The 260819-nt window shown below is 41.7% G+C and overlaps 4 protein-coding genes across 5 annotated transcripts; all 4 read right to left on the reverse strand.

Annotated features, from left to right (window-relative positions):
- Window positions 1-445: 445 nt before the first annotated feature.
- On the reverse strand, window positions 446-9669 carry LOC141801099 (uncharacterized). Of its 2 annotated transcripts, none has more exons than XM_074684014.1 (4): window positions 9469-9669; window positions 6132-6229; window positions 4714-4786; window positions 446-2004 (listed from the first exon to the last, which is right to left on the reverse strand). In XM_074684014.1, exons 1-4 carry the CDS (start codon window positions 9539-9541, stop codon window positions 1451-1453), a joined length of 798 nt encoding a protein of 265 aa, XP_074540115.1. In that variant the 5' UTR covers window positions 9542-9669; the 3' UTR covers window positions 446-1450. The 2 variants fall into 2 exon arrangements, with proteins under 2 accessions (XP_074540115.1, XP_074540106.1); XM_074684005.1 differs by having other exon boundaries at window positions 6132-6232; window positions 9469-9666.
- An 8056-nt stretch (window positions 9670-17725) lies between these two features.
- On the reverse strand, window positions 17726-22657 carry LOC141808771 (ras-related protein Rab-33B-like). Its single transcript, XM_074695478.1, has 3 exons — window positions 22247-22657; window positions 18544-18722; window positions 17726-18461 (listed from the first exon to the last, which is right to left on the reverse strand). Exons 1-3 carry the CDS (start codon window positions 22463-22465, stop codon window positions 18137-18139), a joined length of 723 nt encoding a protein of 240 aa, XP_074551579.1. The 5' UTR covers window positions 22466-22657; the 3' UTR covers window positions 17726-18136.
- Window positions 22658-26028: 3371 nt separating this feature from the next.
- On the reverse strand, window positions 26029-52936 carry naa15b (N-alpha-acetyltransferase 15, NatA auxiliary subunit b). Its single transcript, XM_074693606.1, has 20 exons — window positions 52708-52936; window positions 44231-44315; window positions 43186-43290; window positions 40571-40728; window positions 39866-40000; window positions 38625-38778; window positions 36253-36372; window positions 36061-36156; window positions 35853-35959; window positions 35562-35634; window positions 34779-34948; window positions 34533-34685; window positions 31747-31875; window positions 31436-31649; window positions 31137-31330; window positions 30925-31033; window positions 30722-30820; window positions 30448-30591; window positions 27763-27860; window positions 26029-27665 (listed from the first exon to the last, which is right to left on the reverse strand). The coding sequence occupies exons 1-20, from the start codon at window positions 52759-52761 to the stop codon at window positions 27468-27470; spliced, it is 2595 nt and encodes an 864-aa protein (XP_074549707.1). The 5' UTR covers window positions 52762-52936; the 3' UTR covers window positions 26029-27467.
- Window positions 52937-64404: 11468 nt separating this feature from the next.
- Window positions 64405-230655, reverse strand: maml3 (mastermind-like transcriptional coactivator 3). Its single transcript, XM_074692837.1, has 6 exons — window positions 230228-230655; window positions 145796-146539; window positions 143346-144284; window positions 74301-74567; window positions 71781-71859; window positions 64405-68531 (listed from the first exon to the last, which is right to left on the reverse strand). Exons 1-6 carry the CDS (start codon window positions 230603-230605, stop codon window positions 67429-67431), a joined length of 3510 nt encoding a protein of 1169 aa, XP_074548938.1. The 5' UTR covers window positions 230606-230655; the 3' UTR covers window positions 64405-67428.
- Window positions 230656-260819: the final 30164 nt, after the last annotated feature.

Raw genomic sequence — 260819 nt, forward strand, 5'->3', positions numbered from 1 at the left:
TGTAGGATGAAAAGTTTTCTGTTTTAACGTCAAAAAGGAGGCTTATCCACCGGCTCCATCCATCAACCTGTCAGACTTATCATTTGGGTAAAGTCCAAATGTGTTACACTGAGATATTCTGTGATTGTGTTCAAGTTACATCTGTTTTTTTTTTTTTTCCCCACTTGACTGTAAGTTCACCGTTTTATCAGCTCTAAAGAAAAAACATTGGTAATCACTTTGAATCTTTAGCTGTAACGCAGCAGTCAGGAGCATGAACTTGGTTCAGGGATCCTGCAGGAGGAGGGGAGGATGGCTAAAAGTAATAGATATAAAACTATATCACTAGGTGCAAAGCCACAGGGAGCTGGAGCTACTGAACAACCTCTAGACAAAGAAACCATAACACCACAGAGGCAACCTTAAATAAAAAATGAATGCGCTGATCCAAAGAAGAGAAAGGTAGTCGCATCGATCCAGTGATGTTTTATTCTTTCAACACTTAACTGTTTGTATCTTATTGACAACTTTTTGAAGACAGAGGTGAACGAGTTCCCTGAAAGATTAAAGTCTTACATTTAAAGAAGAGAAATCACAAGTGAGGTCAACACACAAATAAAATCTTAAACATGGCTGCATATTTGCATTGATGACGAAACGTGGGCCAGTTGGATGAAGCAGGCACAGACTGCGGCGTGTGTTATGAGGCGGGATACATAAGTACTCTGAGGTGCAGCGAGAAAAAACAAAAACTGTCAGGCTCTGAGAGATGTGCAAAGAAAACAGCGTCAGGGAAACTAGAAGGTCTTCAGTCAGGAGAAGCTTCCTGGATTTTGGTCCTACTTCAAACTGACCGTTACAACTGATTGGAGCACAACGATATTTTATTTAATCAACATTTTAAAACAGTCCTACGCTATGATGAAAGATTCATGCCATATAAGCTGAAAGTGAGCAGAGGAAGACCAAGTGCTAATGATGTTAGAGACGAGATTAAAGATCGTCAACAATCAAATTGGCTGCATCTATTTCTCCAACGACATTTTTACACAACGGGAGAAAATGCAGAGCTTTTCTGTTTTAAGGGCACTTCATTTACAGACAACATCAGCTTGGTTCTGCCCCTTTTATCAGCTAGTTCAAACTTTAACTTACAGCAGCCAAACCATCATTTGGATTTGCTCTGGTTGTAAAATCCCTAAAGAAACTGAATTTCCAACTGAATTTTCACTGCAGCCTAATGCCAAATGTTCTGGTTTCGGGCTTGAGGTTGGGATGAGGGAAGGGAGAGTGGGCTCCAGAAAACCAGACTGATGAACCCCAAACCATTCAATAACTAATCAGGAAACTAAGTGCCTTTTTCACTTTCTGATGTGAGGGTTCATGAGTCCTTTTCCTGGGCCCAGAGGTGAGACACGGCACAACTAACTCCCAGCCCTCATTACCGGGCAAACTAGTCAGCTAACGTAGCCTATGCAGCCACCTCTGCAGCAGGGGCGGCCTCAGCCTCAGGGGCTGCAGAGCCAGTCTCTGCCTCAGCAGGCGGAGCAGGGGGGGCTTCATCTACTGCTGCCGTACCAGCGCACTCTGCTGCAGGGGCCTCTGCTGGTGCCTCTGTGGCAGCCACCTCTGGGACAACTTCTGTGGCAGCGACTTCTGCAACAACTTCTGCGACAGCGACTTCTGCAACAACTTCTGCCACGGCGGCTTCTGCAGGGGCAGCTTCAGGAGCTGCCTCCACTGCTACGGGTGCAGCAGCTTCTTCCACGGCTGCAGGCTCAGCAGGAGCAGCTTCAGGTGCAGGCTCAGCAACAACCACCTCTGCGACCACAGCCGGGGCTTCTTCAGCCACGGCCTCGACGACAGGTTCAGCAGCGGTCTCTGCGACAGGTTCTACAGGGGCGGGGGCAGGCTCTGCAACGGCTTCGGCAGCTGGAGCTGCCTCTACCACTGCGGCAGGTTCAGCTGCACATGCCGACACTTCTGGTGCTGCGGCTTCTGGTGCAGGAGCTGCTTCTTCTGGAGCTGCAAAACCAAAATGAATACATGAATACATCCATTAAAGATTTAAAAACAATTCTTATTTTAAAAATAACCAAAGTTATTCAAAGGATAAAAAGTTTACCCCTTAGTAATGAGCTCTTGATAAAAGGGAAAGCAGGTGCACATATTTGCAGAGCTTTTTAGGATAAGGTGAAGTTTGAACTTTTGGGTCCCTGAATACCATCAACAAGTGAAGCAAGGTCAAAGGTCAAGAGCTGACGTCTCTCAGGTCTAAAGGGCAGAGCAGCGCAATATTGGAAGAGAGGATAAGCCCTAATCCTAACATGTTAGCAGGACAAAAATATAACTGCTGACCTCACTGAAGCCACGAGCTTCAACAAAAAACAGGAAAAAATATCCTCTGGTTTAGAGTGACTCTTTAAAAAACTGATTTATAAAACATAATGCTCCTGTTTATTTATGATGCAACATTCAACTTTGTGTTGATAATTTAGTCTCAGAAACTTTTTGGATGAATAAAAAATGAGACAAAAGCAAAGTCTATATTCTAAAAATGTCATCACTTTGGAGAGTTACAAATATTTTATGTCCAGGTTTAACGGCTCAAAACAAACTTTGTAACTAAAAGGTGATCTTAAAGACTCCTTTTTTGTGGTTACATTTTGTGATACAGTAAAGAAATCCTGAAGACAAATATCAGAAAGGAGACACTAAAACTGGCACTGAGTGATTGCAGGATGAAAAAGCCACATAACCCAAATGGTTAGATCAGAACGGCCATTTCTCCTCAGACCTGATTTAAACCTTTACCAAAACATCAAAGCTAGAAATCTCAGTTTAGGGTGTGCTTTGTTTTTTAGTTTGATTTATTTTAATAAAGTAGAGCTTTGTAAACAACACTTGGCGAGAAAGTAAATAGGGAAACCACCTCATTTACTCATAATGTCACTGTGACGCATAACTTGCTGTGCTGTTAGCATATTTGATATAGCTCTAAAGGTTGTGGGGATTTGTCAACAATGAAGGACAAGATCCAAAACTAACATTTTAACCAAATCTATAAGTCAGGTCCATTTTGGATCAGCTACATCTTCCTCAAATTCCAAATTAAACCCTAACTAGAGGTCTGCACTGCAAAAAACTGAAATCTTATCAAGTGTTTTTGTCTTTTTTTTAAGTAAAAATTGTCTTATTATACTCGATATGAGCCACTTTGGACTCATCAATCCAGAAAAATGTCTTGTTTCAAGTTATCAGAGTACAAAAATGAGGTTTGAATCACTTGTAACCAGTAAAAAAAAAAAATCTACCTATGGAACAAGAAAAAAATTGCTTGAAAATTTCCTTGAGACTAGAACAATGTCTTAATACAAGTAACTTTTCTCTTGTTCCATTGGCAGATTTTTTTACTACTTACGAGCAATTCAGACCTTATTTTTGTCCTTAAATAACTTTAAACAAGACATTTTTCTGGATTGGTCATGTGAATTTGGCTCATATTAAGTCTAAAAAGGAATTTTCTACTGAAAATAAGACAAAAACACTTGATAAGATTTCAGTTTTTGCAGTGTGAGTCAGAGTGAAAAAGGGAAAAGAGGTAAAGAGCAGCTCGGGAACATTGAATTTTACTGTTTTGATACTGACTGAAGTTTTCATCAGGTCGACGTTATCTTTGACTACCATCACTTTAACAACATCACCATGTGCATCTCAGTTTCTGTCACCGTTTCCTGAAATTTTTCCATGATTATGTAACCAGATCGCCGGCCAGTTTGAAGCCAAGTGGTACGACTCCAGCACCCTAGAGAGCTGAGGCTTACGTTCCAGTTGCAAAAATAAATAGAAGTTTTCCAGCTTCATGTTTGTAACTAAACCAGGACCAGTCTCTGCTTAAAGCCATCACAGAGCAGTTAGCTGCTCTGGGCTCAGGGCCATGGTCCCACTGGGCTCGAACTGGCTGAACAGACAAATAATTCACAGACAGGAATCAAACTTGACAGGCAAGATAAAGCTATTGAGAGTGATCAGTCTACCATGTTTGATGTTTTAGTGGGGAAGCCAGAAAGATCTGCTGTGGTCTCTCTGCTTCCACTGTCTCAGGACTCTCAATGAGATCAATCATCAGAAACACCAGAAAAATTATGACCCAAGATTTGTGATTTTTATTGAACTAACCAAAAAAGGAGTCTGTAAAATAAGCAGCAGCTACCATAGAAAATAATACTGTGTGTATTTATCAATTTCTGTGTGATCATGGCACCATTGTTTTCAGTTGACTGACCTCTGTAGTTCACCATGTTTCAACGATACGGTTTAAATAAAGTTTGTAGAAATGTTCTAACAGGAAAAGCTAAATAAGGATGAGTTTGGAGATCCTTTAACTTTTATTTAACACATAAATGAGTCAAAGTTAAGCCCAGTGCTCCAGCTTATGGATAAATTTCATCTTTAGAAAAGTAGCTTTTTAGAATATTAGCTTCAAACATGCCAAATCAAGAGGTTTATTATTATTCTAAACTTAAAGTGTTCGTAAAAAGGGCAGATGTCAACAAAATAGTGAGTGTCTCTGCTGAGCACATCTAATCTTCCATTAACTAGATTAAAGTCTGAAAATTTAGTTTTTCCACTGCCTTAAAGTATTCGTAAACAATATGTCATGCACAAGTTCCCCTCAGGATAAAATGTCTGTGTATGTGTGTGTGTGTGTGTGTGTGTGTGTGTGTGACTGACCTTTGGCTGCAGTGCCCATGTTGGCCAGTCTGTCCTCATAACGCTCAGTATCACCGTTGACCGTCTTGTAAGCCTGAGAGAGAGAGACAAAGCAGATATGTACTCACTGCATGCCAGCACACAACTCCTAACCGTCTAAAAACGATAACATTATTATGAAATGCCACCTTGTGCTAACTTTTTTGCTAGCATGAGCCAAGTGCCTGATGGTACACATGAACAGCTCTGCTCAGACAGTAGCTGCGTGTTGACCGCACAAAGAGCCTCCCTGTGTCTGAGCGGAGCTGAGGTCTGCCACACAGTCCGGTCTGTCCTGAGGCTGCAGGCTGAGGGTCCATTTACACAACAACAGTGTAGGGCAGAGGTGGGCAAACTTTTTGATTCATGGGCCACAATGGGTTCTTACATTTGACAAAGGGGCCGAACCAGGAGCAGATGGATGGAGTGCTTTAGTAACCTATCAGGGTATCAGTTGTTCATTCCATGTCTGTTTTAGAATCCAAAATGGGAAAATGGATAACGACTTGTTATTCATTTTTTCGTTTCCAAATCAAAAATCTGAAAACAAATAACGGTCTATTTTTAGCTGTCTTGATTTTGTTTCGAAATTAAAATTAATTCTTTCCTGGTTTTAAAAATGGAAAAACAAAAAAATAATAAAAGACTGTGTCAAAATTGTTTGTGTGATATTTTGATCAGAAAAAACATCAGAATTGCAGGAAAAATAAAACATTAACAAGGTTTATTCATTTAATTTTTTCAAGTTCGGCGGGCCGGATTAAAACGTTTAACGGGCCGCATATGGCCCCCGGGCCGTAGTTTGCCCATGCCTGGTGTAGGGTGAAACTAAATTTTTTGTTGCGTTTTAGTCGACCTTAAACGCTAACCTCTGAAAACGGCCTCCAGAGTGGGATTTTTCTGAAATGCCCCCGACACCGTTGCTGTGTAAGCAGTAAGCTGGCGTTTTCAGTGGAGACGATGATGTCACACTCCGCTTCACGCATACAACAGGACAACAGTACCGTTGATACAATCGTCGCGAACTGTCATGTTTTGCTTATGCTGCTCAATCTGCTGACCGTCTTTTAACAAAATGTGCATCTGTTGCTCCACTTTTGAAGTTAGCAACGACCTAACTCTACTTTGGTAGAGAGCCACCAAAAGCTGCTTCTGGACAAGACAGTTATAGCGCCGACTATAGGCCTGGCATGTGTACTACAGCGTTTTCAGTCCCTCTGCGTTCCCGTGTAAATGCAGATATTTTCACTGCATTTTCAGATGAAAAGTTGTCGTGTAAACAGGGCCTAACAGTTTACTCCAGGACAACACAGCCTAAAGATGTAGCCTGCGCTCTTCTTTGTGGTTTAAAGTGGAGGAAAGTTCTTGCTCCAGTGTTGCATTTTCACACAGATACTCACATAGACTACAGCAGCAGTGAGGCCTCCTCCACACAGAACAAAGTACGCCATGTTGGTGGAGCCCCCGGGAACCCCGATGGCCATGTGTCGCACTGGAACTGCTAAAAGACACAAAAGAGAAGCACAGAAATTAAGCCACTGATTACAACAAAATGGGTATTTCCTTCGTGGTTGAGAACATAAAAACAGAGCGTGTCAAAATGCACCTCAGATGATCTTTTTTTTTTTGCCCGGTTGGAAACTCATTTTTTCAGACTCTGCAGTAAATGCAGGCTGAGCACAGATCTCAGGTAAAAAATCAGAAAAGTTAGATTGGATTTGAGAACTTAAGGCCATTTCAGGTAAAACTTTCATCAGGAGAAGGACTTGTGGCGGATTGTGCATTCTGATAGCGTCAATGTGCCATCATCCTTTAATCCAGTTACACAAGACAGCCCTGGTCATTTGTAGCAGAGGAGATGGAAAGATTTAGCAGCAGCCAAACTAAACACTGAACGGCCCCCTTAAATGAAATCCCCAGCACACAAACAAACACTGAGACACTTCCTGCTTCACGTACGTCAATTTGCTAAAAACAAACAACTTTCAGTTATCTCTCAGACTTGAATTTCCAGAAACCGTCACTTTCATCACCGGGACTCCTCGAGGATCTGTTGAGCATTCAACAGGTTGTGGCTTTAAGTCGAGTGCGGCTGGCTTATGCTCGACACATCCTGAGAAAAAGATTTGCTGGTGTTTAAAGGATTGCCAGTGGTGCATGCAGAGGAGGACAGAAATAAAACCTCCCTGCATCCCAAACACTGTCTCAGCCTAATCTCTTCCTACCTGGACCACACACACACACATACACACACACAATCTAGCAGGGAGAGTCTGTATATGCACTAAAGAGTGTGTGCGTGCACATGTTTACAGTACATATGATATCTTTAGCATGATTTACACAATCAGTGTGTGCACATGCACGTGGTTTGCTGGGAAAGCTGAGTGGGCCATCTGAGCAGTGAGGGAACACAATGTACAGCACACGCCCCCTTTGTCCTCCACATGTTTCATGTGTGTTCAAGCTAATCATAAGTCATCCTGTGTGACTTTTGCTCTGGTAGACTGCTTCCATATGAAGACATAAGATCCTCACCTGTCTCCTTCAGATGTTTGACCGATCACAAATCAATAGATCAATGAATGTTTTAATTATTCACCGATAAAAGTGAAAAAAAAAAAAAGTAAAATTCAGATCACTTACTTCATCAGTTAACCACAATACATAAATTATTCAAAACAAAGGTCATGATCTCCACCAGAACAAATGGTACAAGAGCAAGTGTTCAGGTCAATTTCATCCTAAGACCAATGTTAATATAATTTAGGAGTGTCGCATGATGAATTCCATGATTTTTTTTTTTTAATTAAAGAATAAAATGACCTCACCTAAGCAGCAGCAGCTGCTTTGAATTCATGGAGACGTGTTGACTTTTAAGAAACAGGTTTGCAGTGACCTTAGCGTCACCACAGGTAGCCATTGTGTGTGGTTTTGACTTTGTCAGAGGGGATTTCTGTAAAGCTGCTGGTCCTTGAACAGGTCAAATTGGTGGATTGGAAGATCTACTTCTTTAAGACTGTGTGACCTTCACTCTGGTTGGATTTTCCAAGCAGATTTCAAAAAGATAGATTTTTTTTTTTTGAGTAACTTTGAAATGACTGATTTTAGCTTGACCCTGCATTCAGATTGAAACTTTGATGAAACATAACCATGCTTATACAACACAGATGACTAAATATACTGTTAAGTGTCATTGTTTGCACCAATACAAAATGACGTAGTTGTGTAGGTCACAAACAGTGACTACAGCCAGGAGACTCTGCTAACTTTGGTTTGAGCACAGGTGAAACTAACAAGACAAATTACTGAACCTTGTTCCTCAACTGAGCTGCTCATATGGTAAAGTAACAACACAAATTCAGGTGATTAACAAGCAAATCCCACACAAACAGAGCAGGACGTCCTCTTGTTGTGGATGCTGAGTGTTTGCAGCAGGGAATTCACCTTCCTCTAATACCCATGACACAGCAGCACTACGAGGCAAGTCCAAGTCCAGGTTATTTTAAGAGTAATCAGTTAATCCCTGCGCTGAGGGCCCAGCCTGTAAAAATGGACACGCATGTCAGGCAACAGCAGACAAAATGGCTGCTTTGACAGCACAGACACACGCGTGTGGACATGTATGTTGGGTGAAGGTGCTCTCCTGCTAATGTCTGTCAGTGCCATGTGCTCAGTGAGACAGAGGAGGAGGAGGAGGAGGGGGAGGGGAGGGGTCTGCAGACCTGCAGGGTGACTATGAAAAAAGAGCTCTGTAGAGGCCCTGACAAACACAGCCACACTCTCCCTCAGCTCTCTAAACTCTTCTCTGAGTGACTTTGGCCTGAGCCTTCAGCCAGGACTTCCCTTAACTTCTCTTTCTATAACACAGGAAATTAAACCAGCAGTTTGCCCCTAAGGCTGAATTCCACATGCTCGGACACCAAATGATCTGAGGAGGACAGAATGAAAAGAAAAGCATCCTGAATAGATGTGATGAAGCTTCAAATCCCCCTCCCCCTCCTCTTGTGCTAACGTCCTAAAGTCAGGTCTGGATTAAACATGCATCAGCAAAACACTTTGAGGGTTAAAGGACACGTAACGACTCTTGGTTGCATCAATTATTTTTTTAAATAACTATTAAAGCTTTTGAGGAGCACAGCTGATCCCCATGTGGTCAAACTCTAATGAATGAAGAAGTCTGGAACAACGTGTCACCAAAACCCACCACACAGAATCAACCCACAACTCACATTTATTTGCATAACGCGCAAGAATCAAGCATTTGGCAACAAAATCTAAAAGATTTGATTTAACCAAGTGAGAAAACATCACACTGTAAAGAGTGCTGGTCCTGAATGTGATGCGCTCTTTCATAACCACTCTGCAAGAACTGCGTGTTCCCAAAGCTGGACACACCTCCTCCCGGCTGCTGCCTGCACAATGGAGAGCTCAAAGATGCGGCGCTTTTTTGCACTTTCTCATGTTTTTAATGACCACAAATCAGACAGATTTAAAGAAAACAATTATTTGCTGAACTTTTATGCTGAATGCAAATGAAATTCATCGAGTTCACACACTTTGGACAGTTTAATAATCTGAGAGAGTCAGAAAATTGATAAACCGTTAGAATCCAGACGCGCAATTAAAAGAAATTAGGTGGAGTAAAACGCAGCCAGCTTCTCAGCTCGAAGGAGACTTTTCATGAGCACACAGACCGTGTGAACGTGTCAAAGGGTCAACAGGAGCTAAACTCACCATTTCTGGGGGTGGGTTTGAAAGCCCTCCGTGCCAGCGGCCCGACTTTCTGCCATGCCCGTCTGCAGAACATGTTGGCTGGGTGGTTAGCAGCAGGGAAATGAGTGTGTGTCCGCGTGCTTCCTGCAGGTTTTAAAGGTGATTGAGGAGGAGCGCAGAGCTGCTGTCCAATGCTGATTGTTAAGTGGACACCCCGCCTTTCACTGAGCACAGTGCTCCGACGCGCCCCCTGCAGGGCACAAACACATGATGCTGCACAGCTCTCTGTTTGATTGTTGGGTCCTGTGGAAGTGTTTGTGATTTATCCTGTCATTACATTTCTTCTTCTCCATTAAACTTCTATCTTTGAAGTCTTTTTGAATTTTAATCCACGAGGGTGTCCCGCTGACATTTACAGAGATCACTTTATTTTAGGGAATGACTCCTAGAATAAAGTGAAATCATGCTGTCACTGCTGTGACTGAGGGCAGGATCAGACATCCCTCACGCTGTTTTCAAGAGGATTACAGTCCCATGTAGGAAAGAGACAGAGAGCTGTGGTTGCATAATACACACTGTCCCAGAGCTGCTAAAGGCCTGTGACAGTGGACAGAAACAGAGAGGGGACACACACACACACACACACACACACACACACACACACACACACACACACACACACACACACACACACACACACACACACACACACACACACACACAGATATGGGGGAGAGATGCGCAGCTCTTTTTATTCAGACACACTCGTTTATGCATGACTGGCAGGTGGAAATAATGCAGACCTGTGAGAGATGACATCAGTTAAACCAGAGTCCAGAAGTGGCAACAAACAGTGAAGTGCAGTGTGTAAATCGCCCCCTAGTGGTCAAACAGGAAGGCAGATGGCTGCTTAAGTGTGTTAAGGCAGTGATTCCCACGTGTTATCCTAGGGGTACGCAAACACATTGTAGGGGGGTACGTGGTAACATTTGATAATTTATCAACTTGGAAGTGCTAAGATAAGCCTGTTATTAAAAGTGTACGTGTATATATATATATATATATATATATATATATATATATATATATATATATATATATATATATATATATATATATATATATATATATATATATATATATATAATGATTAAAATAAATAAATAAATATATATATATATATAAATATATATATAAATAAATATAAATATATATATATATATATATATATATATATATATATATATATATATATATATATATATATATATATATATATATATATATATATATATATATATATATATATATATATATATATATATATATATATATGTATACTAGTTTAAATACCAGAGCTCCATTTTTTGTGGTTAATGTCACAAGAGTTGTATGTAACAGAAGTAAGTTGTTAATTTTGATTTAATATTCGTTTATATTATTTTTTTCAAGGCAACATTATTTATTTATATGTTTAATTTGAGTATAAAATGCCAGACAACTGTATGTTGAAATGAAGAACATGAAATAAAATGATTTTTATTTAATAACCAGTGGTTCTGTTGTCATGTGTTGTAGAATTGATTGACAGCACGCATGAGCGAGGGGGTAATCGTGATATGACAAAATGGCTTGAGGGGTACAGAAGACCAAAATGGTTGGGAACCACTGGGTTGAGGCACTGTTTATCATACGTTTTGTCTTTATGGTGTCGCTAAATTTGAAAAAATCTTCTTCAACTCACACAAATTCTCTTCATCTTCACCCTACCACAGATTTCAGATGTTAAAGTCACTGTTATGTGCTGTGCAGCTCTGGAGGCAGGCCCTATTTGGGTCATCATCACAGCAATGACATTAGTATATATTCATTTTTGGCACTTTTTTAAAATGATTTTTTATTTTATTTAACCTTTATTTAACCAGATGAAAACCCATTGAGATCAAGATCTCTTTCACAAGGGTGACCTGGCCAAGAGGTCAGCAGCACGCGTAATGACAAAAACATTAATAGAGCCAAAATACAATAACTTAGGATATACATATTTTTGTGAGTGCAAGGTGTTTTAAGTTAAACGCAGAGCTTTCAGCATAAATAACAATTCATAAACACATGCACCGTTCCCTGGTCTCACGCTGTTTGTCCATCAGCATGGATCGAAAAGCTCCAAGTGAAACAAGCTCTGAGAGCTTCAGTTCAGATTGTAAAGACTCTAAAAACTCTCTCTGACCTGAGTAATTTCAATTACACCAAGGTTTGGAGCCAGATTAGGCAGTGCTGCGGTTAGTAACTCTGGGAATGATGTTAGGTGGAAAGTTTTCTGGTGACAACAAAACAGATCCCTCTCTATTATGATTCAATGTTTTTAAGAGTGTGTGCCAGAACTACTTGGAGAAAGTAAGTGCTGATGTTAAATAACTTGATGAAATTAGAAAAATGAAATCAAATGAATTGAAAAAATTTGAATTTCTAAAATTAAATTTGAAAAAGTCTAAATTTAAAATACAAAACCATTTTTAACTGTGAATATTTTGTTGTTTCACTTGCATTGATGCAGGTCACCAACTGTCTAAACTTAAGAATTAGCAATATCAACAAATCAAACTTCAAGTTTTTAAAGTTTCACACCACCATGTGATTTTTGTGTATTTTTTTAAAGTAGTTTTAAGTTTGGGATTAATGTCATTATTTAAAACAGCGTCCCCCAAAGTGGGAGCCAGGACCCCCTGGAAAGTGAGAAAATGCGGTAGAGGGGTCACAAATGCAACCCAAAATCAGAAATGTGCTACAATTCTATATACTATTCATACATTATCCTAAAACTACAAATAAAAATAGTGGGTGAATTTGATTTAAAACCAGACAAATAGAGAAAGTTTAATCTGTTTTCCACACTTCTTTGTTGAAAACCCTGAGGCGACTAAACCAGGATAGAGACCAGTTGTGTCGGTGGCTGCAGGATAATTTAAAAAAAAGAAAGAACAGTACTATGTGCATACATACATAGGTAGTCTAATGGTGCAGCTCCTTCTCTCTGCTTTCTCATCGCGTGTGCAAAGTGCTGTTTGTGCATGAGTAAGTATGTTTATAGCATGATTCACTCAGGATGAAAAACAGAATGTCCCCTGAGGAGATTAATGCAGCGTATCAGCGGTTAAAGGCTGTCCTCGATATTTATTAGATGTGGATAAGAGCCACAAGATGGAGCTACAGTTGCTTTAAAGCATTTCATTGTTGAGACCATGGACTGTATGATACATATAATGTGTTGAAACCCAACCCATTAGACAAACAATAAATTAAATCTTAAGTACACTCAAAAGCTTCCTGAAGCAAAGGGAACCAATAACATTTTCTTTACTCAACAAAAACATTGGTGATGTCACCTTTTTTTGAAATGTCACTAAAGTCTGTTAAGTCCTGATAAAAAAGTAAAACTTGTTAATGCAATAAATGCAAGGAATGTCTCATTAACATTTAAAACAAATGTTGTTTTTCTGAAATGAAGCAGGTCCACTGCACAAAAACAAGTCCTCCTGCAAATATTTACTTGTTTGTGTCTTGAAACAGCAGTCCCAGCTCTGTGAACACGTGCTTCTCTTTTTAGTTTGGTTCCCCACATCAAAACATCTTTTAGGTGTTCCAGGCCACAATTGATTCAGACAAGACATAATAAACATTATGACATGACTTCTCTCTCAGGAGGCTTCAGATTGAGCAAGCTTCAACCAGAGTTTGAATAATTTGGCAAATTAAAGACATGTTTCTGAATCAATATTTTAGTGTTTTCTCTGATGACTTCATCAGTTGTTTAAAAAAAAAAACCTGTTTAAATTCAACCAATGTAACAATTTTTTAGTAAGATTTTCATTTTGTTAAAAATATTTTTTTGTCCAACATCAAATGTGTGACTGAGGAATACAGTGGTTTCAATTTTGTGCTGCACTTTGAAGGCAGGATTTTTTCCCCCCAGGGCTTTGACAATTGTTATTTTACTGCTGCTTTTTCTTAATGTATAACCACTGATGACCTAACTGTAAATTAACCTTCACATAATGAAATCATTCCCAAAGATTATGACCTTAAAGTAGTCATAAAGACTATATAATGAGTTTGCAAAACACCACAGAAGCAAAGACAGGGTGCAGCCTGTCACAGTTTCTGTCAGAAAACTCAAGAATCACGTTTTTAAACATTCTTAGGATTATTTTCTCCTTATCCGTCGAATAAAACTTTTTTTCTTTTTTTTTTTTTAAAACCTTGAGAGGAAATCTCTGTGGAAACAGAAGGAAACATAAAGAGCTTCCCTCCTCAAAGAGAAAGACTTTTCCCACTCAGCTGCTGAATGTTGCACCAATGTGGTGCAGGCATCTGCACACACACACCTACACACACATTAACTCACGTACACTCTGTAGGCCTGTTGGGCCTGCAGCAGGGGTCTGGTCTATAGTGCACTGGAGTTTTACCTCATCATGTGACGACCTCTGAATCAGCGATTGGACACAGAAACACGTCATGTGACTGAGTTTCCTACACCCACACTGCTCATGCACAAGACCAGTGCATGACTCCTGCAACGTTTGATCCATTTGCACACATCGCTGTAGTGGGAACTTATGAACAGTCAGGATTAGATGGTATTAGAGTGTAGAGTTCAAGTTTAAGATCACATTGTGCTCACATAAATAACAACATATAGAATGAGGCTGGATGTACGGCTGGTCTGATGCTCTGAGCTGTTCTCACTTTGATTTTTCAGGAACATTTTCAGACATTTGCAAAGACAAATCCTTAAAAGTGAAGGGTTCTTTTACTGAGAAGAAAATAAAAAAGTCTTATTTAAAGTTTTGTTCTGCATCCAACCCATCACTCTGCCTGACATGCAGGAAAAGCATGTGAACTAAAGCCACTTCCTAACTCTGCACAGCTCCATGAGTTTCAGGATCATCAGAGCCAGAGAGAGAAGGATTAAAAGCTTCAGGGACAGGCGGCCAAGTCTGACTCCAAATGAGAAGAGGTTCATTATTCTCTTCTGGTTTCAGTGATCATTTTGACTGACTCAGGGGCAAAGTTTGATGAGTTATAGAGCACACTGAAATTTAAGGTCTAAATAACATTGGCATTACAGCTGAAGAGTACAATTATACTTTCCCGTAAAATACAAGTATAGAGGTACATACACAAACCAGAGTTCATCAAACAAGAATGATTTTTGCTCAAGTTATACACCAGTTCAACTTCATAATTAAGGTAAATCCTCAGCAAAAACAAAACTAAACAGACAAGCAAACAAAGAAACAAAACACAGGACAAAGAGAAAAAAAACAAAAATGAAAACTGATCAACTGGGAAAATGAACTAAACATAAATATAACAGAAGAAGACTGGGAGAACATGAGTTTTGACACGTGGAAAACAACAAACTCTCAATTTTGGAGAGAATTCTCTTGGAAACTTCAGATCAGATATTTTATAACTCCTATTATTCAACAATAATATCACACCAGGATGCTGGCGCAACTGTGGAGAAAGTAAGGCCAACCACACTCATATCCTATACTCACGTCCGATTCTGGAAGAATATTGGTCCGCAGTTAAAGAGAAAATGGGAAAGATATTTAAATATGACCTTTCCTTAGACCCCCAAAACTTACTCATGGGATCCCCCCCAAAAGGTCCTCTCACTCAAATCTGACAAATATCTGTACAGAATCTTAAGAATAACTGCAATCAAACAGATAATGAAAAATTGGTTATAACCAAATCCACCACAAATAAGCAAATGGATTGAATCGATAAAAGAAATATATAACATGGAAAGAATTACACATAGTATAAGAAATCTCAGTGATGTTTTCAAGTTGCGATGGAAGAAGATAAATGAACTAATGCAATTATAATAATACTTGAAAAACATGGGTTGAAATAGAGGGGAAAAAATATCTAGAAATATTAAAAAGAAGATGCATATTGCCAGTGCTGCTCTGTTTGTTTTATGTTCTGTTACTTTTAAAAAAAAAACATTATTATTTTCATTTTCATCCTTGTCTGATTAAAATGATAAACTTCCCTTGAGTTTCGCCCCTGCCCTTTTAAAAAAACTGTGCATGCCTCTGGTCCTCACTGACCCCATGGTCAATGCTTGGGCCCTAATAACTGCTAATGTTTCAAGAAGAACGTAAGAGCTACAAAAGGGTCCTTGGTGACCCCAGGTCAGGTTTTTGCCTCAATCATGATAGTACATATTCAGATTAAGGTTGGGGGCCTTGCTGACCCTGAAGTTGGCCCTAAATAATGATAACATAAAAAATCCACAATCAAAGTCGCAGGTCTAAATATCTAATGGGGAATGAGACGACAGAAAGCAGGGTGGCTTTAACCTCTTAAGACTCGAGCTTGAGTCTGGTCTGCATTTTTTAATTTGCCTTGCTATTTTGGATTAGTAAGACCTAATAAGTACAATAAGTAAACTTGGTCTTTGTACGAGAGGTTTGATTATTTGTGTTATAAGTTCTCTAAAAGGCAGGGGTGGCCAACCAGTCAGAGACCAAGAGCCACAAAAATGACCATACAGAGAGCCATACAGGGGTCCTACAAACACACCTTCTCTCACACATAAACAAAATGACATAAAATGAAAATAAATATATTTCCAATTTTCAAAGCAAGATTCATTGTGTTGTGTTAAGCCTGTTTAAATTCATATTAGAGAAGAGAAACTGAAACTTCAGTATCAATCTGTACGCCTAAACATTGATCAATGCTGATTCCAACGTTGGCATCACTATATCAATGTTTTAGATTGATCGGCACACCACTACTCTTAACTGTATGTATATTTTAATGAATGGATCGAAGAGCTGCACACTGAAAGGCAAAGAGCCACATGTGGCTCCCGAGCCGCAGGTTGGCCATCCCTGCTATAAGGTGTTTCTTAGTAGTGTTATTGTACTTAAATATGTTGTTTTCTTCACTAAAATGGGTGTAATGTTGTGATTTCCTCAAACGATGATGTGGGCAGTGTCCCCAAATGTGGCTGATAGGCCAAAATACAAAAAAATGAAGTATCATGGATCTGAGAGGCAGAAATGTAATGTCCACATATGTGGACGCTGGGTCTTAAGAGGTTAAACCATGGAGTGACCAATGGGCAGGATGAAAGACCAAACCACAATAAATCCATGTAAAAGAATCAGGACAGACTGTAGCATCTGTGGTTCAGTCTTTATTTTGATCCGATGGTTTAGGGAACCCAGCTCCTGGACTGAAAATGTCACCCTGTGTTAGGGGAGGAAGCTACTAACAGCTTTTTGCCTTTAATGCAAAACTCCATATGACATTTTCTTTAACTCTCTCATATGTTTTTCATTTTGTAAAAAAGATTGCAGAGTCCTGTCAAGAACATTTTTTGTACTTCTTACAAATACTAAAAAGAAAATGACACCTTGTCTTTGTTTGCCTCAGCAGCCCTCAACAAGCTCTGATCTCAATCGTTCAGTCTTAAGTTTCATCAGCTCTGAACATCAACCAGTCAAATCAACAGATAGTTCATTCAATGATGTAATGTTTCATGTATGTGCTTTGTTGTTTTCCTGCCTTTTCTGTGAGCAGCTCATTCTGGGGTGTGACATCAGTTTGATCTGAGAGCAGGCTTTGATGTCAGTGTGTGTGCACAACAGACAAGGTTCAGAAACAGGTTTAATCAAGAACAAACTAAACACTAAACAAATAAAAAAATCGATGACTTTAATCCCTCAGCGGCTGAAGAAAGGGAATTAAAGTTCAGTTAGAGAAGATAAACAGAGCCGCTCACGGAAATGATGAGCCAACAGTTTTCAACCATGAATCACTGCAACCACATGGTGGTTAAAAATGTTCATGTAATGTTTGCAACACTGAGTGGAGACAAACGGACAGACACACACCATGAACTCATGATTACACCACACACAGATACCACTTTGCACGAACGCCCAAAGGGTTTGACGACCAGCTGGGTGGAGTGGTGAAAGAAGCTGTAAAGTTTGTTTTAATATCATTATCAGTAAAATCATGTTGGTGACAATGATCTTTATTCATAAGTAAATGTATTTATTCTTTAAAAGGCCTTGTTAAAGCCTGTTTTCCACCATATCTGATGGTTTATGACCACATTCAACCAGGTGGAAGCTGTGATCAGTGATTTAAAGACATGCACTGTGCTGTCCGTCCCCAGTTACACACATTTATGAATTTGGACATTTTTGCAGAGAAGTTATCAAAACCTACAGAGGAATGAAGATGCTCTTGAAGAACTGTGGATGCTTTATGTCAGCTGATCTCAGACCATTGGTCAGACATTCATCCAAACACTCACAGCCGCCAAAGGCTGGATCACAGCTGCAGCTCCCAGTGAACGTAGATAACCTGAGGTCACTTTGGATCACCAAACAATACTCTCATTCTTTTTATTCATCAGCTTTGTAAACAATAGAATCAAAAATATACACAGAATTCACAGCAGGACATCTCATATTTTTTAAAACATCAACTTAAACAAAAAAAAGTTTTTTTTTGTATCTCTGATCTTTGGTCGAAAGTGAACATACTGGATAGCACACTCATTCTCACACACACGTCTCACACACACTCACACACAGAGATAAAAGTCCCATTCAGCCATCTGATAGTTCCCTGCGGCTCTGCCTCAGCAGCAGTGCCACTGATCCTTCTCCGCTCTCTTCCTGCTCACGTTAAAGGACGCCGTGTACGCCGAGGCGTGTGCTGAAACCTTCTTCTGCCTCTTCAGCTTGGCTCCGAGAGCAACAACGATGTCCTCCAGCTTGTCCTGCTGATACGGCACGTCCCCATCAGCTTGTCCAACTGACACACATTTATTAGGAGGGTTTTTGGCTGAAGTCTCAAAAAACAACATGCCGTTGGCTTTGGCGAAGCCTGTGGCCAGCTCCTGGCTCACCTGGCCCTCAGTCCTGTGAGGGTCTCTGAGGTCACTCTTGTTACCCACCAGGAACCTGTGAGGTCAGAGTGCAAAGAGGGACACATTACTTAGAGACTGGAGGAGACATGATCATGAACACAGAGCGCTGTGGATACCTGGGGATCTCCTGTCCGAGGGAGTTCTGTCGGCACTCCTCCACCCAGGCGGTCAGGCCGCTGAAGCTGGTCGGCCGGGTCACGTCGTAGATGAAGAGCACCGCGTGGACGTTACGGTAATAGTGCTGCACCATGGACTTACGGAAACGCTCCTGTCCTGCTGTGTCCCACAGCTGGAGCTGGTGGGGAGAAGACACACAACGATACAACAATATGAAAAAGAGGAAATGAGCGGGGCTGGAGGCACAGAAAGGGAATGAGATCATGTGTTGAAATACCCCACGCTCTGAGTCATCACACGGAAAACAACCAAACATCTCTGTGAGCTGTTTGTTACCTGCAGTTTTTTCACCTTCATTCAATGCTCCAATTCTTATCTAAGAAAAGGGTCTTCGAATATAAAGTGATTATTTCTGTTTAAGGCCTGACATGAAGCCTGACACAGCTAAACACACTGACTATTTTTTGTTAAACTTAGAAGATTTTTGTAGACTAATAAAGTTGATCTTAAGTTATTTGAAGCTGAGTTTGCATTTGTTTATGGGACTCTCAATGGACTGTAGGGTGTAAATAAAGTTTATTTACAATTAAAAAGATGTTTCAAAAAGGCAATTACTGAGATATCACTGTCAGATTTGTTCTATGCACTCAGTAATTATCATAGTTTTTAATCACATTAGTGTATTTCAGGTATCCTGTCGTTAAAAGAAGCTCTATTAAAGATGTTATGAGGAGGATCTGAGCGGCTGGCTTGAAAACAGCCTTACAGACTGCCTCGTATTCCTCGCCCTCGCCACAAGGTAAGGAAGTTTGGGTATTTAATAACTAAGTAAAGCTCTCTTAGTATGTGACCTTCCACAGAACAAAGCCACAAAGTTCTTCACATGATGTGAATTGACACTTCCTGTCAAGAGTTTTGCAACACCCCAAAATTTTCAGATTTTATTGATATTCAGGCAAGTCCAGTGAAAAACTTGAAATGGTACAAAAGTATGAGGTGAACTGCGTCAAAGAAGCAGTAAGGTTACTTAAAACTGAAAAATAATGCACACTTTGTAATTAAACAAAAATAGCTTTTTTGGAATACACTATCAGATTTACACATGTGAGGAGGATCTGTTTTAATTGCACTCCCTCGCCACCTTCTGGCCTGGAGTCTCTGCACACTGTTGTAAATTATTTTTAGCGAGGTGTGTGTTCGTTTTGGAACTGAATGGAGAACAGTTTAAAACAAATTTTCTTTGTTCAAGACAAATTTTTACTGGACACAACGCACCGAGGTAAGATATTTGTCAGTACAGCTCCATAGAGCTACGGTTTGACACGTGACATCAAATAAACATTATAGTAGCCGGCTACTTGTAGTGTTATCGGCAGTCCAGTGCTCCGACGTATCTGTAGGCTAACATGACAACAAGTAAACACTGTCAGTTTGTAAGCAGTTTGGTAGCCGTTTATATTTAGAGCAGCTGGCAGCCTCTAAGACGTGTCTGTGATATGTAATGTTTGTAAATCCTGGTTTTGTCCTGACAGTCATCTACCAATCAGAGCTAACGTAACCTCACTCTTTATTTTATTGATAGACTCTCAAGTTTGAACAGACCACTGCAGAATAACTGCTGACTGTGGGTTGGAATCAACATTAGCACAAACAGTTTAGCCCCTGTGTTAGCCTTTAGCTCATGCTCTATCTCTCTCCTGTTTATCTTTCTTCAGCTCTTCTGTCTTTTTCTGTCTGACAGTTAGGCTCCAGTGTCCACCATCACTACAAAATTAATCACAGAAATGGTTTTCAGCAGAGAAAAACACAATCTCCCTCCTCAGGACTAAACTTCGTCAGCCAGCATGGTGTTGCCATAGAGACCCAGACGTGCCATAAATCAACTCAGTCCTGCTTGACCTGATTGAAACTAAGAAGTAGCATTTTGAAATGACCTGTAACCTGTAATTTTGGTGCTGATAATCTCATTTTAAAGTGTGAATTAGGATCAGGCATATAGAAGGGGGACTTTTTCAAGATCATGTTCAAACTCCTCTCAACCCCTTTAAATGAACCCCTAAAAAAATGTCTGCTCCTCAAGAAAAGGCACAATGTGTGTGGTGGTTTATTCAAACTTAATGTGATACGTAGACTCAGGGAAACAACAGAGCTAAGCATGGATGAGATCCTCCTCACGTCCATCAATTCACACACAAGAAATGTATGAAAAGTGTCAGATAAAGAGAGGAGTGGATGACCAAGAATATCTGTGGAAAACGCTGATCTTATAAGACAAGCGTTTCAGTGATCTCTTACAAAATTAGTTCTCCTAATGAATTAGATAAAAAACTTTAATACTTACTCCTCATTTAGTAACACTTTTCAAATATTTCTTCATTTCCTCTTGTAAGAGTTTTTGTAAATTGTAAAGAGACTTCATGGACAGCCGGTACTTAATTTACATCAGAGATAGTTTGGATTGAGACTCTACTTGGCTGACATGAGACCTTTAGAGGTAAACCTCAGATTTGGTTTGGATAGAGTTTTTTTTCAGATACTTAATTTCTTTACGAAAGATGTGTCTTAAAAACCTGTTTACCTGGGAACTTGTTGAGCTGAGTTTGGAAAGAAGAAGAATAATTTAGGACTTGGTTGGGACTGAAACCTGACGTGGTAACCTTGAGACTTGGTTTGAACTTTGCCTTGTTGAAAACTTTTTTGATTGGAAGAGTGTAGCCATTGTTACAAAGAGACTAATCAATCTAACGTTATCTGACTCATGACCTCTCCTGTATTTGGACGAGGTTTAACGTTTGAATGACTGGGACTTGCCTTGAGACTACATGTCCCATAGAGCTTTTCAAAGCTTATAAACAAACGCCGGACATGTGTAGACATATTGGGATCATGAGATATCCTTATCTAGGACTGTCTATTGTCTTTATAAGCTCTAGACACTAAGCCTGATTCCTTGTCTTGTTTGATCAAAGATACCAAAGACAGACACTTCCTCTGTTGTGTGGTTGTTTTCAGATCCCTCTCAAAAATCATCCACGAAACCAACTCAAACACTTGCAGAAAAGCAGAAATCAAACAGAATTTTAAGCAGCAAAGTCATGATATTAAACTGAACTCCAGTTGTGAGATAGAAAGTCAAACATTTCTCATGCCACAGCCAACATGCCACCTCAGCCACGCATAAATAACATTTTGAGTGATTTTCAGGCAGCATTAGCTGTGCATTAGTTCTGCAAACTCACGCAGGTCTGCTGATTGACTGAAATCCAGAGAATTCAGTCATTCGGTGTGGGACAAATAAGTCATTCAGCAGCTGGTGCACTGCAATGCTGGGCTCTATGAAAGAGCCTGTGGGAATACAGAGCTAACACTGCAAACAGGCTTTTAAAAAACACCCTGGGAAGGCCAGACTCCTCAATCAGCTGACCAAACACAACCATCAACCAAGATCCCCACACTAGGACTCATGGGGTTTTATGCTATTTGTCAAAAATTAGACTAAGATGAAGAGAAACATTTCTGAACAGAATTAAAAAGAGTCATCCCTGCAGAGGCTGGTTTTAGATACAGGATATAAATGAACTGAACCGGATGAAAGATCAACAAGTGTAAAGGATGCAACTTGTGAGGCAGGTTCCGTCACATTACACAAGTTTTAATCCGTCCACTGCTCGAGGTGTCTGCTGCACAGACTTTGCCAGTTACCTTGATCTTCTCTCCGTCGATGTCCAGCACTTTCTCGCGGAAGTCCACCCCGATGGTCGCCTCCACTCTGCTGGGGAACTCTCCGGCGCAGAGTCGGTGTGTGAGGCACGTCTTCCCCACCCCGGAGTCACCGATCACCAGAACTTTGAAAGTCCGGGAGCGATTCAGCAGCGAGGCCACGCTGCTCATAGAGTTTGACAACTCGAGAGATGACTCCATTTATCCGCCTGACTCAGTGGAATCCTCCAGAGGAACAGCGCAAAGACGCGCTCAGCGTGGGGGACAGGACTGTGCAGGGACACGCTCGCTGGACTGGGGAGAAGTAATTCTGATGTGAGGATGTGAAGTCTCCACACTCTTCGTGCAGGCTGGTTTAAAGGGGAAGCAGACTCTGGCGTTTCCTCCTGTGGGTTTCAGTTGGCAGCGTGGAGACTGCTGGAGTCTGAGGGAGGAGAGTTGATCATATGACGAGCAGGCAGACGGCTTTGGTACGGCTCGGGTGAATTCCTCTGACCACAGTTTCAATGGTTTTTATCATGTTTTTAACAAAGATTTCTCATCTTTTTACTGAATATTTATTATCAAATCATTTACTGTGTCCAACCAGTTTTTACACTGACTCCAGGGCACAAAAGGCTGTGCACATGTGAATGCCCCCATCTGCTCTTAACCTTAAATGACTCAACAGTTAAGAAGCATTAGTGGATGTATGTAGTTATTTTTCTTCCTGTTGTGGTTGATTCATCTTTACATCTCTTATTTAGAGATTTTTTTATTTTTTTATTTTTACTGAAAAGTGTTTATCTTGGTTTGGAGCTGTGCGGCCCCCATTGATCCCCTCAGTTTCTTCTGTGCGCCAGTCTGCCTGTTTTGCGCACACTTGATGTTTTTTTTTTTTTTTTTTTTAATGTTTTGTAGTTGCAGTGCACTCCTCACTGCAGCCACCTCCCTGACTCATCCTCACCCAGCAGCTGTCGTGTTAAAGTGTTTGCACATCGTGCTGCTGCCCCCTACTGGATTCACTCAACAGTCGTCCTCTCTCTTTGTGAAGTCTTGCTGTTTTCAATCTCTATAAACGCTTTCTTGTATCATCCCTGATCATCCAAGATAAACATCAGTTCAGTCATTCTTCTAAATCCTAAATTAAGACTTGAAGAAAAAAAACAACAACAACCACCTATCTAATTCTTTCCAATTGATGCTGATTTACAAGCGTGATTACAGTGATCCATAAAACCTTGTTGTCACGAAACAGGTATTTTCACAGTTTCTGCCATGCGACTGATATCTAAACTGCTGATGAACAAGCAGTTGTTGGTGTGGAAGCTTCAAAAAAGCTGAGTCCTGGTTATGTAAGTGTCGTGGACCAAAGATCTGAATTATTGAATTTTTTTTTTTTTTTTTTCGTTGCTAGGCGCTACCCAAGTAGCTGCCTGTTGCAGCAGCTCTCTCGTCTTTGTCCGTTTCTTGTAATTTTTTTGTCTCTTTTTTCGTAATCTTTGTTTTTGGAGTGGATCATCACTTTGTATGGTTCATTGTCGGTCACGGACACCAAACTTTTTGTGGCTTCGGCCATATATATATATTTTTTTTACTACTTTTCTCCTGTGTTTGTCTGGAGATCCTACATGTAACCATGGCTGCATTGTTTACATGCAAAATTAGCTGTTAGCAGCCTGTAGCATGTCAATGCTAACTAGTGTAGGGCTTGATGATTTCCCTCGAGCTGAGGAGGAGGAGGTGAGGACCACGTGCTGGTTCTCGGATGTGAGCTGGGAGGTGACGACGTGGACCTGTCCTTCCATCCATCGTTGTTGGGAACGTGGGATCTAGCTCCGGGGGATGGACGAGCTAGCTGTGCTAATCCAGCGGCATCGTGCTGTTCACGGACGTGGCTGACGGAGCTAACATCGGACGCCGGCGCCACATTGGAGGAGCTTCGCCTGCTGTGAGCAGACAGGATCCAGGAGACGGAGACTGAACAGACTTCTGGGGAGGCTCAGTCCTGGACCCTGTGGAGGTGGAGACTGGCTGGGCTGGAGAGTGGTGGACGAGTGGTGGACGGGGTGTCGTCATCTAATTTCTTATGGACTTTTTTTGCACTTTCTATACTCTTTGTTACTTTTGTTTTCTTAAATGCTGCAGTGACTCCTGAATTTCCCCTCGGGGATAAATAAAGTATTTTCTATTCTATTCTATTCTATTCTATTCTATTCTATTCTATTCTATTCTATTCTATTCTATTCTATTAATATGCAAGGGTATCAAGAGAATGAACACTTTTGATTTAATAAATATGTAGTGAAAAGAAACATCTGCATAAAAGGTTTTCTGTTTTAGCTTTGAGTCTTAAATTGACACATTTGAAGAAGGGTTTTTTTTTGCTTTCTTGAGCTTTTACATTGTATCCCTGGTGCCCTTATAGTAGCTTTAAATGATTTACAGCTAACAATATCCTTAATTTTTTTCATGCTGGTGTCATAGAAAACCCTTGTTTCAGCCTCTGTCTGAACACATATTTAGCTGCCGTCTCTTTAAGACTTCCTGCTCCACAAACCCCCTTTCCTCCGATAAGCCAGCAGTCAAAGGCAGTGCTACAGGCAGACCTTGGTGTTTGAGGCCTGCTCCTCCAACATGTTGTGAATTTTGCTCAAGTTTACATTGTTACTTTACATCCATCTTTAAAATATGAGAAGATTCACCATCTGGAACCCATTTGTTGGAGCCACTAAAGACAGAATGCAATATAAGTTAATAATTTGCTTAATTTTGAATGGTTTTATGTATTTACATTTATAGATATGTTTGCATTTTATTTTGAAGAATGTTGAAATATTGTGTTATAGTAGTTTTTTGTGGCTGCACTTCTCAGTTTGAGTGTGTCTTGCTCTTTAGTTTCAGCCACTGTAAAGTGCCAACTAATGTCGTAAATGGCTTGCTGAGTCAGAGAAGGAGTTAAGCTTCACTCAGAAATGTGTTCAAGCAGGATGAGGAGCAACATTTTTCTGACACCGTTGGGATGACAGCTTTACTTCCTTTTTTGAGGAATAAAAACAAGTATCTAGTATCTATATATAACAAGTCCTGCTATGAAGTGGCATGGGAGCTTTTGTTTGAATTAAGTTAGTCACTACACCATTAACTCTCAAAATTTCAGAATAAACACTGGCCCAGGACTTCAATTTGTTGGAATTTTGGATTTATTTTTGAATAATTGAATGAAAAGAGGTTCAATGTTGTAGTAACAGCAGGAAGCATTGAGCAATTTTACATTATGTGACATTTTTTGTTGCTGTTTACTAAATGCATACTATAAATAAATGTATGGCAGTAGTTGCCGAAGTGGTGGGCAGGAAATACCCCCCAAAATAAAACAAACTCTGCTGATTAAAGTAAAAGTAATAAAAATTAAGGTTGAATTTTCTATAGAAGGATGCAAACATTAATGTTTTATCTAGTTCCACATTTTTTTTTTAATGTTGCCACAAGACCCTTGAGGTGGACTAAGGCAGGAGAACGACGGTATTAGTTGAGGCAGATTTATCTAAGAAAGAACAATATGTGTATGTATGTATGTCACATAGCTAATCTAGTTTTCAACAGATCAGCTGATCTTCATGTTTGTTTTCATCAGTTTTTGCTTTGGTCTATATCTGTATTTTCACAATAGGCATTGTCAGTCTTTGGCGCTGCTATTTTCGGGGTCAGGAGCTGTAAAGTTTAGAACCTGGGGCCAGAGGGGAAGGAGGTTTTTCATTTAATAGCAGCTTATCATACAGATGGACACAAGTCAGGTGTTTTCTTTGCTTTAGTTTTAATACAAAAATCCAGAGATATCTTACATCGCCATCTCAGATTTCATCTTTCACATTAGAACCCAAATTAGAGGAAGAAGGGGAAGAAAAGAGGATGATTGAGAAAAAAGGGGGACAGCGAAATTAAAAATGACAAAATCTCAGTTCTTATCAGTTTACCCTCCTTTGGATATTTTCACTTACAATTAAAAGCTCTGGAGCCTGACCTTTGACCTCTAGAGGAGCCGTTTTGAGTCACAGAGACGAGCCCTCTGAACTCCTGCGGGCTTCTCCCTTCGTTCTGTTAGACTCACAGTCACATGCAGATTAAATCATTGCTCCCAGAAACATCAGGTAAAACACAAACCTTGCCAGCAGACTCAGAGTCACCACTTCACTTCACTTCGAAATCATCATTAGCGAGAGTTTTACAGATCCACTTTGGACAGAGGAGTTTCTATGGTATTGCTTAGATCCGTCCAACATTCTCAGAACTAAGTAGAACCGTTGAGAAAAGCAGAGTATTTTTGAAATGGAGCACAACACACAACCTTTACAGTTAAAAACTTGTGCTACACTGTGCTCCGTTGTTACAGAGGAGGATAACGTATTCCCAAAGTAATCTGGGAGCTGTGAGGGAAGCACAGTTTGATTCAAAAGAAACTGTTAACGTGAGGTGGCTGTCTTCACACTGTTCGGCCTCTTCGTCACACTCCGACCGCACTGCCACACGCTGATCTGTGTTTCGTTAGAGCTCCACCAGGTGAGGGTGCACCTGTGGTTACTGGGTGTCCTCAGGGTCTGCTTCTGGGTCCTCTGTGACTCTTCCTGCTCGGCTTCCTACAGATCTGTGGCAGATCAGATCCACTCAGCGCAGTCTCCAGGTCCCTCGGGACAGCTGTGTCCTATTTTCATTTAAATTAGCATTTTAGGATTATGGAAAAACAGGATGAGACAGGCGTGTGTCAGAGCAGCATCCAGTCAAACTCAGTTGCTGGTTGCCGTCACCTTTATTGAACATATTCCAGGAAAGTCTGTCAAAGTCCGTCAGTCTGTCAAAGTTTCTCCCGACAGTTTGCCAATAACTACCGTTTATTTCATATTCAGCATAATCGTCAGCTCTATTTAGAAAAGTTAAATGGCCATCCGGTTATCGTCCTCTTTGCCCCCCCCTCTTTCCCACAAATATACACGACTGCATACATGCTCTCAGCAAACACTCTCACACGCACAAACACACAGTCCTGATTTTCACCATGAGGGAGAGAGCCAAGCCATGCCAGGTCAGACCCGATTAAGCTGAGCCAAAGAACGAAACACCCGCTTTCGCTTCCCATGACTGGCTCTACAAAATGGCTGCCAGGCGCACCACAAGGCTTCATGCTCGGCCCCATTCCTTTTTCTCATCCGCTGTTGTTCTGTCCTGCTCACATCTCATTGGCTATCTCCTCCGTTTCCAAGGAAACATCTCCATTGGCTATCTTGGTGTTCTCTTCGTATCCAGGGGGCGCGAAAGCTAGTGTGTAGGGGTAAAGCTTGTGACACTCAGCGCGGTACGACTCTGTGCGGTCCTTACAATCACCCAGAGCGCCGCTCCGAAGACACTCCAGGACCTCTGTGCAGATCTGAGGAGGGAAGACAAACGATGAAGATTTAAAGTTGAATCAAAGCCAGAGGTTTTATTCACTACTTCTAACATCTCATTACTCGCTGAATGCAAACCTGTATGGTTCTGTTGTTGAGTGACTCATCTAGTGCCGTTGCCAGTTCCACTGCTTTAGTTTCTGTTGATGAATCCAGATACACCATCATCTTAGCAGCTGAAAGAGAGCAGAAAGGAGCAGCCGTGAGTTTTATGAAAACCGGTGCTTGTGACATGTGAAGCTCAGAACTTTGGAAAAACAAAGGTCACTGTGTTTGAGGTTGTTTTTGAGAGTTAGGAAAAGACCGATTTTAAAATTAAAAGTTAAAACCAGCATCAACAGCTTAAACAATATGATGCATGATGTTGAGTTGTCTGCAGAGGACTTCCAGCGACCACAAACAAGCTGTTATAAAAGGAAACAAGTTATGTTCCCAGTCGGTAGGACTACTATGAGATATCTAAGGAACAAAAGATTGACAAGTGGATCGATAAAGTAACCCTTTTCTCTTTTTTTTTGTACATTTTCTGGTAAAACACCTTTTTTATCGCTAATCTAGGGGAAAAAAATGACAAAACTGTGACCTCTGCCCCCTGCTGTGCATACAAGTTTACGTTAGTGTTATAAGTCAGCTGTTACAGTCTGTTATCTTTACAAAACACTAAATTCAAACTGTATTTCACCAGTTGAAATAGCCACAGAGCTAACAGTCATATCCCCAGGGTAGGCCTGTCACGATAATCAATAAATCGATTAACCAAACAATAAATAAAAACGTCCTCTGTAAGTTTGCCAGCCTGAAACTGACACGTGCATGCATGTTTGTTTTCCTACTCTCTTTCGACCAAAGAGGCTGAATGAGAAGATGGCTCACTACGTCTATCTTTCCTAACATCGGGGTGCACAGGTTCTATAACGGATTTAGCGGATTTATAGCGGAGTGAGCATCTGTCAAAAATGCGATCTTTGGGGTGAAGACGGGGCTACTCGCGCGTACACACGGAGAGAGCTGAAGCGAGCGTCCTGAGGGGTAAGGAGGAAAAACACGCTAATATGAGTGATGGCACCAAAGATACGGTTCTTAAGCCGCCTGCCACAGTCCCAGTGAGGGAATATTTGTTTTTTATCAGAATGAACAAAGTGTCAGCTCATGAACACCAACGAGCTGATATGTCGCATTTGTTTGAAAATAGTGGCGACGAAGAAGAAGAAGGGGAGGTGCAGCAGAGCCTTGTTCTTTGATAATCCGCTCTTACTGAGGCTTTTGGTCTGCAAAGTAAATAGAAATAAAAGCGCCAAATGGTGGGCGCTCAAAGACAGCTACATTGCCAAAGAAATGCAGCCCTTCAATACGGTTGAAAGCCAGAAATGTTCAAAATGTTCGACAGACAGTACGGATTGACTGGGAAAAAGTACGTTACAAACAATTCAGGAACTGTATAAACTCCCTTTTATTTAGGCTATAGTTTTTATTGTTGTTTTTTATTTTTTTGGAGTTTTGTTTTTTCTTTAGAGACAGGGTCTATGTTTTATTGTTTTTGATTAGTATTAATTTCATTGACATGTATTTTTTTCTAAAAGAGAGTCCATTGAATTTTTATTGTATTTTTTTCTCTTTCTTGTTTGTTAAATTTATTATATTTTTTGTTTAATTTATTTTATTTAAAAGATCCTGACCTTTTAATTACAGTTAAATACTCTTAAGAAATTAAAGTTTCTTGTTTTTGATATGGTGTACTCACTTTATTATCCCATTTATCATCATTACATCAATGAAAAAATGAAAAAAAAAAATCAAAATAATATTGACAATAATATCGTTTATCGGCAATAATATTTTGGAAAATTATCGTCTAGCAGAATTTGTTATCATGACAGGCCTACTCCAGGGTTTTTGGATGCTTCATTATTTTAACTTTTAGCCAACATTTAGTGTCTCCATCTTCAGCATGGTCTATTAACTTTTTTTCACCATTTTTTTAAGAACACAAGAAAGTAGAGCTTCAGTAAGAAGGAAAAGAGGGATCTCATTGCCACCTAGTGTTCTGTAGGTATAACTGCAGCACTCAGACACACCAGCTACCAAGTATGAATGCTCACAACAGATGAAGCCTCTAACCAAACTACAGCATGAACAAAGCTGTCCAAATTTAAGACTCTTCATACCACAAACTCAGCCATCTCCCTCTTTAACCCCAACACAGTCTCAGCAGAGCTCTGTCTTACTTTACAACAAACCAACATATTAAGAGGGACCAGACCTAAAGTCAAGAGGTTTGAGATTTTAAGATTTATGAATCGACACAAACTTTTATAAAGGAGATATAAAAATAACCAGTGTTGACCGAGGTGCCGGCAACGTGCATGAAGAGAGGTTTACGCCAAGGTGAGAAAGCATGGGAATCCCTTGGTCACATGACTCTGACTGTCCTGGGGTTTGGCTCTGTGCCCTGTCCTACCAAAGGAGCTAACATGATCAGGTGAGTCTGGTGTTTGAGAAATTTACTTTCTTTATTTCCTGTTTCAGTCCAAATATCAACATGTCTAATGTTTTGTGTTCAGTGATTCTCTTTTTCACCAACAGTCAGGTGAGCAGAATCCACCAGTTTTGGTTTCCTAAGAGTTTGTTTTGGTTGCCCAGTCAGGCGTTTTTCAGGCTTCAGAAAAAAGCCTGAAAAGGGTGAAAGCAGTCCCATCAACACAGCACGGGACTTTACAGAAGGATGAAGAGGAGAGTGTGTGTGTGTGTGACAGAGAGACCTACCAGCCAGTCGGTGTGGTATGGAGTTCGAGTGCTTGGTGAGGTAGGCCTGGTTGAAGCTTTTAGCGTTACTGTCGCCGAACAGACGGGTGATCTCCTGCTTCAGCACCGTCCTGACCACCTCGGGCAGCTCCTTGCTCTCTGAGACTGTCAGAAGAAGAGAGGGATGAGTGATGGTGAAGATATAAACCCAGATGGAAGTTTGAAAACCATCTAGAAAAAGCTGGAGAGTGAGAAGCATGTTTGCTGGTGAAAAATATGCTGCTTGCCGTCATACCTCCTTTAAAGAAGCGAACTAAACACTGGTGTAACCATGGGTTGTCTGGGTCAATGGCCAGCGCTCTCTTCACTGACTGGAGCATCAACAGGTATTTTTCTAAAAAAGAAAAGATAAAACTCAACAACACAGCGATAAAACAAAAGAAAACACTGTGATACTTGTGAAGTAAACAACAGAAGCATTAAGAGAAGTTTGCTGACCTTTCCTGAAGTAGATCTCAAAGGCCAGTAGGTGTGTGTCTATTTTGTCCTTGACCAGATGTTTGAGAGGCATCAAGAACTTGACAGCTTCTTCCAGTGGATTTTCTACCTGTAAACAGGACGTGACAGACGATGAAGGGGTGCAAACAACAAGACAGTCAACATCACCTCCATCGATCCTTTGGATGTTTCACACGGACAGTTTCTCTCACCTTGACCAGTTTATCGGGGATGAGCTCCTCTTTGGGCCCTCCGATCTCCTCATCATCATCCTCCTTTTTCTTCTTCTGGTTTTTAAGCTGCTTCTCCTTCTCTGCGTTCTTCTTCTCTTCCTCTAGCTGAGCCTTTTTCAGCGCCCTCCGCTGCTTATTCCTCATCTTCTTCAGCTCTTTGTCCGAGAGGTTTGCTTAAGGGGAAACAGCACGGTGTTAAAAAAGGGCAAAATGTACTCATCCAATGTCATCTGAAATAAGTCACTAAGACTATATCATAAAGCTCTCCTTGGCCTCACCAGTGTCAGCCTGAAGCTCCTTGCTGTCATCTGCCAGGGGATTGTCGTGGAGGCTCAGGTAGATCTGGATGGCCGTGACGGCAGCCTTGTAGTAGAAGGGATGCATCCGCAGTACGTCCTCCAGCTTTAGCAGGTCCACGTAAGAGCGCAGCGTCATCTTCCTCATGCAGTATGTGTGGAAATCAAACTGGTCGTCTGTGATCTCAACAAAATGCTAAAGGTAACGAGAAAAAAAAAAAGAATATGTCGGACCAAAACAATCAAAGCTTTCAGTCACATGTGGAACAAAATGTGTGTTTCCTCTAATTTACCCTCTCGATTTCATGGCACTTCTTCAGGGCCTCCCCAAACTTGTTCATGCTCTTGTACGCCAGAGCACACTCTGTCTGGAACCACATGCACTGCATCTCGTTGAGGTTCTCCACTGCTGACGCCCCCTCCTGGACATAAACACACAAACAGTCAGGTGTCTCACTTTGACAGGTAGCTCTGTCATAATTAACAACAAAGCTGGGCTCTTCTGCACAGCTACTGTCATGACTCAGTAAAAACCCTGCTAACACAAATATTTATTTTCCCAACTATCGCAAATCAAACCAACTGATAGAACAAATGAAACAAGATAAATACTGATGTTTGAATTGTCATGATGAAAATAAAACCAGCTGAGGTGTTCACATATTGACTGAATGTGACATTTAGGAACTATTATTATTCTTTAACTTTGTTCTTCATCTGAGGAGCATTTCTGTCTCGCTGTGAAACCATAACTAATAAAGCACCCGACAGCTCAGATTTTACTCATAGACAATAAAGCACTGTGGCTGGACAAGTGTTTTAACTGCTGTCACTGCTTGCTGATGCTCACTGTAAAGGACAGCGGGCTGAAATTAGTTTAGTAGCTGATTCACATTATCAGCTCAACATTAACTAGTTAACTGATTGTAAACCTAAGCTGGCGATACTGTTGTGAAAGGCAAGGGGTTGACTTCAAAGTCTTGGGAGGATTGAAACGCAGAGCACAGGTCGCAGAATGATGACACCTCTACTAATCCAGGGTGTCTTAAAGCAGCATAGCTTAAATCTTTGATGTTAAAATGCATAACCAACTGGATCAATAAAACTTTTTACCCCAATAAAAACTAACATGTAATTTCTACCATTTTTTCACCAATACCAAAGAAGGGGTGTTGGGCTTTTTGTAGGCTGTATACTGTCCTTCTTGGACCCCTTCAGTACCTTCCCATGATGAAAATCTCATCCGGTTTCTCACACTGGTGTTTAAGAGAACTCTATCATCACTCATTTCAGCCTCTGTCAGAAACATTCTGTTTCAGCTGATGTTTCTTTAAAGGATAAGTTCGTTTTATACAGCTTTTACATTGTTTATAGAATGAATTAGAACAAAATACTCACCCAGAAGGTTTTCCTGATCCAAGCAGTGCTTCGGGAGATATTTAGATCTAAAATCGTGCAGCGGACGTCCGTATAAATGGATCCATCGGGGCAGAGAGAGCGCCGCTCCTAAAACTGCATTAATCGTCCAAAAACTCGTGTTTTTCACCAATATTTCATCATGGTCCGCTCCGGGTTACTCCTCTGCTGCAGTCAGACAGCGCTGTGTGGCTGTAATGACGAAGACTTTGTTTACGTTTGCCACTCAAAGAAAGGAGTCAGCTCTCCAGAGAGTACTGCACATGTACGGGGGGGGGCAAACGTAAACAAAGTCTTCGTCAGTTCAGAGGTCAGTACAGCCACACAGCGCTGTCTGGAGTGACACAGACTGCAGCAAAGGACTAACCTGGAGCGGACCATGATGGAATATTGGTGAAAAACATGAGTTTTTGGACGATTAATGCAGTTTTAGGAGCGGCGCTGTCTATGCCCCGATGGATCCCATTATACGGACGTCCGCTGCACAATTTTGGATCTAAATATCTCCTGAAGCGCTGCTTGGATCAGGAAAGCCTTCTGGGTGAGTATTTTGTTCTACTTCATTCTATAAACAATGTAAAAGCTGTATAAACCGAACTTATCCTTTAAGGCTCCCTGCTCCACAAACCCCCTTCCCTCTGATTGGCTAGCCCTCTGAAAGCTTGTCAGAGGAAGTCCTATAGGTGGACCTTGGTGTTTCAGGCCTGCTCTTCAACATGCCATGAGCCAGTTAGGAGATCCTTGTGTGATGACCTCATCATTTCAGCAAGATCTCATGAAGATCTGGTGCCGTTTTCAGAATGGACTGTTTTGAGCGGACTGATTCAGGAGTTTATAAGACATATTAATATTTAAGTTGAAACATCTGCAACTTTAATCTGACCCTTTGCATTTTACTTTATCTAAATGTTAAAATACTGGAAAGCAGAATACCCCCTCTTTAAACAAGCTGTAGAGGGTTCAGTGGTTGTCTTGGTAACTACAGGAGCTGAATGAGTGCTGTGGGGTTTGAGGATTCTATGTGAAGAGGGTGTAGATTTAGTCAGCTACCACCTGATGTTGGATTGCACGTGAGGAGACAAGTTTGATGGGTGTCTGCGTAAAGCAATAATGAACTCCTGTGTGTAATGTCCCATGACTGGGCTTGTTCAGATTTGCCCGTGGTGTGAATTCATTTTCTGCTCCTCTTCCAATAAAGGCGCCAACAGACCACTGTAGATGTACAACACGACAGATCCCTTTGCTCAATTTCAGTTTTTAGACTGACCTAAGTAATTACTTAGAATCATCTTTCAGTACGTGTTAGTAGCTTGAGTGACAGCAAAAATATCTGCATATCCTCTTGAATAATCAATATCATTTTTGTGTTTTGACTTACTCATCGTTTGTCTTTATGTGGATGTTAATAAAGAAATATGAGAGCAGGACATGGAGGTTTCCTGTCATTATTGATGTTAACTACTAAATCATTTATAAATGCCAAGAATAGCGTTCACTGTTAGTGCAGGGTAAAGCTGTGTTTTCTGATCTCTAGGTTGTTCAAGTCCTTCATGACTTCACTCAGGAGGTTATAACCAGACCCATAAGTTTGTCTTCATGTTTTCAAACTTGTCCCCTCACTCGTCAGCTGTCAGTCTGTCCTTGTGCGCTCAGTTTTTCTCACCCGCGTGAACTTGGAGCACATTTCCTCCGCCTCCTTTATCATGCCAGCCTTCAGCATGTACTTGGCACACTTGGAGTTGATAAATCTGTCAGCTGTGTCCAGAGCCTGGGCCTCATCCATCCACTGAGCAGCCTCCTTGATGTTCCCAGCATGCTGTGGGAGGATAAAGGTCATTAAAGAGACGTGAAAACAGGACGGGAGACGCTCTGTTGCTCAGTGAACACACAAACAAATGTCATGTGTTACCTTATAAATCTTGGCTTTGATGAGGAAGAGTTCGATGAGTGTCGGCGTGCTCTCGATGGCTGCGTTGATGTATTCTAGTGACAGTGTCTGCTGGTCGATCATGTCGTAGTGCTGCGCCAGGAAGTACTGCACCCAGAGCAACGTGGTCGGAGGTTCTTCTTTACCATCATCTGCCACAGCGCAGAGAGACTGTGTTAGTTTCTGTTCAGGGTTTAAACCTAACGCTGTAACAGCTACATTTATCAAACAAAAACAACAGGTCAGGTTTGTCAGAACTTCAGCAGAGGAAACTCTGTGGTCTCTGTTGCTTGGTATTTTGAGAAGAAATACACAATCATGTTTCAGCAGGCTTTGGTCTAAGCAAACAAAATAAATGTACTTTCCCATAAACAGATAACCAACCATCCAAGAAATATTTAAAAATTCAACAAACATCTAAAGATTGTTTTCTTTTCTCTAAAGGACAGGTCAGCGAACTTTAAGGGTGAAGCATGACAAATCCTCCAGTCATGGAGAGATGACCCTGCCATCTCCCTGTCATTTAAAGCAGATCCTTAGAAACAGTGTGCAGGAGTATTTATAGCATTTACATGTAACAGCCTCTGCCATAACCATCAGTAACCTGGAGTGTCAGCAAACAAAGCAGGACTGAAGCAGGACTGAAGGATTACGAGGATTAGGGATGTCAGCTTTTAAAGCCATCCATTATGCTTGACTGTACTCAACAGAGTTGATTAAAAACATCATTTTCTTCATCAATGTGATGTAAAAAGTTCTCCTCACCGTTCTGGTTGAACATTCGACAACCCTTTAATGAGGTTTCAAAGCCCACCACCAACTCCTCGATTATTGCCACCTGCGAAGAGAAAGAGGACACGGAACATCACTTTGCTGCTGATGTGAGGTACGTGTGGATACTGCAGATTAATTTTAATCTTTTACACCAGAGGCTCTCACTCAGATTGACCTCGCTTCCTACTGTGTATTGTTCGAGGTGGTTTAAATGAGGGGGAAGTGACATCACGATACAGATTTAGAGCAGTCCTCTGACATGTTTAGCCGCAGTGCAGTCACCTTTTCTTTGTCGTTGTAGAGTGATTTGAGGGTTGTGAAGACAGGCGGACAGCCTTTGCTGAAGTTCATCCTTAAATACCTGTCCAGACACTCCCTGAACTTCTCCCCTGTGCAGAGATGGAGAATATGATAAATATACCCCACCTGAGTGGGAATACAAAAGTGAAAAAAACACAATTTTTTCAGTTGGAAGGAGAAGAAAACTCACCAGAAAGGAAAGTGAGAGGCAGCCGGCGAGGAACCAGTCCTCTTGGAAACTTCTCCCAGGCGTCCTCATAGATCTTGTGTCTTTCCTCCACGCTGCCTGGAGAAGAAAATGACAAAAACATGAAGTATTGCTTATTTCAGAATGGGGATTATTATAACCAGTCAGATATGATAATAAACCAAAGTGTCATACTTGGTTTGAGGGCCTTTTCTAAGCCGTGGTAGTAGGACCAGTTTTCTGGGTTCCTCTCCTGCAGACGGCGGTACACCTCTGTCGCTTCCTCCAGACGCTCCAACTTTAACAGTAACTCTCCTGTGGAAACACAGAAGAGCTACGAAGTCAAAAGATGCTCCTCTTGACCACAAACGTATGGTTTAAAGATAGATACAAGGAAAACAAAGACACAGGCTTTGATTTGTAGAAATAGTAATTTGACTTTTTGGAAAGCAAAGCTATTTAAAAACAACCACTCATCCAACGACTGACTCAGAGACTCAGAGCAGCATAAAGAGGACACGGTGCTGTCTTAACTATTCCTAAGCTTCAAGACTCTGACATCTCAGACTTTCTTCACTCACTCTGGCTAAACTGTACATGAAAGCTGGCAACTTGGAGCAACCAGAAAGAGAAAGCTGGATTTTGAAAAAGTCTATATGATAAGTGCCTTCAGGCAGCTCATGTAGAGAGGCTGTTTTCCTCATTGGTACGGCTGCTGGTTCAGCTCACAGCCCAGACTACCATATTTTCCGCACTATAAGGCGCACCTAAAAGCCTTCAGTTTTCTCAAAGGCCAACAGTGCGCCTTATAATCCCATGCGCCTTATATATGGATTAAGGCGGAGTGGTGTTACTCCGCGGAGTGGTGTTACTCCGCGGAGTAACACCACTCCGCTGCGTCATAGTGTTCCCTCTCCATGTCGTGCCTTAGAACGGTCTAACGCACGCTTTCGAGTAGTTTAATGCGCTTATACCTTGGTCCCACAAACTGTAAACTTTAAAAGAAATAATGAATAATTGCTGTAAACTTGCTAAATGTGCTCAAATATAGGAACTAGTCCCAGTTTGAGTCTGCACTGATGCGTAAAACTCTCTTAGAATAGTATTTAGTTCAGCAGCTGACAAATTCAACTCAGCATCTTTTCCTTTTGACATTCTCTTAAAACTGTAACAGCCCACTTTGTAACTTTTTTTGTGTTCTCTTCATCTTTTTCGTTTTCAATCTTGTTGAGCTCTTCTAATGTTACCTGCTTGTAACGTTGCCTAGCTTGTTCTGTTTTTGTTTCCTCTTCTTCCCATTCATCGTATGTTTTGTTTGGTCCAAAAATGTTGAAAGTGACTTCAAAATTCATATTTTAGGGCTCCTGTTGAAATGTGTGACACGTTGCTATGGTAACGCGCACAGCAGAGTGATACAATGGTGATTTAACTTGCCGAACTAACTGTCAACTGGCGTGCATTAGACCAATCTAAAGCATGCCAGTTGACATTGGAATTCTCACTGACCATGGTATAATATTGATTAATCATGGCTGCTGTAGTCAGGGGGCATCGCCAAAGTAACAGTGGTAAGACCTGGTAAAAAGGAATTCTGGTAAGTGCTAACGTTAGCTCACAGGCTGGCCTGGGCTTCTTCTCTTGTTTATTGTCAGAGCAATACAGCGCCCCCCAAAGCTCTGGCATTTGAACTGATCTCTGAAAACGGCTTTTGTGGACGGCACAAACAGCTTCGTCTTTACAGCGCACTTTTTTTGAAAACGGCACAGAAAATTGTCGGATAGGAAAATGTGCGGCACCGTGTGGATGTAGCCTGAGTTTGACTGACTTATTGACTGTTTTGTTGACATTCCCTTTAGTGCAGCTCCATCCAGTGGATGCATAACGCAACCCCAGCCACTACTATAGCTTCTACTCTATGCGCCTTACAATGCGGTGAGCCCTATATATGAAAACAGTTTTCAAATAGGCCATTCATTGAAGGTGCGGCTTATACTCCGAAGTGCCTTATAGTGCGGTATTTACTGCACCTAATATGCTCAATACATGTCTGTCACTGTTCAGCTGTACAACAACTCTGCCCCTTCTCCCACACACATTACCACCCATTTCAGAAGACATGGCTGTTTACTGAAGTACAGATACACAATTAATCTGCGTGTAACTTAATATGTTCAGGGAGAAATTTGGAAAACACAGTTTTCAGATTCAGAATCAAAGGATAAAACTGAAAGGAGGGTTCCTAAATTTTTAAACATCCTATTTTTTTCTAATGAAAGTAAAATTGTTACCGAGAGCAGTTATGAAATTGTTCCCTCACAGTCAGCTCTGTTCAGGATACCAGTGACTTTACCTTCAAATACATTGGGATGAAGTTTAAAAGTACAAGAACTCTACATTCATAGTTTTCTTTATCTACATAAAGGAATAACACAAGAGTTTTCGACACAATTCACTCTACAAATTGAGGTTTGACTCTTGAGAATGGAAATCTTTTAAATATTTAACAATTTAGTGAGTTGATGGAGGTTTTTTGCAGGTTTTAACAGAAGTGGAGGACTCGGACTCACCTCGTGTTTCCTCCACGGCCAGTTTGTCACAGATCTGCTTCTCATAGTTAGACAGATGCTCCAGTGCCTCCTTGTACAGACCTGCCTCCCTCAGCACCTGGTTCTGGTACAGCAGCAGCTCACTGTATTCATAGTCCACTTTGTCTGGAGACGTCTGAAAGAACAGAAAGAAGCTGGTGAAATCAACACTTTCTACAAGGAACAACAAAAACTGCTGCATACGTTTAATAATCTCTGCATCATGTTAGCTGTTTATGTGCAGTTGCCTAGTCACGCTAACTTGTTGTATTACACAGATGGCACAAAGACAGGAAGCAGACTGGTCTTATCAGGAGCGAGCAAACGAGAGGAGGAGTGAGCTCTATTGTGATACGAACATTTTAAAACACACACATATCAAACCGCCTGTTAAAGAGGAAGTGTGTGTGGCCTTAAAGTATAAACTGTGATTACGTTGCATCACTCAGCCGGCTTCTATGTGACAAGAAATGTGAGCAGCCTTCCATCAGCGCAGTGTGATGCATCAAAGTTCAACATACTCAACTCTTATTTTTAGCTCTTTGTTGCATCTAGGGCTGAACAATTAATCAAATTTAAACCAACATCGCAATGTAACCTAGAGCAATTTTCAAATCGCAGAGTCTGCAATTTATAAAAATAAAATTTAAAAAAAGTTTTATGTGCACAAACCTGGAGGGGAAATAGTAATTTGTGCTCCTTCTTTCTTAAAACCAGCAAAAGTCAAAATGTTGTTTTTTCAAAAATATTACATGTCTACAAGGCTTGAAGTTAAATCAATAAATTTTCTTCTGTGATTGTGATGGTTAAATAAAGATACATTATTCTTATCAATTCATGCTTCAGTCTATTTCATTTCATCACAACATGTAAGCCTGGCCTTCATACTAAAGAATGATATAGAATGATTTTATTAATTGCTTTTAGTAAATAATGCAAAAGACAACCCCCCCCCCCCCCAAAAAAAAATAATAAAAAAATAAAAATAAATAAATAAATAAAAATGAAAATAAATAAATAAAATTGCATGCTAACTCGCAATCGCAATATGGTAAAAAAAAAAAATCGCAATTAGATTATTTTCCAAAATTGTTCAGCCATAGTTGCATCCCTGTCTGTGTTTGAGCCTGATACTGTTTCTTAACTATTGTTTGTTTGGTGCAATGTGTAATTCATTTATGTAACGTCATCAAACTGGGAGTAGAAACTGGTTCAGCTCTCACCTGTTGTGTTTTCCTGAACTCTTCGATGATTTTCGCAGCCATCTCGTAGTCCTCCAGGAGGTGATAGGCAATGGCATAACCGATCCAGGAGGCTCGCTGTGCTGGACGCAGCTGTAACAGCTGGTACCGTGTCTCCTGAGAACAGAGTTAAAATATTCAATTAATTGACTTGGAATAGCAGAGTCTGAACTTCGCCATCTCTTTCCTCTGCATGCTGAGCCTTTAATTCTGATCCACAGAACTCCTCAGGTGATGTGTGGTGAGGTAGAATAATGCAACAGCATCATAAAGTAGAAGGACAGAAATTTGGCTGAATTATCAGCCGTACCTCTTTTATCCACATTTTGATTCTTTCAAACAGAACTGTGTCTCCTTTTCTTACTACTCAATAAATACAAGTCAGAGCTGTGTTCTTAGAGAGCTGTTCTGCATTGTGAAGACTGGCTCCTGCTATGCCCAGTCATCTCCAAACTGATGCCAAACTAGATCCTCACCCCAGCAGAGAAGTGGAGGCGTGTTTCACCAAAAATATTTCAGCATACGTCTTTGACTATGACTTGGATTTTGACTTCAGAGTGTCCTGTATCACAGCTGACCCTGTGCCCTGACCACAAGGTTACAGGATCACTGAAAATGGATTTTAAACAAATAATCATCCACAGAGTATCTAAAATATCCACCTATAGTCCTCCTGTCAGCACTCACCCTGTAGCCCTCCAGGTCCCTCATCTGGATTTGCAGCAGGGACAGGTCTCTGAGGATCTGCAGGTTGTCTTTGTCCCACTTCAGAGCATTGCGGTAACACTTGATGGCCTCATCATATTTCTTATCAGAGCGCTGCAAGAGGCCATAAACATGCCAGCCTGGGACACAGAGTCAAGGAACCAAAAGAAAAAAAGTTTCCTCCACAAAATTTTTAAAGAAACACAGGCTATGATGGAAAACTTTTCACTTATTCTTTCAAATTAACTTAAAACTTCCTGAAAGTTCTTTGTGTACCAAATTAAGCAAGGCAGGACAAGAAATCCCCAACTGCTTTGACAGTATTATGAAGGAAGGGAAGAAGAATTAAAGGTCCCATATTATGCAAAAATCCCTTTATTAAGTCTTTTAGTGAAATTTGTGGGTCTTTGGCTTTCCTACCAGCCCACAAAATGTGATATTTAATGACAAAACCTGCACTTAGTAGTGCTTGTGAATGTAAAATCCTGACCTAAAACGAGCTGTATGGAATTTCTGGGGTTTGCTGACGTCAGGGATTCCCTTTCTTGACCAATCAGGAGCAAGTCTGACCTGATTGGTCCACAGAAATACCCCCGAACCCCCTCCCTGCATCTGGAGAGAAATCTCTCCAGATGTTTTTGGCTGTAAACGGCCATATGGCTCCATGCTCAAGTTTCCCATCTCGGAAGAAGACAAGTCTAAGACTAAGTGGCTAGAGTTCATTTATCTAGGAAATGTTCCAGCTACACTCAGTAAAACTGTGCATGTGTGTGCTAGTCACTTTACGGCAGACTGCTTTTCCAACTTTGGACAGTACAAGAGGGCTAGTGAATAGACTGGTCCTGAATCCAGGCGCATTACCAACCATCCACCAACAAACCCCGGACCCTGGAAATGTGAGTATTTTAAATGCTGTGTGCTGTGGAGCAGATGTAAGAGCTTTTCCTCAGTATCCCCCCTGTCTCTGTGTTAGCTTCAGGATGCTAACTTTAGCTGCGGTTAGCCCAGGGGTAGGTAAACTTTTAGATTCGTTGGCCACAATGGGTTCTAAAATTTGACAAAGGGGCCAGACCAGGAGCAGATGGATGGAGTGCTTTGGTAACTATCAGGGTATCTTTGTTCACTCCATATCCGTTTTAGAATCCAAAATCGGAAAACAGATAACGACTTGTTATTCAATTTTTCGTTTTCAAATCCAAAATCAGAAAACAAATAACGGTCTATTTTTCGATGTTTTGATTTTGTTTTGACATTAAAATTAGAATATGAGAGAATGGAATTATAATGGGATTTTTAATCCGTGTATGGTTCGTTCTTTCGTTATTCTGTTTCAAAACAAAATAAAAAAAAAGGAAAAACTGACTTGTTTTTTCGTTTTTCTTTTTTTTTTTTTTTTGTGGCAAAGTGACGGCTAATATTATAGTCTTTAAAAACCGTCACAGTTTCTTGGCATATGAGGCAAACAGTAGATGATCGTGTTCATTGAATAAATATTTAGTTGTCCACTCCTTATTGAACACTCGACATTTTTTGTCCACTTTCCTTTTCTTAGGTCTGTTCATCTTTACAGAAGGGCTGATGGGTCAGAGGGTAAAGTGCAGACGTGGAGTAATAGGCCTACGCATCACCTCAACAAAGCCAATGTATCTACAGTGCGCCATCTAGTGAGAAAACATCAGAGTCGCAGGAAAAATAAAACATTAACAAGGTTTACTCATTTTATTTTTTTAAGTTAGGTGGGCCGGATTAAAATGTTTAAAGGGCTGCATGTGGCCCCCGGGCCGTAGTTTGCCCATGCCTGGTGTAGCCTGTTGTTTTAGCCTGTAGTGTTACGGTAAACGAGCTTCGCTGTTTTCTAAACATTGTGCACTCAGAGCTCGTGGCACCGCTCTCAGTGACGCAGAAGAGCGGGGCGGTATCAGCGGTGGCTCATTTACATATGAAGACCACGCCCACTAAATCAGAGCGTTCTGAACAGAGGGGCTATGAGAGAAACAATGCTGCTGTGCTTGATTTATTGGCTTTTTGGACCAAAACATGTTACTACCATTTCATGAAGACATCAATGATCCATGTTAAACTGCAGAAAATGGAACCTTTAGAATAAGTACTTAATCTAACCCTTGCTCCTGCTCTCTGTAAATTGTCACATCTGGTCCTGTAGCATTAGACTGTCATTACAAAGCAGGACCCTCTCATCTGCAGTGAGTAACTCAGTCTTTGAATGGAAGGTATTAGTTGTTCCACCTTTGATAATCCTTCAGAAATAGTCACAAAGCAGAAATCGAAGGAGGTTGTGGTGATGTGTAGCTACAGAGTCTAGTGTAACATCACAGAGTGTGTGTGTTGATGTGGAGCTCCTGCACTTGTACTTTTGTATTACTATAATTAAATGCATTATCAAACACTTGGACACAAATATGTCAGTGCTTACAAACTGACTCTTCTACAGCCTCATATGTTTTGATGGCAGGGGCTCTTCACAGCTTTGTTGTAGAGATGCAATAAATCCTTACCCAACCAAACTACCTGAAAGTGTAACGTGCAAGCAGCCGACCATGCAGCAAACCTTCATTTACAAACATCATTAAGGATACAGACGTGGCTCCTTAGGTCGTTGCGCAGGCCTCTCCTCACCAGGTCGTAGGCCTCCTCCTTCTTCCCCAGACAGTTCAGGGTCAGACCCTTCATGGCCAGTGTCTCTGGAGGACGACAACAGCAGACACTCAAGTCATTTTCAGACATGCACTTTAACCCTGAGTTAACTGGTCACACATTAATCCCCTCACAGCATAATTAACCCAATTAGAAGGGGCTTAAAACGTCCCTTGAATTAGGATTTCATAATCGGGTATCAAAAAACATTCCCCTGATAAACACAAGTGAACGATCGGTGGCCGCTGTGTGAGTTTGTGGTGTTGGCTGTGTCAAAAATAAATGTCGAATCATACGTTCAATTTTTTCAGCTGATGTAGAGCTATATTAAAAATAGAAAGCTAAGTAGTTTAAGTAGCAGTGATGGCTCTGTAGTGTGCCCCCTACAGGTGTCCTTCATTAAGACACAAAGTGCAAGTATGCTTACAACTACACTCAAGCCTGACTTTGACACTGAAAACGGAAAGGGTAGTGGTGTGATACTGAGTGATGATATGAGAACTTTATTTATGAGGAAATCTTAAAAGTTTCAGATTAGAGTCTAAACACGTACTCTTCTTATTCTTACAGCACACTTATTGCTGTGTGCAACCCAACAACAATAACAAAAAGCGTAAACCTGCAGCCTGTTACTGATTTGTTCCATAGAAGCTTTTTACAACCAGGCAGCAAAACTAGACAGAACACCAGCTGCGTGATATAAACATCAACACCCTCAGCCTTCTGGCTCTCTGGGAATTCTCTGGAAGATTCTCTGCTGCATCCTTACGTCAGCTCGCCCCAGCTTTACTCTGAAATGATACAGAACCAGGTGGCCTGTAGGACATTTTCAGGGTAACATTTGAGTGTCAGCTGGATCGTTTTGGAACACTTTCCTGAACTGTGTGTTTGTGTGAAAGCCGTGTAGAGTTATAGGAAATGCTGCGTGTGACAGGAGGACATTTGCATGAGAGTGATCCTCTGTACACCCAGACATCTGCTGCTTACCTCCATGTTCTGCAAACTTTGGGTTGGACAGGATTTGTTTGCAGAACTTGAGTCCATTTCTGTACTGTTTGTGTTCGTAACATCGCTGTCAAAGAAGAGAGAAGAGAGGAAGTCATTAGAGAGGAAGATGATGAGGTTAGAGCACTGACACAGACGCTAAATGTACTGCGGTGGAAAAGGTCTGCAGAACAACACGTTTAAGCTGGACAGGTCTAATAAACATAAAGCCAGGCAGGCAGGGTCACCCTGGACTACTGCATCTGGACTAAGCCACAGAATCACTTTTTAACAGTCAATCTTTACTTTAAGCACAGACTATTCCTACAGCACTCTGAGGATATTACAGCAGGCTGTTGATGGGCGAGGTTACAGCAGACTGTTTGACCATAGATGCTACAGTTCGATATGCAAAGACATGGTCAGAGGTTTTGTACATATCCAAAGGCCACCACACCTTCAGAGTTAACAGTTCAGTTGTTGAGGGGAGAGCAGGCCTAAATCCTGACTAGGGCTGGGTAGGCCTGTCACGATAACCAATAAATCAATGAACCGAACGATAAATAAAAACGTCCTCGGTAAGTTTGCCAGCCTTGATAAACTGACACGTGCATGCATGTTTGTTTTCCTCCTCTCTTTCCACCAAAGAGGCTGAATGAAAAGATGGCTCACTATCATCTTTCCTAACATCGGGGTGCATAGGTTCTATAACGGATTTAGCGGATTTATAGCAGAGTGAGCATCTGTCAAAAATGCGATCTTTGGGGTGAAGACGGGCTGCTCGCGCGTACACACGGAGAGAGCTGAAGCGAGCGCCTGCCACAGTCCCAGTGTGGGAATATTTTGTTTTTTATCAGAATGAACAAAGTGTGAGCTCATGAACACCAACGAGCTGATGTGTCGCATTTGTTTGAAAATAGTGGCGACGAAGAAGAAGAAGGGAGGTGCAGTGGAGCCTTGTTCTTTGACAATCCGCTCTTACTGAGGCTTTTGGTCGGCAAAGTAAATAGAAATAAAAGCGCCAAATGGTGGACGCTCAAAGACAGCTACATTACCAAAGAAATGCAGCCCTTCAATACGGTTGAAAGCCAGAAATGTTCAAAATGTTTGACAGACAGTGCGGATTGACTGGGAAAAAGTACATGTTACAAACAATTCAGGAACTGGAGAAACTCCCTTTTATTTAGGCTATAGTTTTTATTGTTGTTTTTTATTTCTTTGGAGTTTTGTTTTTCCTTTAGAGACAGGGTCTGTGTTTTATTGTTTTTGATTAGTATTAATTATTTTCATTGACATGTATTTTTTTCTAAAAGAGAGTCCATTTTATTTTCATTGTATCTTTTTTTCTCTTTCTTGTTTGTTAAGTTTATTATATTTTTTGTTTAATTTATTTTATTTAAAAGATCCTGACCTTTTAATTACAGTTAAATACTCTTAAGAAATTAAAGTTTCTAGCTTTTGATATGGTCTACTCACTTTATTATCCCATTTATCATAATTACATAAATGAAAAAATGGAAAAAAAAAAAATCAAAATAATATTGACAATAATATTGTTTATCGGCAATAATATTTTGGAAAATTATCGTCCAGCCATATTTGTTATCGTGACAGGCCTAGGTTCGATAAATCACTCTGTGAGTGCCAAATGATTATTTGTATCCCCACCTCCCAGATATGATTGGCTAATTATGTCTGTCAAAACATGAACAAATGAATTCTGTCAAAACTCTATCCACCATGTCTCATATTTCTATGGAGGAAAATTTATTCTGCAATATATATATATTCATGGTTTTATCAACCAGGCCTAGCTATGACCTTTAGTATTACTATAGTTGTAACTATGGTTTGTTTTTACTAACTGGAGAAAGTCTAAATCTTTAGTTTGAGAACGAGGCTTTGAAATTAAAATCTAGAAAGACACACCACAAAACCCAACCAAACAGTCAAAACTTTACATTAACTTCCATGGAGGATATAATCTCATTTTTTGTTGTAATTGAAGATTGTTGTGCAATACAACCCATATTAACCATTAAAACAATTCTTATTAACAGTTGCTCTAATGATAAAAAGGTATTTACTGCTAGAAACACAAAGTGTGAACCCACTTTCAAGGAACTACCCACTTTTTGGCCTGGAGTTAAATTTAGGTATGCAGTTGCACAATCAACTCTAAACCCCCTTCCTTTTTAAGCTGATCACTGACTGTCAGGGGAGATGGTGAGTGTGTGTGTGTGTGTGTGTGTGTGTGTGTGTGTGTGTGTGTGTGAGTGTGTGTGAGTGAGAGTGAGAGTGAGACAGGAAGAGTCAAGCTGGCAGATGGCACTGCGTTGTCCCACTGCTGGCTCCACTAATGGTGAAACAAAGATGACGTCAACAACACATAAGAATGCCAAGGTCGGTTATGAAATTTCAAGAAGCTGCCGGCTGAACTCAGCGGAGGATTACACCATCAGCACAAACTTGGAGATGGAGCAGAGGAGAGGCAGGCTCAGGTGCGGCTCCATCTATACGCTGAACTCTGACTGACCCGCATGAAGGACAATGTGACACAAAAATGTGCTTACTGGCACGAGGCAGTGGCATGTCTGTGGAGCGTCTCTCTGTTCAGGGGTGTGAGGGGTTTTGAGAGAGTGAGGGTTAAACCTCCATCATTGTGACGCCAGTTCTTTTTAACACACTCTGACACGAAACACAGACCATGCTTTCAGCAACATGAAAAATATGATGCATGCTCCCGTTAAACAGAGGCTTGTAAACACACACACACAGAACAGCAAGAGTAAATTTAGCAACATTTACACCACCAGCTGTGCTTATCCAGCATGTTCTCCACCTCAACCCCAAAAATAACTTGGCCCCCTGAGATACACAGAGTGTGTGTGTGTGTGTGTGTGTGTGTGTGTGTGTGTGTGTGTGTGTGTGTGTGTGTGTGTGTGTGTGTGTGTGTGTGTGTCAGAGCGCTGGCCAAGCTGCAGGGCTCACTCCAAGGAGTGCATGTGTTGGGTTTCAGGAGAACATCTCAAGGCGTGTTATGAAGCACTGATGCCGCAGGAGCATCATGCTGAGAGGACGGCGAGGCAGAGAAAGTGATTGTGGAGACAGCTCAGAAGACTCCCAGATGTGAAGAGCAGTTAAAGATGGAGATAAGGTTAGAGTACAAACACAACACTGAATTGCAGGGTTTTAACGTTCCTGTTCAGTATCAGGAATACTTGACATATCATTTGACAATAAAATTAAATAGTTCATGTGACTAGCATCTCATCTTCAAAATGAATTTTTCCTCTCGTTTTACCAGCCCCTGCTTGTAACATATAAAACCAGACAATGTCCGTAGGGCACCTGAAAGATTTCTGCTGCTTTTGGCTCGTAACAGAAAAAAAAAATCTTAATAACATCTAAATAACTTTGGAAAGCACTAACCCATATGCCAGTAGACCATATGCAGGACTTTGAGATTAAAGACTGGAGAATACAGACGTCTGCAGCGTCAAACAGTTCTAGGAGGAACTTTTACCAAAAAGTGAAACAAAAACGAGGTAACCTGCAAACTCTCTTGGTAAAACCAGATTATATTCTAAGAACACATCATATTTGACTAATCCACAATAACTTTGCACAATAAATAAAATAATTCATCCATCTCTTTGTGTCTACAGGGGGAGACCTGTTTGAAAAATCTCTGAACAGTGGTTCTTCTGCCTGAAATGCTATCCTGATGAAATATATTTCTAATTTCAAATTATTTAATCCAGATTATTTTTTTAAATTAGTTTCTGCTAAGTTAAAAAAATACATTATATATATATATATATATATATATATATATATATATATACATATATATATATATATATATATATATATATATATATATATATATATATATATATATATATATATATATAAATAATAATAATATCGTAATAAATAAAATAAAAAATAAATAATAATATAATCAAATAATAAGATATAATGTTATTACTAAATAATAACATAATAACAAAAAAACAACACAAAAATACATACTCATACCAAGTTTATTAAAACTTGGTATGAGATTAAAAAATAAGACAAAAATAAAAAAGTGCATAAAATTGATTAACAAAAAAACTGAGCCAACACTGAAACTTGGGTACAGAACACTGAGTAAAAATGTCTCAATGGATTTTATGAGCACAAAGCAAAGTTTTAAAATGTAATGTCATGCCTGTTTTTGTCTCACGGTGAGAGAAAAGTTCTAAACGTCTCATAAAGTTAGCTGTTTCCTCTGCAGCTGGTTTACCCAGAGCAAGAAAAAGGCTCATTCCTCCACACATTTGACTGCAGCAAGGAACCTCTCTTAAAACAACCGAAGATAATCCAAAGCCAAATATTTACAAGGTAGCAGTTAGTTTGGCCCTTGACTGCTCAGGAATTTCTATACAGTGACCTCAAGATCAGTTCCTGCGTGTTTGGTAAGTGGCGAGCAGCAGCAGCAGCAGGACCAACAGGTTCCTCTCTCTTTAGGCTGTTAGGGAGCTGCAGAAGCTCCACAGATGAACTGGATGACCAAAAGCCTCCACTAATGTTTGGTTTGTTGGATAACAAGGATGAGCGATGGGTTATGGACCAATGAAAGAACAGCAAGTGTTTCTGTGTTATCAGATCAATGTGAACAACATGTTAATTCAACCATCAAAGTGAAATAAAATGATACTAGTAGTGTCCCATGTCTAAAGAGATCAACAGCTTGTTTCAGGATTGTATCAAATATCGTTATTGTAACAAAATTTTACACCTTTGAATTCTTCATTTCAAAAACGTTCCTCAGTCAAAGCCTCTCCTGGAGCGTGTTGAACAGTATAATAAGCAAAAAGGGGGCTCTATGTAGTTGCGGGCATGTTACCACAGGTATCAGCAAAATTAAATACCCAGAAGTCTAGTTTAAAGTATTTCGTGTCTCTGGCGAATTGTCACATACCAATTACTCACACATAGCCATTAATGCTCCTCTGATTTCTGTCACACAACTCTGAAAACAGGCAGAAATCATACACTCTCTGTTTCTACGCCTGAAAAGTTTGAGTTTTGACTTTCTCTGTGTGTCTGCAAATGTGTTGATCCAGCTCAAAGAGGATTTAGAAATCATTTTGTTGAAGGCAAGTCACTGTTTTCCAAATTCAAATGTAAAAAACAATCAATCAATGAAAATATGTGTATTTTTTAAGTAGTGGGGGGACTTGATTTAAAAAATTAATCAAATTAATTATGCCATTTGTAATTAATTAATCGTAATTAATTGCATTTTAATCACATCAATATTCAACATCGGAAGCAACACTTTTCAATTCAAACAGATTTTGGTAGAAGACTAAATCATTGAATATTCTCACACGCAAGTTTAAACAACAAAAACCTGTTTATTTTGTTCAGAAGATGTTTTTTTTTGTGGACACATTACATCACAGTACATTCATCAGCCGTTATGTGGTAAATAGTGCTGTCAGGAGATTAAAAAAATAATCTTATTATTCACGGGATTTGTAATTAATTGATCTAATTAATCACATTTTAATCTTATATCTGCTTAAGGTCCCCACATAAAGAATTTGAATTCTAAGGCATTACAAAATCATAGTGCATGACTAATGAGTGAATGAATTTAATCAAATGAATACACAAAAAAGAGAAGATATGTAAATCCTTTTTTTTTTTCAACTGGTCAATACTAATTAAAATGTCTGTTTCCTGCCATTAACAATCGATTACTTTTTACTGCGTCTATAAAAGTAAATTTTATTTTTCAGCGGAGGGAGGCGGGGTCTAGTGGAGCTTGTCAATCAAAATCCTGCTCATAAACTACTGTGGGTGAGAGCGGTGCGCTCTTTAGATGAGAGCTCAGCATGGATATGAGGAGAAGATGTGAGATGACAGAGACACAGAGAGACGCTGCAGGTCAGAAAAGTTCAGGCAGCTCATGCTCCAACTGAGGATGTGTTGCTGTAGCTCAGAGAGAAAGAGCGGCGCCATCGTGAGAAAAGACGACGAAGATCATGGAGAGGAGCAAAGGATGGAGCGCCCGAGATGAACGAGATCAAAAAAGTTTGATTTGTCTGTTTTTTGGACCAAAAACAGGAAGAGAGACATAAAAGAAGAGAGTCCACTCTTCTTAAGTAACTTTGGTGTTTACATGGTCAGAGAAAACAAGATTATTTGGGTCTTACAAGATCATTCAAGATGCTCTGAAAATGGCCGGTAGCTAATAAGTTAATCTTGCGTTGATTTTTATAACGTGTTAATGTGCGGTGTAATTAATTAATCTAATTAACGCCCTATTTTTAAGTTGATGGTGCAAGGTTAAAGTCAAGGTTGGGCTCTAGAAAAGTGTTTCCCATCACCCTAAAAGAACAAAATGGAAACTCATCAAACTCCAGTACCATGCAGGAGTTGGAGAGCTGCCAACTTATAATAATGCATTTGGGCACTCAGTCTGGGGAAGCAAAAGTAAAAGCGGGGTGTGGTCCAGAACTAACTAAAGCCAGCAAATGGCTCCATATCTCAGATCATATCCACACTGCAGAAACATTGCTCAATCATAGACGTTTAATTCTAAATGCCCTCATCTACACTTTATTTTCCACCAGTCAAAACAGCTTTCAGTCTTCTTCTTTGCAAAAAGTCCGTTCAGACAAAATTATTGTCTAGCTTTGAACAAACAAATGCTTTTAAATTCTTATCTATGAACACAGGAGTCAAGCACTTCTGGTGAAGTTCCAGATGTAAACACAACAGGAGTGGAGTGTAAAATAACACCGAGCTAAATGTTGGGAACATTATTTTTAGCCCAACATTTGTTTCCTGCATCTCTGTATAGTATAAAATCAACCACAGGTAAAACTTACAGGGATTTTATTGTTATTCTGACAGTAAAGTAAATATATGCAAAGAAATTTCCTGACCCACGCCTCCAATTCAACATCATCCTAAATTATTAAACCTCTGAGATTTTTGTTTGATCTTAATGAGAGCTCATCCTGCCTGAAAATGGCCAGTAATAAAAGTTGAGCCAAACTTTGAAATCTAAGGAAAGCTAGATGTTAGTGTTGAGATTACACACACACACAATGCTGGTCCAAAATATTCAACAATGCAGTTTGACAGCAATCCAGAAGAAAACAATATCCCTCTAAGGTATTCAGCAAATACAACCCCAAACTTTGTGAATCAGGTGCAGGTCACAGGCCTGTTTTCCTGCCAGGCATAGAGTAACTACATGCCAGCCCTTTGCCAATGTGCAAATAAACATCCAACAACTCCCAGCAGAGCCCCTGACCTTCCAAACAATGGTGTTTATCTGAAAGACTCACTGACTATTAAGTGGTGGCTGACCAGTTTACACGTTGTTCCTGGAAAGTGTGTGCTCACACGTCCATGCAAAAGTGTTTAACAACACACAATAACAAGCATGGAAGGAAACACGACTAGTTGATCAGGCAGTACACTATTCACATTTCAGATATCTACAACAATATCTACTTACCCTGTCCCACCCTCACCACTTTACATTTACAGCTGATATGCCATCCCCTTTACCAATATTAAACTGTGTTCAGTATGAGGTTTAACACTGATGCTAAAGCAGAACTCAAACATTGCAGAGGCTTGTATGCAAGAATGGGTGGGAGCTAGCAGCCGAAGCACGACAGGCCTGAAGCCGCCGCAGATTTGCTGACACAGTCACACCGGTCTCCATTATTTTCGCTTACTTTTTCACATGCACTGCCTCTTATAACTGCTCTTTCAGATGCAGGTGACTGAAATGTGCGCTGATTTGTGTCTCACGCTATTAATAAGACACTGACATTTACCTAAAGTCTGCCAAACCATGACACCTTACGTTCAACGGCTAACGTTAGCCGATTAGCTACCGTCAGTTAGTGCACCGAACTCGCATGGCAGTTCAGCATGACACGCGTTTGACGTAAACTAGGCACACATTTGCAGTAATTGTATTAGGACAATGACAACCACATGTCAAAACATTTATGTAAACACCTCAAGGGGCCAACTTATAGGCATACACCTCCGTTACATCGGCTAGCAAGTTAGCCATCGTGGACGCGAGCTTCAAACTGTCGGTTGTTATGCTTTACAGAGGTGAGGAGGCCTTTGGAAACTAATCTACACTCTCATTATTTGAACCTTTTATAACGGAGTCAAAACTATTCCACGTTTTTAATAATCATCTATAGATATGCCAGGATTACAGCAGAGACATGTACAACCATTTTGCTTTACATTAGAGTGACAGCGCAGGTCAGGGCCGGGCTAGCTCATTCAATGATGCCATTTTGCTATCAATCTGATGCTAATGCTAATAGCCGGAGAGCTACACTGACACATTCAGCTGTGCAGATCTTACTTTAAACGAGTCACTACTCCGCGTGGGTCGCAGTTAGTGACAAACGGACTTTAAAAAGTTAACTCACCAAAATCCTCTTAAAGAGGGCGTTCTCTTTCGGTGGTAAAGTAACTGTCGGCATTGTTGCAGTTGAGATCAGTTTCCCTTCGACCTCAGCACATGTAGCTAAAGTTAGCCCAGGTAGTCTAGACAAGCAGAGCTGAGTGATTGGCCTGGCTCGGCTCTGCTCGATTGCTCCGTTTTCTCTCCTCACGCGCTTCTTCCTCCTCACGTGGTGACGGAAGCTCCGACACCTTTCAAAATGGCGGCGGTTAGATTTATTTATTTATTTTATTTATTTATTTATCTATTGATAAATGTACAAAGCAAACCGTGGGTACATCTTGAAATTTCAGTTAGTTATACGGAAAGAGATTGTCAGATGGAGCATTTTATGTAAATCAGTCGGTGGTGGAGACATGGGAACAATGCCATCACAGTAAAGTTAATTAAAAATATCAATGTTTAAACGACTAAATAAATGAATAAATAAATAAATAAAATCAAGGGACTTGAACTTTTAAGTAAATGTATATTTTATGTGTTTTGGTCCTTTTTACTATTTTTAATGATTTACAGGAGCTATGTTTTTTTCCCCTAGGACTGTAAATCAAATAAGAGTAGTATTGGTGATGTCACCTGTCTGGGTTTTGAAACAAAGGCAAGGGCCATATTGGAAATAAGTTAGGCTCTAACCTCCTCACTAACAGCTGTAGGGTGCCAACCAGGCAGTCACCCGAGCTCTGCCTCTGATTGGGTAAAGCCATCATCTTAATATCTTCTAAACGGCCAATTTAGAAAAAAATTCACCCCAGTACAGTGTGTGCTGTTAGAGACAGTAGCCATTTGGATGGGTAAAAATTTTTATACCAGGCTGTAAATATGTTTATTTCTGGCTTGAAAATGGCTTTTTTTTTTTTTTTTTTTTTTTTTTAACTTGGTGTGTATGTGGTTTCCAGTAGGGCTGGGACGATATGCTACTCTCACAGTTCAATTCTATCACAATTCTTGGGGTGCTGACTCAATTTAATTTGCGGTTTTATAATATTTCACATTTTTTGCAATTTTTTTGTTTGCTTTTTAACACCAAGCCATTTAAAAAACTAAAATGATGATGGTAATGTCTACAGACTATATCGGGAGCCAAATTTTCCCATAAAATGCACATGATGGGAGTCAGAGAGAAACATCTCACCCTCTGCTGGAGAAAAGTGGAAAATTTTTTCCATTCCAGTTTATAAACAAAAACTGAAACAAAGAATTTAAATTTGGAAAAAAAAGATTTTTTAAACTAAGAATTCTGATTTTGATATTGCCAAACATATATCCTCATATATGGTATATCAATTTTTTCTCCATAGTTTCCAGTACTTCTGGAGCCAGTCTCGAGCAAACACTCAAAGAACCTCTGCACTCTTTAGCACTTCTGCATCATTTTAGACTAGAGGTTGCTGCTTGTTTTTTTTCTGGGATGAAAACTGCATTACTCATGGTCTCTATCACTCACTGACATAAGGATGTGACTTTTGTTGAGGCCTGTGATTGTTTTGAAGCTGGTGAATGCCAGCAGATCTTCTTTTTAACACTAATTTTCTGTGTTCATGACAACTTTTTACAGGATACAAAGTGAGGAGGTAATGGCTCAATGTTTACATAGCACTAATGTTTGAAATGGGACAACAATCAAACTTTGTAAACTCAGTTTGTAGAGTAGTGTGAGAAGGTGAGCAGACTGTCTGATTAGTGTTACGCACAGCTGGTGCTGTTTCTCCCAAAGGAAGCATAAGCTGTCTTTGATTTTAAAAAATACACAAAGATCCTTTGAAAGATAAATCCCATTCATTATTGTGTTCACACGAGTTAATTGTTGCACAAGTGAAACTACTTCACATAATAAACCAATATATAAATTGTTGCTCATGAGTGAACTATTTTTCTTTATAATAAACTAAATATAAACCAAGTCAACAAATAAATTAAATAAAACCCTGGGCAAAGAGGGGACTGAAAAAAGAGTCAATGATACAAAAAACAAAATAAAAGAGGTTACAACACTCTCTTCATGCGGACACACACACATTACATTTTGCTGTAGTTGGATCGCTGCAGCGAGTATAACTTTGATGAGCTAACCCCAAGTGTTCATGAGGACAAAATGTAAAGTGAGTTAAAAGACCCAGACCTGGTAAACTAAAGAGCTAAAAACTAAAATGTCAATGTGTCAGCAGCAGGTGCACATGTTTTTTTTGGTTGTTTATTTTTTAAGTGGACAACTGTGATTTGATTCATTCAGTTTATGCCAAAAACACTTGTGAATAATTAACAGACTTACTCGTGTGCAGCTTGACGGTGTTTGTTCCAAATCCACATCAGATCATCTGCCAAACCAAACATCTTATTATGTTCAGTTCATGAGATATTATCTAACCAGACTTCAGTCCCACAGAGCCACAGAAGACAGTGCACACCTGGCTCCTCAGGAAAAGTCTTCTGGTTTCTCTCTATTTCACTTTCCACATCTGTGATCCCACAGTGATAATGAAAGCTTACACCTTCTTACTGTATAAAACACAATTACCCACCAGGGTCACCTTATCCCAAACTCAATGGGATATGGATGTTTTTGTAGTAACACCTGCTCTCGATAGATTACCCCCCAACACCTATCTCTCATACTACTCAGCTGGCTGAGTTAAACACTTAATTCTGATTGAGCAAACCCAGTTAACAGGGGTTATAAATTCTGAACTGCAAGGGTGACACCGGGGTACAACTACTTCACACACCTGCTAAATCAACCTGAGGAGTTCAGCTCGGTAAACCACCGATTTTTCTGGAGAGAACAAAAACTTTAGATTTAAGGTCAATGACTGACCAGTGGACTTCAGGGAAAAGAGAAGGAGGAAAACAGAGCAGGAACTAACAAAGGATGCCAAAACACAAGGAGCAGAGCAAAAGAGATGTTGAATAAATTGAAGACAGTGGTCATAAAGCATCTGCAAACCCCATTATGATATGGACTTCAACGTTTTAACAGGACTGACTGAGTGAAAAGAAAAAGTGAACTCCAAAATTACAAAAAGACCAGGTACCGGTCTTCCTGTCTCACCTGCAGAGATTGTATTGACTATAACTTATCCCTGACATATTTTTTACTTCCTGACTGTGTTTTTTCTCTTTTTTCTCTTTTTACATCTTTGCTCATAAAACTGTTCAGGAAATGATACTCCACTGCATCTCTGCTGAAAGCTCGCTCAGCAAGCCTTCTCTCTGCACTCTTCTCACCTTGAGAATGTGCCAGTCATTGATTTTTCCACAGAGGGGACAGAGGAGGTGAGTGGGGTAAAATCAAAAAGTGAGATAAGCCTCTTGTGTCTGGTGAACTGTTTTTAGTCAGTGAATCTGGTGGTTCATCCTCGCTTGTATTTTCAGAGTATTTCATTTAGATCAGACATGCATTTGACATAGTTTTTAAAATGTATTCTATTCTATTCTATTCTATTCTATTCTATTCTATTCTATTCTATTCTATTCTAGAAGTAAGACTAGTTTATCTCTCAAGAGGGTGTATTTTGCTTTCCCATATTCCAAACATGGATTTAAAGTAACAATACAAGATGTCATACTTAGCGTGCAGATTTTCAAATTGCTAAATTTTCATATTGTAGAAATCCCTGAATTAACTTTAAAGTAAACTGATCCAAACAGTCTTTTCTGAAAATGACACAAGATCTTCATAATACTTGCTGAAACGGTGAGGTCACTGCATCAGGGTCTCTTAACTGGTTTATGACACGTTGGAGGGGCCTCGGGTCTCCAAAGGGCTGACCAATCAGAGGAGAGGGGGGCTTGTGGGGTAGGGAGCCTTAAAGAGACAGCAGCCAAAAGGAAAAGTTTCAGACCGAGGCTGAGACAAAGGCCTTCTAAAACACCAGTGAGAGAACTTAAAGGATTCTTCTGAGCTGTAAATCATGTAAAGCTGCTACAGGTGTACCAGAGGAAAAAAAACACCTCCTCTATAAATATTAATTCCCTGTGGACAGAGGGAAACCTTTTCTCTCTTTGCTGAAGTTTTTCCTCTTCAAATGTTAGAATCTTTCTCTAATCAAAAATGTCATCTTGTTGTCTCAAAGGGTTAAAGAGTAAAAAAAGAAAAAGAAAGGATGTTTGTTTGGACTGTTCATCCTGTGGCTGGACTCCGACCGCTTTGATCGAGGTATTAAGAGTTACATATTTGTCATGTTGATTGTCTTAGTTACTTTTAGAGATTAAAAAATATCTCACTTTAACTTTTGGTCCGTTCATGATCATTTTATTCAACTTTTGGTGATATTCTTAAAAATCAATAAGCAACACTTTCAAGTTAAAATCAGTCTAAGTTGTTTGTTGTGATATCTTATGGATGGTGTTTTGTGTGCAGTATGAAGCATCTTGTGCCTTGTTCCTGCCAGCATCCTGCAGAGGGCGCCATGATATACAGAATAGAGGTAAAACCACACCACTGCTCCCAGCTTGATAACTCCTGGTTACCACTAACCAAACGCAACAAGCAAAGTGTGTAAAGTGTGAGACAGAGTGAGGAAGAGGGGACGCGTCGCCGAGCATGTGTGTGCAGGTTATCGTTAACAAGCACGGGCAACATGAAGAGCACTTATCCCACAGCCTGATACTTTCCATTTAAATCAGCCACTGAAACAGAAAGATAAAGTCGTCTGAAGGTAATTAGAAATCCCCCTGTGTGTCTGCATGTGTGTGTGTGAATGTGTGTGTGAGAGAGACTGAGATTTCCACGGTGTTTTATTCATGATGTGAGACAGCTCAGGCCTTGCTCTGCTGTTATCAGGTGGCCCCCTACTTCTCCACCACCACAATGGCTCCTGCAACCACATTCATCAACCTGACACCACACACACACACACACACACACACACACACACACACACACACACACACACACACACACACACACACACAAACACACACACTGCACTCTCCTATCTCCCATTCTCTCTTTGCTCCCTCCGTATGTCTCCTCAGTCCACATTTCTGCAGCTACATTTCTCCCCGTGACGCTCTCTGAGAGGAAGAAAGAGTGAATGATTCTCTGACTCACCTCCCACTCTTTCTGACTTTTTGTTGTTAGTTTTGTAGACCATACCACAGCCACCAGAGTCAAGGTGGAGCTGGTTTTGAGTGTGTATCAGTGTTATTGTGAGTGAATGTTTGGTTTAAGAAGCGGTTTAACTTGCAATGCTGGATGAGAGTGAAAGCTTAGCCTGGGTTTTTTCCTACCTGCCACCTTCCCCCAGCTGAATGTAACTGTAGTCACTTTTCTCAAGCAACACAATGACCCACCTGCAATGAAATTTCATCTTTTTTAACCTACGGGGGATCCAGTTCATTACACTGAAATATACCAGCAAATTTCAGGAAGGTTTCCTTTCCTTCAGTTATATAAGCATGGCTGGACAGTATTACAGTACTATCAGTTCTAGGTGGGGGTGCTTCTCTGTGATCCAGGCTGTGCGCCCCATGGGGCTAGTCCTCAATGGGCAGACCAAGTTTGAATCCTGCGGCACCTTTCTTGCAGGTGCCCGCTTTCAGCCTGTTTCTTGCTCTATCTACAGTCCTGTTCTTCCTGAATCAAGGCACAAAAAGCCAGAAAATAACTTATGAATGAATGAATGAATTCTGGGTGAGTTTCAATACGTCTACATCATGAAGAACAACTGTGTTTTTCCAAAAGCATCCACTAATTAAAACTGTAAAATCAGAGACCTTTGAATGAACATGCATCACTTTACTTAAAATACAGAACAAGTTTTCTGCTATAGTAAGAGGAATGTATTCTCATTACTACTTCCCACATCAAACATCTGAATCAGTCACTAATGTGAGACCGGCATGTTGCTGAAGCTGTAACTTGAGTCAGATTATGTTTATTTAAATGGTCAAAACTTCAGCACCACCTGTAATAAAGAGATTAACTTTATTTTGGACAAACCTTTGTTCACCGTGTGGTTTACATCAGGATCATAGTAAAGTATACTACAGACAGTTTTTAAGAAGGATGTGCTTAAGATAGAAAAAGTTACAGACATCAAATCATATGCATCCACTTTCATGTGAGCCAACAAAGCTACTGCACAGGTAGGTGTGGGCTTGTCCCAGGTTGAGTGTCCAATGAGGAACTTACGGTGGTCCTGAAAGCTCGCGGCGCTCCGACTTAAGGGATAAGTTTGGTTTATACAGCTTTTACATTGTTTATAGAATGAAGTAGAACAAAATACTCACCCAGAAGGCTTTCCTGATCCAAGCAGTGCTTCGGGAGATATTTAGAGCCAAAATCGTGCAGTGGACGTCCGTATAATGGGATCCATCGGGGCAGAGACAGCACCGCTCCTAAAACTGCATTAATCGTCCAAAAACTCTTGTTTTTCACCAATATTCCATCATGGTTCGCTCCGAGAGTACTGCACATGCACAGTACTCTCTGGAGAGCTGACTCCTTTCTTTGAGGGACAAACGTAAACAAAGTCTTTGTCAGTTCAGAGGTCATTACAGCCACACAGCGCTGTCTGGAGTGACACAGACTGCAACAGAGGACTAACCCGGAGCGCACCATGAAGACTAAACAGACTTTCTGTGATGACTGAGAACTTTATTTTGACATGTTTTTATCAGTAATCATCATCATCATTTTCCACTAGATTAAAGTATTGGAAGACAGAATACCCTTCTTTAAGTGCCTATCCTGCGGCCAGCCTTCAGAGGAAACTCAAAGTTTTGACTTCACTTTGGAGGAGCTCCTGTGTCGTTTATAGTTTTTCAGTCAGACTAATAACCAGCCTTTAACAGCTGAGCTTCAAGATTAGTAGTGCGGCTGTGGGAGACGCTAAACATCAATATGTCCCCACTGTCAGAGTGACATTATCAATTTGTGAACGTTAGTATTTTACGCAAAGCACAGCTGCTTGTTTCAGCTCCTGGTGTATAACAGTATACATTTATGATGTATTTGTAAACAGTAAATTATTATTTATACAATCTGACAGGTTTTTTTCTTCCCAAGTATGTACATTAGAAAGAAAATCTGTGACACTGGTAGCTACTGTGGTGATAGGCATTTATTATCATAAACTTGACATTTTAAACAAGAAAAGATTAATTTAAAGGAGCAGCGTATTTAGAGATAAAGAAAATAATTGGTGAGCAGAGATAGTAGTCTGTCTGTCTGTCTGTTGAGTTTCAATCTCCACCTGCAACAAACACTTCTTCTCTTTCACACCCTAACGTTGCGCTCTCTGGAGATGTTAAAGAGGGTGTTGGGGTGGATGCAGCAAACACCTCTAACTGTAGCCTCCCCCCTCCACCCATCCACTCCCCATCTCCCTCCTCCTGTCCTGTCCTTCATCCTCCCTCTTCCTCTCGTTTTTTCCTGTCCTGGGTGGTGTCGCTACTGAACATGAGTAATGATGTTGTCATCTCTGTTAGTCTCAATTTATCAATGTCAGATGGGATGCAGGACTGTTCTGGATGTGTGTGAGTCTGTGTGTGTGTGTGTGTGTGTGTGTGTGTGTGTGTGCGTGTGTGTGATGCTGGGGGGTGGGATGCAGAGAGTTAAGGAGAAATAAAGCAGCCAGAGAAACTGGAATGGAAACATGCAGCAGAATTATGAGACTGTGAGGTGGAGTCGGCGTCCATGTACGTCCAGGAAGAGGACGCATGAAGAAAAGTGGGCGTGGCTTACAGAGCTGAGGAGGAGTGAATTTGAAAGGGGCGTGTTGTGGAAAAATGATGGATTACATCAAAGGTGTCATGGCCCTGCGTGTGGTCTGTGTGTCTGTCTGGCTGGCTGGTGACACCAACAGGGAGCCTGTGAGCCGATGATTCATCGTAGCTATTACTGCCAGACAGAATTAAGGCTCTACTCTTTAGCATATGCACGTCTAATTATGCAAATCTGCTCTGTTTGACGAAACGTTACTGAAGCTGTTAGTCAGTCTGCTTCTGGGATCAACATGAAGTGCCTGCATCTGTCTTTGTCAGTCTTTTGACCTTGAAATGAAATTAAAGTAGGCCTACTGCTTGTCTCCATTGTGTCTATGTCTACACACACACACACACACACACACACACACACACACACACACACACACACACACACACACACACACACACACACACACACCAAACCTTTTATCACCATGGCACCAATTTTTCTTGTTTTCATACATGTTAATGAAATTAGCATGCTAATACATGTACAGGTTTGAGTGAGTGTTGTGTATCTTGGATATTTGAGTGGACGAGCTGGCTCAATTAGAGCTCAGCATGCTACTGACGCTTAACACCAGGGTTTTCTAAAACTAGCTAAACCTTTTAGCTACATTTTCTGTCAAGAACTACATCAGCCAGCGACGTACACACATTGCTCATGTTTGAATTTGGGGTTATAATATCTTAACATTTCAGCTCTTTGAAAACGTATAGCAACAGCTAACATATCTGAATGAGCTAACTTGCAAAATTGGCCCAACTCCAGTCCCTCTGTTTCTGGCTTCAAGGCAGTGAGAACAGGAATCCAGACCACAGACTGACTGAGTCTTACATTTCAGGACTTTTAGCCTCAGCTGAACTGGATTACTGATGACTTGGACTCCTGCACTGATTGAAGCAGGACTAAGAACTGGAGAGCAGCTCAGACTTATTAATCCATTGACCTCTTAAATTTTTAATTTCTTAGCTGAAGTTATTAATATTTTGTTTCTTAATTCATTCAGTTTGGAGCACACTCTGGTACATTTGCTCACCACCTGCTTCCATGTTCATGTAGCATCTTGTTCAGCAACAGCTCCGGTCAGGACTCCTGGACAGGAGGCCCCACAAATCCTGTGTTTATGTGTTTAGATACATGAATCCTCAGGCAATTGGGACTAAACCTAATCTCAGACTTAAACTCAAGACGTGACTCTGATGCAGGATCAGGAGACTTAACCACATCACTGGTGGCCACAGACATCGTACATTTGCATTTCCTTACTACAGTTGGTGATGTGCACATTACCCACATGTCTGGTTTTATTCTGCTTCTTGTAAATGTCTGAAGTTCAATGTTTGCCAGTCTTAGCTAAAGCATTGGAGCCAGCTAGCAATATTCCACTAAATGCTGGTTTACGTGGCCCTATCCCAAAACTTGCACCCATGGTCTCATGGACCTCAGGGTACATACTCAAAGGGGACATATCATGCTGATGCCTGATTTAATACTTACATATAATATAATAAATTTGAAAACAAGACCTTACACCCCCTGAATTTTCAAAAAATTAGATATTGTATTTTTTCTGATATCCTAGAACGAGATTTGATGCCTCTGAAAATAGGTCATTGCCATTTGGCCGCAAGATTTCGACCGTCGTGACGACACGTGGATCTTTTCTTTTTATTGGAGTAATCTGATAAAGCAGCTCCTCCTCTGTGATGTCAGTTAGTCACACAACCACCACCGAGGGATATACCCACCAAGAGCCAAGTATAAACGTATAAACCATGCATGTTACAGTACTGGTTTGACTCACCACACTGAAGCGTCCTGAGATGATCTGTGTCCAGGTGGATTTTCTTCCTCCTGAGCTGCAGAACCGTCCGGGTCTGACTCGGGGTCCAACACAAAAGGACGTATCCTACTCTCTGCCATTTTATTAGTGCTATCAATGCCTTACGGTGAAGTTTTGGCGAACAGCAAACTCGCTCGGTCTGCTCCATTCAATGTGGCAATTTTGTAAATACTGCCATGCTGCAAAAACCGCCCCCTGGCTCTACCCCCTATGCCCCTCTGACAGAACTGACCAATCAGAGCACAAAGGGCTGTGACGTTGTGAGGTTACTGGAGGTCATTCTCCAAATGGAGTGTTTCAACGAGATCTTCAGAATGGCCTAAAATGAGGATATTGAGAACGCTATTGTGGGGCAATGAAGGAACTAAATGACTTGTACTGAGGGCAGAAATGCTTTACAGGCATCCTAGTCTGGCATAGTGAAAAGGAGAAACAAGCATGATATGTCCCCTTTAACATATTTATTAGACGACCTGCCAAAAAAACCAACCAGCATCATGAAATCAAGAATAACAATCTAACAGAAAAAAATAGTTTTCTTTTCAGGAACATAAGTAAATGACTGTAACTTGGTCATGAAAAAATAATAATTTGTTTTTCCTGCATTTTTGTAAAAAACACAACAAAAACAGCACATTTAAAAGTTTGTGAGAATAGCTTTTTTTCAGTATAGCAGTAATACTATACTATAGTATAGTATTTTTTTCAGTAAGATATAATTTTGATGAAAGAGTTTACACATCACAGTGGATTGACCACTGCAGAAACGTAAATAACGTTTACACTTGGTGATGGTTTGACACATTTCTGAATCACTGAAAAGGATAACTGAAGGCTCAGGGCTAGGCCAACATTAAAACCCCTGTGAGGACTTTCTGAGTCTCACTTCTGGATAAGTGCCTGATTGTAATCCATGAGTTGAAATAAAATGATCAGTGCCTAAACTGGTGATTTTTAAATGCTAATTCTCAGCTTCCCTGTCCGGGTCACCAGGATTAGACTGATTTACGGCATGTTGAAGTCCCTACTACCACGCCACCCCAGTCAAGAAAGTTTAGAGAAGAGAGATCTGTGTTTTGTTCCTCTTCTGAAAACAATTTATTTTTTTGTAATCACCAAGCAAAGGGGGAAAGGACAGGAGAGCAGAGGAAAGCTAAACCAGAGAGTGATAGAGCACGGATTTTAACTCTGGTTGAACTGTTAGTGATAATGTTGATTCCAACCCACAGTCAGCAGTTATTCTGCAGTGGTCTGTTCGAACTTGAGAGTCTATCAATAAAATGAAGAGTGAGGTTACGTTTAGGGATGGATACCAAATTAGGTACCAGGATTCACTAATGTTACGTTAGGTATGGACACATTTCAGAGCACCGGGCTGTGAGTAGCACTAAACAGATAGTCTGTTTACCTTCTGGACACAAAACTACAAACTGAGTTTACAAAGTTTGATTGTTGTCACAATTCAAACAATGACTCTACGTGATTATAAAAAAATACGTTACCTCGTTGCTTTGCATCCTGGGAAAAGTTGTCTTGAGCAAAGAAAACAAGAGTCATGTCCTCACAACAGTTGGTGCTTGTACTCATGGGAAACTGAGTCTTTACACTGGGGGAAAATACCTAGCTTTTCCAACAGCCTCTTTAAATAAACTATTAAATACAACTTAATAAATGAAAAAAGAAAACAAACATGTTTTTTCAGTCCTCATACCTACAGACTCCTCATCTATCGCCTGGAGTCCATAAACTTCATATCTGGTTTGGATTAAGAGTGTAAGGTGAAGCTTTATTGTGTGATCGTTGACTCTTTGTGTGTGTTCTTATTATCTTATTATGTGATCATCCTACATGTGCTGACAGCTCGCCGACTTTAGCTCCACTGTTTTTATCTTATTAAATTTCGAGGGGCAGACATTTCTGCAGAGCTTTTTTTTTCTTGTAATGATGTAATAAACGAACAAATCAAATAACTCAATCCACAACAGAAACATTGATTTAATATGATCCTCGAGAACATTCTCTCTTTATTGTATCTTTTTGGAAAAAACAAACAAAAAAAAGTCTTTTGGAGTTCTCTTTTGTTAACATTTCAGAATTCTGTACAGGATAAAAAGAAATAAGCACTGCTTAGGAACAGAGTCAAATCTCAAACTAGAAAAAAAACAAATGAAAAAAAAAATTCCCAAAAGAGAGGTTTACAATACAAATTAGTAGTAAGACATTGTCTGAAGTGCAATGGCATAGCTCAGATGGGTTAAACGTGAAATTAAAAAAACCTTCAAAATAAAATACTTCTCTATTTTCCAACAAACAGTAAATTCTTTACAGAGTAGAGACTGTATTATCTGATGTATTTAAACCTGTAAAAACATATTTACAAATAGCAATTATCTTTTATATACTTTTTCTCATAATCACATATATGTCAGCACCAGTAAAAAAAACAACAAATAAAATAAAACAAAGAACAACAACAACAGTTTTGTTAAAATGTTGTCTACAGACTTGGTCCCGATACATAACAATATTTGGAGGAAGCTTCCTTTCTCTTCCTGAAGGGATTTCATACCGTTTCATGATCCCTTGCTCGACAGAAGACAAGAAGGTCATAAGGCTGTGACCTTAACACTGACCCAGGGCTGTTGCTCTACCTTCCTGCCTCCAGCCTGGAGTGATAAACCTTAGGTGTCTTACAACACACGCCCCCGTTTCACTGGTCTGAGACTCTTTGAGCCTGCCTGGAGTAGGCTACTGGAGCATGTATCAAAGATTTGGAAGCATGAGCAGCGGAGTCACTGAAACAGTCACTGAAACAGTGAGAGCTCCACTGCATTTCCTGCACGAGGAAGGCTCACAGAAACCAGACAGACAGCCTCGACAGGGACAGAGGTTCCTTATTTACCTGACCTGCAGGTCAGATAAAACCAGGAGCCTCTACATCCTGACACACCTGCAGTGAAACAGAGGACCTCCACTCCTCAAACATGACAAAATCAAAGTACAGAACCTCACTTGGGGGTGCTACTGAACGCTTACAGGATGAGAGGCGGGAGATTTCAGTTTAAAGGGCTGGATTATACAACATCAACAACCAGAAGAACAAATGCGTTGATGGCAAAGAGTTAGTTTACACAGAAGAAGGCTTTTTGGTTTGTTGATTACAGCATCATCCTCCGAACTTTCACTCTGATGAGCTAAATACAAAGTAATGCACAAACAAACACACTCCCATTCACCTCGAAACCAAGATTAAGAAACTGTCAGAGAAGTAAGGTGTCATCAAACCAGCAACTACTGTGTTAAAACAAAAAAACTATCAGAGATTTATTACCCGACTTTTAGGGGCAGAAGTGGTTAGCTCGATGATGACAAGCCATGAGGCCTGGAGTAACGCCCAAACACTTGCCTTGATAAGCTCAGAGAAGGGGAAAGACAGACTCCAGAGGAAGCACTGGTTGATTTAATGCTAATTGGCGCCAACAGTTGCTACCCTTTAAGCCTAAACAGAAGCTTCTGACTATTCATCAAACTCAAGGCTTAGCAGTGGTTCAGTTTCCTAGGAAAGCGCTGGAAGGGCACAAGTCATATTTCTTCACAGTAGTGTTACAGTATAGCACAGTTACGTTCTAGTTTGGAGCGAGGGCGTTCGATAGCTGCTGCTGTACAAGAAAAGCCACAACGTAAAGCAGGGCTGTGCCGTGGTGACCGACCACTGGCGGCGTCACGATGGAAGGGAAGGCTGTGCTGCGAGAGGAGGACCAACAGGATTTTCAAAAGACAACACAAACTAAAAAAAAAAAAGGCTAATTCAATCTTTTTTTTCTCCTTTTAATCATCAACCAGCATCTCCGTAAGCCATAACACACAGCAACAAACAAAACAAAGGGGAGGGGCTTTCGATGAGCTTTTTCCCCTGAAAGAAGAAGTCACTTGTGGTGCTCGAGTACATTCAGTGACCAGCGATCGTTCTGCCGTTTGATGGCCTGAAGCCTGCGATGTGGTTTGTGTCACACAGGCAGGAGGAGGGTTAATGTAATATTAGCTTGTTTAGCTGCCGCTCACACATCCGCTTATCCTCCCAGGGTGATGCTTGTTTGTCTGTTTGTTGGTTTAACGTGTGTGAGTGTGTGTGTGTGTGAGCTTTGGAGTCTGAGTGCTTGCGTTAGCTGCCTATTCTTTCTCTCTCTGTTCATTTAAATCACTTCTGTCCTGCTCTTCATGCACACTTGACATCCAACAGCTTCACACAGAAATGAAGAACCCCCCACACCCAAAAAAAGCGCCTAACTCAGGATGTTCCTCATGCAAAACACTAGAGGGCAGAGTACGCTCGTGGAGGGATATTATTCAATGTGTCGGGATGTTTGAAATTTTGCAACAGAGAAAGGAGTGTTGAAAGTGAGGAACAAGGGCAGGAGGATGAGAGGAACAGAAGAAGAGAAGAGAAGAGAAGAGGAATAAGGGAGGAAGAATAAGAGGAGGAATGACAGAGCAGGAAAGGAAGAGAAGGATTCAAAATGAGGGGAACAAAGCAAGAGAGAGTTTTGTGAATTTTCTGCCGTGTGTGTGTGTGTGTGTGTGTTTGTATGTGTGTGTATGGGGGCACAAATCTGAGGAAGGAAATGGGAGCGCTGAGAGTGCTTTCTTCCCCCTTCAGCTTCTCTCATAGCTGAGAGATCTGAAGCACTGAGCTGGGTGGCACAAACACACAAACACAAATAAATTACTGTCTTGAGAACAAGTCTTCCTCCCCCTTCGTCAGTCTGCGGTGTTCAGTCAGCCCCTGCTGAAGCTCGGCTCAAAGCGCTGCTGTGTAAACGGGGCTCGCTTTCAAACACTTGAACATGAGAAAATTCTTTCAGTGGAGAAAAAGTAAACGAATGAAACACACCTCTTAATCTCTATTCTGGTTTTTCATCAATATGCGCGTGACATTATGGTTGCTGCTTGCGTCTCACACACTCTCACTCGCGCTCACACACAGAAACGTGACAGTACGACTCATTTCAAATCCTGCTCATGTAAAAACATGCCGTTCCACATCTCATCATTCTTTTTGTTTTGCGTTCTCAGGTTTCAACATTTGTTTGAGTTCATCCAGTAAAAGTCTTCTCCAGTTTCACTGATGGCTATTGGCTCGGGAAAAACTCCTCCATCCACCCATCACTTGAGTCCAGCTCCGCCCCTGCACCATCACCTAGTCCAAAGGCTCCTCCCCCCGAGGGCCCGCCTCCGTAACCGTAGGATGACATGTCCTGATTGGCTGTCCTTTGGTAGCCAGGAGGCTGACCTCCAACCCCAACTCCCCCTGGTCCGTAAGGTCCACCTCCCCCTCCCCCTGCCCCTAATCCAGGCCCGCCAGGACCTGGCCCGAACCCTGCCATGCCACCCATGCCTTGGCCCATCACCCCCTGGTTCATCCCCTGGTTCATGACCATGGGCCGCGGCTGGTTGGTCCTGGGCTGACCGCCCATGTGAGGGCCCATCATTGGGCCCCCCATGCTGGCTGCTGGGTTGCCCACCCTGGGGTCCATTCCCTGGCCCATGCCCTGACCCGGGCCCTGAAAGTGTTGCTTGGCCATGCGTGAGGGCTGACCAGGCTGCATCCCATATCCCTGTGCAGAGCTGAACCCCACCATGTCCCCTCCACCCCCTCCTGTAGTCCTTCCGACTCCTCCTCCCATGGCCTGCAGACTTTGTCCTTGCTGCTGCGGCCAGCCACCCGCAGCCATTCCCCCTCCTCCTCCTGCTCCCAGCATGCTTTGCAGTCTCTGTGCTTGAGCTTTGGCGTTGGGAGGGCCTTTGAGGGGTTGCTGGCTCAAGGAATTCATTAACATCCCCTGTCCTCCGTACCCTCCAGCTCCACCACCTCCAGGGCCTCCCGGCATACCTCCAACCCCGGGACCTGCTCCCGCCTGCCGCGGAGGGCCCCCGCTGGAGTTGTGCTGCGGTGGAAGTCCCATGGAGGCTTGGACACTTTGGCTCTGGTGCTGCTGCTGGTGGATCATTTGGCTCATGGAGGGATTGAGTCCGTACAGGGAGCCCTGGTTGGACCCTTGGTTGCCGTAGGGTAAGCCCATGTCATTCTGGGGTCCCACTGAGCCCCCCTGGCCCTGGACAGAACTCATTTGGACCATCTGCTGCTGGTTCTGCTGCTGCTGCTGTTGCAGCAGACGAACAGCCCGGATGTTCTGGAGAGCCTGGCTTCTGGATGCAAGATCCTGAGGAGGACCTGGGAGGAAAAACAACAAGGATTAAAACCAGAGAACACAAACAACGAAGCAGAAAGAGGCAAGTCCCCTTTCACACACATCCTGCTTTCCTGAACAATTCTTATTATTACCTCAGAGTCAAGGATTTCTACAACACATGAATCAGAAGAGGTTAGAAAATCTGCACCTTTAGTCTGAACATCCAGAATGTTCACTTTGTATTCATGTTTAAAATATGATAAAGCATGATACCTCCTCTTTAAGAGAAGTGGAGACGTACGTTCGTCTGCATGTAAAACTTTAAGAAAGCAATAAACTCTTTTTCAATGCATCCCAGGGACACAAATCATCTGTCGCGCTATAAATAAAAAATTGAAGTGTTTGCTGAGCATGTGTGTCTCTACCTTTTGCTCAATTTTCAGGGACTCTCTGAATTGAAAGTAGACCAACATCACCCCAGCATAAAGACTAATCTAATAAGTGCTGAGTAGAGATGTTCAATACCATTTTTTTTTCAGGCCCATACCAGTACGAGTACTCCCTCTTGAGTACTCACTGATACCAAATACGATTAGCACTCTTGATGCATAAATTTAAATTAACAGTGACAGATCAATTTGATTGAAGACAGCACAGTCACTATGCCATTAAGCATTTTTTTTCTAAATAAAATTAACAAAATTACAAAATAAAACTGAAAAATATCATAATCTAAGTATTTTTTTTTTAAATAAACTGAAGCTCAAAATAAAACAGTTTATCTGTAAACTCTCCCTGGTTTATTTATTTTGTCTGAACAGGACCTGATGCATATTTGTCATGGTTAAACTGCAGCAATGTAGCGGCAACTAGTGGCGAGGAGGACTTGCATGATGTAAGACTTGAGTATCGGCTGCTGATATTGGCAGCCTTCACAGGTACCAATACCTTGACAAAAAGGCTGGTATTGGCCTGATACCTGAGACCATACCAGTACTTGTCCATCCCTAAATCTGAGGTGAAGATTTCTGTCCTGTGACAACTGGTCAACTCTAAAATGAATGCTCCCCTCTGAGTGTACTTTGAATAAGATGGAGCTAAAATAAACCTAAACATGCGTAAGTGCCAGCACTTCCCTTCCCCAAGCTCAGTCGTCCCTGGGCTGAGGAGGTCTGCTAGTGTGGAAATGGCTCTAAATCCTCTAATAAACCCACTCCTGACATCATTCCACTAATCCCTCACCTCACAGCCAGGACTCAAACTGTAAAAGGAGTCCAAACGTAGGGGATCATACACTCCAGACTAGCAAGTAAGCAAGGAGTGAACGGAGTCGGAGGTAATCTAGTGTGACTAAACAGCCGGATCTACACCACACATACAGTGAACAGAGTAACAAGCAGGGAGCGCTCTGATTCAGGTGATACTTCACAGGAACGCTGCACCATACCTGAGCCAACACGCAGACGTGCAGGCCCCAGCTCCAGACTGCAGCCCCCTCTTCCCCACATTATCTTCAGGACTTGCAGACAGACAGTGATGGCTATAAACGGTTTCATCTGGACTCTCCTCCTCGCTCTTAATACACGTCTTAATCTCTCCATCGTCCCCTCACCCACTCATCTCTTTCTCTCTTTTTCTCTCTTTCTTCCAAACCTCTCCAACCTACGAGACCATCTACCTTTTCTCTCCCATTTCCCTCCTCTCATCCATCTCTCTGACTTCACCGGAACTCTGGGGGATCCAGGACAGACAAGTTGCCGTGGTAACAGGCAGAGAGAGGAATATTCTACTTTTTTTCTTTTTTTTTTTTCTAGAGAGCAGGAGGGAGGGAGGGAGGGAGGGAGCAAGGAAAGAGAAAGATTGAGGCTGAAGAGTGTGTGAGCGCCAACTGATGCGTCTGACAGAGACAGACAGAAAGGATGAGCTCTGGGTTGGGGGTGATGTGAAGTCAGCGCTGCTGTTTGCATACATGTGTTGATGTGTTTGTGCGTCGAGCTGTCTCTGAATATGGCTGTGAGTAAACTGAAAAATCTGTTTAATGTCTTGGCACTGGATCATGTATACCATACTATTATACATGTGGGATCGGACCATCTGGGTCCTATTAAAGAATCACATAGTCATTCACCAAAACATCCTTTTATGATGTGATTACCCATCCTATGGTGAAGAATTGAGGTCTTTACATATTGCATGCAGAAATTACTGTGTCTCAGACAGTAAAGTGTATGGACATAGTCTCTGTAACATCTCTGATCTGCCTCTGAGCCTGAGTTTTGAAGCCTATTATCGGCAGGTGCCAGGTGTAGAAAAAGGTTTGACTCAACATTCATTTGCTTGCATTAGGATGAGGTAAAGAGGTGGGCCTTCACTCTCTTTGCAGACAGCTACAGGATGCCCACCTGTCAGTCACAGCAGCAATACCATTTAACGGGCAAACTTACTGTTTAATAGCTTTCAAGATAAATAGTGAAAAACTTAGCCCATGTACAGTATGTGCCGATAGAGAAATTAGTTACTCAGACTAAAGCCTGGACCACAGATATATGGATATTTTTTTGACCGGATATCTTTGTCCTCGTTTGAAAAAAAAAAAAACTCTGTCCGCACCACAGAAAGTGAAAACCATAGGAGAAGAACATTATGAGCATGTGCAGTCAAAAACAAGAAGAAGAAGCAGTCCACGGAGCAAGGAGATGGTGAAAAAAACAAATCAAATTGAGTCGTTTGTGTGGACAGACGATAAGGTGGACTTGTTACTTTATGAACATCAACGACAACAACATCATCAACATTACAATCATCTGTAGGGCTGTAGTGAGGGCAAAAAGTGCAAAGAACACAGAAATAGTGCGGTAAATGTTGGCCATCGTTCTTGTTGTTGACAACCCTTGCTACAGTGACTTGTTGCTAGGCGCTTGATGTCATCACGTCAACACCAGCTCCGTTTAACACTACTACACGGATCCACTCAACCAGGTATTTTTTCATTTCTTCACTTTTTCTATCTGTTTTAAAAAATTTCTGTTTATGTGGGTGAAATCATGTGGTTAAGAGGCCAAATTGGACAGAAAAATATGGGTTTAAGAATATATCCATATTTGTGTGATCCAGGCCTAAAGTCATGTTTTAAACCTGGCTGTAAACGTGTTTGTGTTGTCAAGATCAGCTTCTTTCAGAGAGTGTGTATGTGTATTTTCAGCCTCAAGTGGACACTAGATGAATTGCAGTTTTTAACACTTTAACATAATTTTCTTATTTGTAGACTTAAGGTTGCTGCTTGGTCTCACCTTGGTACTGATTGACTTGAGGGTATGGCGTCCTTTGGCCCTGGCCCATCTGTCTGGGGAGATGCTGCTGCTGCTGGAGCTGCATGCACACCAACACACACACAGACACACACACACACAAGGACAAAAACAAAAAAAGTGTTGAATATATTTGTTACTTTGTGTGTTTTAACTTCATTAATCACTCTCTCATGGTTGACTTTCAGATACAATATGAGACAAGAAAAACTCTGAGTATGAACATTTAACCAAACCAGACTCTGTTGCCATCATGACCTGAAAAACTGAAGTCTTGGTTGTGAAACATGGGAAATCTGAGGTTTCTCTCCCAGGAACTTTTCTGTGACAATCATTTATGCCTCATTCTATCCCAAGTTTGTCCTTTTTCCTTAAACCTACAAATCCTGGTGTGGCGCTGGCGCCATGATTTGCATATTCATTTTTCAGTGGGGGTAGATTTAAAGCCAGATAAGAAAGCTTGATGGTTCTTTTTGCATCTGAAATCTGGGGAGTTACACTGTTGTATTTCGTTTTCAACATATCCCAGATTACTGTTTCCTTCCTCTTATCTGTTTGCAGACAGCGCACCACACAAAATCATTATGATCCGGACCACAGCTCTTAACATCACTTCCTACGCTGTATACATGCCATCATGGTTTTTATATTTATCTTTTTTTGAGGTAAAATATGTATGTATATATTTAAATATATTTTAAATATGCATAAAAAATATTATTACATAAAATCATTCTGGGCATTAGCCTATTCATATCAGTACAGTTTGACATACAGGGGTTGTATTGATGTGAAGCAAAAGTTTTCTGTTAAAGAATGTCACTACAGCATGTAAAAATGTAAATACTTGAAAGATTTAGTGTGGTCGGTCATAAAGGGTAAATCAGGACTTTGTTGCCTGTCTTGTGCCCTGATGATGTGTTGTGAGGGCAGTGAACATCCAAAAAGCTGCATAAACAAACGATCCAAGTAGTAGTTCTGGTACAAACCAATCACCTGAGGCATACCTCATCACCTGTGGCTCAGTTTAAATAGTTTTTGTCCAGCAGGCATATGAGAGTGATTGACCGAAAAGAAAAGGTAAAGTGGATGTTACGTTCAGAAAAATATGTTTGGTGTTTGAGTGTATAGGTTCTATGAGGAGGGGAGTTAAACTCCAAGGAAAGAAGTTTATCAAAAAAACAGTGGAAACTGGGCACAGTTCAATTCAGAACCACAGAGTCCGTGAGTAAAAAGTAAATTTGGCCAAGTGTTACAACAGCTAGCAGAGCTAGCAGAGCTAGCACGATCAACAGACAAGTTTGGGCAGCTGTGGCTGTGTCCATTTACCATTTACAGCCCTATTGTGAAGACTGACATCCACATGCCTGTGCTGGGTTCAAAAAGCAATAGTTGTGACAACTTGACCAGACACAGCATCTGTACTCCAATTTCTGAAACAAAACTCTACCAACAACGCCACACTGTGAAACTCTGCCACAAGCTTTTACTTTTTTTTTTTAACATCAGGTATCAAAGAATTAGTCAGAAACTATTTAACATAAAAGATATTAATTATTAAACTAACTGAGTGGTGACTTGTGCTGGCTAGCCAGGGATAAAATGTGACATTGTTTAACTTTTGGTAGACCGAACACAAACCTCCCTCAAAGCTGCAGTAAGAAAAACAGACTCTCTGTTTGTTGAAATAGAGAAGTGACAGATGTTCAATAAAGTGGAAATGAAACAGACGCTCTTAAATTCAGAATGAGGAGAATGCTGCAGAATAACAGCGTCAAACAAATGTGTTGGTAAAGCCAAAGAGGGCGCAGCTTTTTGGACACCATGAGTGTCCAGGTCTGCATGATGCTCCTCAACACAGCTAACAACAGCCCTGATCAATGCTCAGAGCCAGAGGCAGCCTCTGTGGAGTATCACACACTGCTCTGGGCTGCAGGTCTAAAAATTAAATGGAAAAAAAACTCAAAGGCAGCAAAAAGCAGCCGCTGAATTGATGCCTTGAAAGCAGAGGTGTCGCTCATTTAAATAGAGTGATGATATCAAGGTAACAACATACGCATATCCCCATCAGGGTCCTTTCAGACACCTCTGTTTGTGTGTGTGTGTCTGTGTGTGTTTTTGCAGATCCAATTAAAACCAACATGGTGGGTGGTGACTTCAGAGTTCAGAACTCTTTAACACTCGAGTCCCTCACAGAGAGAGAAATAAAAAGAAAACACCACATTATCACAGCAGGTGGCAAGAGCCAAAAACACACACACACACACACGCACACACACGCAGGCATCGAAGAGATGAAAAGGAAGTAGTGGAGAGGGGGCTGCTTGAGGGTAATTACACATGCAACAAGACAACGGCGAGGAAGAGGAGAGGATGAGCTGCCGAATCAACAGGAGTGCACAGACTGATAACACACACACACACACACACACAGGTGCTCACTCAGTGGGCCCGGCACATTCACCTCCACGTCACACTTCACCCCACCGTGCACCACCTCACCTGTTCAGCCAAGAGCTGCTGCTGCTGCTGCTGTCTCTGCTCTCTGAAGAGCTGCTGTTTCTGCTGCTCCATCATGTGCATCTGTACCCTCTTCTCCTGCTCCATCGCCATCATCTGTTTCATCATGGCCGCCTGCTGCTGGTTACCCACGTAGCCCGGAGGCGGACCCGACCCCTGGTTGGGTCCCACCCCTGAGGCAACGCCACCAGCAGGGTGAGGAGGTGGGATGGCGCCAGGCTGTCGTGACATTCCTACCACACCTTGCTCCTGCAGAGAGAAAGAGAAGGAGAGCAGGTCAGAGGGACTGCATGGCGACCTTTCAACCACTTCTCATCAAAACAAGTGAAGGGAATATTTTGACATTTTCTGAGACATCTCTATCTGATGTGAGGTCAAGGAGAAGATTGATCTATTAGATCAGATTCATGCTGCTAGTTAGCTTAGCTTCAACACAAAAAAACATGAAAGAAAAGGCATTGGAATGAGCTTATTTCAGGATTCAGGTTCTTCAGATATTCATCTTTTAGAGGTCAAACTTGATCATACACAGCTCTGAAGAGCATAATGTAGCCATCGTCTGGTCCACAGCTCCCTCTGATTTAGAAAAACTCATCCATGCTCAACACAATCCAGAAAAGACTCCTGCACATCTCTCCACTTAAACATTCCTCAAACAACAATCTTCAACTTACAACTTGTATGAACTTTCTACGAACAAGGTCAAAGTAATGTCACCACATCACTCCCCATTCATTTCAGCATAATCTCTCCATTCTCAGGCCCTGACTTGTATCTTTGAACTTCTCAACAACACCAGACTCCTCAGATCCTCCCAGCAGGAGGCTTGTTGGCTCAGCCCCAGTTATGGAAAAAAGACAATGCCACAGACCGGGCACTCTTCACGTTAGCTCCTTAGAATAATCTGACAGAGGTAATCAGACTCGCTGCTGACACTTTTAAAATCACCTAATGACCTGTTTTTTATGACCTTGCTTCAAATTTAGTGTCGGACATGTTTTCTGATCTCGTTTTAGATTTTTTCAGCAGGGATTTTGTGCAGCAGAAGCCCAGAGCGCTCACACCAAACACCCCCTCCCTGCTCCTCTGCTGGTTTCCTCTGCACTCAGACGGGGCCATATTTTACTTGACCAAAAACACAAATAAACGGACTTCCACCAAAAAAATCTGATATCGGTCTGCATTCACGCTTTATTTAGAGAATTTTCAGCGTGTTACTTTCACACAAAAACACCGCTAAAAAAGGCTCTAGTTCTCATTGTGTCTCTTCGTCCTGGCAGACTACCTGCGTTTGTTTATATCTGGCACGCCACGCACGGACTGATACACTAAGTGGCGAGCGCCTCGTAGCCAGCTGTGGCTCTGCAGCGGGGGTAGCCCCGTTCTACGACACGATGAGAACTAGAGCCTTATTTAGCGGTGCTTTTGTGTGAAAGTAACACACTGAAAATTCTCTTAATAAAGCGTAAATGCAGACCGATATCAGATTTTTTCGGTGGGAGTCCGTTTATTTGTGTTTTTGGTCAAGTAAAATATGGCCCAGTCTGAGTGCAGAGGAAACCGGCAGAGGAGCAGGGAGGGGGTGTCTGGTGCGAGTGCTCTGGGCTTCTGCTGCACAAAAACACTGCTGTAGGGGTAATTTCTGCCCTAAACCTTGTGATAAGACCCAACTTGTTCCATCCCGCAGTATCACTTTAAAATCTACATAATCTCAAATATTATCATGAAGTGTTTTTCAGTTTTTTGTATGTCAAAAGATGTGGCTGCATTAGAGAGGCACAAACAAAAACAAATGTTTCATTCTGTTTATTGTGTAAAAGAAAAACTAAAAAAAAAAAAACAGAATTCTCTGCAGTTTCAAAGTGCCAGTTCTTAAAATTGTATCAAATTTAACAAGTTACAGAGACACCAGTTTGGTTTGACCACTGCTGCTGAAGCTCCTGTGATGTCATTCTGCGTTTTTTTCCACACATGTAGACCTAGATGCGGTCATTTCTTGGACGCCCAGTTGTTGATTTGTCCATCAAGCTATAAGTTGGTCTGTATTTCTGCAGAGTGGATCCAACTGTTGAAGGACTAATTCTGCACGTCCTGGCTTTGTGGTGGTAGCTGTACCTTTCCTGGCTGAGAATCTGTATCGTCAGGCACCTTTTCTGTGTTAGGTTTCTTGTTTCAGCCATTTTTGTTTTTGAAGAACTTTCAATCATGGATCTCTGGTACCAAAATGACCCAGTGATCAAACTTCCTGATGTATTTTTATGGTACCAATCAAATTGAAGTTCTTAATGTTTTGGGGGATTTGTTTTGTATTTTGGCTGCACTAAAAGAAACTGCAATTTAGATTTAGGATTTAGAAGTGATTCTTAATACAATATTTCACAAACACACAAGATATCCAAAAACTGTCTTTCCACTGCTGAACCTCTCTCATACCAACTGATGTGAAGAGTACTTGAATGTTTGTGAAGCTAAAAGTGAACAAGAACCAGCTCAGTCAAAATTTTCTCATCAATGAAGAACATTTCACAATAAAAACCACCTCTTCAGATCGATTGCTGCCATTTTTCATCACAAGAAATAATGACTTACATCAGATACTGAAGGAGCCATTCTTAATAGATACCAAAGGATGCCTGTTAATAATAGAGGGGGACAGGGGGATATTTGCTAAAGTGGCACCTTTCCACATCTATTTCACCAGACTGAGGTCAGATAAATAAAAAGCTAACATCCTGCAGTGCTCCTGTGTACACTTATTAAATAAAGCACCAGAGTGATGTTCAGCACAACAGCTCCTCATCAAATACTCTGAAGTCAACCACTATGCTGTACCAAAGTGCGAGAAAGACACACTCCAGGTGTTTGTGAATAGACGGAGAGCACGATACAGACAGGACCGCCTCCAGATTCAGCACACTGGGACACCCAGGTCCTTCCAAAGGGGGACTGGTCGGGCCTGGCAGCTTCATACATACATTATCTTCTCATTAGCATATAAAGAGCACTTCCTTCACCACTCAGCCGTGTGCTAATCTCTAATAGGATGAAATGGCCCACTCTGGCCAATGGGAGGGAAGCTTTTATAAATCTATTAAAGGTTAGGCAGCTGAATGAGGCTGGACATCGTTTAAGGCTGCTGTCAGTAACTGAGGAGAGAGGTCTGAGAGGGGAGAAAGGAGTGATGAAGAGCGGCGTTGGCACCACACAAACACAACAACGCGCAGGAACAGACAGTGTACAACAAATCACATTTAACTGCAGGGCAAGAATGAAACAGCAAAAGCAGGATTACAGTAGCGCATCATAGCATTGGCAAGAGTCTGTAACACATCAGTATACTCAATATGTTTGGAGAGAGCCAAAGCCTCATAATCCGTGGTGAGGCTCTGCTCTTCTTAGAAAGGAGTTAGGTGGAGATAAAGCTCGTATATTAGAGCACAAAAAACCCCCGTGGAGCAAACAGAATCGCTGCTTAACACTGGCTCACCACAGCCAGACCAGACTGATCGATGCTCAGAGCTACGTGTCTCATCTCTCGTTGGCATGTTCCTGCAGGGTGGCAGCGGGGCAAGCAGACAGAGGAGGAGAGAGGAGGAGAGAGGAGGACCAGGCGCAGTGTCAGGGAGTGACCAAGGGGTGGCAGTGGTGATCTTTAAGCACACACGTCTCTGTGTGTGTGTATGTGTGTGTGCTTGATCTCACTGGCCTCCTCTCAGCAGATGGCTCAATCATGACGGTTCTGATCTACGATCTTTCTCTCCCTCTCCCCCTCTTATTCTACCTCTTTTTTCCTTTCTCTCTAAACACCCCACCATCAAGCTCCTTTCTCCACTCCTCCTCCTGTTCTCCTCTCTTTGCGTAGACAGGGGGCCCTGAGTCATGTTCACACAACTGCCAGGGAGCGACGGAGCAGCAGAGAGACAGATTTCAAAGGCAGGGGGAGAGGAAAAGTCGGAGAGAATCTGAGGTTTGGTGGCGGTGGTGTGTGTGCTGCGGAGGGCAGAGCTGCTAATGCACGGTTCAGTCAGGCACAGAGGCCGAGGAAAAGAGCAGGGTGTAGACACAAGGGTGGGAAATAAGGACAGGAAGCAGAGAAAATGAACAAGCTCAGAAATCTTTCTTTTAGATTAGTTCTTCACTGAAGTCGCGCTACCATGCAATAAAATACATTTTATACGCTCGGTGAATGGAAAAGTGGAAACCTCTGGAGTTAAAAAGAAAGAGATTATCTTAAAGAAAGGAGAAAGTGTGTAAGGAAAGAGGAAGAGGAGAAACCAAACAGGTGATGGTCAAAAGAGGAAGAGGAGCACAGGTAGCGTGGCAGCAGTTACTGTAGCCAGGAGCAGATGGCGCGCAGGGGATCAGTTATGCTGCTGCGCCTGGTCACCCTCCATAACACACAAGTTCTCCTACTTTTGGACTTTTTTTTTTTTTATCAGTTTACCCTCATTTGTTCTGTTTGACTCCCTCAGTCTGCTTCCTCCTTTACCTCCATCATCATCCGCTTCTGCCTGTTTTCCTCTCCTGCCCCCTTCACACATTTCACTCTCACACCTTGGACCAGAAAAGAGTCTGAGGCTAATGAGACCAGAAGGTTAGCTGCTGCTATCTACAGGCAGATCACAGGAACTCAGTCTGAAGCTGGAGATTGAATCTGCAACTGCTGCTGCAGCGAGACGCAAACACATCTGCAGAAATACAGCAGAGAAAAAGGGAAGAGGGGATGAAATTAAAGGAGAGGTGAATGTATCACAGGTTGTTCCGGAGGATGTTTGTGTGTGTGTGTGCTTGTTTGTGTGTGTGTGTGTGTGTGTGTGTAGTGTGTTGGAGGCTGTCAGCTTTATTGGGTTAGGAAGCATGGAGAGCCCAGGTGATTACATTACATGTGAAGTGAGCGGAAATGTGTGTATGTGTGTGTGAGAGGAAGACAGTCTGTGCGTTCATTCCTCTTGTTCACGGAGCAGAAACATGGAGGCTCCTGAACCCTTAGTCTGTAGGAGTGACTGATAAAAAACTGGCGTATTAATCCTTTAATTCATGAATTTAAAACATGTTGAGTCTTAGAAATAAAAAAACAGGTTTCACTTTGATGAGCTGCTGCTGGTTCAGGTCGGGCTCATCAGACCTGCTAAAGGAGTGTGTGACAATTTACACACGGCAGCAACTTCCTGGATCACCCGTCGAGAGGCAGCAGTGTTTTCCAACAAGAGGTTATCAAGCTTTGGTGCAAAACCAACACAGGTGTGGTATAACCAGATATCATCAAAACACCAGAGACATGGTAATGGCTAAATGAGCTTTGATTTTAAGCTTGTCACATGGTCAGAGGTTTCCAAAAACATAATTAAATCCACATATTACTTTCATTGCACACATCAGCCAAACAGCAAGGTAGATCGCTCTACGGTTGCCAGGTCTGCAGTTTTCCCGCAGTGCTGGGCATCATTTTAGGCGCTGCCACAGGTAGTGTTTCTTTGGGCGATGGGCTTGTTTTGTAATTGTCGACATACATACCTGGCAATCACGGCTAGCTTGAAAGATAATCCAATCCAATCCACTTAATTTATGTAGCACATAAGATAGAGAAGCATACGTCTATGCTCAGTGGCTGGTAATATGCTCATCACTTTGGTTTTGTTGAGAAGGAGGACAGCAACATTGTTATCAGATGTAAATTGTACGGTGGCCAGTAGGTGTCAGACAATTTGCAGTGGCCATAACACGACGGAAGTACAGCAACAACCAAGGTCAAAAGAGGTCAGTTCTCCCAATGTCCACAGAGAAGTTGTGAATATATATAAGTAAAGTATTGTTGTTTTTGATCTCCTTTGTGGTACTTGTGTTCCTGTATTAACTGGTAAAGTGACATCTTGTATTTTAGCTTAATGAGACAGTCATGCCATAACGTTAGCATATGTTAGCTATATTTATCATAGCTGAAGCTAAAAAAGTAAACAATCATTTACCAACTTTCACAACTCTTCTGTGTCCATTAGGGTAACTGACCTCTTTGGACTTCCCTTGTGTTGTGGTGTTTCTGATGCACTAAGTCTCTTTCAATTTTGATCAACTTCAATTGGATTTCAAAAACTGTGTCTCTTGTTCTCAGTTGAACCAGTTGTGTATTTCATATTTAGCCTGTAACTTTGATGCGTTCAAAGCCTGCAAAAATTTGATTTATGACATTCACACAGAGGCCATAAGCAGACTCATAACCAGGAGGAGAAGGGACACAGCTAGCTACCAATTTTGTGGGGTGTAGTATAATCAGTAGTGGAATATAAAACTGTCGGTAAACAAGTAAAGTAATAATATAATTTGAAAAAGAGTAAAAAGGTAATCTATTACTTCTTTTGTACTAACGGCACTGCACAACAGGCACCCTCATAAGCACCCTTGAAGGCTTCAGGACCCCGTTATTGATATAAACTAGTCCAAGTAGCTGATGCGGTCCAGTTAACTAGCACATAAGACAAAGCTGTAGTTAAAACATTTTATGTTGTTATACTGTTGGGTCCTATCACAAGGTTTAGGGCAGAAATTACCCCTACAGCAGTGATTTTGTGCAGCAGAAGCCCAGAGCGCTCACACCAAACACCCCCTCCCTGCTCCTCTGCAGGTTTCCTCTGCACTCAGACGGGGCCATATTTTACTTGACCAAAAACACAAATAAACAGACTCCCACTGAAAAAATCTGATATCGGTCTGTATTCACGCTTTATTTAGAGAATTTTCAGCGCGTTACTTTCACACAAAAACACCACTAAATAAGGCTCTAGTCCCAATCTTGTCATAAAAAGGCGCTACCTCCGCTGCAGAGCCACAGCTGGCTACGAGGCGCTCGCTGCTTAGTGTATCAGTCCGCGCGCGGCGTGCCAGATATAAACAAACGCAGGTAGTCTGCCAGGACGAGTTATGCAATAACAACGTAAAGATGAGTGATTATGAGAGCGAGGACAACCTGACGTTCACTTTGAATAAAGCGTAAATGCAGACCGATATCAGATTTTTTCAGTGGGAGTCCGTTTATTTCTGTTTTTGGTCAAGTAAAATATGGCCCCGTCTGAGTGCAGAGGAAACCGGCAGAGGAGCAGGGAGGGGGTGTTTGGTGGGAGCGTCCTGGGCTTCTGCTGCACAAAAACACTGCTGTAGGGGTAATTTCTGCCCTAAACCTTGTGATAGGACCCAACTTGTTCCATCCCGGAGTATCACTTTAAAGCAGAGCATTAAAGAGGTGACAGCACGGCAGTCTGTGAACTTTTCAAACTGAGTCCAAAAGTCTTTTTAAACAGCAACAACAAAAAATGACAAGGATTAATGCAGGGCAGCAACTCTCCTGAGCTGAATGATGATTGCATCATAAACCAGTCACTGCTCCCAAGCTGCAACTCCACTACAAATAAAGCCTCCTGCAGCCTTTCAAAAATACACCTTTACTTTCTTTTTTTTTAAAGTAAATACATGTAAAAACAGACGTCATCAAATCTTCAGACCACGTCGTTTAACCAGGGTTAGAAAGTTTGTGTGGTTATGACGGCAGATGGAGTGAAAACAACCACTACTACAGTGACCACACAGCAGGGACATGACAAAAAAACATGCATACAGAAAGAGACAGTACAGTAAACACACACACACACACACACACACACACACACACACACACACACACACACACACACACACACACACACACACACACACACACACACACACACACACACACACACACACACACACACACACATCCTGGATGGACAGGCTACCACAGAGAAACACAACCACACACACCCTCACACACACTCACACACAGCGCCTGCAGTGGCGGCTGGCAGCAGAGTGCGGGGTGTCTGTGTGCTCCAGAGTGGCTCACATCTGTCACCCACTTGTGTAAGAGAAGGAAGGAAGGAGGGAGGGAGGGAGGGAGGAGTGTTAAGAGGAGGAGATGAGCAGCAGCAGCAGCAGCAGTGTGAGGGAAGGAACAGAGTGTGAGGGCTGGATGGATGAGGAGATGCCTCATTAGACACTCACACAGACTATGGCTGCAATCAGACTGAGAAAGTGAAAGCACCCGAGCTCCACGGCGTTCTGGCTGCAGCGGTGGATGGTTGGTGCTGCAGATGCATCAAGTGCCTTAAAGCTTTGTTTCTGGTTAGTACGAGCAGCTTGAAGGTCACGGGTTTGATCCCATACACAGTCAGCGCCACTCAATGTCAGAGCGTCCTTGAGCCTCACACACGCTGCCTGAATACTCTGACCATACTGATGATGTCTGACATGGAGAAATATGTAAATCAAAGCGCGGTGGCAGCTCTGAGGAGATATTATCACTGAATACCTCACAGGAAGAGCTTTCTGCCCTTTCAAGGGCTGCAGCCAGAGCAAGGCATTGACGTACGTCGGTGAATGATGAGAAAAACACAAGAGCTGTCTCCGTTATTCATATCAACCCACTTAAGAAAAAAAAATCTATACTAAGCAGCACTGTTTCTGCTTTAGGAAATACACACACCATCTGTAGTACCAAACTCAACTACATACTGACTCCACAGAGTTGAATCACATTCAGCAGGTGAACAGTGAAGTTGTTGACATTTGTGAAGTTTGCCATGCACTCACTACACTCTTTTTCCCTTTTGAATAATAAAAGTAAAGTGTGAGAGTAAACATGACTCCTACCACATTTTTCTTCCTTCAATAAAAGCTACCTTGGCATCAAACTTGAAAATGCAAATCTTTGTGGAGACAGCTTCTTTCATTCCAAACCAGAGCCCCAGTCTCATTCCTCAACTCAATCATGTGATTTTGTTGCACTGGTATTACCAAACTGCAAGAATTGAGAAAAATGACTGTTTAGTTCATTATCTTTTCAGCCAAATGAGTTTTAAAGTCTAAAGAAATTCTGTAAGTGAATTCCTGAAGGTGCACAACTTGAGTTGGGTTCCCTTTCAATGATGCATATACACGTGTTTAAGTATCTTGATTACTAACCTCACTCTAGTTTCACATACAGGATACCAGCATTAACATGCACACACAAAAAATGGTTTTACATGATGCATACTTTTTTCCCAGTTTCTGTTGGCTGTGGTGTTTATTTTCCAAACTGCTGCAATTTTGAGATCCCAGAAAAATGAGACCACTGTGGTTTGATGTGAGCTTCGCACTATTAAATCCTAACATTGTGCCGCAAGTGTATCCATCTTATTTTCAACAAGAGTTTAACAGTTTTTTATGCTTTGGGTCTACCAACAGGCACTACAAGGAAGCAAGGGGTTAAGATACTAAGCCTTGACTGGTAGGACTAAAGAGTAGGATTGCAAAATTCAGAGGATTTTCAAAGTTGGAAACTTTCCATGGGAATTTGTGGGAGTAAACTTGGAATTTATAATGAAGAACTTATACAGAGCTAGAGTGTGTAAAGTGTTCATAATTGTGGCTGAAACAACCAGATGTAATGCAAGTTCACTTGAATATTTTTGCTTTTCCTCGACCCCACTACCTTTATACACTATACATGCAAGCCCATAGCACAAGCTCATTAAAGGCACTACCTGAGGACTACATAAAGTCAAGTATGTCTGCATAAAGTCTGCAATCCTACTAAAGAGCCAGACTAAAAAGAGTCAGATGCAGTGTTTCATTTGTACACAAAACGTTAAGACATAAAGTGTGACAAGTTTTTCTTTTATACTGCTGTGACATTAAACTAATCTTGTAAAGAAATGATTGTATGAAAGCCGTGGTCAATTGGTGAAACTGGTAAATGTCACTTAGTGTATCCAAAGTTACTCATAAAAAATCCAATAGTGCTCAAAACATGACTATGATTATTATTTTATCAGTCTACTACACTGTAAAAATTAAACTTAAAAATGATTTTAAACTAACTGACCCAAAAATAGAGAGAAAACAATGATGTTTAAAGCACTAAAACCCACATCATCAAGTTTAGGAAAAAAAAATCTGAATATACTTTGATTATATTAGTAATACAGTTTATGGGCAACAAACAGTGGAGTGGCTCTTAGGTGTCATCTACTGCAGTGGAGGTGCAGACGATATATTGTACTTTCAACTCACCTAAAATATGAATTTTTATTTGATTAAAAATGCTGATATTAAGAGTTAAATCATTGATATTTTATCACAGATCAAACTATCCTGATATACTGCCGTATCAATATTTTTCTTACACTCTAATTGAAAATAGATCTTTTTCTGTCACGGTGGGGATACAAAAAACAGTTTCTGCACTACCAGAGACAAAAGAAAAACTTGGTGAAGTAACTCACCCACTACTAGAGATCTGTACCAAAATAGGTACTTTTATAGTTACCGACTGAATTCTTTTAGAAGTACCGATTCACATAAAATCAAAAGGTAACAAGTTCAGGTACCTCAACACATTGTTGTGACTGTGAGGGAATGGAAAAGTAGTTGATTTTCCATGCTGGACATGAACACAGCATTACAAGGTTATAAATTGAAGAATGAATACGTCCAATTGACAAGAGTTTACATTTTATTATTAAACAATAGGGCTGGACTATTTTGGAAAATAATCTAACTGCAATTTTTTTTAACCAATATTGCGATTGCGATTTAGCATGTGATTTTGCGGGGGGGGGGGGGGGGGGGGATTTATTTTCAGCATTGTTCACTAAACACAAGCAATTAATCACTCAATAGTGCGACCAATATGACAAAGGATACTGTCAACATGTAAACAGTGTTTTCCTGTGGGCCAGGTCCACATGTTAGGGTGTAATGAGATGAATTGATACGTATAACATATCTTTATGTAACTATTACAATCACAGCAGAATATTGACTGATTGGTTTAACTTCAAACCTTGTAGACATGTAATATAAATATGATCAAATACCTTCAATTAAATCAGAGAAAGGAAGAAAAGCACTGCAGAAAAACAGGCATTGTATGAACAATAATTTGAAAATTAACAATGAATCCTCTCTTCTATGAATCCCACACTATATAAAGTGCAGAAATATAAATAAGACCTTATCTCTGGCTCAACCAGTAAGATATGTCAACATGTGGAATTCACTTTTTTAAATGCACTTTTAAACATTTTCTTTCCTTTTTTTAATTGCAGTTTTTGCGATTTGAAAATTGTGTTCTCTCACATTGTGATGTCGGTTTAAATTTAATTAATTGTTCAGCCCTAGAACAAATTGATATTTTTTACCACATAAACAAAAGTACCGAAAATTTGTACTGTTGAGTACCGATACCAATTGCCAGGAACTGAGAATCGGTACCGTATTGTTTTATATGTGAAAGGTACCCATCCTTATCCACTACCTTAGGTCTAGCTCACTAGGAGCAACATTTTATCAGTGAGTTAAAGCAAGAGTCACAGCAAGCACAGCCATCGTCCAGCTGGACGTTAATGACGCTGAGAGCAGTCATGGGTCAAGGCTTTTTATCTTCATGGTAGATATGAAGTCAAGGAACCAAGTATTTGTGCAAAGAAAAATAAACATGTGTTCTGCATTAAAGAGCAGCACCGGACACAACCGTAATGACACATGCCCCTGCAGAAAAAACACACACACATTAACCCTGAGCAGATGGTGCAGCCAGACCTCACAGTATCAAAGTATTCCCATGGCAGCACAGGTAAAGAAGACATCACCTGACACACACACACACACACACACACACACACACACACACACACACACACACACACACACACACACACACACACACACACACACACACACACACACACACACACACACACACAAGGCAACAAACAGAAACACAGGGGCACACACACACAGACACACACTTACTCAGTTTCTCCCTGTAGAGAGTTATATTTAACCTGCTGGAGAGAAGTCTTGCTCCCCACAGAGGTCTGTTTAATCTCTCAACATCTCTGCTCTAAACCCTAACTGGCCTATTTCTGAATCTTCTGAATCCACACATACGCACACACACACACGCAGACACATACACACTCACACTCACACACATAGATTATTTAACAGGCACAGTCAAAGTTTAACACACACTCCTTCACTGTTTACCAAACTCCTCTCGCGGGCTCAGGAAAGATGCAGCGGGTTAACAGGTTTTCTTCAGATCATCCTCAAACCAGAACTGAACCAGTATGAAGCCATGCAGCGCTGCTGTGAAATGCACAGAGGCATGCAGGAGTGGATCAATTTGTGTAAATGAATCCCTGCAGCATAAATGCTATTTGGAGGCACTGTGCTTAACCAAGGGATTTCTCTGCACAGGATGCCACCCACGGGCAGCACAAAGCCTGAAATGTCACTTCAGGTTGGTTTGCCAACTTGTAGCATGACATGCTTTGGATCTTAATCCACCAAACAATGACACTTATCTGTCTACATAGCAAATGTTAGCTTTTAATATTCATGCTGTGGTTTAAATACACATATTACAACAATTACAGACGAGGCTCAGTGCAACGTTTGTCTCTGGATCGTCTCCTCATTACTTTTAGCAGTAAGTGCAGGAAATCGATGTAAAATTTAAAATTCCAGAAAAAATCAGTCTAAGCTTGTGGAGAAACAGGATAGCGTTCACTGCATGAAGGTGAGAGCCTTTCATAGAAGAGTGGACTGAACTGTTAGCATACTTCTCTGGTATTACTGTTAGACTGGTGTTAGCTTTGAAGACTGCGCGTGTGCACAATGAGACAAGTAAAGTGTGAGCAAGTAGGCTGTTAAAAGGAGCTGGGAACTTACAGATCCCCTTTAAAACCTGTTGGTTTTTCCACAGACACAGTTTAACTGAAGCTTTGTTTCCACTGCAGAGTGAGGTCTCTGAGGATTCATGCTGTTCGTTCCATCATGATCCTCTGAGAGGATGGTTCTCTAAGACTGTCTGGTTCCCATACTGATATCGATACCAGTGCTAAATAACAACCTGCATGCCCTACTGTGGGATAAGACTGGTAATGTTTTAGGTGAAAGACAAAACATGAGTACATGGAATTAATAAAGTGAATATTTACTATGAAATATTTTAATGCCAAGCAGTAGTTAAAAGCTTCATAATGCACAGAAATATTATTCAATTGTACATTTTAACACTCTGTAGACTGGTAATGCAGCAAAAAACAAAGGGAGTGCATCAGAGGGAACATTTCAAATCAAGAAGCCGGGAGTGAGTGCTGGTAAAAAAAGGCAGAGAGCTGGTCGCCTGGATTGGCCCTTTCCCGCCAATACCGATTCAGCTTTAAGGGGCACAGATACACTGATATCTAATACCAGGTTTGGTATCGGTTCATCCCTACTCATCACCGGTCTGTGGTGTTAGAGTTGTTTGAACCAAGCTGTTTTGCTTTTCATAGTTTCATATTAGCCTTCTGAGCCTGCTGTTTCCAGTACAGGGCAGTAGACAAAGGCAGAACTAGAACGTAGAAAATGTACTTTATTAATCCCCGAAAGAGAAATTTAGAGTCACAGCAGCAATAAAAGAAAGAATATAGTGCAGAACATTCAAATATATATATAGAATAATATAATGAGTGTCAACTAGAAAAAAAAGGCAAGGGCCACAGGTTTTAATTGAGCCCCCCACACCCTGCCTCAACCTCAAGAGCCTGTTAATGAAGTATATAATGACTACATCACAAATAACTTTAATTACACGATTAAGAATAGGTATAAAGACCACATTAACCATTATTACATTCATGCTCCAAGACGTGACAGATGAACAAAGAGGAGACGCCAAGCGAGATGGATTTGATGGACACTGAATCGGTGCAGGAGGAGCATGACGTCCGTGGCACTGGAAATATTGTGAAAGTATGAAGACGATGACAGAGGCAGAGATCTGAAGCATCGTTCAAGTTTAGTCCTGTAGACCTGGAGTCATGTTGTCAGGACCACTCTGATCAGAAAGTTTAATATTTGCTTTCAAGAAGTTTTGTTCTAGGAGCTCCCTGCCCTACATTGAACGTCAAACTAAAACGTGGGGAGAGCACACCTTCCCCTTCTTTATGGGCATGCATGAAAAGCCGCGGCAGGGAGAGCAGCAGCAAAGACTCCCACAGGGTTTGGATGAGAGTGAGTATCAGTGACAATACATAAGGCATAAGTGTTTCAAGCATGTGTACTACTCTGATAGTCACCATTCTGCCTGCTGCCTGGCTTTCTATGTGTAGTTGTTGAAGACTTTTGCAAAGTTTGACCTTACTTTTGTTTAATGTGTCAAAGAAGTTCCTCACACAGAGTTTTGACGGTCACGTCTGTTTCCTCTTGTTCTGAATCTTACACGTTAGTTTTATCACTACTGGCATTTCTTCTTCATTTGTTTCTAACTGGAAAGTTAGCCAACAGCTTTCAGAGGGGCTAGAGTCACTGTGTGCCAGTTAGACAGCCGTGGTTGTGGTAAAAACAAAGAAAAAATTTGATTCTTTAAAAAGATTATTTTAGTATTTGAAAATCATGAATCATCCCTACAACACATACAACCCTGATAAAATCAGGCACAGCAGAAAAGAAGAAGCTTGGGTGGAGGTGTGAAAACTATGTGCATCACCTTATTGGTTCATCAAATCGCTGATGTCAGATAAAAATTAACGACTGATAACAGACTCTGAAGAACAAACTCTTTTGTCTCAAACGGTCATCGCTGTGATGTCAGTTACACACTCAATGATCAAATATCTAAATGGTGTGTATCTCTGCATGTTTCATTTCTGATGGTTTGCATCCCTCCTCACTAGTTGCTGTGGTTGTTATCAGTGTGGAGGATAAACGTTTGCACGGCGTGGATCATGACGAGCAGTGAGCGGACAGACGACAGGAGTAAATCATGTTTCCTGAAGACGAGCGGGGAGGAGGGAGCGCGAGCAGAGCCGAGGGATGAGATCACTGGTGGCCGGGGAGTGACTGTGGCGAGCAGACGAGTGTACCACCCTGAGAGGGACCAGGTGCTATAGTAAATCACCTTGGAAACGGTCACCATGGAGACCTTAAAGACACATGTGCAAACTGAACGGTGAAGCCATTTCTGGGATGGAGGGTGTCTGAGGGGATGATGAAAATGTATGTATTCAAATGGAGTGTGTGTGTGTGTGTGTGTGTGTGTGTGTGTGTGTGTGTGTGTGTGTGTGTGTGTGTGTGTGTGTGTGCACAGGAGTGTGAGATAGTGATGAGTTTGTAATCTAATCATGGCAGCTGAATCTGGTACGTCTGAGTGACTGAAGCCACAGCAGGAAGACTGCTCTCTTTTTTTTTTTTTTTTTCTACATTACGTCTGTGTGTGTGTGTGTGTGTGTGTGTGTGTGTGTGTGTGTGTGTGTGTGTGTGTGTGTGTGTGTGTGTGTGTGTGTGTGTGTGTGTGTGCATGCCTGCCGTTATCACACTCAGGCTCTTCCGAAAGAGAATTCCCAACCAGAGGCTCTGAATTATTCACGGCTGCGATCAGTGCTATAACACGGCTGTTAACGGAGGTAAAGATACCTTCCACACGCCCGCCCATCCTCCCTCCTCCCTGAAGCTCCTTCCTCCCTCCTCCCTGAAGCTCCTTCCTCTCCTCCTCTCTGCCGTTATGACACTTAACTGCCTTTCAATCCATCCAGCCATCCTCCATGTCTCTGAACAACCTCCTCCTCAATTTCCTCCTTCACTGTCTCCCCATGTGCTCAGTCTTTGTGTCTTCTCTCGTCACTCTTTTCTTTCCCCACTGCTCCCTCTTTCTTTTTTATTTTTCCTCAAACCCTCCCTGATGTTTGTCTTTCTTCAGGTTTTTACATTTAGCCTCCTCTCTGCCCTTCATCCTTGCTCTGTCCAGTTGTCGTCTCCATCCGTCTTCTTCTCATTCCTTCCTTCTTTGTTCACCCGGAGGCTGATCCATCCACCACCCAACATCTCTCCTCCTCCTCCTCCTCTTTCTCCTGCTTGCATTTGTTTTTCTACCTGATTCCCATTTGTTTTTCTACATCCACACTCATCCATCTTTATTCTCTCTGCTGCTCATTTAACGTCTTGATCTGTCCCTGCCTCAGCGGCTTTCGCTCCCCCGCCCCCTCGCTTCCTTTACCATTCACCGTTTTTCACCCTCTCCTGTTTTCCTTTGACTCCATCTTTACCAAACGGACGAATAACCTCCACCTCTCTTTGTCTCTCCTCCCATCTACCTCTCTAAATCTATCTCCTGCCTCTGTCATAGCCCCCTCATTATGCCTCTCCTCCTCTCCGCTCCCTCCCTCTCCTCTCTCCAGAGGAGCCATTAGGTGCTGCTGTAAGGCTATCACTCTTTTGCTCTCTCCCCCTCTTTTCACTCTCTTTTTCTCTCTCTTTGCCGTAGTCTCAAGGCGATAGCCTCCCCCTTCTCCTCCTCCTGCCATTCCTCCTCAGTCTCTCCATCTCTTTCTTCCTGTGTTTCTTCAGGCACCTCTTTCTCTCTCCTCCTTCTTCCTCCACATTTTCACATCATCCTACTCCCTTTCTTTTCCATCCTCTTCACCTTACCTCCATCTTGATTTCTCCACCTCTCCAAATAACCCCCACCTTCCCTCCATACCTCTGTATTTCACTGAGATTGTCTTGTGAGCTAATACACACAGCACGCTGTACACACACACTCACCAGCCGCTTCAGTAGATACACTTGTACAATCTTTTGTGGTCTAATACGGCAGCTCTGATTATTTCTTTTTTTTCACCTTCTGTAATGATTTTATCTCCTGTTTATCAATGAGGACACAGCAGGTGGTGGTGTTCCTGCTTTTTCATCCTCTCCTTCACAGGAAGGGCCGACTGGTGTTTTACTTTGTCAGAGTACAACAGTGTGCTTACGTATCAGTCCATATATGATGTTTCACTCTAATGGCTGATAACCTGATACTGAAGCTGTAGGTTCTTGTAGCTTTATACCAACACAGAAGCCTTTAACATGACATGTAACACCTCAGCGCAGACAGTATGTCCTGTGATCTCTGGTGCAGTCTGCTAGGTAGCGTCACATTTCCTGTATCTCCAACACTTCAGGTATCCCTGGCCCTTTTTCCAGCATCTTCTCTCTGTGTGTCTTTGAACTACCTGTCATGTGACCAACCACTCCTTAACACTCATGACCTCCAGCTGATGATGGTGTCAGCCACTTGGGTTGAGCCAGTGCATAAGTATAAACCAGGCTTCAGTGAAAAGACACAAGTTTTCAGTTGAAGCACTGTTTTGGATGTAGAAGCTCCATGTAAAGAGTTAACACCGGCTGACACCAAAGACTGTATAAGTTATGGACGTGGTGTCCTGGTCCTGTATGCACGTCCGGTCATTAGTGATGAAAATGGGACGTTTGTAAAAATGGTGAAAAAACAAGAAAACAAAAAACAAAAGGTATTAGTACTTTGCATAAGCTAGGCTAACACCACAACAGAGGATTACATTTGAGGCAGGAGACCCCTCTATTGCCGCGTCTGTTCAGCTGTTTAGAGATGGCGGACGTTGTGTCCATGTGTTACCGTCTAAGACGAAGTAAAGGAAGAGAACAGATACTTAAGGATTGAGTACAGTTCACTGGACATATGCCAATTTTAGCAGTCATGCATGCTGCTAACGCTATGGCCAAATGAGCCGTTCCAAGATTGTACGTTAGGAATAATGGTCTCGTTTGTGTAATATGGGCCCGGGTTGTCACCCATCTGTGTCTGGTAAAGAGTAGTAAGGCCTATCATTGATGAGTACCACATTCAAAATGCTGAACTCAACCCAGCTTTGAGTTAGGATGAAGTAAAGAGGCGGGCCTTTAGTCTCTTTGCAGACAGCTACATGGTACACACCTGTCAGTCAAGGCGGCCATGCATTTACAACCACAACCCATACGTCTGATAACTTCAAGAATAATGACCAAGAAAAACAATTCCCCTCCTGTAGAGTGTGTTCCAATACAGACATAAGCTATTCAGACCAAACTGGTCTTTTTTGAATTGGTGTGTATTTGGTTTCTTCAGCAGACAGCCTCAGGTGGACGCTCGATGAACTGCAGTTTTCAGCACTTTGGCATCAGCTTTTTACTTTTAGACACTTGATTGCTACAAATCCATGTTAATGTATTTCGGTGATTGTGCATCATTTTATTCATCCTCATGAATATTATACTCTCTGTGTTGCCAAATCCCCCAAACAACTTCTTTAAAGCCACTTATTGACAATAAACTCTAGGTTGTTGGTTGTTGGACTTGAGTTACACAGTCCTCATCATAAATGTCCTTCAAGCTTGCATTAAATCATAATGTGAACGTTTCTTTAAATGCCGGCACTTATTTGTCAAACTGAAAAGCTACCATGGCTTTGTGCTGTACCTGCTGTTTGATTTGTCAGCATACAATTAATGTTGATAGCTGCTGGCTGACACATTTCATGCCGTGCAAACAGTTTCCTCAGTTCTCTCTGAAATGAGTTAAGCAATACACCATTTTATTGTAATATACTGTGGCTGATACGGTGAGTGCAGAATCAATCTGTGGACAGGTGAGTTTACTGGGTAGTAACCAACATTGAGATCTTTGGGAATTTCTTTTCAACACCACATTAAGGACTTCCCGATCTCTCTGTATCCACAGCACCAGTGAGGTAAACTAAAAGAGTAGAGATGGGTATCCATCCATCCATCCATCCATCCATCCATCCATCCATCCATCCATCCAGACACCGTTTTCCATAAATCCAGCATCATGCCAGGGTACCTCAAGCCATGAATATGAAATTGGTCATTAGATCTAGATATCTCTGGATGTAAATGAATAAAAATAAGAAGAGGTGCACCAATCACCCATCTTTAAAAAGCCTGACCTGCAAATACCTATTTTTTTATTTTTCATATTTGATAACTGACAGCATATACCTTCAAAGTTCCCCTCTTATTTCATTAAAAATCATTGAAGAATTCATGTGAAACAATAAAGCCTTTATGTTTTAACTTAAACAACCAATAAAGTGTCCTGTGTTTTAGGTCTCAGAGCAAAAAGCAACAATAGCTGACTATCAGACCTTCCTGGAGGTAGTGCTGTGCGATATAACGATATATACCGTAGTGGGACATAAAAAAGTCGACCGTACGAAATAATTCTCTGTCGTTTATATCGTTATTTTGATGTATGAGGCGTTGGTCTGGCTCTGATGCTACGCCAACGGTGATTAATGTAATTGCAGCAGTGCTACTGCTTTGCGGTAGTGTTTTACGTCACCCGCGAGTATCGGTTCACAGAACTGGAAGTGAAGCATGGATGCAACACGGCAGACACGGAGAGCTCAGCGGAGAACAGAGGTGAAACAGAGCCCAAAGAAGCGTTGGTGCCAAGAAGAGGGAACCGTGATTCCATGGTTTGGATTTAAAAAGTCAGACACCGACCAGAAAACAGTAATCAGTAAAACATGCCGCCAACAAGTCATTAGTAGCAACTCGAACACATCAAATCTTTTCTACCACTTAAAGACACCCCGTGAGGAACTGTACAGAGACAGCATGAGGATGCGACAAAGCACGGACGTTACATCAAAACCACAAAGTGATGAAAAGAAAAAGCACTTTTTATTTTAATATTTGCACTTTATTTCATTCCTTTAAAACAGGTTGTATTCTTGGATATTTTGAACAGTACTTGACCACTGGATATTTATGTTTTATTTAATTTTATTTTTTTTTATAAATTTTATTTTGTTTTATATACAAAACGTGTTTTCTAAATAAATGGAGAAAAGCCAAGAGAAAACTGCCATTTATTTTATTGAATTTAAAGGAAAAATACTCTATCTGGATATATATCGTTATCGGGATATAGAATTACCTATATCAGGATATAAATTTTTGTCCATATTGCATAGCACTACCTGGAGGTTTATAAGATCAGTTTCATATGTAAGGATGGGCTGATTGCTGATCCCCCAAAACTAAGGAAATCGGCACTGATCAATCGGTGCATGTCTTAAAATTTGTACAAATCTCTGCACACGACATAAGGTCCAGCTGCTCCAGTGTGATGTAAAGAATTAACAAGGGAAATGTTCAGCATTGAGGCTAATGATGCATCAGACCATTTCTAATCCATTCTTAACAGGAACTGGTGTCTTGGGTGAATGAGTCCCTTTTATTTTTTTGAACACATGACGTAAGGAAAGTTAGATATGACCACAAAGAGACGCATTTGGAGATGCACAGTCATGCAAATTGTGAATGCTTATGCAAAGAGCTGTCCATTAGTGGTCTGATTACCTTGGATGCACCATCATATGGGGTCAGCTTATCCCCAGTGTCCACATAAGGATGACATGGTGCAGGCTGCAGTATGAGTTTATGGTGTATGCTCGGTTCCCATGCAGGGGGAAATGCACCATTTTAATAAGCAATGCATTTATTATGCATCAAAAACAAAAACAACAAAGAATAAAAAATGTCGTTTATGACATTCAAAGAGCTCAAGGTGACCTAATGATTTCATCTTTTGCTAGACTGACATCATAACCTTAACAAAACTAAAACATTTAACACCAAATGTTTGTCCTTTCCGCTCATCTGAAATGATTTTGAGCATATCAAAGCAGTCACAGGATCATGTATTTCATGAACTACACAGCTAATAGGCTTATCTCTACAGCTCCACTCACAAGCTTCCCAGTGTCTTTCTGTAGGCACTGTATTTTAGGGCTCGTATCAGCAAACGTTTAAGCTGTAATATTCTTATCCACTCATTGTGTTAGAAGCAAACATGAACAAATCAGTGGGAGAACGAAGGCAAAAGCTATCTCCAGAGCACAACCCAGCCGTGCTTCCTTTGTCTTACACATTGAGCTGCCTTTCCATGTGCTGCACCTTCGGCTATCTCTATTGCCCCCAACTCTGCCCATCTTTGTATGCCATTAATCTCTCCACCTTCACCTCCTCTGCCTCATCCCTCCTCTCCAACACAGGGGAGAGACCGAGTCAGAGAAAGAGAGGGAATGACCATTATCTAAGCCAGCATCTGCAATAATTCCACTGCAGCCTATTATCCACAATAGAGCCGAAATGGCCTTTGGTAATATGATGAAATCTGCCGTAAAAAGTAGAAATGGGACTAAAAGCGTCAGAGTGTAGAAAAACCTCCATTCCTCAGCTGCTTTATCACATTATTGCATTCTACTCATCTCTCTTTCTGTCTGCCTCCCTCCCTCTCTTCCTCCCTCCCACATTCGCTGCATTACTGGGTCTAAATTCTCTCTATTTCGCTGTTTGTCCCGTTTTTTCTTCCTCTGCCTGTTTGGTGATACCCCTCCCTTCATCAATCACACACTCTGTTCCTATCTTATTGCTTTCCCTGTCTGTCTCTTCTTTCTTTCTCTGTCTCTTTATCTTCCCCTCTCTTTCTCGCTCTGCGCCGCTCTCGATGAGTGTGTGTCGATCTGTTGTCAGATAACACCCCGTTCTCCAAAAGCAGAAAATGGAAATTCCATTTAAGTGAGTGTTGATCTCAGTCTCTTCTTAATGCTGCTAAAACGCTAATCCAAATCACTCACTTACACACACACACACACACACACACACACACACGAACACATGGTCGTGTAAGGATGTGACTGTGCTGGCACACAACTACAAGCAGAGAAAGGACCCTCCAATCAGTAGTGTACCACAAATAGGTGCAGGAAAAACAATTTGCAGTCATTGCTAACAGCTGCTGCTGGTGGGGGTTTGAGTGAGTGTTGATGTGTGTGTGTGTGTGTGAGAGAGAGAGAGAGAGGAAGATACAGAGAGGGAGAGAAACGGGACCCATCTCTCCCCCATTCCTTCCCTCCCCTCCTCCACTGCGCTGTCCCGAGGGAGGTGGAGAGGTGATGTATGGACCCTCTCCTGATCACACGACTCAGCAGAACAGATGGACAGAGAGAGGGAGAGAGGTGTGTGTGCTGGTTGCAGGAACAAAAGGGCTGTATGATATTGTGTGTGTGTGTGTGTGTGTGTGTACACTGAAGATGCTGAGAGCTGAAATATTGTCCCAATAATCTTTAAAGCTGCTCTCCTCTGTGTTCCCGGTAATTCATCTGCACAGCGGGGATCCACAAACACATGCCAACATATTGACTGCAGCTGGAGACATTTTCTCAAGTTTGGATCGGGAAAAAACTTGATCTGTGCATCAAGTCAACCCTGGTCTCTTAATAAAGTTTGTCTGAAAACAGATAAACAGTGTGAGAGATGTCCCCTGACATTTACCTGCTCACGTCATGGATGAGACAGCAACTTTGAAAAAAGACGTTTATCACCGAAACACAGAAGTAGAACTGCAGTTACATTGAGTAACAGTAACACTGAATATCCATATAGATGTTATGGGTATCCTGTTGGGTGTCGATACTGTAGTGCACACAGGTGAGTGTCGTCTGAGCCTCTGTAGTCTCTACTCCACCTTTTAAACTCACTGCCAGAGGACTGGACCAACAAACCGAGACTCTAGAGCTGCGTTTCCACCAAGCAGTCCGCTTCAGTTCAGTACGGTTTGGGACGGTTTGGTACAGTTAAGCCTGATCCAGTTTGCGTTTCCACAGCAAACTGTGTCCTCTCGTGGCAGGCGGTGTGTAAGTTGGATGCCGAAAGCCGCAGCTGTTAAACAATAGCATGACCCCGTAGCGTTTACCCAGCTAATTTGATTTCCATGTAGCTCTATGATACAAAGTGCAATCAAGCTTTGTTTAGAGAAGTCTGTGCCGCCAGGAGAAATACAACCGCTGTCGCACGGTAAGTGACGACTCTTAGGACCAATCAACAGTCTGCAGTGTTGTAGCTCCACCTTCCAAGAGCAGATCGGTTCAGTCTGGCACCCATACAAAAGGGTCCCAAAAAGTGGGACGGAGTGGTCGGTTATTTGGGGATCTGTCCTGGGATAAGTCTGTGGAAAAGCCACAAAATGCGCACAGTACCGAGACGAACCGAACCGGTCTGCTTGGTGAAAACGCAGCTAAAAACCCAAACCATTAACACTGAGATGGTGCAGATTAAGCTGAAAAGAGAAAATACTGCCAATGGGGCTAGTCGAACAATTGGCAAATAAGATGAACGGAAAAGTAAGAAAATCTGTGTGTTATAGATCATTTCTTTGTTGTAACAGTGCTCCTCGGAAAGAAATCTCATACCGTTGTAAAACCTGCTTGTATATCTTTTACATGGAGCCACATTTGTGAGGAACATACATTTGGAGGATGAGCAGCAGAGCTGAGTATATGGGTTACACCCATCAGAAATTTCCAAACCTTCTCTGCCAATGCCAAACAGTCGCTGTTGCTCTTGACACATGTCTCAAACATTTCATACCTCCAGGTGTTGACATCACGATTCTGGTCTACAGTGATCGGTGGATGTCTGCTCCAAGAATCATGTATGCCCCAACTGACTGAATCAGACTTGTAACAGAGCAACTTAAAGCTGGTTTTCTGTAACATGAAGTTGTAGAGTTAAGGCCCATTGATGCTCAATGTTACACATGGATCCAGATAAGGACGGAGCCTTAAGTCTGTGCTCTGTTTTTATTTCGTCTGTACTCCTGCACGTTCCCATAGACCAAAGGTGGAGCAGTACCACTGGAAACTGTAGGGGCAGTGTTGCTGTTACTACTCGACACAAAGCTTTAGTGAGACATGAGGAAGAAATAACAATGGCGGAATTTCGCAATGTATTTAACTGCCTCACCAACCATGGCCTCTTACAACACTGCCTCCGTTTTCCTCTTTTATGCAAGACATACATTATCAATACCTCCTCCTCAGTCGCCATTCTTATTTTTGAGTTTTGTTGTCATAAACTTTTGACTCTGGGTTGCCCCTCCAGGTGGATGCATTGGTTAACAAAATGCCAATGTAAAGGATGTATGGAAGTATGTGAGCAGTAGCAATAACATTGTTTGATAAGGACGGATACATTTCCATACATAAAGGGAGCGTAAATGGACCCTTACTTGGAGTTTGATAGCTTGGTGCGGTTACACTTTTCTCATCAAAGAAAGAAGGCTTGTCATCACTGGAGGTGATCTCAATGCAGAGATATGTAGATAGACATTGCAACTAGTGGCAACTCTGTATACCTCCTTAGTAAGGCTGATTTTTGTCCTCCAAGATGACAACGCTCACGCCCACGGAGCAGGGTTTCCCAGAGCCTACCTCCAGAATCTGGGAGTGGAGAGGATGGACTGGCCTGCCAGCTTTCATGACCTCAGCCCCCTTTGTGAAGTAGCGGGATCAACCTGGGAGTGCTGTTCGTGCCAGACTTGACCAACACAACCACGCTGGCTGACTTGCATCAAATGCTGGTTGAAGGATGACACGACATCACACAGCAGTGTGTGAGCAGGCCAGTAACCACCATGAAGAGGATGAGGAGGAGGAGCCAAGCTGCTGCTGCTGTTGTGGCTTGCACACGCTACTGAGGCTCTGTTTGTTAAATGAATAGTATGATTACCCACATGTTTTGTTTTTCAAGACTTCAATGATTTAGTTCAACAAACAACAGCAAACAAGAGTCAATGAGCTGTTTGGAATTGGCAGAGAAGATTTGGCAAATTTTTCATGGACGCAACCCACATACCCAGCTCTGCTGCTGCTCCTCACTAATGTGGCTCCATTTGTTTCCAATAAGGATTGGTACAGTCAAGAAATATCCTTCCAAGTAGTTTGGTTTAGATCAGTACGGCTTGGTACAGGTTGGCCTGATCAATCAATCAATCATTCTCTATTTGTATAGTGCCAAATCATAACAAACATTATCTCAAGACACTTTACAAAAACATTCACAGGTCTAGACCCATAAATGTTAATAAAATTTTATTAGGAGAAACCCAACATCAAGACAAGATAAGGAGTCTTATCTTATCTTAATCCACCATGAGTACAGGACTTTGCAGCATTTAGCAAGTTACAACGGCAAGAAAAAACTTCCCTTAAACAGGCAGAAACCTTGGACAGAACCAGACTCATATTAGACAGACTTCTGAGGAGACTGTGTTGGGGTTAGAGAGAGACAGATAGAGGAGAGAGAGTGGGAGAGAGAAGTATAGAGAGAAGGGGAGGAGATCCTTTTTGTGATTCCACAGCCAACCATGCCCCCCTCTTGGTAGGTGGGGTGTAAGCTGGATGCCGAATGGCCGCATCAGTTATATGATAGCATGATAGTATAGCAGTGTACCCTGCAAATGAGTCCATTGAAGACAAAAAATGCAAAATTACAAAGAGCAAACAAAGAGCAACAATGGGATACATCCAGCAATTCATCTTATTTGTGATTAGCATGTAGCTCTTTGTTACAAAGCGCAATCAAGTTTTGTTTTAGAGAAGACTGTGTGCCACAAGGAGAAATACAGCCCCTGTCACACTGTAAATGACGATTCTCTGGACCAATTAATGAACAGCTTTGTTTTAGCTCCACCTTCCCGGATCAGATTGGTTTAATTTGGCCCCCCTATGGAAGGGTCCTAAAAAGTGAGATGCATTTGGGTTATTTGGGGATCTGTCCCAGGATTAGCTTGTGGAAACACTGTGCAGAGACGAAATGAATTGAACTGTTTGGTAGAAACTGGGCTTTACTTTTGTGATGAAAAATTTCAGGGCTTATATATATTCTATAAATCTTCAGGAATGCACATGTGTTAAGGGTTTATGATTACATAATATGATAAGAGCAACAAGGATGAGCAGAAAGTAAAGGCTTGCTCATTTATGCTAACATTTCATTTCAACCTGCGGCGTTCCTGGCGCACCTTCGCTAGCTGCCGAAGCATTCTGGGGCTCTTGTTGTCAAGCTGCTAAAAGCTGTGCTGAACCGAGGAGCCATCCACACCAAACTGAGCCATAAAGAGCCAATTACCTCTGCTGTGACCAGAAAGCCGTCCTCCTGCTGCCTTATCTTTTCTACAAAACAGGAGCAATCAAGGAGTGGTTAAGAGGGAGGGAGAGGAGCAAATGAAGGGTGGGTGGAGGAATGACACTAGGAGAGATGGAAGGAAAGCTGTTGATAAAAGGAAGAGAGCAAACAGTCACCCTGAGGAGATGAGGAGAAGAGGAGGGCGGGGGGATGTATAGGGGAAATCATCTTTGAGGGAGTGGACTGTCGGCCAACCTAGAGGGAGAAATAGATGTGTAAACAAACACTGACTATAGGGACAAACAAGGGTGAGCAGATGAGAGGGAGAGAAGGAGGGAGGAGGGAGGAGGGAGGAGGGGGAGATAGAGGCAGAGTGGGAGGAAGGCACAGAGTGAGAAAACAAGCTCAACCATGTGTTTAAGTCAACAACGGCAAGAGAAACCTCAACAGAGAAAAAGGTGTGGGTGGGAAAACACTCCACAGGGAAAGAGGAGACAGATGTAGAAGAGAAAGAGACGCTGTGAAGAAGGACAAAACCGAGTGAGCTGAAGGAAGGAGACATGAAGAGATTCAGACAGAGAAAAAGAGGATGAGAATCAAAAGACAGCAAGGTAATACGATGTTGTTAAAAAGTAGAAGGAGGCAGAAACTTCCTCGCTCAGCGACAGCGCTGACAGCAGAGGAAACTCAGACGAGGTGGGTGGAGAGGGATGGGGTGATGGAGGGTGGTGGGAATTAAACGACAAGAAGAAAAACTAATTATTCTGTGATTCCCGCTAATTAGCTCTGGCTTTACTGACAAGCTCTGCAAGGCAACAGACGTTTACCAAAGGATTCACACTACCCTGATGGCCCGGGTGGGAGGGGGCGGGGGAGACGGGGAGGGAAGGAGGGAAAAATGGAGAAAAGGCGAGGAGGGAAGGAAACGAAAGGGGGAGCGATGAAGGTGGGGCACGAGAGGAAGCATGGATGGACAGAAGAACAGGGACGGACGGACGGACGGATGGACGGACGGAGGTGATGAGGGTTTGAAGTTATCTGAAGCCCCTCCAATAAAAAGAGAGAAGAAAGAGAGGCGCAAACCCTCGGGGATAAACTTGTGACGTCTGTTTACCCATGCATCGAGCAGCTTTTACATAAACCAACAATTAAAAAGCCTCATTTAGACTCTTAACACTGCAGATAATGCACACACTGGCATATAAATGAGGAGAAGTCATCTTTAAACACAGACTGTACTCTAATAAGTGCTGCTCAGAAAAGACAGGCGCTGTGTGTGAGTGCAGAAAGCGGGAACTACGGTCTTGATTTGTGAAATAATTACATTTTTAGAATAAGTCATTCTATTCCTGACACTATTTTGCCTTAAACAAGCTTGATCATAAACAAAACACTTTGCATTAAAAGCAAAAAAGAACATTTCTTCTATGTTTTTTACAGTTCCCTCACATGTGAGAAGAAGTATCAGTTGTACTGTATCATGAATCAGAAAGCAATGGCTGGTTTCTCCTGGAAATGCTCAGTAACATTTTTAACAATAGCTCCTTGTCCTCAGACAGAAGTCGACAAAAGCAGGCTTCACTTTATAGTCCGTCACTATTGATTTTGTTGGATGAAAGTTGGTTGGAAACTGTGTTTCTAGCTGACTTTTAATATTTCCAGCCTGGTTGTATAAAACCAGCAACTCTCAAAATGACTGACTATTAAAAGTGAGCACAGGAACGACTTGGGATTAAATTGTTTGGAGGCAAAAACACAAAGTCAAAACTTTCCCTTGACAGTGACCCAGGTCTCTGCCAACTCTCTTTGGTTGGACAACTTTTGAGACTTTGAGAACAAACTATCACAGTCTCATTTTTTAAATTCAAGCCAGTTGAAAGAGTTCATTGGAACGCTTTTGTTACAGCTTTGCTTAACAAATAACTATTTAAAAAGTCATATTTGGGCAACTGACAAAATGAGTCATATTTGTGCATCATTAAAAGTCACTTTCTTTTTTTCTTATGTGTCTCTCTTGTAAACTGTGACTGTCTTACAGCATTTATTGGTTGAACCTCTGACCCCATAGCTATGACTCAGATTAAAGCTCAGTTTTACTGATTTATTCTACCAAAATAATAAATCCAGTGGTAATGTTAATTGAACATTTTCAGTCTTCAACAGATTTTTCAAACATAGAAAAAGAATCTGAAGGCTCAACTTTATTTTAACACATTAGAGCGCCATACATGAAGTAACTATAACACAATGATTCCCTGGAGTCCGACACGTAAAACACAGGAAAATCCGGCTCAGTACTGTTTACAAAACCACTGAAGGACACAGTGACAAACTTTTGTGAAGAGCTGCATCAATTTGGATCAACTGTGCACCAGATCCCTGCTTCCTCCGTCTGTCAGCAGAACACTGTACCTGGCTTTATTTCGCAATCTTGACAGCTTTTTTTTCTTGAAGTCTTTCAGTTTCTTTTCTAGTTCTTACTGCCTGAAATAAGCTAATGTCTCCATGAGCTAAAGCTAACATTCTTGGGGTTTAGCCCAAGATGGTTTAAAGTAATGCTAGCACACTAGCTCTTACACTCCCCTAGTTCTGCCGCCCTGTTTCTAGTGTGTGTCCTCAGTCCTATCAGTTGTGCTAATGCTTTTTTTGTTTTGCCGTAGTGTTATCGGGTATCAAGGCTAGAAGCTGCTGATAGTGGGCACTGATGGCTTCTGTCTCGACCTTTACACTGCTTACAGCATTCAGATTATATTTACATTTTAGTTTTCTGAATCTCTCATGGCCACACGCATTCTTCTTCTTGGGTTGTTCAGTATTCCTCCTCTGCTGTTGCTTAATGCAGTAAGCAAACAGCTGTTGGATGCATTATCCTGTCAGACCTGTGTTACATCTTAGCCCTGATAAAAATGGGGGAATATTCATACTCCTTAATGAGGGTAATGTTTGCATAAACTTTTCATTTTTTTTATAAATCAATAATTATTCAAATATCACATCTTACAAACCAAGTGTTGGTTTATTCTAACAGACACGATTTATCAGAACTGCTCAAAGTCAACCAATTTTTTTAGGGGATCAAGTCTTTGGAGGTTTTTGGTTTACTGGTGTAATCATTTGTTGAGAGGCTGATCCAGAAAAAGCCTTAGACTGTATCGTATAACTATTAAAACATGAAAGCGAAAACAAAGGATGGTAACATTAAAATAAAGGAACTCTTATATCCTTGGCTGTGAAAATGGCAAACACGGAGACAGACTGATGCAACCTCTGACGCTAACCTACTTCTTCAGGGAACTCTTTAACCCCTGCAATTGAGGTTTGGGAAAGGCATCTCTGAAACATCTGAAATGATAAGCTCTCTCTTTACAATGAAGTGAGACGTGGAAAAAGCACCAACATCAGAAAGGTTGCCTCTTGCATTATGACAGAAAGGTTTATGCATTATTGAGGTGTGGGGAAGCTGACTTTTCTTTAAGACAAAAAATCGTCTCAAACGTTGGTCCCCACAAAGAAGCCTCTTAGCTGGGACTTAACAGAAATCACTGTGAGCCTCATTAGGACGCTCAGGTTCATACGGAGTACATGCTGCATAATGTCTCTATGGAGGAGGAAGAGGAATGTTAAAGAGGAAGTGTGTAAGAGCTCATTTGCAGTTCCTGGGTTTCACTCTGACAGTGAGGTACGCCACGTGCCAGGAGCGTGGCACACTACAGAGCATTAGTTTACTGATCACATACACACACAGACACGCTGCAGCTAATGGTTACCGGCAGATCCAAGCACGAGTGAAGGGGGCGAAATGAAAGAGAGGGGTTAAGTCGTTGAGTATGGAGGGATTTAGACCTCAAACAGTTAGAGGAGAAGAGAGAGCGTAAGAATGAAGGGGGAGGGGAGCAAGAGGGAGCTGTGAATGAGTCAGTGAGCGTGTAAGTGTTTAACTGTGCTGCACTGGTGTTAGTGAGTGATAGGGATATCTACGGGGACCTACAGTCAACGCCATGCCACCAGTGTGCCGCTAACCGCACTCTCTTTCTCTTGAGTTCTGGTCCTGGCTCTCCAGGAGCCTCGGGAGAAGGAGAAGAACACGCTGTGGAAGGAAGAGAGGATTTCCCTGCGTGTCATTCCTCTCCTCCCTGACTCCGACTTTCTATCCTTCCGTTTTTCCTCAAGCACAAGTGGATGCTTCTTTTAACAGATGAGATATCTCAGATTACTGACCCATGGTATTGATATGTTCCACATTTCTTTGTGTGTGTGTGAGTGTGTGAGTGTGTGTGTGTGTCCTGGGAGAGTAATGCCATGCCTCCAGTTTCTGCTGCAGAGAAATCAATGACGACACAACTCTTCCACCTTAGAAATCCGATGATTGGGCTGTTAGCAACACATGTGTGTGTCAGTGTGCGCATTATGTGTGTGTGTAAGTTGAATGTTGATGTGAGCCGGGTGTTTGCACATCTCATTCATCCCTCCAACACAGAGATAACAGGGCATTTCTTAGCCATGGTGATAAAATATGCTTACCTGTCTGCTAATCCTCGCTAGCGACAGAGTGTTTGCAAACTGGAGGTGTTAATTAGTGCTCGCTAATGGCGGCCGAGCTGGGCTAATGCGTCAGGTTCTCTCGGAGACCAGCGAGGGCCATTTGTGCTGGGGCTGCTGGGATTGATTAGGGGCTGGCGAGAGCGGCATATTGTAGCATCGTTAGCCTTGCTCATTGACCATATGGAGATCAATACTTAGAGCGGCCCGAGGACAGTCAGAAACACACAAACATTTCGCTACCGTCAAACATGGAGGGAGAGACACACACACACACACACACACACACACACACACACACACACACACACACACACACACACACACACACACACACACACACACACACACACACACACACACACCGACACAAGCAGCCTGTGGTCTAAATAATGTTAATGATTTGACCATTAGGAGAGAGCCATGAATCAGTGGTAATGGCTACAACAGAGCAGGGATATTGATAAATTGGTACACATGTACAAGCTTGCACACACACACACACACACACAAATTCACACAACACAACATGGAGCTAAACACAATTAGTGCGACATCAACAAAAAGAACGTGTCCAAGTGTTTTCCATGTAACTCAACACAATATGTAGGAAACAATGACACATCACGCCCTGTCTTTGAGCTCTACATTAGCAGGTAGATGACAACGATCACTGTCAGCCTTTTCCTCTTTCATCCTAACAATGCAGCAGATTATTCAGGGGAAATCTGTCATCAGCCTGAGACACAGATCATCATGTCTGAAGCTTTCAGACGCCAAAACTCTATAAAAAGAGTTTTCACTGTCTGTCAGTGGACTGAAACACTCTGACTGTCTTTATACTTATTGTGACAACCCTCATTCAAACAGTAAATGATAACCAGACTTAGACGTCTTTAGTACTTCTCTGGTCTTCACAGCCACTTAAAGCCTCCTCACTGCTACTCATCACATTCATCCCTTCCCCTTATGTTCACATACTAATGGCGGAGGATGCTACTGGATTCAATCATAGGCTGTACATATTAAATAGACATGTCTATGTGATGTCACCTCTGTGTTTCTGATACAGAGTTTTAAAGCTTGTCGTTGTCTGATGCCATACTGTTCACTCCAAACTCAACTCAGCTTCTACTGTCCCTTCGTATTTGGAGTGGGTCATCACTTTGTATGGTTGATTTGCTGGTCATGGACACCAAACTGGTTTTGTCTTCAGTAATACTTTTACTATTTTTGCTCCTGTGTTTGTCTGGAGATCCTACATGTAACAATAGCTGCATTGTTCACATGTGAAATCAGCTGTTATCAGCCTGTAGCATATCAATGCTAACTGGTGCAAGGCCAGATGTTTTCCCACAAGGTGAGGAGAAGGAGGTGAGGACAACATGCTGGTTCTCAGGTGTGAGCTAAGAAGTGAAGACATCGGCCTCTGCGTCCATCCATTGTTATTGGGAACATAAGATCTATCTCCAATAAGATGGACGAGCTAGCTGTGCTAACTAGAGCTGCACGATTTGGGGAAAAGGTGCGATTTGCGATTAGGTGGAAAATATTGCGATTGGAATTGTGCTTGCGATTTAATAAAAAAGGTTGTGTCATGATGAGTCTACAGATTTGCTTGGTTATCATGGAGAAAAATCTGAATTGCATGTGCTGACATTGCGATTGCGATTGCGATAATCGTGCAGCCCTAGTGCTAACCCAGCAACAGAGAGAATACCAGAGGGCAGAGTAGCATCATGCTTTTCACAGACATGGCTAACAGAGCTAACATCAGACACCAACACCACATTGGACGAGGTTCACCTGCTGTGAGCAGACAGGATCCAGGAGACAGAGATTGAACAGACTGCTGAAGAAGCTCAGTCCTGGACCCTGTGGAGGTGGAGACTGGCTGACTGGACAATGATGGACAAGCTGTCATCATCTACTTTCTTATGGACATTTTTGCACTTTCTGCTCTTTCACTTACTTGCTGTGACTCCTCCTGAATTTCCCCTCTAGGATAAATAAAGTATTTTCTATTCTGTTCTATTCTACTGAGGTAGTCTGCCTTTAAGAGGTGAGCTTCAAGATTCTTCATGAGTAAATATGTTAATTTCTGTCGCAGAAATTTTGAATTGGCTTAGACAGCCTCAAGTAGAAACTCAGGGAACTGCAGTTTTTAGAACTTCTGCATCAACTTTAATTTTTAATAGCTGGAGCTAGTTGCTTATTTGAATCCAAGCAACTAGCTCCAGTCAAAAAAAATATGAAGCGTATGTGAAACTACCAAAAGCTGCAGTTCAAAGACTGGCCATGTCCATGGCAAGTCGGCAATTCCAAAAACCCATAATTATACTGTATCGTAAACCAATGAGTGACATCACAAAGACTATGTCCATGTATTTTACAGTCTATGGTTCGAACCCTCCAACTGAGAGACAACCAAATCCACCACTGGGCCAAAGTCACATCCAGTAAATGTTCAATCTACCAACTCATTTATAAGTGATGAAAATTTCCATAAATTATTAATCATGTGCCAAAGCAACTGTTTTTCCCAAGTTGCTTTGAAAAAGAGACTCAAATCTGCAAAACGAGCTCTAAACGAAAAACAACACTCAAAACTGTCAAGATTGCGCACACTTGACTTAACATGGGCAGATATGGGGGTTATGCATTTTTAGCTTCCCCTTTTGGGGTCCCATGGGGGCCAGTTATCTTGGCTATCATTGGGTGCAAGGCAGGGACACGCTGGACAGGTCACCAGCCTATCACTGGTCTGACATGTAGAGACAATTAACCTGATGAGTATGAGAATACACAGACTTCACACAGAGAGGTAGCTGCCCAGCTGAGGAACTGAACCAGGAACCTTGCTGTAAGCTAATAACACTAACCATTGCGCCACTGCTGCAGCTAATGCATGTTCCATCTATAGCAAACTTATTTTGTTCATCTATACCTGCAATCAAAGTCTGAAATCCTCACATCATTATACAGCGAGCATCAACACCAAAGGATTCAAAGCAAAGCATTAGCTCCACAAGCTTTGATACTTTTCACGTCTTACTCTACACATCCGTAAACCTAGATTTTTTTATACAGCTCAAACCAGGCTGGAGTAACTTTTGGAAACTCGTGGGTAGTAACAGATTCATGTGGAAATGACGGCACTGCAAGGTCAGGATGTATGCCCAGTGTTCTGATGCAGAAGTTGGCAGGCTTGAAGGAGGTGCAGAGCAGAGGGAGCGTTTAGGGCCCGATATTCCCAGGTGAGTCTCAAGACACAACACTGGCTATTTCAGTCTCATCTGCAAAGAGGGAGAAAAGGAGGAGCAGGAGAGGAAAGAAGGAGTGGGAGGGTAGGAGAAGGAAGAACGGAAACTAAGGCTCTAAATTTAGCCCAATGCGACATTCCACAGGAGAATAATACTGCTTCCCCTGGCTGCTGCTGCTCCTGCTGCTGCTGCTGGATGAAGAGGTAGAGACGCACCACAGGCTGGACATGTGTTTACATGTTCATCGCCCTTTCTGTTTCACCACGCAACTGTTTCAATAAGCTCCGGATGAGAGTTTTAGACATTTCCACAGCAAAAAGGAAGCAGCGCTGCAGTCCCACTCAATGGCTTGGTGGTGATTGTGCAAGTTTTCAGAGGCTGATTCTCTATCATGTGACTCTCTGCTAGCGTTCATATCGCTGACCTTCTGCAGAGGGAGGGCAGAGGAAGAGAAGGGAGGAGGGGGGATTTGAAGGAAGAAAAGAGCAGAAATGCTTGATGTTAAAAGGGAGGAGATGATAGATCGGTAAAAGAAAACAAGGTAAGAGGAATAAAGCATCACTGACTGTTGCATGCACACACTGGAAAACACACACACTCATAAAGTGAGCTGTTCAGACGGTCACATGGTTTTCAGAGTGGGTGTGTGTAAATAAGATCACAATGTGTCACACATCAGGTAGTTGTGTGCTCATAGCAGCTGCTAGAAGTGTGATGAGGAGTGTTACTCAGGACGTTGGGACAGAAAATTAACCAATCACTGTCTATGGAAAAACAAAATGAAGGTTCTCATCAAATAATCACTCAAACAGTGTTCACAAACCTCTGAAAATCAAACATTTTAGGTCAGGATTGTTCCAGCATGGGTCTGACTTCAAAGTTTCGTCCACCTTTGTTACAAGATCTATTATCAAATGGGAGAATATAACAAAAGTCATTGATGTGATCAGAGACAGCTGGCAACACATGAACATTTTTCAAACAAAATCCAACCAAACTAAAAACAGATGAATATTTAAAGAGGGGCATTAAAAGGAGCACAAGATCCTCACGAGATCTGTACAAGGTCTTCACTTACTGAAATGGGGGAGGATCTCTTTACGACTTTGGGACACGTCGGAGGTGCGGGCCTCAAACACCAAGGTCTGCCCATAACTCCACCTCCACAGGCCTCAAGACGGCTGGCCAATCAGGGTTAAGGGGGTTTGTGGAGGGGGGAGAATTAAAGCGACAGCAGCGAAAACGAAGTGTTTCAGACAGGTTTGAAGGTTTTCTAAGTCTTGAATTTCCCTTTTAAATTATAAAGTATTCTGGTGTCATCAGAAGCTTTATACTAACTCACAGGTCAGACGGATGTTTTGAGCAATTTAAGAGGCAGAACAAGAGCACCCACAGAGTCAACAGAGAACTAAGACTAAATTTACACACACACACAAACACACACAGATATACTCACATAGAAACACAAACAGTGAGGTCAAATAAGGAGATCTATTTGTGTGGCTTGCTGTCTGGTGACGAATGGAAACATTTGCCTTTATTTGCTCTCTTTGATGTGTTGGGTTTGAACCTGTTCCTTGCCTGATTGTGTTCTCCAAATTTCTTATGAACAACAAACCACGATTTATCCATCCTGTGTCATTTTAAGACTGTTCCGTAATTTTTTTTAAAACAACTCCTGTTTTGTTCACTTGATCACTTGATGTTCCATTTTAAGTGGCTGAAAACAAAAACACTCACTGTTTGGTTGAGATTTTAGCACTTTTTCCAAACTGTTAAACTAAAAATACATTTCACGGGGGGCGTCAAAGTACATAGCATATAATAATGCATCTTGAAAAATGCATATAAAAAAACAGCACAATATTTCCCAGTTATATCAGCCATTTCAAACATAAATTGATCACTGTTTTGATCTTTTATTGTATGTTTCACAATGGAAGGCCTTTTTTTTCTCACAAATATATACCCTTGTTAGCTGCTGAATGTCTCACTCTGAGGATTTGCTGCTGAAATGTTAAAAAGGCTTTTTGTCAATGTGCTGTCATTTTCCTGGTCAGACACTGAACCTCACACAGCAGCTTGAGGCTTAAAAATTACAACATGGAAATGATCTGTCATCCCAGGTGGTCTTGTTTGATTTTGTAGATCATAAAGAAGCGTCTCTATCAGAATCTTACTCGTTAAAAACCAGTTATAACCTCCTAACAGGAACTTTGAGTAAGCATTGTTTGCTTTTTCTTAATACGGGTCTGAATCACTGTGTGACACATCAGTTCAAGTAAACCAATGAGTTGTAGATCTACTCGGCAATCCAATGCCAGTGTTAGCATTAATGTGTACAACGCTCATGTATGGTGTATTGTAATCTGGTTGTTATGGCTGATTAGAATTGTCACAGGGTCAGCAGCACCCTGACGTAACACTAAAGATCTTATCCCACCCTGACAAAGCTTGTTACATGGTTATTTAAGCTTCTAAAGAGATGATTGATTTCTTTCTTCAAACAACTAACCTAGTCAGGATCCTTAACAATAGTTAATGCTGTAGCCATCTCAACTTGGTTGATATTACTCACATTGAAGTGAACACCAGACGGATGGATTCCAAAACTTTTCAGCTCATGAACTTCAAATTGTATGGCCCAAGATAGACAACCCTACCATGAGAATACACTTCCAGGCCAATAAAAGTAGACAACAACCAGCGGAAAAAGTCCCAGGATGCTTGTTTTAGCTGATCTAGTGATAATGAGGCTACCTACACTGTATTACCAAAAGTATCAGGACATCTGCCTTTACAAGCACATGAACTTTAATGACATCCCTTTCTTAGTCAGGTGGCTTGATATGGAGTTGGCCCACCCTTTGCTGCTATGACAGCTTCAATTCCTTTAATTCATCCCAAAGGCGCTCTCTTAGGTTGAAGTCAGGACTCTGTGCAGTTCAGTCAAGTTCCTTCACACTGAACTGGCTTGGCAGTGTCTTAACAGAGCTTGCCTTGCGCACTGGTGTGCAGTCATGTTGGAACAGGAAGGGGCCATCCCCAAACTGTTCCCACAAAGTGGGAAGCATGAAATCGTCCTATATGTATTGGTAAGCTGAAACATTAAAAGTTCCTTTCACTGGAACTAAGGGGCCATCACCAACCCCTGAAAAACAGAGCAGCACATAAGACTCCCTCCACCAAACTTTACCCTTGGCACAGTCTAATTAGTTCTCTTTGCAACCACGAAACCCAGACTCATCCCTTGGAGTGTGATCCATCATTCTAGAGAACACATCTCCACTACTCCAGAGTCCGGTGGCGGCATGTTTGACACAACTGCAGCCGACTCTTTGGCTTGCACTTGGCGATGTAAGGCTTGGATGCTGCTGCCCGGCCATGGACACCCAATCTAAGAAACTCTCGATGCACCGTTCTTGAGCTACTTTGAAGATCACATGAAGTTTGAAGGTCTGTAATTGGTAACTTCCTCGCACTTTAGCATGTGCTGACCTTGCTCTGTGACTTCATGTGGCCTACCACTTTATGGCTCAGTTGCTGTGGTTCCCAATTGAATCCACTGTGTAATAGTACCACTAACCATGGAATATCCAGTAGTGAGCAAATTTCAAGACTTTTTGCATAGGTGGCAATCTATCACTGTTGAATTCTCTGAGCTCCTGAGTGCGGCCCATCTTTTCACAAATGTTTGTAGAAGCAGTCTGCATGCCTAGGTGCTTGATTTTATACACCTGATGCCGTGGAAGAGATTGGAACACCTGAGTTTAATGATTTTGAGGGAAGTCCTGGTACTTTTGGCAATGCATATACTGATGTTTTCTTGGCACATTTCCTGGCCCAGTCACCTCTGGGGTCTTCAAACAAGAAATGTGGAAATGAATCAAACTTTCTCTGTTTTCAGGTTTGCGATAACTTCAATTCATGTTAGGGATGGGTACCTTTTCACATTTGAAACGATTGGTAATCGGCCCGGTGCCTGGCAATCAGTATCGGTACTCAACGATACCCATTCGATACTTGAACTTGTGTTTTTATGTGGTAATAAATATCAATCTTTTTAATGATTAAAACTAAAAAATTTTCAATTTAACACACCTATTCTTCAATATATAACCTTGCAATGCTGTGTTCATGTCCAGCATGGAAAATCGCCTACTCCTCAACTCTCCCATGGTCACAAGAACGTGTTAGGTACCTAAACATGACACCTTTTGATTTTTATGTGACTCAATACTCGGTACCACCGATGGAATTCAGTCAGTAGCTCTAATAAAAAACTCTGTCCCCATCCTTAATTCATGTTTGTATTTTTGCAATGATGGACGAAATATGATAATGGTTTGTGAATTAGGAAGGTATCAACCGGTGTTTGGAAACTCCCCAGGGAGTCCCAACCATATCCCTACAAGTGCTTTACAAACAGTTTACTTCCTGTGCTAGCTTCATCATTGATATGATCACCATTGGTCTACCTCTGCTCCTCACTCCACTATCAAGGAATATCAGACCCTTACAATGACCAATCAACCAATCAGAAGTGAGTATTTGACACAACAACAGGGTTGCACAGGGATAGTGTAAAAGCAAAATGTATGTGTTTTACATTGTTAATGAAGCAGATTTAGCTTTATTCAGTGCAATTATGTCCAATTACTGACAGAGATGATGATGACTTATGAAAGAGTGCATTAAAATATGTAATTTGATGTAATGCAGCCTTTCATTACTCTCCTTCAATCAGGCTAACTGAGCTAGATTGCGAGAATGGATTGAAGCTAAAAGGTGTTATCTCAGCCACAGCGCGGTGACAGAAAAAGTAAAACTGGTGAAGAGAGAGTGACAGAGAGCCAGGGGGAGATTGAGCCAGAGAGGGAGGGAGGGGGAGGGCTGGTTTGTGCAATTTCAGCAGGAACTGTTTGTGCCTTTCTCAGACCGGGGTGACACGGCAGAGGCAGACATTAACAAACAATCAGTGGCACGAGAACATCACAATCAAATGGCTGCTTGATTAAAGTCGTTTCTCTGCCGGCTCAGGGAGCGTTTCTGGTCCTAAACGGCACAGAAATGATTGAGAGCTGGGTGAAGGTATGACCAGGGAATGTGTGTGAGTGGGTGTATTAGTGACCTCTTGTTACAAGTAGACAAACAACCCCACCCCTTCGGTTTCCTCTCCTCTCCCTCTTTCTCCAAAAGGTGGAGTGATGCCACAGCCCGCCCACACAGGGAGGTCAAAGAGAGATTTACTTCCTTATCAATTGGGCCAGACAGCTGCCCGTCAAAGGAAAGTGAGACAGAATAAAGGAGGGATGAAAGATGGAAACATGGACGCCGCACAGGGTTGCAGTGGGCAAGGTCACGTCACTATGGAGATTTTACAGCAGGATGACATTGAAGGCGGCTGTTGAGGCTATCTCACACAGACGCACACATCAAGGTCTCTGATACAGAGGGAGGGAGAGACAGGCAGCAGAGTGGACGACAGGCAGAAATAAAGAAGAAGGAGAGAGTGATAGATGGAAAAGAGGACAGATTTGGTCTTTGCTATGGCAGCAATGAGTAGAGAGCTGTGTGTGTGTGTGTGTGTGTGTGTGTGTGTGCTGCAGCCCTTCTCTGCCAGATTACCGAGTGACGTAGTGTTATCATTTCTCTGATAGGAGCTCTGCCACAAGAGGAGGAAGAGGAGGAGGAGGAGGAGGAGGAGGAGGGAGGGGATGGAGGGAGAGGACAGAAAGGGGGGAGGGGTGACGAGTCTCATTGCTGGAAAAATGGTCTGATAGCCAAGAAAAGGGCAGGGAGGGAGGGAGGGAAAAGGAAAAGTGAGGCAGAGAGAGCAGAGATAGAGACATAGTGCCACACAAAGGAACAGAGCACACACAAAGAAGGAGAGACAGGCAGAGGGGAGAAAAAAAGGGGAGAGCAAGGGAAAGACAGAGAGAGCAGCAGAAAGTGAAAGAGGAGGAAAAAAGAGGAGGGAGCTTGAAAAGAGAGAGTTCTTTGTGTGAGAGATCAGAGGGTGCAATAGCAAGGCGAAAAGTAAAAAAGCAAAACAAGAACGGAGAAGAGAGGGCAGAGGAGGAAGGAGAAGAAAACAGAGGTGAGACAGAGTTGAGAGCACAACAGGGGAGAAAGGGAGGAAGGAACGAGGGGCAAGTGATGGTGAGGTGCTCCGAGCGACTGGTGGGTCACAGAGTGTGTGTGTGCGTGTGTGTGTGTGTGGGTGTGTGTGCATCCACATGGCAGCAGCAAGCAACATTTACAAAGAGGCAGCTGTTCCATTAGCTACTGCCATTGTGTCTAATTACATCCTGGTCTCCTTAGACACACACTCACACCCTCACACGCACACACACACACACACACATCCAGCATATGTGCATACAAACACACAATCGCCGCCTCTCCAGCCAACCAAGAAATCCCTACCATGCACGCTAACAAGGAAAGGAACTTGGAGCGACAGAGCCGCAGCATGTGTGTGTGTGTGTGTATGCGTGTGTTAATCACAGTGTCATGCACACTCCCTTACAACCCCCCTTCCCTCCCTCCAACACAAGGAGCAAGGCAGAGAAAAGATCCACGACGAGTGTCTGTGTGTGCGCGTTAACCAGCATCCCTCTATTGCTCTCCCTCACACACACACACACACACACACACCTCCCCCAGCCTTTGAGGAGAGGAGGATCTGAGGCTTTGTGAAATACCAAACATACCAGAGAAGCCACATGAGAGAGAAAAAGGCAGCTTTTGAGGAGCCTCACACACACACACACACACACACACACACACACACACACACACACACACACACACACACACACACACACACACACACATTTACAAACACACTCTTGTACACACGCTCCAGCAGACATGGGGCTCACAGTTGCAACAGGAACGAAGCTTCTTACACTCACACACGTGCACGCTAAGCTACCACGATGTAAATGCAGATATCCACACACACACACACACACATATGAAAACACACACACACACATGCAGACTTTCCCCTAATCAGCTCAGTGGTGTAGCGTTTGGATAAGAAGCACTCCTAAGACTCCTCGACAATAGTGAGACAGGAGAGCTTACATTGTATTAAAGCAGACAAACCAAACACAAGCATCCTTCAAACTAAGCGCTGCAGCTAACGCTAACCCGCTGCTTTAAAACACAGCAGCACAGAAGTCAGAAAACACAACAGTGGCACCTCAAAGCTAAGTCATGAGTTTTTATTTAACACCTTTAATAGTGGAAACAAAGGACGCAGGAGCAGGATTAAGAAGCAGGGAAAGCACACAACATGAGGCAGAAAGACTTAATGAATACTTTTTAGTCTTCAGTGTGAGGGATGAGTAAGTGTCAGACAGAGAGATGCTGGTACAATGTGAGACATGTTTGAAGGCTTCAGGACAGGAAGTGTACGCCAGGAAACACACAACTTAGATCATTTGGTGGACGATAAAAAAAAATAACTTTTAAGATCCTTAAGAGAAAGTCAGCCGGGTGGAGCCAAAAGAAAAAAAAGGGGAAACAGCTGAGCCCAAAATTATGAAATTCAAGTCACTCCAGGGGCAGCAGCAGGATATGATTTAAAATTTGATTCAACATTTTCCAGAAGCATCATGGGAAGAAGCGCCTAGAAAAAAGTGACAAATGCAACCCAAACTGATTTAATCAAGTGTCACATCGTCTCATCAGCCAAAGAGTTCGACCAAAAAGAAATGGAAGCCAAAACCAAACGATGGATACGTCCCATGACGGTTAGAAAAATTTGAGAACCAGAAAGTTCATGGACTCGTTGTTCTGAACAGGAAACGCTTACAGCTTGTTGAAAACAAGAGACACATGGTTTCACACCAAGAGTCCAGGTTTCTGACGCAGCTCTGCAAGAAAGTCTGCAAACACTTTGAAAGAGTGGAAAAAGGCTCTGATGTTTGCCTGTTGTCACTCTGAAGTCAAACAGTTTACTGATTAAATGTGAACACACAGTGCTACAGGTGTTACTGAGAAAATCATGTCCAGTGTCATGTTCTGCTGAGATTTTGTACCATTTCTTGACACACGTGGTTTAATTTTGATCTCAACTTTTTATTTTGCTTTGTTCAAATTCATATAAAAAAACGATGCATTGTGTAAAGCGTTGAAATCATAGACTGAAAAAAAAATTGGACGTCTGCTTGCTCGGCTTCAAATGAGGTCTCCACAAAAACTGCTCCCCCTGGTGGCTGGCTGCAGTATAGGTCAAAAAATTGGACTCCCCAGCCATTCCAGTTGGGCTGTGGTCAAACTTTAGAAAATTAATACACCTCGTAGAAATGTTTCTCACCGCCGATTGTTGTGGTGATTTAAAGATATCATTTGGCTGTTTGCATCCAAGTCCTTTTTTTTATCTGAAAAGTTTTGTTTCATTAGTTATACAAGGTTAAAAATTAGGCTTTACGTAATGTTTAACCATGATTGATAGCTGCCGTTCTCGTGTATTTTTTTCGGAGATTGTAAAATATGTCCGGAGGTAGAGTCAAGAAGTGATTAGACTCTCGAAAGAAAAAAAAAATATTATTTTTGTCACCCAGCTCCACTCAGATTCTCCCAGAATCCCTCACAGTCTCTGCTGCACAGACTCTGGCTGCAAACTGCTGCAATGTCTGCGCCTGTGACGGTGGTATTTTGGGCTCAAAACTGTACAATGATAAATGGTTGAGCCACACTGTCCACTCTATATACAGTCTATGGTTCAAATACCTCATTGACATTTAGACAGATGAGTGAATTTTTGTCAAACATTGGACACCATTGACAAAAATATGAAAGTTTACAAACTAGATTATGAATGAGAGTAGTGTTTTGTCTAAGTCAAGAAACTCCAACAGCTTAACCAGTTGTTAAACCAGTAGGCTGATGAAATACATGGAGACAGCGATTGAGTGATGTTAGCTTAATTCTTCTTTAAAGCTAACTTCCTCTCTTACTGTTGCTGTGCCAAGCAGCTGTTGGCTCTGGTTTTGAGGTCTCAATGCAAATGTACGGCTTGTTTCACTTTGCTTCAGTGCGCTAACATTAGCCACGTTTACATGCAGACTTTTGTCTCATTTGGATTATAATCATTCCGATTGAAGCTCTCAGGCAAATTGTTTACATGTTGAGCGATCTATTCCAATCTGATGTTTACATGTGCCATATTTTTCGTGGACTTTTTTAAATAGTTGAGTATTTCTTGTATTCCTACCGTCTAAGCGTGTGACAATGTCTAGTTCTCTGAGAGTTTGTATTAAAAACAAACTTTCCGACGCAGACCAGTGCTGTGTGCTCTGTTTGGAAGCCGCCGTGTTTCCATGTGAGTAAACGTCATACGTCACGGCTTGTTTACGTCAGGACAGAGCATGAGCAGACAGAACCCAGCCTGACAACTTTCCGCTGTTTACATGACAGGGTTTTGCTTTTAATCAGAATGGGAAAAGGAAAATTCTACCTCTGTGCATCGGAATGAAATTCCATTCGGATTCGGCCTGTTTATTCCAAGTGAGGTGTTTATATGGAGCATTTTCATTCTGTTTGGGCTTCTAACCCGATTCTATTCAGAATATTTGGCTCCATGCAAACATGGCAATTATGTCCAAAAGAACCAGGCAGAGGAGGGAAACAACACTTATTTCTTTTCAACGTCCTCAAATGACACCGATGTGAAAGCACCTATTTGTTTGGACGACAGGAGGGGAGTGTTTTGGCTTCACTTCTGAAGAGTGGTCATGACATCCACCTTTTAAAGCAGTTTTTAACCTGACTTTAAGCCAGATTTAGTAAAAAGCAACAAGTATATACCAAAAGCAGGATCATCATATGTCTTGAACATCAACATGCAAATCACTTGCAAACTTAATATATTTCTTCAGGGCGATATGCATCAACGCATTTAACAAGCACCTAATCAAGAGTTCATCCCATGACAGACACGTATCAGCTATGAGGTTTTTGTAACACTGATCATAAACTCTATACCAAAGTGAATGTGCTGCTGTCCGGAGAGGCTGACTTTCAGTTTAGGGTTTAACTAAGACAAATATGATTTTTTTCATCTGATATGAACAAAGAATGGATGGATGCCAACAAGAATGAGTTTGAAAGGTAAGCTACTTTTATAGAAAACACGATTCCTATACGTTTCGACTGTTTTGATGCCATCAATTTCCAGCTTTAAAGAAATCTTCACATTTCTATTTGACGTAATATTCTGAAGGGAATGTGTTTTAAGTGTTTGTCCTTTTTTTGATCTGATAAACTGAAAATCTGCACAGAGTGAGGTGTTGTTTGACATTAGACGTGTTTATACACAGATGTTCAATCCAGTCACATACAGGGTTACGTCACTGAATGTCTGCTCCTACCCGACTGACAAAGTGTCTGTTTTTATTTCTTAACACAAAGTCAACAGGACGAGAGAAAAGAAGGAGCAGACAGGTCACCTCAAACACACACTCCGACACACTGACACACACACAGACACAGGTTTCTCTCGTCTTACACTTCAGAGGGGAATGGGAGGAGCCGGCCATATGAGTGACTGCATTACCAGTGCTCCGAGGGCACATTGTCCATTACAGCTCATTAGTTTCTTAAATCGCTATTCATTTCCAACGGGGCGCCCTGTGGTCTAATCCCAGAGTGAGGAGGAAATGGGAGGCCATACGGGAGGGAATGAGGGAGATCAGTCACATCATCGAAAAAGAGACTGACACTGTGTCGGCGGCAAGCAAAGCACAGGTATGAGCTCGGTGAAAGAGTCACACACATACACACACACACATATACAGAGTCTTCATCCCCATCTCCATCCCCCTCCTTGATTTATGAGCTCAACCTGCGAGATTGCTTTCCACAGGAGCAGGAGAAACCCATACCAGCCTGCCTTTAAGAAACACACACCCACACAGACACACACGTATGCTCACACAGTATCATAAACCCATGCCTGGCATCCATGTCAAGGTGAAATGGAGTAGGAAAACAAATAGATGTGTTAGCGGTCCACTGAGCAGCGACTCTGGAATAACTGTCGGACACTTAAATGATTTATTTTTCTCCATCTACATCCAGCAATCAGCGGGCGGATGAAGACGAGGAGGTGTGCGGGTCTGCAGATTGCATCGCACCAAAAGTCGACAAATGATCTGAGAAGATTAGAACGCTGAGCTTCTCCAGCGCCTCCACCTTCATGAGATGTGACCAATCAGAAACCACCAAAAGTGTTTACCAATAAGAGATAGGAGCAGGGGCCAGATTCTTGAAATTTTCAGGCATTCTGGGAAATAAAGGGGTGGATTTAAATCATTGTGGCAGGTGGGTATGTCACCTGACTGGCTCTTTGAAACCCCCCGCGTGGAACAAGCTAATCCTTATGGGGAGGTGATTAATGGCCACAGTGAAACAGCTCATCCTCAGGGGGTCGGGCTAGTTTTGCAATATACTGTGGCTACTGGTCCATGCATGGTGGATGTGAAGCTAAATAATATTAAATCAAGTGTGTGTCTTATCCATTTCGCTGCATTTGTCTCTCTTTGTGTGTGCGCTCCAACCATGTCTGCATGGTCAGCAGCTGCTACTGCGATATTTCTATTCCAGGTCTTTAAAGATGACACCTTTATGCATTGGTGGAGTGTGTGTGTGAAAGAATGGGTGTGAATGTATTTTTGTTCAAAAACTAGCCAAAAGAGACCCAAATGCCCTTGTGTGTGACGCAAAATAGCAGTCAGCCATGAGCCCAGGTGTCAAATGGATACTGAAGACTGATGGTGGTGTGTACGTGTTTCTGTTTCTGAGAGTGTGTGTATGTGTGTGTCACCTCTCTCAAAACAGAAACATATAACCTCTGATGCCCAGGAATAGTCTTCTGAATGATACTGTCAGCATGATCTGTAGTCTATTACCGTCCAGCCAGCATGCAGGCTCCCGCTGAGCAGAATGAGGCTCAGTAACAGCGGACACTGCTGCTCCGGATTAGCCTACATAACAGTACATGTATTAAAGGGTGTAATGCAGGTATTTAGCATTTCTGGATTTGCAGCTACCCCCTGCTTCCCTGCTGTCAACCAGAAGGAGAGAACATTTCCTGCTTCCTTTAGAATCCATCGCCTTTCAGCCTATAAGTGCAGAATGTGCTGGAAGTAAAAAGAGTAAATGCTGGTATGAAACTGACAATAATTTATTTTACATGGCCTCCTCATCAGGGAGGGTTTGTGAGTAAAATGTTTTCTCCAGTGGAGGAATCTCAACACAGATCTCTGCATTCCTGTGACCGGAGCCTGGTTTATTTATGCTCTACCCCCCAAAGCAGCCTCATCACACGCCCACAAACACCAGAGACAGATTATGAGAAGTGGATGAGGCCTCTGGGTTTTGGAGGAAGCTGAAGTGCTCCCAAAATGTCATTCTTCACAACAACCAGCAGAGGGCGTCTCCTTTGAAAACAGAAATTTTCTCTGACAGGTAAATTAACTTGTACGTCGCTTTGGTCAAAAGCATTCTCTTTAATAAAAATGAAACAAACATCTTATCAGGGCTGCAGCTATCAAATATTTTAGTATTCGAGTATTCTACTGAAAATCCCATCGATTAATCAGATAAAATACATTTTTGTTTAGTTAAAGAGCAGTATTTTTTCCAATAAAAATTTTTCTCTTTCAGAAATAGAATTTTCTGATTCAGCAGGTCAATAAGAGCACTTGCTTTGGTAGCTCCAAAATTTGTAAACACACTTTGACACATTTTTTGTGCCTTGTACATCTCATCAAATGTTGCGGACCCAAATGGCACCTGTTTCGTAGAATGACCCATTAGTCTCCAAACTCCAGAAAAGAAGCTAGATTTGTTGCTAGTTGCTATTTTGTATAAGAGGTAGCTTGAGGGGTCTGAAAACTCTCTTAATATGGCCTCAGCTCTATTTGAAATACCACTCTTTGATCTTTTTTAAATTAAACGATTCCTCGAGGCGGAGAAAATTACTCGAGTATTTTTTGTAATCGGGTACCTCGAATCATTCGAGGAATCATTTCAGCTCTACATCTTATTGTTTTTTTAAAAATCTAAAATAACTTTTTGTTTTTGTTTTTTTGGAATCTTGTGAATACAACACACACTTCTGCAGAAGTCTCCCGCTCTTTAACCTGTTTTCTCATTGTACTTTCCCCCCGCCAACTCCCGACTTATCACGCTGATACCAGTTAAAGGCTCATTCAGAAGTTCTGCGTCAGATTTGTGTTGTCAGACCTGGTAATCCGATTTGGCAGTGACAAGCATTTTCAGGTTTCAGAAAAGAACACAACGGTAAAAACGATATTTGCACGCATGTTAGATATGCAAAGCACAAGTACAAGCACAGTGCCTGTTTTGTAAGTAATGAGTATTAAAAGAAGAAGGGGGGTTTCAAAGCAGGCACTCCGGTTAGTGCTGCTGCCTCTTAGGACGTGGTCACACTGGCCAATCGTGCCGTGCCTAAGCATGCTTCAGCCGTAAAGCACATGGCCAGTGTGACCGCAACTGTGCCGTGCTCAAGCACGATTCCCTTCCGTGCTTCGGCACGCTTCGAAGAGGTTGGCTTCGGCACGGTTTACTTCATGCACGAGCACAAGCACGCGGACAGCACGTGCGATCCATTACGTATAATCACCGGGAGCGCATTTCTCGACAATCATTTTAAACAAAGCAGGGGTGTTAGAGGGCTGTGTCGGGCGAAAACTACTTAATATAAGTCCAAAAGTCTCTAAAGTTGTAGCAGTGCTCTCTGTGTCTCATTGTGCTGACTCTGTTGAGATCGCACTTCATGTAAACAAATGCTTCACGATGACCTAGGTGGGCTGTGCGCGTGCTGATACCCGCTAAAGTCTGGTTCATATTGGGGCAGTGTGACTGCCGACTGACGGCCGTACTCTACAGCTGGGGATCGGCGCTGCAGAGGGGCAATCGTGCCAAAGCATGGCACGTTTTGGATGACCAGTGTGACCGCGTCCTTAGTGAGGGGGTCGCCAGTTGGAGTCCTAGTTCAGGCAAGTTGGGCCTTCCTGTGTGGAGTTTGTTTGTTCTCGTTTGTGGGTTCTCTCCTAGTTCCCCAGCTTCCTCCCACAACCCAAAACATGCTAGTCAGGTTAATTGATCACTCTAAATTGTCCATAGGTGTGAGTGTGTGTGTGTGAGTGAATGGTTGTCTGGCTATGTGTCAGCCCTGTGATTGACTGGTGACCAGTCCAGGGTGTACCCTGCCTCTCGGCTAGCTGGGATAGGCTCCAGCCAGCCATGACAGTGATCAGGATAAATGCCACAGATGAATGATTGAGTAGATTAAAAACATTTCTTTGAAGGGTTTTGTTATGGAATTTTACCATTGGAATGCATATTTCCACTAGAAAAAGAAAGGAATAACTTTAACGCTGTATCATTATGGTAAAATGTTGGGACATTTGCTTCCACAGGACTTCCTGTAAATGAAACCCACTGTGTTAGGGGGTACCTGTATGTAATTCACAGGTTGTTATGGATGTATGGCCACAGACCCTCAGGTGGATCGTTCCCAGCATCCTTTGTGTCACTGCTGCTATCTGAGGTGCTGATCCCCAGACCACCAGGGATGCAGGAACTGTCCGAGGTCCTCGCTGTCGTCAAAATGCTGACTGGAAGGATTCCCTCGCTAACAATGACAGAGTACCATCTCCACTGCAGAGGAGATGTGCTGTTCGACACGGGGATATTATTTTGGGAGGCCTGGCTGTAAATTCTGCAGTTGTTTGTCTTTTGAAACTTTTCTGGGCACCACTCTGGTTTTTTTTATTCCTCATGGTCAGCTCTGTGCTGAAACAAATCCACAGCGCCCTCCTGACTTGCTCTGGTTTAGACCTTCTTTTTGTCACCTGTCCAACAAAAGACAGATGTGCAGAAAAAGAGGAACAAACAGGACCTGATAATTTGGCTCGATCTGTTCCCATAGTGAAGCTTTTATGCATCAAACCCAGCATTAAGCTGCACTTCTCATCCGCTGCACTCAGCAAGGCGTGAAGACAGAGAGGACAGAAAGACGACTTAGCAATACTTCATGTAGTGGCACGCTCTGCCGGGTTCAAAAGGGAAATGAAATGTTCTGAACTGTCAATTAACAAATCTGATCCTCAATAAAAGGTGTTAATAGCCCGTCTTTCTGTTCCATCATGAAGCTGACGCCCTCGAGGCAGAAGAAACCGGTCCTCGTAAGCACAGAGGCAAACTCAAGTCACAAACATGTACAGGTACTGTTTACTGTACACACAAACACACACAGAGCCACGGGAGAAAATATGACACACACACTGAACACACACACACATTTACTGTTGATGGCGCAGGTAGAGCTGTGCTTTCCCAAGCAGTTTGAACTTTGTGTGAGACTGGCAAACATCCCTGTGTGTAGGGGTAAGCAGATTTTCTGCCTTCTTGCGCAAAAACTACAATAAGGAAGAGTGGGAAGTCAGGGAGGGAGGAAGAGGGGGGGGTGAGAGGGGGGAGGGGGGACTACGGACGTGTTTCGATGCGTACCTTCAACAGAATACTGAGAGAGGAAGGTCAGGGATCCTAAGAGAAGGTGAAGACTCCTTCCTCAACCTGTCTCACTCTCACACACAGACCGTCTGCCTCTCATCATGTGACACTGCACCTGCATCACATCCTGACAGCCTCTACTCGGCCGCACACAGCAGAAACTGAAAGTAAAAATTGTCTTATTAGACTGAATATGAGCCACATTCACCTGAAAACTCAAGATATCAAAAGACACAAATGACTCCTGAACTGCTAAAAAATAACCAACCAATAAGGGAAGAAGATTTTGAAATACAATGAACGTCTCAATAAATGAAACCAAAGTTAAAACTATCTCACCCCATTGATAGATTTCTTTAACCATTCAGGAAACACTTTTTTTCTTTTCAATATCTTAAAATAAGACAGAGCATTTGTTACTGTCAAACATCCTAACAACCTCAGAGAAGGTTTTTCTCAAGATAACCACCTTAGATTGCATCGCACAGGCATCCAGCACCACTGTTAGGAATCTGGGAGATCTTCTGAATCAGAATTTGTCCTTTAACTCCCACATTCAACAAATCTCAAGGACTGCCCTTTTAATCCTGACTCAAAGCAATGAAAAAAAAAAAAACTAGTCCATGCACTTGTTTCCTCCAGGTTGGACTACTGCAGCTCTCTTTGATCCATCTGTCCTAACGAGTGTATGAGGACTCTTCATCTGGTTCAGAACGCTGCAGCTCAGGTACTGACTGGACCAGGACAGAGCACATCTCTCCAGTGTTAGTGTCTCTACACTGGCTGCCTGTAAAATCTAAAATAGAGTTTAAAATCTTTCTTCTGACTTACAAAGCTCTTAGTGGTATAAACCATCCTGTCTTAAAGAGCTCATTGTTCCATATTATATGTCTGGATCACTGAGTTCTCAGCACACAGCCTGCTTGTCGTATCCATGGTCTTGAAAAGTAGTATGGGAGGTCGAGTCTTCAGGTCCCAGGCTCCTCTTTTTCAATATCATCTACCACTCAGGGTCGGTGGGGGACAGACCTGTCTCTGCTTTAAACAGTAGACCTCAAACTTTCCTTTTTGATAAAGATTAGAGTTTAAGCTGGTTCAGGCCTAGACCAGCTCTTTGCTATAATGCTATAGGCTTAGACCGCTGGAGAGACCCCTCCATCTTTTCTATTTGTCTGAAACATGAACATTGAGCTTGTAACCACAGATCTTCCTTAGAGTCCCTGAGCACCATCCATTCCTCTGGTTACTGTAAACAGCCTGCTGCTGTAGAGCAGCTGGACTACAACTACTACACTGCAAAAACTAAGCTCCATCAAGGGTTTTTGTTTAATTTCATGAATTTTGTAGCTCAAATGAACTTTTACGACTTTTTTTTTTTTTTTTTAAGCAGAAAATACGTTTGGATCACTGAGTTCTCAGCACACAGGCCTGCTTGCCATACCCATGGTCTTGAAAAGTAGTATGGGAGGTGCAGCCTTCAGGTCTCAGGCTCCTCTTCTTTAGAATCATCTGTTGCTCAGGGTTAGTGGGGGGCAGATCTTCCTTAGAGTCCCTGAGCACCATTGATTCCTCTGGTTGCTGGAAACAGCCTGCTGCTACACTGCAAAAACTGAGCTCCAAACAAGTGTTTTTGTTTCATTTCATGAATTTTGTTAGCTTAAATGATTTTTAGGGCTTTCTTGAATAAAGAAAAGTCTGACAAGTTCATGTGAGCTAGGTTCACTTGGCAAGACCATAAAAATATCTAACTTCAAGATAACAGTCAGTGGAATAATGACGCTGGAATTTTTATAAAAGTTATTTAAAAAATATATACATATATATTAAAAATTCTGTCATGGAGTAAGGATGATGATGCTACTACCCAAAAAAAAAAAAAAAATTGTAAATAGATAAATAATTGTTCTCCATATTATTTCAGTCAAGAATCAAACACTTCACTCTAAACTGGCCTAAGGGTGGAAGTTTAACACCAGGGTATGCAAATTTTACGTAAAATTGACAGGTTCTTGTGTAAAGCTGTCAACATTTTTACTGTATTTTTATGGTATCCCCCCACCCCACCTTTTTTTTTTTTCTTTTTTAAATATATTTTTAAGAGGACCCGAGACAAAAAAACAAAACAAAAACACATTCAAGTGTCTGGGAATAAAATTTCCCTTTTAATTTTTTGTTTTTTTCGGTGGCAACTCAAACATGTGCTGCTGCATTGTTGGGACAGTTCAAGTCTTTTATCTCCTAACTGGTACATTTAAAGCTTATACTACAGATAAAAAAGCTCCAGTAATGGGATCAGGCGCACCAGATCCTTACTTTCAGAGACAAAGCCACAAACACGACCAGAAAACATATATCTATAGTAAGGATGTGATACCTGCACAGGTTGGTATCTACAGTCATGTTTGAATGTCTACCAAAAGAGATTAAAGACAAACACGCTGCTAACACTAAAAATCAATCTGCATTTGACTCGAGGCTGTGGTCTAGTTCACATCCTTGGTTTGATGCTGCAAAGATTTAGAAAGAGAAAAACTTTTTATTGGATCTTTTTTGATTTGTTTGCACCTCACCAGAAGTGATCAGTGCAGAGGCTTTTGTCAGAAAATCATTCATGTTTTTGACTCTTTATGGTCTTTGTTAATGTCAGATAAAATCTATCATCACATAAGGAGATAAACCTTGTTTTTTAAGATTTTCTTCAGCTTAGCTTCTAAAGGTGGAGCTTGTTTTTAGAATCTAGCTACACAAAGCACTGGTTGTACTTTCAAGGACTAAATGAGCATGTGTGTGATGACAAACTGTGACAGAGAGCAAGAAAACATGTTGTGACATATGTAGTCAGAGGTATCTGAAATTTTCTTGCATCTTGAACCAAACACTGCAACATGTAAGAATAACATAGGCGAGCAGAGCTGTACCCCGCGGACCTAAACAATTAATCAACTACACAAAATCTGTGTGTGAGTGTGTGTGAGTGTGTGTTTCTGCGTGTGTGAGTAAGAGGGGGAACCACAGAGCCAGTGGGATGGAGGGAGTGTGGGAATAAAGGCAGAAGGAAAAAGGAAAGAGATGGAGAGAGGCAGCTTTGCGCAACCATCAATCACCTTCTCATGGCTGGAGTTTATTTGGCTCTATTTTTTGAAATACATAGCACACCGGAGAGGGATAGGAGCAGGGGTGTGGAGAAAGACAGAGAGGGGGAAGAACAGCATGGGGGGAATATAAGCAAGAGGAGGTGGAGGGTAATATATGGAGGAGAGGAGCTACCTGGGAGTGGGAGGAGAGGAGCAGAAGGGTGGGCAGCAAAGTCAGGAAATAAAGACGATAACACAATAAAATAAAATCTCCCGGGAGGAAAAAAGAGACACAAGCCAAGTGCACATATTGAGGAGTGTATTTTGAGAGTGTGCTTTCTGCCTGTGTGTGAGTGTGAATGCCTCTGGATCCACAGCCTGCCTCAGAGCTCTAATGAGAGACCAGCTCTCCCTCATCTCCAGCTCCTCCATCACTTTTCCATCCCTCCTCTTCTCTGCCTGTGCCTCTGTTGCTTTTCATAACCATTTAGACAACTCTATGTAGGTTACCCTCACTTTCTCCATGTTGCTCTTAAATCTCTCTCTCTTCTACAAGCATCATATGATCGCTCTGTGCTTCGTTTCCTGCTTTTCTCACGCAGCACAGCTCATGTGACTATCTGACCCATGTTTCATCCGGATGTATTTTTCAAGTACAGTCCAAAAAAAGGTCGGAATCAGGATGTCCTCAACTGATAGTCTAACCCCAGCTTTTGGTTGAGCTCTTGACTAAAAGTATAAAAAATGATCAGTGTATTTCTAGTTTCAAAAACACATCAAATATCACTCTTCTTATGGATGCAGGGTTGCTGTATACTTTTTCAAAAACCAACTTTAAGCCTTAGGAGACCCAATCTATGAAATGAAACCTTTGCCCAGCAGAGGAAACTGAATTCACTAGAATGTGGCACATTCAGTAAATAATCCCATTTTTTTCCCCTACAAAATCATGTTAAAAGCTGCAGTTCATTGAGCATCCACTTGAGGCAGGCTAAAGAAAGACTGAAGACCACAACGAACAAAGCCAAAAAAAAAACATATCTTTACAGCAAAAATAAATGTGTTTACAGCCAGGAAAAAACAAAACAAAACAAAACAAAAGTTTTCGGCAGTGTACCTTGAGTCAGGGGTGGTGCCATTGGTGGACCCAACCGTCCTGGGACCACCAACTTTCTTACAGGCCCACTTCAAACTTTTCTTTGAAAATAGTATTTTTGCTTTATTTGTTTTAGAAAAAAAGCAGTTTCAAAGAAAATTATTATAGAATTTTGTCACTTTAGGCTTGTTTTGTTATTGTTAGATAGCCTTTCTTTAAAAAAAATGAGCCAAGTTTGGCAATCTTTTAGCCTGTTGGTAAAAAAGTCATGCATCATTTAGCCTCATTTTTTACCTGTAGGACAAGAGAATGATTTTGAGAAAGACTATAGATTTTTATTTAACTGTAGCTGAAGTTGCTGCTCTTACAGCCCATAATGCATAGAAAGTTGAGGTGGTGCAGCCCATTGGTGTATTAGATCACTACTCTTTAGGCAATACCACTGAGAGCCATTGCCGTCTGATACCCTAAAATGTTATAATACTTTATCAAATATTAAAGGATCAAAGCAACCAAATCTGCTCTAAAACATACTAGTATTAGCTATTTACTAACTATTGTAATTTAAGGCCCACCCAAAACTGAAGTCCTGGCTCCCTCCTTGCCTCTAGTGTTGCCAACTCCTCAGTAAGGAAAGTAGCTATAGGCTGTCCTAGAAGTTGCTACATGATTTCATTATACGACTGGGCCATTAAACATAATCAAAACCTACAATTAGAGCTCCTAACCTCCATAAAACTGCTTTGTTGCACATTTTGATTATTCCCCACTTGTTATTCTGTCTTTCTAATTTTTTTTTTTTTTTTTTCACAAAACATTTCCATTCTAGCTGCTGTGTGTTTTCAATTCCATGATTTCAGTATATAACTCTTAATTGTTCATTTGTACATGTTCATTTCTGTTACTTGTTTCAAAATTACAGACTCAACTGAGCTTAAAGTAGGATAATCCTGACGTAACAACAATTGAGGTAGAAAGTTCAATTAATCGTGGTTTTGATTTGTGCCATAATCACCCAGCCTTAAGTCATGGCCTGATTTTCATAATTTACACTGGCAAATAACTGCCATGGACGCTGTATGAGAGAGGAGACACAAAGAAACCTTAAGTATGTTTAAGGCTACAAATGACCTTTTTTTCTGTCAATCCTTTTTTTTTCTCTTTAACATTAAAATAAACCCCCTGCTTGGTGCCGGCTGGGGACCTGCAAAAGTAACCCAAAACAGACATGTTTGGGGTAGGAGTCATGCCTTTACCTGCTGCTTATTGAATATGATAATTTTTTTCTGTCTTTTTTTTTATGTTGAAGTGTCCAAACTCAAGAGAAAGTTGCTAGATTTGAGATTGAGTTGCAAGAAGGGTCTGAAAAGTTGGCTTTTTTCTCCATCGGCACACGCTGTACGCAGAGTGACTTTTATTAAAACTCGTTATTTCTAAAGTTATTGAACTTACAAGTTTTACCCATAATAGGGCAGAGCTGACTCGACTATGACTACATTGGCAGGTTTAGACTTTTTAATTGTTTTAGAGAGTCTTGAGGAAAAGTTTGTTGTGATTTGGTGAAAAATAAACTTGGCTTTGATGGACTTTGTGACTTAATTTCAGACTAAATTGGTGTGGCACATTTAGCTGTTTGCCTCATTCTATTCTTACGAGTATCAACATAGTTTTATTTTTTAAGTGTGGGCAGCTGAGGAGAAACTGGAAACTTGGGGAGTAGAGAAGGAGCAGGGAAATGTTGCCAGGAGTTGCACACCTGTACAGCTGGGTCATTTTCTGGGTACCAAATTTCCCTGAGCTTGAGTTGTGGTTCCTGGTTCCTGAACATATCCATGCACAGAGCAGAGAGCTGACCCATAAAAAAACAAAGTTTTGGATCAGATGGTGTAGATTTGGTAAAGTACAGTTCAGACCTCTCACTTTGACTCCTTCAGACTCCTTTAGCCCTTAATGTTTCGAAACCAGATTAGACACTTTGGGTTTCAAAGATCTGCAGGAACCCTGGGATCATGTCTGCTGTTACAGACGAGCCTAAGGAGGATCGAACTGTACTTTGAGAGCCACAGAGCAGGGTCATTGAACACAGAGTTCGCAGCAGTATGTCTGGTTGTGAATCATATCAACGGAGTCTTAAACTAACGGTGGTTACAGCAGAGAGGTTAACAGCAGCTCAGAGCAGCAGGACACTGAGTGTTGGTCAGTCCTCAGTCTGCTGGCTGCTCTGACGCTCTCTGCTCCTTTAATGACTCGCAGGAAGTTGGCTTCACTCTTTTTCAACAAAGTTTTTTCTGTCAGCCCCACCGCCATTTAGAGTGAGTGACTTTTCACTTTGTACTGCCCTTTAGTGCGTTTGAGCAAGACTCAAACTGTCAGTTATGTCATGTGTTAATGAAAATCTGTCTCTACTGAGAAAAAAGGATCAGATGAATCCTCATACTGAACCTCAGAATCCTGTTTAGGACCCAGCTCTGGGTCATTGATGTTGTGAACGGCTCTCTCCCACAGCCTCACTTGTTTTTTCTCAGTTTCCCCGTCTTCTTCTTACTCTCTCCTCTCTCTTCTTGCTCGGTATCAGGTACAAGACTGTTGGATTATGCTCCTTTAAGAGCGGATTAGCCGTGTTGGAGCCGTTTGAGGTAAATTGCTTCGAGGAGTCAATCTCCCCCCTCTGCCATTACCACCACCACCTCCTGCATCCTTTCTCCTCTGCGTGACGGAGTCAAACTTCCCGACTACCTAATCCTCAAAGAGCCTCACCGCACCTCTCAGTTTTTACCCATCCATCCCCTCTTTCATTACCTCGGGCTCACAGAGGAGAGACGAGGGCTGGAGGAGTGACGGACGTGGGGCGGGGATGAGGAAGGGCTGGGATGTGAACCGTGAGACTTCACAAGACTCGCTGCTTTAGCTCTGTGTATGTGTGTGAGTGTGTGTGTGTGTGTGTACACCTGGTGGAGCATGTCGCTAAACAGTGGTGAGTGGTGTTTATGGTAAGCGGCATGTGTTTCAGTGCGTGTGTGTGTATGTGCATGTTAGCATCTGACTGAGCAGATGGGGAGGATGGGGTGCATTTTGGGGACAAGGGCGGGGTCACATCTGTGTCGCCTGCCTTGTTCATCTTTGCGTGTATAAGTGTGTGTGTGTGTATGTGTGTGTGTTTCTTGGCGAAGTGGCTGCAGTCAGAGCCATAAACACTAACAAGGTGATTAGCAGGTCAGTGCAAACACACTGTTGCTCAAAATAAAAGACTGACTTCAGAACAGTTTCCCTCCCATCACTCTCAACAGGTCCAAACATTACATTCTACCAAATTCTAGGTTTTAAAGTAGATGGCAATTACACCAAAAACACTCTATACAGCAACAAATAAACAGGTTTACAGCTTGGTTCAAAAACACTTTATGTCTGCACACAGTGCAGAGTAGGGCTGAACGATTCTGGAAATTAATCTAAGTGGGATTTTTTTTTTGACTAATATTGCAATTTAGTATGTGATTTTTTTTTTTTAATCTTCTGCATTCTCACTAAACAAAACAATAAATCATTCTCTAGGACGACCGACATGACAAACAATACTGTCAACTTACAGTATAAACTAGGGGTGGAAGAAAAAATCAATGTATAGCAGTATCAGCATTTTTGGCTTAATGATTTTGAATCATGATTTTTGTAAAAAAAAATAAAAATAAAAAAAAATAATTTTTTTTTTTCAGATTTAAATCCTTCATTTTTGTCTTTGTTTATAAGCCGTGTTGAAAAAAAGTTGAGTTGTAAGATCCTCCGAATAAATGCTAAAAACTGCCTCACATGTGATGTTCTTTTTTGGGGAAAATATGGCTCCTGATATAGTCTGTAGAAATCGTAATCATCATCGTTTAACTTTTTCACCCGGTCTGGTATTAAAAAAAGCAACCAAACAATCATACAAATTGGATATTGAAGAATCACAATTTAAATTGAATCGCACCCCAGAAATCATAAAATAATCTAATCAGGAGAAAAGCATATCATCCCAGCCCTGGTACCAACAATTTTTTCCTGCACTGAGAAATTTTACTGACCTCCTGTAGTCAGCGAGAGTAACAGACAATACAGAATAAAGTGAACAAGGGGTTTGGCTCTGCCAGCCTCAGCCGTTCTACTGTATGGATCTCTGTAGGATTTTTACCAGAAAAAACAGCAGATTGACTTTTGCTGGCTTAAAGGAAGAACAAGTTCAAGTTTTTATATCCTCTCCAGGTCTATGTACATGAAACTTTTCTTCTTAAACTGCAGCTTTTATGATGTGAAAAATGCTTTCTATTACATTACCGTTAACGTTTTCAATTCAACAAATTGTTCAGCCCTAGTACTGTATGATTTTAAGGGAGTGGGGTACATAAAAGACTATGTTGCAGCTTGTATATCACTATTTTGTGCAGTGGAATGACCTGTTAGAGCTCCCAGAGAGCGCTACTTACTTTTAACACCGACACACACCCTTTCACTCTCCCACCCTCACTCACTCATTCACACACATACATTGTCCTCTTGACTTAGCTTAAACATCTTAGTAATTCATTCAACCGCCCACTTAAACACACAACTGCCCGCTTCATGCACACTGCTAATGTGCTATCTTCACTGATTTCATTCAGTGGCTTGATGATGACGATATTGTGATTTGATTGGTTTGAGGCCAAAGACGGGGTGGCTTCCCTTGACACAGTCTTGGCCAATCACAGGTGAGCAGTGTCATGACCGCGGCCTCATCTGATTGGTTGACCATTCTTTTTTTTTCACCAAGGGACGCCAACTCTGCTTGGCTTCCTTGCGCACAACAGCGTGCAGTATCGTATTTCACCACTCATTCTCCACAGAACATTTATGAGGGCGCTGTTTTACACATTGCAAAATGCTCAATAACTAGAGGAGAGAAATAAGAAAGAGGTGACAGTGAAGAAACACAGAAGAAGTATCGAAACTGTTAAAAGGGAATATTTTCATTAAATCACAGCTACAGTCTAAAAAAAGAGAGGAAGCATGGCTTCCTTTGGCCCCCGGGAGAAAACGCCACTGCTGCAAACATCACAACAACTGTCTAACATCCCGTGTCCAGCTTGTTCACTTATAGCCTGTGTTAGCTTGCAGTGGAAGCGTTGGTGTGTTTGCAATTGTTTTCGCTAAACTTTCAGACTTTATTCAAAAGAAACCCCCCTAAAAAAGTAGCAACTAAGCGAATCACGGCGCTATTTCATGACACTACGTCCAATTGTTGAACAGTCAACAATTTTTTCGTGAAACGTCGCTGACTGTGCAGTGTTCAGGCAACACTGCAGTTCTCCCTAAACTGTGCACCAGTGCATCCTGCTTAACGCACATTAACACTCCAACATACAGGCTTGTCTACTACACACACACACTCACACTGTGAAGTACACACAATCCCTGCACACTCCCATCTTGAAGCTGCCATTGATTTGGGCTGCAAGGTGCTGTGGGCAATGGTTGCTATGGCAACCGGCAGTAGAGCAAGGCAGCCAAAGTTTTTCGCTGGCACGAGGAGCAGAGTGTGTGTCTGTGTGTGTGTGTTTGTATTTGCATGCATGTGTGTGTGTTTGTGTGTGTGTGTGTATTGTTTGTGAGTGTGTATATGAGAGGCAGAGCAACGGAGCATGCATTTATGTTCCTGTGTGTGTGTGTGTGTGTGTGTGTGTGTGTGTGTGTGTGTATGTGTGTGTGAGGTGCTGGCGGGGTGACAGCAGTCTATTTAGCATGCAGCCTTCTGACTGCATCTCCATTCCTCTCCCTCCTCTTGGCCCACAGACACAGCATAAGAATGATCCACCCCCCGTGCAAACACAACGCTCTCACACACACACACTCAGTCACTCACACACACACGTAGACACAGACACACTTTACTACTGCTCCTCTACATATGCACACATTTAAAGTCACACACACTCAGACACCCTGCGCCTGCAGACGCACTGTGTCATGACTGCTTTCTAACAGAGCGAGGCCTGCAGGTCCACGCTGCAGATGAGGTTAATATTAGAGCGGGTTTGATTACGCACACACACACACACACACACTGAAAATAAACACTCCAGCCTGCAGTGACATTCCTCCCAGAAAGAGGCTGTTGGTGGAGGTAAGTATTGATATTTCCTCTCTAACACTGTATTCTCACCCCCAGGGCGTGTCGAATGGGTGGAGATGGTCTGTCTCACTGTGTTTGCTCTGGCGCTGTTGGAGTGCACCAAACAGCTTTAGGTGAGGTGTGTGTGTGTGTGTGTTTTATTCTGTAGACCCTAGTTCTGCTGCTGCTCATACAACACATGAGACAGGAAGACACACACCGATTTGTCCTCTCACAGTGAAATGAAATGGACAGCAGGAAAGGGGAGAGCTGTGTGTCGTGTGTGTGTCCTAACAGGAAGCATCTCAGGAGACAAGCAGAGAGAGCAAATATCAGCAGAACACAGCGGTCTCCACCCTGCCCCCTCCACCTCACTGCTCCACCCAAGCATCCCTCAACAACCTGCCTTCCCTGCTCGCCGTCTTCAGAGCCTCTCTACAGGATCTGAGAGAGAGCAGCTCAGCTCAAGCCCTGACACGTGTGCCGGAGAGAAAGAGGAGTGAGAGTGAGCAGTATTCACTTCTGTGTGTGTGTGTGTGTGTGTGTGCGTGTGTGTGTGTGTGTGACTCAGAGAAAGAGTGTCGGGGGTTGACAGAGTGAGCAGGAGACAAACTGTGTGTACGTGAGGAAGCAAAAGAGGGAGGGGAGAGGGAGGGAAGGTAATATCTGCGGCTCCTGGGGATAGATGGAGGAAAAGAACAGAGAGAAATAACTTGGTGTGGGGATGTAATGTCCCCTGTTTTTCTCTGTTACTCCTCTTCTCCTGCTTCTCTTGTCGCCTCTTCCCTCCATCCTTCATCAAGAGTTTGGTAATAAAGTTAGACAAATGTAGGAGCATTACGGGAACAGATTTATCTGTTTAAGAGTTTAACAAGTGAGCTAATTCTATAAAAAGAAAGAGAAGCGCATCAAAAATGTAAAAACATTAACGCACTGTGCGCTTTTTATTTGTCTCATCTGCTCAAGTTTATTACATTACTGTATTTCAGAGTTGGAGTAAATTGAAAAATGTATATTTTAAAGAACCTGCATGCCACCAAGTGATCTGGATTGTTAACCAAACAGCTCACAGCTGCTTTGTTCAACTACAGTTCAGAAAAGCCTTGCTTTTATTTCACATTGAGTGAAATTTGAGTCCAGACAACTCTCATCCAAATTTGATTGTAGTTTAAAGCTTCTGCGATGAGCTTGATTGGTCAAAACCCCTTTGGTTATTAACTCTCACTGACATGAGCATTAACGCCAGAGGCAGACTGATCACTTCATGTCAAGTCAATCCACAGAAAAGAGCTCAGAGAGTTTACCTCCTGCTTTCTGACCCAACAGAGCGGAGTGTGAGGTAAAACTGCTCATGGTGGTAAACTGAGGTGACAAAGCAGGTGAGAACGCTTTCAGTTAGCAGTTTCGACAAAGACAAAAGAAGAAGAGCTGAATGACGACAGTTTTGTCATGACTCACTGTGAGGTTCATAGACATTATGGTGTTTCCCCCCCTGCTGAGACTGTCTTCCCCGCCCCTCATGGTTTCCACCTGTGTCCCTGATCCTCCTGTGTTAAAGTCTTCCCCATGTCCTGTGCCAGATCATACTGTCAAGTCTGTTTGATGGTGTGTCAAACTAGCCTTGAAATTAGGGATGGGTACCTTTCACATTTGAAACGATATGGTACTGATGTAACCTGATACGCCAGACGGACAGTGTCATGTATCCGCCACGGAAATATTTCCATTTGGGTAGCAGCTCATCCGATTTGTTTTCAGAGGTGGGACCTTCAAAAAATTCAGCAGCTGGTGATTGGACGACCGTTCTGATTGACACACTCACCACAGACCAATCCACATCAAGCCACGGTATGACATAGCTTATGTTCCCTGCTGCTGAGAAACAATAGATAAACAACTACAGGAACATGAGAAACAGCTGTGATGATGGCGTTAGACAAAAGCTGTCGTTTTTGTAAAGTTAACTTAAGAATTAAAGGACCGCTGACAAGTACAAAAGTCTGCTGACGTCACTTCTGCTCGCCACTTCTGCTGCTCTCGCCTCTCTTCCCTGATTGGGCCGGTCAGAATTTAGTCCAGTGAACTCGTTTGTCAATAGAGCCTGGCAAGATGGATCTGCAGGATTTCAGAAACTGAATCAGGCAGGTCCATCTGCTCTGCAAGTTTAGTATAGATGCCCAGTACCTAGAAATCAGAACCGACACTCAATGGTACCAATTTTTTGGTACTTTTGTGTGTGCTTATGTGGTTATAAAAATCAAATTGTTCAATAATAAAATCTAAAAGATTTTCAATTTAACACATTTATTTTTTATCAATAAACTTGCAATATGTCCAGCATGGGAAATCGCCAACTCACTCACAGTCACAAGGATGCCTTTAGGTACCTAAACATGGAACCGTTTGATTTTACATGAATCAGTACTTAGTGCAACAGATGGAATTAGGTCTGTACCTATAAAAGTACCTGATTCGGTACCAATTCCCTCTTGAATTTCAAGTCCTAATGTGTTTTTCTATTTTTCTTGGTACTTGGTTTTATTTTTCTTCCAGCATGTAAACTGAGATTTTGTTTATAAGAACTGTTCTCTTTTCTTTTAGGGCTCGATTCAAACAAGGATTGCTTTTTTGCCTGCTGAACCTTTATAATTAAGCCTTACAGATTTCTGAGTCTCAAAGCAACTGCAAAAGTTTCACGCTCCACCAACAGCACAACAACCAACCAAGTAATGTCTCCGTGCTCAAGTGTTGTTTGCATGTATTCAAAGAAGCCACTTCCAAATCACCTGCAGTAAAAGGAGCCCATTTCATGCAAACTAGCCCCAAACAGTTAGAGTGAATTTAACTGTGAAGTTCAATCAAGGCTTAACTGGTAAAGCATGTTTAACATAAGAGCTCTTTGCCAGCTTGAGCCGAAAAGAACGGACATAGACTGTGTGATAGTTTGCAATAGAGTCCACATTAAAATGGTTAGGACATTTCCTCTCCATCCTGTTCTTCATGGGTGCTGATAAACTTCACTGCAGTTAGGATGAGAGAGCGCAGTGCAGCTCTGAGCAGCTGCAGGTGGTAAAACAGATACCTGTGCAGTTTTTGATGAAATCCATTCTTAATGAATTCTTCTTGAACATTTTCTGAATTTAGACACATCTTCTCAAATGAATTTCTGTTTCTGTTTATTTTACAAGCGCATTCAAGGTTAAAAAAAAAAAAAAAGATCAAAGGCCAGAGGTCTCAAAAAGATGAAGACATGTTAAAAAAGGTGGATTGAAAAAGGTTTTAGTGTTAAAGAGAACAGGTCTGTAAAGGCTGGCATCAACACTAACAGGGCAATCTGCTCAGACATTTTGGTCCATTGCAGCAGTTTGTGTGATGCTCTCGTGCACACACACCAAGTAAAACATCCTGCTCCACTTTCTGAGGATGACACAAGAAGCCTTTTGAGTCCCACAACTGCCAATCCATCCTTACCCAATCATCACTCAGAAAACCTCTGAGGCCCCGCCCCCAGCTCCAACCTGCTGCTTCACACAGCTGCACATTTCTGCAACAAGCCACATCCATCTCATGATCATTCTGTCACACACACACACACACACACACACACACACACACACACACACACACACACACACACACACACACACACACACACACTGCACCATGCGTCAGACATCCATAGACTCACACACTTCCACTGAGACATTCACCACCGTGGCGACAGTTACCGCGACAACAGGCATAAATTAGCGTCATGGCACTATGCAAAGCGAGGGAGATACAATTAAAGCTTGACTAACGAGCTTTTGAGGAGCCAGCCTGAAGTTTCCCCAAGCAGCTGCTAAATGGATTAGCCTACACACACACACACACACACACACACACACACACACACACACACACACACACACACACACACACACACACACACACACACACACACACACAGAATGATAAAGACTAATGAATATATGTGCTGAAGCAGACAAAGAACATCGAATCCAAACACAGCCGCTATCACCTGACCAGAACACAAACGCCACAATCAGAGGAGTCTGATACACATCAGCGTTAATTATTCCACCACAAAAACAAAAACATAAACACACAGGCATGCACACACACTTACACACCAAAATAACATGTAAATCTTTCCTGAATGAGCTTCCATCAGAAAACTGATCGTGAGACCACAGCTCAACCTTTATGAAATTAACTATAAAAACCCCTGAGCAGGGGTTACATACACCACAATCTGATCTCAAGTGGGCTGGAAAACAAATTCAAATTCAAATTTTTCCCTTTGTTTTAGTGCTAAAAAGTACTAGTTTATTCTAAAACTACACACAGTTAATGAATCATCTCAAGTAGTATGAACATCCTTATTTCTTAAAGAGGGGTGTAGTGCCTTTTTTTTGGTTTTGAAACTGTCCCGCTGATGCCCCTGTAGTAGCTTCACAGGATTTACAGCTAAAAAAAACCTCTTTATTTTCTAACTAGTGTTTTAGAAAACTCTTAATTCATCCTCTGTCTGACATGCTTCTTTTTAGCTGCTGTCTCTTTAAGACGTCCCACTTCATAAACCCCCTTTCCTCTGATTGGCCAGCCCACTCGAGGACTGTTGAGGGCAGGACTTTGCATTTCAGGCCAGTAGGGAATTATGTGATGACTTGGTCTTTTCAACAAGCCTCATGATGCTCTTGTGACATATTCTGACTGGAATGTTTTTTTGAGTTTACAGATATATTCAGAAAGTTCAACATCTGCAAATATAGCAGTTTGAAAAGCTGTTTAGTTTGAACATCCAGTATTATATACTATAGTGTATCTACCAAGCGAAAACATTAAGCTTCAGGTATATGAAAATAAAAATTAAAGTCTTTGACTTATTAATCAATTTATTTGGTCTAGAAATCGTGTTAAGTTATTTTCACATCTATGTTTTAATCGTGACCACCTGACTCACCACATCAAAATGTAATTTTCATTAATGAGTATATGTTGTGTCAGTGCATGAACAGGGTTTCACCGGACCAAACAGTTTTGTAAAGAAGCTGTTACAGTTTTCACACTTTGCTAAGTCAACCTAGTTGACCCAGTTTGAGTACTGAATTAATGATAACAGCAAACTTTCTACTGACAGAAGAAACCAAACAACCTAACAGGTTTGCCCAAGCAGAACAGTTTAACTGTGATAGTGTGAGCTGTTGTGACAGATCACTAATGACAAACGCAAATACAAAAGTTTGACTTGTTCTGCTGCAGGTTTCTTGAGGCCAAGGCAAACTCTGCAGCAGCAACACAAACAATCACATAAAACAGCAGAAAGGTCGGAAGATCCGTTCCATGTCGAATTAACACTCAGAGAGCTAACACGCAGAAAATTAGCATAACCATTTGGTTGTTTTTCAGCCCACAGCTGTAGCACCACCTTGTTTGTTGCTTTTGGCGCATGTTGTTAATATCATCAAGATTCCTCACCATGACACACTGAAGTATTTAAGCCAACAGTTTGGGAACAGATGGTTTGAAAACTCTAATGCTAGAGAGATGATTGCCAAGACCTTTTCTATGGCTGACAAATGTTGCCAATTGCTTCCCATCTCATCTCATAGTGATGCTGCAACAGCTCCCAAACACTCAGAATTATCCACTTCTGTTTCAGAGTCGTTTCCATAACTTCATTTTCTGTTGCACTTTCCAAAACTTGGTGGATTCATAAGACAAACTGTTTTATCAAAAATAAATCAGCAACAAGTGGCAGAGATTGAGTTAAAGTTCACATGATGTAAAGTGATGCTGACTGCTAATGAGACTGTTATTGTCCGGTGTTCTGAAAAACTTAAAGAGGGGTTGCTCTGCTATGCCATATGTTAAAGATGGATACAGAGTACCCATAATGGATGTATGGGTAAATGTGTACAGACTTTTAAACAGCTATGTATCCTGAATCTGTCCGTAAACTGCTCAGGATGGTCTGTTTTAAAAAATAGCATGAGATCTTCATGAGACTTGTTAAAATGATGATGTCATCACATAAGGATCGCTTAACTGGTTTATGACATGTTGGAGGGAGCTCTGCCCCTGATAGGCCCCCAGTTAGCTGGCGAATCAGAAGGAAGGGGGTTTGTAGAGCAGTCAACCTTAAAGAGACAGGAGCTGAAACAAAGTGTTTCAGATAGAGGCTTTGATACAGGTTTTCAAATAATAATAAGTATAGAAATAATTTCATTTAAAATTTTAACAGTGTGAAAATAAAATTCTGTTTTCTTTAACTGTAAATGTTTTGATTTTCAGTGCAGATTCTTTATTAAAGGACCCTCATAACATCACATGTTCATCATATCAAGCTTGACGAAGCTCCTTCACAGCCACAGAGTAAATAAAAAAGGTGTAATTGGACCTAAGACTAAGCTAATTCTCAGCATACCTAAGTCAAAGTAATAAAACAGTAGCCAATCGATGTGTGCTTGCATCTGGCTTGGATTTTCAAAACTGAGTTGGTATAAAAAGTGAATCAGGATGATATCTTCAGGTCTGAATCACAAAATCTTTAAAGTGTTGTCATGATTTGCAGAGAAATGAAAAAAAAATGTTGCATAGCATTTGAGGGAATGCGCATCATGGCTGAATTAGCTACCATGGCGGCCTCATGATTAATCTCTTGATTTCCCGATGAATCCAGGTGTACCTGGAGTCATAGGGATTTTGGTTGAATAATAAAGCTGGACATCAATTAATGTTAGGATTTGTTGACCCTAGATGAGCACAACTGGATGATCTTTTAGTAGAAGTTGTGCAAGCAACAAAAGGTCATATATTATCATTGGTTTGGCCAACACAGTGCTTATGTCAGGTTTATGTTGGAAGTACTTCCCATGACTGTGAACCTGATTTCAGATGTGTTGCATGAAATCTATGGATTTATACACAACAGATTGAACCACTTATACTGCCTTCATAAAGGATACCAACCCAAAAACCAGAGGAAAGAAGTTCTCTGAAACATTTAATTTGCATTTGATTTTGTGAGCCATGTGACTACCCACTAAAAGAAGAACTTGATCAGTACTTTCTGAGTCATTATGATGGAGCGAGATGCTCGTAGAACACAGAGTATTTTGCATTTCTGACACTCCAATCTGAATTGCTTTCTCATTTCTCTCTTTACAGGCTCTTGACTTTCTTTTTAACATTCTCCATCCTCATCCCATCATAAATCTATCCTCTTGCATTTGCCTTTCTCCCTTCAGTCCTTCTTTTTCTTCTCTGCACGTCCCTCTTCCCTCTCTTCTTTGGTCTCCAATTCTCCTCTGCTCACTCAAATAAATCTCAGCACCCCCCGCCTCTGAATCTATGAAACCCACACAAACATACATGTACAAGGACTAGCACTCACTCACTTGTGCACACAAACACACAGCCCTCCAGGCAGCAGCCACAAAGGCCCCATATTAATAAATCTGCTCCTTTATTGGTGCTGAGTGTCTCTGGCAGAGGGAGAAAGACCGGGAGGAGAGGGGGAGGGAGGAGGAGGAGCAGGAGAGAAGATGCAGAGATCACCAGAGGGGAGGAGGAGGTGACTTACTGTAGCCATATCATGAACAGAGGGAGGTGGGGTGGGGGGGTAAAGGTAAAAGGAGACGGCACTAGCAGGTGTATAATCAATAAGAATGCACACGCCAGCACTCACCAACGTGTGTGATTCATTGGCCCTGAGATAATGAGAAAGGGACAATCACTCGAGTGTGTGTTCAGCTTGTGTCACTGCTGTGTGGCGCTGTAGTCCACCCACACTTCCTAAACGTCCTGTGTCCGCTGGATTATTAAGGACACCTGACACCTGGCTGAGAGCACTGGAGCGTTCAGAGTGGGCTGCACTGCTCGCCGGGCTCGGGAAACAAACTGCCCGAGGTGGGCTTTCGGTAATGACAGCAGCTAGCCCGGCTTAGTGGTCCAATCTCAGCCATCAGTCAGCTGTGACAGATTGGGGATATGAGCTAAGGAGCCGTTTAGCTTTGGTGTTTGGTGTTGTGTGTGAGTGCATGCGCTTGTGTGTCTGGGGGAGGGGAAGAGTTGGAGGGAGGCTTTCAGAGCTGCTAGTGTTGCAGAGGCATCAATACACTCTCGACAGGCCATTTTCCTATGCCTGTTCCCAGCCCTGGCTTGTTGCTGGGGCAACTACCGCCATTTTATCTTCCCTGACTGCACCTCTGGTAGGTTTTATTAAGCAGTGGTTTATTTTTCATCTCTTGGTCAAATGTATGAGTATCCTCAGCTTGTGTTTTCAGTCCTTGATTCCTGCAGTTGGTAATGTGTGTGAAGTTAAGGTTGTCCCCAAATTACAGACCAAGTCTTGGTTGATCAAGTTTTCATCAATCTTAGTTACATAAAAATGTTCCTCAAAACCTACTATCGTGATCTATCTGCTGAGCTCATGTTTGAAAGGAGCATCAGATCAGTGTAAGGCTCTATCACAAACACACTGAAGGTTATGGTTTTCTTTTCTTCCCACAGTCACTGATCACAGCACACGTAAGCTCAGATTCTGTTTCAAAAACAACCTCGAACTTAGGTCATTGTACTGATAGTTAAAGCACCTGCTAGCGTAAATGTTAACACAGCATCTCACCATCATTCTCTTTTTGTTAATCAAGATGTGGGCTTCTAAGACGCTGCAGTCGGCGCAAGGTTAACTGAGTCAGCCTGAAGAAAACATGAAGGCGAGGAGGGGATAATGTGACACAGTTTGAAATATTATAAAATTAGCCATGTAAGACAGACCTTTGGCACATTTTTCTGTCATGTATGAGCTGCTTCCTATACACTGTAGCAACCATATATCAGGTGGGGAAACTCAATTGTGCTTCTGTGCTTCAACCCTGAAGAACGACCAAAGAATACTGGAGTAATAAGAGTACTAGAGTAATAACGAAAAGAGCTACACATCTGCAGTGAAACTGAACATTGCTGAAAGCATTGGAAGTTGTCTATGGGAGCCAACCTCCTTAAACCCACTTTTTAATCTTGTTATACCATTGTGTTTCCCCTGAAATTCAAGACACTTTACAGAACCTATCTAAATTTACAACATTAAGTTAATACAGTCAACATGCCAGTCGACTCATTGCTTGAACCACCAATAACCAGCCCACTGATAAAGTACTGAGTCACAGCTCACAAATTCTCTGGAAAAGTCCAAGGTTTCTGTGTATTTTGACCTCCAGTGGACAGCCAGCCTTTTAAATCACTCTTCGTGGACTGACAAGAGAAAAATAAACAATCAGGCATTTTCTTCTCCTCCCAAGGTCACGGGTTGAGTGCTTTCCAACACCAACCTCCTTCACCTGGGCACTCATCTTCACAGTAGCTGCTTTCTGTGTTCATCTAAAAAACAACTTTTCAGGCACAGCTAAGGCTACAAAGTACAGATGATAAAAAAAACTGCCCCTCACAGCTTCACAGAAGTAACTTCACACAAACAGCATCAGCACATTAAGAACAACCTCAGCACACCTGTTCCCTTACCTGCCCATGAGGCTGCATGGCGCTGTAGGGCATGTTCTGGTGGTTCAGCACTTTCTGCTTCATCAGCAACATCCTCTTCTGCTCCTCGCTCAGGTGGGCCGTCTGTCCTGGGATTGGGCCCTGGGTCTGCCCAGGCCCCGCGCCCTGGCCCCCACCTCCACCACCGCCCATGTAGGGAGGCATCATGGGGTTCTTGACTTGATTGTTCCCTCCCATAGGTGGAGTCATCCTCTGGCCTATGTGATCAACCCCGCTGCCGCTGAAGTGGCTCAGTGGTTTGGTGTTGTTGTAGGACAACATGGCTGCTGTTTGCTGCTGCTGCTGTTGTTTGGACAGGGTGCTCTGGTTGATGCTGTTGGGCTGCTGCTGGCCCATCATGCCCATGTGGTTGTGAGGGAGGTAGTTGTTCATGGGAGCTTTAGGCCCATTGTTAGGGGCCATTCCAGCCACTAGAGGACCCTGTGGTGTGTTAAAGGCTTGCGGTGGGTACATCATGGGGCTGTTGGGTTTGTCTTGGTTAAAGGGACCAGAGTTATAAGGACTGGTTGGAGCTCCAGCAGGGGACCAGTTTGCTGCTTGTTGCTGCTTCTGCTGCAGGAGTTTAGCACGTTGCTGAGCCATTGCTTTTAGCTGCTCTGCTGGGGAAAGTTCAGGCGTCACTGGACCTACAGGCTGACCTCCTGGGGCCACCCCTGCTGCTCCTCCTGGCCCCGTGCCTGCCTGACTGACCCCTGGGCCTGGGTTCATCATGTACCCATTCCCAGGTCTGGAGACTGCTTGTGTCTGAGCCTGGGTCGGGGTTTGAGGAGAGCGAGCCACACAGTTGTGCAATGGGGAACCTGATGCCATTGCAACAGCTGGAGACTGCTGCAGAGGTTGCTGAGGAGGTGTCCCATTGGCAGTGGTGGCAAACTGAGGGCCTGAAGATGACGGTCGGACCTGGGGAGAGGGGTTCAAACAAAAACATTAACATCAAAAACCTTTTTTTTTTTTTCTACAAACAATTGGCACAAGTAGTTAGTGCTTACTATTCCTGTTTTATCATCTCAGTTTGTTAAATAACAAAAAAAAAAAGATACTGATCAGGTTTGAAACCTTCATTTGTTGATCTATCATGAAATGCCTTTCTATCGTCCTTTTTATTTATCTGTTTTGTTTGAAACCACCTGAACAAAATCAGGCTGCCAGAGATTAAAATGACAATCTAACACTACAGCACTATGTCAGCATGCTGTCTGCCTTTTCTGCTCACATTGGACTCATATTAGTGTCATTATAATTTGGAAACAGCTAAGCTAGACACATCTGTGTAGATATTTGTATTGGATCCGTATCAATAAAAGCTAAACTCTTGTCCAAACAGTTCCCTTTGATACTATGTAGAGCTGCTACAAAAGAGCTGGTTTTACAGTCATTTTCATTGCCCCCCATAGCCTTGCATAGCCTAGCCCAGATACAAGTATTTCTTAATTCTGATTCCATATTCAATAGAAATCTCAGTTCAGGGCTGAAAACACTCAGAAAATGGTCAAAATTGAGCAAAATCTAAATGCAAGATTACAGTCTTAAAAAATATATTGCTGAGTGAGGCAAATGTTCACAGAGCTAACACCACCTTGCCCACTGACCTCTCTGCAGGTTAGGGATGGGTACCGAATTAGATACGTTTATAGGTAGCGACTCAATTCTGTCAAAATTACCCGGTACCCATTCATGAAAAATCGAAAAGGACCATGTTTAGGTACCTAAATGCATCTTTGACTGTGAGAGTAGAACAACAGCATTGCAAGGTTATATACTGATAAATGTTAAATTGAAAAAAATGAAGATTTTATTATCAAACAAATTTATATGTTTTTACCATATACACACAAAAAAGTACCAAAATTGGGTACTGATACCGGATGCTAGGTACCGGGCACCGTATTAGTACCGTATTGTCACAAATGTGAAAGGTACCCATCCCTTCTGCAGGTAAACACCCACATTATCCTTCTTCTGCATTGATCCCGGGGTTATTTGCTAGTTTAATCATTAAATTTTGTCTCCAATTTCTGAATGTGCCGTAGAACAACAGGCCACTTGTCATGCTAACATCTGGATAGCTGAGCATTAAAGCACAGACTTAGCCTTTCACAGGAACTACAGCTGTGTACACATCACTGGCCCAGTAAATACCAGGACTTACAGAAAGTGTTTGATAGCTCCTCTTATGAGTTCTCCCAGCATCAAGACGGGATCAAACACTTTCTGTTCTTTGTGTGCAGATAATTAACCGTTAATGAGTTGTCGCTGCTCAGGCATGTTGATTTGTTATGTGTTACAGCTAACAACTAATAGGCGTTAAAACTTGTAATCTGTGTTCTCTGCAGGTCGTCTGCACGGCCCTCCTTGAAGAATACATCACATAATATGGCAGCAGGTATCATGTTGAGCCTCTTTGCACTGACCTGTGGTGAACCCATGGGGACCTGTGGGCCTCCCTGTGGAGGCTGAGGAGGGGGAGGCAGGGCTGCTGCTGGAGGAGCGCCCCCTCCAGGTGCTGTGGTGTTCCCGCCTGTTTCCTGCGGGCCTGGTGTCTGATTGTTTGCCGGCCTGCCGAACTCGGCCTCTTTCTTATCCTCAAAGTCTTCATTGAAGAGGTCGTGCATGTCGTCCTCCGGCACAGTGTTGGCCAGCTCGTCGATCAGCTCCTGCCACTCCTGGTCGTTGAGGTTGATGTCAGAGAACAGTTTATTCTGATTGGACAGAGACTGGGGATCAGAGGACTCCATCCCACCCCCATCATCCAGAGGCTCCTGTTTCAGGTCTTTGAGGAGGCTGAAGCTGTCCTCCAGGTCCAGCGAGCCGTTCAGCTTCACGTCCGGTAAATGGCTGCCTCCGTTCTTCCCTAGCTCATCTGTGGTCTGGCCTACGTGGTTGCCGTTGCTGTTTGTAGTGCTGTTGCCGCTGGAAGTGTTGGGCCCACCAAGAATGGGCTTAATGTCCATTTGATGATGCAGTGGAGAGATGGGTGGTACGTTGTTGTTATTGTTGTTGTTGGGGAGACCTGTGAGTGAGTCCAAACCACCGGGGACGTCTTTCCGTACCCTTTTGGTGGTCGGCGAGTAGCTGCCTCCATCACAGATGCCATTCTGCTCTCCATTGAGGGGTGAGCGTGCACTGTCCAGTTTTCTCTTTACAGTCTCCTGGAGCTGAAACAAACAAGAGGAAAATGATTAGGATCTGTGGTCTTTAGGCACTTTAGATACTGAACAGGTGATCAACACACGCCAAGAATCATCATCAGGGATGTTTAATACCACTTGTTTTCAAAGCAATACCAGTACAAATACTCTCTTGAGCACTCATAGATACCAAGTACTGATACCAATAGAACTGTAGATCAGTATGTCTCGAAAATTAGTGACCAACCAGTCACTCTGCCATTTAGTCCAAAATAAAACACAAACAACTCTCTCTGAGTTTACAGTCTTTTAAGAAATACAAAAAAACTAGGGCGCAGATGGCCTAGCGGTTTAGGTCGTGCCCCATGAGGTTAGCCCCCGAGTGGGTGGCCCAAGTTGAGTCGGTTCGAGTCAGCCTATGGCCTGTTTCCTGCATGTCGCTCCCAACTCTCGCCCTCTTTCCTACTCTGTCCACTGTCCTCTTCTCTTTCATTAAATGCATGAAAAGCCCAAAAGATAACTTGAAAAAATGAAAAAAATAAAAGAGAATAAATTAACAAAGGTGCAAAAAGACCAAGAACTATCAGAGTTTTTGTAACTTTTTAAAATGTACTGTATAAAATAAAAATGTTAAACTGTTAACTCTCCTTGGTTTATTCATATTATGCGAACAGGACCTGTTGCACAATTGCCGTGGTGTCAAACTGCTGCAATGTAGCGCCTTCTACTGGGGAGGAGGACTTGAGTATTGGCTGCTGGTATCGGCAGCCTTCACGAGCAGCAATATCTTAAATTAAGGTTGGTATAGAACCAAGACTGATACCTAGTATCGGTACCCGCCCTTCCCTAATCATCAGGATGCATCAAAATACTAAAGAGGCAAATCAACTGTTCTTAGAAGTGACTGAGTTCGGCTGAGATAATGGCTGTATATTAATGATTTTTCATATGGAGCACGCACTGAGGCACATTTTTCTCCAGCATATAGTAAATATGATGAGGCTAGAGCAGTCTGTATAAGATCTTAAGAACAGCCTGGTCCATCTGTAGTGTTCTCCTCATTAAGAGAATCAACAGATGAAAAACAGGACACAGAACGAGCTCTGCTCCTGACTGAAAGCAGCCTCCACACGTTCAGCTTAACTCAACAGTCTCACTGCCTCCGTCATGGCACAGACAAGATAACAACAGGGTGCCGACTGACACTGACTGGCAGTTAAGGTAATCACTATTATAGACCTGGGTTGGAGAGGAGAGGGGTGGAGGGACGCAAACTGAAAGTTTAGCCAGCAAGAGCGAGAGGGAGGACACACCACATAAAACAGAGTGAGAAGTAAAGACAACAGCAACAGGAGAAACTTGATATTCTCTCTAATTCAGTGTTTTATCCGTGTGATTCAGGTGTTACTCATCTCCGCAAATTGTGTCATCTAACAATGCAGAAAAAAAAGAATGAATGCAGTTTTTTTCAACCTTTTTTGAATGCATAAAATCGAACAGTATTTCCTCGTTTCAAAGTTTCTCTGCAAATTGGACAAAATTTAATAAACCCTCAATCTCAATTTCACTCCTAACTCCTGTTAATTTCAAACACTAATGAAGTTGGCTGAGAAATCGCAGATGCTATTAAAATGACGGATGGGAAGCTGGGACCTAATTTATGAGAGGTTCCCAGGGTGCAAATTTTGTGCTCTGACCCAAATCTGAGCAAAAGTTTAGGATTGATATGAAAACAGAAGAAGATTTCTCTGTGGGAGAAACAGAGGCATACATTTTCTTTAACTTAAGCTCACAAAGAGTGGATGTATCCTGTGGTATAAAGGTTGGGCTGCTAACTTAGAGCTACACTGACTTAATTTCAACATTTCTAATCATTTAATATGCGCCCCGCTGTTAAGGGAATCAAAATTTCATTATCAGAAAATACTTGATTTTCAAACAACAGATAATATTCATTCTCTGACAAACATGTAATTTAAATGTGTATTAACAAGGGAGAAAAGTACACAGGACACCATACTGACAGCATGAAGGATATTAGTATTTAACTGAAACTCCAACTCTGACTGAAGAACCCACAGGATCACATTTTTATGCACTAAATGCACATCACTGTGATGTTCCCACAGTTTCAGATTGTGAACCCTGAAGATCTACATTTCAAACGGCCCTCAGAGACCAAAAAAAAAAAGCAGAGCTGAGAAGCAGTGAAATATTTTGTAAAATCCACACTCTCAGCTGTCACATGTGAGAGGGTCAGACACACACAAAGGAGGCACCGCTCATACATGTATGTGTGAAAACGCTGCACGCTTAGCTTTTTGTTATTCAGACGGAACAACAGACAAAATATATTCAGATTGTATTCTGACCCTGAGGTGGGCTCATCCAAGCACACACACACACGCGCGCACACGCGCACACACACACGTTCACATAAACCATAAAACAAAGACACCTCAACCCAGAATACACAAATCTTTTTTTTTATTATTTAGCTTTCCCGTGTGTTTGTGTGCGTATATATATACATGCGTGTTGGTGTAAGTGTTAGGTGTGTGTGTGTGTGTGTGGGTGGGTGGGGCTGCCAGGTTAGCTTTTCCTCTGTTTTCTACAATGACTGACAGCCAGCCTAATTATATTTATGGCGTGATAAACACTATTAGTATTGACAGAAAAAATCTACAGTATGTGTGTGTTCGGATTGTTTGTGTGCGAATGTGTGTGTGTTCGTATTTGTGACTTGAACTCATGTGCTTGTGTGTAACCATTAGAGGAACAACTAAGAAAAACACAGGAAAACACACATCTCCACTGTCACGACACAGCTTCATCAACTCTGTGTGTGTGTGTGTGTGTGTGTGTGTGTGTGTGTGTGTGTGTGGTCTTGCAATCAATGGGTTTAAATAATTCAGGTCTCCTGCATGCAGCTTTGGTTTTGGTGTGCGTGCCATATTTGTGTGGTTGTGCATGCATATGTGTGTGTGTGTGTGTGTGCATGTGTGTGTGTGTGTGTTGCAGGCTTTCCCTAAATGCCAGTGACTCATGTTGATAATAACAGACTCGCCTTTCAAAGCCCACCTATAAAAACTCCCATAATTATCCAGGTGGTGTGAACTATAGCACCCTCCCACAGGCGCATGCACGCACTCACACACACTCACACACACACTCGTACACAAAGCAGAGGTTTCTCATACACACCCATCATAAGGAATTATTACCAGCTTAACCTTCTTGATGGAATATCACATATGGAGACAAAAACTGTGAAAAAAAACACACACAGACAGAGGAGAGGAGACGGACTGTGGCTCCCTTCACTCTCCTCTGTGTGAGTCAGCCGACCACAGTCTGAGACAACCAGACAAGGCCAATGACAAAACTCAGGACCAAGACTCAGAACTTCAGTTCTACTGTGACCTGAATGTCCAAAAATATGCTCATGTTTTTGTTTCTCTACATTGATCAAGGTCAATCTAAAACGTCTGTCAATACACATTTGTTTGTGTTCAGCATCCTCTCTTCTTTTAGTCTTCTGGTTGGAGCTTTCCACTCAGCCACTCACTCAAGGACTGTAATGATAGTAGTCGACAGCACCCGTGTGGCTCTTTCTTGATACTCAAAGCGATTGACATAGTGTTAAAAACAGAGTTGAGGTCACATGGTGTTGGCTTTTTGTGGCTTAAGTCCATTTTTTAATGACACGACCTGAGATGGGAAGAAGGTGGAGAAGGGGAGTGGTATATAAGAAGATCCACCAGGTATGAGGGGCAGAGTTAACTAAAGACTTTGTAGGTGATAGGGAGGATCCCAATGTAGGGTCAGTGCTGAGATGCACTGGTCTGACTTTTTAAGTCCTGATGCTGACACCTGGGCTTTGGTACCTGACCAATACGGATACTGATCTGTAGGGATGTCCCGATAGAACATTTTCACTTACGATACGATACCGATACTGCAGCATTGAGCATTGGCTGATACCGATGTTGGTCCGATAGGATATCAACATTAAACATGCTTACTTTTATTACTTATTCTGTAGTTTGTCTTTCATGTTAGAAAAGACTTGATTAAGTGATATTATTCAAACAAAGAACAGTAGTCAGCAACAGTAGGTATGAGGAAAAACTGACATTTATTATTAACCAATGGGTAACAGAAACTGCTTATATCAGAGATTTTAGATGCATTCCGATACGATACCGATACTTGTTTTTTTTTTTTGCTGATATCGGACCGATATCCGAAATTAATATTGGACTGGGACACCTCTACTGATCTGAAACCAGTATTTATTTACCTTTATCAGTTCCTCAACAGAAAGATGAGACTGAGATTCATCAACTTCAGGCTTTTCTAACTTGAGTTGAACAGATGGACCCTGTGGATCCAGCCAATAGTTTGGTTGATTGTCACCCACATTGGATCTTGTACCGATAGTTGATACCAGGTCAGATTGGTGAATCTCTAGAGGTGTGATCTGGGAGAGCAACAAGTAGCTGAATTTCGAACATGTTGATTTGGAGGTCAGGAGATGGAATGCCAGAAATATTAACCATGGGTAAATCTACTTTTTCCTTTCAGTGCTTTAGTAGAAAGATGGGGTTGAAAGTAGGGCTGGGTACTGAATTAAGTACTTTTATAGGTACCAACCAAATTCCATCAGTAGCACCAGGTTCCTATTCCCATGAAATCAAACAGTAACATGTTTCGATGCCTTAACGCATCCTTGTGACTGTGAGGAAGAGTAGGCAATTTTCAATGCTCAACATGAACACAGCATTGGAAGTTTATATACTGAGAAAAAAATATGTTCAGTTCAAAAACTTCTGGACTACTTCTGGAGTTAATGATTAAAAATATATATATTCATTTACACAAAATAACTCAAAAGTACCAAAAATTGGTGCTCTTGAGTACTGATTCCTAGGTACCGAGCATACGTACCGTATCATTTCAAATGTGAAAGGTCCCCATCCCTAGTTAAAGATGGTAGCCTCTGTAGAAAGAGCTCCTCCACTGTGTAGACTTTTTAGGCTCATTTGAAGCTAACAAACCAAAGTAAATTACTATTCAGATGATTATACATTACTCTAAACATCTGTCCATCCATTATCTTTACCGCTTTGGGATCATTGGAGTTAAACCTTGAGAGGTTGCCAGCCCATCACAGGGGCAACATGTAGAAACCAGGGCTGTAAAATTTAGGGAATTTTCAAAGTCAGAAATGTTTCACAGGAATTTATAGGAGTAAACTGAGAAGTCATTATAAGGAACTTGAACATAGCTAGGGTACGTATATTGGAGTGTAATTTTGATTAAAACAAATAGATTTAATGCAAGTTCACTTGAATATCTACACTATTCATTGACCACATAGCACAAGATCATCGAAGGCTCCACCCGAGGATTACGAAAAGTAAGTAAGTTAGTCAGTTTTTATCAAACAGCTTATATTATTTCACGATTTTCCCAAGCTTGACTTTCCATGGAAAGTTTCTGGAAATTTACCAGGACTCTTACCTCTGAGAGTCAACAGTGCTAACAATGCACCACCGTGCAGCCCTAATTAAAAATACCTGTAAAAATAAAGATTTCCACCAAGTCTGTTTAGCCTGATGCATGTAAATTCTACGCACTGTTCCTTTACAGCTTCTTTTGGTTTGCATTAACGTGAGAGTTCAGTGAAGTTTATCCCATTTTCACAGTACTCTATAATCAGACACCTGTACCGTAATGATCTTATCATCCTAACTTTTTTTCAATGACCTCGAGTCCAAAAGTTTTTCTCTTTCTTTTATTGGAACAAGAAATAACCTTGTTACACCTGAGAATTAAAGTGATCAAAGTCAACCACAAACACAACTGACAATGTTTTTATTTATTTTGCCATCGAACCAGTTAAACACCTGAATCGCAAGAAATGAATGTTTACATGTGCGACAGGAAGAAAAGAGGCAAGCCAGGAAAGGAAAAATATCAAGAGATACAACCGGAGAACGTTAAAGTAGATTAATCAAGCTGGAGTGTTTAGCGAGAGCGCAGGGAAAAGAGCATCGAAGTAAAAGAGAAAGGATGAGAGGATGTAAAAGAGCAAAGACAGGAGAGAGAAAAGGAAAGAGAGCACTGCTTGTTCCCCCCTCCTGCGTCTTTCTTTGTATTCTTTGACATAAACACCTGCTGACTGCTCCTCTGCCGGCTCCCACAACAGACACAGAGAGCGAGACAATGACAAAAATTCAGAGAGACAAAGGTAAGAGAAAGACACACACACACTCACAGAGGAGGAGGAGGAGGAAGACGGGATTTATTTGTCAGGCAGAAGGTCTTTTTTCCTTTGAGTGGAGGAGCTACCAGAACATGAAGACGAAGAGGAGGAGAAAGGGTGAAGGAGAGAAGAGGTGGGTAGAGGGGGGAAGGAGGAGGAGGAGGATAGGTGGCTTGATGGAAGGGCATAGCGCGCCAAATGACAGCGGGGAGCAAACGATGAGAGGGTGATCAGAGGCAGAGAGGGAGGGAGAGAAGTGGGACAGAGATGGAACCACTAAGGTGCTGTTGTTATAGCAACCTGCTGCTCTGGTGCTTTGTGCGCTGCATCCTCCTCCTTCCTCCTCCTCCTCTCCTCTTGCTCACTTACTCCCTATCTCTAAAGGTTGAGCATCGTATCGCACTGAAACCAAAGGCTCAATAATATAAGAACATGTCTGAGTCGAGACAGTTCGACAATAAGAGGATTTTTTTTCTTGTGTTGGAGGCGTCGAGCAGACATGCCTGTCCATGGAGGAAACCTTTTGTCTACAGGATTAAGCTTGAAGAACATCCTGTATTTCTCTCAATATTTATTTCAGACGACGTCTTGCACCTATAATCAAAGTCACACCAGCATCTTTGAAAATAATTCCAACATTTCCTGCAGGTTTCAGCTCCTTTGAACCTCCTTTCATATCTGTCTCCATCCTCCTTCCTCCTCTCCTCACCTCCACATTATCTCCTGCTCTTTTCTCCACACTGACTGCAGGGGACAGACTCCCAATAACAGGTACGATGGATCCACGCGACATACACACCACCACACACTGGGTGTCTGCAGGGGGGGGGTGAACAGTGGATAAGTTAACTAAGAACCAACCCAACGAGCACACAAGTGCACAGCAGGAGAATAAATGCTCTTTCAAAAGAGCAACAAGACGTCCATCCATCGACGGTCACAAGGCAGGTACAGTGTGGTCAGGTCACCAGCTGATCACAGGCACACAGACGCAGATGAACAGATACAGGCTAAACCAAGCATCTTACACATGGTTTAAAATTCTGTGTTGATTCTACACTGACACAGCATGAGTGCTTTGGGCCAAAGTGTCACTCTACAACACTCCTACCAAACACTTGTGGGCTGTGTGGTCTAAATCAGGGGTTCCCAAAGTTGGGATTACTGTGAAACTCTTTAAGGATGAGTTCGGTTTATACAGCTTTTACATTGTTTATAGAATGAAGTAGAACAAAATACTCACCCAGAAGGCTTTCCTGATCCAAGCAGTGCTTCAGGAGATATTTAGATCCAAAATTGTGCAGTGGACGTCGGTATAATGGGATCCATCAGGGCATAGACAGCGCCGCTCCTAAAACTGCAAAAAACTCATGTTTTTCACCAATATTTCATCATGGTCCGCTCCGGGTTAGTCCTCTGCTGCAGTCTGTGTCACTCCAGACAGCGCTGTGTGAAACGTAAACTGACAAAGACTTTGTTTTCGTTTGCCCCTCTGCGCATGCGCAGTACTCACTGGAGAGCTGACTCCTTTCTTTGAGGTGCAAACGTAAACAAAGTCTTCTTCAGTTCAGAGGTCAGTACAGCCACACAGCGCTGTCTGGAGTGACAGACTGCAGCAGAGGATTAACCCGGAGCGGACCATGATGGAATATTGGTGAAAAACATGAGTTTTTTCCAGTTTTAGGGGAGGCGCTGTCTATGCCCCGATGGATCCCATTATACGGACGTCCACTGCATGATTTTGGATCTAAATATCTCCCGAAGCACTGCTTGGATCAGGAAAATCTTCTGGGTGAGTATTTTGTTCTACTTCATTCTATAAACAATGTAAAAGCTGTATGAACTGAACTTATCCTTTAACAAAGATACGGGTTCAATTTTGGAATAAAATCATACAAACATAAAAATGTTTGATCTGTTTTCAACAATCTTTGTTGCCACTAAAACCCCAAGTTAGCTTAACCAGGATAACAATGTAGTCGTTAACAGCAGATTCATTTAGGAACACAGCAATATGTGCACATAGGTCGTCTAATGCAGTGGTTCTCAAACTGTTTTCAGTGATGTGCCCCCTGTGAAATGTTTTTTTTTTTTTTTTTCTGCCAAGTACCCTCTAACAAGCTCAAAGCAGTTTTGACTGGAAAAAGTCACATGACATAACTCTGTATTATCAGTGTATGTAGGATTTAAGTATCTTGAGCCATTTTCTCCTTTTTGTCTATTTGTGTGTTTTAGATTGGTCTTACAGCAGCAGGTTGTCACTCTCCAGCACCGCTATTTTTTTGGGTCACAGCCTGAAAAGTTTGGTAACCCCTCGTCCTGATCGGCCTTTCCCTGGCTACTCTGCTTTCTTCATTTGTTTAAAAGAGGGTTGTACATGTTAGCACAGATCACACAGGAGTTATTACAGGAAAGAAAAGAGAAGAGACGTCGCTGGAGATCAAATGTGGAGCTGTAAACGAGGTAAAAATGGGATGCTGCTAAGTGGACCAATCACAGGACTCGAGGTCTGTGTTGTTTTGACATGTGGTGACATTTAGGAGGAAGTGTGACACTTGGAGGCTTCAACGTTAAAAAAAGGGCTGCTCAGACCTACGGCGAACGCTGTGACATGCAGCCTTTAGTCTGTGGCCATTCGGAAAAAAAAAATATGTTAAACATGTTTTTTCCTGTCTCCACAGCACTCATATCAACACAGTTATCGATAAACATGCAACACCAGTAGGTGGCGTTAATCATTCTGTCATGTCATGGCATTGTAATGTATGTCTTCCTGCGCAAATATAGACAGTTGTTTTTTAAATCTACCATGGGGTGGCAAAATAAAGAAGTGAGTGTAACTTTTTAGTTTGCATCAATAGTTTTGTTGTAAACCTGCAAATAACTAAAGAGTACTGAGCAGACTTTAAATAAAAAACAGAAGCCCACAATCTTGAACTTGAGATGCATTCATCAAACATTCTAACAATGGCCACAGGTGGCAAATTTGGGTAATGATCCTGTTTTTCACTTGTCTCCTAAAACACAAAATAAAAATAGACTTTTCAAAATTTCCACCTTGTTTTTTTTGAACGCCCTAAGGCTGAGTTTATGAGGGGATATGAGACTGAAAGGAGGGGAAAAATATGTTTCAAAAGATGGTTTTAGAGAGCTCATCTGTTCAGGATTCATGAAAAACAGGAAGTCTTGTTAACAATCATTCTTAGTAAAGATCATTTAGGCTGAGTTAGTCTATGGTTCGTTGACACTCCAACAGTCAGAGCCTATAAAACACTACTCGATGGACACCATCCATATAGTTACACATAAACCACTCATCCCTTTTGGAAATGTGAGCAAAGACCTGGCACAGTGTGTCTCTTTGACTTTTTTGGGCAAAAATACTACTTTTAATCTTTGATAAAGTCATCTATATTCTTTTTGTTTCGTTATCAAAATTACAAATATAACAGTTAGCACAACAATATCAATAGTCCCAGATAAGTGAGTGTGTTAGGCTGTTTGAAGGTGCAGCATATTATGATGTTTGTATTGAAAATTTACTCCACATTTTTCCCAGCAGTGTTAAACACGCTGCACACGCTGCACTGTGAACCTGCTGATTGGAGATGTCACAATGACGAGGATTGTGCTTGAATGAGCACCCAAAGCTGTGAAGTGCTCAGCGCTTTGTTTGGGCAGATAAATGTGAACTTTGGGCGTCAAACCGTTGGCTCTGGCGTGTAGAGAGGCGGGGCTTCAACATGAGCGTCTCTTCTTGGGAATTAGTCTGTATGATGCAGAGTGGGGTCCCACCGGCCCACCAAGTGTGTGAGAAATTTCATCTGTCTTCTCTTGTGCAGGTCCAAATGTACCCTGATTGTAACTCTGAGTGTGTGTGTGTGTGTGTGTGTGTGTGTGTGTGTGTGTGTGTGTGTGTGTGTGTGTGTGTGTGTGTGTGCTTGTCCCTGGTTGGGTCCACTCAACTGTGAAATGAGTCAATTAAATCAAACAGGTCTTTAATAAGTAAATACGTGTACCTGTGTGTGTGTGTGTGTGTGTGTGTGTGTGTGTGTGTGTGTGTGTGTGTGTGTGTGTGTGTGTGTGTGTGTGTGTGTGTGTGTGTGTGTGTGTGTGTGTGGTAGTGGGTAGTTATGACAAAACGCTCTGGCATGTTTCCACTTACTTAAACCACAACCTGCCAGAAAACGCTGCTCTTAAGTTGCAGGTTTTCAAACTTGTGACCACAGGACTGTTCTCACTCACCAACCGTCTGGAAGGTTTGGTGGGCAGAGGGAGTCAATGAGGAGTATGGAAACACAGAGAGGACAAAAGACATAAAAAAGAGGGTGGAATCAATTCCTCTCAGTTAAAGTGACTGTCTCAAGAAGACTCCTTTAAGAAAAAGAACAGCAGCTGTAAAGATTGTTTGATATGAAACTTTTTCACTGCCTGTTTTTCATACAGGTTAATTTTCTCATGCTACGGAAGTGTCAGGTCTGAAATCGAACCCCCTGGTGTTTACTCGTTCTCCTCTTACCTTAACTCATCTCTGGTTATATTTAACACGGCAGTGAGGACGTGAGGACACAAGGAGGGAAATCAACAAGGAAATCAGGCAGACAGACAGTCAGGGAGTCCGTCCTTCATCTCAAGGATACTGCACAGGAACATGTCAGCAGGCATCTGTCCTTCTGAAGTGTCCTTGAGCAAGTCAGTGAAACTCACGAGAAAAGCCTTGCAGAGAGGGATCCTGATTTAAAGAGTCTGATTCTTAGTCCAGTTAGTGAGATCAGGATAGGGTTTAGGGTTGTGTGGCTGTTAGAAGAGACATGAGCCGCATCTCATCACATCTCTAAATTCTCAACGTTACAACTTTCTTTTTATTCCTCACCTACCACGAAACAGTAAAACAAACTTTATCAAAACTGATTGATTCTTTCTTTACTCTCCACACCTGCAGTAGCTGGATGTTTTGTGCACATCACACGTGCGGAGCTGAGCTGGATTCCGGCTCTGGTGAGTCTGAGGTCAGTCAGTGGACTTGGGCTGCTTCAGGAGGCCTAGAGGACTGACTCTGACGCCTTCACATTATGTAAAGATTAATGTTTTAAAGTTTGTTTGTGCAGAGTTTCATCTATTATTGCTCACAGTGTTGTGTTTTTCTGACCGGAGATGGACAGAACACAAAAACGACGAGTCTGTGGGAGTGAAGGACAGAAAACTCTAAATGACAAGAGGAAGGTACAAACAAAAGAACCATTTGGCTGCCATCCCAGCTTGTGTGAATGTGTGTGTTTATGTCTGTGTGTGTGTGTGTGTGAGAGAGTGAGAAAGCGCCTGCCAGTCTGTCTCCTGTACACAGGGGGCCTATACACCCCTGATTTGAATACAACCACACTCCTTATCTTCGAAACAATAGAGCTTTAAATTTTACCTTTTCAGATTCTGCTGAGAAATCTTTTGTTCAGCGTTTGGAGAGCTGATAAATCAGAGTATGTCTATGAAATCCTTCAGTCTGAATGAAAACCACATCTAAACACTGATATTCACAGCTGGGAATTCAGTCAGGGTTAATGAGATGTTTTATTTTTCAAGCGACTGAAACACTTTATTAATCTGCTCCTGGTGGCTAATGTCTACAAGAGTTTCATGTTTTTGTGCTTTGGAAAGGTAATAAGCAGTTGAGTATGAACACATCAGAGTAAGAGAGGCTTACAGGAAGTTAATGATAGGGGTTCATTATTGGATAGCTCAATACAGCCTTGAAGGACCTTTATGACAGATTGGACTGATTGGACTACTCCTGCGCCCTAAAAACCATTCATTTAAATGAAAAATGGAAGTAAGGACTGTCTGAATGATACAGAAGCTGAAACACACTCAGGTGTTTGTGATTTTACTGCTGTTACTTTTATGTTTTCTGCACCAAACAAAACTTCTGTCCAAAAGGAGTCTCCTGTATAAATACATGGACATCAGCCAACTGTCTGCTTTCCTTGTCGTGCTGCACACAGTTGTTTTGGACATTGTAACGATGCATGATTTGCAACTAGAGTGGATATGAGTCTCCATGGGATGGGTAACTTTTATATTTGAAACAATACAGTACTAATGCACGGTACCTGGCAATCAGTACCACTTTTTGGTCCTTTTTTGTGTAAATGTGCTAAAGAAGTATCATTTTTTTACAATAAAAAATACAAATGTTTCTGTTTAACATATTCAATCTTCAATATATAACCTTGCAATGTTGTGTTCATGTCCAGCATGGAAAATCTCCTACTCTTCTGCTTCCTTACATTAACAAGGATGGATTTAGGTACCTAAACATGGTACCTTTTGATTTTACGTGAATCAGTACCCGGTACTTTTGACAGAATTTGGTCGGTACCAATAGAAGTACCTAATTCGGTACCCATCCCTAGTTGTCTTAAAGGAACAGTGTGAGAGTATTAGTAGTTGATAAATTTGTACTTCACAATCAAAAACCAAAAATATAATTGTATCAGTTTTGAATTTCTAGTAGTACAACTAAAGAAACTTGTAGAGTACTATTTTCAGTGTACTACAGCACTGTTTGGTTAAAATTCAGTTTTTAATGTTTTCAGTCTACTTTGGTTTTCATCACTTTTATTTTTTTGTCAAATCCATTGCCTGTTGATTTTGTACTTTTTATCAACTTAAATAAAAAAAATACTGATGCTAATTATTGGAGTGTCCACAGCAACAGAAATGAAGTCCATGTGGAAGTGTGTGTAAACTGCAGTTCTTCAAGAGTCCACTAGAGGCTGGCTGCAGAAACACCAGAAACCACATAGACAACAAGCCAAAAAATCAGATTTCACTGCTTGAGGAAACAATGTTTACAGCTTGGTTCAGAAACAGTTTCATTACTTTATCTCTAGACAACATATGAGGGTTTGTTTTTATAAATGATTAAACTCACAAGTTTTGTATCCATACACGAGTGTAGGTGACCTGACTGACAGGTGGACACCCTGTTGCTGTCTGCCGAGAGGCTACAGACCAAACTTGATGTAAACTAGGTTGAGTTCAGTGTCCCCAATATGACCCATGTTGATAATAGGTTTAAAAACTCTGTATCAGAAACAAATGGGTGATGTCACATAGACTTTGTCCAAATATTATACAGTCTCTGGGCTCAACACGAGCCCCCTGCTGTGTGTGGATATTTATATCCTGTAATGTCTCATTTTCACTGTAAATATCACAGAGGCCTGATGGTGAGATCAAGTCACTTTGCAGACACTGGCTGCTGTAGTAAAGGCGATCCAGGATCACTGTGGATCAGCAGAGCTGGCAGAACAGGGCTGTGTCTTTACATGTTAGTCCTCCTGTGCCTCAGTGTTGTGGCATCAAGGTTCAAAGGTGTGATGATGGCAGCTTTGTAGATCACGTTGTTTCAAAAAACAAAGGCTACAACCTGTTCAAGGCTGTTTTTCAATCAGTTCAACAGAGTAATACACCCACATGTGATGGATTAAACTTCAATCGCAACTCAAATCTTTTTGGGGAAGGAAGACAAATCCTTAAGTTCAATATTCAAAAATATGGCAAAACAGATATTCCAGCCTTGAAAGGTTTTTGGTTTTAGTACAGAAGCTATAAAATCTTTCACAATATTCAAAATTGATTTTTAACACTCAACAATACACAGAAGATACCCAGAGTGCAAACCATCAACCTAGCTAGTTGATGCTAGCTGTTAGCTGAATAATGTTAGCATTCAGTTCAGGCACAATCAAAGCAAAGGGAAGATAAAGCACACACACACCAGCATGTACACAAAAAGGCACTCATTAATGCACACCCTGACACACACACAATCCTTTTTCCTTTATACACTTAGCGTGTGTGTGTGTGTGTGTAAAGAGAAAGAAGGTGAGTGTGCACATGTTGGTGTGTCATCAGCAGTTTCAAACCTGCTGACCTGACATAAAATCCAGTGGACACGAAAAACATCACTTTTCCCTCCCCATCTGCAATATCCCAGCTCAATAACAGGGACCTTAGAGTGTGTGTGTGTGGGGGTGTGTGTTTTCACTTGTGTGTGCATTTGTTTAATAAGGATGTGAAGGAGTTAAAGAGAGAAAGAAAAAAAGGGGAATGTGGAAAGAGCGTTCTGTTAACAGACACAAACCAACAGCAATAAACTCACAACTTATTATCATACCAGTCAAGGACTGCTTGCGTGTGTCTGAGTGTGTGCATTTCTGCAGTATGACTGTGTGTGTACGTGTGTGTGTGTGTGTTTGCATTTTGGAGATTAAGTGTAAGTAAGAAAGAGGGCAAGCAGAGAGAGCAGAGTGCAGCAGAGAGAAGGACAGAGGAGGAAAAATGAGGGGATGAGAGAGGGGAGCTGTGTGTGTGTGTGTGTGTGTGTGTGTGTGTGTGTGTGTGTGTGTGTGTGTGTGTGTGTGTGTGTGTGTGTGTGTGTGTGGTTCCTGGCTGAGCAGCTCCTCTATTTATAGAGCTGCGGCTCCTTCCTGTTTCTGGAGCTGTACCATCACGCCAGGAGGGGGTGGGGGGCAGAGGGAGCGATGAGGAGCGGGAGGAAGTGTGAGTGGGTGTGTGGGAGGAGAGACTGGTCATGTTTGAATCTTTAGTAAATCAACAGATCCACCCCCTCCCGCACTCTCTATCACTCTCTCCCTTTCTCCCCCTTTTCACCTCATCCCTTTCTACTCCCCCTCCCTCTCTTACTCAACACGGGCTTCAACAGCAGCTACACACCACACAGACAGACGGAGGGAGACGGACACAACCAAAGCGTGCTTAAGGAAGGGTGCTGGGGCACTTCATGCAGCTGATGGTGAATATACTGCACGAGGAAACGCTGATGATTTAAAAGGAAAGTGAAAACTGTTGCCCTCTGAGCTTCACAAAGTCATGTGGTGTCTGCGAGGATGAAAACCTCTTTTGTTCTACCTGGTTCGGCTGCACAGACAAACTTGGATATGAGCAAGTTTGGTTGTCTGGTTATTACTACACAAAAACAAAAGTGAAGTCAATAAACTGGCACACCATGAAAACAGTCACACAAAAATATATGATTATTATTTTAAAGGCATTGTGAGCAACTTCTGTGGAGTGATGATTCTGGTGACCTCTGGAGGAAATCTGAATTTGAGTTTCTCTGAGATGAAGACATCTTTCTGTCATAAACATTTGGCTTTTCCCAAACATGAATAAATGAATAAATAAATCCTTCTTTTAATACCTATTTTTCTATTTAGCTTGTCCAAACAGCAAACCTTTCCTGAGAAAAGAAGCCCATGTGGAAGTGCTAAAAACTTTAGGCTGGCTGCAGAAAAACTGGAAACCACATAGACAACAAGCCAAAAAAACAATCTTTGCAGTATAATAAATATGTTTACAGACTGGTTCAAAAAAGTGGTCTTGGTCTAAGTACCTCACTTCTCTATCAGCACAAACTGTACTTAGGGTGAATGATTTATCATTAGTTATTTGTGAAGTTACTGAAATGAAAAGATTTGCCTCTATGGGGGCATGGATGACTGCACTGGCATGGTAAACTTTCTGCAAAGAAGCTGAAGCCTAACAACTTTACCTTGAGTAACATTGCATTGCTTGCGCACCTGTGCAAGCACTAACCTTAACTCATAGTGTTGCATGTGTGACCCAGCTTTTTGTTTTAGCCTAACTGAATGTGCTTGGTTGGGAAATAATCAACAGGACAAATTTATGACTTCTCTGACCATGGCTTAAACACACTGAGCCAGATTTCAGCAAAAACAACCGTTTTACTGCAGCTCTCTAGTAACATATGTAACATAAGCAAATAGAACAGTCTTGACATGTCAGTTGAGAGAAGTGATTTCTGGAAGTAGTTTAAAAAAACGATGAAGATGATGTGCAGAGCGAGATGTGAGGTGTTAAACCTGTGTACCGTACAGTTTTATGTGTAACCACATGCAGTTGGAGAAAACAGCAGAGACAGAGAACAGGCAGTCTCACATCACGTCCTACCTCCGCGTTAGCACTTGTCACTGTGACAAACCCAGAGCAGAGGAGATTAGCCTGCTAATAGTCAAAATGCTATCTGTAACTATGCTCCCTTCAAGTTTTGTGGAAGGTGAAGGCTCCAGAGAGCTGATAGCCTTTGTGGAGCCAGAGTACAAGCCAACATCACAGAGAACAAAAACTACAAGTGTGGATGAAGAAAGGACCATGTTGGACAGTACCTTTTTTGGTTTATGGTTAAAAAAAAAGGGCTGGGAAGATATGCTTTTCTCCCGCTTCAATTGTTCAACAAATTTTTGGGGTGCCAATGTGCTTTAAATTGTGATTCTTCAATATTTCCAATTTTTGCAATTATCACTTTACTTTTTAAACACCAGACCAAGTGAAAAAGTTGGAGGATGATGATATCGTCAGACTATAGCAGGAGCCATATTTAGACATAAAATGCACATCACATGTGATCTGGGATGTGATGTCTCAACTTTTTTCCGACCCAACTAAAACAAAGACTAAAATGAAGGACTTAATCAGAAAAAAAAAAGTTTTTTTTTTTTTTTTTTAACATAAATCACAAATTAGAATTGTTAAACAAACAAACAAAAAACAAAAACAAAACTGCAATACAACACATTTTTTCTTCCACCCCTATTAATAAATAATTCTGCAAGTATTTGGGTTTTCACCATTCTAGTAATTGAATACAAGGATCGCTGTAAATTCCCATCTTTAATGTGAAATTATGAATGTAATACAACATTAACAAAACTTTTTGAACTCAGATGTAATACTGTTTGCTAACCTAAGATGATGAAATGTACTAACCTTTGTTTACCTGTCACACCCCCTCTGTCATAATGTGTACTCTGGTGTCCCAATAAATGTCAGGATAATGTAATAAAAACACACAGTTAAAGCCTGCTTGATAAGGTTAATACTATACAGTGAATCAACAAAGTAAGTTAAATGCTGTTGGTGTGTAGGTCAACACAGAGGCCTAAGCGTAGCCTGACAGGCATCTCCTCCCAAATTTAACTAAGTATTGAAACCACTGGCTATAAAATATGGGCATAGTCTCTGTGATGCTAAGCTAATCAGCGATTCAGACCCAAGCTGTTTTTCAACCTGGCTGTAAATGTGGTTTTTAATGCCGTAAAGCCATTTTTTTTCCCTGGCTTAGCATGTATGAGGTCAGATCAACTAACTGCAACTTGTAGCCCCTCCTCACAGGCTTCATCTTTTTAAACTGGATGTTGCCCCTTGGTTGAAACTATGTTGGCTCAGCAGGATCCCATTTCCTTTGTTTACTACACTTCTGGAGTCGCCACACATCAGCCGTACATTGCACCTCCCCTCCTCCTCATTGAATGCAATAGTTCCTGTGTAATAAACGGCAACATGTCAGCTTTTAGGAAACATAACTCACGCTGTGAAAAAGCAAGTGTAGCAGGGCCAGAAACAGACGATCTGATCATACAGACCACACTGCCCTGTGAAGCGGATACATCAACCAGGCTTTACTCTTAAGTCCTCAGAGCAGTGTACCATTCACATACCTTTAGTCCAGTACATGGCCGTTTTGCTATGAAGAGTTTTCTGTCTTAGCAGCACAACAGAAACATACATGTGTCTCCTCATCCTGTTTCTGTCTCATCCCTGAGTTCAAAACATGTAAACAAAGGAATCATCTCAAGAATCAAAACTTCCTCTGCTTTCTTACTCACTGAAACTTCACCAGCTGTTCTAAAAATATCCCGGTCAGTGCCGAATAATGACTCAGCTTTATTCACAGAAATCCAATCCCAACACTGACGCTGAACTTGAGTGTTGAGGAATAACTAATCTTGTGTCTGATAGACTCATTTTACTACGCAGGTCGTGAATTGACATCAGTATGAGAGAGACGCTGTTTCAAAATCAGCTTTAAAGCCCTTACAACAACTCTAAAGGGAAACTTTCTGATGAAACCCAAAATTGTTGTAAAAGATTTCAAGCAAAAATAAACTCCTGCTACATTAATAACATACTGTGCTGACTTTTGTGACAATGTCGTTTCAAGGGCAAATAAACAAAATGCTTCCTCATCTGTAAAAAGAAACTCAAAGAAACCATTTAGGTGAAACATAATGTGTTTTAGAAAGGGTCAAAGGCCATCTACGAACACTGCAGAGCCAAATAGTTGTTTTATTAAATCCTTCCTTTGAGTGCTTTCTTTTTAAAGTGGTAACAAATTAAATTTGTTGCTGTGAGTCTCTCTGGGATGCTTGGCCAATCAGCACCACTCAAACAGTTTACTGTCATCACACCGGAGTACCTGAGTGAAACTGGAAAAGCTATACAATACTGAAAGGTGTTCAAAGAGGTAGAAAACTACAGCTGATAGTTCTGAGTCTGTCATGTGAAATATAAGCTGCCTTATCCTCACAGCGGTTGACACCAATCCCCTGCATTGTCCGTCTGAACGAGGAGGTCAGACATGACTCATTTGGAAGAAACCATGAAATTATAAATTATTTTACATGACTTAACAGTGGATCACAGAGTCCACAGGATTTAGAGTGTGTGGCTAACATTAGCTGAGCTAGCTGCAGCCTTTGGCCCTTCCTGCAGGTTGACGTTGGCCTGAACTTCGCCAGAACTTATAGAGCACCCCCCAGTGATCTGCATAGTCATTAGGTCAGGACATGACAATTCATTTCAATGGTGAAAAATTTTATTTCATTACATAATCAAATCAATCATTTTTAGATAATAAAACTTGTGAGAAAGACAAAAAAAAGTTTGGCAGCAGTTTCTTTCATCAATTCCATTATTGTTTCCTGATTCAAATTTTGTTGCTTTTTAAGGTTGTTATTATCGGGACATTAAGGCTGTATTCAGACTAGGGCTGCAACTAACGATTATTTTTAGTGTCGACTAATCTATCAATTATTTTTTCGATTAGTCGATTAATCACGATTATTTTGAGTTTCAACCTAATTTGGCCTTTAAAAGGTTCAGACCTTTATAATTCAACCTGTGTTTTGCATTTTTACTGCATTTACCCAGAGTTAGGTTCTCACCTCTGATTGGTCAGCCCTGTGTCACGTTTGTTTGTCTTTATTTCATTCATGATGACGTGAAAAAATATAAGTACTAGGCTATACAAAAAATAAATAGGCTAAATCTCAAACTGAATGAAGCAGGTAACAGGGAAATTAAGTTGTTGTACGCAGTGTTGGACAGACCGCTTATTAGTGACTTTGGGCTTGTTTTCTAATGTTTATTTGATTATTGGGGCTTTGCTCTCTGTATGATCCCGTCTGAATCTCTCCCAGCTCTCCATAACAACGCGTTAAGTTTCGTTTCTCTACATGCGCTACTTCCACTTCGCTCATGCACACTCCGCCCCTCCTCCTCCCGCTGAGTGTTACCGCTGCAGTGTGAGCTTGAGAGTAATAAATGTCCTCTCTTTTCTAAAGTTAGGGGAGTTTTGACACTAGTTTGTCGCTTAGATCCTGAAAAACTGTCTGTAACAGAGAGTGAAGGAGACTCTCTAAATCACGTTATCAGACGCTAAACTCCGGGAGCTGACAGGCTCCGTCAGAGCCTCCATTAGCGCACAGCGCTCTCTGGAAGTGGAGATTTTTCCTCATCAATATTCCTCAGGTATGAACTTAGTGATCTTTTCCCATAAAAGTATCCAATAACACAGCACCTCATGGTGTGAACTGAAGTTACAAATGAGTATTACCCCCTGGTATTTGATTTCACCATACGACAACAACAATAAAAACAATAATACGACGCGTCGACTATTAAAATTTGCGTCTATGAATTTTTTTCGTCGACGTAGTCGATTATGTCGACTAATCGTTGCAGCCCTAATTCAGACCAGAAAAGTCCTTTGGTCCACTTGTTTGGTCCGGACCAAAAGTGGACTTCATTTTTTATCGTTTGGTGCGGTTCGGATTCAGATTGTACTTTTTGCAAGTGGACTATATTCTGTAAGCACATCCACATGTGTGACGATCAGTGCTCTCATTGGACAGCTCTGACAAAGGGTGGCACACAGAATACAGACCCAGAAATGGAGGTAAACATGTGAGTTTGTGCTCTTATTAGAGCTGCTAAATCATTTTCAGTTTCAAGAGCAGCTCCTTCAAAGCAGGGTTAACAACACCGTTTACAATTTTGGAACAGCGAAGACGAATGCGCTTAGCAAGGAGACGCTAGGCTCTGCGTGTCCTGACCCACAACATGCTAGCAACATAGGGCTAAACAGAAGATGGAGGATCAGGTATGAACCAAAGACGGTTAGGTTACGGTGGCTTTGTAGGCCCAAAAGGCGCATATATCCTGTAGTTAGTTCGGATGGACCTTGGTTTGTATTTAGACCTGCACTGGAGAACCATGAACTGCACCAGAGTTCGTTTGGAACCAGACCGAGACCACCTCAAAAAGTAGGTCTCGGTCCGGTTGTTTGGTCCGCACCAGGGTTCGTTCGTGTCTATTCACACCTGCATGAAAAGTCCGCACCAGCGTGAGAAACGAACCCTGGTCCGTTTAAAGTGGACCACACAGTCCAGGTCTGAATATGCCTTAAAACTCTTACAACTACACGGTCAACTGTTGCATTGGTTTTACTTTTATTCTTCACTACACATTACTCTGTCTTATTAAGAAAGACATTACCAACATACAAAATGCATTTAGCATAACTAAACTCAGGTGAGCCAAAAGTCACGCAGAGATGTAACCCTTTCACATCAAATCTTATCCACAGTACAGACGCTTTCTTCTACTTTCCCTTTGTTCATCTTGACCTTCACCTCTTAGTGAAGTGAACAGTTTCTGCTGGAAGAAGCAGAAACTGTCTAACAAAAGTATATTCAAACTTTATTCACTGACATGGCTCATTTACCTTGACAGAAATGTTAACGTGAGCTCAGCTCTGGTTTGTGCCACAGCACGGTCAGACATTACAACAGCTGTTGTAATAGATCTTCTTTCTCCTTTGCTGTGTCATTGTCATTTTTGGCTTATCCAAACTTTAGATCATTGTCATAGACTGCCATGATCCTCTTTTCATGACTTTGTTAACATGCTGAGCCACTTGTTACATAGACACAGCAGGTCTCTTCAGATATATAAAAACTTCACGTGCACAGCAGGATTCTCACTTCAGTTTAATCCTGAAGATTCGTGGCCCTGTTAGAAACGGGAATGCATGTGTCTTTTTGAATCCAAAAATCTTGGAAATTTGGAACCAGCTCTTAAATAAAACCAGTTTTTGACACAAAAGCCTAAAGACAATTAGGGGTGGTACGGTTTACAATGGTTAAGTTCAGTTCTTGTTGTATTTGTCACCCCACAATACTGTATCCCATTAATCCACAATTAACAGTATGCTTTCAATCAAATATGTCATGTATAGTTCGGGATGGGTATCTTTCACATTTCAAACGATACGGTACCAATGCCCGGTACCTGGCAATTGGTATCGGTACTCAACAGTACCAATTTTCGGTTCTTTTTTGTGTTCATGTGGGAATAAATATTATTTTGTTAAATAGTAGAATCTCATTATTTTTCAATTTAACAATATTTATTCTTCAATATAAAACCTTGCAATGCTGTGTTCATGTCCAGCATGGAAAATTGTTTACTCTTCCACTCCCTTACAGTCAGAAGGATGCGTTTAGGTACCTAAACATGGTACCTTTTCATTTTATGTGAATCGGTACCAGGTACTCTGGCCAAATTTAGTCGGTACCTATAAAAGTACCTAATTTGGTACCCATCCCTATGTATAGTCATATAAAACCTGAAGGAATTGGGCAGTTTGCCATTTGACACATCATTAAAGCTGGCTGAGACATAGCTTGTTCTTGTTTAGAAATATAAAAGAAGTTTGTTCTGTAGATTTCTTCCTTTTTTTGTTTTAGTTTTTTTGTTAAAGTCAAAACATCGACCCTCTTCTATTATCTGGGCTCGGGACCAGCATGTGACCCAAAAAAGACGTTCACTTATGCAACTTATTTCCATGCAGTTGTCTGCTCTGGCTGCAGCTGAGAGGGACTGCTGCAAGCGAGGAGGACTTGTCTGCCTGTGAGTGTTTTGGAAACAAGGCTCAGTTGCAGTTTTATCCACTACTCTCCTGCCGCCATCATCTCTAAAATCCAAAGTGCTCTGCATACGGCAGAGCGATACAATGGCACAGGCACATCCAGAAATTGCAGTTTGTTTATCTGTCCACTCATTCTTTAAAAATCAACAGAGGACTTTCCCTCCAGCTTTTGTCGATCAAACCTGATAGCCTGTTAGCTTTCATACTACTGTTACCAATGGTACTATGTGCCTCTGTGCAGGGGCATGTCCAGGCTTTCTGAATGGGGTGGCACAATGAGGGTCGTAGCATAAGTAGGGGTGGCCAGGGTGTGCATATATATAAATTATCACCATTTATCTTCCTTAACTTCACTCTATCTACTTTGACAACTTTGGATAACTATGATTGTTAAACTATTATATTCCAGTGTATTATTTTGGATTAAAAATGTAGTATTTGCATCAGCTAGTCTAATAAATTCAAAGTAGTTTTTAATAAGAAGATGAATATCATGGCTGCAAACTTTGTCATTAGATAAGGTAAAGTTATTTTTTAAAAGTTTTAAATTTCCAATGTTTTGTTTTATTTTTATTTATTAATTTATTTGGAGAAGGGGGGCGTGTCAAGGGGCTAAGGGGCTCCCCCACAGTTTCAAAAGATCCTGGAGGTAATCCTAAGTCTCATGCCTGTAACTTCTGACACTGTCCAGTCGTAGTTCATGACTGTTAATTTTAGACGTATCAAAGGAGAGCCTAACACCCTGGTTGTTACTAGGGTAAAAGAAATAGCACAACAACGCACTAAAGCAAGAAGGGAAAGTAAAGGGGGGCACAGCTCCACGGCCAGATGGTCACCAGGAGGGGCCTGACAGCTGTGTGTGTGTCTGAGTGAGCTTGTGTGTTTGTGAGCGTGTGTGTGCGCGGGTGCACTAGTGAGGGTTTCTGCTTGTGTGTATGTGTGCAAGAGAAGGAGATAGGGACAGATTGAGTCCAACACCTGTCCTCCCTGGACGCAACAACAAAAGAGAAAGCAAGAAAGGCCAGCTCGACTCAACACGAGCAACATGAAACACACAGAGCGAGGAGCGCTGTGGAGGTGAGAGGAGAAAAACAGCAACAGATCACACAAAACCAGAGGAAGAATAAGAAGATAAAAGAGGCGGGTTGGAAATAAAGGGAAGGATTTACACTTTAGATCTCTTATCGAAAGCCTCTCTGTGAACACACACACACACACACACACACACAGATCCTCCGTCTGTGTGTTAACAGATAGTTTTCTCTAAGAATGACATCTGCAGCCAGAAACAAACCTGTTTATGTGTAACCAAGTATTAGACTGTGTATAAGTCTCCTCTACCACCATATCTGTGTGTGTTTCATGGGGGCTCCTCTGATTGGCTCGGTTGGGCGATGTGCCACAGAAGGCGAGCGTACGATTGGCTGTGTTGAAACCTAGCTGGTTTCTGCCTCTGCCAGAGTCTGTCGTGAGGGCAGACTGGTATGCACGCACACACACACACACACGCACGCAGATTTATGGATGCTCAGTAGCAGGAATGATTGTTTTTTTCCTCTTTTTCACCAGTTTTCCCTCTCTACACTGTTTCCTCTGAGCTGAGGGGGAGAGAGGCTGCTATGGTAACAGATCACTGTGGCAGCGAGTGGAGGGGCCCTGATGGCTATTTGGCAGCGATGCCAGAATCTCACTGGCTGCACACACGCGTCAGTGTCAATGAGTGTGTGTTAAGCGTGTGTGTTTGACCAGGAGACGTGCTGAATGGGGAAGTGCATGTGTGTGCAAGTGTGTGTATGTGGGAGTGTTCCTGGGAGGAATGAACCAATGAGCGTGTGTGTGTGTGTGTGTGTGTGTGTGTGTGTGTGCTCTGTGCTCCAGATGTCCTCAGTCGTGCAGATCAATGGCCACACGAGAGCACATCCCACTAACTTGAGTCACGACACCGTCTCCTTATTCCTCTCTCTGCCTCTGGAACATTAAAGCTGCACGACTCCTCCACTTCTTCTTCTTTCAAAGAGGGCTAAATGATCAAATGCTGTGCTGCGGACTAACCAATCAGCTTCTAAACTATCCATTTCAGACATGATCACTCAGCAGCAAGGTGTTATTTCACCAATTTAATCTTATTCCACCTCTCTCTTCCTGGCTGCATTTATTTTCTCCTCTCTAATTTTTCCGTGTGCATAACTAGGTCATGCAGTTGTAGACTGCTGTTGCCTTGCCACTGTGAAATTCTTTGAATGTGTGCGTGTGTGAGTGTGTTTACACAGCCCCAACACACGTTTCAGACCTGGAAAGAACAAAGTCCAACCTGGTATGGTTACATTCAGGAAACAAATGTGAGATCCAAGCATGCACACAAAAAAGAAACACACAATCAAATCAAATGCTCCTTTGTTTCCTTATAAAGGCTGACATTTGGGAGCACTGTGACAATGTGTGTCTATTTGCGTTGCACTGACACTTTGAGTGAAAAAGTGCAATGCATTACATGGGGACATGTTATACTTAGCAGCATCAATATTTGAAAGCCACTGCACACAGCTGCACAGTTTATTCTATTTATATAACCTAGCTGTGTGGACAGACTGAACCTGATTGACATATCCCTGGTTTTCCCTGTGACAGTTTGTAACCTGTAGTAATATAACACCTTTCACATTTACTAAGTGACAGTTAAACCAACACCAATGGTGCTGAAGCAGGAGACTGATATTTAGTGATGTCATTTGGAGTCTTTTGTACAACTGAGGGAAATCTTTTGTCAGACCTTTGTTTAACAAGTTCATATAAAGAGGCATAAATTGTTAATGTCTTTGAAAACAAACTCAAAACCTACCTTTTTAGTCAAGCTTTTACCTGAATTACCTTTGAGTGTTTTATCTATTTTAAGTGCAGATCACTTTTAATTATTTTTTTCTTGTCTTATTTTTTATCTTTTGTTTTTAAGATCTTTTCTATTTTACTTATCTTATTGTGTAGTTTTCCTGTTTTATTCCTCATTTATTCATCATAATATATATATATATACATATATATATATATATATATATATATATATATACATATATATATATATATATATATATATATATATATATATATATATATATATATATATATATATATATGTGTGTGTGTGTATATATATATATATATATATATATATATATATATATATATATATATATATATATATATATATATATATATATATATATATACACATATAAATATATATATATATATATATATATATATATATATATATATATATATATATATACACACATATATATACACACACACACACACACATATATATATATTTTAAAAATCATTTTCTTATTTTATTATATGATTTATTAAATTTCATACTTTTTACCAAACCTCCAGTGTTTTCTCATTTTTAAAACTTTAGGATGGAGTTTCCTCAGTACGTACTGGGTACAGCAGTGTGCTTTATTATTGTCTTTCATTTATTTTGCTTTTTATCAACACTGTGTATGGATTGCTGAGTTGGTGGGTTCCGGGGCCAGGTGGAGTGGGTTTGGGGTATAATTCTTTCATTTGATTCATTTGCCTGTTTTTAAAGCACTTTGTGCTATATTTTATTTGTATGAAAAGTGCTATATCGGTCTTTGTCAGGTGACGTCACATCTGCAAACGCCATAGTGCATCTTAATGCACTGATCGATATTGTTAATTGTTGACAATTTTTCAAAAAATCTGTTCCTGGCATCTTTTGTCAGCGTATCTCGATGTGGTTTCCACCCGTTTGGGTTTTGTTTTTTTAGTTTTAACATTGTGTAAAATTGTAGAGCTCCTCACTGCCTCTCCGTTTACCTCCATTGTTAACCTCTATTGTTTACATCCGTTGACCCACCAAAATGGCGGGAGTGGCTTGTAGATGACATCACTGACAAAGACCGATAAATACATTTTGATGGATTGATAAATCACACCCCTACACTGGACAGTCTTAGCTAGCGCTAGCTCAATTAGCCAGGTATCTTGCATGTGAAAGTAACTGGGAGGAGTGAGTTTTGGCAAGAACCGCACGATACAATATGCAGTGTTTAATACATATGCTTAACTTGAGAACAAAAAGTGTATGACGTTTGTCACTTAGGGTGTAGGGTGTACACCTGTGGCTTGTTTACTCAGTTCCGATTCAGGGGCAAAAATGATACAATTATAACGGTTGTCACTTGGTTTGTTTGTGTTCACAAGGCAAAAGTCTGTTGCGGTCCAAAGTTGTCAACTAATGTCTCGTGCTGTCAATTTTTTCCCTCATTGGACAGAAATTATACACAGAAAGTGGGGAGTTTCCTTATCTTCATGGAGCATCAACAACATGTGTGGCTCATTAGCATTATAGCATTTATAGCTCATGAAACAGTGTGTGCTATATGATCAACCCGACTGCTTTAAGGAACTTCGATAAGGCACTTTATTTTTTTACTGCTCCACGTGAGTCCACAACTCATTTTCTTCAGTTCTTTGGTCTTCTCTTCTTCTGCTGCTGTGGTTGATTCTTCTACTCATTCTTCTTCTACTGTTTCGACTGTACAGTTGTTAACCAAGCTCATTACTGCCCCCATTGCTACAGTGTGAGCCACAGTTATGAGTCAGTTGTGCTGGTTGCTGGGGCATTTGTGTTCTCACTGTAAAGGAACCACTACAGGGCACAAGTGGAAGGGAGCCGAGACCACCTATTTTTGGGGACCTTGACCCGCTTGCTTGAAACAGACCGGGTGTGAATACACCCTTCAACTACTGTGACATTAAACTAATGTTGAAAAAAAGTTATTGGATGAAAGACGTGGTCAGTTGGCAAAACTGGTAATGTCACTTGGTGTAACCATGTTACTCATAGAAAAATCAAATTTTGTTCAAAACATGACTCTGATTATTTAATTGTCAGTCTGCTACACTGTAGAAATTAAACTTAAAATGATTTTAAATTGACCCAAGAATAGACAGAAAACACTGAAAAATAAATATACAGTTGAGTAGCTCTTGAGCGCCACCTACCACAGCGGGGGTGCAGAAGATGTATTGTACTTCTAACTCAACTAAAAAATGAGTTTTTTGTTTCATCAAAAATACTGATACTAAGAGTTGAAAAATCAGTATTTTATCACAGGTAAAAGTATCGTGATATGGTGCCGTATAAATATTTTTTCACACCTCTGTCCAACTGACAGTCTGTGATGCACTGGTTCATGACAGAATATTTACATATCGTCTGCAAAAGCGTTTTCATCGCAAGGATAAATTACAACAACAAAGATATTGATATATATTAATTAACCAGTCAGGCAGGTTTGTGGTGGATAAATAAAATGCTTAAATAATCAGTGTCTCTGCATTCACAAAGCCGGTCAAAAACACTAACAAAAAGTGTCTGCTCTGCTGTAGTCATCAGTAATATGTTTTTACCATCACTGCTGCTCCTAGCTCGTGTTCAATATCAGTTCTGTTATGTTTCTTCATTGCTCCTGATGTAAACATCACTTATGCTCTGAGATCTGTGGCATTGCCCAAAGTATTTTGTTACTACAGTAATTAAAAAAAACCATCTTAAACAAATTACTATCACAGATAACTATGTTTATTAGAATTACATTTTTCACCAAGTAATGGATGTTATTATTTAATTAGTGTATTAATCAAGTGCAAACTAAACACTAAAACAAAAGATACAGCGTGATGTTGGCGTTTCTGACTGAAAAAATGAAACTTGTTGCTCCTACCCTCCCTCCCCTATTTTCCTGTCACTTCAAAACTATCAGAAGCCCAAAGTAACTATAAAACTTGCACACTGATGGTTAACTAAGAGTCACTAGGGGACGTTAATTTAAATGGTTAAAATTGAGTTGACTGCCTCTTATTACAAGCTTGGTAAAATCTCAGTTTTGCCCATACACAGTAGTGGCTAAAATTATTAAAACACCTGACAGATCTGAAAGTGCTGACCTTTTTTTTTGGCTCCAAACATGATCCTGAAACATGCAGATGGTTGCTCTGAGCACAACAAATATCAGATGGAGTTTTTCCTTCTGTTTTCCTCTACTATTTAATATTTGGTTTGTCCACATTACAGCAGCAGATCTTGGACAAAGTGTGTCTATTCAGTTTTCACATTTGGAATTTGATTGGGAGGTCCGGACTTGAAAAAAAATGACCCTGATGATGGCTCTATTTTATATAGAATATGCAACTCGACAAAAACAACTGAAACCTCTATAAGATGCCACGTGTTCTAATAACTTTGTCCGTCACTGTACGAGCATGGCTGATTTGAGTGACAGGTGAGCACCTTGCTGTCTGCAAACAGGATAAAGGCCCGTCCCTTTACCTTATCGAAACATAGGTAGGTTGAGTCCATAGACTGTATAAAACATGGACGTATCCTCCACAACGTCACCCGTCTGTTCCTGAAACCATAAAATGTAGCCAATCTGTGGACACAATGACACTTACTGTAAGTTTTTCTTCAAGCAGCTACAGGGCGCCCGGCAGCCATGTGACCTGAGCTGTGTCTCTGATTGGAAAATTAAAAGATCCTTATAACTTCTGAACCGCAGAGATAGAAAATAATTTACTCACTGTACAGTGTGTGCCAATAGTGAAATCAGCGTTTTAAACCCAAGCAGTTTTTGTAACCAAGCTGTAAATATGTTTTCAATGCTGTAAAAGTCTGTTTTTATGGCTAGGTGTGTACGTGACTTCCGGTCTTTCTGCAGTCAGCCTCAAGCCAATACTCAATGAACAGCAACTTTTAGCACTTTTGCATAGGCTTCAGTTTTACTAACCAGATGTTGCCCCTTGGTTGAGTCCAGCATTTCCAACATGGCCCCTGTCCACAATGGGCCTCGAAAGTCTGTGTCAGAGACAGACGGGTGACGTTCTGAAGGTTACGTCCATGTGTCATACAGTTAATCGCTGAGACACCTGTGTGAGTAAAGACTAGTTTTTCTAATGAACAAAAACATTCTTAAAAATCATGTTTTCTGTCCTAATAAGGGGATCAAGAGATCACTTACCACATGTGTCACAGATGATCTGACCGATAGTTCTTGCATTGAAACCTGAGGATGTGTTGTGTGTTTACCTTGTGCGTATGTTTATCTCTCTGCCTCTGGACAAAGTCATGAAAGCAGGAAGACTAATCTATCATGGTTTACAGCTCCATATCAATCACTGCCTACACTTTTCTCATCTGATTCATCTCATCTCATGGCACAGTGATCTTCATTTAATGCACCGGCAGCGCTGTGTTGTCTCTGCTGTGTTTGTACACCACTCGTCCTCACTTTTTTCACTATCAATCCCCTCCTGCATGTCTCTCCAACCACCTCACCCTCTGTCTATCCAGCCCTGCACCATGCCTCATCCCTCTCATCCGCGCGGAGCAGGCAGACCCATCATTACCCCAGCATGCATGTATTGATCCACTGCCCCAGTGTGTTTGTGTTATTTTAAGATGCTCAGACCTGTAATCAGTGTGTTAATGATAGTTATCACCAAAGCCAGAAGCCCTGTGCAGTTATTCTGAGCGTTTGGATAGCAGCGAGCGGCCGGCTGGCTGAAAACTCACGTACAAACAAACACGAGCACACACGTCTAGGTGTGGGAGCAGGTTATGAGGGTGGAAGGAGGCGTGCTGGTCTTCTAATGAGGGTTAGAGCTGCTCTGGGACTCGTTGGGTTGAATCTGGAGTGAGGAACGCTTCCTGCTGTCTGTCCATCATAAAAATGAGACTTCATAGCTCACACACGCTTTCATTATCACTCCTGGTCCACTGCAGTCAGATGTGAGTGTGTGAGTGTGTAAGTGTGTGTGTGTGTGTATTGTGAATGTGTAAACAAAACAAGTATACACATACCGAGATCATTGACGTCATCTGCGCCCATGAGCGCTGTGATTTTAAAGATATTATACACGCCTGCAAGACCGTCCTGGGATTGCATCTTTCCTGTTCACATCTTTTTGTTTTTTTATGCATTGACGCAAATATAAAGAAGGGATGAATGTGTGTGTGTGTGTGTGTGTGTGTGTGTGTGTGTGTGTGTGTGTGTGTGTGTGTGTGTACACTGCTGCTACACAGAGCAACAAAACAAGGCGCTGCATTGTTTTAAACTCATGGTGGACTTCTGTAGGAATTTTACATTTTTATCAACATAAAGAAGCCTTTCCCCCCATGCCCACACACTCTCACTCACACACAGACAGGTACACAAGTGTGTGAAAAAATAAAGATGCACATGCACAGACACACTAATCAGACACTGAATTGTATCTTGATATCCACTTGATACACACTATCTTTCTGCAGGGAAATCCAGATTCACACACACACACACACACACACACACACACACACACACATTAGGCACACACATTCACTCTCAGGCAGGCAGGCAGGCAGGCAGACAGACACACAGACGGACACACAAAGCTTTGCCAGTATAGATAAGCCCTATTTGGCAGTGTTGAGGAAGATGCATTTCAAAGGTAAATGACATCATTATCATATAAATGACTTCCAGCCCAACACATCTGCTAATGTAGCAATGCACACACACACACACACACACACACACACACACACACACACACACACACACACACACACACACACACACACACACACACACACACACACACACACACACACACACACACACACTTACACACACACATTTACAAAACAATCTCAAAAACCCATGCCCTCAGGAGGCACTGAACAGGGTTTAATGGTGTCAGTTTTGGGAGGACCAGCCTTCAGATGTGGTGGTATCCTGTACCCATCACACAGTGTGTTTACAGCAGTGGTGTGTGTTGCAGCAGCCCAGTTGTCTCATGTTGGGTGTTAAGTCCACATTGAACTTCCAAACTCATCAGTTACGAACAGAGACATTAGGTTAGTCTTAACTAGTAGATCAGTAGTATGTGGTCTTAAGCAGCTTAAAACAGTCAGACACCTCTTTTCCCTGGACAAGCTGATGGCTGACCAGGACTACAAGTAAAGGTGATATATATGCACCATAAAATGCTTTTAATACACTGGTTAATAAACTATGAAGCAAAATGACAATTAGGGGTGGGAGGAAAAAAAAACCCATTAGTATTATGATTTTTTGTTTGAACTTTTTTACCTTCTTTTCTTTTTCAAATTGAGATCTTTCTTTTTAGAAAAGTTACTGCATTCCTCCAGCAGAGGGCTAAATGTCTTTCTTAAACTACCTAGCCACGTGATATCAGACTCACATATGATGTAGGGCTGAACAATTAATCGATTTTAAACCAACATCACAATGTAATAGAATGCAATTTTCAAATCGCAGAGGCTGCACTTAAAAAAGAAAAAAGTTTCATGTACACAAATCTGGAGGAAGTATAGTTACTTTTACTTGTCCTTCCTTAAAACCATCAAAAGTCAAAATGCTGTTTTTTTCAGGCAAAAAGGACCCTGTGAGCTACAAAGCTCCATCCAGTAGAATGATTGTGGCTGGCAGAGCCAAACCCCTTAATCACTTTGTTTTGTTTGGTTTGTTACTCTTACTGACAATGGGAGGTCAGTAAATTTTTCCAGTGTTCCTTTCTCTTTTTTAATTAAGAAATGCAAAAAAAGACCTGTTTTATCGTTAACAGTATCATTTTCGTGTTAGTCATACTGTAAAATGACTTAAAACTTGTGTTAAGTGAACAATGCAGAAGATAAATGTCCCCCCCAAAAAAATCATATGCTAAAACGCAATCCCAATATTAGTCTGAAAAAATTGCAATTAGATTTTTTTTTTTTAATCGTTCAGCCCTAATATGATGTGCACTTCTAGGGAAAATATGGCTCCTGATATGGTTTGTAGACATTATCATCATCATCACCATTCAACTTTTTTTCACATAATCTGGTGTTAAAAAAAAGCAATCTGAAAATTGCAAAAGAAAACAACAAAAATAAAGGTAATAAGAGGAATTGCAATTGGAATCAGATCCACAACCCAAAAATCGTTAAAAAAAAAAGGGATGGAATCTGTAGAAAAACATATCATCCCAGCTGTAATACCAACAGCCACACAAAGAGAAGAAATTCTCAGCCACGACCACAGACGGTTTCATAAGTGGACATAGCCTCTGTGACATCACCCATCTGTCTCTGATACAGAGTTTCGAGGCCCTTTGTAGTCAGAGGCCATATTAGAAATGTTAAACTCATGAGGAAGCTTGAAGCCTCTTCGCTAACTCTGATAGAACAAACTGGTTATCTTAATATCTCTTGTGAAACTAACAACTTGTAAAAAAAAAAAAAAAAAAAAAAACATTGTTCGTTCAGTGTGGGCTGATGGAGAAACAAGGTATTTAATTTCTGTGTATGTGGTTTACAGAACTTCAGGAGCCAGCCTCAAGTGGACACTCAAGAAACTGCAGTTTTTATGGTGGCTAGCTGAAGGTTGCTGCTTGGCCACAACAAACTGTAAAATAATGTAACAGTACTGTGATAACTTGCAGATGTATGTTGGTTATTTCTGTGAAATGGTCATACATGACAGTGTAAAGATTGAAGTCTGTGTATTTTTGGGCTGTTTACCATTTCCTTGTGGAAACGCGTTATTACCTGTATCCCTGAAGATCCTGTTAAAGGCTCAGTTTGTTCACTTGAGATGCTTATATGAAAAAAAATCTCAGTGTTTGTAACTGTGCGTAAAGCAGCTGTGTGTGTTGTTTTTTCCCTGACAAAGACTCTGCTTCTGCAACAAATGCTGAGGTATTACTGTGTGGTGATTCTTGACATTACTTCAGGTATCTTCAGTTTGTGCCTTCACTTCTGCAGCTTGCTGCTGTTTTCTAGTTGTGAAAAAGCAAACAGGCTCCACACACAATTATTTTCCGTTCAGAGGGACGAGAGAAAGTGTGAACAAAGAGAAGTGTTTCCGTAACCAGAGACAGGACGAAGCCTGGAGTGCTGCAGCTGTGTGTGACAGCGGAGGTTATGGACGTGTACAAAGGAGGAGAAGGGTCTGCTGTGACACCAGATTAAGCTCAGATAGAAGCACTACAGCTCCCATACAGCCGTCACAGGCTGCTAACATAAAGCTGGAGCTTGAGACACTCTGTCATGATACAAAGACAAGAGGAAGCAGGTAGACGACGCTGACTGCAGCAAAGCCGTGATGGCCGTTATTGTCCTCAAGACTAGGACGGCTTTTATCTGCTCTCCAGGCTCACAAAGAGGAGCGAGGAGGGAGGGGTACAGAGAGAGAGCACACAGACTGCCTGCGGCTCGCTTTCAACATCTCAATGACTACACACACACTCCACCCTCCCTCCCTCCTTCCCTCCTTCTCTCCTTCCCTCTTTCACCATGTTCTTCTCACTGGTCCTCCCCTCCCTACCCAATCTGTACTCCTGCCTTTTTCTCCTCCTACTCGCTCTGTCTCTCCCCTCGTGCCCCGGGGCCACAAACATCCGCATGTCACACACATGCCAGGAAACACAATGAACGCACACACACGCACACACACACACACACACTGCTGTGGACACACACGCACAGACACCACCAACACTGAGGAACACCAGCGGTAGGCTTTGTTCCAGAGTGCTGGTTCCGGGGTCCTGAGGAACCGTTCATGCAAAACACAAGTGTCTGCATAGTGTGTGAATGTGTGTGTGAGTGAATGAGTGTGTGTGTGTGTGTAGCATGCACACACACAAACACACAATCCTAACCCCCCCAACTGCCTGACCGCCCTCCCACCCAGACTGTCGCTTCTTAACACCATCACTTATTCATGTGAGTGAACATTAGAACAGGACTCTCCCCCTCTCTGTGTGTGTGAGTGTGTGTGTGTGTGTGTGTTTCTAGAAAGGGGCTTGTTAGAACTGTATGAGTACATGTTGTATGAAACCGTATATGGTGTGTGTGTATACTGGTGCCAGTGAAAACCTCAAATTAAGACAGAAAATCTGCCCGTTCATTACCTCCCATTAGATCCCTTATCTGTGTGTGTGTGTTTGTGTGCGTGTGTGTGTGCAGGGTCTGAATGGGTTCCTGTATACCAAAGAGAAAGAGGGACCGCTCATATGACACAGAGAAAAAGAAATGAAGCAGCAGAGGAAGTTATTAATTATTTGAGCTCTTATTAGGAGGAACACGTCGCACCGATACCCCCGGAGACGTGTCATGAACGCCTCTTATTGTTCTCTCGCTGACATACGCCGCTCTTCCCCTCCTCTTCTCCTCCCCCCTCTTCTCCTCTCACTGTCACATGTGCCTTTCCTCCCCTCCCCTCCTCCCTTCACTCTCTTCCGTTCACTCCTGGCTGTGACATGCACATCTCTCCTCCTACCTTCCTCTTTTTCTGTTTTTTCTACTTTCCTCCAGCATCTCATGTCCTCCGTCTCAACCTTTTCTCTTCCATTTCCTGTCTCAGTCACGCTCCTCACATCAGATATCTTCCCTCTCTCCCGTCTCATCTCTGGTTTTCACCCCCTCGCCTCTCCTCCCATGACACCGCCAACCTACCTTGAGCTTCTCATGTGCCAGCTATCCTCGCCCCTCCCTGGTGTCTATCTGACTAATCTGTGTCTCCTCCCCTCCACCCTGACACACACACACACACACACACACACAGCTCACTCATCCCCGTGAACTGTCACACTGTTTGTGTTCCTGTGTGTGTGTGTCTGCCGTAGGAGATCATCTGGAAACTCACAGCCCGCCTCGGCTCGGGAGCTGCCTCGGCTTTTATCCCCTGCTCAGTCGCAATGACTGTACCCGCCCACAGCTCGCTGAAGCAGCCAATGAGACGACGGCAGGGCACTTCCTTGTTTCAAACAGCGTGTGATTTAAAGAGGCATGGGATGGTTACACGAAAGACAGAGACGGAGAGAAACAAAGACAAAGAAATAGGAATTCATAGATCATAGATAGAAGCAGTCGACTCTGATGCACATCCAGTGTTCACACCTGACCCTGCTGAACACCAAGATAAAGTCACCTGTATAAAACAGAGAGAAGTGATCACATGTTCCCACAGGAAACCCACTGCGCTCTGAATGACTTGAGTAAAAACCCTTCATATGTTTGGATTTGGTCTACAGCATTGACTTTGAGTGAATAGTTTCTGATGAAAACAGCAGTCTAACTCTTTACCTTCAGAATAATAAGACATGAACCAGAACAGACCAAAACCTGTCCTCAGTACATCTCTGTTTGTCTGTGGTTTACTGGTATCACAGCATCAGTGTTAAAAAGGCTACTTGCTCTAATAGATAAATTAGAATTTCCCATAGTTAGATTTCTAATCCCAAACCAGAGAGGAGACAGAAGAAATATTCTTCGTTAAAAACCCAAACACAGGTGCTGCAGGTGGATAAATGAGTGCTGGACCTGATTTAAGTTCCAAGGTTTCAGACCTTATGGGGGACTATTGCTAACTATCCTCAGATCTGGCTTCAACTTGTCTTTAATATGATTGAATCTGTGATTTTTCTTTGCTGTAGCTCGTAAAAGTATCTTTTTTTGTTTTAGTTGCTAGGCGCTTAATTGCTGGGCGCCGCCCTGTTGGCTATGGCTGCCTCCTGCAGCAGCTCTCTCTTCTTTGTCTGTTTCTTGTAATTTTTTCGTCTCTTTTTCGTCATCTTTTTATTTGGAGTGGGTCATCACTCTGTATGGCTCATTTGTTGGTCATGGACACCAAACTTTTTGTGGCTTCAGAGATATTTTTACTACTTTTTCTCCTGTGTTTGTCTGGAGATCCTACATGTAACCATGGCTGCATTGTTTACATGTGAAATCAGCTGTTAGCAGCCTGTAGCATGTCAATGCTAACTAGTGTAAGTCCTGATGTCTTCCCACAAGGTGAGGAGAAGGAGGTGAGGATGATGTGCTGGTTCTCAGGTTAGAGCTAAGAAGTGACAACATGGACCTGTCCTTCCATCCATCGTTATTGGGAACATAAGATCTATCGCCAATAAGATGGATGAACTAGCCATGCTAACCCAGCAACAGAGGGATTATCAGGCGTACCAGAAGCATGACTGAAGAAGCTCAATCCTGGACCCTGTGGAGGTGGAGGCTGGCTGAACTGGAAAGTGATGGACGGGCTGTTGTCATCTATTTTTTTTATGGGCCTTTTTGCACTTTCTATACACTTTCTTACTTTTGTTTTCTTGATTGCTGCTGTGACTTCAATTTAGTTGTACTTGTTTCTATTCTATTCTATTCTATTCTATTCTATTCTATTCTATTCTATTCTATTCTGTTTTTATGTTTCATGATCAACAGCTAACAAGACTCCCCACAGTGAAGTTAAACTGTCAGCATCACATAAACCGTCATGTCTGTGGTCATATCAGGCATAAATGTAGACTTAGTTATCTGGTAGACCAACTCTCCTTAATGAGAAAACTGAGTAAATTTGTCCAACTATTCACGTTTAGCAGCAAATCCATGTTGTGTTATCTAAAATATTTTCACCTCCTTAAGGCTTCATGAATAAATACCTTAACATCAATCTTTAATCAGATGGTTAATTGCAAAGTCAAAAGGGTTGTCGATGGTCGAAGAAAAGCTCTGTGGAGTGTTTTGTTGTAATTTAGGAAAAATCTTTTTGTTTCACTGGCTCTTCCAGGTACAGAATCCATTTCTCCAAAGATAAATACACAAAAATGTCTCTATGTTGTTCATATTTCATTTGCACATCACATCAAACACCCATAAGAGGCTGTTAAAAAAAAATCTCAAACACTTGATGACGTTTGTTTCTCTTTTGCAAAGTCCAGGGTTAAAAATTCAAACTTGAATTTTACATTTCTGATGAGGCGGCACAAGTTGATAGGATCAGAGTCAACTACAACTCCATATTCTAGTTCTCTAATCTAGTTGGGGGCTAATTCCAGAGTTTTCCTGAAATAGATTTTTATTGGGGGTAAGGAGGAAACACATGCTAATATGAGTGATGGCACGAAAGGGGAATATTCAGTTTTTTATCAGAATAAACAAAGTGTGACCTCATGAACACCAACGAGCTGATATGTCGCATTTGTTTGAAAATAGTGGCGACGAAGAAGAAGAAGAAGGGGAGGTGCAGCGGAGCCTTGTTCTTTGACAATCTGCTCTAACTGAGGCTTTTGGTCTGCAAAGTAAATAGAAATAAAAGCGCCAAATGGTGGGCGCTCAAAGACAGCTACATTGCTAAAGAAATGCAGCCCTTCAATACGGTTGAAAGCCAGAAATGTTCAAAATGTTTGACAGACAGTACGGATTGACTGGGAAAAAGTACATGTTACAAACAATTCAGGAACTGTATAAACTCCCTTTTATTTAGGCTATAGTTTTTATTGTTGTTGTTTAGAGACAGGGTCTATGTTTTATTGTTTTTGATTAGTATTAATTATTTTCATTGACATGTATTTTTTTCTAAAAGAGAGTCCATTTCATTTTCATTGTATTTTTTTCTCTTTCTTGTTTGTTAAATTTATTATATTTTTGTTTAATTTATTTTATTGAAAAGATCCTGACCTTTTAATTACAGTTAAATGCTCTTAAGAAATTAAAGTTTCTTGCTTTTAATATGGTGTACTCACTTTATTATCCCATTTATCATAATTACATCAATGAAAAAAAAATCAAAATAATATTGACAATAATATTGTTTATCGCAATAATATTTTGGAAAATTATCATCTAGCAAAATTTGTTATCGTGACAGGTCTACCATATTGTGCTCCAATACTGATCAGCGTAATGTATCAGGACAACCCTAGTTTGTAAACAATCTGATGGAAGAATCCAATGCGCATGGCCGCACTGTTTGATTCATAGATTCACACACACTCTCTTTAGCATCCAGCTAGCAATAGGCTGATCTCTCAGGAGCAGTCTGCAGGGCTCAGCCAGGTCAGGAGGATCTTTGACCTTGGAATCTGTTTGGAGTCACAAATGAGACACTAATTATCTGTGTGCACAAAAACATCTACACGTGCACACACAAACGCACACACACACACACAAACAAAGCTTAAGCATGATAACTGCAGATCAAATCTCTGATCGTAATGTGTCTACCAGCATTTACACACACACACAGGAACACCCACACACACTCTCAGACAGCTTTTAACTGTCCCTCAGACAAAGAAAAGGAGTACATCCCTGTGCAAGAGCCCCTTGGGGGGACCTGATTCTGCACCCACCCCTTAACTCCCACATGAGTGAACACACACACACACACACACGCACACACCAGATGCAGAAAACACAGATATTAACCCACCCCCGTGTTTGACGGCCTATTTTGAAGGGAAACAAACAGGGTAGCAGACAGAAAAAGGGGGAGGGGCAAAAGGGTGCCTCAATGGCAATGAGGGCTTTCTAAGCCAATTAGGAGTGCCGCCTGAACGACTGACTGACAGGGTGGAGAGCGTGACACGGATCACTGTCTGATGTGAAGGTGTGTGTGTGTGTGTGTGTGTGTGTGTGTGTGTGTGTGTGTGTGTGTGTGTGTGTGTGTATCATATTGCATTCCCCTCTTTTATTACTAAAGCTTTGGGCTAAATGGCTCTAATATGTGCACATAAACAGTGTCACACACACACACACACGCTAACACACACACCACAGGGCAAACATCCACACGATCCCCTCCCTTGAGGTCCACCTCCTACACGCGAAGGCATTCAAAAGATCTCTTTGTCTCTCTATCGTGCCAGAGAAATGGAGAAAAACGGGAGGACGAGAGAAGGATACGGAGAGGGAAAAAAAGAGAGCAAAGAGGAGAAAAAGAGCAGCGAAAGGGAAAAGGGTTTGCAGGAGAGCAGGGAGGAAAAAGGGAGACCTGAAGGGGGTGAGGGAGAGAAAAAGACGGAGGGAAAACACGGAGCAGGAGGCAGAGGAACGGGAGGGGGAGCGGCAGAGGAGATGGAAGCAGGGAGAGATGTAGAGACAGCCGGGCTCCAGCACTGCTCTGAACTCGTTTGATCCAGTTCGTCTCGCCAGGCGTTCCTCGAGATGCATTCCTGTGGCTGGCTGGCGCAGAGCGAGGGAGACACACACACAGGAAGATAGTGAGTGAGAGCGAGGAGACAGAGGGTGAGACCAAAGGGGAGTGAAAATCAGGCTGAAGTTTGTCAGTAATTTGCAAAGAGAGGAATGAAAAAAACCCTGAAGAGGGAAAAACTACCAACACACATGAGAAACCCAAAGGAGAAAACACAGCAAGAGTTCACTAAGTGCCAAATATCACCTGCAACAAAGCCCAGCCACCCTCTCCCTCCTCTTTTATACTTCTGTCTCCTCACTACCTAAAGTCAGAACCATGAAATATGGAAAATCCCCCTGTGAGCCACAGCGAAAAGGTTTTGTCACATTGAACACCACGGACATGCAGCTGCAACAAAAGCAGCGGAGAGCAGAAGTGAGAGGAAAACACTCCAGCTCTGAGCAGACTCACAGTCCACAGAGTCAAGAGCAAAAGGGACATCATGAGGAGTAATGGAAACGCAGAGAGGAAAGATTTATGAATTCTGTCAACACTGCCAATTAGGACGAGAGGAAACTGATGCCTGTTTCATCCCTTCAGCTCCGTTTATGAAACTATGCCTGCTCAAGCCCAGTCAGGAGCTGTTACTCCTAAATATTCCGCCATGATTGCTAGGTGTGATTCCATCATCATCTGAAAATTAATTGGGTTAAATATATTTTCTAACACCACTCAAAAAATGATGAATGTTTCCTGCCTGTAGGAGGAGCCACAGGTTGGAGAGCTTTCACAGCAGCAGCTCAATCTGTGGGGACTAAAGAGCCAGAGAAACTCCAGAGTGTGACCCAGCGTGGACAGAAACAAGGAAATTGGGGATATGGAAGAGTAACTGTCAAGATCTAATGATAAAATGAAGAGTGATGTCACTTTTGTTGTGCTTGGTGAGGTTGGAGTTGGTCAATGAACCAGGATTCACTCACATTACAAGTTATAGACTTGTCTCACAGCACTGGGCTGTGAGTACAGGCGGGTACACACAGGATAATCGGGCTGATTTTACGATCAAAGCCAGCAAAGGTCTGATTGTCTGATGTCTGCAAATGACATTGTGTGTGATTTTCCTTTGGTGTGGGCTCCATATTTGCGACTAAAAGTCCTGAAGTGTGTGTGGCGCCCCTAGAGGAGCCAACCAGAAACAGCGTGTAATGTCACATGTACCGGAGCAAAGCCAATAAAGACGCAAGCTGACTCAGCTGACTGACCTAAGAGATAGAAATCTATCTGTAATACTTGTGACGACTTTACTCACCTCCAACTCCCATTGTTATTGATACAGCCCATATCCTGCTGTCTCCAAAACTTTATCCTTAATCCTTTTTTCTTTTTTTTTCTTTTTTTTAATTTTAAGGGCCGAAAACAAACATTGTTGCTTTTGCCCGTTCATCCGCAATGTTTTTTTTGAAGTCACGTTTTACTACACGAGACTTGGATCATTGAGCGTTAAAAAGCTGATACTCTGCGGATGACTCGGTTAGTGTGTGGTGTCCTCCTATAAGATAAGAAGAGAGAGATCTTGTGCGATCTGTCTTTTGTTACCATCAATTGTGTGCCCTTTAAATGTGTGAAGGTTTGGAGAATCCTGTAATGTGTACCAGCCTTTACACTAAACAGACAGTCTGCTCACCTTCATGTCACTGCTATCAACAGCAACGGGATAGTCCTCACTGCATCTTTCAGAAACAATCTTTGTATTAGTTAGCTCTGCAGTTTTGTAGTTTTGTAGTTTTGAAGCTGGATGCTCTTCCTAAGTAGCAGCTGTGACTCAGTGGAAGAACACATTGTTTTCTATCTGTTCAAATGAAACGCTGAGGGACTCAAAATGCTGTAGCATGCATGCCAGGCCTGTAGTTGGCAGTATAACTGTAGAGTCTTTTGGTAGCCTGCTGAAGTAAAGGTGGGCTGATCATCTGGCGTTTACGTTGAAAGCGTCTTGGCTGATTGCAGAAGTGGAGTAACAGATGTATGTTTTTTTGAAAGGTAGTCAGTAGATTCAGCAACACAAGCACAACACGGTAGTCCACCATTGTTGTTGTTTTTTGGTTGGTGCATGGCAATTTAAGTTATCACAGTGAAAGTGTTAAGTGTAAAGGGGAGTGTGACAGAGTTTCCACGGACAACTTCAGCTTACTGTTGAAACAGCAACAGTGGCAGCAACTTATTCGAAAAAAATGTTACTCTGGAAGCCCATCAAATGTTTCCGTTTTGAGCTGGCTAAATTGCCCCAGTTAATGAGAGGCTGAAACGCGACAATACCTTTGCGTTTCATCACAAAACCATTTTTGTGGAAATGGACCCCAACTGTACACGGTATACCTAACTTAGCTGCAGTGAACCATATATGGGTCCCACTGTTCATGAGTCAAAGTGTTCATGAGTAGAAAAAAAAACAAAAGACCATGAATGGAGGCTTAGCAGCCTGACAGTGTCTGAATTTTTGGTAAATTGGTTAATGGGACATGAAAAGGTTGAGTGTTGCATGAAGCTCTAGGACATCTTGAACTTTGCAGTCAGCAGAATAACAGCATGTCAGATTATATACCACACTCTATGAATCCTCTCATGACTCTTCTGTTCATTGTTTATGAGGATTTATGGAAGAAGCCAACTGTGTACAGAGGTCTTACTTTCTCAAAACAGACAGAGCACAGCTTAGACAAATTGGAGCAGCTTCACTGTAAAGATGTATCTATGCTGGACAGGAGACTTTAATGTCTCGCTAACCACAGGTCATTTGACTCATCTGGCTGTGTTTAGTGCCCAGCTCTGGTTAGTCAGGTCAGACAGATGCAGCTGGTTGAGTCAAACCAGTAACATCACTCCATGCACAAACAAAGTTAAACACAGACACCCTGATACAGAGGCGAAATTAGAAAGAGAAATAAAAATCAATTGGTCTAATTTAGGTATCCAGTGAAGGATCAAGGAAGTATCATCTTATCTGATCTGGACTGTGTTCACACTGATCTAATGAACTCATCTTCAGGGTCAAGTGGACTAGGATATGATTCCAGGATCCTTAATGGGGAAGCACCTGTAGATGTGTCTCTGATAACAGACTCTGGCAGATTTACTCTAATCATGCACAAAAACAAGCCTGCTAAATTAGATGTTGGTTTGTTTACAGGCAGGAAACCAAGAAAAGACGCGACAGAGAGGGCAGGAGGAGGTCAGCTCCATCAGAGAAATCTATAAAACTGAAGATGAAGTAAACACTTAACAGAGTACACTATGGGACAGCGTGGTTTGTAAAGACTGATGAATAGAAAAGGATGATCACACACTGACAGTGAAGAAAGTTAATTAATGATATCCTGATTACACAATCAGTGAAATGCTCACTTTTAAGAGCTGATGAGGTACGCCCAGACTAAAGACCGCTGGATGCAGCTTAAACTGTCATTTCTGAATCATTTCTACGTCAACACTGATGTAAATCTGCTGTTCTTTAGAAGCCATGGACTGAGCAGGATAATGTCGAGTAGATCATGTTAAGCTACAGCTGGTTATGAGACCTAACAACGTGTGGAGGCATTGGCCGACTTTTGCCTGTTACTTCTTCAGTGAATCAGGATTTCTAGGCACAGCCATGGTGGAAGGAGTCAGATTCAGGGTTCCTTAGGATCAATTTCTGCTTTTGCAGATGATGTGGTCCTGTTGGCCTCATCGAACACTGACGTCCAGCATGCACTGGGGTGGTTTGAAGCTGAGTGTAAGGCAGCTGGGATTAAGGATGGGTACCTTGCACATTTGAAACAATACAATACCGATGCCCAGTACCTGGGGATCGGTACCGGTACTCAACGGTACCGATTTCTGGTACTTTTTTTGTTTATGTGGTGAAAATTTTCAATTTTTTTAATAACAAAATAAAAAAAAATCAATTCAACATATTTATTCTTCAATATTTAACCTTGCAATGATGTGTTTATGTCCAAAATGGAAAATTGCCTACTCTTCCACTCCCCAACAGTCACAAGGATGGATTTAGGTACCTGAACATGGTACCTTTTGGGTGTACGTGAATCGGTACCCAGTATTTTTGACAGAATTCGGTCGGTACCTTTAAAAGTACCTAATTCGGTACCCATCCCTAGCTGGGATGAGGTTTAGTACCTCTGAGTCTGAGACCCTGGTTCCCAGCCAGAAAAGGGTGGACTGTCCTCTCTGGGTCAAGAATGTCTTTACCCTAAGTGGAGAAGTTTAAGTATCTTTGAGTTTAGTTCATGAGTGATTGGAGAATGAAGAAAGAGATTGACATACGGCTCAAGGCGGCACTGGCAGTGATGCGGACTCGATACCGGTCTGTTGTGGTGAACAGAGAGCTGAGCCAGAGGGAAAAGGTCTCAATTTACCGGTCAATCTACGTTCCGACCCTCACCATGAGCTGTGGGTAGTGACCGAAAGAACGTGATTGCAAATACAAGCGGCTAACATGAGCTTTCCCCAAAGGGTGTCTGGGGTCAGTCTTAGAGATAGGGTTCGAAGCTCTGACATCAAGCAGAGACTCAAAGTAGTGCCGCTGCTCTTCTGCATGGAGAAGAGCCAGATGAGGCGGTTCGACACTGGTCTTTTGAGGATGCCTCCCAAATTCCTCTCTAGGGAGTTGTTTCGGGCATGTCCAGCTGGGAATAAAAACCCTGGGGGGTAGATCCAGGACATGATGGATAGATAATATCTCTTGGCTTTCCTGGAAATGCCTGGGTATCCCTCCAGAGGAGTTGGTGGAAGTGACCAGGGACAGAGGTTATTGGTCTTTTCTGATGACATTGCTGCCCCTTCAACCCGGAGCTGGATAGGCGGTGGAAGATAGATGGATGGTTGGATTTGTCCTGAAGCATACAGTATGTGCCCACCATGGTTAGTGTAACAGGGTCCAACTTTTTTTTCAACAGAACAGGCAATGGAGCAAAAATAGAAGAGACTGTTCAATATTAGTTTTTATCCTGCTGCCACATGGACTCAGGTAACACAGGACGTCAAAATATCAGCCAGATCTCTTACGAGAGTTTGTCAGTGAGTGTATCAAGTTGTTTGGCCTCATTTGGATTTCAAAACACTTTTCATCTGATGAAAAGTGTGAAGAGGAAACTTTCCTCGCCCAAACAGAGTTGTCAGTTGGATCAGTGCATTACTCCTGGTGTGAAATGTGCAGTATGTAACCCAGCCGGGGACATATTGAACAAGCTGAACATGTTAACAGGTCCAAAGGAAAGGCACAAACTCTGTTCCCTGTGACGGATGCTCTGAATCAGTCACGTCCCCACCTGTTGAGTCTTTTCGGGCTTGTTAAGCTCCAGGTTTTAAGTATTGCATATCACTGCTCCCTGCCCGACACACCTCTCCCCTTCAAATCCTCTTTCTGATCTCCACCCACGTGCCCCAAACACCAACCTGCTTTCTGCTTTTGTCTCTTCTGTTTTGCTCACTTACTGGTTCACAACTACTGTGACGAGTCAAAGAACGGTCATCATCTGTCTGTGTGTGTGTTGGTGTGTGTTGGTGGGGTCTGCTGCAAGGGTGAGGTGGTAAAGATGGATAAAAGGAAGGGGAGAGAGATGGGTCAATTACTGCAGGAAATTGAGAGCTATAGTGTGTGTGTGTGTGTGTGTGTGTGTGTGTGTGTGTGTGTGTGTGTGTGTGTGTGTGTGTGTGTGTGTGTGTGTGTGTGTGTGTGTGTGTGTGTGTGTGTGTGAGTGTGTGTGTGTGTTCAGAGTTGGGGGAGGATATAATCTGTCATTACTTCCTTCCTTCAGGGTCCCTTTTTATGCATCTATAAAACAGCCGAGGTGCCTCGAGGCCCCCCCTCCCTGTTACCTCACCGTCACCCCTCCCCAACTGAGCTATCCTGTATCCCACCTCTGTTACCTTCTTTAACCTCACACACACACACACATGCGCTGACACATAAACACACACGTGTTTAAGCTCTGTATGACCCTCTGACCCAATGTTCCAGGAGTGCACACACTAAAGCACAAATCCACGTCTACAGTCTGTTGTCCATTTACAAAGTTATTACCTTTCCAGGTACAGCCACTGCCATACAGTGATACAAATACACACAACAAGACAAACATCTAGCCATTGTACAGCTGATGTCAGATACCAGATTTAAAATCTACAATAATAATCCCAAATTAACTGACCTTAAAGGAATAATTCAACATTTTGTTGCAGAGTACATGTTAACTTAGCTCTGACACCCTCTCCAGAGTTAGGGTCAGGTCAAAAGGGGGCATGTGATGTCAGAGCAGCCGTTAAAGTAGACTTCTGTAAAGAATTAACGGTTGTACAACAAAGAAAAATTGATGAGAAATTTATGGCGGTTGACTCTAGGGTCTAAGGGACTGAAGCTCACTGCTTTTACATGGTGAGATCAACATGCTGACTCGCTTAGCACGGCTTACATAGTGTAGTCCAGGCTGGGTTCCAGCCTCACCGGCTGATTGTCTCCTAGTGGGAAAGTGACATCGGTGCACAACCTCTACATCGAATGAGAATGAATGAGTTTGACCACACTTTATTTCTCTGGCTTTTCAACCAGCTGACGAGCAGCTGTGATAAAGTAACTATGCAGAACTATGGGCTCAGGATGGGTCATGACTTTCGAAACCTCAAATACGAATTACTTTTTAAAATTGATCATTCATCAGGAATTTCATCTAAAATAAATAAAGATATACAAAATTTTATCGTTTTTTGTATTGCTGGTTGTAGTATGGTATTCCCACCAAATGGTGGCAGTAGATCATCCTGAAGCTGTTTGTGTAGCACATCATACAGTATAATCTGAAAGAATAATGACATGACATGCATCAGACAGCAAAAAGAGAAGAAAACATTTGCAATAGTTGACAGAAATATTGGTGCAAGATCCAGAGTTGGAGAAAAAAATTGCCATTTGGTGTGTACGATTGAAGGAGCCGCATCAGGCTGTGCGAGTATGTTTCCGAGGAAGAGGCACCCTAACATAGGGGTAGACGAAGGCTGTAGAGTTGATTCAACACAGAAACATAAACCAGGATTTTATCGAGTTTTCTTTTGACTCGTTGAAAAAGCTAGCATTAAAAAGATCAGATTAAATTCTAAAGACCAACAAATATTTACACTTATGTCCACAAGGTGCCCTTAAAGAGACAACACAAACAAACACACACAGAGGTGCATGCACAAACACACACAGTGCTCCTGTCTCCTGTCAAGAGCAGGAGGTTGAGTCTTACTGAACACCTGTCTTCATGTGAGTGTGTGAGTGTGTGTGTGTGGGGTAGAAGAAGGAGGTGAGGGAGGGACTACTCTGTAAGATTCCCTCTGAGGTTCATGATCGCTTGTTACGCTGTAGAAACGCTGTAGAGAGGCTGTGATGAGCTGCTCCTCGTGTGCGTTCTGTCTTTTTGCTGATTTCAGCACAGTAAGCTGAGGTGGAGCAGGATAACTGACGGGGTGACAGCAGGGGAAGGAAGAGGCCAACACTCGAGGAGAAGAAATCTGCAAGTTCATGACCTTTTTAAAAATCACACTACAACTCCCCCAATATGTCTGCTTCTCTCCCCCTAACAATATGTACATTATTTCATGATCTTTAGTTTGCAACTCCTCAGAGGACACATTTGGAGACACTGCTAACCTCACCAAGTCCAAGAGCCCTGGGTTTTTGTTTGTAGAGTCTCAACACTACAGTGCAGCGTGCAGCTTAATTAAAGTGATACTCCGGGATGGAACAAGTTGGGTCCTATCACAAGGTTTAGGGCAGAAATGACCCCTACAGCAGTGATTTTGTGCAGCAGAAGCCCAGAGCGCTCACACCAAACACCCCCTCCCTGCTCCTCTGCACTCAGACGGGGCCATATTTTACTTGACCAAAAACACAAATAAACGGACTCCCACCAAAAAAAATCTGATATTGGTCTGCATTCCCGCTTTATTTAGAGAATTTTCAGCGCGTTACTTTCACACAAAAACACCGCTAAATAAGGCTCTAGTTCTCATCGTGTCATAAAACGGCGCTACCTCTGCTGCAGAGCCAAAGCTGGCTACGAGGCGCTCGCCGCTTAGTGTATCAGTCCGTGCGCGTGGCGTGCCAGATAAAAAGAAACACAGGTAGTCTGCCAGGACGAAGAGACACGATGAGAACGAGAGCCTTATTTAGCGGTGTTTTTGTGTGAAAGTAATGTGCTGAAAATTCTCTAAATAAAGCCTGAATGCAGACCAATATCAGATTTTTTCGGTGGGAGTCCGTTTATTTCTGTTTTTGGTCAAGTAAAATATGGCCCCGTCTGAGTGCAGAGGAAACCTGCAGAGGAGCAGGGAGGGGGTGTTTGGTGCGAGCGCTCTGGGCTTCTGCTGCACAAAAACACTGCTGTAGGGGTCATTTCTGCCCTAAACCTTGTGATAGGACCCAACTTGTTCCAATCTGAAATATCACTTTAAGGAGTGCTATAGATATTGTGTGATGTTGAACATCCTATAAAGCATACCCTTACGTACCTTTAATTAGGGAATGTGGTTAAAGAGTAGGTTTGGGTACCAGGAACCATGCAGTTCCATCTCTGAACCAGATCTAAATTTCTCAGGTTGGTGGACTGGATAATGTTTGCATTTCAAATCTGTTCATCAGTTCCTAACAGGGACATAAATCTTTCAGGATTAAACTTCAGTCAGATTTCTGCAGACCAGCTAAAGTTTTACTAATCCTCCAGAACCTGCTGTGTCAGCATAACATGTCAACAAAGTGGTGAAAAGAGGAACATGGACGAACCCGACCTGGTAGTTTTACTAAGCTTCACTAAAACTGCTGACACAGCAAGAGACAAGGAACATCCATTTTTACCCGTACGTACTTCAACTCAGTGTGACCCTGTTCATAAAAAGGCCACACCAAAGCTGCATTTCAAATCTGTTCATCGGTTCCAAAGCACACCAAAACTCTCTGCATTCACAAAGAGGTATACCAACTGAGTCTACAAATTTCATGTAAACATATTTTTGTCGAATGCAAGTTCAGAGAGCTCCCCACCATTCATAGATATAGGCCGAGATTATTTAGTCTCTGTGCAGTGGATAAGTCTGGGCTAAAGGAGTTACACCCCTGTGTAAGTGTTGACTCACCTGAGTTTAGGTACGCCACATGCACTCAGTATGTTTGTAATATCAAGCCTAACAAGAGACAGTTTATAGTTAAACTTTACTTTCAGGGTGTTTAGACTCTCTAAAGTCCAGTTAACTTTTGATTTTGTAATATTTATTTTTTTCCCCTCTAAAAGTGATAAAATCAGGATCAGTTATCACTGAAAATGGTTATAATCAATGTTACCCAACTGTATTTATCAAATCTCTCTTCTCTTCTTGAACTATAAGTTTCTTTTCTGTCCTTTATGCTGTTTTCTGTGAACTTGGTCAGAGTTGAATGCCAACGTTTTGGTCTGTAATATCCATCCTTCCTGTAAACCGCTGGTCATTGTGGTTAAAACATTTTTATAGTTGGTTTCTGATGAACAGAAGAGAAGTCTTCTATTACATAACACAAGTCTGGGGTCTCCTGTTTGTGTGTGTGTGTGTGTGTGTATGTGTGTGTATGTGTGTGGAGCCTGTGTAAACCCAAACAAATAACTCAGGTTGTGTACAAAAGAGGACCTCACCGTGTTTGCCCTTGCACACACACCATGCATGCAGGTGGACACTATATTGTGTAGAACTGCACTCTGTGGCACAGTGTGTGTGTGTGTGTGTGTGTGTGTGTGTGTGTGTGTGTGTGTGTGTGTGTGTGTGTGAAAGTGTGTCTGTGGACCAGTGTCTTTAGTAGACTTGTGGTAATCCTCTTAGCGTATGCTGCTTGAAGCTCAGAGCGCATTATGTAACCCCGCTAATCCAGCACCGCATCAAGACAGACAGCAAAAGACCACAACCCGTGCTCCCTTACACACACGCGGGCGCACACACGCGGGCGCACACACACTGGACGTTTAATCTTTGGGTCTGTTTCCAATCACTGATGAATGAGCGGTGCTCTCTCAGTTTGAACAGCAGGACGATCATCTTCAGGTCTGGATGCTGAGCAGCAGGACGCTGGGTGACCACGCAGCAGACAAACTGAAGCGCTCACACACTCTCCTCTCCATCCCTGCTGCCCTCCTCACATTATTTCTGTATCTCCCTGATAACCTGAACATCCAACCAAAAAAAAAAAAAATCACTCCCTTTCCTCCTGCTCTCCACTCTGTTTCCAGGGCAACAGCGGCCATCTTGCTGTGCCCCATCTGTCTTGGGTACACATCACAGGCCAGTCATAAATGTGGAATGACACTGGGAGAGAAAAAGCAGCGCGGGGGGAGACGGAGTAAGTCTGCAGAGAAGGAGCTGGGTCGTCTGTCCAGGATCAGCAGCGAAATGAAAGAACCATCAGATTCAACGCAGAGTTTAAAGCTTATCTGTCTGACACGATCACTCAGCAACAGTTTTCCTCTTTACCTCAAATTAGAGGTGGACCTCATGTCCAATCTTTCAGAAACATTCAGGAATACTTTCAAACAACCCAAGTTTGATAAACTCCAGACAACACAGCTTTATTAATATTTCTCAATGGAGCCCGTCTCCAGGGATGTTGCTCTACTCGCCGACTCTAGCTAACAAACTTTAACCCTATCAAGCCACGCACAAAGTTTAGCTGTTTTGAAATCAGTTTGTTGAGGTGGAAAAACAAGCTAAGAAAGAACAGTAAGGAAGTAGGAAGTGAGCACTTGACAGATCACGGAGGTTGATACTGGCACATTTAAAGACTGATATAACAACAGGAAGTGTCACAGACTCCACAAGAGAAAGATCAGGTACAGCAGTGGTTCACAGTCCTGTTCACGAGGGCTGGGTACAATTTCAGTTTTATTAATTCTGGTTCAAGTCCTGGTTCCACTTAGTAAACTACCAAGTATTTTCCTTTATTGTTGGGACTTTCAGTTTTCAGTGAGGTTAGATGTCACTGTGACAAAGAGTCTTCACTTTCCTGAAATGCTTCACTTAAATTCTGTCTCTTTAATGTTTTATGATCTGGGAACCGCCTTCCCTCTGATTGGCCAGCTCTCTGGCAGCCTGTCATGTGATAAACTCACCATTTTAGCAAGTCTCATAAAGTTCTTATACTATTTTTTGAAGAGGCTGTTTACTCATTTTACAGACAGATTCAGAGATTTCCATAACATGTGAATATGCGCAGTAGAGGTGGGGAAGAAAATTGTATCCCAGTATCAGGATTTTTTGTTTAACGATTTTAAATTGTGATTTTTCTGTTCGAAAATCTTTTTTTATATATATAAGCTGGGTTGGAAAAAGTTGAGACGTCAGCTCCCAGATCAAATGTGATGAGCATCTTTTGGGAAAATATGGCTCCTGATATACTCCTTAGACAGCATCATCATCATTCAACATGGTCTAGCATTAAAAAAGGCAAAGTAAAAATAAAAATGGGAAAAAATTGAAGAATCTCAATGTTAAACAAATTAGCGTTGAAAAAAACGTAAAAGAATCAAATAAGGAGAAAATCATATCTTCCTGGCCCTAATGTAGAGGTTTGAATATTTGCACAAATTTAGTCTGAACATCCAGCATTGTTTCTTTGTATCTGCCTTTAAAGTGTGTGAAAGCACAATACCCCTCTTTAATATTCCTTATGAGGACAGATCAACAAGAAAAATGTAAAATCCTAACCGAGGGGTGCAGAGGGGACTTCACAATGAATACATTGTTTTATTGCGATAAGAATTGAACAGATAAAATATCTTTGCCACAGGTATTTCACTTTGCTGTCATTTTCTCATTTTAATGATACTCCGCCAAGCTTTGATTGACTGATTCAGACTGCCATGATCCTTTTCTCACCATTCAGCTGACATACTGTCTCACATATGAATTCATTATTTTTCAGATAGATACAACTTCTGCGGACTGTAGGGAAGAGCTAAAATGCAAATCTTTAAAGATCTTAAATAATACACGGAAGAACAGCTAGTTAGCTCAGTTCATGAGGTCTAGGGTTAATTGTTTTACACGCTCAAACTGTGAGTGTTAAGGATTTTCAAGTCAATGATACCTAGGCCTGTCGCGATAATCAATAAATCGATTAACCAAACGATAAATAAAAACGTCCTCGCTAAGTTTGCCAGCCTCGATAAACTGACACATGCATGCATGTTTGTTTTCCTCCTCTCTTTCCACCAAAGAGGCTGAATGAGAAGATGGCTCACTACGTCTATCTTTCCTAACATCGGGGTGCATAGGTTCTATAACGGATTTAGCGGATTTATAGTGGAGTGAGCATCTGTCAAAAATGCGATCTTTGGGGTGAAGACGGGGCTGCTCGCGCGTACACACGGCGAGAGCTGAAGCCAGCGTCCTGAGGGGTAAGGAGGAAACACACGCTTATATGAGTGATGTCATGAAAGATACGGTTCTTAAGCCGCCTGCCACAGTCCCAGTGTGGGAATATTTTGTTTTTTATCAGAATGAACAAAGTGTGAGCTCATGAACACCAACGAGCTGATATGTCGCATTTGTTTGAAAATAGTGGCGACGAAGAAGAAGAAGGGGAGGTGCAGCGGAGCCTTGTTCTTTGACAATCCGCTCTTACTGAGGCTTTTGGTCTGCAAAGTAAATATAAAAGCGCCAAATGGTGGGCGCTCAAAGACAGCTACATTGCCAAAGAAATGCAGCCCTTCAATACGGTTGAAAGCCAGAAATGTTCAAAATGTTTGACAGACAGTACAGATTGACTGGGAAAAAGTACATGTTACAAACAATTCAGGAACTGTATAAACTACCTTTTATTTAGGCTATAGTTTTTATTGTTGTTTTTTATTTTTTGGAGTTTCATTTTTCCTTTAGAGACAGGGTCTATGTTTTATTGTTTTTGATTAGTATTAATTATTTTCATTGACATGTATTTTTTTCTAAAAGAGAGACCATTTCATTGTCATTGTATTTTTTTCTCTTTCTTGTTTGTTAAATTTATTATATTTTTTGTTTAATTTATTTTATTTAAAAGATCCTGACCTTTTAATTACAGTTAAATACTCTTAGGAAATTAAAGTTTTTGCTTTTGATATGGTGTACTCACTTTATTATTCCATTTATCATCATTACATCAATGAAAAAATGGAAAAAAAATCAAAATAATATTGACAATAATATTGTTTATCGGCAATAATATTTTGGAAAATTATCGTCTAGCCAAATTTTTTACTGTCACAGGCCTAATGACACCCTTTTCTAAGTTTAATGACAAAATATGACTTTCTTCGGTTCAACTGTGACCAGGAGCAGGTTACTAGTTTTTGCCATAAGTTAGTTCAGCGTTCATCTCAAACCACTGGAGAACAGATTAAAAAGGGTCGGTCAAATGTCAAAAGTTGCTCTTTTCCAGCCTTCAGAGATTTGTATTTCACAGTTGGTCTGTTTTTGTTTCCTTCCCTTTATTGTTTTGTTTGCTGCACTCAAAATTAATCTGTTTAATTTGCAGTAATGAACAGTTGAGCACTGAAATAAAGACGTAGCTTGAAATACATAAAACCCACCTGGTGAGAGAAGGCTGGATCACTTCATCAGCATAAAAATTAAACCTTTGAGAACTACAAACGAAAGGTAAGTGACTTTACGCTCACACACACTTACGGAGCAGGAGCTACAAAGTGCAGGCTGTGTGTGCATGGGCTGCACCTGCACACTAAGTGAACAGAGTACTGGAGCCACAGTGGAGGCTGGGCTGACCTGATATAACCCAGAGCTGAGAGGGAAGTGACAAAGTGGTTTCAGTGTGCCTGTGACGACACTCAGACACAATCCTGTTGGTGTTGAGAGCGTGCGACACACGACAGCAGCAGCTGAGCCCGCACCGAGAGAGGCTGAGGGAGACGCTGAGAAAAAGCACACGAAGAAGAGAAGCAGAGATCTAACGGAGACGAAGAGAAGAAGAGGAGAAGATTTGTTCCTGAGCGAGTTACACAAAGGCAGGCCCACAGAGACGCAGATAAGGAGGATCATCTGTGTTGCTCTTGTCTTTCACTGGGTTTGGTGTTGGATTGCTGTTGATGCACAAATAAAAATGATGAGTCACTTTGTCAAACACACACACACACACAGACTCACACACAGCTTTAAATAAAGTCTCATTACGCTCAAATTCACAGCTACTCTTTGTGTAACTAACCAACTGTTCCCTCTACAGTCCTGACCAACACATGCACCAATTGATGACAAAATATTACGTTTTTTCCCAGCTCTGCAACATTCCCATACATGGCTTTTTAACCAAAACCCAGAGACAGATTTCTTTTTACAGGAGGAGTCCACCGCCCCCCTCTTTTCCCCTACGCGCACACGCTCAGGCCTCCTCCTTTTAACATTTTCTGAGAATTTTGTCATCCTAAAGAGCACTAATTACAGGCTTAAACATGCGGGCGAGTGTAGAGCACACACACGCACGCATGCAGAGACATACACACTCCCCCCCTTACTCAGTGAGTGAACATAATTAAAGACTTCAGTGGGCTACGAGCGAGGGGGAGAAGGGGAGTGTGTTGGAGAAGAGATTAGAAGACATGAAAAAGTTTATCTGAGGAGTCGAAGATCAGGGTGGAACGTCACACTGATCTCTCGCTGTTTTCACTTTTTTCACCACAGTTTCTTGGAGAGACACTGAGGCTCAAAGTCCACAGGGAAACCTAGAAGTGATTCCCCATCTGAGCGACACATGGAGCTACAGTCAGAGCGTGAGACTTTCACATGTATTTCAGATATTATTACAGCCATGTTTTGTGTAAGAAAGTGCTTTGCTCTTTATGTAGAAAGAGGCTGTGTGTTTAAGCAGAAATCTATCGACTTGAAAAGTTACATGTTGAGTTTTTCCCAGTGATTTGCAGTCATGCTGAGTGAGACAAAGTGTGAAGTTCAAAGAGCCCACAAAGAGCCACACGTTTCAGCAGCGTTTAAAATAGCTGTCAGTTCTGTTGTGCCGGAAAGGTCAGGAGCTGTTTCAGAGAGATATTTAAGAGGCTACACACTAAGGCTGCATGACTCTAGAATAAAACTAATATCCTTATATCTTTTCTTTCTGACATTTATCTCAGGATACCAAAAACAAAGGAATTCATATCATATACCCATGTGTTTTATGCACGTCAAACAATAAAATATTAATAACACAGTCCTAGGTTTATTTAAAAACAAGAACACATGTATCTGTACCTCCTCCTTCTCTTGAAATCCCTCTAAGACAATCATGTTTCTCATATTTTAAAACGGATCCAAAAAAATGTTCATACTTTATTTTGATATGTTGCAGAAATCTCTGAATCTGTAAACTCATCAAAACAACAGTCACAAAAATAACTTAAGACTTGCTGAGATTATGTCATCACATGAGGATCTCCTAACTGGTTCATGACTCATTGGAGGAACGGGCCTCAAACACCAAGATCTGCCCATAACTCTGCACTAACAGCCCTCCAGAGGGCTGGCCAATCAGAGCAAGGGGGTCTGTAGAGCAGAGAGTCTTATGGCACGTTCCATTTGAAGTCAGAAGTCGGAATTTCCAAGTTCTGAGTGGGGAACTCTCAGCTGGAATGACCCCCAAGGTCGGAATTTCTGGAGCACCCACACCACCCCCAAGTTCTAAGTAGGAAATTCTAAGTTCAGGGGTAAACAGTGGTTAAGTTCCTATAAGTTTCTTTTTAATTTAGAATTTCTGACTAGTGTTTGTCGCAATAAATCAGCCGTATATACAGGATTATTTGATGTTTATATATAGAAATGTTGCTGCTATGGCAAGTTTTTCCGACTTGGCAACTTGTTATCTGAACTCGGAGATGACTTTGTTCTCACTCCCGAGTTCCCAGTTCCAAGTAAAACTTAAACCCAAAACCAAACCAAGCCCCAGAAGGTGGAGCTAGAAACTGGACAGGCACCGATCGATCGGCTGGCAGATCGTTCAGTGTCGATTTCCTTAATGTTGGGGGATCGGTGATCTGTGATTGGTGATCTGTGATTGGTGATCGACCCATCCTTAGATATGAAACTGATCTTATATACCTCCAGGAAGGTCTGACAGCCAGCCATTGTTGCTTTTTGCTCTGAGACCAAAAACTCAGGACACTTTATTGTTTTTTTTAAGTTTAACCGTAAAGATTTTATTGTTTCACAGGTACTGTTCAATGATTTTCAATAAAATAAGATTGGAACATTGAAGGTATATGCTGTCAGTTATAATAAATAAAAATCGGTATCTTAAATAGGTTCATAGTGACTTCTTAGTTCTTTTCAATAACACAGTCCTAGGTTTAGGACTAAGTAACAAATTCCATTGCTGGATCAGAGAAGCCATGGAGATAGGGCACCAACATCTATGAACCGGGATGACAGAGCATACACCCTATCCCACACCTGGGACGCGGTCCTGGAGAAGGCGCCAGTCAGTAGGGGGTGCAAGCTTCCCTACTGACTGGTAAATCTGTAAAAGCAGCCCATGACACGTCACTTCACGTGACGCTTCTGACGAAGACCCTCGAAGAGGGTTGAAACTAGTCAAGCAGATAAACAAACCTCTCTATCTTTCAAAAAGAACCCTTTTAAACAATTTTAAACAGACAAAAATCGGTATCAGCCAAAATTAGTAGTGGCAGGTCAGGCTTTTGAAAGATCCATGATTGGTCATCGGCCAGAAAACGGTGTTCAGTGCAGCCCTACTAGAAACACTACAGTCTGTTGATTGGTCAAAATAATCGACAATGCAACAGTGGTAAAAAGCATGAAATAAATCTCCAGTCGACTTTGTGAAGATAAATTTCTGTTTGTTTTCAAAAAAGTAGCTGACACAGCTATCATCATCCTTTTTACCCCGCCTACCCAAAAGGGTATGTTTGACTGTGGAGACGCAAACAGGATCAGGCTTTACTGATCCGACCCGTACCATACTGATCCATGCTGGACACAGGGCTTAAAGAGACAGCAGCTAAAACAGAGCAGAGGCTGAAATGAGGGTTTTTCCAGAACACCTGAGAGACGGTGATATGTTTTTTTACTTTCTGTAATGTAAAGCTACTTTGCGGCCTACAAATATCACAACTCCACCCTTTGAATAAATAAATGAAAGTGTCTTGATGATAAGCTTCCATTTAGTGTTTCTTGTTTTTGGGGTGGTTATTCTCTAGAATGGTTGCTGGTCAACTGTAATAATGGAGTTAATTTTAAACTGTAAAAGAACAGGAAATGACCTTTTGAATCTTTTACTGATAGAATAAAATCTAAGTGATTCTACTTAGATTAAACTGTTAGAACCTCAAGTGCACTTCCTGAAAGCAGCTGACTCCTAACCAAATATCAGGGTGTCCTCAAATGAATGCCTGGGAGGGCTTTAAGCGCTCTGTTTGCAGCCACAATATCACATGATGAATATCTAAAATAAAGACTATAAAAAAGTCACATGAAGGATTGAGTTGGGTGGGGGGCATCCTGGGTTTGGGGCTGGAGGCTGACTGCTGACATGAAGCCTGTTTATTTAGGGAAATAGTGAAGTCATTTTCATGTAAAACTTAGAAAAGCGCTGTCACAGCCTAAGGGAGTGACCAGGTGTTTAAGGTAGATCAGGATCTAGATTTAGTTTCATGTAACACCTTTTGAAGCTTTCCCTCTCTGGATACGACTTATTAAAACTCAAACTGTTTCAGAAAACGTCTCCTGATCCTCCTCTTTCTCCTCCTCTCACTGTTTGTGTCTCTCCATCTCTATTTTTAGCCCTCTCTTTCACAGATTAGGGGCCTATTTATAGACCCCCTTATGTTGTCCAATAAAAAGGCTCTCTGCGGGAGAATGGCAGCGTCACAAGGATTCACACACCTCCCACTTGGCATCAAGCCCAACCTCCCTTCCTTTTTCAGCCCAGCCCACCCTCTCTTTTCTTCTGCTTTCTCCTCCCATCCCATCCCACTGTTCTCCTCCTCCTCCTCCCCCTCCTCCTCCTCCTCCTCTGTCCTGACACCCCTCCTCCATTTACACAGGGTGGCTATTGGCCCTGAGCCCACAGCTTTGGTGGAAACTTTACACACAGGAAAGAGGCTCGCGTCAACCCCCCCCCACGGTTTGACACTGACTCTGTGTGTGTGTGTGCGTTTAAAAACTTTGTCCTACTTACAGAGAGAAACAGCAAAGAATCAGTAAAAACTAAATACCTACAAGGCTACCTAAAATAACTGGCTGCTCATAAACAGTCTGCAGTCCCCCGGTACGCTGAGCGATCTGCAGACACAGAGCGTACAGATGGACGGATACCACTTTTTTTCTTCTCTTCTTAACTTTTCCCCCTTTTTTTGAAAAAAGAGGGCATTACATAATTCTCCAAACACTTCCTCTCTGAGCCGAGAGCACTCTGGCGTTTTATCAGACGCGCACACACACACACACATACACACACACTTGACATATCCAAGCAGACAGGCAGCCTGTTCGAGCTGTCTGCATCACAGTCACCATGACAACGACAGGAGAACAATCCACAAAAACAGCCACCCGGGAGGAGGGGGTGAGGGAGACACACACACACACACACACACACAGACAGACAAAGCCAGAGAGGGAGAGGGAGACAGATAGACAAACTGAGAGAGACACACTGAGAGAGAGACGGCTGATGGGAAGCTCTTGTGTACGTGCAGCTGCACCAGACTGGGCTCCATGCCATTTCTTTTCCTGATCCTCGATTCAGTTTCCTTCACCTGCACTCTTCAGGAGAGGATGACTCTCAAACAGAGGAGTCACGTTTCTTTTGCCACAACAAACCGACAAACACGGTCACATGTGTAATGTTTTCATTTTTTATCATTAGTAAAAACTTAAAATCAGCTGAGTTTAATGATGTAGGTGATGTAGCATGAAAATGTATTAAAATCTGCTTTACAGGTGAGTGAACTCCAAAACAAAAACACAAAATCAGAATATTGGTCATTCGTGTCTATCAGTTTCTCAAAATTGTGTGACTTCATTTATCAAAATGGCTGTAATATACACAGTTTATTTAATTCCTGAAACACATAGAGAAAAAAAAAGTGTGCCAAAGACAAGCATCAATGTCCAGACTTAAACATAAAGACTGTTGAAAACTGCAGTTCATCAAGTGTCCACTCGAGGCTGGCTGCAGAAAGACTGAGAGCCACATACACACTAATTCAAAAATCTTCAGGTTTGGTTCAAACTACTTTTTTTATTACCGAGTGCCTCATTTCTATATCGGCACACACTGTACAGGTGAACTTTTTTTCTATAACTTGTTCTTTTTGAAGTTATTAAACCTACGAGTTTTGCCCATATGAGGGTGTGGCTAACTTGACTGACTGGTGGGTACAGATTTTCAGAAAGGTCCCCACTGATGACGGGCTTCAAAGCTGTGTATCAGAAACAAACCAGCAACGTCATGGAGACTACATCCATGAATCATACAGTCTATGGTCAAAGCACACATCCTCTACGTCGAGATTCTGGTTTTCTTCGACTGCATCAAATTTGTCCTTGGTTCATGCGAAAAATAAAATGCACTGACCACCCGACATGAATGATGTAATGCATGCACATGGTTTTTAAAATGAGTCAAATAGATGAAAGACTTTACTTTTGGAGTATGTGTCAAATGACGCTCCTACGATAAATGTCTGAACAAATCATCTGGGAAATATTTCCACAAGTTGTTACAGTCTGGATGTCCTGTCTTGTTATTTTTAGACAATACTTCTTACTCTTCAATCAACAGGTATGGTCTGCTGTTTTAACTCTTTCGTCTCCACTCTGGTTACTTCACTCTTTATTTTTATTTATTCATCTATTTTGTTTCAGCTGACCTGGAACTAGAAACAGTCTTCTTTTGAAATGCACTTTCAACTTACCAAGGCGGCCCAGTCCTCCACATTAATGGCCACCTTAACGTGATGTAGGGACACATCACAAGGTATTGAAGTGGGATAATGGTGGATTTAACATTACTTAAGGCACTTTTTAACTCTTCTCACCAATGGAAATGCTCTCAAGGTTGTTAAATTCATCTATTGGTAAAGAACACCACGTAAAATATCCATCAGTATTGACTTTTCTTATTCATTTTTATTCACGTACTGAGGGCACCCCTTTCCAGAGCAGTCTGGGGTTAGGGGTCTTAGGCCTTGTACACATGTAGCCGGGTATTTTCAAAAACAAATATCCCCCACCCCCTTATTCATCTTTAAAAATACATTGTCCACACGCACCAGGCAAATCTGCCGGTGAGTGCAGTTTAAAGCATGCCAAAACCCATATTTGGCAGTGCTTTTCCAGACATGAGACTCGTGCCACCCAATCAGGGTGAACCCATGTTATTCAGTCGTGACATTTAAGAACCAAAAACTCTGTTTTCCAGCATCTACATGAAACCGGAGTTTTACAAAATCTTCACTTTGGCTGGAGTTTTCAAAAAAACATTGTTTCCTGTGATGTAGAACTGCAGCTTTATGTGGACGACAGGCCTTAAAGTGATACTCCGGGATGTAACAAGTTGGGTCCTATCACAAGGTTTAGGGCAGAAATTACCCCTACAGCAGTGTTTTTGTGCAGCAGAAGCCCAGAGCGCTTGCACCAAACACCCCCTCCCTGCTCCTCTGCCAGTTTCCTCTGCACTCAGACGGGACCAATTTTTACTTGACCAAAAACAGAAATAAACGGACTCCCACCAAAAAAATCTGATATCAGTCTGCATTCACGCTTTATTTAGAGAATTTTCAGCGCGTTACTTTCACACAAAAACACCGCTAAATAAGGCTCTCGTTCTCATCGTGTCTCTTCGTCCTGGCAGACTACCTGTGTTTGTTTATATCTGGCACACTGCGCGCGCGGACTGATACACTAAGCAGCGAGCGCCTCGTAGCCAGCTGTGGCTCTGCAGCGGAGGTAGCGCCGTTTTACGACACGATGAGAACTAGAGCCTTATTTAGCGGTGTTTTTGTGTGAAAGTAACGTGATGAAAATTCTCTAAATAAAGCGTGAATGTAGACCAATATCAGATTTTTTTGGTGGGAGTCTGTCTATTTGTGTTTTTGGTCAAGTAAAATATGGCCCCGTCTGAGTGCAGAGGAAACCGGCAGAGGAGCAGGGAGGGGGTGTTTGGTGCGAGCGCTCTGAGCTTCTGCTGCACAAAATCACTGCTGTAGGGGTAATTTCTGCCCCAAACCTTGTGATAGGACCCAACTTGTTCTATCCCGGAGAATCACTTAAACGTATACAAATATGTGTGGTTTCCCAAGTACCCGGCTACATGTGGAGAGACCAGCATGCAAACTGCAGGAGCTAAAGCTAAGAGACGATCTTTGTGTCTGAGTCTGAACACTGAGAGCAGCTTACATTAGCAAAGACCATATTGTTGTTGTTCTGAACCCCTTAGCTTCGCACATGTGTGTAATGAACTGTAAAAGCAATGGTGTGGAAAATACGCTATTAATGTTCCAAAATATTAAGTAAACGGGCATAACAAAGATTAGGACTTTCTCCTCTCTCCGGGGACCTGTGTTGGCTGACAGTTTCAGAACCTCGAGGGGCTTTCTTTGTTTTGTTTTCATGCAGCAGTCTTTAACTATCCATTAAAAAACTTAATGGCTCCTTAACTGTCAACAAGACAAAAATAAAACAAGAATCCCACACTTGAACGGGGAGAAGTGACAATTACAGAGCTTAAAAAGAGCATAATCACTGCTCTTTCCTGCTTTGGTGAAAGAGCTGCTTTCTCAAAGTTACAACTTTTCACAGACGAGAGACTTTAGAGCTTTATCGCTAAAGGGTTTCAGCTGAGCTTTAAGCTGCTAACTCCACAAAGCTTGTTTGACAAAAAAAAAATCATAGTCTGACCCAAATCTGCTCCAAATCTTCAGGGAAATGTAGTTTTTCTTGGCTATTTTTGCTCCTCTGCATTTGTCATGTGAGTCCTAGTGCTTCAGACAACGCAGTGACGTGAATGGTTTGTGACAGCAGAGCGCAGGGTAAACATCATGATCTTGTCTCCTCGGTAAAGTCCAAAGTCTGTGCTAAAGGAGACGGGGAAGGCAGAGAGAGACGGAAAAGGAGACAGGAGGGTGTTCAGAGTGCAAGGGCTGACAAGATATTGGGAATATGCAGACGAGTGGCAGGCGGAGAGACAGCACTGAGGGTGAGGGAAGGAGGTGAAAAAGTGAGAGTGAAAGGGGAAGGAAAAGGCAAATCAAGATGACAGAGAGAGTGTCAAAGTGAAAGATGGAGATGTAGTAAAGTCAGGGCTGATACAGCGCAGAAGATAACAGAGACAGACTCAGGGAAACCAACGAGAGACAGACTCTGATTTCCATATGGTCCCAACATAAACACTAAGTTTTCTCTCCTCCAGAACACTGCAGGTCATCGATTTAAACACACACATTAAACCACATCTTAACTGTCTGCTCTACAGTCCAGCACGGTCACTGTTACAACCAAGTATGCAGTGACTCAACAGCAACATCGTCTGTTTACATTCTTGGCGTTGCAATCATCCCAGGGCTTTTAAAGGTCTGTACAAACTTTATAAGAGGAGGTGAGACGGGGCAGACGGCGGTGAAGGAGTTAGGTAACTGAGCCGGTGATTCAGTCTGCTGACCAGAGCCTCCAGAGGTCTGAGTATTCTGCTCTTTGTATCGACGAAACACATAGAAAACTAACGATTCTTTTTCACTTAGCGTCTGCTGGCTGTGAGACACTGAGATGAGAGTTTTACTGCTCGTGTTAAACATGTTAGAGAAAGAAGGTCTGTTTATCTTTCTCTATAAGAGGACAACACGTGTACTGCCGTCGTATTGATGTCCTCCACTGACTCTGACAATAGTAGTAACCTTGGGTCTCACAGACACACATCAAGGTTGTTTTTCCTCAGACCTGCTCTGTCTTCTCTAAAGCTGCTTTGAATGTTTTCTCTCCCTGGAGGTCAGAGGTAAACAGGCTTCTGTAGAGCTGCTCCTGTCCTTTCCACCATTAAAAGCACTTTAATGCAACCAGTCACAGTTACCCTTCACACCACCTTGATACACTCAGTACTTAAAGGTTCCTGTCAAGTTCCTGCTCAAGGACACTTCAGCAGGTAGGCCTGGGAACTACCATTACAGAGCCACTGACTGAGAAATGACTTACAGTGTGACGACCAACAGGGGCGTAGCTACAATTAGGCAAACACAGGCAGTTGCCTGGGGCCCCAAGATTCCCAGGGGCCCCCAAAGCATCTCTTAAAAACTGATTTATGAAGTTCTCTTCAATTGAAAGCATTTCTTTTTTCTAAATCTTACTTCACATGCTTCAAAATACATCAAAAGGCTTAATCTTTAATGATGGTTTTGGGTACTCCCTCTCCCTTCTTATACAATGACCTATTCCATGTTACAACACATCTGAAAATTTGATTCAGGAAGAAAGTGGTAAAAAACACTTTTTTCCCATTTTTTTTTCTTCTTTTCAACCAAGTCGAAAATAAAAACAATGTTGCTCTGAGATCTGAGATAAACATTTAAGACTTTTAGGATTTTAAGGACTTGATCTAGCCCAGGAAACAGGATAATTTTCTCAAAATCAAACTTTTTGAGTTGGTGATACAAATTATTGTACAAAATCCCTTTTTTGGATACATAACTCACTGGACGGGGTCAAATAAAAATACATAAACTTTAAAATAATAGTACCAAAAAGTATGCTAACTGTAAATATCACCTCTTTCAGTAGTTTTTTGTCCAGTTTTATGTTGTGTTTGATATTTACATATTTTTTCTTTACTAAATTTTTTTTTTCAATATTTACCTATTGTAATGTTTTTCACTTCATACTTTCATGTTTGTTACTGTTACTCTGTAAATTCCCCACTGTGGGACAAATAAGCTGTCAATTGACCATAAAAGATTTCAAATCCAGGACAAAGTGGACTAAATTATGTATTCACTTTTTTCACAATCAAACTAAAGAACAGAACTTGAGGAAATGCATTTAGTTGCGTTAAGTTACCATGTACAAGATTAGCACTGTCTCATGCCTTGATTCTTGGACTGGGTTTGCCTTGGGCCCCCGAACGACTAAATACGCCCCTGACGACCAAAATACACCAGATGCATCTCTGGATCGGTCTAGCTTCACTCCATCATGGCACAGGATGAGACAGGTTTCTATTGAAGTCCTCGTGTCAACTCACACTCATTGCTTTCCGTATCAGATAAACAATCCTCCTAATGTTAACGGATGCAGGAACAGTTCACAGTAGTAGTAGTAGATAGAGCAGGACAGGACACTGTGCATGGAAACCACCTAAAAATGTACGTTGACTTTCAAAATAAAATACGATGCATTAAGCTCGACTATAACAACAAACGGACAAGCAGGTTTGAGGTTTTACAGCCAATGGAAGAGGAGACAATCATCTCTGGGTGGAAATTGAGCAAACTCCTTGGAAGTCCTGACTCCAGTACTCCCTCAGTCCTACCACCGCTCACGCAACTGGTGTGAGTTGACGGATGCAAAGGCACACAGTCACTATGCAATGGAGTGGAGGTGGACCAGAGGTGCATCTGGTGTATTCCCAGTGTGAGCTTCAAGCTCATTTAAAACTGGAGTATATTCTAAGCTTAAGGTGTTTTTTGCTAGCAGGAACAGGAACTATGTAGTGGAAACAACTAAACTCTTATCATGTGATTTTGTCTTTATTTCAGCAGAAAAAGTGATTTTAGACTTAAATTGAGCAGCATTCCCCTGACTTGCTCAGAAAAATGTCTTATTTCAAGTTATTTGAAGACAAAAATGAGGCTATTTGTAACAAGTAAAAAACTGCTAATGGAACAAGAGAAACGTTACTTATATTAAGACATTATTCTACTTCAAAGCAAATTCTTCTCTTGTTCCATCTGCAGATTTGTTTTACTTGTGACAAGAAGACCTCATTTTTGTCTTTAGATAACTTAAAATAAGACAAAAACACTTGATAAGATTTCAGTTTGTTTTTTTTTTGTTGTTTTTTTTTGCAGCGTGTGCTTTTTTAACCATTGAAACCAGGGTATGTGGTTACAAAATGCTTTTCAAAATCAAAACTTTCAACTTAAGCATATTTTATCTATGATAGTAAAATTATATTAACAGAATAGAATCTACATTTTACATTAAACCATGCAGGGGGTTGCTCTGCCCATGCATAGCACCAGGACCCTTTGCACTTGTCACCAGCAAGATCAGTCTCTGACACTTTTATGACACATTTACTGATAGAATATATATATATATATAAAAAGAATTCCATACTGTGACATTTGGAGATTCTGTAGAAGGTGCATTATTTGATAGGATTGTTGGTATTGAGTACAAACACATGCCTACAGGTGACGTTATCTGCTCACATAGCTGACACCTCCAAACTCCACTCAGGAGCACGTATATTCTGTGTTCATCTCAGGTGAAGATGATTCCAGCTGTTCATGATAAAACGTGCAGCTCACTCAGGTAATTAAATTAACTTTTCAGGATCTTTGTGCATGTATCAAAGGGTTTCCAACCACAGGTCAGTGTGTTGCTCAGTCTACCCAATCCCTTCCCACATGCTGGAAGCCCTGGCTGTTGCTCTGTTTAGCTGTGGAAGTTAGTTGCACCTGTGTAAAATGCTGCAGCATGTGTTTCCCTCAGCCTCTGGTTAGACCTCTGATCAGTTGCAGCGCTCTTTCCTCTTTCTGTTGTTAGAAAAGGTAAACAATCCTCCATGCTTTTACTAATTTGAAGCAAGTCAGATTTTCTCCTGTCTGTCTGAAGATAACGAGCTACTGCTGGAAAAAAGAAGGGGAAAGTATTTTCCAAGTCGCCTTATTGTCTGCAGCTGGGCTGTGTGCAATACCACAGGTCCAAGAGAGGATGCCCTGACAACAGACTTTTACAAATGCTTAAAAATCTCCTCTCTTACGTGACTTGTGTGTTTTTCTTTTAAAGATTAAATGTCAAATGACAGAGGCTCTAAGTGCTTCTATTAAAATGACTTAAAACTGCTATAGCATCAAGTCAGATCCTGCTAACGCTGGAGCTGGAGTAGAGGGCAGAAAGTGAGTGTGGTTTTGAAAAGAGCAGCTGGCGTGTTTCCTTGGTTGTGATCGTTGTTGCTGCTATTTTTGGAACCATTCAGGAAGTGATCTACAGACAGGCTGCTGACGGAGTATTCAGCTCAACTAAACACAGTCAACTCATCAGGAACAAAAACAAGCGCAGCTGAATGGAGCCGACGGACAGACAGAGCCTGCTGAGAAAAGAAGAGCAGAGCTGTGTGTCTGTCTTCAACCAAACAGCATTTACCTCTTCAGTTTTAATGATTTAGCTCTGAAGTTTTTATTTGTTTAATACACTGAACACAACACCAGCTTCCTGTAACCTGACGTGCTGTGTTCAATCCAGTTTCAGTGTCACTGTTTGTTTTCCCTGTAGTACAGATCTGACCTTTCTAAATACTCCCAGACTCAAGTTCCAGGAGATTTTATCAGACATCTCTCACAGCTCTCAGCTTCAAAAATCTGAGCACTCCTGTTTAACACCTCATTGATTCATTCTTCACCAGAGATATGAAACGTTTAAAGAGGGGGTATTCGACTTTCTTGTATTTTCAACACAGATACAAAGTAACAACGCTGGGTGTTCAGACTTAACATGTGCAGATTTCAAAACGCTACATGTTCATATGTAGATGAAATCAAAGAATATGTCTGTAAACTGATCAGAATGATCCATTCAGAAAAGTAGCACCAGATCTTCACCAGACTTGCTGAAATGATGAGTCATCATCATAAAAGGCTATCCTAGATGGTTCATGTTGGAGAAGCCAGCCTCAATTACCAAGATCTGCTGATAACTCCACCCCCCACAGGCCCCCAGGGAGCTGACCAATCAGAAGGGAGGGGGTTTGTGGAGTGGGGAGCCTTAAAGAGACGGCAGCCAATATGACGTAAAAAAAAATAAAAAAAAGGAAAAATGTTGAGATTTTTTTTGTTAAACCTTTTTGCTTTATACCATGTTAAGCTACTACAGGGCTACCACAGAGAAAGTATGAAGCCTAAAAAGTACAATACACCCTCTTTAAACATAATCCCTTTGGTCAGCACAAGAATTACTTGTTTATTTGAGCCGATATGCAGCTTTCCCAAGTGGCCAGAAAAGGATTAGAGCACTTGTCTGACTTTAAATTTGTCTTTAATTGACATGTTTTCTAAAAAAATTAATATGTTTTTGATCATATCAGATCATTTGATCAGTAAGAGAATGAAAAAAACACCAGTCCATATATAAAGGGTAACGGTGCTCCTGATGCCTTCCAGCATGATGCACATTGAAAACTTCAATGTTTAGAGTTTTCTCTTACAGAAACTGAGCCAAAAACAGAACAAAAGTTTGGAGACATCCGTCGACACGTCATCAGCCAGACCTGAGGAGTCAGGCCAACTTATCAAAGAGGTGTCCACACACGGAGCAAAGAATTTAGAAGATGCAGAAACTGATCTCATAGTGTGAAACAGAACAAAAGTGTTTGTTTTTATCTTTTACAGTTTTATTCTCTCTTTTTTTTTCATTGCAGTGGGTAATAATTAAGATATAATTCAAATATTTAGTTGCAAAAAATCTGAGCTCAGGTCTGAGAGTCAAAAACCTTGAAGTAAAAAGCTTTAAACCAAAACATGGTTATAACACCTCCATATCAAAACCACTTTTTCCTCTTTTTATTTTGATAAACTTGTTATTTCATAGGTCCAAAGGTTCCTCTGATGTAACTTCTTTTAAATTAATATTCCAGAGATATTTTGAATACCTTCAACACAAAGACGTTACTGCGAAGTGTTTAATTTTTCGCTCAGAATTCACACAAAGCAGCGCATTATGGATCAGTTGGTGTGAAAAAGGAGGTTCAGAGATGTCATGAAAAAACACACAAATACTGAACATCTTCAACAGGAGGGGAAGAAAGAAGAGGCATGAACAGGAACTTTGGTTTCACAGTTGGAGGACATCAACATCCAGGAAAAAAAAGAGATGAGGCAAAATGATGGAGAGCTTCAAAGTATCATCAGAAGACTGAAGTCAGGTATTAAATGTGTTTGAATGAGCAATGTAGGTATGACAAAAGTAGATCTGTTGATAAAATCAGGTCAGATCATAAAAGTGTAATCAGTGTCTTCAAATACAGGTTTCAAAACTTTTACCTTTCACCATGTTCTTCATGTCTTTGACGGTAGCAATAAAACGTTTTTTAAAAGTTATTGCAAAGGAAAAATGCACATGGAGTCACTGTTTCAATGGACTGTGAGGACTATCTGGAAAAGGGAGTGCTTTCTGGGATAAAGACTACATTTCCCATGAGCAGTTGTACTCACTGTTGTGACTCTTGCTGAGGGGTGTGTTTATTTTAAAGCAAATGAATCAAGAGAAACATGCATGGTTTAAATCTCCAGAATAAAATTTTGAAAGAAATCAAAAACATCTAGAAACTTCTTTGCCACATCGAAAAGATGAGAGCTCAATGTTGTCAGAGCTTAAAGTGGACGTATCATGCTTGTTTCTCCTTTTCACTATGCCAGACTAGGATGCCTGTAAAGCATTTCTGCCCTCAGTACAAGTCATTTAGTTCCTTCATTGCCCCACAATAGCGTTCTCAATATCCTCAGTTTAGGCCATTCTGAAGATCTCAGTGAAACGCTCCGTTTCCAGAATGACCTCCAGTAACCTCGCAACGTCACAGCCCTTTGTGCTCTGATTGGTCAGTTCTATCAGAGGGGCAGAGGGGGTAGAGCCAGGGGGCGGTTTTTGCAGCATGGCAGTATTAACAAAACCGCTACATTGAATGAAGCAGACTGAGCGAGTTTGCTGTTTGCCAAAACTACACCGTAAGGCATTGATGTGGTGAGTCAAACCGGTACTGTAACATGTATAGTTTATACGTGGAAATATAGGCAGACTTCACCAATAAACTATTTCTATAACAGGGCTCCATCCTGCTCCTTCACTTTTCTCTGTCTGTTTCATCCATCATGCTGAAAGTGTAGTCTAAAGATTGCCTCTACCGTCAGTTTGTCACTATGTTATTACCACAGCATTATTGTGGTCCAGGTTCACAGTGCATGTCAGAACAAGCATGCAAATATCACAGTCTCACAAGTATTACGACGTCTGCTAAAACTACAGTGTTTTAACTGCTAATTCACCATGTAAAGCCGAGCTGCTCAGCAGAGCAGAGTCCCTGCATCCAGCACTCAGTCAGTAGGCTTTTGGTGGGTGTATCCCTCGGTGGCGGTTGTGTGACTAACTGACATCACAGAGGAGGAGCTGCTTTATCAGATTACTCCAATAAAAAGAAAGGATCCTCGTGTCGTCACGAAGGTCGAAATCTTGCGGCCAACTGGCAATGACCTATAAAAATACAATATCTCATTTTTTGAAAATTCAGGGGGTGAAAGGTCTTGTTTTCAATGTATTATATTATATGTAAGTATTAAATCAGGGATCAGCATGATATGTCCCCTTTTAAAAACAGATTAGACTGGGAGCGTATTCATTCAGGGCTGTGTGAGGAAAAACACATCACCTGACACTGAAAACATATTTCTCTAAACCCTTCTTGCTATGTGTTATCTTCAGGTGCATTTTCAGGTAATATTTAAACAAACAGTCAAACACTGTCACACTGCAGTGCTACAACACATCTAATCTAAAATCCTCGTCTGTCTGTCTGACCAGGAAGGTGATGTCCCCTCTCACTGTCCCGCTCCATCTTCTCCTCTGCATTTTCTGCCTTCTGCAGAATTATCAGATGTGTTTTTTTTTCCTCTTGCTCTGCAGCCGCTCTGCACGATTACCCCGGCTGCTGCACTAATGGCTATTGATGCAGCTGAGGGCCCCACACACACTTGCACACGCAAACATTCATAAAAAATTCATGACACTGGCTCAATAGGAAGGTGCGGGAGGTCTGGCCAGCACGAGGAAGAACAACAAATGTCATCTGACAAAGGAGAGTAGAGGCGGAAGATTCCAGGCTGGAAGAATCGTTTGACAAAAGAAAAGATGCAGGATAAAATAAAGAGATGCACGCTCATCAGACACAGTTCAGACAGATCCATTACCTGTGATTAAAGAGATACACGTGTGTTTACAGAAACGCTGGAACAACATGTGAGAGGAAGTGTCTGTGTGCTGCTGGAGTCAGTGTGGTCGGTAATTCCCTCTTAGCGTAGGATTTCTCCCTGCCACCGACCTGCGCTGAGAGAGCTTTAGAGAGCTAAGCCTGCTAGCTGAGACTGAACCAGGGATCACCAGAGACATGGAGAGGAGAGATGGAGGGAGGGAAGGAGAAGGAGAAGCACAGGTGTGTGTGAGTGCGTGTGTGTGTGTGTGTGAGTGATCAAGAGCAAAGTGTGGGGGGAAGATTACACAGAGAAAGAATGAAAGGTCAGAAGGATGAATGGAAACCTCAGCAGAGAGCTCTGAGAGAGCTGTGTGTTTGATGGACAGACAAATGAAGGAGTGACAGGGAATGAAATTTATATTATATATAAAATATTTATATATATATATATTAATATCATACAGGTGATTTTCTTCTTCTTGTTTGAGGTAGTGGGGTGGACAGAGTTAATGGATCCTGATTGACCCTGAGCTCAAACTGATGACAGGAAGTCCAGTGGGCTGTTACCTCGTGCTAACAGGAAACTCCAAACTGCAGGAGAAGAGGAGCTGATATTTCCTTAGTAGCCATCAAGGACTAAGTATTCTTCTAAAGCAGACATGCATTGAATTAGGAGAATCAGATCTGAAGATGCGGCTTGGGTCTCAGCTGAAGGAAAGTCAAAATTGATTTTGTTCACTTTTAAACTCAACAACCCAACAGGGGCCAACTTTCTTTCTTTCTTTCTTTCTTTCTTTCTTTCTTTCTTTCTTTCTTTCTTTCTTTACAGTGCTGGTAAAGCTGTGTGCAAAGCTAAAAGTTCATGCTCTGTATATCAGCTCGCAGACAAAGACTGCTGTAAAAAATGATCTTGAATGTTTACAAGTGCAACGCTTACTCTGTCGTGTTTTTCCAGGATAAAGACTCAATTTCCCATGAGCACTATCACCCTCTGTCACACAGATGTTGGTGCTTTCCATTTGTACCCAGAAGTTGGAATTTAGGAGTTCTGAGTTGGAAATTTCAACTGTGTGAAGTTATATTTGTGCCACCAGAAGCTGATTCTGATTAAAATATTGAATTTAAATAAAGCACGATGTGTAATGGAATTTAATGTTTTGTAATTTAATTTATATTTTTAATTGATTTGAAACTGTGTTTTACCTGTGAAAATTCAACTCTTTCTATACTTCTAATTCAAAAACAAAGAATTCAATTTCAATTCACAAAAGGCAGATTCAGTTTTACAATTCAATTTTTATTCAGAGCAGCACGACCATTACGTCATCTTGTGCCTGTCAGGGAGACTAATCGAGCACAGATTCACAGACACCCTTCTACACGTCCGTGGACTCTCCTGTGGTGATGCGTTCCATTAACCTCTGAACTGGGAAGGAGGAACTAGGAGTGATGTCTTCTCCGAATCAGCACTAAGTTAAAAAAAAAAAAACGTGCCTACATACATCCGTGGACATGTAGAGAATGTCTGTGAATCTGTGCTCGATTAGTTTCCCTTACAGGCACAAGATGACGTAATGGTCGTGCCACTCTGAGCTGAAACTGAATTTGTAAAACTGAATCTGCCTTATGTGAATTTAAATTGAATTCTGGGTTTTTGAATTCAAAGTATAAAAAAAGTTGAATTTTCACAGCTAAAACACACTTTCTATTCAATTAAAAATATAAATTCAATTACAAAACAAAAAATCCCATTACACATCATGCTTTTTCAAATTCAATATTTTAATTCAAATTCAGTTCGTGGTGGCACAAATATAACCTCATACAACTGGAACGCCCCCTGAAGTCGGAATTTCCTAATGGGAAGTCGGGGGATTCACACCACCTCCAAGTTTGCAATCAAAGATGGCTGCCCCAGGTGTAAACAGTAACTAAGCTCCTGTTATATTCCCTTTATTTTAGAATGTCTGACTAGTGTTCGTCCCAATAGTATTATTCGATGTTAATGCAGAGAAATATTCCTGTTTTGGCAAGTTTGTCCGACTTGGCAAATGAAAAGCACCATGTGACTCTTACAGACGCATGCAGATCTTTTTGACACTAATTTTTTTTGTTCAAGACAGCTTTTCCCAGGATGCAAAGCGAGTAAGAAACACGTTTATCAGTAGTTACGTGATGCGATTGTTTGAGACATGACAACAATCAATCTTCGTCAATCTTAGAAATGATCGATTTTGACACAGATAATCTCATTTTCAATCCTAAATGATGAACAGGAAAATACTTAAAATTGAGACTATTTTAAGGTCACAGTTAAAGTCCTCAAAGTGCCTTTGAAATGTTCCTGTAACCTTTTTTTGCAATCTTTATAATTCCTTTCGGCCACGCTTACAGTTCCTCAATCATGAACTGTTTAAACTCAACACTTGATTCAATGATTTCAGTGTTTTAGTTTTACTTAAATGACCCAGTTTAAAGTTAATAAATGAGACCTGGCTCCTCACTTTAGATGTTTCTACAAAATCTAATAAACCATGGATTATATTGAGTAAGTACGGCACAAGACTCTGACACATTTCCTGTTTTATACACTTTTTTTTGAGGGATGCAACATATCCCCAATCTTTGTTATCAGTGAATCCTCAGAGTATTACTGCTATACTCACACATCTGTGAGAGCGGCTCATTCGTACAGTGGCGCTCACTTACACGAGCTTCTTCGCACTTGAGGAGGATCACAGCACCTGAGCATCTCTGATAACAGCCTCATCTATATTTCACAGTAAAGCTGTTTGTGTCCGTGCCTGAGAACATGAGGGGTGAGAGGAACAAAGGTAGGTGTCCAACGCTCTGGTATAAATAATGGAACATCTAAACAGTAATTCAGAAGCTTCTTTGATGCTCTGCTACTTTCTGTGTCAGAGACGTCAGCTTTTGAGTAAAATCTAAACATACAGACGGCACAGAACACAAACTCTGAGGACGTCTGTTTGCTTCATGGCTGTGCCTGCTCATATATGTTTAACCAGCTTTGTCTGAGATGAGTCTATGTGTTGCACAGGTATTAGCACACACCTTCTATAACATCCTGCAGTTTGGAAAACCAACAACAGGACATCAGTCTCAGCATCATTTCTCCACAGCTGGAAGAAACACCATCTTGCAGGTGTTTTTTCCTAACCGTGTGTACGTGGTTGTTCTGTAGGTTTAAATGCTCTTTGTCACATGGCACGTCTCTCTCCAGTTTATCCTCACAGTCCCTTATAAGCTGGTGCAGAGGTGCTCGAAGTTAAAGAAGAGGAGCAGCACTGCTGTGCAGGGGACTGGAAAATGCCTCACTGGGCAGCTGTGGAGCACAAATGTTTGGAAATGTGTAATTATGCAGCACAGAGAGACGCGGGCTACAGCAAATTATTGGACACAACCTTTGTTAAAGTCACAGAGTGAATCTGAGACAGACTTTAACCCTTTTGCTACGGGTGGTGTCACCGGGACACAGATCAGTATGTGGAAATCAAAATACTGTAATTCCCCTACAATTTGTACCATCAAGAATTTAAACAGCTTTTACATATTCATTTATGATTGGTGGGAGATTTGAAACCAGATTGATGGGTCGATCATTCTTATTGCATATAAAACCTGGGAAGTGCCATTACCATTCTCACATTCACCAAGACTCAGAGCGCTTTTTCCTTGCAGCGGGATGTGTGTGTAAAAACACACAACAAAGCACAAATAACCAATTTTCATAAATGAGACCACGGGTATTTGCAGCACATGATGATGTTCACTTAGAGAAAACATTTTTTAATTATTTTCATGCACTTTTTTTATGGATGACCATGGTTTCATACATAAAATACATTTGTTCAGAAGTACCTGGCGCACTGAGAAATTTTACTGCAGTATTTTAAATAGCTTGTTTTGATTTTACTGTCTTTTTGCACTGTTATTTTTATTTATTTATTTATTTATTTTTGTACAGGTTACAAAATTGACTGTATCTCAGAAAGTAAGTTATAAAATATAAAAGAATAAAACCTTATTGCTTCCTTGTGGAAAGTTGTTGAAGACTCAGTGTTGACACAGTACTGCCTTCATAAATAAATAAAAAGAACATTAAAATATCCAAACAATGGCCCCTACATGCATACAGTTCCATATATTTTACCATTCACAAACTGCAAAAACCCACTTGCATAAAACAATATCAAATAATGAATATAAATATAAAAAAATCACACACTGGGGGATACTATTGCACACATCCTCCAGCCTACTACAGATAATTTTTTTCAGGTCCCAAAGGACACTATGCAACTTTTTTACACATACGAGTTTAATGGATACAGCCATGCATTTTCTGTATTATGAAATATATTTTTTTTAAAAGACGATTTTTATTTTTTGAGGTTTGTTCCACTTTTAAGTAATCAATAGTCGTTATTTAGACATATGTCAATACTAATTATTCAAACTTGGGGTATAAGGCGGATATTGATGCAAATAAGAATACTCCAAAAATGGCACAACTGCGTGTAGAAATGGAAGATTACGTCTTGGGGGACTCACTCACCAGTTAAGTCTCAGCTGATTTCACTAAAGCTTCCCCCAAACTTGTCCCTCAAAATTTCAAAACTCTGTCTGCCGTCATATCAACGCCATGTGACTTACAGAATCAAAACATGGGTGACAAAAAGCACCTCAGCAGAGGTGAAAGACTAGGAAGCAGCAAACAGGTTGAATGATCACCCACTCACTGGAAATGAGTTTTCAGGACTGTTACCTGCTGCTTTCATCAGTTAAACTCAACGTCCGGCTGACATTTCACTGGTGGAAAAAGGTGGGATTTATTCAGATTAAAAAGAAAAGTCTGAATATGTTCAGTGCACCTGAACATTTCAGGAACTTTCTGAGGAGAGGAGAGGAGCGTGAGTAACAAACTTCTTAGAAAGAAAAAAAATCTGAACTATAGTTCATAACTGTTTTATCCTGATCAGTCAGTGTTGAAATTCATGTTACGTTTTTTTTACTTTCACTTTAAAAAACTCAAACTTTTGAACGAGATCAAAGTTTGTTGTTTCTCCAGCAGCTTCAACTGAGGCAAAACTGTTCCCTCTCTCTCTATGAGGGATATGTGTGTGTGTGCACATGTGAACAAGTGTGGGTGGAAAGGAATGTGGTCGCAGCCGCCCCAAATGAAAAACGTCAAACGTGTGTGTTTGTGTGTGTGAGGGAACACAGGGACAAGGGTGAGAGGGAGCACAAAAAGGTGAGTAAGTAAAGTGCACATGAGAGCAGAAAGTGACGAGCCGGAAGAACAGCGAGGGGGGCGGACAAATAAGTATGTTGTGAATCAAAAGCAGCATGTCTGTGATGTCACGGCTGTGAGTCTACGTCACGCCCTGCGTGTGTTTGTGTGTCAGCTCAGTGCCAGCTCAGAGGGTTAAATATAGCGCTTAGGCAACAGTCCCAGCTGACATCAACAATGCTATAGCCACTGAGACCCATCCACACTACACTAGTGCTGTACTGAGGCTGAAAGCAGAGAAGTGGTGAACAGAGGGAGAAAAGGAGAGGAAGAGAAGGAGAGAGGGAGGGAGGGGAGGAAGGATAGGAAGGGAGAGGAGAGGGAAGGCCTCAGATTCATGAAAACTCAGCCGCCCACACTCTGGCCTCTGCTGCCAAGAGTCGAGCAGGACAACAGTGTTAATATGTGTGTGGATGTATGTATGTTTGTGCGTGTGTGTGTGTTTCTGAGTGTGTGTGAGACATTCCTTGGCGTGGTAGGTGCCAAGGAGCAAGCAGAGCTGAAGACAGACTGTCCTGAGCTACTGTGTCTTAGTGGAGCTAACGAGCCCCTCTCTCTGTGCGCCGGCCTCACAGCTGTGAACTCGTCGAGGATTAGGTAATCAGATCTGACTGCATGTTTTGTCAAAAAGCACTGGTCACAAATCTGGTTTGAAGCAACATTATGGCGTCAATCCACAGACATGTGCCTGGAACTAAAAGGTCACAGGTTTGATTCCCACAGCAGCTCACATTCACTTCCATCAGGAATTCAACGACGAAAACCTGCTCATAGAAACAGTAAAAACATGACAGCTATCGGTGAACACGCTCTGATGTTCCTGACGCCTCGCATAGTCACATCACGTCGAGACAGTGATTCAGCCACAATGAAGTTTGACAGCAGGAAACTTGATCAAAAGTTGGGTTTTGGTGTCACTCACTGAGCTTAACATGCACTTCCCTGTCTGTCTTGAATCATGCTGACTTTTGAAAACCATGTTAGGACTAAACATGAAGAAAACACACAAGTCTTTCCAACAACAGCGGCATCAACAAGCACAAATCCAACCCAGCCGGAGAACAAGTCGTGTTTTGTGGAAGCTGTCACCAATTATTCCCTCTCGGCTAACATGTGTAAAGATGCTAACACCTGTTCCTTGTTGTCATAACACATACAAGTGATGATGAAGAATCTGGCAATACGATGAGCATGATGATACTGGGGTAATGTTTTTGTGACAATATCTTGCAATGCTGCAAGGAAAGAAATATGTTTTTAAGAATTCTTGAATCCAGTTTTGATGAAAAGTGTCTAAAATCTGCTCAAACTCACAGTTGAATCAGTATCAATGAAATGTTTGTAACATGTAACAGCTCCAACTTTTATTCATTCAGATGCAGTATACAATACCTACCAGTCTGAGAAGTTATAAACCAATTGGATATATTTTCTTTACATTATCTGGTCTAATAATATAACATCAACCAATGAAAATATCCAATATAATTTGGTTTTATTTCTATATTGACATGCCTTACCATTCCAATACAGTAAGTGGTGGAATGCAATCTGTGATTACATGCAAAGCAGAACAAGTCCAGCTACAGCAGGTAGGCAATACTGTAGAAACAGCATCACTAGTGTCTGCACTTTTCAGAGTATTCACAAAACATGTGCTTGAAGTATTCCATGAAAATAAGCCTTCAGATTTGGACACAACTACTTTTGTGAGCAACCTGAAAAAGTCATCATCACAACAAAGTCAACTCAAGAAACACAAAGCAGCAGTAGCCACAGCTAGCATTGGCGCAAAAACGGTGAACCACTGACTCAAATTTAAAAGAGACAACCCACAGCAAAAGCTCTCACTGAATTTACAGCCCCCTACACTGAGGTAGACAACCAGGGATAATGTAATGTAAGCTTATTGTGTGTCTGGAATATTACCCCACGTTGCCATTACACTGAAAAAAGAAAACAGTTGGACCAACTTAAATTATTGCTTCAATTGGTCACACCTAAATAAATTCAGTTATTTAAAATAAAGTTAATGGGTTCAATCAACACAATTGATTAAGTCAAATGAACTTAAGAATTTGATTATTCTCGAATCAACATTTTGCATCAATCCAACTTAAGGTTTCAGTTGTTTCAACTCAATAATTTGCAAAACCTCAAAGTAAAATCTGATGAGGTGTTTTTATACTTTATTGCACTGTAAAAATGTGACAAGTTGAGCTTACTTAAAAGAATCTAGGAAAACAATTGCTCCGAAAAGGTTAGTACATATGACTAATAGTCTTAAGTTGAGTTTAATTTATATCTGCTTGTAAAGTTTACTTTACAGCCTATTGAATTGACTCATTTCAAACCGTGAGTGAGGAGGGGAATGCAGTGGATATTAGACCCTGCTGTACATTAAGATGTTAACCTGCCAAGAGCACAAGCTTTCTGTGCTCCACATGGCATGGACCTGCTGTCTGTGCCCTGTGGCATGGACCATGTACCTTTAGCGTGTTTAATGTTTTATATGTTTATAAATAGGATGTGTTGATGGGCTAAGATTATGATCAGAAATGACAAACTGGGTTTTGTCCTGAGTTATATTTAAATTACCATTACTCAGAGAATATTTTGATTGGATTCCTCGCTGCCATGATGCACAGGCAACGAGGTAGCCAGGAGAAGCAGACTGTGCCGTGCAGCGCAGCCAGGCAGCCAATGTCATGGGGCACAGCCAAGCAGCCTATGCCGTGGGGCAAAGCCAAGCAGCCAGGCAGCCTTTGCTGTGGAGTACAGACAGCCAGTTAGCGCAGTGGACCACAGACAGCTGGTCCATGCCATGGAGCACAGACACACTGTCCCTGCGTGGTATCTTAATGTGCAGCAGGGTCTCATATCCACAGCATTCCCTCCTCATTCACGGTTGTCCTTTTGGGGTTGCAGATTATTGAGTTGAAATAACTGAAAACTTTAATTTGGAAAATGCAAAATGTTGATTTGAGAATAATTAAAGTATTTACTTTATTTGACCTCTTAAGTTGTGTTAAATGAACTTGTTAATATCATTTCAAAGAACTTAAATTATTTAGGTGTGACCAATTGAAGCAATTCATTTAAGTTGGTCCAACTATTTCGTTTTTTAGTTGTACCAACGCAGAATTTCAAGTTGACATGATCCACAAAAATACATTGGAAACCTCAACCTAAAAATTTTGAGTTGGATTTATTAAAAAAATTACATCACTTCAATTGACTAGAGATTCCTTTTTTACAGTGTACTTTACAGATGAAACTCTGACTGACACATCCAAAATCTGATCAACAACAAAAACCGTGGCGTAAGTTTGATAACGAACATAAAGACTTCTAACATTGGCCAAGTGTGTATCCTCAGTTTGATGGCCGAGTGGCCACAGGGAGATAAACCCATAAGAAGATCATTGTTGCATTCAAAGGAGTGTGCTTGTCTGCACTAGTATAAAAAAAAAAAATCACACACATAGTAGAAACATGACTGTCCTTTGTTTGTTTGTTTTGGGTTGGTATTTATATTTTTGCAAATAGAGCTTAGCTCATTAGAAAATAGCTCCTATAATCCTCTAGTATTCATAGACTGCACAGTTTAGATTATAATCCAGTCAGTGTCAACCATCAGGAGCAGGTTATTACTGGTTTTCAGCATCAGAGCAAAAGATCCATATAAACCTTATATTATCATAAGTGTTGCATGGGGCTTGCAAAAGGTCTGCAAAAGTCCATTTTACAGCTGAGCACCAACTAAGGCTGTGATGATAAAAACTCACACTGCTGTGCAGCCTGTTGGCTCTATGGGGAAGACCTTGTGATGCTTTCTCAGATACAGCTGAACAAACCAGAACAATCACTGCATTGATGTCTGCCTGGCACTGAACCCATCAATGACCTTATATTCTAAAAAGGACTGCATTGAAGGTTAATCGCTCTGTATCATGGTGTAAATTTCCCTCGCTCGTTGAGTGAACACTTGATGGAAGGGGTGAATGAGTCTCCTGTAGTAACATGAACACAGGCGATGTTTCGATTGGTAGTTCAGTGTCGGATTTCATCTCATTCATTTTTTAAAATTGCTTCATCCACAGTCGCCAATTTGCAGTGACTCACAAGGCTGACCATATTGGCAATTACTGTTCATGCAATTCCCACATGGTATCTCTGCAATAGCCAGAACACTTACATGTAGTTAGATTATTGAGCAGGAGCCTGTCAGCCATGGTGCAGCCTGTAGAAGCTGCAGCTTCTTAATGGAGAACGGCTAATTCAGGTTTACTCACAGACCCTTCCCCTGGCCATGAAGGTCTACAACTTGTGAGATAGAAACGGAAACATTCATATCCATAAAGAATTTAACCTTTTTTGTTTTTGTTTTTTTTTAATTCATATGATGAAGCAGGTACCAACCAAATCAGTGGTTGCCTGCAAATGATTGTATGTGCCAGTCACAAGGTTCTACTGAGAAGGAAAATGCATTGGTGCAATGTAAGAGGAATAATATTTATGCTATACAAGTAAAGGAGGGGTTATGATTTTCTAATATTTGATTTGCTAACAAAGAGACGTATTTAAAAAGCATACTGTTCTTATTGGTTTTATAAGCTTCTGTTTGTAATATGATATAACTACTAGAAAATCTTTGTAGTACGCAAATCTGTGTATTTAAGATGTTCACATTGTGCATTTAACAAATAAAAACTTCTAGAGTGACATGATTAAGAGGAGGAAGCATAAGTGACAGTTGTGGTTGAAACAGGTGCAGCACTGTCAGATCCAGAACTGGAGAAAACAGACGTCTGCAGTGTCAAGTACCCCCTATCCATCAACAGAATCAGTGCTTGTTTCATGCTAGTGTTCACTCTTAGTTGGTTCCAAACATGTTCTTCGACATGTTTTCCATCAACAATGGAGGAGCTCATTGTGCGCATTCACTACTGCTTCAATTTTGCCTTCAGTTTAAGATTTGAATAAGAAACTCCAACAAAATAAATGACTCACTCTGCAGGTTTTTCTTTTAAAAATGATTATTTTCCACTGCCTGGAACTAGCACCAGCTTTGTTGTATAGGGGTAAAAAAGTTCTTCAAGGAACTTCTACAAAAAAAAAAAAAAAGAAATTAATAAATAAAAAGTGTATGTGCAAACTGGGATCACGTGTAACAACTTTGCACAGTGTCATTAAATGGACCTCTATCACCATATGTCTGCAGGGCGGATGGTAACTACTTGAATAATCAGAGTAAATGTTAGCCATGACTAGAGATCAGGTTAGGGATGGGTACCGAATTAGGTACTTTTTGGGGTACTGACCGAATTATGTCAAAAGTACCGGGTATCGATTCGTGTAGACTCAAGGTACCATGTTTAGGTACCTAAATGCATCCTTGTAACTGTAAGGGAGTGGAAGGGGAGGTGTTTTTCCATGCTGGACATGAACAGAATTGCAGCCCTTTAAAGACTTGCAACTTTATAAATTGAGATATAAATATGTTAAATTAAAAACTTTGAGATTGTATTATTTAACAAATTAATATTTATCCTAAATTAACCCAAAGTACCCAAAATTGGTACCACTGAATACGGATACCAATTGCCTGGTACTGGGCATCAGTAACGTACCTTTTGAAATGTGAAAGGTACCCATCCCTACCTGGAACCATCTAATGTAGAATTATTTGCCTGAAATGTCCATCCCTTACACTAATAGGCAGTCTGACTAATGCAAATAAACTTATCATTCATTATTTTTCAGCTTGTGCAAAGGAACAACAGAAGGAGTCCTCCATAATGTTTTGAAGTCCGCAAGCGACATGCTCACAACAGATGTATGACCAGAGGAGCTGCTGCCACTTTTTTTCCTCATTCCTTTGTCTCACTATGAATGTGTCTCTGTTTGCCAGGACTATTCATGAGCTGTCTAAACTTAGAGTAACTTGATAATGACTTTTCTACAGAATGCTAAGGTACCAAAATTTGTTAACAGCAGTGCTGCGTAATCTACCAGAGCTGATGCTGTCCTTGTGTCCTGATGCTGTTTGTTTATAACTGCACACACCTGTTGTTATGCTTCCCAGTGGTCACATCCTCCCAACTGGTATTCACAGTTCGAGTTATCCCAACTCTACAGACGTGTGTGCACACAGAGGGGGAGAGCTTACAGCACACCTAGAAAACTCTACAAAGGACTGTAATTAGCAGCTGTTACAGAGTTCCTGTGAGTCTGCCCCTGTCTCCTTCACTCACTGTCTGATCCTGCAGCATTTTGTGGATAGAGCATCCTGTTTGGAGACTATGTAATATTTTGATAAAAATAAATAAATAAATGAGAGGATAAAAAACTTATTCAACAAACCCTCTCAGTATCATATAAAATTAGCGGTCAAGTGTCCACTTTAGAGAAGAGGTCTTAAGTTAGAAAGATATTTAAAGTCTTTGTCCATGTCTGTTTTCACAGGTAAGGTATAAGTTACCTGTAGTTTGTCGTTTTCTATGTTTCTGCTGGATGGTGTCAAATGAACGGTGGGAAAGACAGACTGTGACTTCTTTTCCTTTCTCACTAATAGTTAGTCTGTAAACATAAACACACACTTTCTATAATTATAGGCTAACCCCTGCCACGATGTGGGTGTGTCTGAGAACCATTAGACCAGAGCACAGTGTACTCCAGTCTACCTGACAATACAAAGTCCTCAAAAACCCCACAATACCAAACCCACAACTTCTACTACTCCAATAAAATAAACTCTTTTTACTCCAAAGCATCTTTGCAGCGTTTAACGCTTAAAAAATTTCACATTTTTTTCTTTTCAATGTTTGCACAATGTGGACTTTCCTGACACTGTTCAAACTGACGGCATATTGACTCTGCAAACCAACCAGTACAATGGCGCACACACTTCACAGCCACCCGTGTCACTTCAGGATAATTTCAGTGTTCATAATTGTGATCAGGTCTTTGTGTGCTGCACGTCTTAACTGATAATATGAGCACATTTGCCTCTGTAAACACACGTTAGTTGTAGGTGAAACTACATCCAAACACGCCCTCTAAAGCCAGCATACTGTCTTCAACGTAACCCTTCAGATAAAGGCCCTCTGGGTATTTGTGTATGCATGTGTGCATGTGATGTGTGTAGCTAAGATTAACAGCATTCTCTTCTCTTTCCTAGAATGCCTGTTTCTGCAGTGACTACATACAGCCATCTAGCTGCAGTTCTGCTCGCAAGACGGCAGCAGACTTTCTTACATTCCCTTTTTTGCGCTCAATAATTCATGACAAAAAAATGTGAGAATCTTGAAACATACAATAAAGAAAGGACACCAACACGGGATCTGTGTAATTGAGCTATTGAATGCTGTGCTTACGCATGTGGGGTTGTCAAGATCAGTGCCTGGGAGAGGAGCAGAGGGATGCCACTGTGTCTTTAAGCCGTAATCCCTCCATTCTCTGAGCATTTGTTGCTGACCATCTAATGGGCGGTTCGGTTTAATGTCCACAAGGGCCGCTGGGAGGTCTTACACTATTAGAATCACTGCTGCTCTCACAGGCTGTCGCTGGTCAGGCTGCTGTGGCTCTTAAATAACCACTGATGTTCTCGCCTCTGAAATTAAAGACCGTCCAGTTTTGCATTTCAAAAGGGCAGGAACTGGGCTCATTGCAGCAACAAAGGGAGATAACAATGTTGACATTCCTGACATGTATCCTTTGGTCTTTTCTAAAGGGAGACCACAGCCTGCTCCTGGGAAATGTGGTGTGCTGGTAACCATCTTCATCCCTGTCATGTTAGCAATAACAGCATCAGCACGTATTCTTTGTGAAATATGAAATCTGATGTGACCAGCAGAGGTGCTTATAGAAAATTACTCCATCATAAGATCCTCCCAGCAGCCATGAGAAACTCTCAATCCTCCATATGTTACCACTGCCCCCTACCAACTGGAAATCACTGTAGCATCCTTTTAAAATCTTCTGCGAGTCTGTTGGACCTACAGTGTGCACATATCCTCTGGCATTGCTACCTTATTTTAGAAGTGGATGCAAAACATACATGTGAAATTTTTCATGTGATGACTTGATTGATGTATCATAGTCTGAAATGTATTTTGACCGGTAGTAGAAGATGTCTCATTAAGTGCATCCAGGTTATGTCATGCACAAAGGTGACACCAGAGTGCATTTGATGCAGATACAGCTGTTTTTTTCTATCTTTCACCTTTGAAACATCTTAAAATCAGCACCAAGTCTGTCTACAGAGTGCCTCTGCTGAGATCAAGGAAGCAATTTTGCAACCTTAATGCTGCCTTCTTGCAGAACAATCTGCACCCAAAAACAAAGAACAAAAAAGGAGAAGTTGTTTTCACGCAAACAAAGAAGCAGCAAGCTTCCAGGAGTTAGTCAAAAGTTTCTGAGGTGAAAAAACTTTGCATGATAATTAGCAGCGCCTTCCAAACTTTCAGCTCTCCTTTGTGCATAAAGCAGCACTGATCTCACGAATGATCAAATATCAGCTGTCAGCTTGTCATTTTTCACTCCTGCAGCCTGTTTTCTTCAACAAGCGACTGACTTTCTTTGTAAACAAAAGCACTAGTTGGCAATCTGGTGTGAAAAAGTAAAGTGTGTGTCTCCAAAGCAATGAGCGCTCTGTGAAGGTGTTTTCAACAAGTTTGCACAGTGGTGAACAAGTAGTAGTAAGTAGTGCAGATTGCACTTAACGCGTGTTGGAGACAGTGATAAAGGGAAGGATTGAGTGGAGTGTGTGCTGTGTTTGTGCACGATAGAGGCTGTCTGAGAGCTCGTCCTTACCGCGATAAGCGTGTTATTCCTCTGTTCCGTGGAGGAGGCAGAGTCCGGGTCCGGCTGCTTGCTCTGCGGCTGCTTGCTGCTGCCACCGCCGCCGGTCGACTTCTTGGCCCTTTGCTCCAGACTCCGCTGGTACAGGTTGACCGTCTCCCTCCGCTCTATCTCCAGCTGCTCGGCGTGGGCTTGCTGGTACCTGTTCTCGCAGTTTACGTGGTGTCTCCGGCAGCCCTCTATCCGCTGCCTCAGCCTCTCCACCACCGTGCTGTGCTTAGGTATGCCCACCGCCCCGGCGGGCACTCCGCTCCCGGCGGCCGGGTTCATGCTGTTGTTGATGCAGATACTGCCGTTGGGTCCGGCAGCGGGGGAGGCGAAGTCCCCCATCTCTGGGCCGAATGGCTGCTATTTTGGAAGAACTTTTCTCCCCGTCAAGCCCACCGCCACCGCCGCCACCTCCTCCTCCTCCGGCCACCTCCTCCTCCACCTCCACCACCGAGTGTCCTCTGCGGCTCTGTCCTCCCCGGTGAAGGGTACAAAGCAGCCGGGCGAGGGACTGAGGCTACGACCGACAACAGCCGCCGAAGCAAGCAAACAGCAGGAAGGTTTAAAGGGCTGCAAGCCTAACAGTCATAAGGTTAGGGGCTGGCGAGTGACCGTCTTTCTCCCCTCTTCCACACTGTTTCCAAACAAACTGCTCCACGAAACACAAATAACACCCAGCCCGGGCGAGACGAGAGCAAGCCCGGAGTGAATTCAACAATAAACCCGCTGCCACGCTGCTAACAGCAACTCCGCGGGGGAAAACACAATAACACCGTGAAGGTATGAAGGTTAGCAGGCATTCCACGGTAACACACACACAGACCGTCCCACGGAGGAGCAGCAGCAGCAGCAACAGTCCACTCTCCTTTTAACAGCGTTGTCCTTTGAGAAAAAGTTTTGCTGCGTGAACCGAACAGGCTCCGGAGTTTCCCTGTGAACTTGCATCTCATATGGTTTTGGTTTAAAAGAAATCCCGGTGAAGATATTGTTGAGTTGGGGTAAGGAGCACAAGCGCCCTCGGTAGTCCGGTTGTGAGGCAACGAGAGTCGTCCAGACGGCGCAAAACGCGGATATGGAAAGCAGTGGCGGAAGTCTGTAGTCAGTGGCTGCCGCCTGCCACCATCACAATAATCAGGTCCGCTTCTCCACCATGCCAGCGGAGTGATATCAGGACAGGGTTGAGTAAAAACCAGCTAGAGGCTGCGAGGAGCCCGCTGACTGTCTGACGGAAAACACGGAGCGGACTAAGGAGTGCACCCTGGAGAGGAGTGTCTGCTCTCAGCCTGTTCATGTCATACAAGTTAACAGCCTGACAAATAGGCCCACAGTGAGTTTGAAGTTGGTGTTAATGAGGCAACCCACTGACTAGACACCAAACTATGAAGTTGTTTGAACATTTTAACGTCCCCCTCGATACAATCTCACAATCTGCTGATGTGTAACATAATAAAACTTGGGTTTGACTAGTTCAAGATCGATTGATCAGGATGGGTTCAGTGAACAAGCATCAACCTGTTTTTTTGCAAGGCCACTTTTTTCCACATATCTTATAGAAAACAACAATACAAGAGCAGTTTTAAACAGTTGCATGAAGAAATACAGTTGCATGGGATCCTTCTGCAACAACACTGAAACAGAAAACCTGGTGCATATTTATGATTAGCTGTTTGAAATCATTGCAGAGTGTTGGACACACGCAAGGGCGTAGCTACAATTAGGCAAACACAGGCAGTTGCCTGGGGCCCCAAGATTCCCAGGGGCCCCCAAAGCATCTCTTAAAAACGTATTTATGAAGTTCTCTTCAATTGAAAGCATTTCTTTTTTCTAAATCTCAAATAAAAATACCTTAACTTTAAAATAATGGTACCAAAAAGTATGGTAACTGTAAATATCACCTCTTTCAGTAGATTTTTTCAATTTTTATGTTGTGCTTCATATTTACATATTTTTTCTTTACTATATATATATATATATATATATATATATATATATATATATATATATATATATATATATATATATATATGTGTGTGTGTGTGTGTGTGTGTGTGTGTGTGTGTGTGTGTGTATATATATATACCATGTACAAGATTAGCACTGTCTCATGCCTTGATTCTTGGAAAGAGACAGTGGACCCAGGGAAGGCCAGTCTAGCTCTGAGGGAGATGAGTTACAAGGACATGGAGGGCCCCATTGACTGGGTTTGCCATGGGCCCCCAAACGACTAAATACGCCCCTGGACACACGATGTACACATTTAAACTAAACAGACTCCTTACAATACAAAAAAAAAAAAAAGCTAGTCAAAGGTTCTGTGGGAACTATCTGTCAGTTGTTGGATGCACTGACAACTGTAACCAGAATCTGTTCAGCTTTGCTGTGATGAAGACAGCGATTCCCACTTTTTTTCCCACAGATCTTCTTTTTGACACTACTTTCTTCACAGGATGCAAAGTGACAAGGTAGTGTATTTATGTGAAGTTAGGTTAAGTAGAGCTATTGTTTGAAACGTGGCAAGCAAACTTTGTAAACTTAGTTTGGAGTGTAGTTTACAGCAGTGGTTTTCAAAGCAGTGGCGTTTTCTCCCGGAGGCCAAGGGAAGCCATGCTTCCTCTCTTTTTTTAGACTGTAGCTGTGATTTAATGAAAATATTCCTTTTTAACAGTTTCGATACTTCTTCTGTGTTTTGTCACCGCCATCTCCTCCTTATTTCTCTCCTCTAGTTATTGAGCATTTTACAATGTGTAAAACAGCGCCCTCGTAAATGTTCTGTGGCGAATGCGTGGTGAAAATACGATACTGCACGTTGCTGTCCGCAAGGAAGCCAAGCAGAGTTGGCATCCCTTGGTGAAAAAAAACAAGAATGATTGACCAATCAGATGAGGCCGTGGTCATGACACTGCTCATCTGTGATTGACCAAGACTGTGCCAAGGGAAGCCACCCTGTCTTTAGCCTCAAACCAATCAAATCACAGTATCGTCATCCTCGAGCCACTGAATGAAATCAGGGAGGTTAGCACATTAGCAGTGTTCATGAAGCGGCCGGTTGTGCGTCTAAGTGGGCGGTTGAATTAATTAATACGATGTTTAAGCTAAGTCAAGAGGACAATGTACGTGTGTGAATGAGTGAGTGAGAGTGGGAGAGCTAAAGGGCGTGTGTCGGTGTTTGAAGTAAGTAAAACGAGCGCTCTCTGGGCACTCTAACAGGTCCGTTACATGAAATAGCGATACAAACTGCAACAAAGCCTTTTATGTACCCCACTCCCTAAAAAAAAATACAGATAACAGGCTTTGTCTCACTTGGCTTCCTCAAAAAAAATCTCCACGCCACGCCACTGTTTCAAAGTGGGGGCCACTGCCAGGATGCACTTGAGGGCACATAAATTTGGAGGGAAGGAAATAGAATCTTTTTTTTCTTTTTAAAATATTTTTCCTGAATACGTAACACATTGAGTGTCATAATCGTCAGATTTTCAAGTTTCTGATTGTACTAAACCACACTTCTTGTGACAGCTGCAACCCCGATGTCATGATCTGTGTGGACCTGGTGGTTTGAGTCTGCTAATAAGCTATATAAAAAACTGAACTCAACGTTTTAGACTCTTCCCTGTCTAACTACTGGCTACATAGGAGTATCCCAGCTTAACTAACAGAGGCCTGAAATGTGCTCTCCCCTTTGTAACTACCTACTTGCATGAGTCTGACTTTCGTCTGTTAATTTCCTATTCTAAACAAACGTAATGATAATTGAAAAGTTAATAAAAGTTAGAAAAAACGTTCTTGTAGTTGATGTTTCTTTATATATCTTGAAGCTCAGTCGGTTGGTTTCAAAAGGGGGTCCCTGGCCAGAAGCAAATGCTGTTAGGGGGTCTTTGGGAACACATGGTTTGGAGTACAGAATAGTTGTTTACACAGAACTTTTGAAGGGCAGGGGCGAAAAATAAAAAGGCACATACAGAGCATTCTTGCCACCGAAGAGGGCACTAAGGTCTGCATGTTTTTGAGGGAACTTTCATGTTGGCTCTGAAGAGGGCTGTTTATCACGTTTTAGCCAGACACAGGGCAGTTGCTTTCTTCTGCTCTTCTGTTCTTTTTCTTTTAGTCCGTTCAGCTCCACTGTGTGTCATTTCTTAAAAAAAAAAAAAAAAAAAAAACAATCCAAGAAGTCATTTTCAGCAGAGAAAAGAACAGATCTTTGTCCTCACTTGGTTACTTCTCACTGCTGAACTTTGATCTTTGATGTATATGCTGTAAACGGGGACATGTTCTTCTGGGAAAATCCAACCTGACCACTGGACCTGAGAAACATCATTAAAACATAACTTGTTGGTGCTGATAATATCATATAAAAATGAGGGTTATGAACAGGCAAGTATACAGAAGTTGGGCTTTTTTAATATCATTTCCTAAAGTCCTCAAAGGAAATATAAAAAGAAGGGAAAATATTAGGTCTTTGCTTTTGAAGTTGCCACATGACCACAAGCTGATTATAACAGTTTAAATAATGGAGGCATCTGTTGCAGCAGCTTAGTTTGAAGCAGCACAGGAAACACAGCAACATGTGCACATAGCAAGGCTCAATTTCTGCAGACCTGCTTAAGTATTCACAGTCTGAAACCAGTACAGGAGTCACAAATGCAGACAAACCAGTCATCATACAGTGTGTGTCACTTCAACAGTTAATCTATTTTCTGCTTCTGGTGATTTTTGATTGTGGTGAAACAATGGTAGAGTTTTTTGGCTGTTGTGTTTGTGTGCATGTTTCTCCATTGTGCTGATTTGGATTGGCCCTTTGCCTGCCACTGTGAGCAGTGTTTAACCACCTCAAGGTCACAGTGAGGGCTGAGAGGCTCTGGCACCAGTAAAACAGGTCAGAAAACTTTAGTAGGAACCCCTGAATCATACATACTACTGAGGCTAAAATGAGTGTTTTGCAAGTGAGAGCTAATTTTTGCAGCCTTGACATGTTTCCCCCAACATTTCATCTGTAAAGGGTTAAGATTTACCACCCGGGCAATGTATCCATTAACGTTTATAAAACGCTGCAGCATTATTCCACCAGAGGTTTTTGAAGTGTTAGATTTACAAGAGAGTCCTCAGAGTCTTTTCTGTGAGCAGTGATGTATTTTCTTTGGCCGATGAATCATAGCTCAAAGAATCCAAGCAGAAACTGATAATATGACATCGAAAACATCTCGCCCCTGATATAAGTTCTTTTTTTAGCCTCGACACCGGCTGCATCGTGGTGTATTGGATGGTTTCATGGTAATACATCATCTGCTGATAGTACAGTTTGTTTTGCACAATACTGAAAGTATGCAGCATGTTGTTCGAAAGAGTCAAGGTCCAGATGCATTTTATCTTTCTGAGTTCAAAATTCTTTGCTAACTTAGCAAAACAAGACAAATTTTTCATTTGATGCCAAATACTTATGGACCCATCCCCCTGGAGGGCAACTGCTACACTCAGTGGGAATTAACCACACTGTGCTGCTGGTAGTGTTTAAAAACTTCAGAAAAAAGCCTGTCAGTTGTTATACAGTTGGATACACTTGCTGATGAAGAGACAAACTCTGGTTGTATTTTCATCTGAGACAGAAAATCCAGAAAGAGTAAGATTATGGTGAAAAGAACAGTGCCAACTGCTGAAGTTCACTATTCTATCAAAGCTGAGCTATTTGTTTTGAAGGTTTGGGGGGATACACAAATTGAGCAGGTTGCATCATACAAATATCTTGTATCCAAATGGACAACCAGCTCAAATGGAATGTACGCGTTGATTACTTGCATGCCAAACTGGCCCAAAGCGTTCATTTTTTACGTAGACTCAGACTTTTTGGTGTGAGTAAGGAAGTCATGTCAACCGTCTATGATGCAGTGCTAGGCAGTATCATTAGATATGGCATGGCAGCTTGGTTTGGGACTCTCTCTGTCCAGCTCAAAGCCAGACAAGCCAAAATGGGAAAAACACTCATGAAATTAATTGCCAATAAGGAGTCTCCATCTCTTCAGATAATCTTTGAGAAGACAGTGCTCAGTCTGGCTAACAGAGTACTGTCTGATCCTTCTCACCGGCTACCATCTATTGCAGGACTGATATTCCTATACTTACTGTTCTGTCTTGCTTAACGGGAATGTGTATCTTACATGTCGGTGTTCTTCTCGAAATTCTGTACTTTGCTACTATTGTGGTTTTATGTTATTTTGTCTTTTATATGTTCGATGTAGCACTTTGCACTTTGCCCAAGACAAATTTCCCAAGTGGACCATTGAAGTTTATCCATCATCTATCTATCTATCTATCTATCTATCTATCTATCTATCTATCTATCTATCTATCTATCTATCTATCTATCTATCTATCTATCTATCTATCTATCTATTTATCTATCTATCTATCTACACTTTTAAAATAAACAGTCTCATAAAACATTACATGGTGCTGGTTAAAGGTGTTGTGAGGACTACCTGTTTGTGGTAACAAATGGAATCAGCCGGAACACAAGTGCTGTCACAGGGGCGATCTGAACCTTACCCAAGCACATTTCAACCCTAAAGTCAGGTTCGTTTGGTTAGTGTAACCACAAGTATACTACGCTCAGGTACACTCCATGATGATGTAACTGGGTCATGTGTGCACTAAGTCTGGTTCCCATTGAAGTAGCGTAGAGTTGTCATATTAAATCTCCACAGCTATTGTCCTCCATCGTTGTCTCTGTAGTTTTATGTCTTTTTTCATAAAGAACTGGGTGCTGGGACACAAATACAATCAATGCTGAATGTTTTGGTATGTGACGTGTCAACAACAAGCGTTTTGATTGGTCGGATGTGTACTCGTCACAAAATTTTGGAAAAATAGACCTTGGTCCGAAAAAATAGAAGCTCATCAAAAGAACGTTGCTGGTGTGAAAGCTTGCACTGTAAAACAGTAGGTTTGTAAAAAATAAATGACGTGCAAAATATTTACACAAAAATAGGCGTCTGGTATGCAAAGGGCTTTAGACTTTGTTTAAATGTAAAAATGTGACTTAAGGTGTGCATTTGTTTTGGAAGCAAATATGGAGAGCAGATCTAGTTAACTCAGCTTTTCTTTGCAATAACTTTTCCCCGGATGCAAAGTGACATGGTAGTGCATTTTTAGTTACAAAAAATGACAATAATCAACTTTTGTAAACCTAGTTTGTAGTGTAATTTAGTGTCCAGAAGGTATGCAGAACATCAGTGAATCCTGGTTCTGTCCTACCAGAGCTCATCTACCAACTCCAACCTCACCAATCAGATCTAACGTAACCTCACTCTTCATCTATTGATAGACTCTGAAGTTTGAACAGACCACTGCAGAATAACTGCTGACTGTGGATTGGAGTGAACATTAGCACAAACAGATTAACCAGTGTTTTAGCTTGTGCTCTATCACTCTCCTGTTTTTCTTTCTTATGCTCTGACCTCCTTTTACTTTTTGACAGCGCAGCTCCAGAGTCGACCATTACAAAAAAATAAATCACAAAAGTCTTTTTCTCTTCATGTGTTTCAACCCACACAGGCAGAGCAGCCTGTATCAACTCATGAGATCCATTAAACTGTTGCATAGGTTTGGAATGGTCCATATTTAATAAAACATATTATATGAGTTACATCTTGACGTCTGTTTATTCCTTTGATTTTCTGTTTGCATGACTGAGAAAATATGCAACAGAGGATGCACAATAACCTGTTGAACACAAACCTGATATAAATCAGAGCAAGAACATAACTGTTGTCAGGTCCCATCTGTAGTATGACAACCATGTGATTCATATTTCTCATCATCTTCCAGGATTTACTCTTTTAGGATGAGTAAAATAAGCGTGCTTCGGGTCTGTGAACACACACACGTCTGATAACTGCTTTCAAAGTTTAGTCATGTTGTCAACCACAAGGAATTTGTCATTGCAAGCTGGAAAATGATCCATGACTGTGGGCGCTGCCCCACCACCACCACTGCAGTGTCATAATATTTTTAAGTGCCCCTGTAACTCATGAGCCTTTGTAAGAATCATAACTTTTCTCTCCTGTAAGGCGCCTCGTTCATCACACTCAGACTTAGACGTTCTTGTCCGACTAAGTCGACACTTTGGACTGATCACAAGCATGCATACAATATTCACACACTTAACTCTGTGATCCTCAAAGATATCTGTATATTTTACTGTATTTCAGTGTTTTGTTGTTGTTTTTGCAGCAAATCCTCCTCCTCTCCCTCTTTCGCTCTTATTTTTATTTTTATCTGCCGAGTCATGTGGGAGTCCCATCCCCGACTGTTCACGCCATATGTGCTCCCTTGTCTCTCTAACCATCCTTCCAATACACACACACACACACACACACACACACACACACACACACACACACACACACACACACACACACACACACACACACGCACACACACACACACACACACACACACACACACACACACACACACACACACACACACACACACACACACACACACACACACGCGTATCAGGACATAAACACACTCGTAATTCAAACATAGGCAGTGTGTTTCTGTTTCATTTCATTGGCTGTTATTCATTTAGAGTCCCGCCTCTCTGTTTAAGATTATTAATGAGCTGACTCTCACCTTTGAGTCAGCGTTTAAAAATTTGTCTAAGACACAACAGGGTGGCAGACCTACTTATTTTTTCTTAATCAAAACCAATTTTAACCTGTGGTTTCTGTGTTTTGTTCGGCATAATGATAGTTACTGTTGCTAACAGCGGGCTGAGCCTAACTTCGATTCTGTATCCTCTATATCCAATAAATATACTGTAAAGACCAATGATGAGAATCTAGAAAGCAACTCTGATGTGACCTTGAAAGTGTTTTGAGTTTGGAGAAAAGTGTGACAGAAATCAGTCACTCAGGGCCAAAGAAAACATTCCCTCTCTCCATGAAAATCACTGTTTATTTGCTAGTTTCCGTCACCTTATGTGCATTGTTTTTGATGACACACAACTTTTCTCATCAGATGAAAAAATAATGCAATATATTCTTATTATATTACATTTTACCACATTTCCACTCTTTATCTTTATATGCAATTGACCTATGGTTCTCTCCCATCATCCCGATGTCACCTGTCTGTGTCTGAAACAGATTTTTGAAGCATATCGGCAATCATGGCCATATTGGAAGTGGCGGGGCTTGGAGTACAGCGATAGGGCGCCTGTCAAGTCAAGTGACCTGAGCTGTGCCTCTGATTGGGCCAGCCTGCAATCTTAATATCCTCTGAACTGCCAAGTTGAAAAAAATTTCCACCCCCATACAGTGTGTGCCAAAAATTAGCGATTCAGACAGCGGCCTTGTTACGAACCAGGCTGTAAATAGGTTAATTTCTGCTGTGAAAACAGCTTTTTTTTGGCTTGGTGTGTTTGTGACTTCTTGTACTTCCGAAGCCAGCCTCAAGTGGACACTGGAGAAACAGCAGATTTTAGCACTTCAGCATTGTCTCATGTTCTTAGATCAGAGGTTGCCACTTGCCTCAAATGCAACAAGCCAATCACAGTAAAGCCATTCCCATTGACTAAAATGTTCTCTGTCCATTGTAATGCATTGTAGACAGTCAGTTTTTATTCAGTTTTATGAAGTTTTTCTGAGAATTTAAGTTGAAAAATGGTCAAACGATGTTCATGGGGTACATGCAACATGTAAGTCTCCTGAGAGGCTGGGTGATGGGGTGTATTTTGAACCCTTTCCTAAGACACATATCTCAACAGAGGAAAGTGCCTACCTTGCATAAAGTTGTGCAGGAGAGCACAACACCAACTAAACGTGAATAAGATTTACAAGGATGTCTCCATCTGTTCTAAGGCAAGTCAACATCACATTTGAGGCAACATACTGTCACTCTGCTGGAAAGATATATGATGCTATCTTTAACATCTTTAACGCTAGCTAAAGTTAGGCTGCCGTTACCTTTTCCGTTGCAAGGCGCTGCCCAAGTAGCTGCCTGTTGCAGCAGCTCTCTCGTCTTTGTCCGTTTCTTGTAATTTTTTCGTCTCTTTTTCGTTATCTTTGTATTTGGAGTGGATCATCACTTTGTATGGTTCATTGTTGGTCATGGACATCAAACTTTTTGTAGCTTCAGTGATATTTTTACTACTTTTCTCCTGTGTTTGTCTGGAGATCCTACATGTAACCATGGCTGCATTGTTTACATGCGAAATTAGCTGTTAGCAGCCTGTAGCATGTCAATGCTAACTAGTGTAGGGCTTGATGATTTCCCTCGAGCTGAGGAGGAGGAGGTGAGGACGACGTGCTGGTTCTCGGGTGTGAGCTGGGAGGTGACGACGTGGACCAGTCCTTCCATCCATCGTTGTTGGGAACGTGGGATCTAGCTCCGGGGATGGAGCTAGCTGTGCTAACCCAGCGGCATCGTGCTGTTCAGGGACGTGGCTGACGGAGCTGACATCGGACGCCGGCCCCACATTGGAGGAGCTTCGCCTGCTGTGAGCAGACAGGATCCAGGAGACAGAGACTGAACAGACTGCTGGGGAGGCTCAGTCCTGGACCCTGTGGAGGTGGAGACTGGCTGGGCTGGAGAGTGGTGGACGAGTGGTGGACGGGATGTCGTCATCTAATTTCTTATGGACCTTTTTGCACTTTCTATACTCTTTGTTACTTTTGGTTTCTTAAATGCTGCGGCAACTCCTGAATTTCCCCTCAGGGATAAATAAAGTATTTTCTATTCTATTCTATTAGCTCCTAACCGGATTATAATAATAATAATAATAATAATAATAATAATAATAATAATTATAATAATAATAATAATAATAATACATTTTATTTTAGGGCGCCTTTCACAGCACTCAAGGTCACCTTACATCAGTTGCAGTCAAAGAGCACATAAAGTATTAATAAAAGTGCATTAAAAGCAGGAGTAAAAAGCAATTTTAAAAAGAGACATACAATACAAAGACAGTGCAAATTAACAGAGGGAGTATGCAAGTTTGAACAGGTGAGTTTTGAGTCTTGTTTTAAAGAGTGGTAAGGAGTCAGTATTGCAGAGGTCAGGGGGTAGTGAGTTCCACAACTGGGAACTGAATGCTCGGCCCCTTATGGTGCTGAGGCGCGCAGAGGGGACAGAGAGGTGGATAGAAGTAGGGGAACGAAGGGTACGGGCAGGTACATGAATGTCAATGGGGGCGGAAAGGTACAGGGGGGCGACGTTGTGGATGGCTTTGAATGTGTGAAGCAAGATTTTGTACTGGATGCCATGAGTAATGGGGAGACAGTGGAGCTGCTGCAGGATGGGAGTGATGTGATGGATGGAGTCCTAGAAATGATGCGAGCTGCCGAGTCCTGGACCAGTTGAAGCTTATGGAGGGTTTTATGGGGAAGACCAAACAGGAGGGAGTTGCAGTAGTCAAGTCTGGAGGTGACAAGACTGTGGACCAAGATAGAGGTACTGTGAGGGGTGAGGGAGGGGCGGAGACGATTGATGTTTCTGAGGTGGAAATAAGCAGACCAGGTGATGTTATTAATATGAGATGTGAAGCAGAGGGTGCTGTCAAAGATGACACCCAGACTCTTAACCTGGGGTGAGGGGGAGATGGAGGAGTGGTCGAATGGAATTGTGAAGCTGTTAGATTTTTTGAGAGTGGAGCTAGTGCCAATGAGTAACATTTCTGTTTCAACACTGTTCAGTTTGAGGAAGTTGACAGTGAACTAGGACTTCATTTCGAGGAGACAGTTAGTAAGGGAGGATGGTGGGAGGAGGGAATCAGGTTTAGTGGACATTTAGAGCTGGGTGTCATCCGCATAGCAGTGAAACTGTATATTGTGTTGTATATTATCCATCATGTCTCTTTGTTTGTTGGGAGTTCATTGGCCTGTTTTGTTCTAGTTTTTCTTCTTTGGTGGTAGTACAGCATTGTTAGCTGTTGTCCAAAGGGCTCAAGTTAAACGAACATTAACTTCCATAGATTAGCGTCATTAGCTGGTCTGTATAAGCCGAGTTAACAAAGGTTGGCACATGATATGCTGAATGATTCAGAGTAAATACTTTAGCATGCAAGCTAGCATAGAAATACTCTTGATAAAAATGGTAAAAAAAGTGTTTTATTTTTCTTATATTCTTGGTTGAAAACCTGAACTTCAGTAACAAGATGTGGTTTATCCCATTTGCACTCGGGCGTGGCTTAGCCATAGACCAATTAGAAAAGCACATCTAAAACCAAGTAGTCAATGTTAAACTGCCAATGTTTGCTCATTTACAGTTAACCCCTCAGCCTGTGAGACTAATGCCTCCTCTGTGTTTCTCACTTGCTGATTAGTGTCTGAATTTAAGTAAAAGCTTCACACAGTGTTTTACAGCCGTGTACAGGAGCAGAGGAAAGGCTCTAAGTGAAAGAAGGAGTAAGGAAACGCTGCTTGCTCCTTGAGTAAACCATCACCAGCCCAGTGCAAAACCTCATTAGCAAAAACATTTATCACCAAACTGTAAAAACAGGAACCTCACTTTTCTTTTGATGATGACATGACAATGGCATGAAAAGAACAGTGGCAGGAGAGAGTTATTACCACAATGTTTCTGGCTATTTCATCATCCTCCATCTGCCAGACCTGAAGCCATGAGGATTTTCTTGGAACATCTTGGCTTTCCCTCTTTCTTTGTAGATAAAGAAAAGGCTTTGGTTCACTTGTTGTTGTTCTCAGTTGAGCAAGATGTCTGTACTGACCCCGAGCAAGAAGAAATTGCTCAAATAACTTCCTTATGCTTCTTTTTATGTGCTAATAGTGAGTATTTGTTTGAGACAGGACCATAAACCATGGAATTCTAATAAACTGTGGAGTCTTCCACAGGAAAAAAAAATGTTTGAGTCAGTTACAAACACACTGAGCAACTGGGTTGTGTGGCCAACTAGTGAAACATCCTGCAGGCCCATCTTCTGTAAGTCTGTGAGAAGTCAGGACACGCTGAGGTGGAAGCTCTGCAAACCTCAAATGAAATCAGTCAGAATGCAGAATTTAGAAGATATTCAAGAACATCTTGTTCTGATTGTCAGAGTGTTGCAGAGAGGTATTTATGTAAGAGGATTTTACTTCCTGAAAATTAATGGAAATGTTGATGACTCATTCTGCATCCAGCTCAGTTACAATAGAAAGTATGGAGAAATGATAGCCGGGGATGATTGCCCTGCTCATGTTTTTACATTTGTCACAGTGCTGGGTCCTGTAAAGCAGCGGTTCCCAAAGCGGGGGCAGAGAAACACGGACTCCAAAATCAAAAACTATTTTCAACCTCACATTTCATCCATTATTGTAAAGCTACATCAAAAGATAGGGCTTAAATTTGAAATAAAACTATGCAAACAGAAAATGTTGGATTCGTTTTCCACATTTTATTGCAACAAGATCCCTGAGGTATCCAAGCCAGGATAAGGATGGTATGGATCAATCAGGAAACATCACAATCTGTGCACATTGTTAGTCCAGTTTTCAACCAATCAGCTCATTTTAGAATCTTTTGCCTGTTTCGTTCATTTTTTTCTGTTTCTGAGTTAATCTCTTGGCCTTTTTTTCTTTTATGTTCAGGGTCACCTGTCTGTGTCTGAAACAGATTTTTGAAGCATATTGGCAATCATGGCCATATTGGAAGTGGCGGGGCTTGGAGTACAGCTGTAGGGCGCCTGTCAAGTCAAGTGACCCTGAGCTGTGTCTCTGATTGGGCCAGCCTGCGAGGGAAAAACTGAAAAACTACAAATGTTCCCTTTTAATCTCACATTTTCAAAAAAAACACAAAGATTTAGATGACAACTATCAACAGTTTAAATTAAGTGTTTGACGCTCCCTGACATGTCTGGACAAAGAGCAGAGCAAATGTGTGATGAAGAAAAGTCAGATGATCATCACAGCTAGCTGATTCATTATTTTATGACAGTAAATGTGTCCTACAATAAGGTGATGATAGCAACAACATGATAGCATCACACAGTTGGTACAGATTTGTCACTTGAACATCCATGATGAGAATCTCCTCTTCCATCTGATCCTGAACTATTCTGGCTCCATTCCTATTCACACTTTAAACTGCAGACTTCAAATACAACTCTGAGTCCTGTCACATCCAAAAATACTCTGATGACACTGCTATTGTGGCGTGTATCCAAAATGGACAGGAATCTGAATACAGGGATCTGATAAGGGCTTTCTGTGACTGGAGTCATAGAAATTGTCTCCTACTGAACACCTCAAAAACAAAGGATAGGATTGTGGATTTCCGAAAGTCTGGGCTCTACCATCAGCCAGTTAACATCCATGGGGTGGACATGGAGGTGGTGCCAACCTACAAGTATCTTGGTGTACATCTGGACAACAAGTTGGACTGGTCCCTTAATACAGATGCACTCTTTAAGAAGGGGCAGAGCCGTCTCTTTATTGATGTCTGTGGAAAGCTGCTGCAGATATTTTATCAGTCTGTGGTAGCGAGTGTTTTGTTTTATGGTGCAGTCTGCTGGGGAAATAGTTTAAAGCAGAAGGACAAGAGGCGACGGGAAAAACTGGTGAAGAGAGCTAGTTCTGTGGTTGGATCCAGTTTGGACTCACTGGAGGCTGTGGTGGAAAGGTATACACAGAAGAAAGTGGAGGGCATCATTCGTCACATTGATCACCCACTTCACATTATCCTCGACCGGAGAAAAAGCAGCAGGGGACGACTCACCTCTCTGCGCTGCAGGACTGAGAGCTACCGAAGATCGTTCCTCCCTGCAGCCACCAGAGTCTTTAATTCTATAATCTTTGGAAGATGAGCCCAAACTACATGAATTTTCCTTCTGGGATTAATAAAGTATTTTATCTATCCATCCATCTAAAGGAGCCCGATTAGACTGAGATCTGGGGACTGTGGAGGACATTTGAGTACAGTGAACTCATTGTCATGTTGAAGAAAGCAGTCTGAGATGATTCCAGCTTTATGACATGGAGCATTATCCTGCTGGAAGTAGCCATCAGAAGATGGGTACACTGTGCTCATAAAGGGATGGACATGGTCAGCAGCAATACTCAGGTAGGCTGTGGACTTTAAACCATGCTCAGTTGGTACTAAGGGGCCCAAAGTGAGCCAAGAAAATATCCCCCACACCATTACACCAGCAGCAGCCTGAACCGTTGATACAAGGCAGGATGGATCCATGCTTTCATGTTGTTGAGGCCAAATTCTGACCCTACCATCTGAATGTGGAGCAGAAATCCAGACTCATCATACCAGGCAATGTTTTTCCAATCTTCTATTGTCCAGTTTTGGTGTTGCTGTGTGAATTGTAGCCTCAGTTTCCTGTTCTTAGCTGACAGGAGGGTCACCCGGTGTGGTCTTCTGCTGCTGTAGCCCATCTGCCTCAAGGTTGGACGTGTTGTGTGTTCAGAGATGCTCTTCTGCAGACCTCGGTTGTAACCAGTGGTTATTTGAGTTACTGTTGCCTTTCTATCAGCTCCAACCAGTCTGTCCATTCTCCTCTGACCTCTGGCATCAACAAGGCATTTTGTCCCACAGAACTGCTGCTCACTGGATATTTTCTCTTTTTGGGACCATTCTCTGTAAACCCTAGAGATGGTTGTGGGTAGAAGTCCAAGTAGATCAGCAGTTTGAGAAACACCCAGCCTAGCAAACAATGCCACATTTAAAACCCCTTCAATCACTTCTTTTGTCCATTCTAATTACTCAGCTTGATCTTCAGCAGATCATCATGACTAAATGCTGCGAGTTGCCATGTGATTGGCTGATTAGATATTTTTGTTAATGAGAAGCTGAACAGGTAAACCTAATGAAGTGGACGGTGACTGTGCCTGATTACTGTTTGATTTTTTGGTAGCAAACATCAAGTTGTCCAAAGAGTTTTTCTGCTTTAATAACAAATTTAATCAATGGAATAATTTTATTGCCACAGCTTCCATAATGACATTCAGTGTTTGGAAGAGAGCAAAAAATGTGTGAGTCATCTTCCACTGGAGCAGAAAAGCACTCAAAGTCACTGTTATAAATTATTTCGGAGAACAAATCAGATTTTCCTGATCTGCCTTTAATTGAATTCAGATTTTGGAGGATGGGAACATGTTTTGAAATTTGCAGCTTTGGTCACTGGTCTGACTTATCCCTGCAACATCCTCCTCTGCTCCTCCAGGCACCACAGTCTATCCCTCTGGGTCAAATAAATTAACTGGTTCAGTTGTAGGGCCCGGTTTGATCGACCCAGCTGTGTGTCACTATGTGTGTGTGTGTGTGTGTGTAGTCAGGGGTGCAACTAGGGCTCTGGTGCTGCCGGTTTAGCACTTCAGGAATGAATGGAATGTTGTTCCACACAAACACACACATGCACACACACACATACACACACATGCACACGCACTCTGAATTGCTTGCTTTCACATATTTGCTCCACTTTAGCATCTCTGCCACCATTACACTGTAATTTTCCTTGTTTTAACGGTGAGAGTTTCACTTTCCATCCATTTTGGCTTTCAGCACCACAGACTCTGTGGGAGTGGGTGGTTGTGGATGTTGCAGAGTTTTGGAGCGGGGGAGTGTCCAACTGGATTTTGACTCTAAAGCAGCCATTGTTGAGTTAAAAAGTGAGTTTTCTGCCATAAAAGAGCTCCAGCGCGTGCTCTCTGTGAAGCATTGGGACAGTGGAGGCCTCTCACACTGTGCAGATGTCTGACAGAGCTGCTCATTACTCCATAAACATATACGCAGCCCTTTATCCAAACAAAGAAGGGTTATTAAAACACACTGGAAAAAAATAATTAAGTGGATGTGTTGATGTGTTGTGCATTCACACCTGAGCACAAAACATCATTTGTTGCTACCACAACACTGGAGAGACATATTTCTATTCTCCTCTCACTGTCATGCCGGTTTGTCAGCTCACGACTTTAAGTGTGGGAGGTAAAGAATGAGTTTACACAAAGGTACGGACACACACACACACACATGCACAAACACACACACACACACACACACACTCAGGATTGAGAAGTGAGAGCTGGAAGGAAGCATTGAGTGTTGTAAAAATCAACAGGGCAAACAACAGCGTCTGTGCCTGTGTCTGGCTGCGTGTTGCTCTCTTTGTTGCATCATAAACCAATCAAACAGATGCAGACCAAACAAATATGCACAAAGAAATGTGCTCAACCCAATTTGAGGATTTTCCTCCCACACCAACACCACAGATCTCTTCCGCCTCTTATTTTTCTATGTGGCCTTTCTGTCTTCCTCTACGCTCACCACATCGACTTCCTCTGTGTTTTGACATTCAGGCCGCACCGCTCACCCTGCGATGACCCCCCGACACACGCTCAGTGATACCCACGGGGAAAACGGGGCTCTCCTTCCCTTTGGGCTCTTCCGGAGTCTCCCCTCCCTGCAGTGGAAGAGAGAGAAAGGGCTCTTCTTCTCTCTCCCTCAGACAGGAGGTTGCTGGGCTGTTGCACTAGACCGCCTGTCTCTAAATATTTAATGTACGCGCCGCCGCCTCCGAGAGTGGGATAAAGAGGGAATCACGGTGGTTGATGTATTGATGAGCCACAGGGAGAGCGTGGAGGAAAGGAAGGGAGGAGGAGAGGTGGGAGAAGAGGAATAAAGGGAGATGGGTGTGAGAGACAACCTGGCTCAAGGGCACACTGGTAGTAGTCAGTGAGGGAGGGGACTGAGCTGTTTGTTTACTGACAACATCCAGAAGACTTATGATCCAGGTTTTGAGCAGCACAGGTGGATTTCACACTCCTGTTTCATTAGCTGTGTTCAAACATGCACAAACTCTCCTTAATTCTGCACCAATTTTTTGGTGAGAGCGGCACGTTTGAGGTGGACAAGCAATAATTTCACCCTGATGTGATCCTGGACTTACCTGTCAGCCCCTTTTATGAAATATCAGCAGCAGTTTTGGCAGAGCGGACGTGAGAACTTAGCAGGGAAATACTCAAGTGACTGGGCTGATGATGATTATGTCAGGCCCTGTGAGGACTTTATAAGTGATCTACAAGTAGGTGTACTTTAATATAGAATAGAATCAAATAGAATAGAAAACACTTTATGTATCCCTGAGGGGAAATTCAGGAGGAGTCACAGCAGCAATCAAGAAAACCAAAGTAAGAAAGTGTATAGAAAGTACAAAAAGGTCCATAAGAAAATAGATGATGACAGCTTGTTCATCAATGTCCAGTTCAGCCAGTCTCCACCTCCACAGGGTCCAGGACTGAGCCTCTTCAGCAGTCTGTTCAGTCTCTGTCTCCTGGATCCTGTCTGCTCACAGCAGGTGAAGCTCCTCCAATGTGGCGTTGGTGTCTGGTGTTAGCTCTGTGAATAGCATGATGCTGCTCTGCCTTCTGGTATTCCCTCTGTTGCTGGGTTAGCACAGCTAGCTCGTCCATCTTATTGGGGATAGCTTGTACGTTCCCAATAACGATGGATGGAAAGACAGGTCCATGTCGTCACTTCTTAGCTCACACCTGAGAACCAGCACGTCGTCCTCACCTCCTTCTCCTCACCTTGTGGGGAAACATCAGGCCTTGCACCAGTTAGCATTGACATGCTACAGGCTGCTAACGACTGATCTCAAATGTAAACAATGCAGCCATGGTTACATGTAGGATCTCTAGACAAACACAGGAGACAAGTAGTAAAAATATCGCTGAAGCCACAAAAAGTTTGGTGTCCATGACCAACAATGAACCATACAAAGTAATGATCCACTCCAAATACAAAGATGACGAAAAAGAGACGAAAAAATTACAAGAAACGGACAAGGAAGAGAGAGCTGCTGCAACAGGCAGCTACTTGGGCAGCGCCTGGCAATATTATGTATATGTTCATGATCCACAACTTAAATTGAGATCATCACCACCAAAACTGGTTATTTCTAAATGCAATTTCTCATTATCTGTGCTCAATTCAAACACAAATCCAGACTTAGACAGAGTACTCATTTGCTGGCAACACTAGGCAGGGGGCAAGTTAAGCAGTGAAAGTAAGATCTCCTTTTAACTTTGTAGTCATGAAGGACTCTGGAGCTGGACTGTCAGAAAGCTAAAGGAAAGTGATAGAGCACGGGTTAATCTGTTAGTGATAATGTTGATTCCAACCCACAGTCAGCAGTTATTCTGCAGTGGTCTGTTCAAACTTGAGAGTCTATCAATAAAATGAAGAGTGAGGTTACGTTAGCTCTGCTTGGTGAGGTTGGAGTTGGTAGATGAGCTCTGGTAGGACAGAACCAGGATTCACTGACGTTACACGTTACGGACACGTCCCACAGCACCAGGCCATCAGTAGCATGAAACAGATAGTCTGCTCACCTCCTGGCCACTAAACTACAAACTGAGTTTAAAAGGTTTTGTAGTCATGTTCCAAACAATAGCTCTTTGTGACTACAAATAGAACATTACCTTGTTACTTTGCATCCTTGGACAAGTAGTCTTGAACAAAGAAAAGTGGTGTTAAAAAGAAGAGCCGCTCTTGAAAACAAACACTCGTCTTGGCAAGTCACATCTTAACCAAAGTGGGTGGTAGTGCACATGGGAAACGGAGTCTTTGTCCCAGAAAAACAGTAGCGACTCAGATTTAAGGTGTCACTGCAATCAACATCAAACAAGCGGTCCTCACAGACCCACCATACCAAAATAAATAGAAAAAATAGTTTTCCTCTAGAAACAGGACACGTCTTTCTTTTCACTTGGTCAACTTACTTCGGGTAACTGGATTACCATTCCTAATTCATTTGGATCAGATAGGTTTCTAATCAAGTCAATGTGTCTGCTCAACTCAACTCACTCTGTTGCGGTCTCGCTGGAGGGTCCCTGCTCTGGCAGGTTGGAGCAGAAAAATAATGTGTCAGTTTGGGTAGGGGCAGATTCAGAAGGACAGGAAGTCGTGCACGGAAATCACCTAAAAGAAAGCCCACAGAATTTCAAAATAAAACAAAACCACGTCAAAACCAGATTGTATGTAGCTTTACTACAACAACAACAACAAAAAAGAAATAAAGTGCAGAGGCGGGCCAGGAGTCAAAGGGTTTGAGGTTTTACAGCCAAACATGACTTAAGTGGTCATCAATGGAGTGGGAAGTACAGGAACTCTTCAGTCTATGACTCAAGGTATCTGAAGGTCCTGCAAGGTGCTGGACTGAACACTCAGCTGGTGTCAGTTGACAAATGAAAAACCACACAGTCAACACACTACAAGGCTGGACCTGGTATTTACCTGGTGTTAGAAATAAACATTTCCTGAAAACACAAATAACTAAAAGTGAGACTGTTTCAAGATGATTTCCAAAATCCTCTCGATTTCTTTTGAAAAAGTTTTAAACTACTTCTGAACGAGCACAATCAGGTGTGATCTCTTCTCCTAAAAAGTGAAACCAAATATGATTAAATTTGAGATTGAATTATTCTAAAAGGCTATTTTTTAAACCTGTATTCAGTTCATAAGTAACTTTGTGGTCTGAAAAACTTCCTGATATCCCATCCTGACAGTTTCCAGTGAATCTTCTGTATAAAGCCTGTCTGTTTAATGGTTGAAATACATTTACACATTTTGCTCTCCTTTCCCTGTCATGTAGCTGTCAAAAAGTAAAAGTGATGCACACTGACTAGACTGTTTGCTGTCTGTACGCCATTATAGCGTCTCATTTTACAGTAGGTTTGATCCCTCGCCTCATTTTGCTCATGGTCTCTGGGGAAGAAGAGAAAAGATTTTAAAGACAGAGAAAGCATCCTTAGAAATCAAACAGGATGCTCAGCTATGAGTTACACTTGTCAAACTTTTTAAAACTGTGTAGCAAAATAAAGCATCTTATTAGAGAAATAATGAGCCAATTCAAATCAGTGTTTGTCAGCACACGCTGTGTGCATACAGCCTTCCCGGTGCGTCTGCGGCCTGGCATCAGACTCAGAGGTGCTGCAATAACTGCTGCTTTTCCAACAGGAACACTGTTGTCACCCACACATTACCACAGTGTTTACTCGGAGAGCACCGTGCCGAGACGGATGAAAACTTCTGGCTGGAAAACAAGAAGTTTTGACCGCACTCAGCGGGAAGCTGCAAAGGAGAATTATGTTCTTTTCTGCATGATCAGCTGTTTCAACGACAAAGGGTGCAACGAGCAGTTTAAACCCAGACTTCTGCTCTAAAAGGAGAGATTTAGCCTAAATGAAGCTTGTTTTTTATTTTTTCATAGGTAACCTGCAGGTGAAGCAGAAAAAAAGGTGTGAATGGTGAAAAAAGGTTCAAACAAAGATAAAGTGTGGGTGGACTGTTAATGACACTACAAAGACAGAAAATTAATCTTTCTGTAAACATTTAACACACACACACACACACACACACACACACACACACACACACACACACACACACACACACACACACACACACACACACACACACACACACACACACACACACACACAGAACACACACACACACACACAGAACACACACACAGACTTATACAAACACTTATATGCTCACCCACATGTGCGTGTTATGATCACAAAGGATGCTGGGTAATTATGCAAATGATGGCGTAATGAGATGCACACGCCTGCTCTCATTAAGAGACGACATCTTATTCTCTTTCAAAAATGGAAATTTTGTAAGTGGCACACACACACACACACACACACACACACACACGCACACACACACACACACACACACACACACACACACACACACACACACACACACACACACACACACACACAGGTTGAATTGAATGATAACTGCTTCTTTCAGAGACGTCTGTCTCAGTAAAGGCGTCTTGCCTCACAGAGTGGGACTCTCTAAATTTAGACCATAATGTGTGTCCATCACTTCATGGGAGGTTTAATGGCTTCATGACACCATCGAGACATTCTCTGTCTGCACAGGTCAGCTGGAGATGCATCACCACAGACTGATGTCAATAACTCCACTGCACACACACACACATATACAGTGTACACACACACTCACTGACTCAGTGAAAATCCTTTAATGACTGTTATTTGGCACTTTCTTGCCATGTCATGGTGACGCAAGGCCAGGAGAGCAGTAAAATCTGAGTGTTTTGTTGGTTACAAAAGCAGAAAAACAAGGTGTTTCTGATTTTTCAGGTGCCAAAATCGTTCAGTTGTTTGTTTGTTTTTTCAAGTGTAATCGATAGTTTTTCACATCACTGCGTCTTTACTGCACGGCAGGGTTCTCACATGAGACTGAAACTAGTTTGGGATGATGTTCACAGAGAGACTACTTTGAGCTATAAAGTGGAACCAAACAGATTAGTGTGAGCATTACTTTTGTCTGCACACCTGTTGGTAACAATAACATATCTGTGAAAAATATTTGCTGTGCACTACCCGCAGAGGTTCATTCTGGAGCATCCAGACAACAAGAAGCATGAGCAACAAAGAACAAAAACTTTACAAGTACAGACCAAATACAGAGCTAAAGAAAATAAATGATGGGCTTTTATTATATGTGTGCACAAATGCACATTTTGCTTCAAATTTCCACAAAAAACAAAATGTGTTTCTCATCTCTTAATGAGGGATGTATTATTATTGGTTACAAAGAGTTTATTTCTGAAAACAGCATTATTTAATCTGCATAGTTGTTGAAAACAATGGGACAGAAACTAAAATAAAAAAAGAACAAAAAAGTTGCTTTATTGTCATAGTTTTTCAAAATCTATTAAACATTATGACATGAGAGAAATCTAGAAAGTCACAAAGTATGTTATGATATAAATATAAACATCTAATGGCAAAAGAAAAAATAACTTGGAATTTAATGAAAAATTAAAGCATGGAATTAAAAGGAAAATTTCATTGAAAGCGAAGAGAGCAGTTTTGAGCTTACTTTTGAAAGTATCAGTTTTACACTGACATCGGCATAATGATAATAATAATAATAATAATAATAATAATAATAATAATAATAATAATAATAATAATAATAATAATAGTAATAATAATAATAATAATAATAAAATAATGTTTTCTTGAATTTCATGGCTGGGTCAGACTCCTGAAAATTTTATATATATATATATATATATATATATATATATATATATATATATATATATATATATATATATATATATATATATATATATATATATATATACATATATATATATACATATATATATATATATATATATATATATATATATATATATATATATATATATATATATATATATATAGGATGTTATTTAGCACTCACCAGTGCTAGTTAAGGGGTGGGTATAACAGATATGAAGTAACAATGCTGGGTGTTAAGACTTAAATTGTGCAGATTTTCAAACCTCTACACATTCATATGTTGTATAACAACTCTTTTCTTAAAACACCATGAGATGGTGTCATAACAAAAGGATCTCCCAACTGTTTCATTACATGTTGGTGGGGCGGGCCTCAACCACCAAAGTCTGCCCATAGATCTTCCCCTGACAGGCCTTCAGAGGGCTAACCAGTCAGAGGGATTTGTAGCATGTAGTCTTTAAGAGACAGCAGCTAAAACAGTGTTTCAGGGGGCCTAGTTGGGCCAAAACTCAGCACCAAACTCTCACACCAGTGTGAGAAAATAAAGAGAAAAAATGACTTGCAGTTACAATAATTGCCCACTGAATGAATCTCAAAGGAGATGAGCAGCTGAGAGCACTCTAGAGACTGATATGCTCTTCCACTATAGTGACCATTGACTTTAGGAGAAAATGATTTTTAAACAGCTGTCCACTACAGTCACCACTATTCACCAGAGGGTTAATAGCTCATCTCATCTCATCTTATTTAATCTCATCTCATCTTCCACAGCTTAGATGTGTCCGGGTCGTGGGGGCAGCAGTGCCATCAGCGAAGACCAGTGGCCCCTGTCCCCGGCCACTTCCAACAGCTTCTCTGAGGGGATACCAAGGCCTGTTGAGAGATATTATCTCTCCACTGTGTCCTGGGTCTACCCTCTTCTTCCAGTTGGACATGCCCAAAACACCTCCCCAGGGGAGGCGTCCAGGAGGCATCCTCACCAGATGCCTGAACCACCTCATCTGGCTCCTCTCGATGCAGAGGAGCAGCAGCTCTACTCCAAGCCTCTCCTGGATGTCCGAGTGCTGAACCCTATCTCTAAGGCTGAGACACCCGGCGGACAAAACTCATTTCAGCCACTTGTACCCATGATCTTGTTCTTTCGGTCATTACCCACAGCTTGTGGCCATAGGTGAGGGTCGTAACGTAGAGTGACCAGTAAATTGAGAGCCTTGTCCTCTGGCTCAGCTCTGTCTTCACCACAACAGACCGGTATAGCACCCGTAACACTGCCGATGCCACCCCAATCTGTCTGTCAATCATCATCCATCATCACACCATCCTTCTCTCACTCATGAACTAGACCCAGAGATACTGAAACTCCTACACTTGGGGCAAAGACTCTCTCCCAACCTGGAGTGGGCAGTACACCCCTTTCTAACAGAGAACTATGACCTCGGACTTAGAGGTGCTGATCTTCCTCCTGGCTGCTTCAGACTTGGCTGCAAACCGCCCCAGTGCGAGCTGGAGGTCAGTGTTCGATGTGTTTTAGTTTTTATTAATTGTTTCATTGTTTTAAATTATTTTTAGAACAATGTCACAATATATTTTACTATGTGCACCTTTGTTTTAATGATTTATTTGTTTTATTTACTTATTTATTCCTGCACTCTGTTTCAGCTGAGGTTGTTTTAAAGCGCTTTATAAAAGTTGAGTTGAGTTGAGTTGAGGCCAACAGGACCACATCATCTCCAAAAAGCAGAGATGGAATCCTGAGATCCCTGAACCTGACTCCCTTCGCCACTTCACTGGGCCTAGAAATCCTGTCCATGAACAGAACCGGTGACAAAGGGCAGCCCTGGGGAGGACCAACCCTGACTGGAAACAAGTTTGACTTACTGTTGGAAACACAGACCAAGCTCTAACTTTGGAAAATACAGAGACTGAACAGCCTGGGCTAACAGCGGGCCATCGACTCCATATTACCAGAGAATTAATATAACGCCAGTAAAGCCACTGAACAGGCTGCGACTGGTTATGTTCACATAGACAGTAGCTCTGTATTTGACCGTATATGTGTAAAGAACCACTCTGGTTGGGTTGTGTGTCTCTGTGTCACAGGTATGTTTGAGCACAGGATGTCTGGTGGTTGAAAAGCTTCACTTTATACATGGATCAGTTTGATTCCTGTCACTCAGGAAGGTAAACTGTTCATTTGTTGAAGTCACTTATCACCATGCAGCTAATGTAGGTGGGTGGAATACGCTGAAGGCCCCTGACTCACGTGACACCATCAATATGTCTGTGCACACCCTTTTACTTTCAACGTGACACCATTTAAAGTTGTGAAATAAACATCTCTGTGTTTTGACTCATCAAATGTGTCTTACTGATGAGGTGCCTTCCTACTTTAAATAGACCAGAGCCAACATATCAAACTCTTATATATACTGACTGTCATATCAGCTGAAAGAAGTATGGACAGTATTTCTTGTGCTCTTAGGACTGTTTTTCATTCTCTGTCCCTAAAGCAAGAGCAGAAATAAGGAAATTGTATTATTTCAGAATAACTTAAAACTGATGCAGCTGGCATCACAGAATGATTTTAAATCTGAAACGAAAGCAACTTAGTTTAAAATAGTTTAGTGCAAGGGTTTTCAAAGTGTGAGACAGTGAGCCTCCCTTCAGAGAACATTAAGTCATTGGGGCCTCCCCTATTTTAATAAAACAAATACTACTTCTAATAAATGAATAATCCATGCTGGTTTTAATCTCAAAATATATGAATGTTTATTTTAAAAATTCTGTCCTAAGACAGTCACCAAAATTTTAGTTGAAATGGGTGAGAATTAGATGAATTTAGGTCAATGCCTATTTGTTCGTTTATTATAATGACTACATGAACTTCAAACAACAAAATAAAATGAGATGACAGCTCTTGAGTCAGGAGAAAACATGGCCACTGTGGCAACAAAGAATAAAAGATCAATCAAAATGCAGTAATTAAAACATCGTTCAATAACAGATCAATCATGCACAGAGCTGTTTTCAGCATCTACAAAACTCTTGTTTGAGATGCCGTTTAGAACAGTTCTTCAAATTCACAGTAAACAAGGTGCACACTGTGGCCTTGGAGAATCCGGTCTAAACAACCCAACTTTCAGTATCCATCATTATCACTGCCCAAAATGTGTGTGGTCTAGCAGGGTCTGAAACCCCTAAATTGATATATGAGACCTGCTAAAAGGCCCAACGGCAGCGTTTCCAGAGGTCTTGTAAGAAGTACATTTCACCATACATAGTTAAGCTGACTTCATATATTCACATACATGTGAATATGTGGGCACATGCCCCTGAGGGAACCATGAGTGTCGGTGTCCTGTTTGGTGGCAGAGCAGAGCAGTTGTTGCGTTGTCCCGTAGCTATATGCATGGTGGCACGTTCACAACACACACGCACACAGATGAGCACTCAGTATGGTGGACATCACCAGGGAAATAATGATGAAACCACAGTGTGCTTGTTTCCATACTTTTTGCACTCAGTGCTAGTTTAGACATTTTTTATGTTAATATTATTTTTTGTGCTTTTTTTTTTTGTTCCTCTTCTCGCGCCTCCCCTGGAACTCTTTGGCACACCCCCAGGGGAGGCGCGCCTCACACTTTGATAAACCACTGGTTTAGTGCACGTCAACCGTACTTTTGTACTCTGTGTGTCTGTGTCTGTAGTGTTCTTTTGCTGCTAAATATCGTGCCCAGGTCTCCCTTGAATTTTTTTTAATTTTTTTTTTTTTACACGAATGGGACCAATTTGGATAAATAAAAAGAGTGAGAATTTGACGAAAGTTAACCTGCACTAACCGGAAAAATGATCAGAAAATGTGTTTTAAACATGTTTTCAAGTCGAGGGTCCAGGAACTGTTGGTTTTTGGCAAAATATTCCCAGGAACTATGTACATCAGCGGTCCCCAACCTTTTTTGCACCATGAACCAGTTTAATGTCAGACAATATTTTCACGGACCAGCTATTCTTCTTTCCCCTCACAGGCTCTTTTACCCTGCCTAAAGAAACTTTTCAGAGATGTCAGTTTTTTGTCAATTTTGCTAGCTTGGGGGGTTTGGCATCAAGAATGAGTCATAGATGAGCATGAGAAGACAGAATCCGCTCATTTTTCAAAATAAAACATCATTCAGAATCAGATAATAAATCAAACTGAAATAATTTAAGTTGAGTATTTTTATGTGCAGCCCAGTACCAGTTAACTCACGGATCGGTACTGGTCCATGGCCCGGGGGTTGGGGGTTGGGGACCACTAATGTACATGGTTCCTGTAGCCCATGGTTTGTCTGCATCTCCACCAAGAACCAGGAAGATCATACAAATCAGGCCAGGAACTTATGGAGAAATTATAACAGGAACGTACTACAGTGCCTGACCAGGAGAGGGCAGTAGGACAGCGACAACGACAAAAGCCTTTCAGCAAAACTTACACCATAGAAGGAGGTGGAAAAGCATCTTTATGTACAGCACTGCAGTTAGCCTGTTAGCATGGAGGGTCGTGACCTGATGGATTTGTGGTGGATTTCTTGGCAAATAAGTTTAAAACAAGTAGAAAGAGCTTCAACCTGTGGTCTAAAGCCTGAAGACAGAAGAAATTGTCTGTTGTTTGGACTAAGACATGAGTAAAAATGTTAAATGACAACTTTCAGTGGGCTGCAGTCGTCTCAAACGGCTCGATCCTGGTTCCTCCAGTCAAAACGTTCCTGTGGCTATGAAGCACCTTTGGTGCCAGGAGGCCTAAAGGTTTCCTCAGAGCCTCTCTGCTGGTTTTAGTTTGACTAAAAGTTAGCGAAGTCTGCATTTTCTACATAGTGATCACCATTAATAGACTCCAAAATACTTCCCTGAATTGGAGGACCTTACAATGACGATGAACATTTTTAAATAGCCTTTGGTTGTAGAAGCTAGCTGTTACACAGGGTATGCACAGTGTGCGCAGTGTTGATGAGTTACAGAACAAATGCACCCAGCCAGCCTGTCTGTAGACTTGCATGTTTGCATGATTAAATTATTTATTATGTCACTTTTCTGTCCAGTTTTGTTCCATGTGTCTACCTACAAAGTTAGAATAAATAAACAGGCTTTGCTGTTGCTTTGAAATATTGTTTAACTGATGCTTTGGGATGTTGGTGTGTGAAAAGAGCAGAGCGGGTGAGGTTTGATTACCTCTTCGATCCCCTCTGCTGATAAATCTGCACCTCTGTTTTCTGTTGTCTGCTTCCTCAGAGTCTGAAGAAACGGCAGATCAGAGTGGAGAGGCAACAACTCTCCTTACTCAAGAGTGTGTGTGTGTGTGTGTGTGTGCGCACTCCCCCCACAGAGAGTATGTGTGAGTGGGATGGGATTGAGACAGGAAGAATAGAGTGAGGCAGGAGAGGGGGCAGTGAGGAGAGGGGAGGAGGTAAAGGGGGAAAACATGTATGGTGAAGATCGTAAACTCACACTGAAGCCTCTCATGGCTGCCTGTAAACCCTGGACTGGATTCTTGCTGGAACAGGACACACGGTAAGAGACTGAGAGCCAACCTGCCACATCTGTCTGTTAATAGGTTGATAATAAAATACTAATGATAAATAATAACACATCTACTTTTTTTTTTTGCTTTTTAAAGTTCTCAAAAATGCTTTGAAGAACTTTTAGATACATTTAAAACAAAACTCTATAAGATGATCATTTCAGCTCCAGCAGTTAAAAGCAGAACTGAAGATGAGTTTGAGCTTGGATTTGAGTGAGGTAAGGTTAGTGCAGTCTTGGATGTGTTTGGGATTTTCAGAGGCAGGGGGCAGCGATGGTGAATGCTCTGTAGCCCCAGGTTTGGTGCTTGGTCTTGTGTGGTGGGGGGAGGAAGTTAGAGTCAGAGGAGCGAAGACTATGAAGCGGGTTATGGGGTGAAGCAGGTCAGTCAGATAGCGAGGGGTCAGGTTGTGGGTAGTATGTCAGCTGGAAGACTTTGAACTTGATACCTTGGGGAACAGGGAACCAGCGGAGTTTCTCATCTTATCTTTATTATGCTTCATTTTAAAATGGGCCAACAAAGCATAGCCCATCAGCACATTTTATTTATAATCATAAAACACACTGTAAAAATCATCAGCAACATCCCAGTGATGGCAGGATCTCACATCCACTGTGTTCCCTCCTCACTCACGGTTTCAAAACACTGTCACAACAAAAATTACTCTGCTACATAGTAACTGGAGGAAAGGAAAAAGGACACAAACTTATGAAGGACAAAGTGACCAGTGAAACCTTAGAAGAAAGTGTTTGCAGGAGAGGAGCGGTGAGTTATATTTGGAAGTTTTATGGTTTTTAAAAAATCTGCAAATATTGAAGAACAGTTTTTTGTAAAAATATAACAATTTTCTCAACCGTGGGTGAGGAGGAAACTGGCGCAGCGGCACAATATGTGAATTAAAAATAAATGAAAATAATATTCCTGTAAAAAGGTAATACAGAAAAAAACGTTGATTTTATGACTTTACAGTAACAAAAACAAACAAACAAACAAACAAAAAACGCTAGAGTCTTAGATTCGGACATAAACCCCTGTATAAGAAGCTTTTATTTAGTTTCAGATAATAATTGTCATTTTACATAGATACTGTTATTTAAAAAGGCGGAAAAGATCATGCATAAAAACAAAGTTTAATTTTACATTTAAAAAATGAGGAATACAAATAGTATTTGAAATTTTATATATATATATATATATATATATATATATATATATATATATATATATATATATATATATATAAATTAGTTGATTATTTTAAAAATTAAAGTTGTTAATTTACAGATAATTTCCAAGCAGCAACCTCCGATCTAAGAATATGAGACGATGCTGAAATGCCAAAATCTGCTGTTTCTCGAGTTTCCTCTTGAGGCTGGCTCTGGAAGTACAGGAAGTCACATACACACCAAACCAAAAAAAGACTATTATCTAAGCAGAAATTAACCTATTTCCAGCCTGGTTCAAAAAACGTCTCCTGTCTGAGTCACTAATTTTACTATTGGCACACACCATAAGGGGGGTGAATTATTTTCTGAGTCGGCCATTCAGAGGATATTACGATTGTAAGCTCGCCCAATCAGAGGGACAGCTCAGGGTCACATGACAGACAGGCACCCTATAGCTGTACGCGAAGCCCTTGCCACTACCAATATGGCCGCTATAGCCGATGAGCTTCAATTTCAGAAACAGACGGTGATGTCGAGAAGACTTCATCCATGTTTTGTACAGTCTATGATAATTTCTGTAATTTCAAAGTTTTGTCTTCTACTGTCAAAAAAGTGAACATTTAAGTTCATTTGCCATAAAATAAGGATTACTTATTTTTTTATTTTTACAGTGTGCTTAACCAGGAGAGGCCAGTGCGAGTGATGTTGAGCAGGGACTCCAGGCATGTGAGGAGAACGGTGAAGTTGATGAAGTCAAAGGCTGC

This window comes from Halichoeres trimaculatus, unplaced genomic scaffold (genome assembly GCF_033239565.1).
Source record: "Halichoeres trimaculatus isolate MK-OKI-2021-1 unplaced genomic scaffold, fHalTri1.1 fHalTri1_scaffold_2, whole genome shotgun sequence".
Classification (NCBI taxonomy): Eukaryota; Metazoa; Chordata; class Actinopteri; order Labriformes; family Labridae; genus Halichoeres; species Halichoeres trimaculatus.

Excerpts from the sequence above, each read along its gene's own strand:
- LOC141801099 (XM_074684005.1), bottom strand. The coding sequence starts at position 9,541 with ATGTTCTGCAGACGGGCATGGCAGAAAGTCGGGCCGCTGGCACGGAGG. Across the intron at positions 6,233-9,468 it reads CAAACCCACCCCCAGAAATG|CAGTTCCAGTGCGACACATG; the intron begins GTGAGTTTAGCT and ends TGTGTCTTTTAG. Across the intron at positions 2,005-4,713 it reads CATGGGCACTGCAGCCAAAG|CTCCAGAAGAAGCAGCTCCT; the intron begins GTCAGTCACACA and ends TTGGTTTTGCAG.
- LOC141808771 (XM_074695478.1), bottom strand. The coding sequence starts at position 22,465 with ATGGAGTCATCTCTCGAGTTGTCAAACTCTATGAGCAGCGTGGCCTCG. Across the intron at positions 18,723-22,246 it reads TCGACGGAGAGAAGATCAAG|CTCCAGCTGTGGGACACAGC; the intron begins GTAACTGGCAAA and ends TCTCCCCACCAG. Across the intron at positions 18,462-18,543 it reads CTCGGACAGGAGATCCCCAG|GTTCCTGGTGGGTAACAAGA; the intron begins GTATCCACAGCG and ends CTGACCTCACAG.
- maml3 (XM_074692837.1), bottom strand. The coding sequence starts at position 230,605 with ATGGGGGACTTCGCCTCCCCCGCTGCCGGACCCAACGGCAGTATCTGC. Across the intron at positions 144,285-145,795 it reads TCCCCATGGGTTCACCACAG|GTCCGACCGTCATCTTCAGG; the intron begins GTCAGTGCAAAG and ends CCCTCTCCCCAG. Across the intron at positions 68,532-71,780 it reads TCAAGTCAATCAGTACCAAG|GTCCTCCTCAGGATCTTGCA; the intron begins GTGAGACCAAGC and ends TTTTCCTCCCAG.
- naa15b (XM_074693606.1), bottom strand. The coding sequence starts at position 52,761 with ATGCCGACAGTTACTTTACCACCGAAAGAGAACGCCCTCTTTAAGAGG. Across the intron at positions 40,001-40,570 it reads GGGACCTGGAGGGCTACAGG|GAGACACGGTACCAGCTGTT; the intron begins GTGAGTGCTGAC and ends CTCTGTTCTCAG. Across the intron at positions 34,949-35,561 it reads TCGAATGTTCAACCAGAACG|ATGATGGTAAAGAAGAACCT; the intron begins GTGAGGAGAACT and ends GCGCTGTGGCAG.